Raw genomic sequence first — 288,358 nt, forward strand, 5'->3', positions numbered from 1 at the left:
GGTCAGCACGCTCGGCTACCGTTCTGGAAGTCCCGGGTTCGATTCCCAAGGGGGGTAAAATAAATAGAAGTGATTTTTTCACTGTCATATTTATTCAATATTATCCTGGACTGGTACCTGAAGCGGAGGGCTGATCACCTTTCCTTCATGTGTAAACGATCAAGATAACACTTCGTTTATATGACGCAGTGCCCTACGCACCATTGGGGTGCGGATAAGGGTTTTATTATTATTATTAATAATTATGCTTCATTGACACGTTCTTCCACATGGTTGATATGACAGTTTTTTTAGTTAGCTGGGGCTTTAATGAAATGTATACTATGTATGTTTAGTAATTGTAAGATTACAAGGTCGTAAACCCTGTAAATACCCAGACATACATATTATTCTTCATCTTTGTTGAGATATCAATGTAAAAATATAATTTTTATATAAATGCTAAAAGCAAATAGAGTCTACTAAGTTGTATTTTTTAGTGAAAAAACCCATAATAATAAAATTTGTGAAAATTGTTTCGCCTTGTTATGACATTTATTGCAACATTAGTTTGAAAATGCCATAATAAGATGAAACAATTGTTACATTTACATGATGTTATTTATATTTGTGTATTTTTATTATTTGTCCGCCTCCGTGGTGTAATGGTAAGCGTGTTAAGCTACCATGCTGGAGGTCCCGGGTTCGATTCCCAGGGGGGTGAAAATAAACATTAGTGATTTTATATTGTAATATTTATTTAATATTACCCTGGACTGGTACCTGAAGCGGAGGGCTGATCACCTTTCCTTCATGTGTTAACGATCAAGATTACACTGCGTTTATATGATGCAGTGCCCTATGCACCATTGGGGTGCGGATAAGGGTTTTTTTTTAAAAAAATTAACAATAAAATACAATTTGGTAGACTCACTCAATTTGGTAAATCAGTGTTTGATTGAAAATGGAGTTCTACAAATTAAACGCAAAATCTATAAATAAAAATATATTTTTGAGAACATACTCTAAATATTGTAGAAAATCTTGATCCATTTATCTGTAGAAATAATGAACATAAATTGAACAGTTTTATTATTTTTATTGCCGGCTTGTTTTATTTAGTTAAATATTTCTTGTATTTCTGATATCTGATACAACACAGATATTATTAGCAAAACAAGCGATTTCGTTGTTTTTTTTAGTTTTACACGGCTATTGCTTTTCCGGTTATGATGCAAGTACCGAAAAATGCAAATCACTATCCATCTTCTTTCTGGCCCACGCGATCTAACACCACTAAATAATGTCCATTAATAAAGAATGAAAACAAAGAAATCTCCGCGCCTAAATAGGAATGCACATGATAAATTTATTTTGTTTCAAACAAAAAGATAGCGCGTATTTTGTTTACAGGTACTTTACATTGTAATGTTATGCGTCGTGAAATCAATTTGGAATTCGTTGTTTTCTTTACATGGTATCTTCACATACTCGATCAATTCCGAGAGTTATGCAATTTATATTATGTCCAAATGCTCGTTGCGAGGAAAGTGAAGACGCTAAAACATAGTCAGCGTTACAATGGGATGCTTGCTTCCATTATTACCGAATAAAAATATTGTTATCGAATTTTTTTATTGATATAAAAGGTTTACGACCTGAGATATAACATACACCATTTCACAAGTAACACACAATTCTAACAATCATTGACAACCACACTTCTTAAATTTTCGGACCTTTGGTTGATTGGAGTAAGCTTTTTATTTAGCTAGAACCCTTTTATTTTTTAATGTATCCGCAAGATCCTTCTTACACTCCTCAAATTTACTCAAATTTCAGTTTTTTATGTACAGTATCTACTCAATGAATTAGGGCCACGCAGAATTTCGCGCAATTTCTCAATTCAAACAGGAATAACTCAGAGAAAACCTTGAATAAAACAACATTGAATTTTATTTACACATGAACACTTTATTACGCTTAAATTATGCATATATTTTCATATAAATATAGTGAGTATTTAGTATTTCCACCTTTGGCAGAAATAACTGCCTCAATTCTTTTTGGCATACTTAAAATGCACTGTTTTATCATGTTTTTATTTCTTCGTCTTCTGACCAAATTTTTTGAATATTTTTTTTTAGATAGTCTATTGTCGGATTTGGATATGAGTATACCTTATTTTTTAACATGCTCCATACGTTTTCTATAGGATTAAGGTCCAGAGAATTTCAAAGGCAGATTTTTGATAGACAAAAATTTTATTATTGATTTAGCCCGGTGGCAAGGTGCCCCATCCTGCATGAAGGTGTATGCACCTTCTGTTGGGTCGAGTGTATGGTAGAAGGGCAATAAAATTCGTTCGAGGACCTGCTTATAGGAATTTTGGTTCATTGTTCCTTCCACGAAAAACAACGGCCCAGGTAAATTGTTAATAATACATGACCATATCATTGTTGCAGGGGGGTGTTTGATAACTTTTACCACACAGGCCTCTTTGTAACGTTCCATTGGTGTTCTCCTGACGAATCGACGGCTCTCTGTCACGGCTTCTAACCGGCACTCATCACTAAAGATGACCTGAAAAATAATGAAAATTTAAGTTTAATTCAAATATATAAGTTTATTTACTAAAATGATATGTTGAAAATACAATTTAAATAAATACCTTTTTCCAATCATCTACCGAGTAATTTCGATGTAGCCTGGCCCATTTTAATCGATCCGCTTTCATTCGTGGTGTCAATTTTGGTACTTTTATAGGGCGCCTGCATTTCAGATTTACTTCGTAAAGACGTCGCCTTAGTGTTGATACCGATATATTTATACCCTCTTCTTCCAATTTTATTTTTAATGTTTTTGCTGATGCACTACGGTTTTCTAAGGCACTTTGAACGATTTTTCGATCAGTCCTCGGTGTTGTTTTTCTAATCCTACGACAGTTCTTTCGCCGATTGCTGGTCGCGGGTGACTGATTTTTTATTGATTTTGAAATTCTGTCCACTGTTTGACGAGAAACGTTTTCTTTTTTTGAAATTTCTCTATTAGATAGTATTCCTAATTTCAGTAGCACTATAACACTAGACTTTTTTTCCTCAGAAATGTCTTTACTTTTTCCCATTTTGTCCTTTTCAATAAAAACACTTGTGTTTACAAAAAAATTTTATACTTTATGAACTAAAATTAAAAATTTAGTTTTTTTCACAAGACACGATAACTATATAACCTCTCTGAACAAAACAACAACCAGAACTCAAGAAACTTCACTAATAAATGAGATAGGACTATTTTTTGAACTTTCAAATATCTGTCTACCTGTGCTAATTAGGGACCTTTCTCAGAAAAAGGGTTTGAAATTTTGTAAAGGCTTAAATAATCCAGGTATGTTTTACATATTATTGAAGGTAATATACATGATATTAGATGTCAATAGAAAACTTAAAGTATTTATGTAAAATAAATATAATAATCCAAAAGATTTCAGAGTATTCAAAAAAATAATGGGTGGCCCTAATTCATTGAGTAGATACTGTATATGCTTCGATTGAAAAAATATTCCATGTTCTGAATGATCACTTAAAGTTGCCCATAACAAGTCAGAAGCCTTGTAAATAAATTTAAAAAAATTATTTATTGATTTGGCGTTTAATTTATAGAACTTCATTTTAATTTATGTATTAATTGTCGAATCAAACATCAAATTTTTGAGTCTACTAAGTTGTATTTTATTGTTAAAAAACACCAAAATCAATATCGTGCAAGTTGTTTCGCGTAGTTATAACATTTAAAATAATTTTGTAGGTATGAAAGGTAATTTTTAAATCACAAAATGGCACACTGATTTCGTCGTGTCTAAGTACCTAAATATAGATATCCTCTCATCAGAGATTGTTGAATTGTTATGTTGACTAAAAGCGAAACAAGAATCAAATACTAAATATAATTTTAAAAATCCTACATTTTTAATTTTGTTTGTTAATGCGAAATCGGATGATCAGATGTCCTCGATAAATACTCGCAATTCAGAGAAAGTATGTAGGTACATTATTTGTAAACGCTGTGAATAATAATTATCTAGAAACGGTGTTTAATTTCCTTTTTTTTGATTTCGCTAAATTAACAGCGGCCAATTTCAATCAAGCACTAGAATGTGGTCCTCATTAAACATTGCATTATTTGCTAGAAAATTAAATAGCGATACCTTAAATATTAATTAGGTCGGTACATACGGATATAAAACATGTACACATCGCTCACTCCATTCAACAACGTCATATATCAAAAATCGTCAATTTTCAGTTGCGCATGTTTTCGGAATGCCCATAAAATGTACTATATCCCAGCAAAAGCGGCATATTTTTAACCTAATATTTACCCGCTACAGGGCAGAAAATGTTGTTTTTGCATTTTGAAGAAAATGTATTGTCTAGTTATTTTTTTTTTTAATGTACTTAATATTTTTCAAATGGAGAATAAACATTCAGGTTTTACCTAAAAAGATCTGTTGCACAGTAAAAAGTTCAATAAGTGGCTTGATATTTATTTTTAAAATATTGTATTATATTTTTAAACTTTAAAAACGATCTCCTGAAAAATCAAGTTTTTTGATATATGACGTTGTTGAAAGCAGTGAGCGATATAATTTCATTACTTATAAAATAATACGTTGTTATAATTCATGCACGTTGCCTATTGTCCGTTGCCGGGAATCTTTTCCTATTTCACGGATATATATTTTGGAGATTTTATAATAATTATAATAATTTAGGATAATTAATAAAGCGCTATTTTTGTAAAATATTACCACTCACCCGATTTTTCTTTTGTGGAAGTCGGTCCTCATTGCACTTTGCAATATTCGCGAGAAAATTAAATGAAGATACCTTAAAGCCTAACTCGCAATAATAGAATTCGTTACCATCCGGCTGCGTGGAGAGCCGGTTGCCACCTCACGCAGGTTTTTATTTGTTTTTAAGCATTTATATGAAAAAAAAAATTTTTTTTTGAAACTCCTTTTAATAAGTCTTATCTTTCCAAAACCATATATTTAATTCGAAAAAAACCTGATTTATAAAATACAAAAACGGTGCTTTAAATACGTCAAATGTTACCTAGGTTTAAAGAAAATTAAGTTGCGTTTTAACGTATGTTGGGCCTTAAATAATAATGAGGTCGGTATATACGGATATGCACACATACTTAAATTATCTTAAATAAAAAGAAAGAGGAAAAGTGATGAATGCACCTAGCCTATTGTCCGGTGCCAGGAATCTTCTCGCATTTCACGGCTATATATTTTTGTAAGTACCTATCCGATTTTTTATAATACATACTTGTGGTTTTATGCTGGCACCATTAGCGGGTAATCATAGCACTGGAAATGTTACGTCACGTTGCTGAGAATACACACAATAATAATGCTTTGTTCCGATTACCGTAACTCCTAATAGCGTGGCTTCTCATTAGAGAAACCACTTCTATACCCATAAGCATATTGGTCTTCAAATATACTAGTAATCTAGTTCAAACAAAAATGGATACAAGTGTAATTATCTACTGTTTGAACGGCGAGAGAGACCGCTTGACATCAAGTTATTTACAAAACATAATACTCCTTTTTGTCATACGATACATAACACAATAAAAGACATGAATGCACAAAGTTTTGCATATTGCAACACAAACTTGTCGTTCATTTGTAGTTTAGTGTCATTATGTCGAGTAATAGTTACGTGTACGATTAAAACATGTGATGTGTTATAATTATATAACGTGTAATGACCATTTTCAGAGTATAATGACAATTTCTTTGACTAATGGATTGATAGTTGCTACTCTTGAATTCTGGTGACAAGATAAAAAATGAATCATTGTATCGATCACCTAATTGGCTTGCCTACATTTTAAATTGGCAGAGAATGTCGAGGAAATGAATATCTAGTTACTTTCATCGAATTTCATTCCTCCGATGAATGCTATCAAAAATTGTGAATTCAACAATCTATTCCATTCATTCGCTACCTTTTAAACATATAAAAATACTATTATGTACGATACCTTCGACAGTAGGTACCTACACAAATAGAACATACTAAGACATGTAAGCATTACATGTAAGCGCAAAATTTGAACAGTTATACTTCGGTTATGATGTGGAACCTCATCTACTTACGTATTTACAACATTTTTAGTGTGTCCAAATATGTGTTCACAAATCTGGATTATCTCCAATTAGGAGTTATTTTTTACATTCTTTTTGACATCTCAACATAGATGATCTCAAAAATTGTGACATCTTCTTGATCTATGTTGAGATGTCAAAAATACTTAAGTATTATTTCTTTTATTTTTGTCGTGAAATGTCCTAGGTACCTTGCCTTTAAGGTATTCCTCCATAACATATTTACGCATTGATTTAAAAAAGAATATTAATAATAATCAGAATTTATCGCGTACATCGGAGGTATTATATATAGAAACATCGCGTGAAGAGTGTGCGGGAACCGCGACACTATATTCGCATCTCACTCTTGCATACTTACACTGAGCAAGCGTGAGGAGCTCAAATTCAATGTTCTCTGTAGCTAGCGAGCTGCCGGCAGTAGCTCTTGAGCTGTCGACAGGAGTGGACCTATGCTTGTTCCGTAAGGTTTTTTTAATGTTTTCAGCAAATAAATAATTTTTTACTTCTATTATAATTAATTAAGGGGATTAGCTATGAATGTCCGTATTTTTCCGATTTCAAATCGTTAATTTTTTATTGTGTAGTGTCTACCTAATACTGGGACGCGCGTTTTATTTTATCACCGGAAAGGAAAGGTTAATATGTAGATGCCACTTGGTTATCAATATATAATAAATATGGCCAAAAAAATCTCACTCCAGCTCTTAAATTGTTTTAAAGTGACCTAGTGCATGGATAAATAATATACGAGTTTATATGATTGCAATGATTTCAACTTTCACAGGTGATCTGTCGGGTTTTTCAAATATTTTTTCTGGACCGCAATATATGTTTATCATTGTCAAAAAGCAATTAGCCACTCCATCTAGAACAAGATTAACTTAAACATTTATCATTATTATAGTCACAGGATGAAAAGGTAAATTGATGAATATCACATTTTTTTAATGTTTAAAGCATTTACTTTGTGGTTAGTTATTTTTTTAATTTTTTTTTAAATGTTAGTATATAACCTCCACCTCCGTAGCGCAGTGGTCAGCACGTTTGGCTACCGTGCTGGAGGTCCCGGGTTCGATTCCCAGGAGGGTCAAAATAAATATGGCCGATTTTCACTCTCATATTTATTTAATATCACCCTGGACTGGTACAAGGAGTGCAGGGCTGATCACCTTACCTTCATGCAATTAACGATCAAGGTAACACTGCGTCGCTACGATGCAGTGCCCTATGCACCATTGGGTGTGGATAAGGGTTAGGAGAAGATATAACCACTCACCGAGATTTTCGTCTACCGATTTCGAGACATAACGTCACTTCGTCAGGACAATTACTTCACCAGCATGCAAACAAAACTATACATCATTATCATAGAACTATTCACATCGCAATTAATATTTTTTCGTATAATATACTTAGATAGAATTTTTTATATATTTTCACCTCCTTACTTTTCAATAACTCTTCTTTTCAAAACCATATAATTATTTCGAAGAAAAACTTATTTTTTCAATGCAAAAATGGTGTTTTAAGAAAAAAATCAATACTTAAAAAGTTACCAGGATTTAGAGAAAATTATGTTGCGAATTAACGAATAAGTATGTACTTTTTTTAAAGAGAAATATTTGCGTTTTTATTATTTACACAAATACTTAAATTTCATACTATTTCTGTGAGCCTAAGCGGCTCATTATTAGAAATAGGTATCAAATTGTGGTAGAGTGGGCACGAACCGAGAAACTCTGACTTAAGAGTTCGCGACACTAACCACGGGACCACAACCCGACACACTTGGCCTTAGCCCTTTTATATTAGCGGTCGGTAATGATTCTCACGGTACCGTATCGAAAAGAAATAGATCTGGACGAATAGGAAACTTATAAATATAGAGAGATAGTTAACAATTATGACGTCTTATATAAAATAATATGCTTCTTGATATCAAGTACTGAAAGGTAGAGTGGCAAGAGAAAGGCCGGTTTAAAATTGATGTCATAAAATTAGGTAAGTTTCTTGTAAATGAAATGTTACTTCAATCACGGTGTCCATTGTTATGTATCACTTTATTGGCTGTAAAACTGTAACCTATACTAATTCTCTAATTCGAAATTGATTTAGACTTCTTTGATTTGTTCATTTAAGGCCTTACTCGCAATCACAGAATTCAGTAAGCTTCCGGCAGCGTATCTGCACGTCTGTTCACGCCCATTTTTTATGTTAGAATTTATTTTGGATTTTTGTTTTGTTTTTTAAAATACATCATGGGTATACTGGCAAAAAACGTTAACTCTAAAATCCCTGTTTGAATTATCCCTTTTATTTAAAGCTTTTAGCCCGAATAAAATACCCGCTATTCAACTTATAGTTAAATTTACTTTTAAAACTACATAAAGGTATATGACATTTCAAACTACTTAATGTATTTTGCCAGTTTATAGAACGTTAAAAAAAACATTATAAAATCCATCATTAAGTCAAAATTGCATATTTTTGGGTACAGTACACCCACAATATAAAGATTTTTTTTTTTTTTTCAACTTTTAACCTTTCAAGAACTCTTTTCTTTTCAAAATCATGTATTTATTTCGAAAAAAAAAACAATACAAAAACGGTGTATTAAGAACAAAAATTCAATTGCGTCACATGTTACCTGGGTTTAAAGAAAATTAATTTGCGGGCTATTGATTACTAAGCCGTAACGTTAACAATATTTTGAGTGTGACTAAATCTCTGTTCACAAATCTGGGTTTCTCCACATAGTAGTTATTTTATATTGACATCTCAACATAGGTGAAAGCGAATATATGTGGAAGTCTGGATATTAAGATGGCTTTTTTTCACGGTATCACTTTATACATGTGTAACATTCTCCATTCTACCCATGATTGACAACAACAGTACTCAAATATCAAAACTCCGGAAAATCAGTGAACAACTTGCGGAGTTTTAAGATTTTGAACAAATGATAATTTACATTCTTATTTATATAGATATTTAGAGAAATTGGATATGTAGAAAAAAATATATATTATATATTTATAAAATATTTTTTAATCAAATAAGCAATATAACTGAATGGAATATTTACATTTTTATTTATGTAATATATGAAGATATTTGGACTTAAGGGAATTTTTTAATATCTAGAAAAAAAAATTCTTGTAACCTTATTAGATTAAAACCAAATTTTTAGCTTTTCCACTTTATTTAATAAAATAAAGTGGAAAAGCTAAAAATATTGGTTTTAATCTATTAATATATTAAAAATGTAATTCCATCAGGAAGTGTCAGTGGATAATATAAATTTCTTTTAACCCTTATCCGCACCAATGGTGCATAGAGCACAGCAATATATTCACGCAGTGTTTTCTTGATCGTTACTTACATGAAGGCAAGGTGATACCAGTCCAGGGTAATATGAAATAAATATTAGAGTAAAATCACCAATAATTATTTTTACCCCCCCCCACCTTGAGAATCGAACCCGGGACGTCCAGCACGGTAGCTTAACACTAACCTAACCTAACCTATCCTAACCGTTACACTGCGGAGGTGGCAAATCCATTATTGAAAAATCTTTTAAAAAATTGAATAAGTAATATTAGATGGTTAATTGTTACTCAAGACGAGGGCAATTATATTTGTGATTTATTTTCTTGCAAAAACCTTACTTTGCTCAATTTAAAAACGAAAATATAAGTATATATGTTACATGATATAAATGTATCTACAGTGTTGTAAGTTGTAATGATATTATTTTACTTGCAATTTTTGATTAAGCTGAACGGAGAGCTTCTTGCATTATTGCTTCATTTCTAATAAATAGACCAATTAATTATTTTTTATCATGTGGATGGGAAATGGCCGATAAAAATTGTTTATTAATCCAAACAGATGTTGAAAAGAACAATGGATTCTTTTGTCTTGTTATACAGTAAATGATTTTATTAACGAATTGAATGAACAGAAATTCGTTTGTTGCACAAGTATACCTACGCAGTAAAATCGAAGATTTTTAAAAGGGAACATTATCCACTTATATTTTCTACATTACAAATAATTTATTTACAACATTTTGAAAGTGTCGAAATATCTGGATTATCTCCAATTAAAGCAGTTATTTATTTATTTATTTTGACATCTCAACATAGATGAAGAAAAAGATGGATGTCTGGGCATTTACACGTGTGTTAAGTGATTTCTTATACCAGCCTATGACTGTCGTTAGCCACGCAAATGTCCAGACCATCATATTCTTCTTCATCTATGTTGAGATGTCAAAAATAATATTAAAAAAAGTCAATCACCTTTGAGACGATATTTCGAAAAATAGCGCTATTATATAAATATTTTTATTCTTATTCTTATCTCACATTCTAGCTTCTATATACATACATATATGACTAATAAATATAAAATAATGGATCGTAAATAAAAATAATAAATTAACCAATAAAAACGTAATTAATGCTGATTTATAAAATGAAGAAAAAAAAACATACAAATATATTCATAAAATATTTCACCTTGATTTTAAATTTAAAAAAATCGTTTTTAAGTACCATCTAACCTACCGCCTCTGTTATCATTTATTTGAGACTTTACATAAATATTTTAGTAATTCGGCGTTTTTAAACAGGTTACAAGAAAGATTTATTTAATGGTAAAAGATAAATTGTTGTGGTTTTAATATAAAAGCCAAACTATAAATTATCAAATTGTGAAATAATTATCAATAATAATTAATTAAGAGGTTTATTATTCAATTTTATTCAATTAACATTTTGGCTGATTAAATGGTTATCTCTTTTGAGTTGAGATAATTACAGTACATCCGTATATAGTATTATACAAAAATGCTATAGTGAAGGTTATGAAAGTTAATTTATTTTTAATGCTGAAATCTATACATGCTTATAAAAACTATCATTCTTTTTATGTAAACTTTTCCTTCAATTTTAAATACTTGGTACATTTTTCCACAAGCATTTCTTCACCCTAATATTTCCCTAGACTGGTATCTGGTAAGCGCAGGACTGATCACCTTGCCTTTATAAAATAAACGATCAGATTTACATTGCATCAATTTGATGCAGTGCCTTATGTACCATTGAGTGTGAATAAGGGTCAGTAGTAGTAGTAGTAGTAATAGTAGTAGTAGTAGTAGTAGTAGTAGTAGTAGTATCATCAGTATTAGTACAGTCTAGCTTGGATATAAGATAGCCCAAGAGAAGTGCAGACTTTTCTCTCATAAAGATTCCTCTCTTAAATCCATGCTTTATTTTGTGAAGGGACCTTAAGCCAGCTTTCTTTTAAGGCCCAGCATTCGTAAAGTCGCAATATAACTATCTCTATTCCAGGTAATACTTTTTTATGTATTTTTTCACGTATATTTTTTTGAAACACCCTTTTTGCATTGAATAAATAAGTTTTTCTTCAAAATCTATTTCTATTCTAAAAAAACAAACAAAAAACAATACACATTCTTTGAAAAAATCGGACGTGAACAGATATCGCTCACTCCTTTCAAGAACGTCATAAATCAAAAATCGACAATTTTCAGTTAAGCATGTTTTCGGAATGCCCAAAAAATGTACTATATCCCAGCAAAAGAGGCATATTTTTAACTTAATATTTACCCGCTACAGGGCAGAAAGTGTTGTTTTTGCATTTTGAAGAAAAGGTATTGTTTAATTATTTTTTTTAATATTCTAAATATTTTTCAAATGGAGAAAAAACCTTCAGGTTTTACCTAAAAAGATTTATTGCACAGTAAAAAGTACTATAAGTGGCTTGATATTTATTTTTAATACATTGTAATATATTTTTAAACTTTAAAACGTTCTCCTGAAAAATTAAGTTTTTTGATTTATGACGTTCTTGAAAGGAGTGAGCGACATGTGATCTTCGGTGGACTCCAGCGAATGAATTCTGTGTTTGCGAATATCTCTCTTTCAAAGTGGTTTTTCTTCTGTCCAGATCTCTAATATCCAGGTTCGACTGTACATTTAAAATTAAAAAATATAAATGATTTGAGCTGATGTTATGATTTAAAGGAAATCAAGCTGAATATATTAAATTAAATCACGTTTTTTTTACATGCATACGTGATGTAAATATTTATCTAGATTTTGATAAATATCATGGTTACTAATTAGATGTAATTAGGAATGATTATATAATTACTGTACAAACACGAAATTTGAGACGGATAATTTAATTCCCACGAACGCAATACTTTTCCTTGTTTGCAATTTAATACTTTTACTTTTATCTTGGTGGTTTAAATATTATATTTATTTACAAAAATAATTATTAACATATATTCAAACATTGCCAGTCTACATAGTAAGTCAACATACATATAAACAAGAGCATCAATATTACATCGCGTACAAAATATTGATTTAAAAAACTAGGAAGTAGGAATATTAATTGCTTAAATGTGTATTTTAAAAGGAGGGTCTTCAGAAAAATATTATTAGGTCGGAAAATAAAGGTCGTACATATCTCATAGTTGCTCTTAAGTATCTTCATATGCTACATACGTACTCAATACTCTTTGGTACGTACAAACAATTTACATATGTATAATACTTATACAGAATATAGGAATGGATATATTTGCAAAAAAGCTATGTAAAGTATTAAAAGAACAAAAAAAAATTGGTATTATCAAATTGTGCATTTAGAACTTATTACCATACAAGTTCACTTAATGTGTTTTTTCCTAAGCTCAGTATTCCGATTGAAAGTTAGATTTTTTAAGTGCTAATAAAAAAAATATTTATTAGATCCTATTCCTTTTATCCCAATCCATTTAAAGTCATATATTTTTCGGAAAATTATTGTCACTTTCCCCCTTTACTTAAAAACGATATAGGCACAACCCAATTCGTTATGTTTAACATGACCCATGACGTTATATTATTAGATTCAAACCAATATTTTTAGCTTTTCCACTTTATTTTTATTTGACCAGCGACCGGGTTTCGTCGTAACCGACATCATCAGACTGGACCAGTCTGATGATGTCGGTTACGATGAAACCCGGTCGCTGGTCAAATAAAAATAAAGTGGAAAAGCTTAAAATATTGGTTTTAATCTAATAATATATTAAAATGCAATTCCATCACGAAGTGTCAGTGGATAATATAAAACCATGACGTCAAATACAAATTTGGAAAAACTCTATAATTCCTCCACTTCTTCATTCAACTTCCGTTCGTTCACGAAATGTCAGTTTAATCGTTGGCTTATACGCGATACCTAGTACCAAAAATTACAAAATTGACAATGCAATGACATATCGATGATCCGTCACATAACCAAGTAGATTATTCTTATAATTTTTCTTCATATTTACAACCATTCGCTAAACTTCTTTCAATAATTTGTCTTTATTCCTTTATTAACGGCCGTACCCAATTTGTACATAATATATACATGTATACTTTATGATAAAATAATAAATTTCCTCTTTTTCAGTTTATTATTTGTTCGGAAATTACTTATCGAAACAAGGATGAATATATAAAAAAACAAGGAATTATGCATTAGCCTGAAATATTGTAATTATTATTGCTTTTTAGTTAGGATGTGACATATTCCAGATATCGATATGGTCCGCGACATCACTGCCGAAGTTTTGCATTCGGGATTGTATAGGAGTATTGAATTCATGTATTTTTTTAATAACCTAGCGTAAAATCTAACTACGACTTATGTAAAACTGCTCATCATGGCCCTACTCAGGTTTAAACTTTATACGTTTTATTGCCTATTCCTACATGTGAGTAGATTCACTATTTATGTCTAAAGTTCCTTTAATTTCACATAATTCACGAGTGAAAATTCTAGGCAAAAACACTCGCTCACTTCTATATCAGTGGAATATATAAATACACTTTTTAGATATGTAAAATATGGTATATTTTATAAACTATGTGGCTATATTTGCTCACGGGGGAATGTTTACATTGCTATAAATTAAAACTACACGCATCCACACTCAGATACTCACGATTATTATAAATTATTTCTATGACAATTATTTACCTCCATTCAAAGATAGCTCTCTCTTCAATTAAGTATTTTGATAATTATGTAGTCGTATGCCGAAAGTGAAAACATCTTAACGAAGGTACACACATTGATAACTAAAATATTATAATCTCTCTGTGTTTTAAAATGAACGATTAGTTGATATGCAGACGTTGATTAACCAGTTTGAATAATCTTGAATTATTCCAATATAATGAATGTTTGACAGATGAATTGCTTTGCATTCGTAATAAATTGATTCACTCCTATACAATTAGAATCGCATCTACCTATATTTTACATATTGAAGAATGATTGGCATATCATGTACGTAAGTATTTATCTAAAATCAAAACAAGTTTTTTTTCATCGAGAAGTGTTTATTGGATGTACGTAATATCTGATTAGTTTTTTTGTCGTCTCAACATAAGTAGATGAAGAAGATGGTAGAAGTCTGACTATTTACAGGCCTTACCACCCGTCACAGTCTGGTTAAAGTGGTTTTTGAGTTTCGTGTTGTGGTCCCGTGGTTAGTGTCGCGTACTCTTAAGTTAGAGTTTCTCGGTTCGAATCCACACTACCACAATTTGATACCTATTTCTAATAATGAGCCGCTTAGGCTCACAAAAAATAGTATGAAATTGAAATATTTGTGTAAATAAAAGAAACACTAATATTTCTCTTTAAAAAAAATATACAGGTGTCACATTCACCATTTTTCACCATTCATTTTAAGAATAAAAAACTTTATAAAATTGAACAACTTTGTTTTAACCATGAAGGATTTAGTTTTTGGTAAAGGAATGTAATTAATTATCAGTATTTTAATGTTTTAGAATTTAGTAAGCCCTGATGATGACAAGGTTCTTGTCGAACAGGTAGGTTGAAGTGTACTTATAATAAAAAAAAAGTAGTTAAAAAGTTGTTTAATTTTATAAAGTTCACAAAATGTGCCACAAAGTATCGTCGAAAAACATTCAAGAAACAAAATAACTGGTCAAATTAAGCTTCACAATAAAAATATTAAAAAATTTGAGTGGTGCGGTTGGTAATAATGGGTGGAATATTACAAGTAAGCGCAGGCGCACGTAGAGATTTAATTCAGTGTGTAGATTGTAAATTGGTGTTTAATTTGGTATTACATAATATTTACAATAATTTATTAAATATCTCGATAAATAAATTAGGGCTGTTCGTAACATTCTAGTACAATTTTTTAATGTAACTATTTCCATGCATTTAAAAAGTGTTAGAATGCAACAGGAAGGTAAGTACTGTTAAAGTTCACATTCTGTTCTCACTTCAAATATCGGAAACTTTCGAGTTGTTCCGCTTCTTTTCGGTAACCAAACGTTCAACATTGACTTTTAAGTAATAATGTTGTTATGCAATATTTATTAAGACCCGAAAATCAAAATGAACATTTGGTAGGAAGTGAATTTTTGGAGGGTTCCTTTTAACCCTCAGCACTCGGGTGCCGCCATAGAGGCGGCATGCATTATTTTATGCATTTCTCGGGTGCCGCCGCAGTGGCAGCAGGAACATATTTCCCAACATTTTTCATGTATTGTTTTTTTTTCTTCTTTTTAATATGATTTAACTAGAATCGTATAAGCATAATTAAAAAGTAATAAGTTACGGAATTTCATTGAGTTGGCAGTATGCACGTACCAAAAAACCAACGAGTGAAATATTTTGTAAAAATTTTGCTCAAATTCAAAGTTAATTCATGCCTCTGGTTCGATCTCCATGGAGAGGGGGGGATCAAAATTAACATTAGTGATATTTATTTAATATTACCCTGGACTGGTACCTGAAGCGAAGGAGGGATGACCTTGCTATCATGTATATAACGATCAAGATAATACCGCTTTAATAAGATTCATTGCCCTATTCACCATTGGGTGCAGAAAAAGGTTAGAAGAAGAAGTGTTAATATAAAACATGGTTGAATTTAAAAATGAAATATTTTTTTCAATCAGTCACCGTTTTCTGAAGCATATTTTTTTATAAAAAATTTCTAAACATTTATTTGATAAATTTATGACCTTAATACTGTATATTAATACATTTGTTTTTAAATACTAGCTTTTTTTATAAAATACAAAATAACGCCCAATTTCTTTTGTAAAATATCCAATTTGATGTTTTAAATGTCCAATTTTATTTATGAAGCGTCTAATTTGGTTTGAAAAACGTCCAATTTGAAAGAAACCCGAGCAAAGAAGCGTTATACCTCTATATTATAGTGTCAGGTTGTATTAGTCAAATTTAAATTTTTTCTATATTATGCATTACAAATGGTCACCCTACTAGTAATGGGTCGTTCGGTATGAGTCAGCATTGTTTTTTCGTAGTCCCGTGACTACGAAGAAGGTTAAAAGTCAAATATTGTGCGGACTTACTTTCATACCCATACACACATGCCTAGATTTACTTTATACAAGTCACGGAATATATATTATCGCCGTTTTTGCCAAAGAATACACAGCAGGTCAAGATGCAATATTTAATTGTTGCTACAGTTGTCACGTATCTGACGAAACGATGTTGGTAACGATTATAAGAGGACGGACTGGGGTTCGAGTATTTTTGTTAACGTGAATAAATTAAGATTTATATCCGATTGCTTTATCTCAAAACATTCACTCTAATATGTATTCAATATTACCCTAGACTGGTAGCTGAAGCGGAGGGCTGATTACTTTTCCCTCATGTGTTAACGATCAAGATAACACCGCGTTTATATGATGCAGTGCCCTATGCACCATCAGGTGCCGATAAGGGTTGATGGAGATGATGATTACCTCAAAGGCGACTAGTGACTGAAATTGTCGGTATCGCATTTCACTTAATTACTATTACAAAATAATAATATATACGAGTATATTTTTACATAAAATCTTCATTATTCAAAGCTTTATCCGCACCCCAATGGTGCATAGGGCACTGAATCATATAAACGCAGTGTTATTTCTTTCGTTAACACATGAAGGAAAGGTGATCAGCCAGGTAATATTGAGTAAATATTACAGAGTAAAATCACTTCTTTATTTGACCCCCCCCCCCTTGGAAACGAACCCGGGATCTCCAGTACGGTAGCCGAGCGTGCTGATCATTACACTACGGAGGCGGTATACAATAATATATGTTTATATTTACATAAAATAGGTTTGCTTGAAATTTTTACTAAAAAATTCTCACGTGAAAAACATGTAAATAGCATTCAATCAATCATTTTGGATTGTCTTAGAAACTCGTTCGCAAACAGTTGCTTTCTGAAGATGTTTCTTCATAAACTAATCAATTTCACCTACAAAATCTTTAAAATTCTGCTTCATCATTTATCCTATAACAGCTAAATCCCTCAATAAAAATCCATAAAAATTACCCTAAATAGTAGGGTTGTCACATTGGGATGTTTGGATGTTTGGATGTGCGCACTGTCCGTATTAGTAGCTTTCTTTTTACAAAAAATCCTGTATGTTAAAACTGATAAATTAAATTGTGTGAGGACAAGCAGTGCATTGAACATATGCACATACTGAAAAAACCGCGTATGGTTTACCCAGACAGCCGTTAGTAGTGCATTTTATTCCGCATCCTTCTTTTCAAGTGTGTTGGTATTTGAATTGTAACATAACGTTCAGAGATTTTTTTTATCTTAAATTTTTGTAAAGGTGAAATATGAATAAATTTATATTTTAGTAGGTCCCATAGTACAGTATGCTGTTTTTATTTTCGTTCACTAGTGAATTTGCGTGAGTGTTGGGTGAAATGCAATTCGGGTTACGAAAAGGTGAAAGAGATAAAGTAGGATTTATTGCCTACTTCTCTACGGAAATAACGAACCACGATGTTATTTATACATTTTTTTGTTATTTAAAAACGATTGGTAGTTTATATTTTCTCCGCATTTAAAATTGCTTGACCCCTTGACTTCAATCGAAAAGATATTAAATATATTATTATCTAATTCTGCTTGCTACCGATCAAAAGCAAATTAACGCAAGAATGCATGTTTTGGTAGTATTTCATAAAACATCAACATATGTAACTAACCCTTTCTTATCCGAATTAATTTCTATGGATTTAAAAAATATTTGACACTTGAAAGTGTGTACTGATAATATTTAAAAAAAATTGAAAAAAATTTTTTTTTCTCCATATGGTTTAGAAGTTATTCAACGTTGTTTTAAAACACTGCGGCTGTCCAAACTTAAAACACAGTAAGGGACATTTTTTTTCTAAGTAGATTCTACTTAGTCCAAAAATGCAAAAAAAAACGTTTGTCAAAAAAAATGTCCCTTACAGTGTTTTGAGTTTGGACAGCCGACTGGCTCTGAGAGGTAACAAAATTAGTAGTAAGGAGATGAATGAAATATTTTTGTTGCTTATAAAACATATTTTGTATTTATATATTATGTAAGTCTACTTCTTCTTCTTCTTGTTCTTTATATAGGACTATGTCCTGTGACTCTCTGGTTCACTCCTGGGAGGTGGAAGACCAGCTATCTCTCCATCATTGTGATCTACCTGGAGGTCTGCTACCTCTCACGCTGCTGTCCGCTGCTATCCTCACCACTCGATCCAAACTCGCTGGTGAGTAGATTCACTAGATCAGTTTAAAAAAAACCTATCTAAATAATGTTAGTACTTACTTTGCAAATATTTTTTTAAAGTTTGTGTTCTTCCTGTTGTTTTAAAACAACACCGGATGAAAAAGGGTTAAGACAAAATTGTATTTAAAAAAAATCAAACCAATTATTCTTCGGAAGAATAAGCCTAGACAGTCTGACGTAGACATAGGTGTATAATATAAATAATGACTTCTTTAAAATAAGTCGTTACGTAATTCGGTTATTGTATTCGATCACTTAGGGCTAATCACGCCAATGAATGTATTAATTTGGTTGTGTATTGCATATTTATAGCACCTAATATATTTAACTATTTATTTTTTTAAAATCAACAATTGCTTCAGCATTCACTTTGTGGTAATATCTCTCCATTTTTAATTTAAGTTTTACTTGGTAAATACTACTATTTCTTAAAATCTAATACAACACGTGTTTGGAAGCGTTCCGCATAATTTTCAAAGATCGTGTGTGAAACTATGTAAGTCTAAATCTAACACAACTCTAAAATTTAGACTTAGATTCACATACGGTGTTTTAAAATGATGCGGAATGCATCGAAACCCGTGTCTCATTAGATTTTAATGAATAGTGATATTTACCAAGTAAAACTTAGATTAAAAATAAAATAAAAACTTAACTGAAAGAAATATAAATCTAGGAAAAGGTGACGAATACCATCCCATTCAGTTATTGTTTATCATATCGCTCACTCCTTTCAACAACGTCATATATAAAAAATCGTCAATTTTCAGTTGTGCATGTTTTCGGAATGCCCAGAAAATATACCAAATCCCAGCAAAAGCGACATATTTCAACTTAATATTTACCCGCTACAGGGCAGAAAGTATTGTTTTTGCATTTTGAGGAAAGGGTATTGTTTAATAATTTTTTTAAATATACTTATTATTTTTCAAATAGAGAAGAAACATTCAGGTTTTTTTAGGTAAAAAGTTCAATAAGTGGCTTGATATTTACTTTTAATAAATTTTATTATATTTTTAATCTTTAAAAACGATCTCCTGAAAAATCAAGTTTTTTAAAATTATGACGTTGTTGAAAGGAGTGAGCGATTTGTCAGATCTCTAGTCTGACCGCATCAATTCGCACTCAGCTTTAATTTTTAAAAATGTATTTTAGCCTTTATTATTATTTACTAATAAATTAACCTAACGACTACTTTTCACAAAAAATCTCATATTTTCTTGGCCACCCTAGAAATCCAACTATACAAAAAAAATACTCTAAATTATTTGGTCTTTTAACATACAAAAATCTCATTTAGAAAATCTTAAATGCATGGCTCTTGATGAGTTAGTAATCTATAATATACATGTACATAGATTACTTATAAACAGTCGTGCATTTTAGATTTTCTAAATGACATTTTTCGATATTGAAAAAACTATTAATCGGTAATCAAACTTTTTATTGATTTAGTTGAATTTCTCTTCATGTCCTGTCTTGATTAGTTCATCGATTATATAAATAAAACCAGGCACTTCACATACTTTGGTTTCTCCCAACATGCATAATAAATATTTTGTTTTAAATGTTTTCTGTGCTATGTAAAGAATATGTACACAATAATATATTATTTCGTTTTTCGAGCGCATAACTTTGATAAATTAGTGGTTAAATTAATTATTTTACTTTTTAGAATGAAAGTTTTTGTCTAGAAATTATATAAATGTTGAATTTTAACGTAATTTCGTTAGAAATTAAATGCTTGTTAAAATTATAGTCATATAACAGAAATGAGTTGACATTTAACAACGTCAATTACTGAAGATCAACTGTTTCTTTGCATGCAATTTATTGCATGTAAAGCCAGGTGTTTACACCTGGCTTTACCTTGAGATTCTCAACCCAGTCATTATTCTTCTTCTTCTTCTTCTTCTTCTTCTTCTTCTTCTTTTAATGGATTTTTACCCTTCTAGAGTGTTCTAGCCAGCGCAAAGCGTCAAGTTATTAACCTAATTATTAAAATCATCCCTATTTGGAAAAAAGTTGCAAACTATGATCACAAGCCACAAAAGTGATCCTTCTCCCCATAGCACACAACTCAAATATTATTGCACAAAATGAGATATTATATATATTGTTTTTGAAGTGAAACTTCTTAGGCGACGATTCGATAATCGATATTTGGACGGGGATCGAGAGTGAAATTTCAAAGACGCGATACGTTTATAAGCCATATTTCGTTACATATAACGTAGAGAAAGGGAGAAAGAGAGCTATATATTCTGATGTCACGGGAGTGGAGTAAAAGAGAGCGACGTTAACACAATGATACAAAGCAAAATAATATGTAAGATAGTGCCACGCATGCGTGCATTGCAGAAGTACACTTCAGATGCTATAAATGAACAGTAAGGTACGACGCGTTTTGTAAGTAATATTTAATTATTGTGTTTTACCACACAAAACGAATCAATCACCAAATCCTTAACCACGATAGTTGCAATTTTTCTCGTTATCTCGAAAATATCGATTCACGGACATATATCACCCCCCCCCCCCCCCACATATCCACAAACCATTAATATCAGTATTACCAATTGAAACACCAATTAATGACAGTATAAATATTGAAAACATTATATTTTTTAAGGAAATTTTATGTGGTTGAATTTCATTTGAGATGCTTCCTCTCTCTGTTTCTTGCATAAAATCTCTCTTATTCATTATTTTTTAGGAAGTTCCACTTTTATCACGTGGACAGTGCTTTTTCACAGCATTATACGAAAATACGTTATCCATTGCAGCATGATAAATGATGTACATTATTCGAGGAATTCTCGAGCAGTATTTTAAAGATTAAAGATAGCAAATTGAATCCAGTAATACCATATATAATGCATAATATATTATCACGTTTCAAGGTTGAGAGCTGCTGATTTGTAAAAAAAAACAAGGAAAGCCAAATTTACGACATGACCCATCACGTGTGAATAAGCCTAATGGTTTCAGACGAATTATAATTAATTATTGGCAATATTAATTAATATGTTTTTGACATCTCACACGCTGAGCTGTTAGAAATATATCTCCAGATTAAATTAATGTATTTTCGAGTCATCTTTAAATGTACTCATGGCCAGCTGGGTCACGTTATTTTACAAATTAGTTCTAAGGTATTTCAGATATCCTTCGGGTTCCATTTTACTTTATCAATGCCAAAGTTTTGCGAAATGGAACAAATCCCACCACGATTATAGAAATGTGGGGCTTTTAATTTTAAATCAAGCTGTAAGTGAAAATGGGCATAAATGACCTCTGGTGCCTTATAAAGTTGAAAAAAGGTTATTATTTGTTAAATTTGCATAACTCACTAACTAATCATCACGAAGCTTGCCCACAGGTGTAAGCAGAAAGAATAGAACGCCACACCAATCGGTCTTTGCAACAATTTTCGCCTCTTCCACATTCGTACATCTTCTCATTCATACACGCCGATTATTCCTGACGGGACCAGTTTAACGTATTTGAAATACATGATCATGTCAAATTTCCCTCAGTTTTTTTAAATAAGTAAAAAAACTAAGTATCTAACCATTACGCGCCTCTCCACAGGAGTAGGCAGAGAGAATAGAACGCCATACAATCGGTCTTTGCAAACAGTTTTTGCCCCTTCTTCTTCATCTTCTCACGTGACAGCTTTTTAAATTAAGTTAAAAAAATATGACTGTGCAAAGGCGGCACATGATGCAATTTTGGGTACTTTGTACACAAAAAAAAAGCGGCGCATGCGCAAAAGTGCCTTGGCGACAAGTCACTTTAAACATGCGTAATATTAACGCCAGAGGACGCTCCCGCCGCGAATATCTTTGCAACTTATACGAGGATATGAGCTGTTCAACATATCGCTCACTCCTTTCAACAACGTCATATATCAAAAATCGTCGATATTCAGTTGTGCATGTTTTCGGAATGTCCAGAAAATGTACTTTATCCCAGCAAAAGCGGCATATTTTTATATTATTTTTTGACATCACATCAAAGATGAAGAAGAATATGGAAGTCTGAGCATTGACGTGGCTGACGACCGTCATAGGCTGGTTTAAGTGATCACTTTACACACGTGTAACATTCACCAATTCTACCCATTTTTGACAACCATACTACTCAAATTCTTGGAAGTTCTATATGTATGAACCAATTCAGAAACATTGTTATTTTTAACTTAATATTTAACCACTACAGGGCAGAAAGTGATGTTTTTTCATTTTGAATAAACGGTGTTGTTTAATTTTTTTTTTTAATAAACTTACCAAATATTTTTCAAATGGAGAAAAAACATTCTGGTTTTACCTAAAAAGATCTATTGCACAGTAAAAAGTTCAATAAGTGGCTTGAAATAAATTTTTAATGCATTTCATTATATTTTTAAACTTTAAAAATGATCTCCTGAAAAATCAAGTTTTTTTTATATATGACGTTGCTGAAAGAATTGAGCGATATGAGGAGCTGAAGAGGGTGGCGCATGATATACCGAAATGGGGAAGTAGGTGTCATCGGTTGCTGCAGACCAATCCACAAGATTGTGACCACAGACACAAAACTATTTTTAAATGACATGCACTGCCTACAGTTTGAGTCATTGGGCGCCTCTGAGACTAATTCAGAAACAGTGATTTTATGAGATGCAAATATAGCGGAAACCGTTTGTAATAATTTACGACCGTTTTGGTAAAAGTCTGAAATTCGCGAACGAAAAAATTCGCATGACTGATTTCAAAATCGGTATCAAATGTAGGTCTCGCTTATTGAAATCTCTTCCTATGGGGGAACAATACGAAAACGTATTTGATTCCGAGACCAAAATCACAGCAATCATTATTGGACAATAACTGTTTATAGTGCAACTTTCAACACCAGATTCTGAACACTCATCTTGAGTACATAACACAACACTCCACGTGAATCGGAAAAAATAGATCATTTTTTCAGTATTTCGTTATCAATTTAACCTTCGGTGTATGAACATGGATATACATAGTATAATTGCGCTGAATTTGAAATTTTAAAAAATATGCTGGGAACTACTGACTGGTGCACTAAAATCAGTTATAGCAAAAAAAAACCTATCGCGAAAGCTAAATATAGAACGGAGCTCTGGTTACAAGCCAAATGTGTGGAAGTGAAGCATAGAATTGACAAAATAAGGATGAAAGTAGACTGAACGCAGTCGAAATGCGATCCCTCAGACGAATGTACGTCAATAATGTGCGGATAGGTGTTCCAACGGTGAAATAAGGAAAGAATGCAAGGCTGCATAAGCATTATCGATTAAGAAATGTGTATTTAGATGATTTGTACATGTGGAACGAATGAGTAAGGATAGAACGATAAAACATAGTAATGAGGCGAATATAGTTGGAAAAAAGGGCAGAGGAACACTGAAGAAAATTTAGCATGATCAGGTATGTCAAATACTTGAAAACGGCCGGGTCAGTTGTCGAAATATTAAAGACGATGCCGGCCAGAATATTACATTCAATGGAGAGTGCTTGAGAACCATGATTACTGACTTTTTCGTACCTCGGTTGAATGTCATTGATGTGACAGAGCTGTGGTTTCAACAATATGGCGCAACATGCCGTGTGCCGGCGGGTGCCACCATCAATTTATTGCGGGATATTTAAATTTGTATAACTCTAAAAAAACACCCTATAATAACATACTAACGTGTTTTAAAGTATGTATACAATTTTTGAGGGCGTAAAATACATACATACTCAATCTACCTCCTCAAAATACCTGTAGAGTAGAGATTTTAATACACGTAACTAAATAAATAAAATAATTAATTTCAATCAAACTAAAAATACATAGCACACATTGTAAAAGAATCCATTAAAAAAACACTAAAAATGTTGCGTCATGCTTTAAAAAAACTGTGATGAAAATTCAATTTGACTTTTCTGTGCTGTTCTTTTATTATATGATTTTAAAAAGAATGTTATAATGGGCGCAATTTAGGCGTTGCTTGAGAAGAAATGGCCTGAAGTCAGAAGAAGGCCGATTATTATCTATACCGTCTGTTACATCATTGTTTATCTATTGCTATCCATTACCGAATCAAATGATCGTGGTTATACAAATACATGTAACTACGTAGATAAAGAGTATCGAAGATTATTTTAAAAGAAAGTAGTCTTTAAGTTTATACGTTAACATAACAAGCGTAAGAGATATCACCCTCAAAAACATCCATGTAGATCACGAAGAAGCATCATGAATGTCGATTGATTAAACCCTTTAATGCCCAATATACGATAAATCGCAATTTAATTTTGTAAATAAAATATAAATTTTGTTAGCTGGGTTTCGAAACCCAGGTAAAATTTAACGTAATTGATTTTTTGCTTAAAATTTGCGATTTTGTATTAAAAATAAAATGTTTTTCTTGGAAATAAGTATATGGTTTTGAAAAGAAAGGAGTTATTGACAGGTAAGATGTTTAAAAAACTTTTAAAAAAGTACCTTCATGTCACAGTTTACCAGCATTTTTTTTGTTATTAATTTTTGTTGTTTTTATTTATCCACAGCGTCAAATTGTTTTACGTATTGTACATAAAATGTTCTAGGTTTAACTCCCACTCTGCCGCAACTTGATTTCTATTTTCTTGATTGAAAAACTTATAATTGAAATATTTATGTACCTTTACCATAGGAATACGAATATTTATAAGATGGATGAAACTGACATAAATATAATTAAGTTTAGGAGCTAGGCTCTTGCTTTTACAGCTGTTTTCACCGTTGTTTGTCCAAAGCTAGTTTTTTAAAGATCTTTATATAACTTAAAGCTTGCCTTCTCTTTTAACTCACTTATAGCTCTTTCTTGGTCTTACTTTTTATTTCTTCTCTTCTATATTCCCCTTATTATCTTTATGATATGGGTATGCAATATCGACTGGCCCAGCTATTACTATTATTCTCATTTTTCCACTTTTATTCATTCCATTTCCACATAGCAATAATGTCCTTCTGTCTATGCTCGTTCACTTATATTACGTCATCTGTATCCCATCAAATACACATCCAAGAATCTGGATCGCAGGACTTGTCACCGTGCCTTTATATATACATATATTATATGTAATCAACGAACAAGTTAACACCTCACCGCGTCCATCTGGTGAGATACTTTATTAGGAGCGAAAAAATGTAATTTTTTTTTCCAAGATGGAAATATTAAAGCTTACCTACCAACGATGTATTAATTTATGTATTTTAATGCTTATCAGCAGGAAGGAAAGAAAGTAGAAGACGAAGCAATAAAAATAGTTCATAGAAATAAAGATTATATTCTTAATAAACTTATGAGATTATTAAAAGCAACAGATTTCTATTTAGAAAAAAAAATATCGTAAATCAATCAATTGTTATTTTTAAAAGCTATAAAATAAAAATCGCAAAGTTCGTGCTTTAATTTTATTGATTGGGAGTTTTTGATGTTTACATCGCAAGAAAATACGAGTATCGTGTTACACATTGTATTTAGGTAGACAAAAATTAGATTTTGAGTTTCGGGCTATGTCCAAAAGTCAAATCAAATGCTTCGAAACATTAAGTAAATTATCTTTCAAATAAATATATGTTTGGACAAATCATTACTTATTTATTCGGATATCAAAAGGTTAAAATTGTATCATTACCTTTTATTTTCTTCGCAATGTTATTACTCTGTATGCCGTGGTCGTGAATCCCAGACTTCCGCTCATCATTTGATACCTACGATAAAGCAAGACAAGACGTGTGCATGTCTCGTCCGTCAGCTCTCAAACCATATCTCTTCTCACTCGGCGTGATTTATTGTAGATTTGGCAAGATGAGACAACGTTTTGGTCAACTACGGAAAGAACATAACAAGCGAACAGACACAAAGGTCATTTTTCGATGAAAGTTTCCCATACAAAAAAGGCTTTAGAATGTATGGACGATCTGTGCTGATTCATGTATTTTTTACTAACTGTACCTGGCTATGCGTTTCTGTGGCACAGTCTAGTTGTAATGTAAAAGAAAGAACACGTTCTAATATATTTAATTTTACAATGTTTGAGAATAATAATAATAATAAATCTGGATTTTTTATATAGCGCCATTTTCGTAAAATACAACTTCAAGGATGCTTCACTGTGATGAATTGGGGAAAAGATAGTGGAAATGATTTGGCAAACAATTTTTTTTAAAGATCATTTCACTCTCACTATTTCTAATTACTGATAGAAGATTATATTTCACACCATCGGACTCGTAACAGCAAAGCCACGCTCGCCAAAATTAGTGCGCTAGTTGCGACCGGTAAGATCTTTGCCCTTAGCAGTTGTTGTAGCCGATCGAAGCGTGAGACGTCTGCCAACCAATTCGTCTGGAATACACTGCTCTTTTAGATACTCTGATGCCATATTATGTATTAATTTATACATAAATTGGTGTAGCAATGAAAATATAAAAATCTTTGAAAGAACAATGCAATCGAAAACATTGAAAACGCTAAGTGACAGAGGCTGTCAAGAAGCATGCTATCCACCATGAGCAATGTTTACTATTGCGTGCTTTGCTGTTACATTCTACAGTTGGCGATCGGGTTTGAAATTTCGTGTAATACCATGTTTATTTTAAAGTATGCATGTTTATTTTTTTTATATATTTATGGTACAGATTTAAAATTTAGGATATAATAAGCGTTAAAAAATAACAATGTACAAAAGAACTGCCATAGATAGTTAAAAACTCGTTAATCTTTCAAATTCGTTCGGAGATTGTCATTTCAACAGGTTCCTGTAAGGACTCTGAAAGCATTGTAAAAAGATGTGGCGCAAAGCAAGCCAAGTCACGATATTCATCGTCACATTTGTAATCTGTCTCTCGATATATCGGGAATAGCTGCCACAATTTAGTTCTGCTGCTGGGCGTAGTAAATCCTAATCGTGATTGATCTTGTGCAGGCGTAGTCAAATAACGGCCCGGGGTCGGCGAAAGGATCTCTCTTTATTTCATCCCTTATGTATCAAATGATACTAGCTTATTAAATAACTATCACGCCGCTTCACCCGCAGGGGTAGACAGAGATAATAAAACGCCATACCACCCTGTCTTTGCAAATATTTTTCGCCTCTTCCCCATTCATGCATCTCCTCTGGTTTTCCTGTTTTCAAGTTTTCCTCGGTCTTCCTCTGATTCTATTTCCGATTAGATTCGCCTTTTTTTATGTATTTTTATGTATCAAACATTAGCAAACATTCGTTTGATAATGCCCTAACAAGGCGAAACAATTGTCACAATATAATTTTTATGTGTTTTTGTTAATAAAATACAACTTAGTAGACTCAAAAATTCTGTGTTTGATTTAAAATTAATACATAAATTAAAATGGAGTTTTTAAACGCCAAATCAATAAATAAATAGATTCGCCTTATATATTTTTTATCGTTCTTTCCTCACTCATATGTTCCATGGGTCCAAACCATCTCAACACACCTTTTATTAATTTCATCGATAATGCCTTGCATTCTTTCCTTATGTCATCATTCGAATATCTATCAACTATTAAGGCCTTACTCGCAAACACAGAATTCAATCAGCGGCCGACCGTCGGAGAGGTCTCACATATTTTCACGCCCGATTTTTTTAAAGAATGTACATTGGATATATTTTGGTTTTTAGAATACATGTTTATATTTTTTTAACTCCTTACCTTTCAACAACTCTTTTCTTTTCAAAACCATATAATTATTTTGAAGAAAAACTTATTTTCTCAATGCGAAAATGGTGTTTTAATAAAAAAAATAATTACGTAATATGTTACCTGGATTTAGAGAAAATTAAGTTGTAACTTACCAATACTGGGCCTTAAACGCAAACTGAGAAATCGTCTTACTGATGAGAACCTGGAAACGTGCTAATAATATCGAAATACAAACCTGACTTGATCAAAGTTTCAAAGGAGATGTAAGGACATTATTCGCAATAAGTAGTGTTATTATGGGTATCGTGGTAGTAGACGGTATTATTATGGGGGTAGACGGAGGATATCGTGAGGTGGGGACGACAACGAAGACGATACTGGAATGATCATGTAAACAGAATGTCAGATGTCAGACTTCCACGTATCGCCCTTCAAGGAATCCCTGAATGACGCAGACCCCCAGGCAGACCTCCAAAAAGCTGGAAAAACAGCTGGGAGTCAACATCCCAAGAGCTACAAGCGGAGGCACAAACAGATCCTTAGGATCTAGAAAAAGAAGAAGAAGAAGAAGATAGTATAATTCTAACAGATTTGGTTCTCACAATTGATGTAATGTGCATATTTGGTTATTTGGCTTATACGTTTGCCGACCACTGGGTTACCTTCACTACCTTCAGTACTACTATATGTATTACATACAACTGATCCTTCAATTTATTGTAATACTTTTATAAATGATTTTTCTCTATTAATTCGGTATTCGCAATGAAACATTCAAGGCTCGGAACTTTTATATAGGGCAAAGTGTCTTAATATTTTATATTCCGATAAAAGTACAATTATTATTAATTCATACTGTAAACTAGCACGAAGATAGAATCGCGTTAAATGTTCTGCGATTTTTTTTCGCTCTTTTGCAACAACCTCAAGGGCGCTCCCAATACAGAATCCGCATCAAACTGATTTAACAGAAACCGATGTGATGAAAACTACGCCTTGAAAATACTTCTCATTGCAATGAGAATTTATTTAGATAATTACACATATTTTACCCCCTTGCTACTAGTGTCATTTCTCGGTTTTAAGGAACTGAATTTTCATCAATTGATTCGGCAGTCACGTTGTGGTAAAACCTATCTATTTTTAATTAAAATAATTAAAACCTACCCTCATCATTTGATGCGGAATGCATCGAAACACTGTCACTGTAGATTTTTAAAAATAGTGGTATTTACCAAGTAAAAATTTTGATTGAAAATGAACTGAATTCTATTTATTTTTTCTTCATGGTACCTATTCAATAGTACTTAAAAATTTGTTTATTTAAATCCGCAAATATTCTCTAAATTAAGAATAAAAAATCTAAAAGAATGCACAAATTAATGCTTTTAATCGTATGACATCCCATATATCCCATTTAAAACCGAGTGGATATGTCTACTGTTAAAAAAAATACGGTAGATATATCCGGTTTTTATGTATGTCGCATGGCACTTTATGTCCTAAAAAAACAAAATTAAAAAAAAATGGTAGCAGCATTAAAACGACACTTAATCTATATTCTCTCAGTTTCTTGGTGTCCAGTTCCTCCGCGTTGAACTCCCGGAGATTTCTTTTAACGAATTAGACAAATTTTTCGTAATCCGAAATATTTTTGGTAGGATCTTTGTTCGTATCCCGAATCGATCGTAAACCGAGATTCCACTCGATATTATTCCGCTATAATCTAATATTAGATTCTTTTTTGTATCTTACTCAGATCTTGAACGCATACATTAATGTGTTTTTTATTTAATTTTTCAAAAAAAATATAAATCATTTTCGAGAATACGGTTGCAATATTTCTCACAATGAAAGGGTTAATCCACGTTAATCGATTTTAAATTATTCAAACCTTTTTGGATTATATTTTGGTAGCCAAGTACTATGCAGTTATCATATCAATAACTGTTAATCATGCCGAATTATACGATTACGGTACGTGCACGCTATTCCTTGAATACTTCAAAATTATTACAATGTTATTCATTGCACAAATTGCAATATACATTAAATGTGTGTGAAATTTTCTGCATCTGATATATTGGTCTTTAATTTCATCCACAACCAGGGGTTTTTCCATGTAACACGGTGGAACGGTGTTCCAGCACCTTTTTTCACGGATATTTTTTTTATTTTTTATTTTCAAAATCCATTTGACGAAACAATGTTTGCGCTTAAGTAATTACAATCTGTGTTTATATAATTCGTCAAAATGATAAAATATGGTACATATTGTAATTAACTACTTTTCTTAGTAAAAAGCTTTACATAAAGTGAATTCCGGGACCTTTTTTGTTTTAAAAAAAATCCCTGGGTATAAAATAAGTAATAATAATAATAAATCCCTTACCGCACCGCAATGGTGCATAGGGAACTGCTTCATATAAACGCAGTGTTATCTCGATCGATTACACATGAAGGAAAGGTGATCAGCCCTCCACTTCAGGTACCAGTCCAGTGTAATATTGAATAAATATTAGAGTGAAAAAATCACTTATATTTATTAAACCCCTCTGGGAATCGAACCCGGGACCTCCAGAACGGTAGCCGAGCATGCTGACCATTACACTACGGAGGATAAAATAAGAAGTGCAGAAAAACCTAATTAGGCATAGGAAAAGCGGAGTTGTTTAAGATGTAATTAAGATGATGGGGTATATACCGAATAAATATAAATATATAAAAAAATTATAAACCTTCAGTACCAAAAATGTACCTGATGTAGTGTTTTCAGGTTGACTTACTTATATCGAATAACACCTTTTTTACGTGTAATTTATTTATCATAGGTACAAGTCGGGGTTTGCAATATTTGCCGCGGCTCGCGCGTGATCCGAATGTAGGCTAACATGTCTGTACAATACACAGAGTGCAATCACTGTCAAGAGAATAAACCGACTTTGCTACAATTTAAATAGCTTATACATAGGTTAACAAACATTGTTACTTCCACTTTCCGCTTAACAAAGGCTACCTACCTAAATACTGTATAGAATGTGTTGTAATAGGTTATGCGAGCTAAGGTAATAATATTAATGGGTAATAAAGCAAAAACAAATACATTCTGTCTATTATAACAACAACAAAAAATATCGTATGTTACTATGGATACATTTTATATTATATTAGAGTATCTATAGAAAATTGAAAGAGATCACGGTCCAACATAAGTGAAACACCTGTAGTTTATAAATCTTTCATTGCTTTCAATGGAAATAACATTGGTTTACTTCGTAGTGTAGATTTTAAGTATAATTCTAGAATTTTGGTTCTAATGATTAAAAAAAATTAAACCGGTCATTCATTGCACAAATTATATTATACATTATATCGCTCACTCCTTTCAAGAACGTCATAAATCAAAAATCGACAATTTTCAGTTGTGCATGTTTTCGGAATGCCCAGAAAATGTACTATATCCCAGCAAAAGCGGCATATTTTTAACTTAATATTTACCCGCTACAGGGTAGTAAGTGTTGTTTTTGCATTTTGAAGAAAACGTATTGTTTAATTATTTTTTTAAATATACTTAATATTTTTCAAATGGAGAAAAAACCTTCAGATTTCACCTAAAAAGATCTATTGCACAGTAAAAAGTTCTATAAGTGGCTTGATATTTATTTTTAATATATTGTATTATATTTTTAAACTTAAAAAATGTTCTCCTGAAAAATCAAGTTTTTTGATATATGACGTTTTTGAAAGGAGTGAGCGATATGTGTGTCAAATTTTCTGCATCTGATGAATTGGTCTGCATGCACAACATGAATAATTTTGGCTATCAATAACATTGTGAATTTCTTTGATACAGCACATCGTATATATAGAATCTCACCACATATTTTGTTATTTTTAAACCGGTCAAACCTTCCAACAAAAATTACAAAAATAATGCCAGTAAATTTATGGTATCGATTTTTTCCTGATGTATATAAATGTGTGTGCGTGAGTGTGTGTAAATAATTTCTCTGTGTTTTTTTTAAATTTGTCATTTTTAGTTGCCATTCTAATGTAGGTACAAAAACATTCTGATTTGGAATCCCAAATTGGTAATGAATTTTTCTTTTGTAAAATTTACTTACAGATACAGAGAATCTAAAACAATGCTTTTATTTGTAAAGAATGTGTTTCTTCTTGTAATATGAAAGTCGGAATTGAAAATCCGAAAACAGCGTTCCGAAAACGGAAGACGCCCGTTTGCGCATATACTAAACGACACTTTACTCGTGGTTATTTTATCTGTGACTAATTTCTGACGTTTCGATTCGGGAGTGTGCGCGACTCCGCGGTTTTTGTTTGTTTACTAAGCATAAGCGTGTTTTAAAAAAACTTATTTCCACAATGTTTTATAAATTGACTTGCCTTGTATTTTTATCTTCCCTCAATTATGGTTAGTTGTAACATTTTTTCCGTAAAAAAAAGTACACGAGTTCAAGTGTTTTGTTTTTGTATGTGGGTGTGGTTATTGTTATGTCGAGTATTTTATTGATGAAATCACCGTGTTTATTTTAATATTTGGCTAGGTTACAAAGAACAAGGGGTGCCTTGTAATTAAGGAAATTTATATGTTTAATTATGTTTTGGAATATTTCAGGATTATCCCTAATGTGCTATCAATGTTCACCCGGCCTTCCGGGTTGCAACCCCTTTAACTGGAGAGGAATGGGATATCTAGGTTCCGTTTGCCCGGAAGAAAATGATATTTGCGTGAAGTTGATTGAGAGGAAAGGAGGTTTGTAATTCAATAATTTCCTAATGAGACTTTTCTAGACCTTACTTATTCTAAGTGTCACTCAGATTTTTTTAACACTCTTGAATTTAGCATTTAGTATAAATTGTTTTAAAATTACTACTTTTGACAGTTTTTCACATCTGCAAAAAATCCATTGTTTTTGAACAATGACCATAAATTTTAAACTAATAGGAATTTCAAAACAAAAATTTCAGAGATATTCATTTTTAGTCTAAAATATTTAAATCTTTGATCCGTGTATTCAATTCAGGGCCACATATTATTTGGTTTAACTCTTACCACTGTAGGCCAGACATTCTGGCCCGTATGATTCTAACAGGCAGCTCAGTGGGCGACAATGTCTGGCCCGGCGCATGTATAACTTTAATCACTGATTTCTCTATCACCCAACTATATTCTACCAAAAAATATTTCAGATAAATACAGTTAATCTTAATTAACATGGTCCTACGAATTGCCAGACAGAGTGTCGCAAAATTAGGGAACCAAAATATTTATTTTAATGGTAGAAAAACGTCACATTTTTTTTAACAGAGTAGCTGATCAGTTATGATAAAAAATGGTCAGAGTGGAAAAGGTTAACCTTTTAGTGGCATCTGTGGGCAAAATCTTAAAGTAATTTTGATCTGACTAATCTTTTTTACATTCAAAGTGTGACATTTGCAGACTCGTATACGAGTCATCCATGGCGAATGCGATAATAAAGTAATAAAATTGGTTTCACTGGCACTTATATTTTTTTCACTTTAGCCAAATATCTATAATAGTATGAATTAACACAAGAGTTATTTGAGTATTTTTAACCGGATCCACGCGGCTCGCATAACCGTATGTGTTTTCACAAAACATGCCCCATACGCGGCTGACATAAGCGTATGTGTTTTTACTTTGCTCCAAGTTTGGAACCTCAATTCAACTTGGAGGGATTTTTTCATGGTGTGGAACTTTAGATAAAATAATACGTCAATCCTTGGCCTTATGACATCTGTTGAAATATCCGACTAATAATTTGTAACATCACAAGGATAAATAAAAGAACAGATCCCTGATTTTTTTTGAGGTCGATAATTAGTCCGTGCCATAATCATGCCCTATATCTGTCTCACTCTCGACGCTACGCATCGGCAGTGGGTAAGAGTGACACACAATGCGTGCTTTGATTTATTTATGTTACGATCTTATTCCTTTATATTAGGATATATTTCAAGAATAATGTGACACAAGTGCATTATAGAGTACCAAAAAGGCACAATGAATCCCATTGAACGTTTTTGTTTAGGAAAATAAATCGTTTCTTAACTATTAAAAGTAACATGATAATAGTAATCATTATATCTAACATGATAAAAGTAATCATTTAAAAACAGCGAAACCACCGCGCACTGGCGTCTCTTAGGAACAAAGTTAATGCGGTTAAAAGGTTAAAAGTATTTTGATGTATGATCAACTTATCTCCTCCTTTTTAGCTGACGAATTTGTCACCCGAGACTGTCTTAGCAACCTTCAAGCATTCCGCACCGACATTCCTGCTGATCAGTATGAAGGATGTCGACCGGCATCCTTTGACCCCCGACTTTCCAACTATGTGAACAACTCAATCAAAGAATATGATGTTAAAAGGTGAAATTTATTTTACTTATTTTATACTTATACCTTTTCAATCCAGTTCCATTTTGCAGATGCTCAATTTAAGTACTTACTTACACTTACAACCAATGCCATTCTTTATTATAAAAGTATTCTCTGGTTAGCTATAATAATAGTGTGTTCCGTGTGTTCACCATACTTCGGTAGTGTAAAGGCAAAGGGGTATATCTGTCTCAGACCAAATTTTACAGGAGAGCAAAAAAAAACTTGTGAAATTAAATAACTCATTTTTTTAATGTGTTTTTATGTGTACATATCTTGAGAAAACTAAATAAGTATTGCAACTACAGCTTTATTCTTTTGCCAGGTTATGGAATACATTATTTTATACATTTTGTGGATCAAACATAGGAAATGAAAAATTTGACAGACATACCCCTCTGCCTTTACACTACCAATTTACAGATTAATAAAATAATAAAACCCTTATCCGCACCCAATGGTGCATAGGGCACTGCGTCATATAAACGCAGTGTTATCTTGATCGTTTACACATGAAGGAAAGGTGATCGGCCCTCCGCTTCAGGTACCAGTCCAGGGTAATATTAAATGAATATTACAGTGAAAAAATCACTTATATTTATTTTACCCCCCTTGAGAATCGAACCCGGGACCTCCAGAACGGTAGTCGAGCTTGCTGACCATTACACCACGGAGGTGGACACAGATTACAAAAGTGAAACAAATTGGTTATTATGCAAAGTCCACTGTTATGAGCATTCAGAAGTAAAATGTTTGCGCAAGATATTCAAGAGTGAATTAATTTGTTTATAAATATTTGTTAACATTTTTATTTCTCATCTTTTCATGGTGCATATTTATATTATATTTGCATTAATTTATTAATTATTTAATTATTTACTAGGTGTAGATTTAAAACATTAACAATGAATCCCACATAAGGATAGCATGACTATATCATAGTCATACAGGAGAAAGTGCATATTTTCACAAAAAAGTGATTATTGAATATTTGATATCTTACTAGCTTAACATTGCCCTGAAAAAAATCCCGAAGCGATTTTAAACTTGGAAGTACAATATAATATATTGACTTATTAAAAATGACTAACTTTATTGTTTTTTTTCTTGCCAAGCAAAAGTGATTTAAATAGCCCTCCTGAACATTTTACGTTTTGTTGTTGTTGTTGTCGCGAGTGTTTTTGCCTAGAATTTTCACTCATGAATTACATGAAATTATAGTAACTTTAAATATAAAGAGTAAATCCACTCACAAGTAGGCATAGGCTATGAAACTTATAAAGTTGAAGCCTGAGTAGGGACATGATAAAGGGTGTTGCATAAGCCGTAGCTAGATTTCAGAGTCACTTGGAAGTTAGGTAATTCAAAAAAAAAAAAATCGTTTTGTTTGTTGGTCACTTTCTCCTGTATGACTACGATATACTCTATGGTATGAAGCTAGTTTTGATAATTTTAAACCAAAAAAGTAAAACAAGATGTAAAACAAGAAAACAAGATGAATGGTAAAAATATTGAGAAAAACCAAGTAAAATATGAAAAATAAGAAACAAGATTAAAATAAATGTTAATTCATAAAATTAAGTTTTTTTTAGTTATTTGCTATTTATATGAAACCCAGTTTTTTTTTCAGAATACGTTTTTGTACATAAACCCAAAAGATTAAACTTTGTACCATAATTTATGTAAAATGCTTGACTTCGGAATGTTTTTTGTACTGTATGCATCTATATTTTTCTTTTCTTTTCTAGGAATCACTATGATCAGACAACTTGGTGTTTCTGTTTCCTTGATCATCGGTGCAATGGAAGTACTACAATTACGTTATCCGCAGTATTATTATCGTTATCAATAATCTGGACTTTTGTTAGAAATTTATAATTCTCGCACAGAATTAAACTTTGAAAATATAGATACATATTGGAAGAAAAAGTAATATAAAAAACACACTTTTTTCATATTTAACAGTCCACTTCAATTATCTTTTGAAATCTCCTCTTCAAAAATAAATACATATTTTGCCTCAAGATTTTTATTTAAAAAAAAAAAGTATTTGTAATGTCGGTAATGGGAAATTTGTTTTTTTTTTTGAGTTTTGATTTTACGTAAAATGGAATATAAACATTTACAGCACATTTAAAAATCATGTCATTATACACCATTCATAGCCTAAATAAAAAATAAATGTCATTAATTTTTATGCATTTCTTTCTGCATTTATATAGACAAGAAGCATATTGATACGTAATGTGAAATAAATATCAATGTTTTTTTTTGCTGCGGCATATGATTTTACAAATGCATGTAAAACCGAATGTTTCTATTCAGAACTCATTTATATCAATGAAAATTTTTAGACGTGTCATAAAATACACTGATTTCCTGAGTACGTACTAATTAAAATATTTTTTATCCGTCCTTAAGTAGGAATCAATAATAAATCTATTGTATAATCTCCTTTTGCATTTGTTAGATTAAAAGTAATATGAAGCTATTTTTTATTACCCCCATTCATATTAAATGTATAAAAAAACAATTTCTAATACATATGGTCTTGTTTATTACTTTTTTTAAACAGTCTGTTAAATTATTGTTTATTTGTACTTTTGTATATTTGAATGTAGATGGAGTGGTAGTAGAATTTAACATATAGAATCTCATTGAATACTGTTTAAACTGTATATATAAGATTATTCATATTTTGTAACGACCACATGTTATTTTTCTGTCTTAAGTAGTTTGTTTTTGCACTTATATTTGTTATTTAATTACTATTAAGAATGCCTTAATGAAACTAAAAATTAAAATAATAATACATCTATTAAAAAAGTGCCTTATGCACCACATTAGGTGTGGAATAATTAAAATGGTAATATTTCCATGAATGAAAAACTTAACATAAGGTTAGTTTATCGAAGAAAAAAAATTATGTCAAAATATTTTTTATTAAAATAAGATCTGAAATGAATATATAATGAGTACATATTATGCATCAGTTTAGTGCAATATGAAACCGTCCTTTTTATGCACATTATCACCGTCCTTTTGTATACATTTAGAAAAATGTAATTTATAATATTTTTTATAAATAAATAAGTTTGAAAAAAATTGCTTTATTTATTTTTTGTAATCTTTTGAGCAAAATTGAGAAAAAGTTTGGTATATTTTTGTCTGCGTCAGGTGGATTTACAGTTGAGATATTTAGATCTAAAACAGCTGAGACATCGATTAGAGTTTTTCTATGACCAAACTAAATAACACCTCACCTAATTTGTCAGGTAAATTAAAATATCCTGTCCGACCTGAAAACCTTGTTGGTGTTGGATATTAATAAATACATATTTATATATATAGCGGCCAATAAACCGCTAAACAATAGCAAATTCTCAGAATCCAAAAACTGCAACTAAGTAGATAAAAGGGAGGCAGTGACCGAGAACAAAAGAAGTGCAACGTCTAGTGAAAGGCAACCTGGATTTGTTTTGACTAGCACTTTAAAGACAAAGGAACAATGGGTTCCCAAACGATATAAAAGAGGAACAGCCTCGGACGACATATCTCATTCCTCCACCGGAATCGCTACTACGAAGATCGACCTCTCACTCCTCCGCCGGGAATCCGCCAAGTAACACCGTCGCCGTCACGAGACCGCCGCATCAAGACCTCGCTACGATCTCCAGTCCCACCGTCACGAGACCGCCGCATCAAGACCTCGCTACGACCTCCAGTCCAGCACCCGCGTCAGCTTCACGAAGACACTCCGTCCGTTGATCAGACCGTCGTCCTCGTCACCACATCCCCAAAGTGGTGACCCCGATGACTACAGAACACACGCAACCTTCCGAGAAGCAATCGACGTGATCGCCCAGCGTCTCCACACACCCCCAAAGTGGTGTGCCGACTATAGAACACGCAACAACCTTCTGATCAAGAAACATCGACATCGGAACCATCATCGTCATCAGCATGAAATTCGACAAGATGGCTCGGAGAAATCAGCACACCAGCGGAGCAACAACCGAGAGAAACCGCTCGGACCCCGCCATGCTGTCCCGACAAAACTAAACCCCCTGGTGGAGGGATGAGATCACAACGCAACATCTGATATTTCAACGATTGAGCAGCAGCCTAACTATGACCTTCAACACCAGCCTAACCACAACCTTCAACATTGGACGAACAACGACTTTCAACATCGACCGATTGCCGCTAACTCCACACAAATCCCCGTGTGGACAGCGAAAACGCAACCGATACCTGGACGGTGAAATAATCACGAAGCTTGATTAATCACCTAATCCAGATGAATCCGTGCTCTTCAGTTACCGAACGTCTACGCCTCGACGCACCGGTTCACACGACTCTTCGGATAACTGCAGACACACACGGATCGCTTCAGGCTCCTCAGTTATCGAACGTCTACGCCTCGATCGAAACAGGCTCAAAGGACTCTTCGTAACTTCAGCCACATGGAGACGACAAGACACATCATAAACAACACGTTGTAACAAACGATACTCTTCGGTACGTCAAACTTCTGAATGAGGTTCGTACCTGAGTCAATCAGTCAGCCAATGCAAGATTTTAACTCGACCTAGGACAATGAAGGAAATTAATTTACAAGAAATATTTCGAAGCGAACTCAGAAACAAAAACAAACAAAGGCAGCTCAATTATTGCGAAATACAATTCCAAAAATACCGACGAAGCGACAGGAGCGATAAGAAAGGAAATTTACGAGTCAGCTGATTAAAGAACAATGGCAATAAATGCAACTTGAAACGACACGCGCCAGAGTGAAGGACATCCATTGCTATGGTCAGCGTTTCATACAGAAAAACAGCGTCAGCATACAACAACGAAGAGTGTTATATTTATTAATAACCGTATGACACATTTTGCCGACAAGGCAATCGACGAACGACATTCAAGTTTTAATACTTTGTGGACGAAAAGCACACAGCAAAGAAGAAGGGAAAATCACTCAAACAGTGACGGATAACGAATCGTGAAAACTTTTTCACTGGGCCCGGGGTATATAGCGGCCAATAAACCGCTAAACAATAGCAAATTCTCAGAATCCAAAAACTGCAACTAAGTAGATAAAAGGGAGGCAGTGACCGAGAACAAAAGAAGTGCAACGTCTAGTGAAAGGCAACCTGGATTTGTTTTGACTAGCACTTTAAAGACAAAGGAACAATGGGTTCCCAAACGATATAAAAGAGGAACAGCCTCGGACGACATATCTCATTCCTCCACCGGAATCGCTACTACGAAGATCGACCTCTCACTCCTCCGCCGGGAATCCGCCAAGTAACACCGTCGCCGTCACGAGACCGCCGCATCAAGACCTCGCTACGATCTCCAGTCCCACCGTCACGAGACCGCCGCATCAAGACCTCGCTACGACCTCCAGTCCATCACCCTCGTCAGCATCAAGGAGCTACTCCAGTCAGCCCGACCGTACATCTACGCCACCGCTACGCCGTGCCGTCTCGTGTAACATTTATGGTTAAATAAATATCTATTCAACACGACCGTCTTCCTCCTCGTCACCACCTCCCCAAATATATAATAAGTAAAACGTATTATGAGAGAGCATACGTAAATATTCAATACCATTTTGTGTTAATATTAACATTATACTCATGTATTACTTAAAATTCTTACAATGAATTCAGAAATTTGCAAAAATATATTTAAAAAGAGTTCATTCTAAGTTTTGGTTACGATATCAACATGCATTTTTTCAGATTCTGAAGGAGTGTCACCATATACAATGTCACAAGGAGTTAAAAGGTCAAAAGTTACTACTTGTAACCCAAATTATATATGCCTTTATAAATACTTTATAAGGAAATACAAAACAATACACAAATTTAATTTAAATTTAAATATTTTATTCATTTATTAACAACAGCTAAATCTATCAACAGAATGTATGATCATAAATGGATAGTAAAAATAAATACATCTAATAGCACCATGTAGGAAAGATATTAATACGCAAATCTCATGTCATCTTTGTAGCCTATTTTATCCAAGTTGGGTACACATGCGTAGTTTATCATCGGAGGAGGACCACACATTAACACGAGGACATCATCTCCTGGAGGGAACATGTGTTCACGTATCATTTCTTCACTGACATGCCCAGAACAGTATTTCCATTCTGAAAGCGCAACCGATTGTATGTATGTATTAAGTTAGAACACTTGGACCTATGTAATGTAATAGAAGTAAAAATGTAATAGAAGTGCTTTCTACAGAATAGAAAAGGGAAAAAATGGATGAAGTTATCTATGAATTTTAAATGCATATATGTAGTACCTTTTTAAAACCTGTAAAAAAATTAGAACCCTTTTGATTTTTTTAAATAGAACTATAACTTTACTTACAGCCAAAAGTTTAACAACATAAAGGTCTAAAGGAATATCACTTTCTGATGCCCTGATAACACAATTGAAGATAAATAATGAATAAATAATCTTCATTCAGGAAAAGTTATTAACCAACAAAAAGTATGATGACCTTTCTTTATCTATAACACCTGAACATGTTACATAATTTTTTAATTTTCAGAAAAAAAATATATGACTTCTATTTTATTAATTAGGGTGTAAACTAGACATGGGAGATTGAATTAAATAACTTGAATGAATCACAATTTCTTTAAAAGAATTTTCTACTGAATACGGTTTTCGATAAAACCATTTAAAACTTATCACACCAATCAGTGAGATTGCATATTTCTAGCTCCAAATATATTTAACATCAAATAAGCCGGAAGGAAATATAAATTGAAAAAAAGTAATGAATACCAACTCGATTGGGTAACTGAAAAAGTAACAATTTCCCATCAGTTACACCTATAAAATAGTATCTAATGTATGCCACGTAGAAAAATGTCTAGAACACTCTAAAGCGTAAAAATAAAAGAAAAATCCATCAAATAAAAAGACATCAAATAAAAAAGTCCATCAAATAAAGCCATCTCATACCTTCTGGTGGAGTGTCCAATGTGTACCACAGCTTAAACTGTTGCGGATGCTCCTTCTGTACATCCTCCAATTCCTTTCTCACAAGAATATCTTTCTGTGTCTGGTTGGCAAACAGCAATCTCATCTGAGTGTTATCAGCGTTGTCTTTGCAGATATGCCTTATCAACTGAAGCATTGGGGTTATTCCAGTTCCTCCTGAGACATAAATTTTTTTGTGTTTAATTATAACATGTACAATGGTACAAAAATACTTAGTATAATATTTGAGTGATCTCACTAATAGAATGTGTGTTTAGGCAGGGAATTCGCTTTACAAACTTTTATGCAGACATCATTTAAGACTTCATCAATTGATTCGGCAGTCAATTTAATATCTATCCGTTTTCATTAAAGTTTTACTTGGTACGGTGTTTGAAAATGATGCGGAATGAAACAAAATTTGGTTAAAATAGATTTTAAGAAACAGTGGTATTAACCAAGTATAACTTATATTTAAAATAAATTTAAGATCATAAATAACATGGTAAATAAATAAATAGACTTCAAATAATAAACACTAGTGAACATGGACATACATAGTATATATATGGATATATCAGATTACGGTTGGAATAAAAAAAGCAGAATGATAAATTGAATAAAAAATGGAGTAAGTAATTCGATAACAAATTAATGCAAAGTATTTCGCATCCCATTATTTATAGTTCAATTTATGGTACACTTTCACAAACTTATCTAAAGAATTCCCGGGAGGCGCCATTGTTGCATTATTTAAAGCAAACTAATTTTAACCATCCAAAAATTTACAAAACTGTATGACTTTCTTCTACGACAATCAATTTACAGTTAAGATTGTGGAAGTTCATGATTTTATTTTGAACGCTTGTTTGATCCCATGTAGTATAAACGGTCACCATAGCATTTATTCATAATTTTGTGACTCTTGCTTGAACAGGAATGATCGTAAAATTAAAAATAAATAAATTTAGCATAACCAAACATAGCATAACCAAATTTATGCTAACAATTTCAGAGGTGTTTATACATTAAAAAAAAAGTAGTAGTATATAAGCTGCCATCTAAGGTTTCAACTGCAGTAACAGCAATACTAAGTATCGGAGAGAAGAACACAAAAGAGCTGTACGAAAAGTTATAAAAACATATATTATGGTAAAGGGAAATCGATTATCCATGAATCTCTTTCACCATCCATCCTGAAAAATTCTAGTCTAAAGGTTTATTTACTAACTTCACTAAAGAGTCTAGTGTAGTTAGTAAATAATAAAACAGTAAAATCATAAAGGTAACATGATATGTAATATATTCATTGCCAACAACTAGTGAACATAGTGAGAATATGTGACAACACAATATTACATATCTCGCCATCGTAAAAATAGATATTTGTGTTATTTCACGCACGATTTCTGTAACTTATTTTAAGATTACCTGCTATCATATTCAGCTTTTTAGCTACGATTTTAGTCGGCGGATCTTTACGTAATTTCTTAATGGCAAACTTCCCATTTCCATTGTATACTAGTCGGCCAGATGGTCCCCGGACGTCTATTGTATCCCCAATTTTCATGTTATCAAGATATTGAGATAACTTTCCTCCGTCCGGGAATCTGGGATGCACATTTTTAAAATAAACCTGTAAATAGTCAAACACTTTAGTAATGGACCCAACATGTTCGAATTCCCCATAAAAGCTTTTTAAAATTGTATATTTCTTGTCTAACTGCCAAAACTAATATCAATTTAATTTCCTTTTGATAATTTTTGAGTTAGTCATATTCATATTGGCTCACTTCCAAAAACATACAAATAACTTTCACAGATAAACTGTTGTAGCAGTCTATTAACGCAGGGTAACTATTAAAGTATTTACAATGAAAATAATAAAAATGTGTATTTAATACATTATATATTTTATCATACCTTAACCACCAAATCCATATAGCCATGATCATCATCACTCGAAACTGGGGTATATGATCTAATAACCAAATCTTCACCAATTTTTGCCGATAAATGTATATGTTGTCCAATAGGTAAACCTACAAACATGTAAAAAATACTATTTTATTTTGTATACAAGACTTTTGTAAGATGATGAGGAATATATATTTAAAATGTCAAACATTCACATTACTTTAATAAAAGCTCTTTGATATAAACACTTTTATATATAAATAATGAAAAAAAAGTGTAATGATGTACTTATAGATATACTTGTGTGAAATTTTATATTATTTTTTATCAGCTACATAATACAAAATTATTTTATCAAAAATACATCTTCATCAGTGGCGGTCTATGACTTTTTGTAGAAGGGATGCTGGACATCAAATGTTTATACTCGCACTTACTACGTACTAGATATCAAATATGCACATCTAGACGCCATCTCCATCAATCCATAAATCAATAATTATAGATACAAAACATGATCCATTCATTTTTATTTATTTAAATTATGAAGTAAATCGCAGGTTAATAATATTTAATAACAATTTGACTTCAGTATTCAAGCTCAAAAGCAGCAAACTGTCAAAGCAACGCGCGCACTAAGAACACTCCAATAGAGTATGTGATTATGTTCATTATACATATTGGTATTAAAGACGTTTTTTGTATGTTGGATGCTGTCTTTAATATCGTGTACAGTTGATATGGATGTTGGCTTGCGGATCTCAGTGCGCATACGCGGAAAGAACGTAGGTTCTGGCACTGTGCATGTGGTTTACACATCGCTTTCAGACCAAGTATTGCTTGCGTACATGCGTTTTACGCATTTCACAGTATTTGAGAATGTACGTGTATTTAGACTCGCCGGCGATCTTTGTATCGTGTCGTTTGTTGCGCGTACGCTGGGACGGGACGATATATGCACAATGTTTTATAATAATATTTGTATAACCTGGAAAACGGCGTTTTTGTAAAAAAAAACATATTAAGGTCACTGTAGAAATATCAGAATAATTAAATTGCAATATTTCTGTTTATGGATAGTAGTCCAAATATTTTTACTTTTAAATGCAAGGGATGCGGCGCATCCACAGCATGTATGGACGGACCGCGCTTGGTCTTCATCCCTTTTGAGATATTCATAATATCTTCGTGAAAACATAGAGGGTTAAATCTATTTATTGTGTACACAAAGGTTTGGAAATAATGAAAATACACAAACCTAAGACGTGTTCTTCTGATGGCAGCCCAAATCTGTACCTTCTGGTGTCATGACTGATTTCCTCGCGTTCTACCAATGGAAGGGCATACTTGACTGAGGAATCTTGAAGCGCAACCTTCTTCTTCTTTTTACCAGATACCAGACAGGGCAGGAAGTACGAAGCCATAATTATGGTTGCTATAACACAACCAATTCCTACCGCCAATTGTACGTTCTGCAACAACAACAAAAATACACCTCTAAGAAAACACTGTTAAATGAAAATGAATAAAATAGAAATAAGAATTATCTGTAGTTTATCTCTTCTTATCAATTTAAAATTGTACGTTATGAGATAGTGTTATATAGATATGTTTATCACATAAATTAAAAAGTATGTGAAACATAAAAAATCAATCATTAGTAAATCTTTTTTTTTTAAAAATATAAATCTGAATATGTCCCCCCCCCAAGTTGACTGGTGAATAAAGTGGAAATGTACTAACTATTTTTTTTTTGTACAAATAAATATCTCCAAAAAAAGTTGTAAGTAGTATTCCTCTACACATTTCTCCTTACCAACCCTGGCAATTTTTTTAAGTATCGAGTGTTGCAATAATTACAAAAATTGTTAAGTATCGGCTACACACTGAGTAAGTATGGTAGTAAGTTTCATATTAAAAATTACCTTACTTCAAACAAATAAATTTTAAAAGATTTGATAATATTCATCCATCATGGTAATACAATACAGAATAAAAATGACCTAACTTCAAACAAATTAATTTTAAAACATTTAATAATATTCATCCATCATGGTAATACAATACAGAAGCCAGTGCTTTATTTTTTTAAATATATTTTTAAAACAAATGCCCTTTCAAGAATTTCTTATATATATTTTTTTTTATAACCCTTGTCCGCACCTAATGGTGCATAGGGCACTGCATCAAATTGACGCAGTGTTATCTTGATCATTACTTACATGAAGGCAAGGTGATCACTCTTGCGCTTCAGGAACCAGTCCAGGGTAATTTTAAATACATATTACAGTGTTAAATCACTAATATTTATTTTCACCTCCCCCCCTGGGAATCGAACCCGGGACCTCCAGCACGGTAGCTAAACACGCTGACCATTACACTACGGAGGCGGACTTATATTTACTTTGTTATTAATTTCTAATTTTTCCTAAACGTCGAAAAAAATCTTTATCCCAGATTTCCCTAACTGATCATGCATTTTATTATTTTATTCTAACACTCAATTTGAGTTGATGTCACATAAATATTATGATAACTGTGCCCATGATTTTGAAAACTAGGAGTGTATTTAAAATAAATTAGATGAAAGAAACAAGTAATAAATTAGGCGGTGAATGACGCTTTCGGAGTTGTCTCAAGGGTTGCCATTGATGTTTAGGAGAGGAAAAAAATCGCGATTTCGCTAGCGGAAATACTCGTAGCAATCGTTAGTTTTCCTTTAATGATAAATTATTATATTCCCTTAATTTTTCAAAATGACTTATACAATCAAATGTAAGGTAACAAATAAATCAATGCAAAAATTCACACATTCAAGGCTGCATACATTTTTTGCCTAAAAATAAACAAGATATGATGCTTCAAACGTTCAAAGTTTTTAATCGGCTGAAAAAAATCCGCGGCCTACAGATTAGTAGGTATTTTCCGCAAATTGTTCGGAATTTTACAGGAAATATGGTATTAAAACACCCTTATATTAAAATTCCAAATAATGACTTAATTACTTTGTGGAATTAAATAAATGATAATTTCGTAAATTTTTACAAAAAAGCCGCGAAAGAGTTACTGACCGTGACGTCTTTGATATCGAAATGTTGGCAACCCTAGCTACGGCGCGAAAAACTGCGGAAAATTAACGACTGTGAACTATACTAACACTGTATTACGTATGTTACAAATTTACGGGAATTCATCAATGACGCAAACGTAAGAATGAAATGTAATGTTGGATGTTTTAGTAACTTTTATATCACAAAAAATAACAACAAAACAAAATAACGCAAATGATTTAGAAGAGTAAAGAGAATCATATCGACGGTCCCTACGTAAAGTACTCTACCTGCAAATCTGTTACTTTACAGGAGAGAGCGTGTAAGATTTTTTCAACATATTCTTTTTTATTAACTAACGGTTTTATCTGAAATTCTAAACTAGTATTAAGCATTCAAAAACACTATAAAATAATGTATTAAATCGTTTTTAAACTTTATGCTATGTCAAAATTAAGTAGTTAGCGTTTTAGTAGGTTAGTTCATTTCGAAAATTTGATGTAGATAGCATCTTATACGCCTGAAATCTAGGCGTAATTTATTTAATAATTTTTTGTTTGTTTATATTTGTAGATAACGGTCAGTTGAAAACATATACCAAATATCTCAAAATTGACAAATATGTAGTTAGAGCACTTTATGTAGAGCACGTCGATATATCAAGAACGCATATTTAATCAATTAAAACTCATGTATATTAAACAAAATTAAAATCCATGTAAAATCACAACAGGTAACTGTCTTATTTAAATAAAGATTCTACGAGTCAAAGAAGGAAAATTTTAATTTTAATCAAAAGTTCAAGGTGTTGTCAATTTTAATATTGAGGTAAGAAAGCGTTTTTTTTCAACCTAAAAATAATACAAATATAAATTCGTTATATTCATTAGATATGGTGAAAATATCAATCCTTTTTTATTAGGATGAATTAACTCTTTAAATAACTAGTTTTGAATAACATAAGAACATAAATGTACACATTTTATGTGCAACATAAAATCAAATCGATGTTCTTACTTCATTAGAAAACTATTTTAATATATAAAAACAAGTCGTAAGAAATTATATTGTAAATAACTATAGTCGTATATGTATAATTTAAATTCGAATTCTTTTTTACTCGCACCACGTCCGACCGGGAGCAGCTTTGAATTTAAAATTCGAAATTTGGAACGAATAAAAGGATTGCAAGATAAATATGTAGCGCGGTATACGGAGAGCATAAAAAACAATCCCTTTACCCTGTGGGTACATTTCCGCAGCACCACTCTACGTTTGTGTATGTATGAGGAGATGCATCAATGTGGAAGAGGTGAAAATTGTTTGCAAAGACAGATTGGTGTTGTGTTCTATTCTCTCTGCCTCCCCCTGCGGAGAAGTGGCGCACTGGTTAGTTAGTTAGTTGGTTGATTAAATTTAATTAATATTTAAAAGATAACACAATAGGAATGTTATCATTCAAAAAACATTACATAAAAATGTGTATAATTTTGAATGATTTGCATTTTTACTCACTATAAAAATGTGTAAAATCGAATGTTTTTCTCAATAAAAATATACCTAATACGTAGAAATAATGGGCTTTCATAACTTTTCTCACTATAGTCAAAAGGCGGGAATAAAATAAAAAAAGATCTGTGATTATTATTTTAATGTTTTTCGTCTGCGCAAGATCTTCGACAAATTGACCTTCACCGCGACTCACGATTATTTGTATAATATAAACAAAATGATCAGATAGCCACAGAGAAAAATCACGCCTGGAGCCACTCCCAAGGATTTCCACTGTCGAATTACAAATAAACACTCCACTTACAAAACTGTCAGTTGAATCTGCCATTTTTAGGTTAAGTTAACCTGAAGAGGAGATAAATGTACACACAGGAATCGAGTCGAACTGATATGTATTCACTATCACGATGTCAAAATCGCTCTCCTAATCGAGACGAACGGCACGTAGGTACTAAGTATATACAAGTAGGTACTGGCGTCGTTATCAAAATCACAACACTACGAGGAAAACTGGCCGCCAGGTTAACTAAAAATGAAGGTCGATTATATTAAAACTCGTACAATATATGTATTATGTACTTCTGGCTTTGGACTTTGGAGAACATCGTAGATCGTATAATGCGCTTAGTGCTTACACGCTTCAATGAAATTTAGGAGATGTGAAACTCAATATGCCATTTAAGACGCTGTTAATTTCAAAACCCCCCAAAAAGGAAATTCAAAAAGTTTGCGTTAAGATAAATAGATATACTTTTTGCAGTAGAATTCAATATACAATTTCGTAGCCCTTATCCGCCAATACGATGCAATGCCTTATGCATCACGATATTTACGTGAAAGCGAGGTGATCAGTCCTGCGTTTTAGGTATATTAAATAAATAATCCAGTAAATACCACTAATATTTCCCCCACCTCGGAAATCAAATAGAAATGTGAAATCACATAGATATCATACATTTAGGTGACTATCAAAAACTACCTGATCGAAACGTGAGTTTCAAAAACTACAAAATGGAACACACGGAAAATATGTTCAGAATATTGAAATTTGCGTAAATTGGGGTACAGAATTACTGATGTAAATACCAAATTAAAATCTTCAAAGAACATCAATACTTAAACAATAAATGAAGGTTTGATGCTATGGCTGTCCAACTATTTCATAGTCGTTTAAAGTGACTATCCATCTTCATCATATCATCAATAATAATAATAATAATAATCAATGATAATCAAATTTAGGACCTGGTACTTGTGATGTTTTCTAGTTTTATGTTTTATTGAGTTTAAGGAGTTATGATATAGAATTTATGTATGACACAAATTGATCGTCTCTTTTTTTTTTAAACAAATTAAAGTGTAAAAACGAAATAAGACAAGGATAGATTTACGATGTTTTTAAATACAAATTTAAAAACGGTTTAAAAGTATAAATTTAGTTGTCATAGGATTAATAGATTTCCAATCAGCTTGAGTTGCTAATAGTAATATCATTAAACATGTATTTTTATAAGAATGCAGTTTTTTAATCTAGATATTTTATAATGATTAAAGAAAACACTTCGTTTTTTACCACTTGAGTAACGAAAAAACGAAGTGTTTTCTTTAATCATTGTAACATGTCTTACCACAAAGTTAATGCCGAAACAATAAATAAAATAGATATTTTATTTTTATTTTCACCGCCACTGAATGTTAAAATTAGAAGTTTCAGTGGCAGATCAATATCCTAAGTTAAATTAATATAGAGCAGACCGACGTTTGACTCATCTCTCGACGAGGTAACTTTTATGGATTTCATAATATTTTCTATTCAATTATGATGTGGCATTTTCATATAGCGTTAAGTTGTTTCTTTAAGAGTTGTGATTGTTTGATTTTTATTATTATGGTTTCTGGAGGGGGTGGGAAACGATTTTTTTTAACGTAAACTTTACTCAAATGGGCTATCAAAATTTTTATTGAGTTATGCCACGCCCGAGTTCCTCGGATCTCAAAATCAGCAATTAAGGAATATGCGAAGGAGAGATCAGACGTCGTTTCGCCATCGCCAAAAGTGCCATGTCTAATCTAGATAAAATCTAGAAAGACCGGGGTGCGAGTAACAACACCAAGATGAAGCTTGTCAGGAGCTTGGTCCACTCCATTTTTCTCTGTGCTGCTGAAACATGGACCATAAAAGCAGCAGAAAGGAGACAAAATGACGCTTTCGAAATGTGGTGTTGGAGGCGCATATTCCGAATTCCATGTACAGATAGACGAACCAACGAGTCCATTCGCTAAGAACTACAATTGGATAGCTTGACTCTGGCTAGTGTCTGTACACGACGGATTCTTCGGTTCATTGAACACGTTGCGCGTGGCAATGAGGATAGCCTGGAACGACTGGTTGTGATCGGTAGCCTGGAAGGGAAGAGAGGGAGATGAAAATCCCCACACGATGGACCAATCAAGTTAAGGAGCGCTACGTGCAGCGCAGTCAAGGGATAACTGGAGAAGAGTCATTGCTTCCACAAGAGTCACGACCCTCAGTAATGAGGAATAAGACGGACAAGAGAGAGCTACGCCCGAACCCATTTTCTAATATCTAAATGTCGGATTATTTCCCGCTCGATTGACGGTAGTGAGCAGAGATAGCGTGCAAATTGATATTATCATCATTTTGCTAACGAGCTCAGTAATGCTTTGTATTGTTTAAAATGATTTATTTGATGAATCACAATGTATTGCATATCCTGGCAACCTTCCACTAGAAGCAATGTTATTATTCATTGTATAATATAATAGGTAAGTAATAGTATTTGATACTTACCTACGCAAGAATAGATGCGAATCATCATCATTATTTCGAAAATAAAATATAGTCATTTTTTTACCATCGTAATCAGTGATCTTTTATACACGAATAATGTTGGTTATAAACTTACATTTGCATACATATTTGCATTCTACATATCTTTTTTTTATATTTTGAGTACGTTTAAATGTTTATACACAATGGGTAATGGTTTTTTTACCGAGGAATTGTTTTCAATATTTTTATAAAAATCTCAACCTATGTTGATTGCACACGCAGTTTCCCAGTATGTGCATATGTGCACTTGTCCTAACACACTTAATTCAAAAATTTTTGTATAAAGAAAGGTTTCCGCTAGAACTATCGCCAAACTATCTTCTTTACGTCCGCGCATGCGCAAATGGGTTACCGTGCATATTTTACTTTGCACATAGTTCTGTACTATCATAATAATTACGTTAAATGTTATCTAGGTTTATATAAAAACAAGTCGCGATTTATCGTATATTGGGCCTTAATACGATATTTACATTTCGTGTGAAAGATCTACGGATAAATCTCACAATTTGAAATTCTGAATAAAAAATTCAAATGATTTTACTAATAATTATTGTATCATTGTGTATTTACTTATTCAATATTTTATTTTTTATCATTATTATATGAAAGACTTTGTTTTACCGGTTTAACTTTTTTACTAAAGCGTTTTCACACAAGTTTAATACAATTCACACAAGTTTTAGTGTTTAATATCGAGATGAAATGGCATCGATAAGAATTGTGTTAAACCTCTAGCAGGTTTGAAGTTTAATACAATTTTAGGATTGTGCGTGACTATTTTTGGATATTTTATATGCATTGAGAAATGCAAAAAAATATTCGTCATATTGATGTGACGATCCCCTCGTGTATTTTTTTTGCTAGTGATGAGAAACGTTAAGTAAATAAGTGATTAGTGAAGAGCACACATTAAAAAAAATTCTGTGTCAAAACCAGTTTGAAATGAATTGATAAAGCCTACCTACACACGAAACAATAATGGTTATATATTATTTAGAAAATATTTCTATAATAAAATAATAATAATAAACCCTCTTATAATATCCGCACCCCAATGGTGCATAGGGCACTGCTTCATATAAACGCAGTGTTATATTGTACCAGTCCAGGGTAATATTGAATAAATATTACAGTGAAAAAATCACTTATATTTATTTGACCCGCCCTGGGAATCGAACCCGGGACCTCCAGAACGGTAGCCGAGCGTGCTGATCATTGCACTACGGAGGCGGACAAACATTTATATTAGAGACAAAAAGTCTAGCCAGGTATGTACTTAGTAATTACATCATATAATTTTTTAAATACAGTAGAAAAAAGTTGAGAAAAACCACAATTCTTGAGATATATATTTTTTAAATGTGTATGTTATTGCCGTGATTAATCGTGTATTTTACGAGCACAATTTATTCACGTATTTTGCTTCATTATTATGCAACAGTTTCACAAATTCAGGGCCTGCCTGAGGCGATTGATCTACTTACAAACCGGATTGGAAAAATTATACTTGTACGCACACTCACATTGCACTAAGTATATCATTTCATACAATTTTGTGGTACAATATTTTTTCGAAATACCTAAGTATGTTAAAAATAAAATCGATATTCACATTTATTCAAACCATAAAAAATACATCATTATCGGTACCGTACAGTAAAATGTAGACTGATAATATTTAAACAAATGTTATTCTATGTTGTGGGTGTATACAAATATTATTGTTACTTTTCATTCATAATGTTATCGAATAAGTTATCAATAATTTTTAACTTACAAGTGTCATTTTGAGCTCGCTCTTTCCCATCCAGAAATAAATCAATAGCACTTACAACCTATCAAACATACACAAAATAAAGAATATAATTCGACAGTTTTCACAGAAAGATTACGGTTTTCTCAAGCCGCGAAAAAAACACATGAACCCCCGGCGCGGCTCTACTTTTTTACTTTTCTGACACAACCCAGAGCGTATCCACTTTTACTTTTACTTCTACCACAGATTACATCCTAGTTTATTCATAAAACCATAAATATTACTATAACCACAGACTAAAATAGATTTGACAGCTATTCATAGGGATGGCCAGAACCTATGAAACACAATCAATGTAGATCGCCAGGTACTTACACATTGTACTTCGACTTGATAGGTATTGAGTTTCCGCTTATTGGTAACTTTTATGAGACCGATATTCATACAACGGTATATAATAAGTATCAAATACATATATGTATTTGATACTTCATTAAAAAAAAGTATTGCTGTGTTGTTATACCATTTTATAAAATAATTATTCAAAAAACGATTACCTTTAAAATAAAAATATATTTCATTTAGATAATAAAAAAAATGATTATGTTTTAACTAACTAATCGTTAAATGTATTTAAGTAAATAAATAAAATGATGACAAAATTAAATTAATAACTGCCAAGTAAAAAAATGTATTGAAAACTAAATAACAAAAAATATTATTACAGAGGTGCCGTCTAGTACGATATTTCCGTTTTTAATAACTCTTTCCATATTATCTCACACCGAAGGAACAGAGAGAGGGACATTTTCAACTTTGTTTAAGACGTTTTTGATATTAGGTATCTTATGGATATTGTAAAAAAAGAACACGATTTTGTTGATTTTTAAAAATATATATTGAAAATAACGCATTTAAACAACAGTCAAAGTATTTATTTTAAACATGCCTACCTTGTTCATTTATATATAGGCTTGTAGTTAACCAATTCCATGATGGTAATGATATCAATTTTTTTAGACCTCGCAATTAACCATCATTAGCATTACTTATTTCATAAATATACTTTGTAATGATTTATCTATTCACATAAATAGCTGGTTGTGCTGCTTATGGTAGAAGCAACTATTGTACCTGTGAAAAATTACAATACTTTATTTTTGAGAACACATAGAATAACCAAATTAACATAAATAAACTTTTGGAAAAGCTTTCAAGATCCAATATTGCAACATCTGTCACTGTATTTTAAAAATGAAAAAATGTTCCTTTATTTTTCCCAGCACCATGTAAAGCTTTTCTCTGTTAAATGTTTATATTCACCCCTTACCGCACTTTCCATGAACCATTTGAAGGCATATAATCTTTAATATATAATAATATAATCTTTCATATAATTTCTAATATATAATCTGTGATGGTACCCATAAGTAATGCTGTCCACATGTACTGTAGATACATATCGCTTTTTGTTATAACTAAAATATACTATTCATCTTTACTATTAATCTATGGTTTTAATTTAATGTTTGTCAAATTGTCAATGGTCGCAGGTTGTCGTGTGTCAAAAGATGGATGTTGTTAGCGTTTAATTGTATTTTTAAGTTCTTATTTTTCTTCAATAATTGTATATTTAGTTTCGCGAATTGATAGCTTTTCTCCTCATACCGTGTTTATGTGTTTCGACTCAATCTTTTTCGTTCTGGCGTACATTTGTTACGCCTTACAAATCACAATGTCTTTTTATTGTATTTGACCTTGGTGTATCAGCTGTCAATTCGCTACAGCGCCAATTTTAAATGATTTAATTAATGTTTTGTGCATGGAAAAGTTTTTTGTTTGAAATCATAAAATATGCGCACTGTCGAAGGAAATTTACTGGCCCAAGAAAAGCCTTTGGATAATGTATCCCACTACATTTCACCTCATCACAATGTTTCAGAGGTATGTCATTTTTCTTAGAGCGGTTTTGATAAATTCACATCTTAAGGGATATTTATATATGTATTAATAAGTGACTCGATTTACTATTGTTTTTATAAATCCATGTTTACAGGATATGACAGTCAACGGTGGACCCCTGCACCCAAATAGTTTTGAATCTCAAGTATTATGCAGGTAATCATTGCAATTTAATTTTCCAACAAAATATGCTAATGTAAATTCATTACCACATTTTCCATTTGATTAGCGACCTAAAACTGTTGTTTACCAATATTGAGTGGGACAAATGAAGAACTGACTTTTTTTGTATTTTTGTATTTTCATTTGTGGTATACCCGAGAAACCACAACTAAAACTAGGATGTTTTTGATAACTGAAATAGGTAAAAACAAATTTGTGGTGCCACAAATTTCTTTTTTATTTGATAGATAGATTGAGATTATTATTTATTACCTTTTAGTAAGTAAATATGCATCGTCCCTCAGAATAGTAGTGTTACATGTCACAAAAAACATTTTCACATGTAATTTTTCACAAAATTATTCTGGGTACAATATCACACGAATTCATCTAATGCTTGCTCCACGCATACAAATAAATTTGCTAATTTAATGGCGAACAATCCTAGTTATTTTTGGTGGGAGCGTAACCTGTTCGGTATGGATTTCTGTAAATACCGGATGTTCTGCATTTATATAGTAGCATCTTGAGATCATCTACAGTTACATTTGCAAGTGTGTAGCAGACGTGTGTGCTAATGTAAGATTCAGCAGTACAATCTTTGCAAGGTGACATATTTTTATGTCTCTACTTAACACATTTAGGACGGGTATTTTAGTTTTACGCCCGCGGACCGCTGGCGACGGGATTTGATCATTATCTACCTATAGTTAAGACCTTAACAAAGAGATAGGTACATAATATTAATGTAAAAACATTAACTATGTGATTCCTTCTTTTCTGACTTTGAAATGAGGCCGGCACAGGAGGTAGAAATACCCTTCCTGTCCTAAAGCATCAATCGACCGAACGGGTAGAATTATAATAATAATAATAAAATTGGATAACTTATATAGCGCCATTTTCGTAAAAAATACCTCAAGGGCGCTTCACGGTGAATGTACCTTTCCCGCCCTTAGTGTGTTAACATTGAGATTGTGTCAATTTTTCATAGAATCAAAATTGCAAATCCAATATTTGGGATATCCGTGCAATTTTTTTTAAATATAACCTATGAAATAGCATCATCCATTTAATTAATCACAGTTCTAATCATTAATTGATAATATTCTACAATGTTTTTAGCTGATTTTGGCCCATGTACTACGTATGCCTTGTTTGTAACTCTATAAAGCACATATCGTGGGTGTACTGAAAAAAAACGTTAACTCGAAAATATGCAATTTTTACTTAATGATGCATATTATAGTCTTTTTAACATTCTATTAACTTTCAAAATACAAAAAAAGTTAGAAATGTCATATATTTATGTGGTTTTAAAAGTAAATTCAATTTTAAGTTTAATAGCTGGTATTTTATTCAGGCTAAAAGCTTTAAATAACAGGGATTTTAGAGTTGACATTTTTTGCCAGTATACCCATGATATTTTAATGTTGATATGTGAATTAGAATCTATAATATTATGCCTAGTGTTAAGATACGGCTGATTCTTCTTTGTAAGTCTTACTCCATCTGGTATTTAAATCAATGTCATCAATTCATAAATATATGTATTTTGACAGATGTTTAAAAAAAAAATTATAATATCTAAATATGTTCATTATAGTAATGGATTAACTGCTCTTGTCTTAGAGGTGCTTATTTAATACAAAAATAAATACATATATATTTATATACCAGTCCATTAAATAGAGTGTGGCCAAAAATATGAAATAACTCAGGTAGGATTTATTCATTTGTGCTCAGCATGTAAATAAAATTCTTATTTGAACAATATTCCTTGTATATTGTTTCTTTAAAAAATTCATTCGGAATCCTAAAGGGATGAAATATACCATATCCACTCCCTATATAGAGCATATATATATATATACAGTCCATAAACAGTCTCTAGGCTTTTCTGTCTCTTTTGCATCCTCCCAAGTCAGGTCCGCATCCCGAAGTTCAGACAAGAGCTGCTGACGAATTGTCAGCAGTGATCATCCTGGGCGCTGCGAACCTGATGCCTCGGAAAAGAGGCAAGCTTGATTAAGGCTCTCGGGAGGCATGAGGAGTATATGGCCAAGCCAACTGAATCGCCTAATCTTGGCGACAGTTGTGACCGAGATTTGCTGATACCTATGCCTTATATCTCATTCCTCACAACAAGGGGAACCATTGCACATCTAATATCGCAGACACCTGTTCTCAAAGCTACGGCTGCTTGTAAGATGCCATGTTTCACAGCCATATAAGAGAATAGGAGCAATGCAGGCATTGTATAGGCGGCATTTGGTCTTTACCGAGTATAAATCCAATCTCCAGACAGCCTTCATACTGTTAAATGCGGACCCTGCGAGTCCTAAACGCATGTGTAATATTATATATAGAGATTTTATATTTTTAGGCAGATGAATGTGAATGAGGATGGCCAACTATGCGGTTGGGGGGCCGAGTTACTGGTGGGCGGGGAGGAAGAAGGGGGCGCTATCGACGCCTCGCAGTATGGCCAACTGAGAAATAATCTCCTCATGCATGATTTAGGAAATATAGCCACCGTAAGTATGAAAAGTTCACACTAATACCAAAATTACAAAAATCGTTTGAACATTTTTTTAATAACACAGCAGGACCTCTATAATCCGAACGCCTACTCATGCCTAGAATGGATATTCCTGTGCCAGAGAATATGCTTTTACGTAAATTACGGGACGAAGCTTTTTATTTGTCATCAAATAAATCTCAAGCAACTAAAAATTTTATTGCTTTAAAAACTTGAATAATACATTAAAAATTTCACAATTCATACATGTTGGTTTTATTTGATAAAAATACTTAAGAGATTCTCTGTACTGTAATCCGAATGCTCCACTAGTTCGAACAGAGGATACATTTTCGGCGTTCGGATTATAGAAGTCCTGCCATGTTTTAAGTTACAGATTGTAAAACCTCGCGAATGACTTTGTTTGGATGTAGTTATATATTATGGTTCGAGGTTCTTTTATTTTCTGTCAGTTTATACCTTTTATAGTTTTTTATTTTTTATTCATCCTTTTCAGTTTCATACACTCTGCCGGTTTTTATATATTTTTTTTCTTGTTTAAAAATATAATTTTATATCACATAAGATTTCCATATATAAATCATCTCTAGACATTACTTAGAGTGAATATGCTGTATTTTATTAAAATAACTAAGTGCTGCCTACCTCAAAACTGGTATTTAATATACCTATTGAGGATAGGCAGCATCTAATGTTTACTTATAATTTGATTTAATTTTGCTTCAACATAACAAATTGCATTATTTAATATAATAAATTTTGACACTGAACTGAACTGAGTTGTGTTAAATTTCCCTCTATCGTGTTAATTGCTAGCTATTGTGTACATACATAGGTATCTTTCATGAATAAGATAATACATTTTTTATGTATATGTAAAAATTAACCAATGCCCAGAGGCGTTTATTCTATATAGACAGAAAAGCAGTGCCTATCTTGGATTACTAGTGTTCCATATAGAAACTCGACCAGTGCCTACTATGCCTTATCATTATCCAACCCTACTGCCTACCATGATTAAAAACTCCACTGCCAATGCCGTTCAATAAATAAGTAAATATTAAACAGAAGCATAAATGATCTAATTTTAATGTTACTAATTTTTCAGATTGTATGCAATGGACGAACTATAGATTCAACATGTGTTATATTGGATAATCCAATTCGTCTTTCCCATCATCATAATTCGGTATGTAAACTGTACTTTTGCAACATTTTGAGTGTCTCCAGGTGATGATAGATGTCTCTAGTGAAATTCTAGTCAATTCAAGCGATATGTTTGAATTTGAACAATATATACATAAAAAAGTTTCAAGAATTTGAGTAATGTTGTTGTCAATCATGGGTAGAATTGGCGAATGTTACACGTGCGTAAAGTGATCACTTAAACTAGCCCATGACTTTCGTAAGCCCCGTAAATGCCCAAACTTCCATATTTTCTTCATCTATGTTGAGATGTCAAAAAATAACTGTATTTTTAATTATTTTTATTTCTTTTATGATACTAAATAACACGATGTAAGAATATATTTCTTTCATAGATTATGAAAAAAGCTATTCTCTATTTTTGACACCAACAAACAAATATCGAGTGTGACCCTTGTAATATTTATTAAAACGCATTTATTCCCAACGTTACATAATAATAATTTTTCTAAAACAAGGTTATAATTATTGCATGCAGGATGGCCAATCAAACATGAGAAGTTCTGATATTGTTGAAGTCTCCAATTTGCTTCCGCCCCTACCGCCACTGAAGAGAGCGCAGGATACAGAATGGTATCATGCCAAACCTGACCACCAATACCATACAAAAGACTTTAAGGTAATAATAATAATTTATAAGGTTTTTTTTATGAAAGCAGACTGAATACAGTCAAAATGTCATCCCTCATACGAATGTGCGGCAAAACGATGTATGATAGATGTTAGGATGGTGGAATAAAGAAAGAATACAAGGCTGAGATAATCATTATCGATAAAATTAAGAAAGGTGTGTTGAGACAGTTAAGAATGTGGAACATATGAGTGAGGAGAGATGGTGTTATTTTCACAAAACTAGACTTTTTTCCGCGGCACACCAACTAATTACCACGGTACACCAGTGTGCTGGGCACACACATTGTGGAATAATGGTCTAAACTATATGTACACATTTTTCCGCGGCACACCAACTAATCACCACGGTACACCAGTGTGCCGCGGCACACACTTTGTGGAATAATGGTCTAAACTATATGTACACAATTCAGATCAGACCCCGTCGCCAATGGCCCGCAGGCGTAAAAAACACCCGTTCGAAATTTGTTAAGAGTAATGAAAAAAATGCATGTTTAAAATATTAAACTACCTTCCGTTTAATGCTGCATTTTGCTGACAAAAATCTTCTGACCAATGATCTATTATTGATTTACAGGATATGGATGATAGTGATGCACAATTGAAATCGGAAGAATGCGATGTGGATTTGAATAATGCATCCCTGGCCAACAGCAAGCAGCAACCGAACAGAAAGAGTTTACCCCACAAGAAGAGAATCTCTAGGAAGCTGAAGAAGAGCAACTCGAGCCAAGTGTCCAGCAGTCAGGCCGTCAGTGAGGATGTGCAGCAGAATGTGGGGATCCTGCAGGATGCGGTCTCAGACGGAGTCATGACCGTTCCAGAACAGCACTCTCTGGGTGAAACCCGGGGAGATAACAACACTGTACATCCGGTAAGTCAATTATCTGCTTCATCCTTCGCAAAATGGGAATTTGAATGACCACAGGCATTTACTGGTTGCAGTTGTACTTATCCTAAACCAAAGTATAATAAAAGGGAATTATTCCTTTTGTAAATTGTAAATGAAAACACTATGGAGGTCCTCACCAAAAAGTGACTTTTCCAATATTGCACAAAAAATCCTTTAAATGCAAATCTGTTCGATCGAAATCTTAAATAAAGTTGCGTATGAAATCATTAAATCGCACCAAAACGTAAAAATTTTACAAGCTTTAATTTCTGATTACTTAAAATCATTTAAAATGGAAATGTAACGTTTTGGTGAGGACTTCCACACTTGTTTTTTAACACTTGAGTATTATATTTATTTTAATGACTAGTTCCGGAAGCTACAAATGATTCCATATAGGTTTGAATATAAACTGAAGCATTAATAAGGATCCTTATTAATGCTTTAGTTTATATTCAAACCCATAGATGGAAGCATCTGTAGCTTCCGAAATAAGTCATTAAAAAGAAATATAATACTCACATAGTAAAAAACTAATGTTTTCATTTACAATTTAATCATGTCTTACGACAAAAAGAATGCCGAAAAATAAATAAAATACTTTATGTATGTTTGACAACTCCTATGATGAAGGTTTTCAGCATCCTCAGTATTGAAAAGAATGTTTTTTTTAAATTATTTTTGAACGGTGATTTTTAAAGCTCATTAATTCAAACAACTATCATTAGAGTTTTGCCATAATTCGTTAAATATTTTTAAATTCTGGTTCCTCCAATATATATATTTTTTTAATTTTAAATTTGAGTATTTTGCCCAAAATAAAATAAAATTAAAATAGTCAGTTAGTTAAATATTTTAATTACATATTATTTATAGTGTTTTATAACTACATATATAAATTTAACAAACTTTTTAATTTACTCTATGACTATGAAAAGCTGATATTGCTACAAACCCAAATGATGTTATATTGGCTTCTAGTTTATTGGCTATTTTTATCATTTATGCTGTCTACTTTTTCATTTTGTATTGCATTAGTATTTTAACTATTTTTCTTTTTATTTTTACATCAGGAACGACCATTATTCATCTGCCAACTGTGCGGAGAGTACTACGGAGAGGACCAACTGCAGTTTTTCCATCATCTGAAGCAGCATTATGAACCCCAAAATACGGCAATTATTATAGGAAACTCCATCAGTCAAATGCAACATAATAATAATAACATGGCAATGGATAAGGTAATTCAATTTTTCAGCTAATGATTTAAACAAATAAATTAATTAATATTTCCTGTTCTAATTTTTTTTAATTTAATTTTTCTCGCTATATTTGAGCAATTATTAACCTAGCCGGATCTAACGGGGGGATTCAAATCCCCCATATATGAATTTTAATTTGATAACTTAACTGTTATAAGAGATACTTACTCAATATTTTTTGTAATCTTAAAAATGATATTAAGGAAAAATTTTATGATTTTTATGATTTAAAATCGTTGAATGTTTCAAAATATGTATTGTTTTTTATTAAAAGCACAATCAGTTGGTATCGCCAGATCTACGTACTTATATATCAGCACGTTATTTTTTTATGTCTGCCAGCGACATGTTATTTCTTTCACTTAACCCTTTCCGGTCCCCCAAAATTAAAAAAAAATGTAGGTAGACAGTTACATTCCAACTGGAAAAAAAATCTTTTGTCCTCTGCTCCACATACAACAGTAATAGTTGCGAGTGACAAAAATGTAAGCTTGGAATTTAAATAAATAATACTAATGATGAAAAAGATGTCGAATAACATCCGACATGGGACCAAAGAGCAAAAAATCGATATCTAATGAGATTCGACATTGGACCAGTAAGGGTTAAATAAATGTGCTACTACCATAATGAGAGAGCGAGACAACTAAAATATTCGGCTTTTGTTTGATCCGATTTCCGGTTTTTCGCTTATCAGATAGCCGTATTCAGTCGACTTCTGACGGCGCACTGGGACGGACCTGGCACTTATGACTCAGTTGGCGGTGAGTTAGTACTTGCTACAAGCTGCGTACTACAATTTCCCTACAAATATGATCTGGGATCTTTTGGTACCCCCTTGGGATCACATTTAATTTATAGATGATTAGTACAGGGAAGGTTAAACTAATAATCAACATCATTATCAGACGGCTAGTTTAATAGTTAGTGAATTATCACAAGTAAATTATACCAAGTAAAAATTAAATTTTAAAATGGATTACCACAAAGTGACTACCAATCAAATAATAATGAATTTTAACCTGTTAACCGGGTAGTTCACTTTTTAATTACGCAACATACAACGGGCGCGAACTCTTTCATTAAGATGTATCAGTACATCACGTTTGGTGGACGGTGATTTCATATATTTTATTTATATTTAAAATAAAGAAAAAGACTATGAAATGTGTATTTTTTCGTTTATTTATATATAAATCATAAAGGAAAATACAAAATTACAAACAAATAGAACAGAATTTATGTCTAGACATGTATGGATGACTAATTACATTTATTGTTGGAAAATATAGGTCCTGCCCATTCCAGGGTGCAACATATATTTCAAGGATATACATATTCATATGTCTTACCCGTACTCGATATTGTTTACGTTTGACGTATTTAATACTTCCCGTCCGGTTGACATGTTAATACAGTTTTTAGTTTGATTCTAATTTAAAACTGTAATGAATCTTCTTTCCAGATTGCTGAAAGCATGGTTGTTGGTAATTCCCAGTTGCCAGAAGCTCTTGTGGAACTCTCCCTAGGGGGAACGGAACCGGACAAATCTTCCGTGTATTTGCATAACAAAATGCCCAATTTTATAAATTCTGAGAAATCCCTGTTTAGTACAAACGACAAAGATGCCTTGTTTTCTACCGATAAAGCCTTAATGTACCAACAAGCTCCAAAACAGCAAATGTTCAATACTGTAGATAAGTCATATTCCTGCCATCATTGTCCGAAGACGTTCAGAAGACAGAAGCAGTATGAAGCGCATATTAGAGACAGCCACACTAAGGTGAGATAATATTCTTTTATAAAATAAACTTTTCACTTTTTTTGCGAGTTGAAAAATGTTTAAAAAAATAACTTCCTTCTTCTTTGAACTTAATCCGCACCCAATGGTGCGTAGGGCACTACGGGTGGGGTGATCAGTCTTGCACCAGTCCAGAGTGAAAAGTCACTGATATTTATTTTGACCACCATGAAAATCGAATCTGGGATCTGCTGCATGGTAGCCCAATGCACTGGAATTTTTAATAAAGAGTTTTTTTAAATCAACTGGTATTTTTTTTACTACATATTCACTAATACAGTATATATATATATATATATATATATATATATATATATATATATATATATATATATATATATATATATATATATATATTGTTGAATGTGCCATGGCATGTTAATTTACTAATCCGCCATACCGATACTTTTGGTTAAGGCTTAGATCGCAAGCGTTCAAATCATAATGCGTTCAGCCGCGCACAGGGCTGGTAGTGTGCTCACGCTCAATTAAAAAAATATGTATATATATTTATTTTAAATATTTTTTTGTTTTTAGAATATATATGGAAAATATATTTTTATGTTTATTTTTTTAACTCCTTACCTTTCATTACCTGTTTACTTATTTTTTCAATGAAAATACGATGTTTTAATAAAAAAATCATTTACATTAAATGTTACCTGGAGAAAATAAAGTTGCGACTAAACAAATACTTGGCCTTAAGATTTTGTTCAGGGTCAGCTTTAGTCGCTTTTCATGAATTTCTTTTCGATTGCTTTTACATAGATGGACGAAATGAGTGAGTTTAGCGAACCGGAAGACTTAATGGAGGGAATTCACGTGGTTGTGGAAGCCGATAATGAGGAGTACTTGAGGGAAGACCTCTCCAGCGACCACTCCAACACAGTCCTTATTCAGACATCGCTGGGCTCCAACGATCAGTACATATTACCGCATCTTACTATCGAGAATGGCCAAGTTCACCAGTCACACGTGAATTCTAAGAGTTGGTAAGTCTAAAGTTTGTTTCTAATTGTACTTTATAGTAAACCGACTTATTTCAGGCAGAATTGCAATCCTTAGCTCCAAGTAATGGTAGGTAAATTTGATCGATTGTTGTATATCGTGGGTGTACTGGCAAAAAACGTTAACTCGAAAATATGCAATTTTGACTTAATGATGCATACTATAAAGTTTTCAACATTCTATAAACTGGCAAAATAAACTAAATGGTTTTATGTGTCATATATCGCTCATTCCTTTCAAGAACGTCATAAATAAAAAAAACTTGATTTTTCAGGAGAACGTTTTTAAAGTTTAAAAATATAATACAATGTATCAAAAATAAATATCAAGCCACTTATTGAACTTTTTACTGTGCAACAGATCGTTTTAGGCAAAACCTGAAGGTTTTTTCACCATTTAAAAAATATTTAGTACATTTAAAAAAGTTTAAAGTTAAAAATATGCCGCTTTTGCTGGGATATAGTACATTTTCTGGGCATTCCGAAAACATGCACAACTGAAAATTGACGATTTTTGATTTATGACGTTCTTGAAAGGAGTGAGCGATATATGTGATTTTAAAAGTAAATTCTACTTTAGGTTTATAGCAGGTATATTATTCAGGCTAAAAGCTTTATAATATACCATAACAGTGATAATTATAATAAGGATTTTAGAGCTAGCATTTTTTACCAGTATACCTTAAGTAAGCTGATAATAATTTGTGAATTCCTTTTTATCAAAGAATTTCCTTAGCAGCCTATTTCTAATCCTGTAAAAGTAATTTTCCGAAACGTCAAAGGAATTATTCTAGTGTCGAAACCAACTGCTAGCTCGGTTCATACCTTTTTTTTTAAAACTACCTTACATCCAAGTGACTCTATCAACGGCTTATGCAACACCTCTTATCATGGGTCTACTTTGGCTCCAACTTTATAAGTTTTATAGCCTATTATTACTTGTGAGTGGGTTTCCTGTTTATGAGTAAAGTTATGATCTAATTTAATTCATGAGTGAAAATTCTGGGCAAAACACTCGCTTCTCATTATAGGCATGAGTTTAACCACTTAATATGTACTAGGTTTTTTTTTTTTAATAAAAAGAGTTTCAAAAAAAGTTTATCCACTTTTCAAATAAAATTATTTCTAATTATGTCTACAATATTTTGTACTAATTCGTCGTCGAAAAAGTAATTGAAAAATTCAAAATTAGAACCCATTCAGCGCGCGAGCGCGTCACTATTTCAAAAGTATGAAGCGGTTAATCAACATAGCCATATTTTTATTGTTGTTTTTTTATTTGGTGAATTTTGTATTATTTTATATTTTCCCCAGGTACCTGAAGAGCGAACTGGAGATTGAGAATGACAAGACTGTCGCCAGCGTCATGTCGGGGGGGATGAGCTGCGAGGAGGGTGGGGACCCGGGGAGCCCGGGGGAGGGGGAGGGGGACGGCGAGCAGGAGGAGGGGGAGGGGGGCGGGGAGAGGGAGCTCGTGGGCTGCCCCTTCTGCGAGGAGGTCTTCCCGACCAGGAAGAACTACTCGCAGCACGCCCAGCACTGCCGACTGCAACTCAAAGGTTAACTTTAGTTTTTTTTTTTTTTTTTAAATTGAAAAAGAGAAATATTTGTGTTTTTATTATTTACAGAAATACTTCAATTTCATATTATTTCTGTGAGCCCAAGCGGCTCATTATTAGAAATAGGTATCAAATTGTGGTAGAGTGGGTTCGAACAGAGAAACTCTGACTTGAGAGTCCGCGATACTAACCACGGGACACAGCCCGATACGATTTTTTAAATAATGTATTTGGCGTTTAATTTGGAGTCAACTTGTAATATTCCAAAGAAAATATTGGTTGAGGGTATTGTAGGAGAGAGATCTATAAAAGTACACCTTTAAATATCTTCTTGCTTTCTTCTTCAACCCCTTATCCGCACCCCAAGGGTGCATAGGGCACTGCATCATATAAACGCAGTGTTGTCTTGATCATTAACACATGAAGGAAAGGCGATCAGCCCTCCGCTTCAGATCCAGGTTCAGGGACCAGTCCAGGGTAATATTGAATAAATATTGGAATGAAAAAATCACTTATTTTTATTTGACCCCCCTGGGGAATCGAACCCGGGACCTCCAGGACGGTAGCCGAGCGTGCTGACCATTACACTACGGAGGCGGATAATATCAATATACCATTATTCAATGTTTATACATTAAAAAAAATGTTTAGAAATAATGTTTTCTTTGAAAAAAAAACCTTTTACAATCTTTTTTCTATTATCACTTTGTTCAAATGCCAATTTTTACATGCATGTATTTTAAAATATTTTTTTTTTAGAGGAAGTATTGCAAAGAATGATGGAAGGGAATGTGAATGTCAATGGCGGAGTTGTTGATGGGGAAATTATCAATGACAGTGATTTGGTAGTGGGTGAAAATGAAGAAACCAGTTCCATAAATGACACCACTGATGATATAGTAGTGAAAAAGAATTCTAAGGGAATGCTGCCATGTACCAAATGCTTCAAAGAATTTAGGCACCGCAATTCCTTAGTGTATCATATGCTGTCACATGAAGGGAAAAGGCCCCATCCTTGTCTCGTATGCAGTAAAAGATTCTTCTCCGTCAGTGCATTAAAAGTGAGTACATTAATTTTTTCTAAATTTTCAATACAAAAAAAAATTGGCTAAACTTCGATTTAGCTCTTTTCTAAGCATTAAAGAGGTAAAAATCAAACTGTTTTTTTATTCTTTTTAAATGTTTTCCCATGTTTCTTGCTGGGAAACATTTGTTAACTGGTATCAAAATTATATTTTACATAGTGTGAAATTAATTTAGTGAGTGCGGGATAAATACAATTTTGACACTTATTATGCAAAAAATCTATCTAGTATAACCTGGTAGGAATTACAGTGCCTACTGACTAGAATTTTTTGAGGATTTTATGTAAACAATATTTTTTTTTTACATAATTTTGTATTTTTTTTTAGAAAAATCATTTACCAAATTATTATTTAGTTTTTCATTTTAACTTTATTCGAATTCCAGATTTTATATTTCAATATGCCAATGTGGATGACATGACTCTTTGTTTCCAACACAAGGATAAGACTTTTTTTTTACTATTGCATGATGCCTATAAGTTTGCTTAAGAGCAATAAATAAGTTCATTATTTTATTTTGCAGTTTCAGTTTTCACTGTGTAATTATTAATTACATACCTGTAAAATGACATATTTTTGTACTTGGTTTAGGCAACCATGATTGGATTGAGATATTTCTTTATTGTGTAATATGTTATGTGGTTTTAGTATAATGTTTCATAAATGTTTTATTTTAGGTTCACTCGCGGTTGCACAGTGGAGTGAAACCATATGAATGTAAAGACTGCGGTAGAATGTTTAGACAGTGGGGAGATCTTAAGTACCACTCTATTTCCATACATTCTAATGAGGTTTGTAACATCTCACTATTTCAAATGAGTTATTTTTCTTCCTAGATTGAAGGTTCTATGTATAATTTATCTAGAGCTGAATTATCACCGAGGTAGATACACTCCTGGTGTGTGTTGTCGGGATTTTTGCTTTGCGCTTAGACAATGTGATTTGGGATATTATTCAAATTACTCTTCTGAATATAATTTATCTTACAGAAACAGCACCAGTGTGAATATTGTGGCAAGGATTTTGCGCGGAAATATTCACTCATTGTCCATCGAAGGATTCATACTGGGGAGAAGAATTATAAATGTGAATTCTGTGAAAAAAAATTCAGAGCCAGCTCGTATCTACAAAACCATAGAAGGATACACACGGGTAAGTAATTTCTTCTCTAGATGATCAATAATTCTCATTCATTTCACAAAAATTTAAACCAAATTTGAATATTACTTTTAACCATTAAAGTGCAATACACTTTTGACAGAACTATCTAGAAGCGACACTAAAACATTTAATGCAGCATTTAACCAGGGTCCAGTCTAGCCCGAGCGTGACCTAGGATAATCGTATTTCGACCTGTCGATAATGATTTGCCTGAGCCAAATATATTGATGTATTCATTTTTATTGACTAACTTGAGCGGTGTTTCAACAGTTTTGTTTCAATATGTTGGTGACAATTTCTAGTAGCGAAAAATTTTCTTGCCTAAATTCTTGTTAAGTATTTAAGAATAATAAACATGTAAGAACTATGACATCCAAGTCTTGTACTGAGGGTGCGGTATAGCAAATTCTTTATGGGAATTTATGCATTTCAAGGGATGAATGAATAATCTGATATTTAGATATATATGTATGCTATATATCTATTACTATATGTGTATTGTGAATTTGTAAATTGCAGGAGAGAAACCACACGCGTGTGTGATCTGCGGAAAAACTTTTAGAATGAAGGGAGACATGAAACGACATCTTAACACGCATGCCAAAGAGAAAGTAAAAACCAATGACAAGGAAAAGGACAAATCCTCAGAGACTGACGAACAGGTGTCCTCGAACCAAACACCGATAAAAAAATCCAAAACCAAAAATGGAAATGCCGAAGTCAAACTGGTTCAAGCGAAAGAGATGAAAATTGAAAAGCAAGAGTTGATCGACAAGGAGAGTAGTAACGATGAAGTGAAGGATCTGGCTATTTCTAATGACGGAATAATGTCTTCCCATTCTAACGACACCGTGTTGCAAGATGACACACGCCTGGGATCTAGCTTTCCCCTTGAAAATAATGGCCAAATGTACGGATGGTCCGTTTACATTGCCTAGCACTGACATAATCAAACCTAATAATAATCCCCTCAATTTGTGTTTTTGACCACCACACCTACTAGATTTTTTAAATACAATTTTCTGACTAAATATTGCAAAATTTTACGCGATAAAAATATTGCGAACTAAAAAACGGAATGATCTTAATTTATGAGGTTGTCAAAAGCATTTTATTTAATATTCCCACCTGCCTTATAGCATGTTTACTGCCAAATGAAATGAGAAGGTGAAAAAAATCATATTTACATGCTTATTGGTACTAAAAACTAACTACATATGTATATATTTTTTATTCATGGCCCAAATTATGCTAAGATATGTACTATGTTTAAGCTACATTTTTTAATTTTCACATATTTTTGGTTTACCATTTGGTTACATGAGTATCATGTATTTATATTTATTATTATTTTTAATGCTTAAAGTGGCTAATTGTAAATATTATACAGCATATGGATGGTTAACGGACAAATTAAGTAAACCAAAAATTCAAGCAAGTAATTTTGAGTATCACAATATTTTTATAATTGAAAGTGGGACGTGTTTTTTTATTAAATTACCATCGTACATTAAAGAATCTTCTCAACTCAAATTAAGCAAGTTTTTTGTGAACAAAGACTCTGTTTAAACTAATAAAGCGTAAAGTCAATTAATGGTCAATTTACAAAATATATTTCAAAAGTTGGTACTGCAAAAACTTGTTCATTTGAACTATGACAAAAACATAAGACTAAGTAATAATTTGAAAAAGTATTTTGAACAAAATTTAGAATGAAATTACAAAAAAACAACAATTAATCTTTTACAAAAAACCTGTTTTTTTTAATGAATTAAATAGCCAGTTTTACTAGCTGCTATTGTATCAACAAAATATGGATGTTTTTCGAAACTTCGGCATTGCTAATGTTATGTTAACATGTTTTCATAGCAGACAAAAGAAGAAATTATCAGAATGCAAGCCTTAAATCTCATGTAAATTGCACTATAATTTTTTTATTTTAACGTTTAATTAAATAATTTGTGTCAGGTTGTGGTCCCGTGGTTAGTGTCGCGGTCTCATAAGTCAGAGTTTCTCGGTTCGAATCCACTCTATCACAATTTGATACCTATTTCTAATAATGAGCCGCTAAGCTCACAGAAATAGTATGAAATTGAAATATTTGTGTAAATAATAAAAACACAAATGTTTCTCTCTTTTTAAAGAACAAATAAAATAAAATCAACATGCGTCTAAGTATTTTGACGTGTTCTCTTGATGTCTACAAGAAGACTACGCCAAAATGTCACATTTGCGCTGTTCCGTTTTGATGTCTCAATTATGAATGTTTTTGACGGCTTGCCAAATTTTATATTACTTAAATAATATTTTTAAACTTTTTCAAATATTTGTTTACAAAATTTTGATGTTAGCCATCTAAATAATTATGTTCCTAAATGTGTTAATGAGAGTTCTGTAGATCTTATTTTAGCACATAATGTTTATGATAACCAGATTGGTATTTTCTGTTTTTTTTTTGTGAATGGAATACAATACTAATGTGTAATTAACATATCGCTCACTCCTTTCAAGAACGTCATAAATCAAAAATTGTCAATTTTCAGTTGTGCATGTTTTCGGAATGCCCAGAAAATGTACTATATCCCAGCAAAAGAGGCATATTTTTAACATAATATTTACCCGCTACAGGGCAGAAAATTTTGTTTTTGCATTTTGAAGAAAAGGTATTGTTTAATTATTTTTTTAAATAAACTAAATATTTTTCAAATGGAGAAAAAACCTTCAGGTTTTACGTAAAAAGATCTGTTGCACAGTTAAAAGTTCAATAAGTGGCTTGATATTTATTTTTAATACATTGTGTTATATTTTTAAACTTTAAAAACGTTCTCCTGAAAAATCAAGTTTTTTTGATTTATGACGTTCTTGAAAGGAGTGAGCGATATATCATGGGTATACTGTCAAAAAACGTTAACTTGAAAATATGCAATCTTGACTTTTAAATTGGATGCCTTCAACCTTAATGCAAATCATAAAGTTTTCAATGTTCTATTATAAACTGCAAAATACACTAAGTAGTTTGAAATGTCAATATTTGTGGATTTTAAAGTAAATTCAACTTTAAGTTTAATAATTTTTTAATAGCGGGTATTTTATTCTGACTAACAGCTTTAAATAACAGGAATTATTCAAACAGGGATTTTAGAGTCAATGTTTTTTTGTCAGTAAACCCATGAAAGATATTGTATAAAATCAAGGTATTATTATTTTAATGACGGAATTGGTTCACTAAGTACATATCACAAATTTGCGAGAATGACGTCACAATTCCAAACTTTCCGGGAGACATGTTTGAAGCACATAACTTTATTATGTATTATTGTATATGTATGTTGTAATCATTTAACAAAATGAAGTTTTCGCAATGTTTTTGTACATAATGCATACCTGTGGATTTGTCTAGAATGCTTGAAAAACATTCCAAATTTGAATTGTGACATGTTTCTCAGAAATGAGTGATATGAATTTACATAGTTTCATGGCAACATTTTTTTCACTCCTAGAAAACAACTTTTTTTCATATTTTTTTTTTACTAAGCACACAATATATTGGTATGAAATGGTATGGTGTACGAAATTTCAGTTGTCTGTGCTTTAACTTACACAGTAGAATCTCTCATAACGAGTCATTTGCATAATAAGCATTTTTTTTTTAAAAAGTTGCTCCCTTATGGAGTGACATTTCGCATAATGAGTTACAGAGAAAGGTAAATTTTCCCATTTTCACAACATTAACTTGTGGACCGAGACTCACGCCAGTCAAAATAAAAAAAATCTTTAGCATAACGAGTAAGATTCCGGAACGAATTATGCTCATTATGAGAGGTTCCACTGTACTTATATCAATTTCAAATATTGGCAATGTTTGGTAAACGTATTTGAAATTTTAAAGTTTGTATATATATTTTGACAGTCACAAAATATACACTATGTGTTTGAAGAGAGCCGTTGTCCGCCTCCGTAGTGTAATGGTCAGCACGCTCGGCTACCGTTCTGGAGGTCCCGGGTTCGATTCCCAAGGGGGTAAAATAAATATAAGTGATTTTTTCACTGTCATATTTATTCAATATTACCCTGGACTGGTACCTGAAGCGGAAGGCTGATCACCTTTCCTTCATGTGTAAACGATCAAGATAACACTGCGTTTATATGACGCAGTGCCCTATGCACCACTGGGGTGCGGATAAGGGTTTATTATTATTATTATTTGAAGAGAGCTGTACTTCCTAGATATGTTAAATATTGTATTTTTATATTGGAACATGGAATTAATTAAGATATAGTCTGTGATACCGCAAATAGGATTTTACAGTAGCTGATCTAATGTAAATACACATTTAATTATATTGCAAAATAAAAATAACGTAAAGCTTTGTACAACATATATGTATATTATATCTGATTTTTATTTTCTTATAAGTTATATATTCTCGTGACTTTTAAACCTTATGACAAAGGAATTGAATATTTCTTCCCAAAATTTTACTATCAATTTTTTCATATTTTAAATTCATCTTTTCAGAAATATTGTGAATTATTATAACCAGGGTTTTTTTTTGACATTAAAATATACTATGGAATGGTGTTTTGACACCTTTTTTAGTATTTAAAAAAGTATTATAATCAAAATGGACACTTAATTTTTTTAAATGTCTTAAGGCATTACAGATGTCAACAAGATGATTGAAATTCATAAAACATAATAACTAAGGCTGAAGTTTCTACGAAGGGCTGGTCCCAGTAGAGAATTACTGATCACAAAATGGGGAGACGTGGCGTATCTCTGCCACATGCTACTTGGTAACTAGTACCGAGTGCTTCTAGTGATTCTCGAGAGCATTGACAGAAGGCAACTGTCCTGGCTTTAAATGTATTCCATTAAAAGGCAAATGGAAGAGTCCAGGAGGCGTTCTGGATTGTGTTTAAAAAGGATAAATATCTTAGTAAGATATGGATTCCAGTTTCTGAATTATTATTTTATATAGAAAAGAAGCCCTGATTATAGTATAACATGTAGATGTTTATATGGGAGAATCCATTGAAAAAATAGTACCTTGTAATCTACAGGATATGTACTGAATAGCGAATCATGATTTTTATTATTGATTTTGAAGTGAATACTTTTTTGGGAGTAAGTTTTCAAGGCCCTCATATACTCGTAGTGGGTCCACAAGGAATATTAAAGAGTATTAAGGGATAAGTGTTGATTGTCCAATTTCACGAAAACATGTGGCATTTAAAAAAAAACTAAAATTATCTAATGGCTATATTTTAACCATCATGACGCCAAAGAAGGTTTACTTCTGGCACACATACTGTGTTACACTTTTTCCCTAATAATCTTTAGGATAAAAATTGAACGCAAATAATAAAAAGTTATTTAAAATACTCCATAATAATATACATATCAAATGTATATTTTTTAAATATATTTTCATAATGTATTTAATGCCAGTATTTAAACCGTGTAAAAGAACATACTTTTTTTTAATGTAAAGCAGTTTTAAATTAATAAAGTGAAATTCACTCCTGACTTAATTTTATTGTTTCTGGAGTATTAATAAAACAGTTGTGCTAAAAAAATCAAATTAGTACCTGAAGTAATTTTATTCTGTTAAGATGGTGCTGGAGGATAGTGCTATGATGCCTAGATTTGCGTATTGTAAAATCAAATAACATATTGTGTATTATAGATGTAATGTATGAATATATTATGTACTCGATTATAATATTTATCATAAAAATGGCTTTCTTGCCATATTTTTTTCAAGATGGTATTTATTTTTCTGTAAATAATTTGATAATATTACCAACATAAAATCATTTGCCCCAAATCCCCTTAGTTACGCTCAGTGTCACTGGATTAGATTAGATTTTTTTGTTAATAAGACTTTTGGATGGAATTCCATTGAATGATGATTTTACTTATATAATAGTACAAATATATATCATTACTGCATTCGATTGTCGCTTGAATCAATGTAAAGTTACTTTATTTATTTCATAATATGCTAAAACCTTTCTTAATTAAGGCATTCTGTCTATGACTTATTATGTATTGAAATGCATTCTGCCGATCCACACACAATATATCTTTTACAGGAAAAACATAAAATTATACCATCAAACAGAATTAACCAATTTAAACAACATATTTTATTGTGTTTCACATGTATGGAAAAACATAAAATGTATTTTTAAAAGAGATTAATTCCATTTGATGGTTTAATTATGTTTTTACTCTCATGTAAAGAGAGCCCAGGTGGGATAGGCCAATTTACAGCATATATGTGTAGCACATAGGCTATGTTGTGTGTATAATAAGACGTATTTAACACATTGACCCTCATGTGAGTTATATTTAACTCACGGTGTGTTTGGTCAAGAGATTGCGTGAGTTAAACTCCAATCATGGATTGGATTTAACATTATGTGAATTGGATACGCTTCACGTTTGTCATGTAATATAAATGTATGCACTTTTTGTGTGGCCCCTGGACAAATTACCGAAGTTGGCCCAAATTCTTCTCTGAATACTATAATACTTGGCATTGCATTGAAATGAAGATTATATGCAGTCTGTTTACAGTTGTGGCCCCAAGGATCACATTTTCTAATTTGGCAGTCAATGTGTTAAAAATGGTTCCGACTAATTTTCTTTGAATTAAAAATGACACACCTGCAAAATTCATTACGAATATAATTAGAAGTGGGTATTATGTACATAGAAATGTACGCATCACATGACTTAGAGGAATGAAGTATTATAATTTTAAAGTAAACTATTATTTATTTTATTAGTGAACAAGAACTGTGTTTACAAATTACCCACATGCAGATGTATTTTGTTTATTTTTCATGCCATATTTTGGAAAAGAAAAAAGAAATATGTTTTAAAGAAATTTTAAAGTTTGATTTTAAGTGATTCCTTAAAATATTACTGTATATATAACATAATGTTTTTTAATGAACTTTGTTTTAATTTTGAAATAAAAATTCACTTTTCAATCAATACATCCAGTAAATAGTCGGATCTTCGGAAGCCTCTTGATAGTAAAGCAATTTTGCTTTGTTTTATTATTTAAAAAAAGAAAAAGTAAATTATATAACTACATATTTGGCACAATAACATATTTTGGTTATTTTTTTTATAGAATTTGCAAGTCGAAAAATATACATATCGTTCACTCCTTTCAAGAACGTCATAAATAAAAAATCGTCAATTTTCAGTTGTGCATGTTTTCGGAATGCCCAGAAAATGTAATATATCCCAGCAAAAGAGGCATATTTTTAACTTAATATTTACCCGCTATAGGGCAGAAAGTGTTGTTTTGCATTTCGAAAAGGTATTGTTTAATAATGTTTTTAAATATACTAAATATTTTTCAAATGGAGAAAAAACCTTCAGGTTTTACCTAAAAAGATCTGTTGCACAGTATAAAGTACATTAAGTGGTTTGATATTTTTTTTTAATACATTGTATTATATTTATAAACTTTAAAAACGTTCTCCTGAAAAATCAAGTATTTTGATTTATGACGTTCTTGAAAGGAGTGAGCGATATGTATATTTTTCGATTCACTAATTAAGCTTAATCATTTAGTATCAATAGATTAATTTCCCACTTTCTATTATCGGTTAAGAATGTTGAGATACAGTTTTCATTGCAAAAAATCACTAACCTTGCGGGGGAGAAAGGGGAGTTATTTTATTTCTTAAGTTCTCCAAATTATAATTTTATATATCTTAATGTATGGTAACCAAATTGTTAATAGTCTATAAATTCCATACATTACCCAGGTACTGAGACTGATTTTGAATAATGGTTATGTAAATAAAAGTATAAGAACTAAACTGTTTTTGTTTATTTAAAAAAAGCCTTTTTGAATTTGATTATTGTGATAAGTACACTAAGACCTCACTTTGCGTCGTAGATACGTTCCAAAATATGGCGACGCTAATTGAAACAACGTAAAGTGAATTGCTATTTTCCATTAGCAAATCATATAAACATCAAAGATAGCGAAAATGAGTCTTAATTCAGTAACGACGCAACTTCGAAAAAACGCAAAGTGAAATGACGCAAAGCAAGGTCTAAGTGTACTGGATAAAACACCAAAAAGTATTCAAAATGTGTTCATGTGAGCGTATGCTCATATATTGAATAAATTTCATTGATATCTGGAAGTGAAAAACTATGTTACTATGAAAAACTTCTGGTATTGTGTTATTGGATGAAAAAAATAGTGATTGTTAATGACTTTTTATTATACGGCGACGGTATCGTCGCCGTATAATAAAAAGTGTTGAGACACTTTAGGCTTGTGAATCAAATGAGTGAAGTAAGAACAGTAAAATAAATTTACGAGCTTAATGTAGTTGTAATTAGAAGCAGAGGAGACCGAGGAAAACTTGGCATAATCAAGTATTTCAAAGACCTAAAGCAGTCAGGTCAGGAGTCAGAATAATTAACGGGTATGTATGAGAAGATACATGAATGCGGAAGAGGTGAAGATTGTTTGAAAAAACAGTGCTGTGGCGTTCTATTCTCTCCGCCAACCCCTGCGTGAAGCGACGTGATGGTTAGTTAGTTTGTTTTATGAAATAAAGGCGGAAACTTAATTCTTTTTAATTATTGCAAATGTTATTTCTCAGTTTTTATTATTCTTCTTCTTATTATAGGCCTTGCGGCCTGTTTTTAAGAGGGATTAGCCTCCTGCGACGTCGATTCCCAGCTCTTTGGTGGTCTGCCCGGGAGTCGTCTAGGGTTGGTCGTACAGTGCGATGTGGGGGAGTCTGGATGGTTCCATTCTCCTCACATGCGCGCATACCATTGTCTCCTTCGTTGCCTTCCCCACCTAACGATATATTTCTCGCATATTTCCCTGATCCTGGCATTTCTGATTCTATCTCGAAGACTCTTGCCTGTTATGCTTCTCAGAGTCTTCATTTCTGACACTCTAAGCGCGTTTTTTGTGGCAGCGGTGTCTGCTCAGTTTTTATTAATTACTGTAATTGTTATTTCACATTACAAGTTTTATTTCAGAGGCCAAATAAATTAAAGAATGTTTATTTGTTCAACGCTTTTATTAGTAATTTTAATGTACACAGAATATACAATAAATTCATATTACTTTAGTACGTTTCAAGGACTTAAGATACAATATATTTTGTATGGCTTCATGTTTGTCAAGGATTTCATAAATGTCTTATTTTGTAAAACATGGTTATATATGTGGATTGTTTTTTTTTCATTCTAAACACTAGTCTACATTGAAAAAAATTCGAAGCATTTATAAAAAAAAAACAATTGAAGTAATTTAATTAAAAAGTATTTATTAACCTAATATGTACTTGCCATGTTCTGAAGAATACTTTGCAGTGGGTGCGATACCTTGCACTTATTCAATACTTTTTTGACATACAATTTTAAAAAAAATAAATGAAGCATGCAGTCAAATGCAAATTATGTTTATCTTTTAAACATATAAAACAATGTGTATGGGGTATAAAACAATAACCACATTGGTTAGAATTACATTAATAAAAGAAAACAAAATGTAAATCATCAACTTGCATATTTTAAGCATATTGTAAAAAGCTAACCAAAGAAAAAAATATATAAATGACTTGACATAACAATAATTATGAAAGGTTAAACACTTGTATTAGACCACTAATTGAATTTTATTTCTCACTAGTTTCGAAAACTACAGATGTTTTTATTGATAGATGATCACTGACTAGTCGTTTAATGCTCTAAATACAAGTGTTTAACTTTTAATAATCAACATGTCATTCCACAAAGTTAATGCCAAATCAATAAACAATATATATTATTATAGAATTTGGGAAACAAATTTACAAAACTTGCAGATTTTCAACAATTAAATGAAGTTTATTAAAAATTAAGTAGATTTCACTGGTTTCATTAATTGATTCGGCAATCACTTTGTGGTAAAATCTATCCATGTTTAAATTAAGTTTTACTTAGCAAATACCACTATTTCTTAACACTGTGACACGTGTTTCGATGCATTCCACACCATTTTAAAACACAGTAAATACCTTACGATGTTTGAAAATGATGTGGAATGCATCAAAACTTGTGTCACAGTAGATTTAAGAAATAGTGGTATTTACTAAGTAAAATTTCAATTAAAGATGGATAGATTTCACCGAGTCGGTTATTGCAGTAAACTCGTGATATATGTAAAACAAATACATAAATAGCAATGTCTCCCTATACACTGCAGACTGATTGCCTCGGAATGAAGGCACATGGTGCAAAAGGCAGTAATACTCAGGCTTCCATATGTAGGAAACTAATAGTAATGGAATGACAGTCTAGGGCTCAAATTACATATTTAGGAATTGTCCATCTTTGTCTAGCATAAGAATGTTGGGGTTTTCCTTCTCGAATTCTGTGGGTTCCCTGTTGCGCTCGCTGTGGGCCCACTCGCCCGCCGCCCCTCCCCACTCCCCCAGGGCCTCGCCCATCACATCAGGCTGCGCCTTGGCTGTCAACTGCTCCGTCTACAGAATTCATAATGCATTTTAGACAATTCAATTCACAAAATTATTCAAAATACATTACAGTCAGCTTTGTAGAAGATTATGTGCATTAATTTTTAAATATATGACTAGTTTTATCTTTATAAAGTTAAATCTTCCCCTCCCGGTGATATATATTTACTACAACTTGACTTTAAAAATGAGAATATCAACAAAGTATAATAGATACGGGCTCAGAATTGTATTCTTCCGTAACATTATTACGTATTACATAAAAGTATTATGAAATAAAGTTATTCGTTTGCAGCGATGGAAATAAATAATTTGTGAAGAAATTGGGGATAAAATCAGCAATACACAAACGTTTCTTAGTGTGTGTTCTCGTTTCTCATGCTTTACATATGTATGACATGTCATAGTGTGTTTAGTAGCGTCAGGTCGTTCTCCACAGTGGCCGTGTCACTACGCTAGCTATTGCGGCTACTGGTGATGTATTTTTTTCTCCTTTTCAGAGCTAACATAACAAAATTGTTATATTTTAACTTCAAATATGATCAATAAAAGCAACATTTAGGAATATTAAAATTTTTCACGTTTTTAAATCACATTTTCATATGGTGTACAAAATACATATCATCATTGAACGCTGAAGTTTCTTAGCACCGAAAGTTAACCTCACGTACAACCGCCTCAGGTTATGAATAAATACTGACAAAAAATCTTACTTTGCAAACAGAATTGTAGGCAACAAACAAAATTTTGAGTTATGAACTTGAAAACACCTGATTTGCGGATGAGATCCCAGAGAGCAGATGAGATCACCGCGCAAGAACTGAAACAGCTGCGAAATGAGAAAATTAAGACGAAGACTGCAAAACGGGACACTTTAGAGACACACAAAGGAAAGGAGAATGTTTCTATTTCTTTGATCAAAGAACGGTGTGCAGTTTCATGGAAAAATATGCTCCCGAAATTCTGTGACTTTCCCAATTGCACTTGAGTGTGTATGGGGAATTTTATATTTCAATGTATTAAAGCTTTTTTCATGCAATCCTCATTATTGAATTTTTGCAATAAATAAAAAAAAAATCTCTCCACTTAAAAATTTTGCAGAGGAACTTTTCTTGATAAAGTAATTTAACATACAATATAAAATCAAAAATATAATAATATTCTGACCTTTTACCTCTCTATCTCTCTGCGCAAATTTTTCAAACATATTGCAATATATCTTCTTCTCTCTCTGAACCTGTTTCTTAATTTCAGATTTGCAAAAAGCCACATGGTTTGCTGCTGCCTAGAAATCGAGATACGTATGTAATATTTAGAGTACAAAGTTAATGAAACATTTCACGGAATTAGTAACTGAAATGCATTATTCGTACCTTATTTTCTGGCTCAATCTCTTTTACTCTCATGAACAGTTCAATAGACTTCTCAAGATCGCCAATCTCCTGCAGAGCGAGACCTTTTCTAAAAAGTCCCTTTACATTGTTAGGTTCAATTTCCAGAGCTTTATTTGCATTCTCTTTTGATTCCAACGGCAGAATCGGCTTACATTTCAGATAGCAAAGTGAGAGGTTTAAATAAGCCGATAAAAGCAGTTCATTTCTTTCCTTCAGACCTTCACCTTCATAACCTTAAGTGAACAAAGAAAAACAATTTAGTAACCAAAAAAAAATGCCATTCGTAAATACAGAGTGAGGCAGAATAACGGATGATGTTGAAATGACTAAAAATTTAAATGATTTCAATTTATTATGTAAAAAAAAAACTAGTTTTCATTACCTATTTTTTTTTAAATACAGCTAAATGACCCACTTAAACACAAGCATTGGTCTTGAAATATTTTACTTATTATTTTGACGTATGTATAATAATTTTGTATATTGCCAGGCTTATTATATACAGCAATATCTTCCTACCAACTACAAGTTCATCATCACAACACAGCATTTTCGATTGGATTATTAGAATAGTAGAATTTACTAGGAGGAACCATTGAGAAAAATGTTTTTGTATACTAAAATCAGAGTCGTGCATTCTATACAGGCAGAAAAGCGTGTGTCTACCCTAAATTACTCTCGTTCCATATAGAAACTCGAGCAGTGACTACTATGCCTTATCAAGGATAACCCAACCCTACTGCCTTAGTTACTTGCCTACTACCCTGATTAAAATTATGTGCACGCCACTGACTGTATGATGAAAATTAATTTGAAAAACACTGAATACTTTTTTATTATTAATTTAAAAAACGATTGTTATTCTGCCTCTCCCTGAAACAAGAAGATCTTACCAAAATCGGAGACCAAAAAGTCAACGGTTTTTTTATACATCTTAATGGCAAGGGCATATTTTGCAGCTTTGAAATAGTTATTTCCTTTGTCTTTGTAAATTTTCGCTTGAACAGTTCTTTCTTCGCTGTCGAGCGACCAGCTATCTTTCGCCTTCTCGAAACTCTTCAGGGTCACCGTATATTCTACCACGGCGTTTGCGGGAACACCCAATTCTTTATTTCCCTCGGCTTTGAACGCATACTTCGGTTGAATTATCAGCTTGGAAGTTTCCCCCGCTTTGAATTTCTCCAATGCCTTCTCGATACCATCGCAGACTCCCACCTCGCTACCCTCACCGAGGTTGAATTGTAAACTCTTGGTTTCGAATGGGGTTTCGCTGTCGGGCAGTCGGCCGACATATTCCACTGAAAACAAAAACTACTATATTTGTACTGTTGTATCAACATCTTATTTAAACCGTCCTTATTTAAATGTTCAAAATTTTGTAAACAAATACTGGATTCGAACAAGTAATTGTTATAAGAGTTTATAAATGTCTCAACAAACAACATTTTTTTTTAAGAAGATAATATTGGAGTCTGGGCATTTAAGGGTTGAAGAATTGTCAACGACCGGTGTGAGTGATTACGATTGTGATCTATTAAACCAGTCAATGTAGATCGTTAGATCTGTAAATACCCAAACATCCGTATCGCCAACTAAATTTATTTGTCTCTTTTGAGACATTTTTTTAAAATTATTTTAACTTCTTCACTTCAAACCCTTTTCGGCACTTGATGGTGCATAAGGCACTGCATCATATAAACGCACTGTTATTTTGATCGTTAACACATGAAGGAAAGGTGATCAGCCCTCTGCATCAGGTACTACTAGTCCAGGGTAATATTGAATAAATATTAGAGTGAAAAATCACTTATATTAATTTGACTCTCCGCTGGGAATCAAACCCGGGACTTTCAGTATGACAGCTGAGCGTGCTGACCATTACACTACGGAGGCGGATTATTAAAAAAAAAAATTCAACTCAAAGTTACCATCGACAAATGCCCCTTCTGTTGGAGCATCTAGTCCTGTTCCCGGTGTTCCTACAAAACGAATAATTCCTTTGTTTTTCTTTGGACTAAGATCTTCTCCCTCCCAACTGATCACCTCAATCTATAAAAAACAATTAAAATATTATCACAATGTAAGATTTTTGTGTCTATGGTGTATTTGTTGTCAGTGCAGTGGAATATGAATTTTCTGTGATTTTGATAGTAAAAATGTCAGGTGACTGCTCTCCGGGGGTTTTTCTTTTACCCCATAAAAAAGTACAATGTTAAGTTGGTGTAAAAAAAGTTTTTGAATTGACACGGTATTGTTATCGAAAAAGTTTATGATGCAGTTTGTTAACAACATTTTGAGTGTGTCCAAATACTTGTTCACAAAATCTGGATTATCTCCAATTACAGGAGTTATTTTCATATTATTTTTTGATATCTCATCAAAGATGAAGAAGAATATAGAAGTCTGGGCATTTACGGGGCTGACGACCGTCATAGGCTGGTTTAAGTGATCACTTTACACACGTGTAACATTCACCAATTCTACCCATTATTGACAACCACACTACTCAAATTCTTGGAAGTTCTATATATATGAACCAATTTAGAAACCTTGTTCTTGAATCACTAGAGGCATCTATTGGTGAGATGTAAAAAGATGTGAGATGTAAATTCTGCTTAGTAAAAAGCTTCTTTACATTTCACCAATAGATGCCTCTAGTGAAGTTCTAGTGATTCAAGAACAAGGTTTCTAAATTGGTTCATATATATAGAACTTCCAAGAATTTGAGTAGTGAGGTTGTCAATAATGGGTAGAATTGGTGAATGTTACACATGTGTAAAGTGATCACTTAAACCAGCCTATGACGGTCGTCAGCCCCGTAAATGCCCAGACTTCTATATTCTTCTTCATCTTTATGAGATGTCAAAAAATAATGCAGTTTGTTGTAGCTTCATTAGCGTGAAATTAAACAACCAATTGGCGTAAATTGGGAGTTGAACATAGATTTTTTTAGTATGATGCATAGTTTGGAGTTGCTCAGGGTTGGTAAAATAAAAACTTAATTATAGACAACACTGTTGAAACAAAAGATTTTTGTTTCCATTTATTTTTTAATTTAACATTATCCAATATTTGGATGCATAGAAGCTTTATGATTGCACATAAATAAGCTTGAAATACATAATCACACTTATTTAAATGAATTAAATAGTTTTACTGGCCTCATTTTCATCAGTTATCTGAAATATGCGACGCTTAAGAACTACGCTGTATGTAGATATCTCACCCTAAATAGAAGAGACTGCCAAACCTACAGGAATTTGCTTTTCACAATATAATGTTAACATAACTTACCTCAAATACCAGAATGGAGTTCCCAGGGATAGAACCGGAACCATTTTTTCCATAAGCATACTCAGGGGCACAAGTTATGGTACAAACTTCTCCCTTTTTCATAGTAGCCACGGCGATGTCCCATGCTTTGATCACAGAACCTGAAATGAGAAATAGAAATTACTCACCGGGAATATTATATGTATATAAGACTGTATGTATGTAATATGTTGTGAAATAAATAAATAAAATAAAATTGTTCACCATAAATAATCACACGGCTCTCAATCTTCAAGTAACTATAAAGTAAACAACATAATAAATAAGTTATCGGTACCTTTTCCAAGATCAAATTCAAATGGCGAGTTTCTATCCTTACTAGAATCGAACTTTTTTCCATCTGTGAATGTGCCGGTGTAATGCACGGTGACTTTGCAGCCCGTGGTTGGTAAATCAGATCCTACTCCCTCTTTTATGATCGTTTTCAAGACTCCCTTATCTCCAGCGGGAGAGATATCTACACCTTCCCCCGACATTATTATTTATAATATAGTAAAGTTAAGAACAAAGTATTTTGAGGTTGGATTGGGACCCGCCGACTCACTGCAGTCACACCACGATAGATGACTGAAAATGATAAAATAACAAGAAAACAAACTTGAAGGACGATTGTTTCTGGATCAATCTAAGTTCGAACCGCACGAAAACCGCGAACCAAAATAAGAAAATATCGAAAGAGTAAACAGGAAGACAAACTCTAAAGAACCGCAAAAATATACAGAAAAGTTGCCTGTCAGCGAATACCGAGTATTATATATTGATAGATAATTCTAGATTTTATAAAACCAGAAAGTTCTAGATTTTGTCATATAAGTAGGATCTGTTGTTTAATGTCCAAAAAACGGGGCAGGTAGTTCAAAAATTGATTAGTTTTTTTAAAACAAAACTTGCGGGTTGATCGTGAGTTGTAATGCGAGACGAAAGATAATAAATTGTATTGAATTAGAAATAATTTTCTTGCTACTTTCGTATTTTTTCATTGTGTTTGATATAATGTGTATACCCTAGGAACCTTAGAGGCTTGCACACTTCACGTCAAGGTTTATAAAAAACGTAAATCTCTTTATGGTTTTGCACATACTTTGGGGCAACTTTAAAAAAATAAAACATTGTTTTAACCACTTTCATTTTTGTTCCTTTTTTCTCCAAACAATTTCAACATCTCATTTAAAAATATTGCATTCTAGTAAAAACGTAAATCCATTTTGGAATTGAATGCATTTAAACAAAAGTTAAAAATGATAACTAAACAATTGAATTTATGTAATGGCCCTATTTAAAATGTATTCCCTATTCCTAGAAATAATAGTACTAAAAATTCTACACCTCTATCCCCTCATACTTAATTACCCGCTCCTTTATCCCGCCTACTCACCTAAAAATGAATATTTCACAGTTCTAAGTTTAGTACAAATCCATCCCTAAAGATGACAAGGTGCTTGTCGAAACCGGGTGGAGAAAAAAGTGCCAAAAAATAAGTGGTTGAATATGAAGTTTTAGTTTTATTTAACAAAGTAAATCTCTTCCACTATATAATATTTTCATATTTCCAATAGAGTACAGCCTAGTTATGGAAAGAGGTTTAAAAGCAAATGATTTTATCCTCTCTCATGGTGATTACGACTCACCTAAAAGCGATATCCCTCCATTTGAAACATTTGTGCGCTGCATCCTAAGATTTTCCTATTGGTGACTCCATGAGCAAATTGTTCCATTCCATTGGTTGTTGTCCATGCGACCTCATCACATATCCAAACACCTTTCTCCAGATTATTAGGACTTCTTCTGGAGATGTGCTCAAAAACTCGAGAATCATCATTTTGCATAAAATTAAAGTTACGTCTGACTCACTGATAATCAAGGCGTTCATACTCCCGGTTGCCCATGGAATCCATCTGAACACCACATTTTAAGACTTTGTACATCTTTCATTTTAAAGAAAATTTGTAAATCCAATTTCTTAAATTGTACGGATCATTAAGATCTTGTTGTAATTACTTACATATTTTATACATTCTTTCAAGCACATCTAAAAAAAAACAAACCTCTCGGAGCCTATGCTATCATATGGATGTTTGGGAGCAGAAATAAATAAGTATAATTGTTTAAAACTTTATTATTATTTCACACATTGTAATCTAAAACTCAAATGTTTGTAAAAAAATGTTTTTCTATTTCACCTGAAATATGTACAAATTATCATAATTTCACATTTGATCAGAAAAGCTATGCAACTTTCTCGATACACATTTTGGAGTACAAAAATGTTATGTACTATGATATCAGTCAATAATAACTTAAATTAAGTGAATATATTACTTTTCTACCTGTAATTAATAAACAAAGAATGGTATGTAGATAAATTTAACATGTCCCTATGTGACAAAAATAATAATAATAATAAATTATTGTACTTTATCAATATCAATCAACTTCAGAATGATAGTCATAAAAAAATGCTTTTTAACTTGATGTACAGAAAATGCAAATAATGTAAAAGAAAAATAATATATTGAAATAATATTCAACAGAATCCATAATTTAACAATAAATACATTATGCGGCCTGAATTATAATATTTTTCCTTCATTAAAAATAAATAAAGAAAGTTATTTAAAATATACTTCCATTTGTGTTTTAGATACCTATTAATATAAGCAACAACAAAAAATTTCATGCTTACAAACTCACAAACCATTTTAACTGAAGATATAAAAATGTTCTAAAGCCAACAGGAAAAAAAGTTAACATGAATGGAAAGCATAAAAACAAAGCAGCCAATGTGCTCATAATCTACAGAGATTTTATCAATTAAAACAGACCGCAGCTGCTCGACTTCTAACCAATTCAAATACTGAGATAATAATTTTTCTGTGATACGGATTTCTTAAGATTGGTCAAATGAAAATCAACTTTAGCTATTGATGTAAATTTTTGGCAGAGCTTCCAGAATGTGATGGTTAAAACACTGTTATGTACATATGAAGAGTATTGTATTGTTACCGTACAATCCAAAACGTAACAATGTGTTGTAAGTTCTAAATACATATGTAAGTGCAAAGTGAAATATCAATAAAACGTGTTGGAATAATATGTGGTAATATCACTTGATGTATTTTTAGCTGTAACACTTTTGTTAAATATTATATGAATATATTTTGTGAATAAGATAATAAGGTTGTTTTAAATGCAGAATAGAAGAGCAAATTGATAAAGGAATCCATACTTGTATTGATATTAAATTGCTCAATGCCAAATCAGGCAAAATAACATGCTAAAGTACGATGAAAAACATAATACATAGGTATTCCGCATTTCTATTTGGTGAAGAATGGTAAATGATGAATGCGGAAAGACTAGCGATGAATGTTGTCACGAGAAACAAATTACTCCTTGCGAGGTTTTCTCTTGCGGATATTGTCTCCTGCTGCTTCTGTCTCAGTTGACTCAGCCTGAACAAAAAATAAATTTTACATATTTAGCAATTAAAATTAAATAAAGAACAACATAATACATAGAACTTTACTGCAAATGTTGACAATTGTTTTTAACATAAAGGAAAACAGTAAAATATGAAAACTTGTTATCTCATTTGCCCTCAATCTATCATTATCGTTTCATTTTATGCAATTTATAACATAGGTATCATGTATTTAACATTTTCGGGGAGTAAAGCAATTGGAAAATTTATTAAGCTAAATGATACTGCATTCACATAGATTTTAAGCACATAGGATATACAGTGATGGTAATTTAATAGATTAAAGACGAATTTTAACTGGATAAGGGTAGAATGTAGGAGGTGAGCATCGGCATAAACTTTATTTTTATATGGGCTTTTCATAACAAGGTAAAATATTAAATTTGACATTATATGCTAGTCCATTTTTGTCATTTTTGTAGTTTGACAATGCCAGAATTGAGCTCTAATAGGTACCTACTAGAGGTAACAAGAGTGTTTTTTTTTTAGTTGACTGCTTAGTGTTGCCAACTAGAATCAACTCAAATCTCTCAACTAAGCTCTCATCCACATAAATTTGTGTTCTTCATTAGTTTTTCTTTTATTTGAATTAGCATACTTTATTTGAAATTCAAACTCATTGATTAAATGTGATGTTCAATGTTTTGTAGATATTTTGATATAATATTGCAATCATGGCTATATCAAGTGGCTTATTTTTATACCCTTAAAAACGAATTTTACATACAGTTGGTAGAGAGCGAAAGATGGTTAAAAGTGTTCTATTTGCTTACTTTTGGTAAAGCGCGAGAGATGCCAAAAATATCGTAGAGATCGGAATTGGGTTTGCCGTTACTAGCGATTAGTATACTGAGAGTCAGATGGCAGACTGAGTATAATTAGGGTTGGGGTTGATGAAAAAACCGCCCAACAACAATGTGTTAAGTAGGTGCTTAAATAATTTTTATTTTGCGATTATCTATTAACACGTTGTCGTCGGGACACAGCATTTGCTGTTTTTCGCGGACTGTCGGTCAACTGCGGGACACGGCAAATGCCGTTTTTGTCGACTGTCGGTTATCGGCGGGAAACGGCAATATACGGGTTTGTTATCAGCTAAAAATAAAACGCGTTGAAGGGTAATTTGCTACCTGGGTGCTAGGCAACAGTTTGTCGACATTATTTGAGATGTCTTGTCCGTATTGGCTTGTGTGCCGCTTGTAAAGGCGTCGCCAGAAATCTTTGCGAAAAACATCCGCTATAGGCTAGAGTCTATTGTTCGAAGCGCCCGACTACAATGTGTTAATTTTATAATGTAGGGTGATAGATGCACGCGCAAGCAGCTTATCAGCTAGGAATGTGTGTTGGCAACATATATTTTACCTTAGTTTCAGGTAGAGGTTCCTCGAGGTCCTGTTTTGTACTTGGTTGAGAATCCTCCTCGTCCTGCGAGCCATCCTCATTGTCATTACTGGATTCGTCCTCTTCTTCGGCCTCTGCTTCCCCTCCCTCTGCAGGCACCTGGTCCTCGGTTACCTCATCAGTCTTCTTTTTCTCAGCAGCTTTCTCCATCTCTTCCTTTTCCTAATACATACATACATAGTATACATATTGACATTTATTTAGAATTTTTTTAATTTTTTTTTTTTATATATGTATGTTTAAAAGAAACTCAACAAAGACGATTATAATGGTAACATTAGATAAAAACATTATTTTATAGGAAAACAAAAAGAGTGTTTCGGAAGGAGACAGTGCATTATTTAATTAAATTTGTAAGTATTACAAATATGTATGTAAATAAGCAATCTTATATGACAATGTGAGACTTGTATGAGAACAAAATAAATATACGAGATTTTCACTCTAATATTTATTTAATATCACTCTGGACTGGTTCCTGGAGCGCACAACTAATCACTATGCTTTTGTGTAATTACTGCATCGATATAATGCAATACCCTATGCAACAATGAGTGTTGATAAGGGTTAAAAGAAATGAAAGAAAGGTTAAGAAAAATATGCCATTCAATTTTGAATGTAAATAAAAATTGAAGTAAGCTAGGTTAGGTGAAAGCATTCCTACTTTTAGCAAAATCTTTTAAAATGGTGTACAATAGCAAGATCTTTAAAGAAAACATTTTGTTAAAGTGGTCCTCTTTTTCAGAATTGAAGTGCGGTAACCCTACATTATGATAAGACAAAATGTTTTAAAATAATCATGAAGGATATTATTTACACCGTTAAAACTATTATAGCCGTTACTATTTATTACTTGTGTTATACAGGTATTAATTATCTAGATCATGGGTTCCCAACCTTTTCAGCAGCCGGGCCAGATTTCAGAAATGACATTTTACACGGGGCCGTAAAACAAAATTTCTTCTATTATTCAAAGCAAATATATATTTTTTATCATATAATCATATAATTTTTTTTGAAGATACAATAAAAATGAGATTCAAAGATATTTATTAAATTAGAGTTAGGCAATACAAAAATTATCAGAAATCTTCTCAGTTCTTCTGTTACTCTTCTTTTCTTTGGTCCAACGTCTTTACTACTTGACGCCATTATGTGGGTCTTGAAATTGTCACGACAGTGAAATACGTCCATATATGGGATATGATACGAACTACGCACGGTGAAATGTTCTTTTGGTGGTTTTATGTACACTTAAAGAAAAAATATGTGAAATACTCCGCGGGCCGCAAATAGACATCTGGCGGGCCGCGGGTTGGCCACCCTGATTTAGAATATACTAAGGAATTAGAAAAATGATAAAGTAAATTATATAAAGCATTCGTTACCTGTGATGGGAAACAGCACATGTATATGAAAAATCCAGTGAACAGGGCAATTATTAGCACATACACTCCCCAAAGCCAGGGTTTCTCTTCGGTTGTCTTAACCAACCAGCTCCAAGCACTATCCTATAGGGATAAATCACACACAATAGTAATCAAGCAAATATAGCACTGCGAACACATACTTCTAATAATACAGCGTGGATATCCAAGGGGGCTACATGTATCAATAGTACTTCTAGCACTTATAATGTGTATACATACATAATCTAAAGGTGGCTGCCAAATTTTGAAAATTAGTTAGACAAAAATTTAAGAAATTGTTTATGCATATTAGCTTTTTGACATATTTTTTTTCTCAATTTCTATATGCCTTTTAATATCAATGGAATTAATTAAATGAAAGTAACCAAGTATTTGATTAATCCATTCATTATTATATTATTTGATTAGTAATCAAAGTTACAAATAATTAATTATTGATCCTTAATTTTATCGCCACAGGCTTGATTTTCATTCGTCTACGAGATGTAAATGCAGGGGAGTGACCGGAGTCATTTCGTTGTAACATAACACATTACGATGCGAGCATTCGTATAGTCAGTACAGCGAGCCGAGCTGCTCGCCACTCGTTCCGAGTACTCCATCCGAAGTCGGATGCTCGCCGCAAATGTTACCTTACGACAAAATGCTCCGGTCAGTCCCCTACTTAACGGTAACTTTTTGTTTATGGAAGAGAGCCATTATTTTTAGTCTATTAATTTCAACAAAAGACGAGTCGATTAACCATTAAGTATATTTCGAAAAACAACCATTTCATAACTAAATAAGTGATATTTTTTTTTTAATATGTAATTATCGCCGAGTAGTTTATAAAAGAAAAAAAGTTTCTTGATTCAACAATTTCAAAAAATCTCTTGCTAGGATTCGAAATATGACAGCCGAGGGGTAAAACAAGAAACACCAGATTTTTGACAAGTTTAACCTCTTTAACTCGTTTACGAAGATACCAAATATAAATGGAGATTGGTATGGAGCAATATACGAAGTAAATTGCCCACCAACCAGGTTTGTAGTTCAGTGCCTTCATTAGTCGACCCCATTGAGAAATCTAATATTGAAAATTAAATAAATGAATTGAAAATTGTGGAATGACTCAAAGATTATTGCATTTTCCGTCGATATCGAGTAACTTACCGAGTCCCGGTCGAGCTTGCTGACTTTAAGGTTGAAGGTTTGCAGAGCCCACGTGCGGGCCGCATCAATGTCATCCGTGATCACAATATTGTCAAATAGAATGGATGGTGACATTGACCAAAGCTCAAAACCAACAGCAGCCTAAAATGAAGTAAAACAATTATAATATTTATTTTAGACGTAGATATATGTATATAACTAAGTAGGTTTTAAATGACATATGGATGATCAGAGCGGACACCGTAGTCACAAAAAATGCGCTAAGAGTGTCAGAAATTAAGACTCTAAGAAGCATATCTGGCAAGACTCTACGAAACAGAATAAAGAACAACAAGGTAAGGGAATTATGTGAGATCGAAGATGTCCTTCAGTGGGGAAGGCAACGAAGGAGATAATGGTATGCGCATGCGAGGAGAATGGAACCATCCAGACTCCCCCACATTGCACTGTACGGCCAAGGTAGACGACTCCCGAGCTGACCATCAAGAAATGGATCGACAGCTGGGAATCGACATCGAGGCTAATCCCTCTTAAAAACAAGTAGAACAAGGTTTTAAAAGAGCATTAGAAAATCAGTTTTGCTTCAGTTTCGGTGTTAAATTATAAAGATAAATTAATTTAAAAAATATATATTAAATAAAATGTTGTAAAACATATATGGCTGACTAAGTATTGCACCCACCACTTAGTCAAGCTGGAATAAAGAGTTAAAAAAAAAAAAAAAAAAAAATATGTATTAATAAATAATCTTACTATCGAGGTCATTTTGAATGGATTCTCATCGTGATAAAAATGCGGGTTGGGAATTTTCTTAGGAGCCCATTTCCCTTGGTATTGTGGATTGGGTATAAGGGGTGCCCTCCACACTCCCTGAAAATACAACACATCATATTACCAACAAATATTAAATAGATGCAGAAATGGAAAGATCATACGAATGAATAAGATTAAGTTGTACTTTGTATTCGGGATTGGAGATGAGGGGGGCGTTCCACTGGCCGCAGCCGGGGGCGCTGGTACACTTGGGGTTCTCTATTAGCGGTGCTTCCCATTCTCCGTCCATCTCCACATCCCAGTCTTCAGGTTTTTCACTGGTAGAATCTATCAAAAAAAATTATGAGGGTGATCGATTACACAGATTAATAAGAATACATATCACTCACTCCTTTCAAGAACGTCATAAATCAAAAAACTTGATTTTTCAGGAGAACGATTTTAAAGTTTAAAAATATAATACAATGTATTAAAAATAAATATCAAGCCACTTATTAAACTTTTTACTGTGCAACAGATCTTTTTAGGTAAAACCTGAAATATGCCGCTTTTGCTGGGATATAGTACATTTTCTGGGCATTCCGAAAACATGCACAACTGAAAATTGTTGACGTTCTTGAAAGGAGTGAGCGATATATCAGTTGATGAATAACATTTAAAAAAATGTGAATCACGAAAATTTAAGAGCTATTCATACTTGCAAAAAAGAAAAGAAGCATTTTTTTGTAATTTTTTTTACAGCTGTCATTGGCTCATTTTGGCACAAAATTTTAAATTTTTAAGAAAATAATAATATTAAAATGAGTTGAAATAGACAGAAATTATAATTCTATATATCGTAGTCGTACAGGAGAAAGTGACTAACAAAATGTAAAATGTTCAGGAGGGCCATTTAAGTCACTTTTGCTTGGCAACAAGATAAAACATCAATGCAGTTAGTCATTTTTAACAAGTTAATATATTATACTTCAATGTCCTTTGGGATTTTTCAGGGCAATATTAAGCTAGTAAGATATCAAATAGTCAATGATCACGTTTTTGTAATAAATGCACTTGGTCACCTGTATGACTACGATATGTAACATATTGCAATTCCACATCGAAACGGTTTAAGTACACATACCTGGAATCATTTCGGGTTCATCATCCAACCAGCCATCGGGTTTAACTGCTTGAGGATCGAATATCTGCGGCGGAGCCGATTCATCCCAGTCTTCGGGCTTCACTGCCTCTGGATCCGGGATCTTTTGAAGAAGAATAAAAAAAACTATAAATTACACGCGATCAAATTAACATCATTTAGTTAACGTAATGAATGATGTAATAATTACCCTTTCCCTATCATCCCAATCAGCGGGCTTCTTATCATAAGGATCATCAATTTTTTCCGGAGGATTGACTGCCGGGGTGAAGTCTTCAAGCAGTGAACCAGAGTTGATTTCCTTATTATCGAGCAACACGGAGAAAGTATTATCCGGCTTGATAATTAAGGTATACAAGTGTGGGCGCTTATCTTTGAACGGATCTTCTAACCGATCACTAGAAGAAAAACACGTACAAAATAAGATCTGATATAATGTATAGTTTAATGATGCAGTGGAGAAAAGAAAAATAGGGAACGGGATGTATTTGAAATGTGGCCTAGAGACGGATTGCAAGAATCACAAACATCTACACCCTCCAGGAATTATCAGTAATCGGAAGACTCAACGGAAGACGGATAAAGGATTATTTTCTACATTGGAATATTACAAGAAATAACAGTCTTGGGAAGGTGGTAGCAACAGTTAATAAAGGAAAAGTGAGTAAGAGTGTAGTGTTTCACATGACGGATCAATTAGCACGTGACTGTCATGGCAATTTTCAGAATTCGGGCCTAAAAAGCCAATTTCATTTAATCATAATCAATAAAAATATTATTTTATTTCTTGATTTTGAATAAATTTTTTATAATTATATTTTCTGTTCATTTATTAATAAATTTTCTATTCATGTAAGCCAGCATTGATTTTTTGTTCTCTTCCCAGAAGCCATCTATTCATATTAGCACTGATATACATACTAGGAATTTTATCATAGCTGCACGAATATGGCATACTTGCCACAGTACAGTACGAGCTAATCCATAGTCGGCGTCCTAGCAAAGACCGCAATCTATGAGTTATCTCGTAGTTGGCAGTCAACATGTTAAATAAAGGAATTTACGGGAACCTCATTAAACGCTTCCCTTAATTTGACTTACGAAAAAGGAGGAATTGGGGCATATTATACACCTAGCGCCTGACATTCTAGCACTGAGCAAGGCAGACAATAAATAAGAAAATCAATTGAAAATGTGATTTGTTTGACTCACTTCGGTTTCTTGCAGTGTTTCTCTTCGATGGAGCCATTTTTAGGATTTTTATGCCTAAAAATGAAGTGCAATTTGTGATCATTGCCGCATTTGTCCGGTCCAAACATTATTGTGTACGGGGTTTTATCATGGAACTGCTTCAAATCGGCAGATTCCTTGCCGGAAGAAATCAGCTTAATATATGATCCTCCACACTCCTGACCTTCCTGAAATAACATAAAACAACCAATATTGAAAAAAAAAAAAAATTTGAGATTATTTATATATTTTCTTGATTTTTGATTAAGAAGTGTACAAACCTGTAAAGTAACTTCGTATTGAACAACAAGTGGCTTATCACTAAATACAAAAGGCCTACTAAGACGGGCTGATATGGCAGCATGCTTCACTTTGCTCTTGAGTACTAATCCTAAATCACCTTTTAAAATTGGTCTCTCGGGTTGCTCCACCTGAAAAATTATCATTTTTAATTTCAGTTCATTTATGCATCATCTATGATTCACTAGATTAAGTTAACAGGTTAAACTGGTAGTAAATTTAACCATTTAGGAAGCAAATTCAAAACAATTAAATTTTGTTTATTTAATATTTTCATGGTAAATAGATGGTGATAGGAACTTGCGTGTAGTTTTTCCTTGGCTCATGGAACGGGTTATACACATGGTATTAACACATTTTTATGGGAAACACTTAAAAGCGTCTTTTATATGCTGTTGGTAGATAGCGAGAGATGCTTATAAGTGTTCTGTTTGCTTACTTTTGGTAGAGTGCGAGAGACGCCAAAAAACATTGTATAGATCGGAATTGGGTTCGCGGTTACTTCTGATTAGTATATGACCCTAATTAGTGTACTAATTAGGGTTGGGGTTGATGAAAACACAGCCCGACAACAATGTGTTAAGCCTTATTAATTTTCAAATATCCATATAACCTTCTCAGAAAACTATTTGTCCCTATTGAGAAAGTCATAATATGTTGATAACAAGTCTTCAAGGATTAAATCTGGTATTTGTAAAAAAGGATTTTTTCTTTCATAATATAGTATTTTTGCTAGGAGGTATGAATAAGAAAAGAGATAATAAATAAAAGTAATGTATATAAGGTGGTTTAGTTAATTTGCCAGAATTCAGGAACGTGAAGGGTTAATATTTTATATTATTTCGAGAAATAAAAATACTTTGTGTTCTGATCCACTCACATTTTTATTTAACCAACTAGTTTCGGCAACAACCTGTTGCCCTCTTTTGTTGTTGGTTGTTGCCGAAACTAGTTGGTTAAATAAAAATGTGAGTGGATCAGAACACAAAGTATTTTTATTTCTCGAAATAATATATCAATATGATCCACAAAGTTAATGCTTTCAATATTCAAAACACGGTTAATATTTTATTTATCATGTAAAGTGAACTCTTTTAAAACATGTATAACGTTTTGACTGGATGTAAGCACACATATTTAAAATATCCTTACCTGCCACTCTCCATCGTACTTCGCAATTTGTTCATCAGCCCCATCTTTCTTCGCTTGAGACATGATCCACCTTCCTTTGACTTTGTCAGCATCATCAAAGTGCTCGGCAAAATAGAATTTAGAAGGGCTCGCTACCGGGCTGGTATAGTCCAGTGGCTCATTATCTCCTACATCCACTTCCTGAGGACAGTAGACAAAAAAATATTCATTTAGTTTCCTTAAATGCTAAAAAGCTACAGAAACGGATAAAGTAAGTGGAAAGGAAAGTTATCTGTCTCTTTCATTGAATAAGGACAAATCAATTGGCGAACGTTCTAACCAACAAAGACAAAAAAAAACCGTTTACAATAATACATCTGGTTACAAAAAGTTTTTAAACGTGATCTATTTGACTCTTCATTTATATATGTATACTGCAATAGAAAAAAAGAGCTGTTTAATTTAGAAGGGGCAAGATTGGAGATGAATGCTGCCTTTAATGTTACATAAAATCTATTATTTTTAATTAAACTATATTCATATGCATATGTATATCACTGCAACGTTTTCGATTATGTTTTGGGAAACATCTAACAAAAAATGTCTCTAAAAGGAAATAACAGAATAAGCTCTGTGTCAATACTGTTTATTTCTTAAATCTTCTATATTCTAACTAATTTGATATGCAGAGTATGTGCATTAATTTTGCTACAGTAAAAAATAAATCTGTCTTTTTCCGTGTATAAAAATCAAAGATTCAACTTAAAAACATGCGTATGAATTATGCAAAAGGAAATTATGTATGTTATTCTAAGAGATATATGACCACGCTACTGGAATTATACAGAAGCATTGACCTGTGGAATTGAATATGTTTTAAATCTTTAACATGGCAAAGCTAATGTGGTCTAATACTTGTTGACAGATTATGTAAACTATTACATATTATAATTAGATTATTTGAACGCTTATTAAAATGGGTATTTCTACAATGTTAAGAACTATGCTAACAAAACACCTAACATATTTATAAATTGTTACTCATTTTACATAAAATTCATACTCATTTAAATATAAACTAATAATACCTTTTTCAAAATGTTAGTCATCTATATTGCCAATCTAAGTAAGACATAAATGTGTCTAAAAACGTTTTATTACTGTAAGTTTTAGAATTCTAGTGGCATCTGAAAATGATCCGAATGTACCAACCAACAAGTTTAGGAATCTAGTGGCATCTAAAAATTATCTGGATATACTGACAAGTTTTAGAATTCTAGTGGCATCTAAAAATTATCTGAATATACTGACAAGTTTTAGAATTCTAGTGGCATCTAAAAATGATCCCAATATACCGACCATTTCCTGGCAGAACATTATAAATGGCAATAAGATGAAGATCAATTTGGTTTCGTGAATATTTTTAAACCATATTTTTATTAATATTTAGATTTTTTTTGAGTAGGCAGAATTTATGTAGAAATGTTATAAAATTAGGTTGTTATAGGCGAGTGCTGCAGAAAACAAGACTTACTTCTGAGACTACACCATCATCGAAGTCATCGTCATCTTGTGCATTGACAAAAATTTCATCTAGGTAAGACACCAAGAAAAGGCTACATACACCCAACAATAAGTAGTTAGGCTTCATCTGAAAGGAATTGCAAATTTGTTAGTGCATTAAAAGTAAAGGAATTTCAAATATGTTAGTGCATCAAAGTATAAGGAATGTCAAAGATGAAGATAGTTTAGGTTTCAAATATATATTATTTAACGAAGCGTTTGCTGCTATACGATAAAAACATATAATTCACTGTTAAAAGAAATCCTACTGTTTTTTGCAATTTCTAGTTGAAAATAAAATACGTACCGTGTTCAAAACAAAGATTTTTGTTAGTGAAATGTGCTAATGATACGAGAGATTATAAAAAGTACAAGGATTGCTCTTACCAGTGAAAATGAGTAATTTTTCTTTCTTAAGTTACATTTCTTTGGAGGATTGGCAAAGTTATACTTTGCTAATAAATTTTTGCTAGTAGACGTGTAAAAAATGGTTATTGGAAAAATATATATAAATACAAAGCACTGTAAAAGTGACAAGCGAAATATCAAAAATACAAAACAAAAGAATGTTTCTATATAAATGTGAAAAAACTGAATTTAGTGGGTTGATATTTATTAAGTTACATTTGAATCATACCATTAATTCAGATATATTTCAGTAATAATGGAAGCTATCAATTTTAGTGAAACAAGGTTACGGTGATATTAAAGAGATCAACTTTACGTTATTACCGAATATGTGTGATGTAAAAGTGGAAAAAATTTCACTTAAATAAATCTGTAAATGTTTCACTAATCAATACGGCAAAAAATTAAATGGAATGCATCAGCACATTGATTAGGTTCAAAACTATTTAAAAAAATATACCATAAGTATTGTTCCTCACAGCCCTCAGATGTGCCCGACGCACAGTAAAAACATTGTTAGAAAGTAAAAACATTTTTAACGACAACAGAGTCGAATACTGAAAGCAAATCCATCCGAAAAATCATTTTGGGATGAATTTGCCAAGTAGAATTCGGAGATTTTCATTCAAATTAGAAAGTTGTAGATTTTAGCAGGATTCCTTAATTCTAATGAATACATAATGATAAAACTAAGATGAACTATTCTCATAGTTGGTTCGATAGTTTCACTAAAGTAGATGGTATTAACTATTTGCAAAAAAACTTGATAATTTGTCATAAAATTTGAGTGACAAGTAATGAAAATTAAAAGGGTATGAAATTAACACTTTGAAAGGTAACAAATTAAAGGGATGTCTTACTTTCAGCCAGTGAAGAGGAAATGTGGCTCAGTATAAAGGTATTAGTTATCTAGTTCCGAGTGATGAAACTAATAATTTAAAACCGTAATGTACATCCTGCTTTCGTGGGACTAATACCCTTTAATTGAATTAGGATACCGTGAAACCCGACCTTGCCGGTAAAACATGTGCAGTTGAAGACAAAGAAATTTAATTTTAAAAACAAGTCATCGACATATACATGCGCAATATTAATTTAGCATTACAGAGAACAAAATCAAGTGTGTATTTTTTTTAACGCGTTTCGAAACCAGAAAAAAAGAATAAAGAGAAAAATGATATTATGACTGTATATACGCTTATGACGATGGAAAAATGACCATATTTACAAATTGTGATATTTATTGTAGGTAATGAAAAGAAAATTCTAGTAAATAGTTGAAAATTTACAGAAATTGTCATACCTTCGCACCCTAACCAGCCCACGATTTTTCTAAGCGGTCAAAAATTTCACCCAATCATCAACAAACAGTTGTCATAGAAGATGTTGCCAGCCGTCGAAATTAAAATAGCGAAATGTTAAGTCACCTAACCTGAAATCAAAATAAATATATTTCAATTTGTTCCAAGTATACTTTTCACCAAACTTATAGTTGAAAATATACGACTCTTAACAAAATATTATATTTTACTTTCAGAAGATCATTTTAGAATATTATCGATGTAGAATCGAACTTTAGAGACATTAACTACTATCCCCGGTACGTAAATTCCCGAATGGATTTTATGTAAAAAAAATAAATGTACGTATTTGATCGTCATTGGTTGCTTGATACCAGAGACAAGGAAATGAAAATATCACCAATATTTAAAAACGGAAAATATTCACTTTATAAAATTTCATTATTTATTTTATATGCGTTTAGAATGACCAAAAATATATTTCAATGCATGCAAATAAGGTTTTCTATGCGCATGGTCATATTTTAACAATTATTGGCTAGTTTTTATCAGCACTAATTGATTTAATTTGAGTTTCCCTGCAAAATCGCTTGTAGCTCAAAAACGAGCGATTTGAAGTTTTTATGCACGTTAAATAAAAAACATTGAGGTTTTTATAACAACTAAAGTGAATTAAAAATAAAAATGGAATGGAAAGTATTCAATATAAAATAAAATAATATTTTTTAGGTCTTGGCATTTTGTTCGAGTGATTTTATGCTAACAGCGTATTTTTGGTACCTATTTTTTTTGTTAGTGATGTTGATCTTTCCACGATAGATATCTAATGTTTTATTAAAAAAATATTTTTACAAATTGGTAAAATATATTTTGTTTCTTGTATTACAAATAAATCACGATTATAATTACTACAGGGTCGATCCCAATGAAAGGATAAACGATAAACGATAAATAAATAGTTAAGATAAATTTAACATTACTTCTACGTTTTTACTTCTTATCAATAAGGCATTTAAATAAAATTGGTTATCGATATGTGTTGATAAGTGGACGTTAAAATTAACTTAATAAATAATTATGTTTCAATAAATATAAGTTAATTTCTAAGTTTGACATTAAATTCTTCTAACATTAAAGTTATCTACACTACGTATTTAACACTCTATCACCTTATTGTAATTCTACCCCAGGTGCGTATATTATTTACATACCTATTATATACAAACGAGTAAATCGGTAGAGGAGGGATTGAATATTCGTTAGATTGTGGTTATAGAGAAAAGCATATTTTGTTGACAAACTTTTTAACGCAAGGGAGATTTTTTTGTCGCTAATAGTTGTCCGCCTCCGTACTGTAATGGTCAGCATGCTCGGCTACCGTTCTGGAGGTCCCAGTTTCGATCCCCAGGGGGGTCATATAAATATAAGTGATTTTTTCACGCTAATATTTATTCAATATTACTCTGAACTGGTACCTGAAGCGGTAGGCTGATCACCTTTCCTTCGTGTGTTAACGATCAAGATAACACTGTGTTTATATAATGCAGTGCCCTATGCACCATTGGGTTGCGGATAAGGGTTTGAATTGAAAAGTGTTCAAGACGATGACCAAAAAAATATTCAATGTAAATAACATGTTTATATGTAATATTAAATTGGGGTGATTGTACTTACTAACTCGATTGGATTGGAAGAGTTAAATTTGAAATGCAAATTTAAATACCACCCATCCGCTGAATCCTTATATAAGAATATTCATCTTAGCAACATTTTGAAATGAAGTAATAAGCAAATCTCTTGGTTTACAACTTTTGCATATTCCCACAAAACTCGTCTAATTCAACACATTGCCAGTATATAAGGTTATGTAGATCGTCTGAATTTCCCAAAGGAGAAATATACGGACACTCGATACTTTTAGATAATCAGATTGATGCTGGCAACGAAATATGCTAGCATCAACTAGGTAGGTAGGTACGTAATAAATATAAAATTATGTATATGATTCAGGCTTTTATGGTGAGCTAGAAAAACTCTACATTGATTAAGATAGATAATGTTATGAAGGATGGGAGGTATTCATTAAAAAATATAATATAATCAATCAAAATTAACGAACATTCTAGTGGCATATCCTCTAAATTTAAATATATGGTAAGTGGGAAATTAATTATATTGAGGTATGTATTATATTATTACATAATACTTTTTCGATAGTAAATATGAGTATTATAAGTTTATTTCCAAATTGATTTTTATTTTATGCTAAAATTCTTTTTTTTGAGGTTTAAAGTGAAATTATTAAATTATTCACACTATAAAAATATAAAAAAGGAAAATAAATAAAAACGTATTTTCATTGTTGTATAAACTGTAAGTACATTATCCTATTTCAATGTACGACATATTAATTTTTTATTCCGTTTTGGTCCACAATGTCCATAATGCGATTGGATTCCATACAGATGTCAATGATTTAACTGTGTACGTATTGTATATAAATAACAATCATTGCTGGGCATTTTTTCTATGCCCATAGTTTTTAAACAAAAATTATTGTCCATCTGTAAAATTGGAAAAAGCAGTTAATTAAGATTTGTTTTTGACCTAAAACGTTGTAAGTAAAGTCAAAGTTAACTTTACTACGATGCGAAAACGTTAACTTCCGCAACGAATCACAGCGTTGTACTCGGTTCCCAACGAGATGCACAGAGAACCAGAAAAAAGTTCATTATTTCAATTTACTTACCAAATTACTCTGGCCAACAATGATTTTGTAACTGAAATTTTGATGACTGATTTGGACCAAGTTAATCGTTCTTATTCAAAGTCTGTATGGTGACAAGCTTGTATCACGTCAAGTTTTGATGTTACAGTCATATTTTTGTTTGTATGGACCCCATACGTTGAAACTGCAATAGTGGTTGGTATCTAGACATGTTTTAGTCTAAGGTCTAAGGGATTCAAAAAAAGTATTGATAATTATGGAGTAACAGTGGAAATATATTAACTTATGTATTAATATTAAATACGATAGCATTATATGTATATATATATATTTATAGATAAATAATGGGTCAATATCAGAATGAAAAATATCCATAACTAAAAAAATCTGATGTGCTAAATTTTTTTTGCTTTCGTTTCTGAATTCAGCTATGCAAAGTGCATAAAGATCAGGTATGTTCATCCCAGTTACAAAATAAAAGCTGTAAATTGTTGGCCAGTGTTATTTTCCTCATCATGAACTCACTGAACAGTACAGTTTTGTTTTGAGAGTTAATTAGTATAATACAAACATGCAGAGTAATCTGACTTCCCATTACTTGATATTAAATGACCATAGTGTAAATTTAGCAATATTTGCCTTATCTCAATCGGGAATTCAATTGACAACCTCACATATAGTAAACTAAAGTCCTTACCACTTCGCTACGGAGTCAGAAAAATAATATTTAGGTAATAGATAAAAATAAAATATGCAAGTTGTAATATATTATTTATTGATTTGGTATTAAATTTGTGGAATAACATGTTGATTATTAAATAAATAACACTATCTATTACCCTCTTAACATGCCTGAATTTTTTTCTCTCTCGTTAGTTTTACTTTTAACCTGTAAATGAAGACATCTACTTTTCGAAACTAGTCGTGTGGGATGAAATAAAACTCATTATGTGGTATTATACAAGTGTTAATTTATTTTTAAAATTATGCATGTAGTTACTAGAACACAAAAAGGGTTTTTTGAAGTGACAATATTGATTTTATGTCATTTATAATTTGTTAAAATTTTCTTGCATACGCTGTAACAGCACGACTTTTAACTTTCTCAAGTAAAATGTTCACATTTACTGGTTTTAAAAATATTTAAATTTAATAATTCTAGTTAATATACACAATTCGTGAAATAAAAGTAAACCTTACAATTTGAGGTAGGTATTTATACATGTGTATATAATTATATAACATACACTATGCAGAAACAATATTATTAACGTGTCAAGATAAGGTATTTTTATTAAAATGCACTAGGGTTTTGAAATACTTAAGTTAGTCCGTGTCAAATGTAGGTCAAAGACTTTATTAAAATTTGATTGACATTTCCTGATTTTTTAAGATAAGAAAGTGTTGCATAATAAGTAGATTATATAACGTTAAATAAAAGTAATACTTCTTAATAATCACATCAAATTGTCAAGTAAGTATTTAATATAAAAAAAACAGGTTTCAAACCGTGAATTCAATTATTACCAAATATTAATTTAAAATTTTGCTAAAATTATTTATAAAAAAAAAACAGATCTAAGTACCATCATCCTTTAAACGTAAAACTTTTAAAGTACATGTTTGATGACTTTTTCATTTTCATCTTTTTGATTTTTCTTTTCTGTTAAAATCCAATATTTGTCTCAATACTATTAATCTAATTTTATTTCTGATATCTATTGTATTCTTGCCAGTGCCCTTTTATTATAACCTAAAATAAAATGTTAACCCATTAAAGGTAAACATTTTATATTAATATTTTTTTATACTTATGGATTAATCCATTGTGAAATGTGAAAGAATTTAAAACAAAATAGAAAAATTAATAAATTAAGCTTCACAAAGATTAATTGAATACATCAAATTATTTGTGAGTGTTTTTAGTGGCCCTATTTATGAAGGAAAACTAGCCTATTTCTTACCTAGCTATCTACAGTCCTACTCTGATTAAAGTTGTTAGATTCCATTATTAGAGCGAAGCAGGAAATGTTGTGTGGCTGTTATGAACGCAATTACGTTTTAGAGGAATAGTCATCAAATCCGTTTTGTCATTGTTCCTCAATAGAGATGGCCTTAGTGATATTTCAAATGTTATACGTGTTATATCATTACAAACTAAATATTAAACTAAAATCATTCAATTGTGTCCCTGTTTTGTATTTGATGATTTAATCACACCTTTCCTTGGTATCCTGGTAATATTAAAAATATATGCAAATGAAAGGAAAATAAGAGAAATTGATTTAAGTTGATATACGAGTATATATACATATTACACACACATACATTGCAAATTTGCAAACATTCAAAGATTGCAAATTTTAGTCAATTTATTTGTAGGAGAATGGGTTCCAACCTAGAAACTCCAACTCATACTCCAAGATACTTCCCACGGGACCACCACCCGGGTAAAGAAAGTTCTGAATGAGATCTTATAAATATAAATAGTTTTCATGTTTAATTGTACTCGTATTTATGACAAAATATGCAGTTTTTAATCTGGTTTTTGCAGTCCAGTGTGATCATTCTAAAAATATTGGAATGCTTTTAATTTTAATAAAGCTGACCACTCAATGTTTTCTGCCAAATTTTTATGAAAAAAAATTAACTTTCTCATTTTCCGTTTCAGCGTAGCCAATCATACTAACACAGTCAGTTGTTGATTTGAATTCGTATGATTGATGACATTGAGTCGTCATGTAAAAAGCAGAGTTCATCAAATCAATTAATCAATTTGCATGGTAATAATGATTAAGCCTTGTTCAATTGTATTTTCCCGCCAGGTAGCGAAATCTAATTACGGCATTTATCAAAATTTAACAACATATTGTAAATATAAACTGACAATGATAGAAATTATATTTAAAGTTTTAAATTAATACCCATGAAATATGAATGTCAGAAATTGACATAAAAATGCAGAAGTAACCATTATTATAAAACAATTTAAATAACAACAAAAACCAAACAATGTGTGATCATTAACAATTTTATAAACTTCAGGTTTTTTTCTATTTTTATTGTGCTGCGAAGCAATTGGATAAAAGCCCAATTGTCTTTGTCTTTCTTCCCCATTATATCATTTCTACCACCAGACAAGCCTCAGTATAGAGGCTGTGAGCGTTATGTATATATATATATATATATATATATATATATATATATATATATATATATATATATATATATATATATATATATATATATATATATATATATATATATATATATATATATATATATATATATATATATATATATATATATAAATATATAAATATATATATATATATATACAAATCAAGGTTTTCACAATATGAAAATGTATGCATTAGTTAAAATTTGTACAAAATTGTAAATTTGCATATTTGTAAAAAAATACCTTTCATTATTCGTGAAAATTTGTAAATCTATGTATTTCAAAATCAAATACTGCGTATGTATGGTTCATATGTACATTAAAATTTTGAAATGATAATATTGGTTGGAAAACAATAAAAATATATATGTCGATAATAATTGTAACATATGGTCGATAAATTGTACTCGATGGTATCGAAACATGGAACCTTTAAGTAAATACCATGAACTTTAGAAATGTGGATACATATTAAAACAACTTGCATTAAACTTTTAAAGCACATCTACTATCCGTTTTAAAATAGCTGAAGAGCACAAATTTACTAAACGTATTGAATGCTCGTTAATTATTTCATTAACGAATTTATTACACTAATAAGTACCTACTCAGATAAGTGACATACATGGCAAAAAATATTAGCATCTTAAAATAACCAACACGCAATATTACCAAAAAGAAATAAAGAGTTCATGTAAAAAAAAAACTTATCAGAATTGTATAAATGTAACACAAATCATAAATATAAAGAAATACGTTTTTTGTATAATATATAAACATGTAGGTATACAGATTGGGGAATATGTGTTTCACATTTTTCCGAATGAATTATTGCAAGGGCGCTGTACCGTGGCTTTAAGTTCATTCGTATCGATTGATTGGGTTGACTTGGGCATAAATGTATTTCAGAAAAAAAAGGGATAGATTTTCAATTCTCTCTCGATAATCCATCTTTAATAAATACCAATGGTGCATAGGAAACTGCATTATAAAAACGCAGTGTTATCTTGATCGTTAACACATGAAGGAAAGGTGATCAGCCCTCCACTTCGGGTACCAGTTCAGGGTAATATTGAATAAATATTAGAGAAAAAAATAAATTAAAAATATACGCAAAAATAAATCATAACAACATTTAGAGTGTCCAAATACTTGTTCACAAAATCTGGATTGTCTCCAATTACAGGAATTATTTTCATATTATTTTTTGACATCTCATCAAAGATGAAGAAGAATATGGAAGTCTGGGCATTTACGGGGCTGACGACTTTGATGACGTATAGCGGTGTCCGTTTTTCGTTTTATTAAAATGTGTAAAGTTGAAACCATCATATGTCCCTTACATATCTACAGATTTCAATAAGAATGTTACCGATAGTTTTGTGATTTTTCATATTAATTTATAAGCCAATAATAATAAATCATGAGAATGATTTGTCATTATTGGATTGATTGAGTGTTGTGTTGTAACTCCTTAATATTTTTAACCTTTCCGGGAGTATGGACGTAAACGAACGTCGGCGTCGGTGCAAATTTTCCTCAAAGGTGTATCGATGTTAATGAACGTCGAAGTCTATCTGTCATTTGGTATAATGTGATTTGCAAAGTAATGACATCTGTGGATGTTTGTATTTAACTTTGTCTAAAAATAAAACCTAGAGATGGTGAGCTTTATTTTTTATTTAAATTACTTATACTTAATTTCTATCTTCACAATACAAAGATTTTATTTAAAAAATACATATTTAATAAAAAAAACCCACTCCCCAGAGAAAGTCGGTCATTAATTATTGCACTCCTGGAAAGGTGAATACCAAAAAACATTATTGTAGCATCGACGTCGCGAAGCGTCGAGTTGAGTCGGTCACTGAGGGTCGGTGGTTTGTAATTGTATCAAGGTCGATAGAGTACAAGCAATGGACGTCATACTACAAAAGGTGCATGCATTTAAAAATCTGCATGCAAATATGCGATGTAGATTGATTGATTGAATGAGTAGGTACCTACCATTAAAGGGTGGATTTAGAGTAACATGCAATTTAGGAATAAATCAAGTCTTACGATGAAATATTTTTCTGTTCTAAAATATTCATAATAATAAATAAAACATGAATTATACACGATTGACATCACAATTGGCATAGCGGATGGATAATAAGAAAATGAGTAAGAAAATATTTGTGGCGAATGTGAGCGGAAGAACAGAACGAGGACATCCGAAAAAGACATGGCACGATCAGATCAATCAGTACCTAAAATCTGTAGTGTCAAAAGTCTTCGTAGACTTGATGTATGGATGTCAAAGAAGCTAGGAGTATATGTCAGGACAGAAGAGTTTGGCGTTCCATTCTCTCTGCCTACCCCTGTGGAGGAACGGCGTGATGGTAGAATTAGTACTAGTAGCATAATTTATTTATACTAAATTTCTCTGAAACCAAAGTATTAAGAACAATGTAGCGTAGTGCCTCGTATAACGTTCTCAATTCGTTCCAGGAGTTAGTTCGTTATATGAAGCGCGTTTTCTCATCACGATACATGTCAAAAAAATATTCGTTCTGTAGCATAAAATATGGTACTGTAACATCAGCTTCAGGTAAGTTTGGTTAGTGAATGTTGGAAGCTCCTGAACATGTTCAAAAAAATAATCCGTTCCGTAGCATAAAATATGGTACTGTAACATCAGCTTCAGGTAAGTTTGGTTAGTAAATATTGGTAAACTCCTGAACCCGCATTTGACCAGGATGTTTTGATGGCAGCAGTTGAGATTGCTCCTTTTCGTTGTCAGATGAACCTTCCCTTTGAGCTATTAAATATTTCTGGACAAGAAGTGCTTGGAGGTCTTCGGTTATCAGCTCTTTACTACGATACAGTTCGCCGTGTGAAGCGAGGTTTGTCGTGTGAGTCGCGTAATGAAGGAGCAAAAAGTTCGTCATGCGCAGTGTTCGTTATGCAAGTCATCACTGTATTAAAACCCTATAAAGTTTTGAGAACCCTAGTTCTTGTTATTTATTATATTATACTATGTAAAACAAAGGAATCGTTGAAATGTTTTATGTGAGCAAATAAAAAATAAATACAAATACTAATCTTTACCTTGTTTTCAGGTGAGGCATTGTTGGTGTTACTGAAATATGACGAATGACTCTATAAGTACATTGTATGTTCACATTTATTATTGATTTTATTCAAATACATGAAATATTTCGAGAATTGTGAGCACAAAAAAAATATATCTGAATCATAGTAATTTGGAAAATAAAGTGACATAAATGTGAAATGATTAAAATCGTGTATATTGATTGACAAATCGCTCACTCCTTTCAAGAACGTCATAAATCAAAAATCGTTAATTTTCACTTGTGCATGTTTTCGGAATGCCCAAAAAATGTACTATATCCCAGCAAAAGAGACATAATTTAAACTTAATATTTACCCGCTACAGGGCATAAAGTGTTGTTTTTGCATTTTGAAGAAATGGTATTGTTTAATTATTTTTTTAAATGTACTTAATATTTTTCAAATGGAGAAAAAACCTTCAGGTTTTACCTAAAAAAATCTGTTGCACAGTAAAAAGTTCAGTAAGTGGCTTGATATTTATTTTTAAAACATTGTGTTATATTTTTAAACTTTAAAAACGTTCTCCTGAAATATCAAGTTTTTTTTATTTATAACGTTCTTGAAAGGAGTGAGCGAAATGAGTTCAGTTCCATAACAACGACAACGTAAATATATTTAAAACTATAGTAAGCATTTTTAGTTCTGACAAATCATCAAACAATATGTATAAGTATAAATATTATACATTATTATTACTTTTTATTGCCAAATAATTTGTTCTTATTATAATGCAATTAATAATTACTATTTAGGAGTTTCTTGTTATTTAAAATAAATTTGACTTGCATAAATAAAAATGTCTCTGCTAACTTTCAACTTTTAACCAAATATGTCGCCTATGAAGTTTGTATTAATTTTTTAAAAATCATTTGAAACATCTTTTAAAAATTTGAGTAATACTTTCATCATGTATTTATTTCAGAATGGTGAATATTATACAAGTCAGACCATGCCAGGTAGTAAGACCTCAGATTTTCAAAATCTATTTCAACAATAATAAATAATAATAAAACCCTTATCCGCACCCCAATGGTGCATAGGTCACTGCTTTCTATAAACGCAGTGTTATCTTGATCGTTTACACATGAAAGAAAGGTGATCAGCCCAGAAGAAATATTACAGTGAATAAATCACTTATATTTATTTGCCCTCCCCTGAGAATTGAACCCGGGACCTCCAGAACGGTAGCCGAGCGTGCTGACCATTACACCACGGAGGCGGACAAATAGGGTGGACAGATAAGTAAAAATAAATTTGGATAATTAGCATAGCGCCATTTTGATAAAATGCTAAGTCAAGGGCGCAATATAACTGATCCAGCCATTGTTGAGAGTTATCAAGTTTGCAGAAATCACGTGTTAAGGGGTCAAAATCACGTGATTTGGCCAAAAACCACTAACGACTAGTTGTCCAAAACGTCTCCGATTATTCAGGAGAAACAACACCTAAATCATGTCAACTTCCATGCCAATTATTTTGATATTAGCAATTGAAGGAATACTTGACACAAAGTGCCATAAATATTTAGTTCGTTATGTTTTCTTGATTGGTTAAATGGGTTTTGGCCGTTTCCCGGACAACTTTTTTAAAGTGAATTTTAGGAAGTACCTCCCAAAACGAGTGGCACGTGCTATGGTACAAATATCTACGTTAACGCTAAACTCACTCGAGACTTATCATTCCTAAATTGTAATTATTTGATTTCGTAATAAAAACAAATACGATGAAGTACAACAAAACTTTCTTCACTCGAATATTTATTCAATATTACCCTGGACTGGTACTTGAAGCGGAGGGCTGATCACCTTTCCTTCATGGGTTAACGATCAAGATAATACTGCGTTTATATGATGCAGTGCCCTATGCACCATTGGGGTGCGGATAAGGGTTTGAAGAAGAATAAGAACAAAAACATTCATAAAATATAACATTTTGAGTGTGTCCAAACACTTGTTCACAAAATCTGGATTATCTCTAATTACAGGAATCATTTTCATATTATTTGTTGACATCTCATCAAACATGAAGAAGAATATGAAAGTCTGGGCATTTACGGGGCTGACGACCGTCATAGGCTGGTTTAAGTGAATTGGTGAATGTTACACGTGTGTAAAGTGATCACTTAAACCAGCCTATGACGGTCGTCAGCCCCATAAATGCCCAGACTTCCATGAATTGGTGAATGTTACACGTGTGTAAAGTGATCTCTTAAACCAGCCTATGACGGTCGTCAGCCCCGTAAATGCCCAGACTTTCATATTCTTCTTCATCTTTTATGAGATGTCAAAAAATAATATTCATAAAATATGATCATGCAAGGGTTTTCCAATGTAACTAATGAACTAACTAACTAAGACGCCACTTTTCTGCAGGTTTAGGTAGAGAGAAATAGAACGCCGCATCGATATACCTTTTCAACAATCTTTGTTTCTTCTACATTCATGCTTTTCCTCATACATACCTGTCGATTATTCTAAATTATGATCTGACCACTTTCAAGTATTGGTAATACTTGATCATATCAATTTTCTTGGTTTTCTTCTTCTTCTATTTCCAATTACATGTGCCTTTTTTAATACTATTTTTTCTTCACTCGTTAGATTCACATGCCCAAACCATCTCAGCACACCTCTATTAATTTTATATTTTATTTTGTCGGGTAAATATCACTTTCTTAAAATGACGTTATTTCAATTAATTTGGGATGGTCAGCAAAATTATTTAAAATGGATGGGTATCACCGCAAAGTGACTACCGAATCGATTAATTCACACGTAATTATTTTTTTGGATTAAATTATATAAAGTTAAGTGCGTTGGTTTATATACAAAAATGCGTTTTGAAAATCAAAGAAATAATTGTAATATTAATAATAATAAAACCCTTATCCGCACCTCAATGGTGCATAGGGCACTGCGTCGCAGTGCCCTATGCACCATTGAGGTGCAATTGTAATATTACTTGGTTTTAATATCAGAGTTAAACCAATTTAATTAAATTATAATTTTATTAATAACCGTTAATTTAATTATTCAAAACATATTTTTAAAAGTCTTATAAATTTTTATCAAATGAAGATGCTCGTTTTTCTGTAGCACAGTAATATAACAGTTTAAATATTAAGTAAAAAAATATAAACAGTATTTCTTATGATTGATTTATTTTTATATTACGCATATAGAAGATTTAAAATTGCAATCACGTATCCTCACTGGGATTTATCATGCTGAGAGCGTATTTTAGAAATATTGTTTTGAAAAAACATCAAAAAGATTTGTTATAAGTCATGTAACCATCTATGGTTAATACACACACGATATTATACACACACACACATGAGTGTGTGTATATGTTATATGTTATACACACACACACACACACACACACACACACACACAATAATACACACACACACACATGAGATAAGAATATGCATTTATTGTAAGTTTAATAAAAAAGTTTTGTTATATTATGAATGGACAAATGAAATAGATTATTACTTCATTGCGCAACTCTTGAAATCCCTTTAAGCTAAAAAAAATAATGTAATGCTTTCATCGTGTATACTTAAATGAAATTGATTTCCGTATGCTTATACATATTATGTTATGTACAAGCATTATGTATTTCTGTGAAAATTAAATTTCCTCACATTCAAGTTCATATTGGTTTGTGTATTGTAAAATCGTATTTAAAATATTAGGGGTCACGTCCTGTTTCAAGTCTGTTTGCTGCATTGTTCAACTGCAGCAGTTTCCAAGTCTAGAAACATCCACGATCATGTACTTTTTCGAGTATTTAATATTAATAATAAGGCATCGCAACAAAATTTGAGTATTCAACAGAAGGAATCCAAGAGAACGTGTCCTGTTACTAAGTGACTCTATTTCATACGATGCAGTCTGAAGTCGAACATTATTTGAGGCCTCTTGGCGTAGTATTGCTGTAGTTCGCGACTCAGTCGGTGGGGCGTCGGCGTACAAACTGCCCGCTCCGACGTCACCGCACTTTTGCTCGGCGGGAAAACTCGCAAGAAATAATACAATTTAAATTACCCGCGGCTAGGATTATTAGGTTCATTCACTGTGAGCGGACTTGAACGCCGAAGCCTCTAAATGCGAGCACTTATTTTTCAAGTATTCGTAGAAGTTAGTTCTCCAAAGTATTAGGAACTTAGTGAGTTTTGTGAACAAATTTGTTTGATGTTTCTGTATTTATTTGTTCCCTAAAAACAAGATCTGGAGAGTGCATCAAGGGTGATAGTGAAGTGTCAGCCTTTTGATTTACGGTTGGTAAAATAAATAAATATTATATGCTTTTAAGAAACAAATAATTTTATTATAAATTTCTAGATACATAATTTATGATGTTAACTAAGAATACTGCTACAATGGCGTCATTGTTAAAATAATGCAATTATTTATTTATCCATATAAGATTGGACGTTGAGTTTCATTAAATATTTTGAAAATTGTTAGTACGCGCTTGTAAATATAAAAATATTATAGGCACATTCCATACGAATTTATTAATGAATAAAATATGTAAAATCAGGACAAAATTTAAATTATTTGTCTTAAAATCAAAAGGCGAAATTTCCGTTACGTTGAAAAATTCAACCATGCATTGTAAGCAAACTGACTACGTTAATCTTTGTATTTTGAAAAAAAAATGTATATTTAAAATTTTGCCGATTTAAAATCTTTTTTCCTCAACTTAACTTATCACTTTAATACGTACAAAGCATGATTTCGTATTTTGGCATGTCAGTTTAAACAGTTAGATAAATTTTAGAATAAACATCAGCTACGAATTTACACATATTGTATATACACACACCACAATATTACCAATAACTATAAATCTTTTCAGCAAAAAAATAAAGAAGTTTAGTCATTTACTTTCTTTTCAGACATATTTTATTTATGTTAGTAAATAAGTCTACTGGTGTCAAGACGTATTCATCTCTTCGTCAGTAAAATCATTACATGCCATAACTCTGTTCTGATGAAGAGACGGGTACATCTCAAGGGAAAATGGCAAACAAATCGACTAAATATTCCAAATTGTCAGGCAGTATAAGCATTATCATTAAATAATCATACTGCATATTTTACATACACCGGTCATATGTCAGTTACAAATAATAGAATATGTGTATTGCACTAAATCACACACTGAATGGAAAACCAATATACACCATCATTAAGTTTAAAAGTAAAAGTGTTTGAACATTGATAAAAAATGGAAATGTTTGCATTGCTGGCGGCAAATGGCGCCGGATCCTGCGATCTCATTAACTGATTACTATAAAAAAGGGTTTTAAAATAATGTGTACATTAGGTAAAAAAAACTTGTATTCACCATTAAAATTCTCGATTTTCAGCAGTTAATTGTTCATTGATAGAAAATAATCCGGATTCATGGGTTTTTATTTTCCTTTTTTTTATAACAGTGACAGGACTAAATATTCTTGTTTGTTATTTTATAAACACAAAAAAAGAAATCGTCACTGATATTCTTTTTAAATTTATAAAACCGTCAACAGATTTTTAAAAGCATTTTTGATTGGCCTTTTTTTGACGAATTTTCTGAACCCTGTATCTTTAAATCAATATTTGAATAATATCTATTTTGGTAATAGTTTTTCACATGTTTTTTGTACCTAGAAAAGGGATAACCCTATGAAAGTAAAATATATTATCAATGATTTTGATTAAAATCGGTCATATCTTTAACGCACCTACGCATTTTATGTCTAAAAATATTGATAGCTCAGAGTTAGAAGACCTATGTTTATGCAATGATATGATATTATTAAATTATACATTGAATTCGCTTCAATTGCTCCATTTTGTTAGCAATGTTTTTTTTGTACTGTACTTTTGAGAAATGTATTTTTTAGAGTTAAAGTTGGCAAGGAAAAGGTTACATATGTAAGTATGTAAGAACTTTTGAAAAGAACGTTAACCATTATTCGTAATTCCATATTATGGAGGTGTTTTTTTTACGACCAGGTATAAACACGAAACAAAAACTTTATTTCACTCCCTAAGAGATGTGAGAGTTACGAGTATCAGAATAAAAAATAAATACACATTGACTATAAATTCTAATTTTGGGTAATATTATAAAAACGTGAAGCTCACGTTTTTGTAATTTGAGAGAAAGTATTTTTTAATTATTGTTATATTGCGGTCTTAAAATAATTTTCAACGACTAATATGCGTACACATTTAAAAAAAAGTTAGTTTATTCGTAAATCAGAGTTATTGTGTACATATGTCTCCCTTACAGGAGGCTTGAAAATAAAATGAAATTTATGTTCAACTTTATCACAACATGATTATATTTACGTATATATACGTGTATATATATTTATATATAAATATATATATATATATATACAATATATATATATATATATATATATATATATATATGTATATATGTATATATATATATATATATATATATATATATATATATATATATATTGTATATATATATATATATATATATATATATATATATATATATATATATATATATATATGTATATATATATATATATATATATATATATATATATATATATATATATATATATATATATATATATATATATATATATATATATATATATATATATATATATATATATATATATATATATATATCAACATCAATTTTTTTGCTAAAAGTAATAAGTTTAGGAACTCAAATGAAAAGCTTTATACGCTTATTTTGATGAATTAATGTTTGCATTAGATAATAAAGATTCTATTACAATGTTTTAACATCTCAATAAACATAAAGAATTTGAAAGTCTGGACATTTACAGGACTTATGACCTGTATAGGCTGACCAAGTGATCACTTTAAACACCTGCGAAATTCACAATTCTTTCCAAAGTTGACACAAAAATAAAATAAAATAAAAATAAAATAAAAAATAAAGTAAAAAAACACAAAAATATTTTAAAAAACTCGTAAGTAGCGAAAACCCAGATTTGTGAACAAATATTTGGACACACTTTAAATGTTGAAAGATTCTATTAATGTTACGTTAAAAATAAATTAGAAGTTTGTATGTTAAACTTTTTTCAATCCCACTAAATGTATTCAATCTTTTTTTATTTAGAGTTTGGCATGTTTTCTTCTACATTCATATTCATGCACAAGTATACTGGTTTAGGCTAATGTAAAGCTTATAGGCTTAGAGCCTCACATTAAAAGCTTTTCTCACAGGGTTTTGAACCTGCATCCTGATAAGTTAATACCTAAATAAACAATGTAAGGAAAATAATTATTTGTTTTATAAAGGCTTAGCACGCGACCACCAAAATGTCGCAATGAGATCATTGCGTGATGAATTATGAACAAATGACATGGATTTTGTATTTCGTACTTGGCCGACATTAAAGCTCAAAGCTCACAAGTTTGAACTTTCATACAGTCTGAATCAAGCTAGAAAGGAACGTTGCCAAATTGTCATTTAAATATTCCGTAATGACACGCCATACTTTGGGGAAAAATATTTGACAAAATTTTTCCGAATTTCATGAATATGTTTTAATACTTGGAAAATGCAAATGACAACGAGTAAGGGTTCTTTTGAATTTAGCAGTTTTGTAAGAAAGTTCGTATAGTCTACTAAACTAAATTACGATTATTTTTATTGTCCTCTTATTCATTTTCAAATTAATTGTTAACATATGACTGAATTTACGTCATATCTCCAAAATGATGCATTTCATTTAGGTTTTTCTTTCATTGGATGGCTTTTTTCACTGAATTTGTTAAAGATATCTCTTCTACTTCTACTTTGTGCAGTTTCTACTCAAGTATTATGTTAACGATTAAGAGTGATCTTCTCGACTTACTAAATGTATATCGACGTTTTTTATTAAATATTTTGGGTAGTTTTAATCGACAACGAATATGTAGAAATATTTGAATAAAGATTTCTTCTTGTATATTCCTTTTTTATTTATTTTATTATTTTTTATTTATTTAATAAAGTTACATTTTTACGAACAATATAATACGATTTCTAATCATTTATACAAATGGCAAACTTATAGTTTTAGAATCGCTGTGCCTCTCCAAAAAAGAGACTGAGCTCTTTTGCTTGGAGAGGGACTTACACTCAAGGTTTAATGTTTTATATAATTAATAGTATAATAGTCTTTTTCATATTTTTTTCAAGATTTATATGTATTTATATTAATTTGGAATATTTATTTAAAAGTAACTGTTTTTTTAGTGAAATATAAATTGTAGTCTATGATTAAATGATATGTTAAAATAACTCACTTCCAAAATTTAAGCAGTATAAAATAATTATAGTATTAGTCAATAAAATTTAAGCAGTATAAAATAATTATAGTAATATTAATAATGAAGTAGTCAATAATGGGTAGATTGGTGAATGTTACACGTGTGGAAATGGATCACTGAACCAGCCTATTGCAAGTCATAAGCTCTGTAAATGCCCAGATTTCAATATTCTTTTTCATCTATGTTGAAACGTTAAAATACAATAATAAGTGGAAATAATAAGAGAAACCCAGATTTGTGAACAAGGATTTGGACACATCCAAAAAACTTGTGAATAAATTACAATATTTTCATTGACAGCGGCTACTTGTATGCACCGTTATAATTAATGTTTTACTTTTTTGTATTGAGTCATGCGGAATTAATTAACCAACCAATTTTCTCTCTTTAAATCCATTTTGACAGGTTTTTCACTTTAAAAGAGTTTTTTTTAGTATAAACGTGTCCTTGGATCGATTAATTAATTTCTTTTACAAGGGAAATGATTCACCATACTTCCTACTTCGGATGTGAGTTTACAATTCTTACGAAATAACCATTTTGCATTCATAACATTATGACTTATACGTGTGATTCAACATTTTCCTTTGTAATATGTCAAACAAAGGGTTGTTTTAACGAAATTTGAAAAACCACAAAACGAAAAGGGTATATCGCGTTTCAGTATTTAGATTAAGTAAATAGTAGGTCTACGTTTCAGAAAACGAAAAATTAATAAAAATAAATTAAATTTTTTTTATACACCTATCATTATTTTTGTTACAATAAAAAATCAACACACGTGAATATGATACTGCAGGATACGATCATAAATTAAATTAAGCAAAGGGGTAGGCGAATTAAAATATTGCGCATTTGCATTCGTGTTAGAAAATTATTCCCTGTTTCATTCAAATATTACAGTATTTATATTAAGTTAAGTTGCTCAGTACATACATGTTTATCATGTAAGGTACAATTTTTTTTGCCAATAATATATAATATATATATATGTATATATATATATATATATATATATATATATATATATATATATATATATATATATATATATATATATACATATATATATATATATATATATATATATATATATATATATATATATATATAAAATATAAATCTGATCATAATTTAATTACAATGTCGACCTGTTTCAAAGCATGCAGTTTGTTCCTTGAAGTTCAATTAATAATTAATAATTTAGCATCAATAAATCTCGAGGATGAATTTATAATATTTGCTATAAAATTGGAATGAAATGATTCGGAAATAAGGAGGAATTTATGTAATTATTAAGGAATCTAATTATATATAGATCAATTATGGGTCACTTAAGAAGATACATTTTTTTAGGTAAATTCTATCCATCTTTATGAATCAAAATTATTAAAAAATCTTTGATACAAAAAAGTGGACCAAATTTAGAAATTTTGAACAAACATTTAGACTCGATCAATATATTGTAAATAAATCTAATACGTTTATTAATCGTTTAAAGAAATCTTTTAACTGAAAAAACGCTATGAAAATGCCAAGACATCCTCATTCTTCTTCATCTGCTATGAGATATCAATAAAATATTATATAATATTAAAAAAAAAAACACATGAGTGGATCAAATTAAATATTCGTAAACAAAAATTTCTACATGTTCAAAATATTGTAAATAAATCGAATACATTAATTAATTGGAAAACTTCAAGAAAAACTCTTGAATTGTGGGAACTAATTACAATGGTATTTATTTTTTAATAAGGACTACATACCAGGGCTTGAATTTAAAGACATTTACAATTTATTGTAGTTGTCGAATTCTTTCAGGTCGCGTTCGAAAGGTCGCAATGTGGTTATCGATTATTTTTCAGATATTACTGGTAGGGTTACTAGCACACAGTGAAAGGGGATCCGTCGGGGTTGATGTCTTGGTGGAAAAATACACATTATATCAAAATTTAAAACCCACCGTCCCGTAGCGGTTATAGAGTCCTGGGGGACTCTTTGTCAGCTGCGCATAGAGGATTTTTTTTTATTCATTCTTAAGGAATAAAAACATGCAGATTAATAAGGGGGAGGAGGATGTATGGACAGAGGCCGACACTTCGATCCACCCCTCAGGATCCCTGTGCCTTTTAAAAAGAAGAATCCATACAAAAAAAACAGTATGCATAAAACTTATGATTAAAGATAATGACTTAATACTAAAGTAACATAAAAGCTTAAGGTAAAAGTATAAACGTAAACATATAAGTTACAAAAACCGAAACAAGCCAAAAAATTATTTTTTAAATACAGTACTTCAATATATTTTTCACAACCCCAATGCACCTATACAACGTGTTGAAAACTTTATTTACCTCTCAGATCATGGTCTATCACTTCGTTCTTCCCAAAAAAGAACACATTCCATTCCTCGCCATAACACATCATTCCTTAGTAATTCCTTCTCTGTCCAAGCGGCCAGACTATGTAATGAATTACCTCTCCTTGTAAAAAATACACATTCTCTAATAAGTTTAAAGAAACGTCTGAGACATTACTATCTATGATTAGATTCCTAACTGTCCATCAAACCTCCTCCCTTAGTTTTTCCCTCTACCTCCTTCCCAAAACTCCCTCTTTCCTTTGCCTTCCTCATTATCATCAATTTGCAATTTATGTTTTTTTAATGTTCAAGCACTATCTACCCTGATTGCAAACAGCTATATCGTAGTCGTACAAGAGAAAGTGACCAACTAACAAAACGTAAGCCAACTAACATCTTCAGGAGGGCCATTTAAGTCACTTTTGCTTAAACATCAACGCAGTTAGTCTTTTCTAATAAGTCAATATATTATACTTCCAAGTTAAATATCGCTTTGGGATTTTTCAGGGCAATATTAAGCTAGTAAGGCATCAAATAGCCAATAATCACGTTTTTGTAAAAAATGCACTTGGTCACTTTCTCCTGTATAACTACGATATACGAGTATGGTATCAAACGTTTCGACCAATATCACTAGTCTGCATTTGGTTGGTTGGAAGATATTGCTTTTTAGCAATAAGCCTGCCAATGTACTTATTTATTTTCTGTACATGATGTTTAAATAAATAAATAATTTACATTACGTGATTTGGATTCCAGGGCAAGGGGGCACTCCGCGGCGCGCGGCTGCGGACATGTGGCGTCCCCCGCGCGCCCGCTTCGCTCGCCAGGTAGCTCTGCTGCTCTTATGGTAAGCTTTAAGGCCTAACTCACAATAATATAATTCGTTAGGCGTCCGGCTGCGATGAGAGCTGGACGTCAGTACACGCCCGATTTGAAAAAAATGCATTTAAAAGCATTGTTAACTTTGTGGTATGGTAATATAACACTCCCTTATCATTAGTCGTTCACTTTGTGTAATACCGCTTTAAAACACTACTCCATGACTAACGGCTTCGGAATAACCATCCCATCACCAGGTCAAATGCAGACTAAAGCGAAATTGCTACGGTCTCTTATTTATATAAAATAAAATAATTAAAACTAAGAAACTAGTCTTCCTTTATTTTGTAACTTATGCTTTTAAATTTACTTTTTCTCATTGAAAATATTTTTATTTTATTTTATTTTTAAATTTTCAATATGAAATTTTATTTTGTATTTCAACATATTTAACTGTTTTATTTGTATTGGTTTTGTCGGTATTTGATACGGAGAGTGTTAAAAATACAGACATATTGGATTTTTTGTTTTGTTTTATAGAATGTGTATTAGCAAAATATTTTAATATATTTTTTCAACTCCTTACCTTTCAATAACTCTCTTCTTTTCAACACCATATATTTATATCGATGAAAAACTTATTTTTCCGATTAAAGAAAAATTCAATTACATCAAATATTACCAGGAATTAATGAAAGTTAAGGTGCGATTTATCGTATGTTGGGCTTTAAAAGCAAATAATTACAAAATAATACTCTTCTTATCATTCATCGTTGACTCTGTGTAATACGACTTTAATTATATTAAAGTGGTATTACACAAATAAAATGATGAATGATAAGGAGGGTATTATATTACCATACCACAAAGTTAACAATGCTTTTCATATACACAAAAAATAACAGAATACATAAAAAAAATCACCGACTGATGACGTATTTTTTGGGATGAAATGTAAAAACTTTAACATCAGCTTTTCGTGACCAAGTCATTATGTAATTTGGTTTTTGAATTCAATCTCCATGGACTGCATTCAACATTTATTTTATTAAAATTAAACACTTGTTGTTTTCAGACAGTTGTTTTCATCTTCTGGTACAAAATAAGTTTTAATTTGTACCAGAAGATGAAAACAAAAAGTCGTTTTCGAAACTAGTCGTAAATAAAAATAAAACTCGATAAAGTGGTATATTCAAGTGTTTAATTTTAATAAAATAATCATGTCATTCCATAAAGTTAATGCCGAATCAATAAATAATGCATTAAACATATTTTATCTTCATTTGATGCATGAATTGAGTTGTCCGAGTATAGCATCCAAGAAAAAAAATCAAAGTATATTTATTTGTTAGTTGGCATTAACAGTATTATGAAACGCAAACGAATTTCGATATTGTCGATTTTGAGCTTACGGTAGTACCTATGTTTACGTAAAAGGGGTAGATGTGTCATGCTGAATGAAATGATGTAATTTATTCAAAAAGTTATTTACTTGACTCAATAGAATTCCAAATCAATCTTTTTAGGCGGCGATTTTATAATCGATAATTGGACAAGAATTGAATGTGACATTTCAAGGACGCGTCACGTTTATTAGGCATATTTCTTTACATGAGAGAGAAGAAAGATACAATGCCGAGAAGAGAAAGAGAGCTTAACATTTCGACGTCACGGGAGTGGATCAAAAGAGACCGACGTATACACAACGATACAAAGCGATAGATTGAGATAGTGTCGCGCATGCAAGCATTGTTGATGTAAACGTCAGACGCTATATATGAACAGTTGAAATGCCAGGCATATTATATAAAAAAATAACCGAAATTTCAGTTCACTGCTGCAGAGCAGCGTTTATTTATTTGAATTTAAAAAATGCAGTATTTCATTACTCATGAAGTCTTGTACCATTGTTAGTCTCGGATATTTCTATCAATAAATTTTGGAATACATGCATCTTTGGATACACCCTGTATTTATATCAAAAGATAGATGCCGTGGCGTTGTTGGGTAAACGCTCGACTGCGAAACTCGCGTCGCGGGCTCGATTCCCGCCAATTGTAAATGAGTTCAAGAATGATTTATTTTCAATTGGTATGGGTATTTGTGATGTATTTTTAATATTTACCTTTCCTATCCTTACAATCGTAACTGCAGACAAGCCTGTTAAATTAAGGGCTTTTCGGGTTGATATTTAAAAAAATGATAAGGAGTAAAACGAATACACGAAGGAATGAAATAATTAAGAAACATTTTATGACTGCACAAATTCAACGTTACAACTAGGCAGGCTTCCAAGATAATTTTAAGACTGTAACTACATATAACACATAGGTTTAGTTATAATATAATCAGTTTTGGGAACAATTTTTCTTATTTATTATTTTATCGTTTTTGGGTTACGACAAATGCTAAATTTGGAACCGGTCGCAAAGCTCCAAGTTTACTAATCGTAAAAACGGCCATAAATATGCCTGAAGAATTCTCTGTCAAGGCTTTAAAAAAAGTAAGATGCCCAACAATTTTTTTAAACTCAAATATTATTTTCTTAGATTAAGAAATCGGAATATTTTGTTTTTACTTAATTTAAATGATAATAATAATTAAAAAGTGGGAGAGTTAAAAAAATAACAAGCATTGAATGTTTAACTCCGTAGTTTAGTCACTACACTGTAGTGGTCAGCGCGCTTGACTATCGTGCTGGAGATTCCGGGTTCGATTTCCAGGGGGTCAAAATAAATGTGTGTGATTTTTTATTCTATTGTTTATTTCACATTACCCTACACTGGTATCTGTAGCGCAGGATTGATCACCTTTCCTTCATGCATTTTTAAAGATCAAGATAACACTGCTTCTTTATATACTCTGCTCTATACACCATTGGGTGACGATATGGTTTTGAAAGAAAAATGCATTTTCATTCAATTTGTAAATAATCTCTTTATGAATAGTCCCACAAAATACACAACATTATTATTCAGGCTTAAGCTCGGTTTAGATGTGGAAAGGGCAGGTTGTCCAGGTTCACAGTATGCGCTTTTTCTTACGTTTTTTTCGTAAGTAATTCACTTCTCATCCCCAGTGATTTATGTATTAATTTTAAATCAAACACAGATTTTTTGAGTTTAACAAGTTGTATTTTATTAACAAAAAAACATAAAAAAATTATATTGTGACAGTTGTTTCGCCTAGTTATGACATTTTCAAGCGAATGTCATTCGTTAGAAAATGCCATAACTAGGCGAAACAATAGTTACAATTTTTTATGTGTTTTTGTTTATAAAATACAACTTAGTAGACTCAAAAAATCTATGTTTGATTTAAAATTAATACATAATTTAAAATGAAGTTTTTTTAAATTTTACGCCAAATCAATAAATACCCAGTGATCATACGGTCCAAGAAGGGTTCGATATTGTTCCGAGCAAGATGAGATGTGCATATAATAACTCAATCATTCAATTTTTTATCACTTAGCTCATGTGGCACCCATCTCAAATATTTCCATATTAATCCAATTCCCCGCATGTGGTCCGAAATGATTTTGCTGAGCTAAATTAGGCTTTTCTGCAATCTTCGATGTTGTCAAAAAACATGTATATACTTATATATATATATATATATATATATATATATATATATATATATATATATATATATATATATATATATATATATATACTTATATATATATATATATATATATATATATATATATATATATATATATATATATATATATATATATATATATATATAAATATACTTATATATATATATATATATATATATATATATATATATATATATATATATATATATATATATATATATATATATATCAAACACTGATTTATACTTAGGGTATTATCACACAACTGTAGTTTTAAAGTGCCTTTTTAATATTTAATAATTATGAAAACGTATTCTAATTATATCAAGCGAGAAATAAAAAAAAACATTATACTTTGTTTCGGGTTTTATCATCCGAACTTTATTTAGGGACATCGAATAAAAAAAAATTATCAAGCAATCGCATGGCATATAAAATAATTAAGTGAAAAAAAGCGTCAACTTTTTACTGGCAAACATTTCTAAATGATTAAACCGTCACGCCAAAGTCCAAAGGCTGTTGGCACTCGAGACTTATTGTGTAGGTGAACGGTTTGCCTTATAAATTATTACTTTCAAAATTGAATCGAAAAGCTCCAAATTGTTTTTGGCGAATTATATGCGTAACTATTTGCACGCACTGTAGCGATTTTAATACGGTACAACCTCATTAGCGTGGTGATTATAAAACGTACTCGTTTCCTTGATTTGTTTTTGTACCGAATGTACTACTATTATTAAAATGTTTTATTTTATTCAATGCGCAGCGCTGTTCAACTCTTTAAGGCTTAAGGCTAATTTTCCTGTAGGAAATAAATAAAAAAATGAAAATAAATTGCTTATTCAAAAGTTAATTAAATCATGCTAAAAAGGTTTTTAAAAAATAGCAAATACATAGAAATCTTTTTTTTACATCTCATCAAAGATGAAAAAGAATTTGGAAGATTTTTTTTCAATTTATTTGAATAAAACATAATAAAAAATAATACGAACATTTCGAACATTTGCTTGAGTTCTGTATGAATTTACTTTCTCCGCATATAGTAAGTTATATACATATAGCATTGCTTGTCAAAAACTATATGTACATATTTATTTAGGATTAACAGGGGTATTGTTGACATACGCCAGTTATTGACATTACTGATTTCATGTGTGAATATTTGATATTGGATATTGAAATATTGAGTTTTATTATTCTGTTTCATGAATATACCGCCTACATAAGTAATGATGATTTGGTCAAAGAATATCTGCTAGTTGAGTCAAAATGAGTACGATTTTCCTTGGACATTTTATGCATAATACATACACACACATATATAAATATGTGGATGTGTATATATATATATATATATATATATATATATATATATATATATGTAAATGTCCGCCTCCGTAGTACCCTATGCACCATTGGAGTGCGGTAAGGGATTTATTATTATTAAATATATATATATATATATATATATATATATATATATATATATATATATATATATATATATATATATATATATATATATATATATATATATATATATATATATATATATATATATATATAAACATTTTATTAAAAAAAATCTTCGTAAGAGAACGAAATATTATTTGTATATTAAAAGCATTGTTTACTTTGTGGTATGGCAATATAAACACTCTTCTTATCATTTATCTTTCACATCGTGTAATACTACTCACTATATATTTTTAACTGTTATTTATATTTACACAAAAAAAGATTAAATTGTAATGACAAATGGTAAATCAATATTGACCGAATCAATCTGTTAAAGATCTATACCCTATAAACGTATATATTTTAATATATGTTTAAAGAACTGCAAACATTTTCAAAGGTCACGACATTTTGATAAATATATTCATTAGTATGTGTTTTAATATAATATTGAAAACGTAAACCCCTCGAAAAATTTATTCATTATCTAAATATCATGATGTCATAGCGTGAAGAGATTATATAAAAATATTAACTTTTTGTATAAAGCTAGGCAGAATATGGATATTTCAGTGTACCTGAAATTATTTCTTGAAAATACTTTTAAACCCTCGAACAATATTCATATTCCTTTTTCAGTTCATCAATGTTTTAATTGCTTATCTATAACAATGTTGTTTAACTGAATCTATTAAAATAATTTATGTTATTGAACAAATAACAGCAATTAAATTATATTATTTATTGATTCGGCATTTATTTTAATAAAGTAACAATAAAATTAATTACAACATTTTGAGTGTGTCCAGATAACTGTTCACAAATCTGGATTATTTTCTTTTACACGTTTACCTACTGTAAAAAAATAACTCTTAATCGGAGGTGCTCCTTATATCTCAAAATGTTGTAAATATAATTACTGGTCAAATTGTAAGCTACATAAAAAATAAATAAATCATGTTTTCTGGCGGATCTCAAGTATGTGAATTTAATCCAAGATTCGGACCTTGCATACCAAATAAAAATAGTTTTTGGTTAATGAAAACTTTCTCTATTCCAACATAGATGGCTATTGTGAATTCACGTGTGCTGTGTCACGAGTTTGATCATAGGAGTTCCAAAATTTGAGTGTTGTGGTTGTCAATCATGATTAGAATTGGTGAATGTTACACGCAAGGCAAAATCCCTACTTAAAAAAAAATTAACTCAAAAAAGCTCACTCCATGTCAAGCTTTATATTTGAAAATTTTTTTAAATATTATTTATATATTCATTACGATAATATATGTAATAATTTTGACGAATTTTATGAATATAGATTGTAATTACGTAAGCGCAAACGTTGTTTCGTCTTATTGATTTTGAAAATTTAAAACAAATTAAATTATCCGTGAAAAACGGTGCCAGAACACCGTTTCACCGCGTTACATAAAAAAGCCTTGGTTACACGTGTGTAAACTGATCACTTAACCAACACTATGACGGTCGTAAGCCCTGTAAATGCCCGGACATTCATATTCTTCTTCATCTATCTTAAGATGTCAAAAATGTAAAATTAATTGTTATTTTCAAAATAATCATTTAAATGGTACTTACCAAGTTTAAGGTTTAAGTTTTGTACTGACATTTCTTGGTGGTACTGCATTTTAAATATTAAAGTAATAACAATATAATTTTTAGGTCGAAATAAAATTCATGTGGAAAAATTACATTGTTGTTATTTTATTATACAAGTTTAAGAGTTAAAAGATGTATGGTTGGTAAATCCAATAAGCATAAGCGATTGAAATTCCGTTCGGAAAATCAAAATAGCCGTAATTAACTAACTTAAATTGGCATTTCCCAAATGTAGGGACGACCAACAAGAAACCAATCATTATAACTTCAACATATTGATTGAATTCGTGGAGCGGTTATATTGTTATCCAAGTAAATCAATTTACCCCAACAAAAGCAAAAATATGAATCGTGACTTTCGTACGGTGTATAAGGAAGTCATTTATTCATTACATTACCGACTTTTGTTATTAGAAATTTCTAGTATTAACTCATATCCGTAGTTATAACGCCGTAATAGATTTACTAACGAGTGACCTATACAATATACTGGAAAATTTATGGGTATTACTGGTTCACGTGTTTCATAAAATGGTTTTACTTCATGAAATAAATCATGTATGTATGTAAAAGTTATGTTTAAATATTAATTTTGATGGTTCATCTGCAATAATTTTCGCATAAGGACAAAATTTTAGCTTCCATTGCATTTGAAATCTTTGTTGAGTGGATACATCCATATATCTCTCTTTTTTGGTTGATATTTAAGTCAATTCTTAATCAATAACGAAATTCTTTTAAACACATCCTTGTCCTTTTATTTGACACTATCTGATGAGTTATAATTTTTGCCAATATTCGAAATATTGGGAGACAAAATTTTATTTTAACATTTTTTTGACATCTCAATATAGATGTAGAAGAATTTGAGTAGTGTGGTTGTCAATAATGGGTAGAATTGGTGAATGTTACACATGTGTACAGTGATCACTTAAACCAGCCTATGACGGTCGTCAGCCCCGTAAATGCCCAGACTTCCATATTCATTTTCATCTTTGATGAGATGTCAAAAAATAATAGATGTAGAGGAATAAGAGTTATGGTTTTAGGCTGTAAGTGATCACTTTACACATCTGCAACCTTCACCATTCTACGCATGATGGACAACTATACTAATTGGAACTCCTAGATAAATTGATTAATCTAATGACACATCGCTCACTCCTTTCAAGAACGCCATAAATCAAAATACTTGATTTTTCAGGAGAACGTTTTTAAAGTTTAAAAATAAAATACAATGTATTAAAAATAAATATCAAGCCACTTATTGAACTTTTTACTGTGCAACTGATCTTTTTAGGTAAAAGCTGAAGGTTTTTTCTCCATTTAAAAAATATTAAGTATATTTAAAAAAAAATTAAACGATACCATTTCTTCAAAATGCAAAAACAACACTTTCGGACCTGTAGCGGATAAATATTAAGTTAAAAACATGCCTCTTTTGCTGGGATATAGTACATTTTCTGGGCATTCCGAAAATATGCACAACTGAAAATTGACGATTTTTGATTCATGACGTTCTTGAAAGGAGTGAGCGACATCACATATGAGTTTACAGTATCTATCTAAATTGGACATGAAGAATAACTCCTGAGTTGATAAAACCTAGATGTGTGGACAAGTATTTGGACACACTCAAAATGTGAAAAATTACATTTTTCGATTTATTTTGATAATTTATAATGCATATGGCTTTTACCTAGGTGAGATTTATTCAGAATAAGTTCATATGTATTTTTCAGAAGAGAGTCTGAAAGTAAAATTAAAATCTTAAGAAACATTTATTTCTTTCAGTTGATTATTTATATTTTCTTATTATTATTTAAGCCTGATGGCATCACCGTTAGCCAAAATTACAAATCTATCATAACTTCAACTAACATAAGTAAGAAATCCAGCAAGAATGCATATATACATACTTTAAAAAATACTTTAAGAATATTTAAAAGTACGAAAAATGGTGAACAAGTGATCACTTAATGCTAGGTCGTATGCTTTGGAATGCTCAGACTTCCATCTTTCATCGTATATAAACGATTATGCTTTGTCTCAGTTCAGACACCTACCATATAGGGCGCTTATCCACTACCCGGAATTGCACGGAATTTTACCGTCCGGCACGTCAGTTAGCGTTTTAAAACGATGATTGGCTTGGATTGGCTTGTGCTTTTGTCCGTATTTCTTCGGATCGGTGCTCTTGATCGGTTCGTGAATACGTTGCCCGTTATAAAATAGTCGTTTTCATTTTTAAAAACAGATTGCCGGACGGTGAAATCCCGTGTATTGGACAAACGCCCAAAATATGTATTGATATATCATCCGCAAGGTAAATAATCAAGTGTTTGATTTTTTGGTGATAAATTTTAGGATGTCTATCAAAAGAAGTTGCAATGGTAATTTAATGAAAATTTACATGTCAGCATAATTCAAAATGGATTACTTACGCATCATAAGTATCAAAGTACTTTATTTACATTAGAAATAGAAAATTCACATTTACATATGTTGAATTTTAAATACTGAGGGTGTGGTACTACATGCTTTTAGCGTACGAGTACGATGCTCTCAACACATAAATCAACAGATTATATTTTCCGCGACCGGATGAGCAAAAAATAGAGGGAAATTATTATGAATAAATTCAATATGCTCGGAGTGTACTTGATTACTTTTTTTTATCTACCTTATGAATTAACAAAAAGTAAAACTATTTGACAATCGTTTTTTTTTACGAAATGAGTTTGTAGAATATTAATAATTTTAAAATATTTAAAAATTTATAATGATCTTACAGTAAAAAATCGAAATTGAAATTTGCACCGAAAATGCGAAAACTCGTTGTTGAACACCTGTAATATATACAAGTTTCGAAATTGAAATATTATAATATAAAGCGGCTCATGGACGTCTCCTCCTATTCGCAGCTCAAGAGGATGGCGACTGACAGAGACAAGTGGCTGACACAACAAGGCGCTGCCTTTAGAAGATGATGATGAATATAAAGTTATGAATAAAAAGTTGAATAGTGAATGATACCCTATGTATTAAGTGATCACTTAAACCAGCCATCTTAAAACAAAGCCGACTTCTTTATTCCCATGTTAATAATAACTTTATTATAGTATATCAATAAAGTTAACAAAAGTGGATATTTATTTTATTATATCTGTCTAAAGCGATTTTTAAAAAACACAAATAATAATAATTTTAAGTTCGGTTAATATTTAAATGTTCGCAATTAAAGGTTTAGTTTATTGTGAACGAATGTATTGGGATCGTAAGGTTCGTTCAAATAATAAATAATAAGTAATTAAGAATAAATAATATAACAAATAATAAAAATAAATACTTAGTAATAAATAATTAATATTAAATATTAAATAATAAATAACAAAAAATACATAATAAATAATAAATAAAAAAATTAAAAGTAAAAAATAATACACAATAAATAATAAATAAAAAATAAAAAGAATAATTAATAAACAATAAATAAATAATAAATAATAAATAATTAATGTCAACAATAAATACTAATTTGTTACAGTATTGAATTTGGTACCTTTGTCAAATAGCGTTTCCATTGTTGTAATCATTGAACTTTTTTTTTTGAGCCCTTATCCGCACCCCAATGGTGCAAAGGGTACTGTGTCATATAAACGCAGTGTTATCTTGATCGTTTACACATGAAGGACAGGTGATCAGCCCTCCGCTTCAGGTACCAGTCCATGGTAATATTGAATAAATATTACAGTGAAAAAATCACATATATTTATTTTACCCCCCTTGGGAATCGAACCCGGGACCTCCAGAACGGTAGCCGAGCGTGCTGACCATTACACTACGGAGGCGGACGAAAACCATTGAAAATCATTGAACTACCAATTATAATTCTTTATGCACATATATGCACGTCTATGGATAATAATCGATGATGCGGGTAAGTTTCTAAACTAGTGTACGTTACATAAAATTTGCAAAATGTTATTTTGATTGACTGCAGAACACGAAAGTCGAAGAAGAACTTTTAATCAAAGCCCTAAAGGTTGGTAGGCAGGCTATTAAAATTTGACAAAATAACATGTTTCGTGTCCATTTCGTTCCAATACGGAGAGAAAAACGGCTTTATAGCGTTATTGCCTTAGCCTCGGCAGGTCTATAAAATCAAATTACTTCAATAGTTGTTCCCGTGGCTTGCCATTAAATAATTTTGGCACCCATTCGCAAAAACTTCATATACGTAGTATGTATATCAGAAATGAGTTAGGCCCGATTCACATTTTCATATGGTTTAGTGGCTCTCAACCTATAGGTCGTGACCTCTAAGGGCGCGAAGTGGGAATCGAAGTAATGTCCTAATTATAAATAAATAAAAATGGTGTACATTTTATAAATTCGTTCTAAAAAAACGGTAACGCGTACCGTTACATCATTAACATCGAAAAATATTCACAGTAAATATTTTTTTTTCAACCATGACTTCCAAAAATTACATTACTCTTTCTTGATTAGTTATATTTAAAAATACTTAGTTGATAATACGTTTTAATACTATGTTTTTATCAGTCAGTTACTCCAAACAATTGGACGTTCATGTATTTAAAGGATGAAAAACTATGCGATACAGAAGACAATGTGCTTTTAAAAAAATATGTAAAATGAGACTTTATTTGGCTTAATTCATATTTCAATGAATTTGGTCATTCATGTGACCAAATTCATTGAGCCTTGAAGGAGAAAGTAAAAATGTATTTATTTTAGAACCATTTTGAGAAATTTACCAATCCTACATTCGTCTTTATTATGTTTCTAATTACGTTTGCATTGTGAAATACGCTAATTCGCATTTTTGAGTTAGTAAATTGCTCTTGATTATTAAATTACTACAATTGACTTTCTTAAATAAAGTAAACTCGGATGGAATTGGTTAATGTTGATGATATGTCATATTTTAATACAATCATATTAAAAGAATTGGTAAGAGAAAATAATGCAAACATTTAGATGGAAAAGGAGCGGGTAAAGAAGGTTGAGAACCCTTCATATCAGAGGTTTTCAGGGACTGAAAGCGTAACGAACTAAGGTTTGCTTGCGGCGGGTCGTTGTGAAGTTGGCCTAGGTCTACTGCGGCATAGTTCTTCCGGTGAATTTACGACCATGGAACTAACTACAATTTCCTGACTCTTCATCACGATAAGGTTGAGCTTCACCACGGAAAAGGCCAAGGTATGGCGTATGACGTCACGGGTGTACGTTCTTAATCGGTGTACGTCTTTCAAGTGTTAACATTAGCTTCATCGGTAATTACTTTTCGGTTCAATAATTGGAAATCAATAAAGATAGGCTTTACGAGTACTATCATTACAATTTATCTAAGTGCCTCAGCTAGCCACTGAATATTATAAATAAAATATACAATGTATAATATTATTTCGAAAAACAACTTTATGGCAAAATCATTAGTACCTATAACACATTACTATTTGATACTAATATGGCAACACTTTAAAAAAATGAATAATAAGTAATCTTATTTCATTCATTCTTTGGTCGATTTTTTTATTAAATTATTGCATTATCAAATTCTGTTTAACTATTGAAAAATTATTAATATACCTAAATTCTAATAATAATTTATTAAATAATATATTGTTTCAAAATTCTTACCTTTGCTTTCCATTTTTCCTTTGTTTTCAAACTCCGCCCCTTGACTAACCCCTTCCCCTTACTTTCCCCTCTCCTTATTTATAGAACAATTTTATATTTTATTTTTTAGTTATTATACAGACCTGAATGATGGAAGTTTAACTTCTGAAACATGTAGTCTATAATAAAACTCAAAGTGGTAAAAAACATGTGTTTTCTTTAATCATTGTAACATGTCTTACCACAAAGTTAATGTCGAAACAATAAATAAAATATTAATATACCTAATTTGTTGGTCTAAAAATACACATTAAAATTCTCGACAAATATGATGAAACTTTTTTATGGAAAGAAAAAATTCATGATAGTAATACTAAAATGTAACAGCGTCACCAGAATTATGATACATATGTATGAGTTCCAAAAATTTTAGTACACGTGTGTAAAGTGTTCTCTTAACTAGCCCTTGACAGGTCATAAGCCCTGTTAATATCTAGACTTCCATATTCATCTTCATCTTTGTATGCTGAGATTTCAAAACTCCTAAGTGGAGAAAAGATTTGTGAACAACGATTTAGACACCCAAAAATGTTCCGAATTCATATTCAATTGTGTGAACATTGTTTTTATTTTACTGTAAACGTTATGCATTTGTAGGAACTTATATTAGTTTATCTTCAAATTGTTAGATTCTCCGTGACTTGACTCATACTTGATTCTTTTTACCTCGTGATAATAAATTCAGCGTAAATTTTTAATGTCACAAATTGAGCGGTCGATAGCTTAAGTAGATAAGAGCCAGTGTCCGCTTTTTGCGCAATTTCCAGTAATGCAATGAACATGTATAACGTACGAGTACCCATACATTCCAAGTTCTAGCATTTTCTGTAAGCTTCTATCACGATCTGAAAGAATTTGACACGTACGAATTTCACGATAAAAATATGTTTTCATTTATAACATTGTTGTGATTGATGTTATATTGAGAGAAGGAAAAATCTTCAATACTTGCATTGTTAAAAAATGTAATACACCATTTTACATGCTTAAGAGATTTTAATGTTAAAAATATGTAAGTCTAAATGATAGTAAGTAGTACTGACATAATTTAAGAAAAGTACTTAATATTTTTTCACAATATTTTGAGTGTTCCAAATACTTGTTCGCAAATCACATTTTTGACATCTGAAGATAGACAAAGAATAATATTTAATTGTAAGTATTTACAGGGTTTATTACCTATGTCATAGGGTGGTAACGTGTTATTACGTGAATATACATGTCGCTCACTCCTTTCAAGAACGTCATAAATCAAAATACTTTATTTTTCAGGAGAATGTTTTTTAAGTTTAAAAATATAATACAATGTATTAAAAATAAATATCAAGCCACTTATTGAACTTTCACTGCGCAACAGATCTTTTTAGGTAAAACCTGAAGGTTTTTTCTCCATTTGAAAAATATTTAGTATATTTAAAAAAATAATTAAACAATACCTTTTCTTCAAAATGCAAAAACAACACTTTCTGCCCTGTAGTGGGTAAATGTTGAGTTAAAAATATGCCACTTTTGCTGGGATATAGTACATTTTGTGGGCATTCCGAAAACATGCACAACTGAAAATCGACGATTTTTGATTTATGACGTTCTTGAAAGGAGTGAGCGATGTGTGATCTCTTAACGAGCCTATGACAAGTTGTATGCCCTGTAAGTACTCAGACTTCCATATTCTTCTTCATCTAAGTTAAGATGTTAAAAATGTTAATATTTTTTGTTGGATGGGATGTAAAAGGAAGCAACATTAATTCGAAAATGATTTTAAGTTTATTTAAAAAATCTGAATCAATAAACAAAAAGCAATTTATGAAACTTTTCCTGAGTATATAAAAAAAAATGTTAAAAAATTCATAAAAATACGAATAAATTTGAACAATGGTGAATATCTATTATGTGATCGTCAACGTTTTACGTGAGCTAAAAAAACTAAACTGTTAAAATACGTTTAAAAATTTGTATCCATTAAAATAATTAATTAAACTCATTTAAACGCTAACACGTACTCGTGTATGTTATCAAAATGAAAAATTACTCACTCAAGCCAAGAAATATTTTCATTGAAATGCTCTTCATTAATACTTTTCATGAATGACAAGTATTTATTGTGTCAGTTATTTTGACGCGAAACGCCATAAATCAAGAAGTATTTCCTCACTATTTTCTTTATTATATTGTGTTTCCTTTTAAGCTCATTCCTGGAAAGATTTAGTGTTATAAAGCCGTTTTAAAATGGCGTGTTTAGAGTCGTTTGATCCAAAGAATTCGCAAAACCGATAATTTCTTACAATCTTGAACAAATTTAAAACAATATTTCGCGAGCGTAGAGACACGAAAAGATACATAATTTGGATCTCTGTTAGCACTAAAGGTTAATGAGAAAGTTTGAAATGAAATTTTAGAAACGCGATATTCTTCGTTCTTGGAATCAGAGCCGGAACGAAGTGTTTCAACACATAAGATGGACATTTCAAAAATCAGTTCTCCTTTACAAATTACATGGGTAACTTTAAACATACGGGATTAGCAGGTCCATTCTATAAAATTCAACGAGTCCCGGGTTCGATTCCCAGGGGGGGGTGAAATAAATTTAAGTGATTCTTTTACTCTAATAATTACTTAATATTACCCTGGGCTGGTACCTAAAGCGGAGGGCTGATCACCTTTCCTTCATGTGTTAACGATCAAGATAACACCGAATTTATATGATGCAGTGCCCTATGCACCATTAGGGTGCGGATAAGGGTTTTGAAAGAACTTTAAGTTCAGGTGTGATTGACATTTTCAGGGAGTCAAATAATATTTTTTCATCTAATGTTGACCAGATAAGCAATTTTAAGTTTAATATTATTGTTATTTCGCCTATTACAACATAAATTACAGTTTGAGAAAGATAAGGGTAAGGGGGTGAGGATCTGCATGAATTATTTTGTTACATAGACTTTTTTTCTTATTTTTAAACCCATCATCCATTGACTATTCGTTACAAGGTCAAATATTAATGAGATTTCTGAATTAGGGTGGGTTTATTATTATTTTAATTTTGTATATTAAAAGCATTGATTACTTTGTGGTATGGTAATATAACACTCTATTTTATTTTAATGATCTGAAGATGGAATGATTTTCTGTTCATAAGAGTGGTATTACACAAAATAAACGATGAAAGATAAAGATAGTGTTGTATTCAATTTCACTTAGGCGTCCTTCATATTTGGCGGCAGGTGCAAAGCGCCTCGCGCCGGCCCTGCCCGAAGGTGAAAAGGCCCGATTAGAGGGTAGCGGATGTAATCGCACCGATACGAGTGTGCCCACGTTATGTGGTGCCATGGGTTTCCCGAGTTCCCGTTCATGGCCAATGGCAGGCCGCCCCTCGCGGCCGCTGCCGCCGCAACGGACGGATGCTTATCTGAATGGCTGATGAATGTTCGTCTTGACCTTCAGCGGACTTGCAAGTGGCGTGATTGCCAATTGAGATACCGCCACATGCGCTCAATGCAGCGCGACCTGCCCATGCAAATTCGAGGCCCCTTTCGTAATAGACAATTTGCTGCTGGAATAAGAAATACCTAGCCCTTTTCACGTCGGATGTAAAGAAATTCGTTAGGATTTTTATTCTTCTCATTTCTTCACTTATATAATATTGACTTTTAAGTCAGTGCTTTTAAACCTCTATATAAACAGTTTTATCAGTCATTTTAGTGTATATACATACGTATACCTGTATGTATGTATGTATATTTATATATATATATATATATATATATATATATATATATATATATATATATATATATATATATGTATATATATATATATATATATATATATATATATATATATACATATATATATATTTATATATATATATATATATATATATATATATATATATATATATATATATATATATATATATATATTCCGAAAATCTACCCCTTAGATCAGTTTTTTGAATGCCACTTCTTTAAATTTTCATATTTTAGGATTCTTATTTATGTTTCACAATAAAACAAGAAAGTAATTTAATTTAACATAAACACTTTTCACTTAATAATTAAAATGAAAACTATTATTTATAACGATTTTAAAATGGAAAATCACAAAGTTAGTGCTTCAAATATAAATTATACTTTTCACTTTACTAAAATAAAGCAATTCTTTGCATCGGAATTTCTAATGAATGACACAATTATAAAATCAGCTCATTTTGTATTAAAAAAGCAATATCTTTTTTTCTAAAGTCAAATATAGTAAACGTTAAATTGTTTATAAAATGATGTAAATTGAAAAATCTTTTAAAATAACTTGCCAGGTTAGCGTCATATATTTTTTTCAGGGGAAGAGTCTAAACCTAAACATTTATTTTAAAATCATTGACCGGGAATTAGTATATTTTTTTTCGCCAAGACAACCCAGTTTTGGTGATATTTTGGACTGTGATCAACAGAATAGTTATTTAGTATTATGAAACGAAAATTAGAATCCTAAAATATGACAAATTGAAAAAGTGACAATAAAAAAACTGTGCTAAGGTGTAGATGTTCTGGAAATTTATAAAAGTGGAAATATCTGGAAAATTAAGGAACTTTTACTGAGGTCATATTTTCATTTTTTGGTGAATCATAAGCTGGCCTAACACCCCTTAAAAGGAATACGTTGGATTATGGGACACCTGTATATTATGATATTATCTATTATTGAAAAATTGAAACACTTGTTTTTTATTATTATCATTTTTTCCATAATTTTACCACTGTATACAGCGAAGTTGCAAATTATGAAAAAAATTACTACAATTATTAAAATAAAATAGAGTTATATAAAATATTCGATATTCAACCACGTTATCTACGTTTATAATCTAGTCCGGAAGTTACGACACATTAGCGCTACGGTGGTGATTTTATGAACTACTAAGGTGTCTGAACATTGGTGTTATTATGATAAGGAATGGAATATCTAATAATAATATTTTTATCGTATCTACACAAATTTCTTAGAAAAAACATTAAAGATGGTAGTAGGTATATCATGAAATCAATCACTTTATTTGTAAAATTCTTAAAAAAGAGATTTCGAAGATGAAATTTGTTTTTTTTTTCAAAAACAACATAACATCAACATAAGAAAATGAAATATAGGGTAAAGGTTGCCAAAATACATTGTGGATTTCTTCATATTCATGAAAAACCTAATTTTATGTATGTGACCACGCCAAAAACATTTCTCAAATGTTATACAGGCTCGTAAAACTGAATTAGGATCACAGAAATCACAGACACAATATTTGCTTATTTTATAGCAGAGAAATTTATACAAAAATGTACAGACGGAGAGCTTTATAACGGGTTGAAAAAAGTATCGAATATTTAAAAATTTATTTTAACTACAATAGTTATTTATTATTTAAAATAAACAGATCCATATCTCCTGTAATTGGAGATAATCCAGATTTTGTGAACAAGTATTTGAACACACTCAAAATGTTGTAGATCCATTCAAACTATTCTATCAGTCCTGTTACATTAGTTTATAAATTATTTTAATTCTTGTGCAATAATTAAGTACACTGACGAGTTTATTGTTTTTTTATTTATTTGTTTATACGCCCTCGGTGACTCTTTACAAAATGTATGATCTATATTGGTAATAATAAAAACATAAAAAATAAGTAAATTGTTATAAACTACACATAAATTGTTAAAAATAAATTATAAGAAACAAACACAAAAGTTGTCCAAAATATTTATTGTTGACAGACGTTGTGGCGTAGTTGGGTAGATATTCGACTACAAAACTGGCGACACGGGTTTGATTGTCGATAAATATTTATTTTGAATTGGTCTGGGTATTTGTGTTGTATTATCCATATCTACCTTTAATATCCTTACTTTTCTATCTGTAGTCTAACCTTTCAATATAAAGACTGCGGGTTATTTCTTTAAAACAAAATTAATATTTTTCAATACGTAGCATAACGTATGTAATAAGTACGACTAGAACGTCGGATTATTTGAAGAGTAAAGTTTATCATCAACGCTCTTGAGGGAGTATTTTATGAAAAAAGAGCGCAATGAATTATCCAAAATCATTTTGATTTTTGTATATTTAAAGAATTATAATTAATAATTCAATAGTTATACAAACGAATAATTAGATCGTTCAGACGAATGTTTAGGAAAACGATGTATGATATTCGAACAGTGATATAAAGAAGGAATGCAAGTATTATAGATAAAATTAATTAAAAAAAGGTCCGCCGAGACGTTTGGGCATATGGAAAGAATTTTGCATTGTTTGACCAAACCAAACAATGTTTATTTTTTAATGGACGTCATCTTTCAGATGTAATGAATATCGGATCATTAAAAACAGAATAACAAATAATGTTTCGGAACTCAGTTAAAGTATTTTACTGTCATATCAAATGCACCTCCCTGAATATATTACTTATTAATCTACCTTAACAAAAATTACTTCGATAATGCTTATCAATTCAGATATTTCAAAACCGCATATTTAAAAAAAAAACATAAACACATTTTATTATTATCATATGCTTATAGAAAAAAGCTCTGCATATTAAAGCCATTAGGATATCACTAACTGTAGATGTACAGTATCTACTCAATGAATTAGGGCCACCCATTATTTTTTTGAATACTCTGAAATCTTTTGGATTATTACATTTATTTTACATAAATACTTTAAGTTTTTTATTGACATCTAATATCATGTATATTACCTTCAATAATATGTAAAATATACCTGGATTATTTAAGCGTTTACAAAATTTTAAACCCTTTTTCTGAGAAAGGTCCCTAATTAGCACAGGTAGACAGATAGTTGAAAGTTCAAAAAAAAGCCCTATCTCATTTATTAGTGAAGTTTCTTGAGTTCTGATTGTTGTTTTGTTCAGAGAGGTTATATAGTTATCGTGTCTTGTGAAAAAAACTTAATTTTTAATTTTAGTTCATAAAGTATAATTTTTTTTTGTAAACACAAGTGTTTTTTTTGAAAAGGACAAAATGGGAAAAAGTAAAGACATTTCTGAGGAAAAAAAGTCTAGTGTTATAGTGCTACTGAAATTAGGAATACTATCTAATAGAGAAATTTCAAAAAAAGAAAACGTTTCTCGTCAAACAGTGGACAAAATTTCAAAATCAATAAAAAATCAGTCACCCGCCACCAGCAATCAGCGAAAGAACTGTCGTAAGATTAGAAAAACAACACCGAGGACTGATCAAAAAATCGTTCAAAGTGCCTTAGAAAACCGAAGTGCATCAGCAAAAACATTAAAAATAAAATTGGAAGAAGAGGGTATAAATATATCGGTATCAACACTGAGGCGACGTCTTTACGAAGTAAATCTGAAATGCAGGCGCCCTGTAAAAGTACCAAAATTGACACCACGAATGAAAGCGGATCGATTAAAATGGGCCAGGCTACATCGAAATTACTCGGTAGATGATTGGAAAAAGGTATTTATTTAAATTGAATTTTCAACATATCATTTTAGTCAATAAACTTATATATTTGAATTAAACTTAAATTTTCATTATTTTTCAGGTCATCTTTAGTGATGAGTGCCGGTTAGAAGCCGTGACAGAGAGCCGTCGATTCGTCAGGAGAACACCAATGGAACGTTACAATGAGGCCTGTGTGGTTAAAGTTATCAAACACCCCCCTGCAACAATGATATGGTCATGTATTATTAACAATTTACCTGGGCCGTTGTTTTTCGTGGAAGGAACAATGAACCAAAATTCCTATAAGCAGGTCCTCGAACGAATTTTATTGCCCTTCTACCATACACTCGACCCAACAGAAGGTCCATACACCTTCATGCAGGATGGGGCACCTTGCCACCGGGCTAAATCAATAATAAAAATTTTGTCTAACAAAAATCTGCCTTTGCTCCCCTGGCCTGGAAATTCTCCGGACCTTAATCCTATAGAAAACGTATGGAGCATGTTAAAAAATAAGGTATACTCATTCCCAAATCCGACAGTAGACTGTCTAAAAAAAAAATTCAAAAAATTAGGTCAGAAGACGAAGAAATAAAAAACACGATAAAACAGTGCATTTTAAGTATGCCAAAAAGAATTGAGGCAGTTATTTCTGCCAAAGGTGGAAATAATAAATACTAACTATATTTATATGAAAATATATGCATAATTTAAGCGTAATAAAGTGTTCTTGTGTAAATAAAATTCAATGTTGTTTTATTCAAGGTTTTCTCTGAGTTATTCCTGTTTGAATTGAGAAATTGCGCGAAATTCTGCGTGGCCCTAATTCATTGAGTAGATACTGTAGATACATATGTGTATATTATGCAATATATAAAATTGAAATCATGTAGCATTTTTTAGTAGTAATAAGTGAAATTCGTAAACCTTATAATTTTATACGTCACATTATTTTTTTTGTACGCTGTACAACGTTTATTAATATGAAGAAAGTATTGACATGAACGAATAGACATGAGGTAATTTGTGAGTGCTTACTCGACACAAATAAATATTTATGTTAAGATATTGGTTTTTTCCCTTACAATCCTATACTGTCCTTCCACAAGCCTAAACCATCTCAACACACCTTTCTAAATTTCATTGATAATGCTCAGCCTTGAATTCTTTCTTAATATCACTAATATAACTAAATAACCGTCAGTAGTCGATCCGGTGGATAAAGCTAATATTGTGATCATATTGTGAACGAGGCAGTCGCCATGGATCTTCCTCGAAAAACATCTAAACGAAGACCAAATAATTTATGGATGTTACTTAAAGATTACTTAATTTGAAGGCTTGGCCTAGGTGACGTTGTCCATGATAAAAGGACCTACAACATGATAACGAGGAGAACCGACTCCAAAACAAATAGACAAAAGATTCATGGAAAAATAAACGCTAAGATTCACTATCCTGTCTCCTATTCTTCTCTCCGTGATCCAGAGACTTCACGCGCGATTCCAGAGGCAAGAAAAGTGAAGCAGAGGAAGCAAGCTCATCCAAGGGAAGGGTCTCGAATTGGCATGGCCACGTTGTCCATGATAGAAAGACCTAAACCTAAGGACGAGGAGAGCTGACCTTAACAGTCTACAAAGACGATAAGTTAGGATGGAGCCAGGAAGAAGAAATAACTATCAATAGGGTTTTTTTTCAATTTTCTAACCTACACATTTAAAAAACGAGTAACAATATGTATTTCTAAAATATCTTAAATTTTTCTCAGCACGCTACACACAGGTTACAGTATAGGTTGTAAAAGTATTCGACTATACGATGGCCATTTCAAATATAAATCCATAATCCACAGAACTATACTATAACGTGTAACTCGCAAGTTTTTATTTTTAGGTAATTGATATCATTAAAGTTTATTTTTATGAATCGACCGAGAATTTCGTGAGTTTCACTTGTAAATGTAAATTTTAAGCATAAAATCTCAAGTACTTGCACATTAGTACTCATATCATACTCGTCCATGCACACACACACACACACACACACACACACACACACACACACACACACACACACACACACACACACACACACACACACACACACACACACACACACACACACACACACACACACACACACACACAAACATATTTGTTCTATCAAATACTGGATTATTTACCCTACGGATGACACCAGTTTTATAGGTGTCTCAACTTGAGATAAAACATCATTTTTTTTTAATGAAAGATTTAAAAAAGGTGAGTGTTACAAGTGCGTAAAGATACTTGTCACTTATTTATCATTTAAGCTAGCCAAATGCCAGATGGTAAGCCCTGGCATGTCTTTAATCTGCCATAAAAAGTAAAGATAGATGTTTCATATCATACGAGTATTAATAGAATAAAATGATATATTTATATGTACTGACGAGGTAAATGTAATGCAGTTTTTCCATTAAAAGCATTGTTATGTGTTTAATTTGTGGTATGGTAATATAACACTCTCTTTTTCATTCCTTATCAAAACCACTTTATGAAAGTGGTATTACACAATCAAAATAAACGATGAATCATAAAGAAAATGTTAAAATCAGATTGTGCTAGTTACATTAAAATTAAAAAAATTGTAAGTACTGTGCATAATTAATGTGTTTATATAACTCCGAGTCTTAAAAATCACTGCTGATTCTCATTTTCTTTTGTGTATTAATAGTTCCTATTTTCCCTCCTTCATTACTTTCCCATTTAACTCTACTGTCCTTAAACCTGATCTCATTTATAACTTACGTCATTTATATATCATAAAATACATGGTATACTCCCTTCCCAAATGTGAAACACAGGATTTGAAAAAAAATATATTCATTATACTTGTATTAGTAAAATTTTCTTATATTTGCTGCAATATTTTTTCACGAGAGAATTGTCTAACACTTACGATTTCAGTGTTCTACGTCACTAATTGTAATTATTTGCACCATATACGAGAGAAACAATAGCAGTTGGTAAAAGGAAATCTAATGTGGCGTAAATTTGTGTGTCGCATACTACGAATCACAATCATACCATAATATATTTTTTTAATGAAATAAACAGCTTTGCTCAGGGACGTATTCTATTCGGGTATTCAATGAATTATGCAATAGATGTACCTGGAGCAGTGGTTCTTAGCCGGTGCTCCGCGGAACACTGGTGCTCCGCGAGCTTGTTGCAATTGCTCTGCGAAATGATTAAAACCAAAATTTAATGTTGACTCATTTACTGTGCGATTTGAGTTGTAAATATAATGCCTCTATCTAAACCGTTTCGGCCTTCGTCCTAATCCATGCTGCCCGTGTGATGGCATCACTGCTCAGTCTGTGGAACACGTACTGAGATCTTGCCCATGAAACAGATGGATTCTCCAACTGGAGTGTGTTGCTCACAACACGACTCCCTGAACCCGCAGGAGATGCTAAGAAGCGGAGTCGTCACCAAGTTGTACATGGATTACCTGGAAAGTATAGTTATGGAGATGAAAAACTACAATGAAGGAGAATAATTGTAGAACAACTACGACAAATATTTACGGAGCTAAATGTAGTGGAGTGAAGCGGCTGAATGCTGCTCTACCCCCTTTTTTTTCTCCCACATAATGCATACTGAAAAGCACTATAGTAAAAGTGTAAGAATCCCTTACCCGTAGCATGACCTTGAATTTATAAGCAGGGTGAAAAAAAGTGAAAGAGAAAAAATATATAATGGCTACATGGCAGCACCCTTGCAAAGTGAAGTTGTGTGCGCTCACCTCAAAGTGAAGTTGTGTACGCTCACCAACGGCCAAGATATTTTTGATTCTATATCATCGTATTGAAAATATCATAGGAGTTATGTCTAGCAATTTATACAGATAGTGCTCTATCAATGGTAGATTCATTGGAAGGACTTTTTACCCTTGGTTTGTGAACCTTGGCTTTGCAATTTCGATGAAGAAATGAGAGTAGCTAAATCAAATATTTAACGTAATATCGCTGAGATGTGTATTGATTTGAGCCGACAAACTGAATTGACACATTGAATAATTTTCACCGCAAAAAGTTTCATTCTCTAGTATTTATATTTTTATGTATTTAAAAAAAAATCATTAAGTTTTTAAAGGGTTTGTAATAAAATAATCAGTTTTATTATTTTTTCTTTGGATTAAGTTTCTTTGGATCTTTAGTTTTGATTAACCGCATTTTTTTCGACTGACCGACTTCAAAAAGGTTTAGAGCCACTGACTTGGAGGATAATTAATAACAGATTAAGAAAACAATAATTGACCCTTCTTAGGTACATTAGTAGGCAATACAGTAAGGACGGAATGTAATGAAGAACGGAGGTGGATTACAGATGGTTTAATTAAGTTACAAAACTAGAAAGGCAAAATACACTAAGCATTTCGAGTACGTTCGATTGTCATTAATGTCAAGTCTCAAGGGGACTAACTGGCTGAAAAAAAGCAATTAAAATTCAATAAAATAAAGATGGCATGAGCTTTATCGATTAACAATATTTCGACTGTGTTCAAATACTAGTTCACAGATCTCGATTATCTCAAATTTTGGAGTTATTTTTCATCTCATCAATAGATGTCTCTAGTGAAGTTCTAGTGATTTAAGAACAACGTTTCAAAATTGGTTTTAAATATATATATATATATATATATATATATATATATATATATATATATATATATATATATATATATATATATAAATTTATATATATATATATATATATATATATATATATATATATATATATATATATATATATAAAACCCTTATCCGCACCCCAATGGTGCATAGGGCACTGCTTTATATAAACGCAGTGTTATCTTGATCGTTTTACACATGAAGGAAAGGTGATCAGCCCCCCGCTTCAGGACCAGTCCAGGGTAGTATTGAATAAATATTACAGTGAAAAAATCACTTATATTTATTTGACCCCCCTGGGAATCGAACCCGGGACCTCCAGAACGGTAGCCGAGCGTGCTGACCATTACACTACGGAGGCGAACAATATATATATATATATATATATATATATATATATATATATATATATATATATATATATATATATATATATATATATATATATATATATATATATATATATATATATATATATATATATATATAAATATATAGAACTTCCAAGAATTTGAGTAGTTTGGTTGTCAATAATGGGTAGAATTGGTGAATGTTACACGTGCGTAAAGTGATCACTCAAACCAGCTCATGACGGTCGTCAGCCCCGTAAATGCCCAGACTGCCACATTTTTTATCATCTTTAGTTATTTTACAAACTACATTATGAGCACACTCAAAATGTAGTAATAAAATAACTAATCAAAGTATAAGCCGCGTTAAAAATTAAAAATCAGGTATTCAGGCATCTCTAAATATGTATAATAATCTGGGATTAGATCTTGCATCCAAATAAAAGGATCTCTTCTAAATAAAAGCTTTCTAAATCCAATCACAGATAGCTGTTGCGAACTCAATCATGGAACGTCATGTGATTGATCATATACATTTGTATGGCTTCAAAATTTTGAGGAGTGTGATTGTCAATCATGGGTAGAATGGTAAATGTTACATCTGTGTTGTCATCATCAACATCACTTAACCAGGTTATGGCAGGTCGTAAATCCTATAAATACGCAGATTTTCATATTCTTTTTTATCTATGTTGAGATGTCAAAAAAATGCATCATTTTATATAATGTATCATTTAAACGCTTTATGGTGACGTACATATAAATAAAATCAACAAAACAGTTCATTCGGACAAAAAAACTTTGGTTATTGTACTCGTACAATAAAGTTGTACGACCTGTTTCCATTATCTATAAAATCGTTAAAAATAGAAGCTAAAAATAAAAGAGCTTTTCATAAATGGATAATGGAAATGTGTAGATCTGAAACGGATTGTATCATCGGCCATGTCGTATTTGATTGAGTAAACAATTTTCTTTCATCATAATTTTATGAATAAATATTGTAAAATGTCCCCTCGGCATGAGAAAACTCAGTAGGGTTACATTATTGTCATTTATAAGTTTGGAAATGATAAAATAAATAAATAAATTTCATAACTTGTAAACATACATATTTAGATTATAAAATATCTCTTCTTTTCATATAATGGATTTTGGTCTATAACCGCTTTGTGATAGGATATTATATGGGGAGAGTTCTATATCTCTACTCATATAAGCTTGCGTAATTAGTATGCTATTATTAGTATCTTCCGGTCACTTTAAATGAGTATAAATTAAATTAAAACATACATTAAAAAAATGAGCATTTTCGTATCAAAGTCTACGCAAATGGAGGGCTGAACGAGGCTAAGAAGGGCTCACGAAGGAGGCTTAGAATGTACGTTAAGACCTACGTCTGCAGGCAGAGAGGATACAATGGAGTGATGGTAGCAGTAAAATGTGTATTTTTGGTAATTGATAATAGTACTTTGTTTAAAAAAATCATGAACTCATAATACCATGAATAATTATCTATTATAAGGGTCTCTAATATGTATTAGCAGGTAAGTTATCGAATCAGTCTTTTAAGTGTTTTCAAAATGTTGGTTTTGGTAATGGATAATAAAGGCCTTGGAAGCCTAGGACTCCCATCGCTCAAATTTTAACCATTTTGAATGGAGTACATACTTATTTTGTAGGGATTTTTATTATTCTCAGACTTCTAATCCCATACGCTGGTTTAAATCAAAGATAGTAAAGCTTATGGAAGCCTAGGACCCTTATTGCTCAAATTTTAAATATTTCGAAATGCAGAACTTATTTTGTAGGGACCGTCGTTATTTTCAGACTTCCAATCCCTCCTATTACGATGTTTTTGATAATGGATAATAAAGCTAATGGAAGCCCAGGACTCCCTTTGCTCAAATTTTAAGCATTTCGAATGGAGTTCTTATTTTATAGAGACATTCGTTATTCTCAGACTTCTAATCTCCCCTGTTACTCTTAACCTAATCAGGATGCAGGCTTGAATGGGAAATTTACAACATTTTGAGTGTGTCAATTATCTGGTCAAATTATAAGCTTAATAATAAAAATGAAAATGGTATTTTCTAGCGTTTCTCATGTGTGTGATTATAATACAGGATTCGGATCTCACATACTAATATAAGAGTTTCTGCTTAATAAAAAGCTTCTTTACATCTCACCAATAGATGTCTCTAGTGAAGTTCTAGTGATTCATGAACAAGGTTTCTAAATTGGTTCATATATATAGAACTTCCAAGAATTTGAGTAGTGTGGTTGTCAATAATGGGTAGAATTGGTGAATGTTACACGTGTGTAAAGTGATCACTTAAACCAGCCTATGACGGTCGTAAGCCCCGTAAATGCCCAGACTTCCATATTCTTCTTCATCTTTGATGAAATGTCAAAAAATAATATAACTAGCTGCCATTATGACCAAGGACTTCATATACAAAGAATTTCCCAATAATCACGACGTTTACATTTCAATATTTAAATCGAAGTTTTACATAACGGTATATAACCATACGTTCTGTATTGTACAACAGGGTTGGCAAAAACTCCAATTAGAAAAATAAGAAATATCATTATTTTGAGAGTATCGGCACATCTACAATTTATTTAATTCTATTTGTTTGGGAATTATACAGCTTGTACAAAAAAAACATAAAAAATAGTTATATTGACAATGATAAAAGCCAATACAATATAAGTAACGACAAGATAACACTGCGTCAATACAATACAACACTAATATAAGTCTACGATTAATAATATTGGCTACATAAGACTCAACATAATTACATACTATTCACATCTCACATTTTGTTCGCCTCCGTAGTATGTGTAATAGTTAGCGTGTTTAGCTACCGTGCTGGGGGTCCCGGATTCGATTCCCAGGTGGGAGAAATTGATATTTGTAATTATACACTCTAATCTTTATTTAACATTACCCTGGATTAGTCCCTGAAGCGCAGGAGTGATCACCTTGATTTCATATAAGTAACAATCAAAATATCACTGCGTCAACACGATGCAGTGCTCTATGCACCATTGGGTGCGGATAAGGGTTAGAAGAATTCACATCTAAATAATAATGAAAAGCATTATTTAAAAAAAAAATTAACACCACTTAATGAGTTTTACTTTTGTATTATACCACTTAATGAGTTTTATTTTACTTCACACTACTAGTTTCGAAAACTACAGATATTTTCATCTACTGGTGAAAAGTAAAACAAAGTTAATGCCGAATCAATTAAAAAATGTAAGATAAAGAGGCATATAAAAGTTTGGATATTTACAGAGCTTGCGACCTATCATAGGGTGGTTTAAGTGATCACATTACACACTACCTAAATTAAGTGCGTTTGTATTGTGCTATTTTTTTTAATAATATTATAGTAAATAAAATATAGTTCATTTTTACAATCACTGTTCGGTCGTGCTAGAATAAACAGTTAGTTTTACTTTTATTTACCCCAAAGAAAATTACAACTACAAAATATTTTAATGTATCTCAAATTAGATTTCATTGACTACGTAATGCAGAAAAGAAAGCGCCTTTATCACTTTTACGCACGAAGGTAAAAATAATTTTCTCATCCCTGATTCGTGTACCGTGCAATTTCACGACCTATATTCACAACGACCTATAAATAGTACTTTTATGAATTATTGAGGATGTGATCTATGTACATGGTAGATGTATGTATGTTGGAAGATATTTGTTTAACATTATATTTTATTAGATCTAAGTTTTGTACTGACATTTCTTGGTGGCACTGCATTTTATATAATAAAATAACATCTGTATAGTTTTGTCCACATAAATTTTATTTGACCAGCGACCGGGTTTCTTTAAAACCGACTGGTTAGAGTTTAGATAGAATTTTATGTACTATTTACTTAGTTTTCCATGTATTGTATTATTTATGTATTATAATTCTATGTATTAATTATATGTTGTATGCACAACAAGGGAGGGGTTGAAAACCATGATTATATATTTTACCTGACAAAATGAATTTGATAAGTTAAGCATTGTATTATAATAATAATTACATTTAAATTATGGTTAAGGTTTTAAGTATGATTTTATAAAATTTTATTTTACAAATGGTTTTTATGTAAATTCAAATAATAAATGGGTGAATCTTCACATGGTTGAAGATTGGTGTAAGGTCAGACAAAGTTTTATACACAACAAGGCAGGGGTTGAATACCGTGATTTAATAAAAAAAGATCTGACAGTATAAATGTATATTGAATGAGTTTAAGTATTGTATAACCTCACGCCGGTCTAATGATCTCGGTTGCGACGAAACCTGGTCACTGGTCAAATAAAATTTATGTTTAAAAAACTATTAAGATTTTATTTTATTCCATCACATTTTAGGCTGCATGATAAAATCAATATAATTTTAACAATAAATTTCTCGAAAATTATATATTAAGAATCAAATAAAATTATTTAATATTCGTGAAGAAAAAATCCATAAGTATCAATAAAACTAAACCCAGAAAACATTTTACTAGAAAAATGATTACATTCTAGTTCAGTCACATTCGTTCTGGCCGGCTCATATCTTGACATTGTTTGATGACAAATACAGTGCTTATAAATATCCGAAAATATTCATACCTAATAATAGTTTCAGTGGAAATAAGTTGCGTGTAAACAGGAAACAGCTAAAAGCTCATACGAGCAACACCGCTGGTAATATCAGAATATATGCGAGTCGAAGGGTGCTAGATTGATCAATATTTATCACGATAGGTATTGATGTATCTAACCTTGACTTGTTGGCATGTAAAAGGCAGTATGTCTACAATTATTTTGTACCTCTAAATGAATTGTTAGAAGAAATTTTTTTGCATTTGTAAATACCATGAATTAATGTTTCCTCTTCTCCGTCTTATTCCTCATTGCTGAGGGTTGTGACCCTTGCAGAAGCAATGACTCTTCTCCAGTTATCCCTTGACTGCGCTGCACGTAGCGCTCCAACCACTGAGGTGCCTGCTGCTGCCTTAATTTGATCGGTCCATCGTGTGGCGATCTTTCTCTCCCTCTCTTTCCCTCCAGGCTACCGATCACAACCAGCCATTCCAGGCTATCCTCGTTACCACGTGCAACATGTCAAAAGAACTGGAGAATTAATATTTATAGTATGCAAAATAGTATATTTTCCTTCACTAAATATTCCAAGAAGCGAAACTCTGAAATGTAAGGCAATTTTAATGTCCAAGTGTCTTCATTATGTTATAAATATTTTGTATGTTAAAAGCATTGTTAACTTTGTGGTATGGTAATAAAACAATCTCTTTATCATTCATCGTTCACTTTGTGTAATACCACTTAAAAACAATGTTTAATGGGAACATAGACAGTAATAGTGATGAATTTTGGAAAAATATATTATTAATTAATGTTTCATCATAATTTAATGCCAAATACTTGAAAGTGGTCAGGTTAGGAGTCGTAACAATCGGCGGGTATGTATGAAGAGATGCATGAACGTGGAAGAGGCGAAGAATGTTTGCAAAGACAGAGTGGTGTGGCGTTCTATTCTCTCTGCCTATCCCTGCGGCGAAGCGGCGTGATAGTTAGTTAGTTAGTTAGTTTAGTCATAATTTAAATTATTATGTACATATTTCTAAATTCTTCATGACTTGACCTTTGTATGTGACTGAGTGTAATAAGACGTAATGTTAATTTTGATATTTTTTCAGGTTTTGCAGCGAAGTATCATCGAAGCGGAACCATACCTTGAAGCCAAGAATCGTACTGCCAGAGCATTATGTTAAAGGTTCGTGCATAGTCAAATCTCACCAACCCTCGTCACAAGGGCAATACACCTCGGTAGTGTTTAGTCTTTTCTTTCCGCAACCTTTGGCATTTCGAGGTAATCGTTCCATCAAGCAGAAAGAAACTCTTACCGCAAATTTCTTGATGGATAAAATCTGCTTTCTTGAAGTTATTCAAACTACCTTGGCCTTGTGGACAAGAAAGGATAAAGTAAGTTTATATTCGTTAGTGAATGTGGTAAAATACGAAGATTAGCTCATTTTGTCCGACGGCAATCTCTTTTTGTCATTCCAATATTAAACTCCTCTTCATCAGAATTAGTGTCATTGGAATAATAAAATGTTATTACGGACCATCTAATTAAAGAAATTTCCATTCTAGATCCGCGATCCTGAGCAAATTAAGTTTAATAATTACTGTAAGTTAGTTAGTGAAACTATGAAAGTTGGTTTCTAACGTTACGATATTGGATATTTAAATTGTGATCGCGAAACATTTTGCAGATCATAAAATGTTACACGGTGATTCAGAGGTCTATCTCATTCAGTCGATTCAGTCGATTCAGTCGAACCTCGATATAAGAGACCCGGACATAAGAAAAACTAATGTAAAGAGAGCTGGCTTAAGGTCGCTATTCTAGTATCTGTAAAAAAAATATTTACGCACACAAATATATTAAACTGATTTCTATAACCTTTTTTTTCAAACTAAAATAAACATTTAATAATAATTAAATGAACATACTTTTTCACGTAACAAATATTAATGCAAATAACATACATAATACTCCAATTAGTAATTTTAATGAAAACAACGGTATACAAAGTAAGATCTGTGTTAACGTATGATAAAAAATGAGAAACGCTCTTGTAATGGGCAGATAATTTTCTTTAATTAATATAAAACTTTCTTCGGATTATTGGGTTTTCAGATAGGAAGCTTTCGGCAGTTGACTTTTCGAGCAGATGGATTTCGTCCTACTAACCCAACCCGTACAAATCCTAGGCAGGGTGGAGTGATCTTGAATGCAGGCTCAGCTGATTAACGACCCCAAATTATAAAGTATCAGGGATTAACGACCCCAAATTATAAAGTGTGAAAGCATCGAAAGCTCAGAATAAAAAATAGCCATACAATAAAATGTGACATAAATATTGTCTGTATGAAACTACATTATGTAATTATTATTCTAACGAAAAAAATATTATTCTCTTAGGTTTAAAAAACTTTTTGATGTTAATTTTATGAAAATAAAGATTTATGTATAATATAAACGAGTACATATCGCTCACTCCTTTCAAGAACGTCATAAATCAAAAATCGTCAATTTTCAGTTGTGAATGTTTTCGGAATGCCCAGAAAATGTACTATATCCCACCAAAAGAGGCATATTTTTAACTTAATATTTACCCACTTCAGGGCAAAAAGTGTTGTTTTTGCATTTTGAAGAAAAGGTATTGTTTCATTATTTTTTTTAAATATATTAAATAATTTTCAAATGGAGAAAAAACCTTCAGGTTTTACCTAAAATAATATGTTGCACAGTAAAAAGTTCAATAAGTGGCTTGATATTTATTTTTAATACATTCTATTATATTTTTAAACTTTAAAAATGTTCTCCTGAAAAATCAAGTATTTTGATTTATGACGTTCTTGAAAGGAGTGAGCGATATATTTTTATATCAATAATCATACAGTTTTTTAATTATCTTTTTCAAGTATCATAAATTATTAATAATTTATCCTTTAAAAGAGCGAGTACATACATGATCATTGGCCTCGGAGTTGTGATATCGTGCAAAGATATGTAAATATATTAAATTTAAGACTTCACACATTACATTTGTATAAAATATATCATTTCCCGTTCCTTACCCAAACTTATCTCCAATCTTCAAAACTAGTTTATGGTAGTTTAATAAAAGAAAAATGTTTTCTATCTGATCCGATTAACGTTTACTTCGATTCTGCAATTTGCAAGGAAGGTTGTAATGCATGGTGAAAAAATCGCCTTATAATCTCCAAGAGAATATTGCCTTGATTTCTTACGTAAAAAAATCGCTTCGCGTGTAATTTACGCGCAAGGTTTTGCGCGTAAATTTAAACTTTGATTAGAGCAGAAGATAAAAGGAAAGGAATCGTTTAGGTACACGCAAAATCCAGACAATTTACGAGACTTTGAATACTTCAAATACCTAATAAGGGTTGATTGCGAAATGGCTGACTTCTATATTTATAGCTTTATTTAATCGCATCATTTTTACGTAAACGTACAAATGCGATAAAATCTTTATCATTCATCAACTGGATTAATTATTATGAGTTTAACAGCGAAGAACATTTTTGCAACTCATACTAGTTAAGGGTTGCCATTTGCTTATCTACTTCTAGAAAAATGCAAAACGATTTTTGAAAAGCAATTTCCTTAATATTTTTAATATTTTTAATACTTTTACTGCAATTTTACTTGGTAAATCCACTTTTTCCAAAGATCTATTCTGACACGTGTTTTGATGCATTTCACATCATTTTCCAACACCGTGGTATTTAATAAGAAAAAGTGATATTTACCAAGTAAATTTTAAAGAAATTATCACAAAGTGACTGCCGAATCAAATAATAAAAATCTTACTTGAAATTTAAGCACTATTTTGTATGCAAATACCAGCATTGATATGGATACAAATCCCTAACCAAATCTTTTATGGCTAGAAATATCGCCAAATATGTTTATTTAGTATAATTCTCATCTTATACAAACAAAATTTTAAGTAATGAAAATATACAAAATGAATGGAACAACAATGGAATTGAAAACATTGAAAACGCTATGTGATAACACCTGTCAAGAAGCAAGCTGTCCATCATGAGCAATGTACAGTAATGGATTTATTACTATGACTTTTTATGTTGCTCGTTCAGCAGATGGCGCTGACATTATGGAGAAAGAATCACCGTTTAAAGGAAACATATGTTCCCTGTTATAAATAAAAATACCTTTTATATTATATAGAATGCCATGCAACTAAAATCTACATTTTTATTAAGTTACATATTATTATGTATTCATAAAAATATGTAACAAATTCAATAATAACTAAAAAAATTAATCTATCGAAAATTCTCCCAGTTTTCACGTGGGCGGTTATAAATGAATAGAAAATCGAATTGAGTATTTACTATGTAGAGCTAGCTTTCAAATGTTTATCGATTAATGTTAAACACGAAATCGGTCGATGGAACATTACTATTCTGATGCGAACATAGCGCCGAGCGTTCTAGTTGACAGTGGTCAGTTGGAGCTACATTCAAGGTCCGCCTGGCATGAATGCTGACCGTGCGGTCACTAAATGACCGAGTAGGAAGAGTGGATCCTCTTATGCAATCACAAACGAGCATCTCGCCACGTGAACTGGACGATTGCAGACTTTATTAACCTTTTGTTAATGTATTTGCTGAAAACGCGCTTCGCAAACCATACGGGGACGCTTCACATCTCAAAACGTTAATCTAATTTAAATTTAATCTACATCTTAATTTAATATAATGTAAAAAATAACAAATCTTTTTAGATGTTGCATACAAAAACGGAAAATTTTACAAATTGATTCGGCAGTCACTTTTTTGTAAAATCTATCCATTTTGAATTTAAGTTGTACTTGGTGAATACCACTATTTCTTAAAACCTACTGTGACACGTGTTTCAATGCATTCCGCATCATTTTCAAACACCATATTTCATATTATTTATAAAAAAAATGGTAGTGATCAATTTTTGTTAGTTCAATGAATTTGTTTTTTATACAAATTTATAGTAGGAATGTTTATATGTTAAAGTACAAAATACTATACAAAATTTATCCGCGTCAGTTTTTCGTTGAATGCAATTTTTGTGTATATATTACATTATTTTTTATTTCAAATAAGAGTATTTAAAAAAAATGTTAAGCAATACATGTACGTTTTTCAAATTAATTTTTAAAATAAAAATAATGCTTCAATGTTTTTTTCATGGCGATCGCCAAAAGTTTAGGTCTCTATCAATAATGCGTATATCCTTATTAAAAATAACAAACCTTTCAAGGAAAAGGAATTATCAAATTTAATTATTTCTTTGCAGTTTGATAATACAGTATAGGGATTGGGGTTGTAAGGTAATTAAAACAAATCTATCACGAGACCCAGACTAATTGTTTAATGCCTTTTCCCAAACTGTTTATATGTACCTACATATTTTGTTATCTGATTATACCTAGTCGAGTATGGGGGCTGTTTTACAAACTGAGCATTCTTTATATATGATAATTAAATTGAATAACGTATCTGATTCATAAAAAATATAAAGTTTGTGAAATTAAAATATATTGGAATTACTTCCTATAAATGTTAATGGCACACGAACGATATAATTCATTTAATATTTATTAAAATAAACCAATTTAAAAAAAAGTTTTTAATCACATTTATTTTGGTACTACTTTGTCAACCGGCCTCGACAATTACCTTGTCTTCTTTAGGGGGTAGAAAGACGATAATGTTAATACAAAGAAATTTACGTAGTTAGGTTAGTAAGAAAACAAGGTATTTCTCTAAACCGATTGGAAAAATAGCACCACAACAAAAGTGGTTAAAAACTATGTTCGAGTATTATTTAATTTTACAAAATTTATAAAAATGAGTCACATTATTTCATGAAATAACTAAATTTTGGGTGATTCAGATTAAAAAAAAACATCTTGGATGTTCAAAAACTAATCATTAAATTAAATTAAATTTTGAATTTGATTTCGAGGGTCAAGTGAACTAGACATGGGTGATAGAATTAAATAACCACTTCTTTAGTGTTTATATTTTTTAATATTCATATTTCATCACATACATAATTGCAATTCACAAATTACAATAATGTGCCCTTATTCAGTTTTCCCGTGCCGAGGGCACATTTTACAATATTTATTATAATTTTTTAAAGAAAATTGTACAAAATCGCAATGAAAATGATGGCCGAATGAAACGATCTACAGTGAATCTACAGTTATTTTACCTCTAGTTGTTATGTTAGCTTACTAAATATAAATCAGAGGTAAAATAAATATGAACATAAATAAAATAAATATGTATAAAAATGTATAATATAAATATGTACAAAGTAAAATAAATATGAACATAAATAAAATAAAATTAAATAAATATGAATAAAAATAAATCAGAGGTAAAATAAATATGAACGGACAGTATATCAGATCAACCCACGTCTATTACCCATTTATAGATAGCTTTTTCATATGTAGTTTCAGAATTATATTATTTATTTATAAAATTAAAATGAAAGAAAATAGTAGATGACATGTAATCAAATACGACATGGCCGAATGAAGTGATCTATATCAGATACGACCCTACGTCTATTATCCATTTAGAAATGGCTTATTTATATTAAGTTTCTACTTTTAATGACTTGAATTTCCTATTTTTAGAACTCTGAAGGGTTGAAGATCGTCAAAACGAGTTATCAAAGTAAATCATTCGCAGTCTGGTGCTTAAAATAATTATAACATTATATTCGGACGAAGAATCGGGATTAAGGAGGTTTAACTGCGAACGGAGCACTCTCAATGCGTTCTGTCTCTTTGCGTTAAGCGGCTCGTAAATCAATTTGTTAGTCATCCACGTGATGTTTGATATTGATTAATGGCTCCACTTCTGTCATCAGAGAAGAATGGAAATATATCCGCGTATCGCGTAAGTTAATAGATTAAGTGTAGGCGATTAGTGCGACTTTCGCTACACTACTTGAAAATGATTACTTCTCCAGAACATTAATCAAAACATTAGGAACCAACCATCTCCGCTCGCATTATAATAAATTGGGAGGATGTCTAAATTGTCTAGTGCGCACCGAAAGCTCATCTTCTAATGCCAAATAGCTAATATCTATACAATTATTTGGCACCGCTATATAAACGGTTTAAACGGATGTTAACACATTGCCGCCTCTATTTTTCTGTGTATTCGCAAACGTTATATTGAATTCCCTGGCTGCCTCATATTGAATTTTCTATTACTTTTTAACTACATTTGTGAAGGTCCTTACCAAAACGTTACATTTCCATTATAAATGATTTTAAGTAATCAGGAATTCTAGCTTGTAAAATTGTTACGTTTTGGTGCGATTTAATGATTTCATATTGGTTTAACTTTATGAGGCGAATGTAATTGGAAAAAAGGAGCAGAGGAATGTAATTGGAAAAACATGGCACGATCAGGTATGCCAAATACTTGAAAGTGGTCAGGTAAGAGTCGGAACAATCGGCGGGTATGTATGGAGAGGAGAAGAATGTTTGCAAAGACAGAGTGGTGTGGCGTTCTATTCTCTCTGCCTACCTCTGCGGGGAAGCGGCGTGATGGTTAGTTAGTTAGCTAGTTTGAAATAATCAGGAATCCTAGCTTATAAAATTGTTGTTTGGGTGCGATTTCATGATTTCATATTGGTTTAACACAGGATTGGTCACGTTTTGTCATAACTTTAATTAAGATTTCGATAAAATACAGTAAACAGAACAGATTTGCATTAAAAGGATTTTTCGTGCAATATTGCAAATGTAACTTTTTGGTGAGGACCTCCACAAATGTGTTTTGACAGTTGTCACAGCGCTGATTATTGATGAATCAAATAAGTCCATTCAATGTTTTTTAACCGCCATTTTCTCACACTCGTTAAAAATGGACCCTTGAGGGTCTATAACGACCCTTTTGGGAAACTATGGTCTAAATGCTGAAAATATTGACTAGACGAAGTAATTTTCACTAAAATATTAATATTTGGCAAGCGTTTTACATTTAATTTACTTAATGGAAAAAAATAATTGACCAGTGGATAAGTAACTACTAACATGCTAGTTTCCATTTCGTTTCGAAAATTGTCAGTAACAACAATCGATTGCGAGAAGTAATGTTAATACACATATCGCTCACTCCTTTCAAGAACGTCATAAATCAAAAAAACTTGATTTTTCAGGAGAACGTTTTTAAAGTTTAAAAATATAACACAATGTATTAAAAATAAATATCAAGCCACTTATTGGACTTTTTACTGTGAAACAGATCTTTTTAAGTAAGGCCTGAAGCTTTTTTGTACACTTGAAAAATATTTTGTATTTTTATAAAAAAAAATTAACAATACCTTTTATTCAAAATGCAAAAACAACATTTTCTGCCCTGTAGCAGGTAAATATTAAGTTAAAAATATGCCGCTTTTGCTGGGATATAGTACATTTTCTGGGCATTCCGAAAACATGCACAACTGAAAAATGACGATTTTTGATTTATGACGTTCTTGAAAGGAGTGAGCGATATGTTGAATGGGCGCGGTGATTCATATGTCCTTACTTTCCTTAAAACGTAGATAAAATCGATAAAAAATTATCACTTTATTGACCCATTTCTCTTCTTTGAATCCATTTGGAATTTTGCATAGTCAATTATTTCTGCTTCGAAATTCTTCAAAAAACCCAACATTCGAATGAGTGTTTTATTATTTTTTGACTCTAATGAATTTTATTTATTAAAAGAGAAATATTTGTGTTTTTATTATTTACCAACATACTTCAATCTCAAACTATTTCTGTGAGCCTGACAGGCTCATTGTTAAAAATAGGTTTCATTTTTTTTAGAATGGGTTCGAGCCCAGAAGTCTGACACAAGAGTCCGCGACTTTAACCACGGGAATTAAACTAAGAATATTAAAATATGAATATGGCATGTGTTATATGTACATAGTGCAGCGAGTGCTAATGTTACATTATTTTCCATGTGTGGAGTCGCATACGAGTGAATATATCTCTGCCATTTTATTTTTCTCACTTGTATGTAGAATAAAATAACAACTATGTAATTTTTTCCACATTAATTTCATTTGACCAGCAACCGGGTTTTGTCGAAACCCGGTTGCTGGTCAAATAAAATTCATGTGGAAAAAAATACGTAGTTGTTATTTTATTGTGTAAATATATTATTTAAATTCACATATAAAATCCATTTATAACACATAATTACATCAAATCATGTCTAAAACCTTAACCATTACATGTAATTATTATTATAATACAATACTTAAACTCATTCTATTTAAATTCATTTTGTCACAAAACTTATATAAAATCATGGTTTTTAACTCCTACCTTATATGTATTTAACAAAGAAATTTGTGTAGCCTCGCACCAGTCTGATGATGTCGATTACGACGAGACTTGGTTGCTAGTAAAATAAAATTCATGTGGAAAAAACTACAAAGTCGTTATTTTATTAAATAAAATGCAGTTCCACCAAGAAATGTCAGTACAAAACTTATATCACTTGTATGTACCTAATGGATTGGTGTCTTTTTAATAATTGCAGAAGTTCGTCCGCCATCAAGAAAAGGCCAACCCGTGACTGTGGAGTTCAGTATATACGTAGTTGACGTTAATTCCATAAACGTGGAGGACATGGATTTCCGGTAGCAACTTTATTATTATTATGAACACGATATAAGCTGTTATATCGAGTCCTTTCTGTTATAAGTACTTTATACTTTGTTGTAATAAATCCGTTATTTTTTAACGAGCTTGTAACAATTTAAAATAAAGTTGTTTTAAAAATGAAATTGCGACTATTAAGGGTGAGATCTCAAAAGTAAAAAATCAGAGAAGCCAGACGTGTTGTTGGTGCACAATTTTTTAAATATATATTGTATGTACATTGATTTTTTAAAGAAACATATAAAATTTAAAAGGAAAAGGTGAATAAACAGTATATAGTTATATACGAAAATGAGAATAAAACTAATGATTAAAGCAACCGGGGTGTCATACCTGTACTCGTATAAGCTTGTGTATGAGGGAAAAAATGTAGCAGTACTACCCGTTGAATTGTTTTTCAGGGAATTAAACAGAATTTAATGAACTTTGATGATTTTTTAAAAAAGGTTCAAAATTTTTGATATTTATGCATAACAAAATGTTTCAAACTTCAATTAGAGAATGTATATTTTTAATTAGTTAGTTTAAAATAGTTGATTTACTTAATTTAAAAAAGCTTTACTTAATTTTTATCATGTTATTAAAAAAATATATTTTCCAGAGTCGATATGTTCATTCGTCAGACGTGGGTGGAATCCAGACTCCAATTACCAAATGATATTTTTGAAGAAGGCGATGACTACGTAACACTTCCTTCAGAATTTTTCGATAACCTATGGCATCCCGATCCATATTTTCTCAATTCTAAAATAACAGGTATATATCTTAATTTTTCATTATTTATATTTACATTTTGCATTTAATTTGTAGAACTCCATTTGAATTTGTGTATGTATTAAATGTTAAAAACTAAGACTGATATTCAGACTACTAGTTGTATTTTATTGTTAAAACAAATAAAAATCATATTTGTGACAATTGTCTACTACAATGTATTTTGTTGTTAAAAACACATAAAATAAAATTTATTACAATTGTTTCGCCTTGTAATGGCATTTTCAAACTAAAAACATTTTCAAATATTAACATAAAGCTATATTTCACACCGATAAGAGCTACCTAATTAAAAATTCGCAATTCATTCCCACCATGTTATTAGCCTCACCAGTTTGCCGTTTACGTGCTTTTAATAAAAAATGCTAACGTACAAAATGCATTAGTTTTATTATCATAAAAGGTAGCGTGCGAATGATTATCGATGTCAGTGGTGTTTCTTACAACGTGAGGCATAATTGACGGAAAATGTTTTATTTTAGAGATTGCGACGCTCACCCATAAATTTTCTTCAGTCACTTTGTACAAAAATAAAACTGTGAAATACGCCGCCCGAATGCACGCTATTATTGCGTGCCAGATGGAGTTTCAACTATATCCTATGGATATACAATCCTGTCCGATCTACATAGAAAGCTGTAAGTATTCTGTACAAAAATCACCCTTAAATAACCACATCACAAATATACCGTCAATTTACTGTACATAAAGTTTAATACAAGGCGTTCGTAATAATATGACAAGACTCAATAAACCATGTTGATATAAATCTGTCCAACATAATAGAAATCGATGGTAAACCAATTTCTAAGCATAATGTCAGTGCGTGATACCAAAACGTATTTTCAATTTTTTTTCAGTTTCATATAATAATCAAAAAGTACGACTTCGTTGGAATGTGGCCGGAGTCACGATAAATCCCGAGTTAAAATTGCTTCAATACCACATGGGAGAACCATTGCGACTAGAAGAAACTGACGCTTTTATGGTGGAAAAAGATGGCAAGAACTTTTCCGATCTGAATTATTAATCAATTATAACTGAAATATTTTTTATTGGTTTGGCATTAACTTTATGGAATGACATGATTATTTTATTAAAATTAAACACTTGAAAATACCCCTTTAATGAGTTTTATTTATATATACGACTAGTTTCGAAAACTAACAAATGTTTTCATCTTCTGGTACAAATTAAAACTAACGAACAAAAAATATATTTAGGTGTATATACAGGTTAATAAATAAAAGGAAGGGAGGGGGGGTTAAGGAATAATATTTTTTGTAAAAGGAAACATTGATATTGATGGTGACGAATTTTGAAACAGTATATTATTAACTAACGTTTTATCTGAATTTCAATTTTATTAACCTTTATATACCCCTAAATATATTATTTGTTCGTTAGTTTTAATTTGTACCAGAAGATGAAAACATCTGTAAGTTTTCGAAACTAGTCGTAAATATAAATAAAACTCGTTAAAGTGGTATATTCAAGTGTTTAATTTTAATAAAATACCGAAATATTTCATCAAATTATTATTTGTGTCTTATTTTACAGGAAACTATTCTCGTCTTGTTGTGTATTTTCGGTTCGAGAGGCAGATTGGTCACCATTTGATACAAACTTTTGCTCCATCGTCTTTGGTTGTGATGCTCTCTTGGTTCAGTTTTTGGTTGGACTTGGATGCTATACCCGGTCGAGTTACATTGCTGGTAACTTGCATGTTGACTCTTGTGACCATGTTTACTGGACTCAGAGCTGATATTCCACCCGTGGCTTATGTTAAGGTATCATTATTGTAAAAATAATATTCTATTGATATTTTAATTTAATTTTATTTAATAATCAAACAAATTAATGCTATTTTCTTCATAGGCTTTGGATTTATGGATGGCAGGCTGCATGGTTTTCGTATTTGCTGCTCTTGGAGAGTTCGTAGTTGTGAAAGTGTTGGATGTTCAGTATCAAATCAACAAGAAAAAGTCCCAAGAAGGAATGCCCAGGATTATACCAGTGGTATGAATTTTTTTGAATATATACATACATATACCTGTACACGTAGTAATATTTTTTGCGTGAGTTCGCAATAGCCTTCTATGGTTGTATCAGAAAAGCTTTTATTAAGCCGAAAAGTTTTAAATTTTACATTTTTATATGTGCCAAGCCTATGACCAGTGGTACTCAACCATTTTTTCTTCGGGCCGCATACATATATTTTTAAAGTTACGCGGGCCGCATCACTATACTGGTATGACGAAATAAAATCATGAAATACCTCCCCCCCTTTAGAAAACAATTTGGAAATTCAAAAATTTTAAACTAAAACAAAATAACGATTGTACATATCGTTTTTTTGCCAAACAAAAGTGACTTAAGTGGCCCTCCTGAACATTTTTCATTTTGTTAGTTGGTCTTTTTCTCCTGTACGACTACGATTTACATTTTTTTTTGACAACTTAACTTACTTGAAGAATATAATATGAAAGAATAGGTATTTACAGAGCTTATGACCTGGCATAGGCTGTTTAAGTGATCATTTTACACACGTGCAACATTCACTATTCCACCCATGATTGATAACCAATATTTTATATACATGCTTGACAATACATATTTACATGTGTAATACTACTTAAAAACAATGACTATGGATGGTCGTGTAGCAGTGTTTTTAAGTGGTATTACACATGTAAATACGTATTGTCAAGCATGTATGTAAAAATATTGGTTGTCAATCATGGGTGGAATGGTGAATGTTGCACGTATGAAAAGTGATCACTTAAACCACTTAAAAACAATGACTATGGATAGTCGTGCAGCAGTGTTTTTAAGTGATATTACACAAAGTTAGAGATGAATGATAAGAAGAGTGTTATTACATTTTTATTACACCATACACCTTTATTCTAAACCTCGAGGTAAAGTGTGCAAGCCTCTTAAACTCGCATGGTATATAATAATCAATCAATCAATATAATTAATTCCACGACGCATCGGTAAAATGTTATTGTGGCTGTTTCAGAGAATCAATTCCACCGAGAAGGGAGGTTGCAACACCGTGGCAGCTTGGGACAACGCAGGGGTGCGATGCAGAAAGGTGGAGGTCGTGTCTCCCTCTGGCAGCAGCACGGGAAGAGGGGTGGAGAGAAGACAGAGCATCCTGCAGGTGGCTTGGCTGGACCAGGACACGGGCCAGGAGAAGGTGCTCTGGCGGGAGATAGACAAGCTCTCCAGGGTCGTGTTCCCGGCGGTGTTCCTGCTGTTCGTCATCCTCTACTGGCCGGTGCTCCTGCTCAAGACCAAGATGGTCGCGTAACATCACATCATGAGTAGTGCGAAATAGCTGCTCAATTCTGGATGGATAACAATACACGTTTCAACATTGAAATAATATTAAATTGTTAAAACAATTACAGGTTGATGCTTAAGTTCAAGGGGTTATTACAAAAAAAAATCAACATTACTTCTTGATTATTATATCCAACAATTAATGCATTTTGATATATTATTTCGAGAAATAAAAATACTTTGTATCAAAACACAAAGCATTTTTTTCTTGAAATAATATATCAATATGATCCACAAAGTTAATGCTTTCAATATTCAAAACAGAATGCATTTTGAAACTGGTCTTAGACCAGTATTTTTAGGTAGTTAATAAAACCAAAAAAAAAGAAAACGTACATACATATATACGGGTATGTATGAGGAGATGCATTCATGTGGAAGAGGCGAATAATTTTGCAAAGGCACAGTAGTATGGCGTTCTATTTTCTCTGCCTACCACTACAGTAAAGGGCGTGTTTTTCTCCATTTCAAAAAATGAGAATAAGGTTAATGTTATCCAAGCTACGTAGTTAACGCGTAATATTTTTGCAATAATTCCATTACTGCAATTAAAATCTTCAATATATTGCTGGAGCTCATTTACGTGATTGGAGTTTACAAATTAAAAGTAAAATCCCACAACTCTATTATTCTTATTATAAATTAAACATTTTGAAGATTTTTTAGTGATGGTGTTTTCCTTGCGAGGACATTTTCAAATTGCCTCGAAAAATATGGTATAATTAATAGCAGATAGACAGATTTGAAATTAAATTAAAGTCTAAAGAACTCTCCTTTGATTACTTTGTGTAATACCTCTTTTTTAAAAGTGATATTACACAAAGTAAACAATGGATGATAAGGAGAGTGTTTTATTACCATACAACAAAGTTATCAGTGCTTTTAATTTAGAAACTATATCAAATAAGTCTTTCTGTTTTTTTTCGACGTGGTTTGATAATGTCTTCTTAAAGCGAAAGTACTTAAGGTTATAAAATCAGTAGTCTCATGAATAGTATTTTTGATGAATAATAATACGAATATCGATAGAGTAACGAAACCGGTTTTTAGTCTACTTGAACTGATGTGTCATCCTGTTAATTAATTTAATATTGATTCAATATATACTATATTACAAAGAACTTCCACCTGAAAAATCATCAACCAATTTGAATAATATTAAGCTAGCGTTGCAGATCTGATGCCCTGTACGTCAACGATATGTTAAAAATGAGAAATAAGATCAAAAATAAAAAAATTAAATTGTATGTTTTTTTTGTGTTTATTTGAAAATAGAAAACCTTACTTAAAAAAATAAATTGTCTTAAAACATATAGTGACAGATTCCATCCTTAAGGGGATAAAACAAAAACACAGAATTCATTCACCGGCTGACCACCAGATACGTCACACGATTTTTTAAATAATGTTTATGTAAAAAAAAATTAAACTTCTTTCCTTTCAATAACTCTTTTCTTTTAAAACCATTTAATTATATCGAATAAAAACTTATTTTTTCAATGCAAAAACGGTGCTTTAAGAAAAAAATTAATTACGTTAAATACAACCTGGATTTAGAGCAAATTACTTTGCGACTTAACAAATACTGAGTCTTTTGAAAATTACTCAATTGCCTTGTTTCTTCCTCAATAACCACATTTATACCATATAAACTTTAAATTATTAAATTTCGCTTATATATGTAAAATATCGATACTATTTAAACCTTAATATTGCAAAGAAACTTAATATTTTTTAATGATTCTTGAAAAGTTAATGCATTTGACGAACGGGATTACAGATCTGGAACCGCGATTAATTTCATAACTCATTGGTGATTAATTTACTATCATCACCAAAATCTAATGTCATCAATCTGCTGATGGATAAATTTTCCATCAAACTTTTGCAATTGTGGGTATTGGTAATAAATACAGCTGTTCTATCGTAGAATTAATATTCTACAAAAATCTCCATAACATGGAAATTAGTTTACGGTGAGAAATCACCTGTAACACAAGAATACTTAAGTGAGATGAAGTGGTATTCTGGGCCAACATAGTCTGGCCACGGTTGGTTGATTGTCGCTAACGTAATTTAGTGGAAAATATTTTCAAAAAATATTACCTTTATATTACTTGCAGGGCTTTTTTCCATGTAACGCGGTAGAACGGCGTTCCCGCACTTTTTTAACGGATTTATATATTTTTTAATTAGATGAAACAATGTTTGCACTTACGTAATTACAATCTTTAATTTTTATAATTCGTCGAAATGATAAAATATGGTATTGTAACGAACTATTTTTTTGTATAAAGCATGACATGAAAAGAGTCCCGGGACATTTTTTTGTTTAAAAAAAGCCCTGATCGCTTCTTTATTGTATTTAGGGTTTATTTACATTAAAATTGTGATTTTGATTGCAGAATCCTGTGTTTCTTACCGATACCTTAAATTCTCTCGAAGTCTTCTCAAATCTCGTGTTGTTAACGATAATATAATATAAATCAGCGAAGTTTTTAGATAATTAATAAAATTATTCCATTGGATAATGTTACGCTTGGCTTGCTGCTATTTTATTAAAAAATGAAGATAGGTTGTGTTAGAAACGTAGAAAAAATACAATTAACTTTTTTGAGTTAAAATCAAAAAAATAAAATATAAAAGAGTTTATTTTATAAATCGCTTCTAATTTTAGTAGCAAGAGATTAGGTGGATATTTTACTAGTAGGTTCTTAAATTTAAAAAAAAAATAGACAGGTACATACGTTTTTACATACACAAAAGCATGTGCACTCGGTAAATAATAAAAAAGTGTGATTGTTGACAAAAAATTATAGTTTATCGAAACTGTTTTGAAAAAAAAAACAGTCCTTATTCTTCCAATGATAATTTTATCATTAATAAGTATGCAAATGTTTTGAATTTCGATCAAATATATTATATTTCATGTTAAAACTTTCATTTGTAAATATTTTCAATTTCACTTATTATAAATAATATTCAACTTTTTTAATCTTATGATGTTTTGATGAAAGTATTTTATTTATTGTTTCGGCATTTACTTTGTGGTAAGACATGATGACATTATTGATGAAAACACTTGTTTTTTTACCACTTGAGTTTATTTTATGACGGCTAGTTTCGGAAGCTAAGCTTCCATCTTCAGGTCTAAATATAAATGGTCTAAATGTTTACATTTGAAGATGGAAGCTTAGCTTCCGAAACTAGTCGTCATAAAATAAACTCAAGTGGTAAACAAACAAGTGTTTTCTTTAATTGATGTAAGTATTTGTTTATCTAATAATACCGTATCCTCAACTCATTTGAACCCAAAACGTTATATTCCTATATAATCAAACGCACCTATAAATCACCAGGGCCGTGCCTATAATTAATATATAAAAATATATTTCCATTGTATAATTATAAAATATATAATGTATGATAGTGAAAATTTCTATTGGCTGTGTAAGGCTGAAGTCACTGGGAACGCAGGTTTGCAATCAGCGCGTGTTTCAGACGGGTGATTCAAATAACACTAATTAATACCAGTATCATATTGTAATATACATATCGCTCACTCCTTTCAAATCAAAATTCGTATATTTTCAGTTGTGCATGTTTTCGGAATGCCCATAAAATGTACTATATCCCAGCAAAAGAGGCATATTTTTAACTTAATATTTACTCGCTACAGGGCATAAAGTGTTGTTTTTGCATTTTGAAGAAAAGGTATTGTTTAATTATTTTTAAAATATACTTAATATTTTTCAAATGGAGAAAAAACCTTCAGGTTTTACCAAAAAAGATCGGTTGCACAGTAAAAAGTTCAAAAAGTGGCTTAATATTTATTTTTGAAACATTGTATTATATTTTTAAACTTTAAAAACGTTCTCCTGAAAAATCAAGTTTTTTGATTTATGACGTTCTTGAAAGGAGTGAGCGATATAACAAAGTGGTGCGTTCGTCGATGACTCGGCCAATGTTTGCTTCAAATGCTAGTATAGATAATGTAATATTTTAGTGATATATTTACACACGTACATAGTTACGTATATCGTTTAAGCTTTTGTAACATTTTAAAGTAGAAAAATTAAAAATATCAAACACAGCAAAACTAATTTCATAACTAGCAAATCCCAAAGAAAATCTTTACATATTTATTTAATTTGTAAAACCGACCAAAAAGCTGGCTTGACTGCGTCACATACCATCCAAAATATACAAAAAATACAAATATACATCATAGAAAAACAAATTGTTTTTTATACGTTCACCATTTTTTCTATAAAATTTAATAAATAAATATTATGAAATGCTGTGCTTATACAAATATTGACGAAAAATATATTTTTACGAAAAATGAACTCTTAAATTTAAAATTAATATGCACACTTTATGTGAGTTGAGAAAATATAATAAATTACAATAATTATTAATATGTCTTTTTTATTATTATTTAACTTAAAATAATAATATTAAATATATTTACTAATAAAACGTAAGACGTAAGTAGTAAAAAAGGACAAGAAATACGTATTACGCATTTAAAAGTAATTTTATCAATGTTATCTTCAACTTTACCATATGTATATTTAAAAAAAAAAGTTTTACTCACTTTAGATTCAGTATTTATGAAGTTACACATATCTACACACACATACAACATTTTAAGTTAACAATGTCTACATATATATTTTTTTAAAATAGCAAACTTATACATACTTATTTCGTTACTTTAGATTAATTGTTAAGTTTTCTTTTCTTGTAAATAAAAGTCTAAAAGAAAATAATGGATAAGTTTTTTATTATTTGTAGTATAAGGTGATGTAATTCATAAAATATATGTTTAAACTGACAATATGATAATAAAAAGCTTAAGTGTGGCCTTAAAAATATTATTGTATTAATACAAAATTTCGTAAATGTAATTTTAATTGCTGTATTCTTACATATTATAAGATTAAATCATTCAATTTAGAAAAACTGTAACGCTTAATGCTTGTTGGAAACCATTTTAAACTATATATTTTAATTGATTTATTTCGATAATTAGATCATATGTGGTTCAATATTTAGAAATAATTACTATTTAATGCGCTTACTTTGTGATTTTTCATTTAATTACATAAAAATTAGTTCGTTATGAAATCGTTTGTTAAAATGTAAAAATGCAATTAAAAGCATTCATCCTCTAAAACGTTCCCTCCGATAACGCGGTACCCATCTTAACGTTATCGGGAGGTTAACTAATTTATTATAACATCGACCGGTCTCGAAGCCAACGGCTACTTCGCTAAGACTAAATTAATTCTTAGTTTTGAGAAGGAAACTATTAATTATTAAATAGTCTTAAGGAAGAACCTGTTGGCCTCAAAACCGCTCGATGTTATAATAATATAACAAGTACATCGATTTCATAATAAAGTCATCTTTGAGTTACAGTATTTTTTTGTTACTATATATATATATAATGTTAGAAAACTTACTAATGGTACGTTGCAAAAGAAAATGGCGTAGTTCGGTAAACGTTCGACTGGGAAACTGGCGTCGTTCGTTTCCCACCAATTGCAAAACAAATTCAAGAAATTTGTTGTATTTTTCATATCTATTATACTTTCTCTATCCTTACTATCCTACCTGCAGACAACCCTCTAATAGAGAGGTTATTTATCCATACAATTTATGTTAATGGTATACGTAGATGAAAATATTAATTTGGTTATTCAAACTTCATGTACAGAAAAGAAATATGTCCATCGGCGGTTATTGCTAAAAAGCAGTATCTTCACACCATCCAAAAACAGACTAGTGATATTGGTAAAAAAATTGATATCTTATATAGCTGTTTGCAATCAAAGGGTAGATAGTGCTTGAACATACAAAATCATAAATTGCAAATTGCTACTTCATATTATATTAAATATTTATGAAAATTATAAATTCATAATAAGGAAGGCAAAGGAAAAAGGGAATTTAGGGAAGGAGGTTGAGGGAAAACCTAAGGGAAGATATTTTATATACATATATGTAAAACGTAAATATCGTGATGACGATATTAATTTAGTTGATACATATTTGCTGAACTATTCCAAATTAGACCGATGGAAGCCTTATTAGTATAATTGCAATAAAATCTATTCGTAAAATAGGCAACAGTGTCATAAATAAATTTAATTTGTTATTCGTAATTTTGCTTTAGTCATTATTTGCTTAATTTATAGTTATTACATTATTAATTTTACTATAGTAAATGGTTGATAAGAATCATTCTCCCACATGAATTGATCTTAAAGGAAAATTTAAATTTACATGCGTTTCAGTGCTGCCATTCTTAGACCCTCACGGATACACAGATACAAAATCTAAGTATGCGTTTGTCATTCTTTATTTTATTGCACGTATTATAGGCCACCAAATGCCTATGAACGTATCACGTACGCGCGACTAAACAATGGGTAGGTACCATAAAAATACACCAATTTCTATACCTTACGCTTTGGGTAAAAAACAGCATTGAGGCGCACTATTTTAGAGTTATTTATCTCAATTGAAAATAACAAAAAACATTTTCTGAAATATATTTGGTGAATTAAAATAAAAAATCACAAAGATAAATAATGGCCATGTTTAGGCTCTTTTCATATTTAACACTATATTATTTTTGTTATTTTATATTTTTAATTAATATTTTAATTAAGAATCTTATGTAAGCTGTACAAAAGAATAAGCTAATGAAATATTATAATACGAGTATAGCACATAAAAGGTTTTATTTTACAAAAAATGGCGCTATATAAATTATCCCAAATCATGATTACTATTATTATCATGTAAAACAAATTAATAGAAAATTCCTAAATAATGTAGTTGTTTTTTTGTTAGTAATTTTATACATTATAAAAAAGTTATTTTAGAATTTAGTGTAAATTATGAACTAGCACAGTTATGAAAATATAATTTAAAAACATATAAATTGTTTTTATGTTTATTCAATTTATAGAGAAGCAATTACCTTATATTATGGAAATATAATTATAATGTAAATAAATGTATTTAAAATAATTTTTTAGAGTTTCATTGTGTTTTAAATACAAATACGAGTACAATGTTTAGTAACATGCAAATAAGTACATTGCAAAACGCGAAGTAAAACAATTTGTTTTATAGTAAATTTAGTTTGTATTATACATACATGTACATTTGAAGCTATTTAACAATCAATTATCATAAACATAAAAAATACAATTTTTTTGTTGGTTGGAATACCTAATTGTAATTTTTCTTAAAAAAGCCGTACATAAAATACAAAAATTCAGCAAAAAATAAAGTGGTGACATCAATGTAAACAGCGTTATTTCATTGTAAAAAATGCATCAAAAAGGTGATAAAACAAAATGCTAAGTTTTTTGGGTGGTCAGTATAGCTTTTATGTGTATTGATGTATTGACAGAATTGGAGAGACTCATTTGACGAAATCTTCTATTGAAAATAATATGAACGTTTTGTAGGTAGGTACTATACTAATAAATATATTCTTAAATGGTAGGTACCACAAACTTTATAGACTGGCAAGAATTTGCAACGCTGTCAATACTGTCTCAGTCGAACGCAAGTTACAAGTTATTTGTGTGTAGAGTGAGATGTCAAAATAAGAATATATTTAGTTGTTTTAAATATTAATTTGTCCGATAATAATTCCTACTGACTTGCAAATTTCAATGTCAAAATGTTTTTTTATTCCTTGTTTTATTTTTTGTTATGTTTATTTCTCTTTTATCCACCGGTGGAGTTCGTGACCGCTGGCTTAACCATTCCAGCTTTATTTTCAAAATTCCTGGGGTCTGAGGGCACGTCTTTTATAGATTACCACATCAAGAGAATCATCGTTACACAGATCGTTCACGCCTGTTTACCTCTGGGATACATGATTGGATTGTATTTTAACGATCCAAAGACCTTCCCATCATTTTATAAGACAACAAATGTTCTCGAAGACTATGTCTGTTTTGGTTGTCTCTTGTACCTGACCATTTCCGTAGTTTTAATAGTTTACACTGCATTGAAAATTCTTGACTGGAGTAGAGACTCGTGGGCAAGTCATCCAGTTCGTGTCAATCTAGAGAAATTTTGCAGTTCAAGATACCCAGATTGGAAATCGTTAGTTGCGGATGTAAATGTGGAATTCCGAAGGTGAGCATTTAATACATGATTGAGGCTGTTTGAACAAATGAGATGCAACTCTTAGATCATTTAAATTATGATGAATGTCTTAGTGATTTAAACCTGTTAAACGGGGAGTTCACTTTTAAAGTACGCAACATACAACAAGCGCAAACTTTTTCACTAGGACGTGTCAGTACGTCACGCCTGGTGGACGGTAGGTTCAAATATTTTATTTATCCTTAAAATAAATGAAAATACTGAAATATGTATTTTTTCATTTATTTATATATAAATCATAAAGGAAAATACAACATTACAAACAAATAGAAAATAATTCATGTCGAGACATGTATGGATGACTAATTACCGTTGTTGTTGGAAAATATAGGTTGCGCCCATTCTAGGGCGCATCATATATTTACAGGACCTATTCATATGTCCTACCCATACCCGATCTTTTTTACGTTCGACGTATTTATATGTCACACTCGGTTAACAGGTTAAGAAAAAATACTTTAAAATTCACATATCTTTTAAAAACAAGGATTTTTACTAAAAACATTTTATATTTTGTATATTAAAAGCATCGTTAACTTTGTGGTATGGTAATATAACACTCCCCTTATCATTCTTCGTCACTTTGTTCTAACACTCTCTTTATCATTCAACGTTTAATTTAAAGTGGTAGGTATTACACAAAGTGAATGATGAATGATAAGATACACATTATTCTTCAATCTTCATCTATAAAACAATAAAAAAAGTGTTTTCATTCGCTCCTAAACGTGTAAAAACTCCTTAAACAACATGAATAGGTGTTTTTTATTGTTATAATTTTCCTTGAATCAAAAAAAATAATATTATGAGATTAATACATATATAAATGGTCTGTATTAAGGTGGAGACTTTTCGGAGCATTTCGTCGTAACATAACGTCGTAACATTGCTCGAGGCGAGCATCCGAAACTATGGGTGGAGCGCTCGGCTCGCTATACTGACTGCCTGAATGCTCGCATCGTAACATGTTATGTATGACAAAATGCTCCGGTCAGTCTTTACCCTTGCATTATAGTTTATTTGCTTTCATCCCAAGTATTATCTTCTGTGCAGAAGTGTCTGTATGAACATATTATATTAAAGAAATTACATACTAGTAGTCCACTTGCAAACCACGTTATGTTAAAAAATTAAGTTTTTTAGAAAATGGCTCCAATTGGTAGAAAATTAAAAATATTAACCTCCATATTTAATATAATCTGCCAAAACTCTTTAAGTTAGGAATAAAATGGAATAGTAAAATCAATACTCTTGCAAAAAACGTTATGCCGATCGACAGTTCACTTTCTAAAACCTCTTAAAAAAGCTCATATCGGTAAAAGATTTAATATTCTACCGCCTGCCGGCTTTCCTAAAAACTAAATTTTTTAACATAACAGGGTTTGTGAGTGGACTACTCATATCGCTCGCTCCTTTCAACAACGTCATATATCAAAAATCGTCAATTTTCAGTTTTGCATGTTTTTGGAATGCCTAGAAAATGTTCTTTATCCCAGCAAAAGCGGCATATTTTTAACTTAATATTTATCCGCTGCAGGCCAGAAAGTGTTGTTTTTGCATTTTGAAGAAAAGGCATTGTTTAATAATTTTTTTAGAAATACTAAAGATTTTTCAAACCTTCAGGTGTTACCTAAAAAGATTTGTTGCACAGTAAAAAGTTGAATAAGTGGCTTCATATTTATTTTTAATACATTTCATTATGTTCTTGAGCTTTAAAAACGATCTCCTGAAAAATCAAGTTTTTTGTTGAAAGGAGTGAGCGATATGTGCTTCCATGTCAAAGTATTATTGGTCTGTATATGTCTTTTTAACTTCTTTCAGATTCGATAAAGTGTCAATACAAACTAACTCGGCATCAAAAGTTTATGTGACTGATAACTGGATTATTAAAATAGGAATGTATAATGTTTATTTCGCTCATCAAAATGATGCAATATTATTTGTAAATAATGTAAGTTGACTTTGTTTATTAATGTAAGGGGGGGGAATAATGTAAGTCTGTCTCCGTAGTGTAATGGTCAGCATGCTCGGTTACCGTTTTGGAGGTCCCGGGTTCGATTCCCAGGGGGGGGGTCAAATAAATATAAATGATTTTTTTTCACTTTTAAGGTGGGCACTGATCGGAGCATTTCGTCGTAACGTAACATGTGCTGCGAGCATGTGAACATCGGATGGACTACTCGGAACGAGAGACGAGCAGCTCGGCTCGCTGTACTGATAGACAAAAAGTAAATTTTGTATAGAACGAATCCTCGCTTCGTAACATGTTACGTTACGATGAAATGATTCCGGTCTGTTCCCACCATAATATTTATTTAATATTATCCTGGACTGGTACCTGAAGCGGAGAGCTGATCATCTTTTCTTCATGTGTGAACGATCGAGATAACACTGTGTTTATCCCTTACTGGTCCAATGTCGAATCTCATTGGACATCGATTTTTTGCTCTTAGGTCCCATGTCGGATGTTATTAGACATTAGTATTATTTATTTAAATTCCAAGCTTACATTTTTGTCACTCGTATCTATTATAACAGTATGTGGAGCAGAAGACAAAAGATTTTTCCCAATTGGAATGTAACTGTCTACCTAAATTTTTTTTTTTAATTTTGGGGGACCGGAAAGGGTTAAATGATGCAGTGCCGTATGCACCATTGGGGTGCAGATAAGGATTAATGTAAGGAGTCACAAATTAAATCCTCTTTTGAATATTGAAGTTAACCTTTGCTTTATTTTCAGAGTGATACTCACCAGTTGACCCCAACTGGCGTTGGGGAGGCACAGTTCATCAATATAGAAGTCAGATCTGTTGAAAGCAAATTTTCACCTTCTTTCAATTTTCGACTGATATCTGAAGATTTCAAGGAGTTACAAGACAAGGTCACAAGACCTATCATCATTTTACCTGACATTGTATTTCACAAAACACTTATTGACAAGTTCATTGATGTCTTCAAGGAACACGTTCAAATGAATGATACATATGTAGTTATCGAGGTGAGTCGACACACTACAAGTTGGGAAGATGCCCAATTGCGACACTGAGGCAGTGTTGCCATATGCCAAACCAAAAAATCTGAATTAAACAGTCTAGAAATCTGTATAAAATCTGTATAGAATCAATAACCCAAAATCTGTGTAGGTGCCTATTTGCCATTGCTTTGAAATTTTGATACAAATAGCACGATCTGTTAAACAGAACTCACAGTATGCATATTCTTCACTCTTTTCACTTGTTTCTAAACAAGTCTTTATCTTCCAGCCAGTACTGATTAAAACGTTGCGTATTTCGCGACGTGTATAAAAAATGAACACTTAATCGCATGGAAAAAATATACAAGTTTTGGGGAATCCTGCAGTACGCTGCGTAAATTGCGTAATGTTCCGTGACAATACATAATAGTACCCTACCCAATAATAAATAACGCACTCCAATATAAAACAAATTGTCACTTACTTTTCATCAAATGTTAATCGTGCTCGAATCTATACATATTTTCATTCTTCTGTTTTATCATATACTATGTCCAATTCCAAAAATCCGTTTAAAACTAAAACTACTACCTAAGAGTAAAATCTGTAACGGCAGCCTAAAATCTGTATCAATACAGATAAATCTGTACATATGGCAACACTGAACTGAGAATGCAGACTCATTAACACATTAACTACCAAAACCCGACTAGTTGGGTTTTTGCTGCCAACCGTAAACGACCAAGCACCGATTAGTCGGTTTTTATACCCTACGTACTGAAATAACTTTCACAAGTATGTAAATCACTTAATCTATTCTAAATTTGAACTAAATTTTTATTTTTAATTTTTAAAAAAGAACATTTACTACAAACTGAAAATTTAACAGTAAATATGCACTTTTATTTGTCAAAATTTTACATGTTGAAGACAATATTATTGCAATTGAAATTGACAGCAAAGAATATTGTACTGTGATTCATTCTAGAATCATTTAGATTTATTAAAAATATTGCCTTTAATATGTAAAATTTAAACAAATAATATTTTTTGTGCATACTTATTTTAAAAAAATCAGTTTGCAGTAAATATCCCTTTCAAAATTGAAATTGATATAGTGATTCACTAAAGTGTCAGAATTATTTCCAGTATATAGGGTAGAAAAAGTGACCAATTATTATTTGGTCGTTTACGGTTGTTAGAGAAAAGCCTACCAGTCTGCTTTTGGTACTAAATGTAATAAAAATCACATTAATCAAAAGATTAGAACATACATTATGGATTTTTTGTTGTTGTTAAATTTAGCATTTTTTGCTATTAGTACCAATTTGTTTTTTTTTTATGGTAAGTCTTGGAAAATTATTTGGTAAATAAAGTGTTAAGATCTTAGTCAAAGGGTTAAGAGACGTGCACCCGTCTCTTCCTAAGAACAATTACCACACCAGCATACAGTACAGTCCCGATCTTCCGAGGTCGGGTCAGCCGGGAAACGGATTATCCAAGACACTTGAGTCATTGAAAAAATATTTTATAAAAACAAATATATTTCACAATAGTACTTATTATTTCGAATTAAGGGTTGAGGGGTGAACACATTTCGGCAGTGTAAAGGCAAAGGGAACACATGTTCGGTAGTGTAAACCTGTCTCAGACCAAATTTTACAGGAGAGCAAAAACAAACTTGTGAAATTAAATAACTCATTTGTTTTATATATTTTTATATGTACATATCACAATAAAACTTAATAAGTATTGCAACTACAGCTATATACTTTTGCCAGATTATGGAATACACTATTTTAGACATTTTGTGGAACAAACTTGGAAAATTAAAAATTTGAAAGATATACAACCCTTTGCCATTACACTACCGATTTGTTGTCCCAGTGATAGAATTATAGTATCTCACTTCGATGTTATGTTAGTGGCTTAAAATATTTGTTAAATACCTTGATAACTTTTTTATTATTTCTATGTCGTCATAATATTTACGACAAAAATTCTACAACCTTATCTGTGCGATTTATCCTATGAATGATCCATTGTTTTGATATTAGAGTACGGATTCACTGATTCATCTTCTTAAATGATTTCATTCTTCTTAAATGATCTGATCTTACCCACCTCTGTTCCTAATTATACTTTGTGATATCATACTTAAAAAAAAACCTTTTCAGGTGCATAATACCCATTTTTAGGTTGGTTGTCTCTAGTCACGCTGTCAACCCATGTGTCTTACTAAGCAAGTAGATATACATCTCATATACATCTCAACACAGGCCATGCCTAAAGAGCCGTAATACATATAATAAATGTATATATGAAATGAATATGTATATTTGAATGTATCTATGTATTATGAAAAAAAAAAAAACATAAGCGCGTATAGTGCAGTTGTAAATTTATCATGTTTTCGGATTAACGAGGAAATCGATTACAAAGGAATTTTTTCACCATTCATCCTAGAAAATCTGGAGTATACTATACAAGCAACAGTTCACACCATTGCCAAAGCTCTATTCATACATTCATTCTGGGTGGTGGTTAGTGCCTGTCAAGGTTCCAGACAACACAAGACCTATTATTCACATACTCACATTTACATAAAATATTTATCTCGTGTGTATGCTAAACTGGCAGTGCACAACGGAGTCCTGGTTCCAACTCTAATGTATGGAAGTGAAACATGGAGTTGGCAAAAGAAGGATGAAAGTAGACTGAATGCAGTCGAAATGCGATCTCTCAGAAGAATGTGCGGCAAAACGATGTATGATAGATGTGCGAATAGTGAAATAAGGAAGGAATGCAAAGCTGAGATAAGCATTATCGATAAAATTAAGAAAGGTGTGTTGAGATGGTTTGGACACGTGGAACGAATGAGTGACGAAAGAACGGTAAAACAAATTTATGAGGCGAATGTTAGTGGGAAAAAAAGCAGAGGAAGACCGAGAAAAACATGGCACGATCAGGTATGCCAAATACTTGAAAGTGGTCAGGTTAGGAGTCGTAACAATCGGCGGGTATGTATGAGGAGATGCATGAACATGGAAGAGGCGAAGAATGTTTGCAAGGACAGAGTGGTGTGGCGCTCTATTCTCTCTGCCTACCCTTGCGGGGAAGCGGCATGATGGTTAGTTAGTTAGTATTTATCTCTAAGAATGCAGGTCTAGTATTCTTTAGAACAGATTTAGCTACATTGACTCTTAAATAATAATAATATGCAAGATGATGTTTATTTTATTTTTTATGTATTGAAGATTATAAATATGATAATTTTTTTAATGCATTTCTCACAAACATTTCGTATTTTACTATTTTATTTTATTGATCTGTAAATATAATAAATACCAAAATATTTGTATACCAATATAGGTTCACATTGTATTGGTAAAAGTATTCAATTATTCTTGTAAAGCAAATAAAGTAAATTCTAACTTAAATATTAAATTTAAATTTGTTTTTTAGGAGCCGGATATGTGTTTAGGATGTATGCAAGCGAGGTCTAACGTAAAAATATTGAAAATGTGTTTTGGAGCTGCTGAAATTCAACAAATACATCCAAGGCCTCCACAATGCACCGAGTGCAATTGCAGGTAATTAAAAAAAAAATCTTTTTGGGGAAAAACTGTTAACACATTTCGGACGGGCGTTTTTTATATCTGCGGACTGCTGGCACCGAGATTTGATAATTGTGTACAAACATAGGTGCCCGCAGGGAGGGGGAACAAAAGGGGGCACTTGCCCCCCCTGGATTGATTGAAAATAGTCAAATAATGTTACTTTTATTTATGTGTTAATAAAAAAAATTGTTACTATAGTATGGGCGTTTGTCCACTACACAGAATTTTACCGTCCGGCACGTCAGTTAGTGTTTTAAAACGATGATTGGCTTGGATGGGCTTGTGCTTTTGTCCATCTTTCTTTGGATCGGAGCTCTTGATCAGTGCGTGAACACGTTACGCGTATATTTGATCACGCTAAACTGTCATATTCGCTTTCATTTTTCAAAAATGGACTGCCGGATGGTAAAATTCCGGGTAGTGGACAAGCGCCCTATGCCCTTCATTACTGTCCGTCGTTTGTCATACAAATACGCTACAGTAAATTAAAACTCATCATATCAGCCCGTTGAGGTCCACTGCTGGACATAGGCCTCCCCCTTCCGCCTCCACTCCTCCGGATCCCGTGCCGTCCCCATCCACTGTCTTCTAGCAAACTTCCTGATGTCGTCCACCCATCTCATCGGTGGACGTCCTTGAGGCCTCTGGTTCCTCGGTCTCCACACCAGAACGCGTTTCGTCCATTTGTCGTCGGTCATTCTGGCTATGTGACCGGCCCATTTCCACTTCGGCCAAGCAATTCGCTCTACCACGTCACAGAGCTGTGTCTGGCGTCGGATCCGACGCCAGAAATTAAAACTACATTAAAACAATACTAAAAATATTTTGCCACCCCCTCTAGAAATTTTTATGCGGGTGCTCATGTGTAGGTACATATAGTTTAGATCTTAACAAAATGATTAGTACATAATATTCATATAAATACATTAACTTTCTTATTGAATGTAATATGTACCTTCTTTTCTGAGGCGGGCGCAGAAGGTAAAAATATCCTTCCTGTAAGGACAGGAAGCATCAATTGACCAAACGGGTAGAAATACCTTTCCCGTCCATAGTTTGTTAATTCTGGGTATTTATAGCGCTTATGACCTGTCATAGGCTGGTTAAGTGGTACCCATTATTGACAACCACACGACTCAAATATCATAAATCTTATTACGCTTTAAGTTTGAGTTCTCGGTTGGTTTGGGAAAGCTTTTATTTAGCAGAGACCCTTTTATTAGGATGTATGCAAGATCCTAACCGGATTATTTTACATACTGGGAGATGCCTGAAAATATGATATTTTTTTTATTATCTAGCTTTTAATTTGACCAGATTATTTTATACCCAGACATTCATATTCTTCTTCGACATTGAGATGTCAAAAATTTAAAACATAACCCCTAAGTGGAGAAACCCAGATTTCTGAAGAAGGATTTGGACACACCTAAAAATGTTAATTACATACTTGTTTCAGCCTTCTTCTTATATCCAGTATTGAACAAAGGTTCCATCTTGAACTTCCATAGTTCTCTATTGGACGAGTCCAACGTCCGATATTAATTATTAATGTACTTTAAATTATAAGCTTAAATAATAAAAATTTAAATGGTATTTTCTGGCGTTTCTCATGTGTGTGATTGTAATCCAGGATTCGGACCTCACATACTAATATAAGAGTTTCTGCTTCATAAAAAGCTTCTTTACATCTCACCAATAGATGTCTCTAGTGAAGATCTAGTGATTCAAGAACAAGGTTTCTAAATTGGTTGATATATATATAGAACTTCCAAGAATTTGGGTAGTGTGGTTGTCAATAATGGGTAGAATTGGTGAATGTTACACGTGTGTAAAGTGATCACTTAAACCAGCCTATGATGGTCGTTAGCCCCGTAAATGCCCAGACTTCCATATCCTTCTTCATCTTTGATGAGATGTCAAAAAATAATATAATTATTAATGTGTTATTTATTTTAGGCCCATGTGGTGTTTGGACTGTTTGGCGCGCTGGTTTGCCTCGAGGCAGGATCCAAACCAGATGGACCATTGGTTGAGCAATAAATGTACGTGCCCCGTTTGTAGGGCGACATTTTGTTTATTGGATGTGAGACTGGTCCAATTATGCTAGTCCTTAATGAAAACAATACTCGCAAAAAAAATTACATCATATGACTTATTTACAGAAATTGATATTTTTAATAAATAAATTACAAATTGAATAATTTTGTTTTTATTTCATAACCCGCACAAACATTTTTGAACTCATTAATTTATTTGGCAGTCACTTTGTGTTAAAATCTATCCATTTTTAATATAAGTTTTACTTAGTATAAACCACTATTTCTTAAAATCTATTGTCACACGTGTTTTGATGCATTGGTGTTTGAAAATGCAGAATGTATCAAAACACGTGTCACAACAGATAAAAAAAAGAAATAGTAGATTTTACTAAGTAAAACTAAATAATTTTTTTTTAACTCCTTATATTTTTACATCACTGACTCTTGAGGTTATTTATTTTTGTTTTCAAATTATTTCCTTGCATTATATATTTTTTTTACAACCTTAATTTGCTTTTTGTTGATTCCTACTGGTATATAGGGCACTATTTAACTAACTGATACGCCGCTTCTGTGCAGGGTAGAGAAATATGATGACACACTACTCTGCCTTTGTAACATTTTTACTTCTTCCACACTCATTAATGTATGTAGATCTAACTACAAGATCCAAAACACATTAAACAAAACCTAACGCATACTCCTTTTGGTCAAAAGAACTTTGATTATTATGCAATAAAGTTGTACAACCTGCTTCAATTATCCATAGTCATTAAAAAAGAAATTTGGTAAAGAAAAAACCTATTCATAAATGGATAACGGATGTGGGAAAATCGTAAATAGATGGCGTCATTTGGCTATGTCGTATTTGATTGCATGTCATAAACAATTTTCTTTAATTTATGCCATGTTGAACGGATTTTTGTTCACAAAAATTGAAGAGGAGGATATTGGCAACATTTGGTTTCAACAGGACGGCGCTACGTGCCACACAGCCGAAGCTACACTCGATGTTTTGCGCCCTGTTTTTGAAAAAAAAAAGTTATTTGGCGGACCCTTTACAAAAGAAATCATCTCCTTACACGTACCCACCAATTATTCCAATTCGTTACCTGCCCACTTCAAATATTTGAAATACTTGAGCTTCCCGTGTTTCCCTCGACCTTCCTCTGTCTCTATTTGTAACTGCATTCGCTAAACAGATTTGTTTTATCTTTCATTCTTCGCTTATTCATTTCACATATCCAAACTATCAAAACATATGTCATAAACACATGTCCTTTTATTTATTTTATCAATAAAGATCTTTGTAGGTATGTGATAATAATCACTGATCTACTAATTAATGTCATTAGTGAGGTTACATTAAAATGTGTAAAATATCTTTTTTTACCCTTACCATTCCTTTGTTGACAGTAATTCGACATTTTATTTAATACATCAACTGCAATGTCGACTTAACACATTGTTGTCAGGTTTTTTCATCAACCCCGACCCTAATTAGTATATTAATTAGGATCGTAACTAATCACAAGTAACTGCAAACCCAATGCCGATCTGTACAATGTTTTTTGGCATCTCTTGTGCTACTAAAAGTAAGCAAATAGAACACATATAATCGTCTCCCGCTCTCTATCAACAGTATGTAAAAGTCGCTTTAAGTGTTTCCCGCAAACAATGTGTTAAGCACGATTTTATATGGCCCAATTTCTAAAATAATATAAATGAAACATTCGAAAACAGGACTAATGTAAAACCCCTTTTCAATTTTATTTTGTAAGTAAATTAAGTACTTGATTTACAAACAATAATAATATGTAAGTCCTAAAAAATAATATTAAAGTGCTAAGGGTTAATTTAAGCTTTTTGTGCTCACACTAGGAGTTGCATAGATTTTCCTACCCTTGGCCGACGCAATGGTTCGAGTCTCCGCTAGACGTAGAAAATTTGGTCTGTTTTAATATACGTTTTCTTTCATAGGTGGCAGTAATAATAAGCTTTTTTTCAATAAGAAACACAAATTCACGATTAGAGAAATCAATTAAATGTACGATTTTTAGTACCTACATGGAAAAATATTTATTTAGTGTTGGTTCAAATATTAAGTCTAATAATTATTACTAAGATAGAAAATAGTCTTTGGAATATATTGTATTTTTAAAAGGAGTGATTCATAATATCGCTGTGCCTTTCAATACATAATTTGTGATAACACGATATGGGTACATAATTACCTATTTTTATATAATATTATATACGTACGTATCATTCAATGTGGATAACTCGTTTGGATTCTATGAAGCGGGTTCCGGGTCCGATTTACAGAGGGGTCAAAATAAACATCAGTGATTTTCCCCATAACATTTATATAATATCTCTTTTTCACCTGATGCGCAGGACTGATCGGGTTGCTTTCATGTTTTTAACTATCAAGATAACACTGCGTCAATAAGATTCGATGACCTATGTAACATTGGGTACGGATAAGGCTTGGAAGACAACTATTGATTAAATATCATTCTGTATGACAAAATGACCCTGCGTCGCTGCAACGCAGTGCCCTATGCACCATTCGATGCGAAGAAGTGTTAAAAGAAGAGACGGTATCTGAAAACCACAACATTTTTACACTTTGCATCGCGTCAGGGTAATATATGTATAACAAAGTGATTCCTACTACGCCATTTGTTAGGCGTATATAATATAATAAAACTACCATTAATTTTTTTTCTATGTTTATTTTATTTTACGATTATTTTAAGTGACTGGGTTTCAGAAAATAACTCAATACATAAAAAAACTTACATTCGTGGGTAGATACTCACAAATGTAAGAAAAATAGTTCTTTTTTGACATCTCATCAAAGATGAAGAAGAATATGGATGTCTGGGCATTTACGAGGCTGACGACCGTCATTGGCTGGTTTAAGTGATCACTTTACACACGTGTTACATTCACCAATTCTACCCATTATTGACAACCACACTACTCAAATTCTTGGAAGTTCTATATATATGAACCAATTTAGAAACCTTGTTCATGAATCACTAAAACTTCACTAGAGAAATCTATTGGTGAGATGTAAAGAAGCTTTTTATTAAGCAGAAACTCTTATATTAGTATGTGAGATCCGAATCCCGAATTATAATCACACACATGAGAAACGCCAGAAAATACCATTTTCATTTTTATTATTAAGCTTATAATTTGACCAGATAATTTATTTACAACATTTTGAGTGTGTCCAAATACTTGTTCACAAAATCTGGATTATCTCCAATTACAGGAGTTATTTTCATATTATTTTTTGACATCTCATCAAAGATGAAGAAGAATATGGAAGTCTGGGCATTTACGGGGCTTACGACCGTCATAGGCTGGTTTGAGTGATCTTGGAAGTTCTGAAGCCCCCGTAAATGCCCAGACTTCCATATTTTTCTTCATCTTTTATGAAATGTCAAGACATAATATGAAAAATAACTCCTATAATTGGAGATAATCCAGGTTTGTGAACAAGTATTGGACACACTCAAAATGTTGTAAAAAAGGTTAATTATGTATGTTTATTTATGTGACCGATGCTTTATGAGTATTATACTCGTATATAATGAACACTCACAGCAGAAAACCAAATTCTATATAGGTACTTACTTATGAAGTTTTTGTTCTTCGAAAGGTTTTTCACAAGACCCGAACCAACAAAACCAAATATTGAAGTGGAAAAAATACGAGATAAAAAAACTTGAGATGCCTTAGAATACCAGTTATCTGGCATTACCAATGATTAAGTGTCAATATTAAAAGTCCCCACGCTTTACCCGATTTTGTCTGTACCAACATTGACAAAAACCAAACTGTTTACCTAAAAACGAGACGGTATTTTGCATGAGTAATGAAAGTTACGCTTTGAACGTTCAGGAGATAATATGAAGCGCTTATTTCTGAAATCCAGTCATTTATAATTCAAGAAAACGCATGTATATATATATATATATATATATATATATATATATATATATATATATATATATATTTATTTATATATAAATATATGTATATATATATATATATATATATATATATATATATATATATATATATATATATATATATATATATATATATATATATATATATATACATATATAAAAATAAAGACATGTAGGTTTTCCAAAACAAATTGGACGTTATATTATATTTCATTAGTTTAATATATATATTTCGTTATTTTATTTCATTAGTTTCATTAATGTAAAACGTCCAATTTGAAATGTTGAAGTATAAAACTTGTAAAAGAAATTTTCCACTCTTGTATAAATGTAACATCACCCCGGATCCCTGATACCTTCAGGGCAGAATTTTACTTTAAATGGTTCCTGGGCAAAAAGCACAGGAACCTTTTTAGAAACTACAGTAAATCGGTGTGTATAAGTTATTAATAAAAAACAAGAATGTCTAAAAAAACGAATTTGTAATTCACCTATCATCAAAAGTTAGAGATGGAGTCAACGGATTTTGTAAATATACGCTTTACAAAATGAGTATTTTAGCTTAACTTGATTTCAGAAATCGGTGTTTTTGTTGTTACCTGATTTAATGTACAATGTAAAATTATCTAAACTTAACTAAAATTGAATAAATTTTTGCAGAATAAATGAAAACAAATTAAAATTTGGGTACTGAATTGTCAATAAATTTTTGCTATTTAGGCAGTTGAGATAAAAAATAATAAATTTAAATATTATATAAATAAAACATTTTATATTGTATAAATTTATGATAAATATGAAAAATTGAAAAAGTGGCACTCAAAAAACTGATCTATGTTCGCGAAATTCATAAAAGTGGAAATATCTGGAAAACTAAGGCACTTTTACTTAAGCTGGCCTAACACCCCTTAAAAGGAATACGTAGGATTATGGGACACCCTGTATGAATTATGTATGTAATATATTATAAACAAAAAAAGATATAATAGGTATATTTTTAAATACTTACGACGATAACATATTCATGCATGTAGGGGATGATAGAAAAAATTAACATTTGAAAAAAACAAAATACACGTTGACCGACATTCCAAATGAGGGGTGAAATTATTTTATTAACACTTTTTATTTATTATGGTATAACGTTATGCTCTGGTGTTACCGAAAGCGTTATTAAAAAAAATAATTAACGGAAAAAACAACATTTTGCTTATCTACCATCGATCTCAATTTGTCGCGAAGTTTGTTGAAAAAACATCGATCTTAATTTTCTTGTGTTTCAGTATTCAATTTTATTTTCCGTTCGTCCCCTAAAAGTTTCAGCGAACCAATAATTATTTATTATTGTTTTTTTGTGTACAGATTTATTACGCATATTTGCACCGTAGAACGACTTGGTTGATATTTATGGTTTTGTAAAGTAACGAATGTGATTTTATATGTACCTAATATTTTAGTTTCCATGATTATTATTGACTTCAAATAAATAAAATATGTTTGTTTTTTACGCAACGTTAATATATTTGGTGAATACATTGGTAGTATTGAGGCCTTTCCGTCAGGACATCGTAAGCCTCAATTTAATAATAAAAATTTTGAATGCTTGTAAAAAAAACGTAAGTAATGTATTTATTTGTAACAAAAATAAATAATTTCTTTAACTTATTATTGATTAATGATTTGTTACGCAGGCAATAATAAAGCTGGCTTCATAACTTTTAGAATTAGAATCAGACTGCGTGGTAAAAAGTCTAAAATATGTAGAAACATATTTTTTCGAATCCTCATCCGCACCCGATGGTACATAGGGCACTGCATAATATAAACGCAGTGTTATTTTGATCGTTAACACATGTAGGAAAGGTGGCCAGCCCTCTGCTTCAGGTACCAGTTCAGGGTAATACTGAATAAATATAAAGTGAAAAATTACTTATATTTATTTGAACCCTCCCTGGGAATCGAACCCGGGACCGCCAGTACGGTAGCCAAGCGTGCTGACCATTACACTACGGAGGTAGTCTGCTTCGCACATAAGTATGTACATATATATATATATATATATATATATATATATATATATATATATATATATATATATATATATATATATATATATATATATATATATATATATATATATATATATATATATATATATATATATATATATATATATATATATATATATATATATATATATATATATATATATATATATATATATTTACAAATATTTTTTTTACATAAATACATTGTCATCAATATAAAAGGTATAAATTTTGGCACTGAAAAGTGAAGATGAGACTGTAATAAAAATCCGTAGCTATTTTCGGACGGTTTTATGAAATTGATTGATGGCTTTTCTTTTGCACCAAATATACCTGAGCGGACGTGACAAATTTAAGTATGAATATTAATGATAAGCCTCCATTAGGTTCCATGCTACCATATCTACATAGTGGGATGCTTTTAACTTTTAAAGTCTATTGTTATGCGCCCAGAAACGGAAATCCTAGTATTGTGTTTAGATTTAAAGCCAACGGAAGGGAAGGAAAATATCTGCTATGAAAATCAAATTTGTAAAGGTGAGGTAGAAATAGTTTTACTTATAGCTACAAGCGTTCGCCTAACTTGTATTGAATATTTGGCCCTATATTAAATCCGAACAGAATATATTAAATGTTATTATTATGCACCTACATTTCACTAAACCTCCTTGTATCCATTTATTGAGGTTTGTAGATGTTACGAATATGTGAATAAAATGAATACATTATAATTATTTTGAAAGGCTAGTTGTTTTATTAATACGAGAATTTATAAATTATAAACAAAAAAAAATACTTCTGTTACCTTTGTTATTGGTAGAAGAAAATCAGATTTTCGGGGCTCTAATTTGTTAGCCGCTATCTTTTAAAATAAATTGCTTCAGAGATATACCAAATAATCATATCCCATTACCTTGTTCGTTTTTACTTATCATTTTTTAAATGCAGTTTCGACGGTACGCTTATATTTTCTCGTATTCTTGCTGTTTTTCAATAAAAATTAATTGTTATCTCTTCTTATATCCTTTGTCCATAATAGTGCATAGGGAACTGTATTGAATATAAATTATGTTATTTTGATCGTTGAATACATGAAGGAATGAAGATTAGCCTCTCGCTTTAAGTACCAGTCCAGAGACACATTAAATAAATATTAAAGTTAAAAATCATTTGTATTGATTTTATTCCTCTTGGAAATCGAACCCGAGACTTAATAAAAAAAATAATAATTGATTGGTATGGTATACTAGATACTTACAAAAAAATTACAATCAAAGGAAATGTGTACAATTTTTATAAGGGGTTTTGTATTCCAAAAATGGATCTGTTGGCGACACACCGAAAAGGATTTCAATCTTATGATGATTACATAACCTTTTTTTAAACAATATTTATCCATCAAAAACAATAACGGGGTTAGCGCTTGAAAAACGTTATAAGGTGAAAGCAATGTTTTCCACCTCTGAACCACGAGCTCTAGAACACGTATAAAATATAATCTAACACAGAGGAACATAATCAGAAAACTTCAAAAACAAATTGTCTCCCGTTCTATATCTTTGTTTCTGAAGGAAAATTTAGACACTTCAATAAAATGTATCAACTTTTAAGTAACTTAACAAGAGAAACTTGAGTTTGTACAGAGCGAAAAAATGAAAACCAAAAGCATCGGAGATATGAGAGGTTCGGTGACGAGAAGACTTGTAATAAATTAAATTAGGCGCTTGTCGCAAGTTCAGGGATACTTCCATAGTATGTGAGTTGAGGATTCTACGCGAACAGCGGTAAAAATTACACCCCAGGTTCCCATTTTCCCAGTAATAAGTTCTCTAAAGGTAGAGTTGTTAAAGAAATGAGCAATTTAAAATCACTTACAAATTTCGCGATGTCGTAATATTTTTATGTCGGGGTGGTATTTGTTTTTACGACTGAAATCGTTCTTAATTTTAGGAACAGTGTTTAATGAAATTCTTTGTTACACAAAAATACTGCCGAATCTTAGCTTGCCCTTAAAATATTAAATAAAATATTACGCGCCTATTTTTTGTGAATAAAAAACATCCCGAGTATCTCAATTATCTCGTAATAAACGCGTATAAAAATCCTGAATTCAGTTAAAAAATGAAATTAAATGAAACGAAATTGTCGGCATTTTTAAGTAGAAGAATTAGTAGTTTGTTACGCTATGTCGCGTGACTTTATAAGACTTTTAAGTATCCTTCACAAGCATGCGATGACATGTTATTACGTCATGAAAATTGTAATTAATACAGATAATTAGGAATTTCAACCAAATGAGGAAATGTATTGCGTTTATTGCAGTGATATGTACAATGAAACTAAATGTTGAGTTTAAGCTAGTTTTTTTTAAATTCTGTAAATGATATTGTTGGGTGAGGAGAAGGAATCCGCACATCACAACAGTAAGGGAGGAATAACGATGTACCGAGCCCAGTAGAAAGTATTGGGCTATTTTCCAGCATAACGGAGGAATCTAGTAGTAATAGGTGTGATAAGGTACTTATACTATTTCCTAGCAGCACTAACTGAGCCCAGAAACCTTTAGAGGGAACGTGTGGACGAGTATAAATTAACGTTATGGTCTCTATATTCCCAAACGATGGTTTTATGTCCTCAGCACCTAACTAGAAAAATGGTTCTCAGAGACAACCGTTTATGAGGCATGTGCGAAACTGCCTCACTTTTGTGTAGTATTTTTATGTTCACCCATAATGAATTCTTTACCGGTAAATAAAACAGTTCATTTAGCAATGTAACGAAAAATTCCTCCGCTTAATTTGTTTGGAATAAAAATGCTTTCTCGTCCTGGACCTTGCTCGCGCTACTAATATTTCGTTGGCACAGCCGACAAGTAAATTGAATCGCACTTGTTTTACTAGGAATAAAACGCGAGAATTATTTCAATTCCCTTTATTTTCGAATTGTTAAATGTTATACCCGAACAAATATAATTAAATAAAACTGTTAATGTAATCATAATAACACTTATTTGGAATAAGTACAACATTACGGGCAACAACGGAGTACGTGTTTAAAAAGTATAAAATGAATACGATAAAAAATTCCAAATGAATGTCAAATGTGATTCATAAAATTAAATACTGACCTGAAATGTAATTATTTCCATAATAATTATATTATTACCGGTAGTAATTTAATTATTACCGGTAATAATAAATTAAAGTAGCTGAATGTAGCGTTAATGTTTACAAAACAACGGTGGTACCGATATTAAAATAGCATTAACCCTCTTATTTATTATAAGCTAAAATGGTACTTAGATAATGTAATCACATTTTCTACATTTATTAAACGCTTTCGGATGGACATTACCGTATTGGAATTATACGATACGTCACATAAAACTGGCAGTAAATTCAGGAGTCACCTCCTATTGGTAGTTTGGTATAATGTCTTCCAGAAAATGCGATCGAAGCAGCCAATTTGGATCGCCTGGAAATGGGGACCGTTTTATCAAACCTCGGTATTTGTGTCAAATTAACTTTTCGTCAGATTTTTATTACTAATCATTTTACTTTAGAACCTCTGCGATTTAGTTTTATAATTGTTTTTTATCAATCAAATTTTTATAAATTTATATATTTTTTTAAATTTTAGTTTTATATTTTTTAATAGATAACACAAAACGACAAAAATGTATACAATTGAAGTTCGTATTTTTACTATTTTTTATTGAGCGAAATATTTGTACCAAATATGTAGGCAGCATTTTGAGTGTGTCAAAATCTTGATAACAAATTTGGGTTTTCTCCATTTAGGAGTTAGTTTTACACCTTTGACATCTCAACATAGATGAAGAATGTCTGGGCATTTACCAGTAGAATAGCGTTTTTGTATTGGAAAAATAAGTTTTTCTTCATAATAAATATATTGTATTGAAAATAATAGTTATTGAAAGGTAAGGAGCTGTATAAAAATATAAATTTGTATATTAAATGTTAAAATCAAAAAATAAGTTTGAAAATGGCATAACAAGGTGATACAATTGTCACAAATTTAATTTTTATGTGTTTTTAACAATGAAATACAATTTGGTAGACTCTAAAAATCAGTGTAAGATTTTAACATTAATATATAAATTAAAATTTATTTCTTCAAATTAAACGCCAGATCTATAAATTTTTTTAATTTTTAAAAATTTATATCCCAAAAAGGTCTAATTCCAATAAGTATCCTAAAAAATTGGTATGTAAACATGTTCGACCTCTAGTGCGGCCGTTCATATTCTGAACTTGAAGTTTACGAGTTCCCCCATAATCTCGAGTCAATTATTGCAAAAAATGATTGCATTAAAAAAATACAATTTGGTATGAACAGAGTTTTCAAAAAACATGTCTGATATTTTAGTTTTCATGGAGAGGTTGAAAATGTTAACGATGAATCATACAGTTATGTCGGCTCAGAGTCAAGTATCTACAGATCCCATCGAGCGAAGTTTTTTCTCCAGAGAAAGGTAGAGAGGTGGACCATTTGCAGGGGAGGCAAGGGACGAGATACGCCAGGGCGACAAACAAAAAGTAATTGCCGACATTATTCTTCTTACCCATCAACTCACGAATAGTCTCATCTGTCATAGGATTACCCCTTACATGGCTTCATCCTCGAGCGCTGTTTGGTCCAGGTCCACGCTTGAATTAATAATTTCATTTCGAATTACTCGAAGGTAGAACTAAATAAATTGTCCCGGGTTCGAATCCCAGGGGGAGTCCAATAAATATGTATAAGTGATTTTTTCACTCTAATATTTATTCAATATAACCCTGGACTACTACATGAAGCGGAGGCTGATAACCATTCTTTCATGTGTTAACGATCAAGGTAACACTGTGTTTATATGATGCAGTGCCCCATGCACCATAGAGTGCAGTTAAGGGGTTAAAAATAAAATAAAAAAGATCTGAAAATGACTAGGGCTGCCATTTACTTCTTTATTTTACATGGGTGAAGAAGAATATGGTAGTCTGGGTATTTACAGGACTCACGACTTGTCATGATGCATAAAGTGATCACATAAACCTGGCTGGTTTAAGTGATCACTTATTTTTTGGCAAAGCACCCGAAATTGAGTGATCACTTTATACACCTGTAACATTCATTATTGTACCCATGATTGACAACCACACTACTCAATTTTTTGGAACTCACACACATATCGCTAACTCCTTTCAACAACGTCATTTATCAAAAATCGACAATTTTAACATGTTTTCGGAATGTCCAGAAAATGTACTATATCCCAGCAAAAGTGATATATTTTAAACTTAATATTTACCCGCTACAGGGCAGAAAGTATTGTTTTTGCAATTCGGAGAAAAGGTATTGTTTAAGTATTTTTTTAAATATACTAAATATTTTTCAATGGGAGAAAAAACAGTAGGGTTTGACCTAAAAGGATCTGTTGCATAGTAAAAAGTTCAATAAGTGGCTTAGTATTTATTTTAAAAACATTGTATTATATTTTTAAACTTTAAAAACTTTCTCCTGAAAAATCAAGTTTTTTGATTTATAACGTTACTGAAAGGAGTGAGCGATATGTAGTATATTTGCAGGGATTTTTTTTCATGTTACGCGGTGGAACGTTGCTCCGGCAACTTTTTTCACGGATATTTAATTTTTTAATTTTCGAAATCAATTAGAAGAAACAATGTTTGCGCCTACGTGATTACAATCTACATTTATATTATTCATCAAAATGATGAAATATGGTATACGTATTGTAATGAATATTTGTATGATAATTCAATGTATTTTTTAAAGTAAAAATCTTGACATGAAGTGAGTTCCGGAACCTTTTTTGTTTAAAAAAAGCCCTGTATATATGTATACTACAACTAATTCCATCACGCCGTTTCTCCGTAGGGGTAGGCAGAGAGGATGGAACTACACATTCTTCTGTCCTGACATACACTCCTTCACATCTATACATCTAGTCACACATGCCTTTCGATTACGCATACTTTTAACACCGCCAGATTTTAGTTTCTGATTGATCTGATCATGTCACATATCCTTTATATCTTAGTCATTCTCTCATTATTCATTCGCCCACGTGTTCCTTAAGTGGAGAAACTCATATTTTTGAACCAAGATTCAGAATCACCCAAAATGTCGTGATTAATTTCTTCGCTTGTGACCTTTTATTAAATTGAGTATTTAAAAAAATAAGGCAATTAGGAGTAGCTAGCTGGAGGTAAAAAATATTTGAAAGAAATCCATGGATTTTATTCGATTTGTATTCGTAATTGGGTAATTCAATTGACTTGAAGTACTTTCAAGCATTTTGCAAGCGAGGATCTTTATTTTCTGATATTAAGCGTTTATAATTAAGGTTTTTTTTCGATAAATGAATACCGTATTTTAAGGACTATAAGACGCTTGAATGTAAGACGCACCTGAATTTTTAAGCAATTTAAAAATTTTAATATTATTTTACTATTTTTATTATTAGATTGTATTTATAACCGAGCTGACATTTAAAATTCCTGAAAATCGTCAAAAAATAATAACCATCACGCCGTTTACTGCTGGGGAAGGCAGAGAGAATAGAACACCGAACCAATATGTTTTTCCGAAACAATCTTCGCCTCTTCCACATTCATACACACACGCCGATTATTCCGACTCATGATTCCTGGCATTCCATACATGCCACCTAGGATACATTAGGAGATGCATGAATGTAGAAGAGGTGACCCCATTCATGGATTATTCCGATTCTTGACCTGACCACTTACTAGTAGGTATACATTTGAAATATTTTCCTGCCCATTCGATAGACATGACCAAAGCATCTCAACGCACCTTTCTTAATTTTATTGATAGTGCATCATATATCATTACCTTGCATTATTGCATTTTTCATGATTCTGATAATATTTTTTTTTAACTATGTAATTTTCATAAACCCAATTTTCGCTTTACTGAGTCTATAGTGCTTTACACTGTTTTATATCTTCAGAGAGGTTCGTTGAAAAAACAGGATTCTCCTTTTCAAAGTATTCTTAGACCCTTGGGGAAGTTTAAAAAAATCATTTTTTATTGGAACAGTACCTACACATTATATCCTTTTCCATATTTCCTCCCTATCTTCGTTCTACGTATGCTTTTCGATATCCAATAAAGATTAAGCACGTGCCAAGATATTATTACATACATGAAGTCTACTTCAAACACTTACACTTGAAAAAAGGTTTGAATCATCAGTTTCAAAGTTATAAAATATATTCCTTTTTTAATTTAAATTTCACTTGATTCACCGTAAACGGTATTTGAAAATAATCTGGAATGTATCGAAACACGCGTCGTAATAGATTTTAAGTGAAATTTAAATTAAAAATGAATAAATATTGCAAAGTGACTGCCGAATCAATTAATGAAAAAATATACCATTGGATTTAAAAAAAATAACCCTTAACACCAATTTTTGTTATACTTATAGTTCAATCAAATTTATTGATTTACTTTTAATCGATTCCTGGTCAATTTTTGATGATAATATACACATTTATTAACCTCTTTACATTGAACGTTGACCGTAATAACGCAATACTTAAAAATCGATAGATCATCAGTTTACTTCTCTTTTATCTTCTGATAGGAAGTGGATACCTTTATAAGGATTCGATTATATCAATAATTAATCGTAAAGCCGGATATTGGAATTGTTCTGAGAGTCTTGGTTAGTTTTTAAAATATTGCCACAAAAACTTTATGTAATATTTCTTAATATCAATGTTAAAATGTTCATATACAATTACTAGAAAATTGAATTTATTGGTTGACAGACGCTGTGGAGTAGTTAGGTAGATGCTCGACTACAAGACTGGCGTCGCGGTTCGATTCCCACTTATTGCAAAACAAATTGAAAAAAGATTTATTTTCAATTGGTCGGGATGTTTTTTTTACCTTCCCTATCCTTACTATCTTACCTGCAGACAAGCATCTAAAAACAGAAGCTTTGCGGGTTATTCCTTTAAAAAAAGTTGAAAAAGTAGCCCATCGTTTTATTTAAGTGTAAATTTCTAAGAATTTATTCCGTCAGGCATTTTCTAGAAAGAAAAAAATGATAAGGGTGTCTGAACACGTTGGACAGTAGTAATCATTACACGGTGGATTAGTTTGTTTGAGCTCTCAGATTATTAGAAACAAAAACGATCAATACACATTTTCGGGTAAATCTTTGAAGTTCTCTCGCCGGATTTACATCATTAAATTACGCAGTTTACCGGGTAAATAATCATTAAAATACACAGTTGGTTAGTGTTCCGTTTGTAAGGTTATTTCAACCCCCATTAACGTCTTACGGAGTTACGATTAATTAACTTTTGGAAAGGTATCTTATATTTGTAGTATCAAATAGGCTCGTGTTAATATTTGTCCAAGACATTTGCTGGTTCAAAGATCGAGTCAATATAGGAACAGCCTGATCTCGATTAAACATTTTGATTGCCTTTCTTCTTACCCTCAGGTATTTCAGCTTTATTTAACTGTACGGAGAGCATATTAAAATTAAATCCAAATTAACTAACTGAATAACTAATATATATATATATATATATATATATATATATATATATATATATATATATATATATATATATATATATATATATATATATATATATATATATATATATATATATATATATATATATATATATATATATATATATATATATATATATATATATATATATATATATATATATATATATATATATATATATATATATATATATATATATATATATATATATATATATATATATATATATATATATATATATATATATATATATATATATATATATATATATATATATATATATATATATATATATATATATATATATATATATATATATATATATATTAACAAACTAACCGTCACGCCGCTTCTCCACATGAGAGGGAAAAGAACAAAAAAGCAATTTGTCTTCTTCACAACAAAACAAATCAATAAATAATCTTACATATCCGCCAGGTCAGGTCAGGAGTACGAATAATCGGCGTGTATGTATGAATGTGGGAGAGGCGAAGATTTTGTGCAAAGACAGATTGGTGTGGCGTTCTATTTGTTCTGCCTTCGCTTGCAAGGAACCGGCGTGATGGTTAGTTAGTTTGAAAAATGTTAGTTTGTTCAAAATCTCAAATATTCTTATGTTAAACACTGATCACTTTGAATTTTTGACAAAACGTTACATTCAAATATTTTTATACAATATACTTGCGACAGGTAAAAATATGTTTTTATAATTATTTTTAATTAAATTTTAATTTTAATGGCAGCGCCATCTGTTGAACGTTACAGTAACATACGCAATACTTTTTTTTTTGAAGAACAGCGTGTTTCTTGACACCTATTTAACCATTTGTATACCCAAAAGCTTCATAAAATTAAACATTTATAATAGTTTTACCTCTTTTTTTTCATGTAGGCAGGTACTACGTGTAAGGCTAACATATCATAAAAAGAAACAGTTCATGTAAATAGCTACACGATACAATAAGGGTCAAAAAGGGATTTGATTTGGTATTCATGGCATAAATAAATAATATCAACATGTCATATATACAAAGGAATGTAAGGGAAGTGTAAACCCTTCAAAAGAAAATAGTTATTATGTTGTAGTGCATATTGTACGAAAGGGCTGGAACCAGGAAGTGTACGAAAGTCGGTAGCGCCAAGGGCCACTGAATGAGGTAACCTACATATTACGATTTAAACCTTAATTGTTTATAGGTCACGGCAATTTTGACCTTTGCAACCCTTACGCAGTAAACTCCCATATTTCCGGGATGGACAGTGAAAAAATCCTATATAATCGATTTCTTGCTTAACTGAAAACAACTAAAAACATAGGATCGTTCATAAAAAAACTGTCATGAATGGAAGTGTTATGATAAAAATAGTGAGGGACATTGGTACAATAAACCAAGGAAGGACTTAAAATGCCGAACCCCGTTCTTTTGGAACGGAATTCCTGGTGACGACAGTCAACAGTTCGGCTTCTCCTGTGGAGTTTTACGTGGTTTTCTCCCAGCAATGAGCAAATGCTGAGTTCATGCAGTCAACAGTCTGTTGAATATCGTGAACAGACCTTCCGTTCTACTGGTCCAGCTTCTCCTGTGGAGTTTTACGTGGTTTCTTCCCAGCAATGATCAAATACTAAGAAGTTCCTGACTGACCCACACTAGATTATCCCTTCTGTTCCCGATACGGTAAATTTATTTATTTATTTTTAGTTAGAAGTAACGAAAATCTGCTTAAAGATAAAATAACCTCGTATATAATAATTAAGATAAATGATAAATGCAATTCCCATCTAAAATAACATAAAAAATGATTTTTTTTTTAAATTTAAAACGGCTTTGTTTTCGCTTATTTATAATATATGTACTTGCTTAGTAAGATGCACGTGTTAAAAGCGTAACACGACAAGAGACAACTAACCTAAAATGTTTTTTATGTTTTGAACTTAATGTTTTTTTGAAAATATTGTTTGGATTAGAGGTGGGTAAGATCTGATCATTTAGAAAATCCGGATCAGTGAATCCGTACTCTAACAGCGAAAGAATGGATCTTTTGTCAGATAAATCGCACCGATAAGGCTGGAAAATTGTTATCAAAAATATAATGACGGCTTAGAAATATAAAAATTATATCGAGACATTTTTCACATATTTTAAGACATAAACATGACATATAAGGGAGATTCTGTTAGTCTTTCACTGCGGATAACAAATGTATTCGGTCCATATCATCTCTCTAATATATATTTTTTTTAATGAATTTTTGCCTGCACTTTGTTAAGCGCTATTTTTATTTATTATTTTATTGCTTATTTTATTAGTAAATGTTTTAAAACAAATATTTTATTTTTGTTAACAAAATGTGTCTAAGTATTACACCCATCGCTTGATAAAGCCGGAATAATCTTTTAGAGATAAAAATAAACTTACATTTCATAAAGGTTTTTGCTAGTAATAAACACACTAAATTCAACCATAGATGGTGTCGAAGAAGTACCATATGTAAGATGATTTCAATTGAAACATAAATATAACTTCTGATATTTGAGTAGTGTAGTTGTCACTCACGGTTGGAATAATAAATATTAGACAGTGCATAATGTGATCACTTTGATCAGTCTATGACAGGTCGTGAGCCTTTTAAATGCTCAGACATCCATATTATTATTTTTGAACAAAAATTTGGACAAACTCAAAATATTGTTACATTAATGAAAGTTATCCACGGTACGTAATTAAATCGTTAACTTTTCTAATAGTATGTATGTAGTTTTGTGGGGAGTATAATATACATGTTTCCGGAAATAAATATCCATTTGTATGTATATATATTTCCGGAATATATCACAAAGTTAAATAACTTTTTATTTGCAATATGTGGAACATGTCCATGTTTTAATTTAGGTACACAAGGCTTAAATTGGCTCAAACAACTGTCATTCCGTCAAGTTTCTAATGATAACCCACCATGAAACTAAATTGGATTATCTAATGAAAATTAAGGCAAGTTATCATACATAAAGCTTAAAGAGGTAGTCTGAAAGCTGTGGGTAACCTTTTGAATTTTAAAATATTAACTTAAAGAGGATTAACTAATAACGAAGGCAAAAGGAAACGTTACAAAGACAAAGGGGACTGTGAGAGAAAATCAAGACTCGATATAACCTCATAGTGCAGGGTGTCTGGTATATGGTAAGGCAATACATACTTAAAATTTCTAAACTCCCTTGAAAGGGTTTCATTTTAAGTTGGAGTAAGGTTTACTTAGATAAGAGAGAATACTAAAAATTGCAACAGCGACAAAATGGACCGAAAACAAGCTAGGACACAAAATGCCGAACCCTCTTCTATTTCAACGGAAGATCTGCGGATGACAGTGAACAGTCCGCCTTCTCCTGAGGAGTTTAACGTGGTTTCCTTCTAACAATGAGCAAATGCTGAGAGTTCCAGATTGGCCCACACTAGGTTATCCCTCCTGTTCCAAGCACAAATTAATTAATTATTTAATTAATTAATTCAGTTAGAAGAAACAAAAATCCATTTAATAATCTATAAAACCTGGTACATAATAAGCGAGGTAAATAATAAATGCAATTTCCATCTAACAAAAACTCGCAGCACAGTAAAAACATAAAAACATGCCCCGTAAATGCCCAGACTTCCATATTCTTCTTCATCTTTGATGAGATAGCAAAAAATTATAAGTAAAAACATGTTTATTCTAAATATAAAATACAGTATTCATTCTTCGTTCTTCGCGAAAAACGTTATACTGGGAAAATTGAGTATGCAGCCCTAAAAAGGGCTACAATGTATTATTTGGGTGTAAACAGGTCATAAACACGTGTGTGCAAATTACTAGGAATATCAAAGGTGTGAATTTTCACGAACCTATTGTACATATGTAGATAAGAATACCCAAGTTACAAAACAGGTATCGTAAAATTACAGCAGGTAACATACATATGTAGACCAAATTATTTCCATACGCAGATGTAATTATTAGTTGTTTTTATTGCATTTTAAATTAAAATTTTATTTTATTAATACCATTTTATAAAATCTTTTATGACACGTGTTTCGATGCATTCTGCATCCAACTCTGTAATACATAAATATGCGGAATGTATCGAAACACGTGCCACAGCAGATTCAAAGAAATAATGGTAGTTACTGGATAATATTTAAATGAAAAATGCATTATCACAAAGTAACTGCCAAATCGTACATAAACATTAAGTAAAAAATAATGCAGTGTGCGGAATGGTAAAAGTTACATACGTATATAAAGTGAACAGTTAAGTCAGTTAAATGCCAGGTCGTTAGCTCTTGAATGCTCAGACTCTCATTTTTTTCATATATTTAATACGTTAGATGCTTTGTTTTAAGTTGAGATACAAATAATATTATATTATTTTTTTTCGTACGTGGCATAATCCAACGTCTGATAAAATAAGTAATTACAAATTATTATCATCAATTAACTAAACAACAAAGGTTTTACAATATCGTTCATGAGTATGTATGTATATATATATATATATATATATATATATATATATATATATATATATATATATATATATATATATATATATATATATATATAAATATGTATATATATATATATATATATATATATATATATATATATATATATATATATATATATATATATACATATATATATATATATATATATATATACACTCGTATATATAACACAACCACGTTTTCATTAAATCACAACGCGAGAGCACTAATTTCGCAAGGAATGATATTATACAGCTAATTACGTAATTTGACCACCATCTCGGATAATTTCTTCAAGGATTTGTCTTTTATCTTTGAAATATCGTTCTTTCCTTTTTCAGTCGTTATACATAATCGTCGTGATTCATTTTCTCACTTGTAAAGGATATCGGTAGAGGGGTTTGTTACGGGGTGAGCAGAGACGAACTATGCATGACGTGAACTTGAGATTTATTTACCTCCCCGCGATTTTGATACAAATCTTACAAGGAGATATAAAATCTATTGTTTTCATTTTATTTCGAAATTATTGTTCAACGTCGACTTTCAATTGTGGGCAATCGACAGGCTTTGGGTAGACGCTCGAGTGCGAACCTGGCGTCGCAGGTTCGATTCCCGCCAAGTGCATAATAACTAAGTAACCATCACGCCGCTTCCCCGCAGGGGTAGGCAGAGAAAATAGAACGCCACACCACTCTGTCTTTGCAAACATTCTTCGCCTCTTCCACGTTCATGCATCTCCTCATACATACCTGCCGATTGTTACGACTCCTAACCTGACCACTTTCAAGTATTTGGCATACCTAATCGTGCCATGTTTTTCTCGGTCTTCCTCTGCTTTTTTTCCCAATTACATTCGCCTCATAAATTTGTTTTACCGTTCTTTCCTCACTCATTCGTTCTACATGTCCAAACCATCTCAACACACCTTTCTAAATTTTATCGATAATGCTTATCTCAGCTTTGCATTCCTTCCTTATTTCACTATTCAAACATCTATCATACATCGTTTTGTCGCACATTCTTCTGAGAGATCGCATTTCGACTGCATTCAGTCTGCTTTCATCCTTCTTTTGCCAACTCCATGTTTCACTTCCATACATTAGAGTTGGAACCAGGATTCCGTTGTGCACTGCCAGTTTAGCTTCCGCTGATAGGTTTTTATTTGTTATAACTGATTTCAGTGCACCATTTACTTTGTTCCCAGCATTCACTCTCCTTACTATGTCTTTAATATTATGACTATATTAAGTTAGTTTATTTCATTTTATTTACTTAGAAAAGTTACAAAAAATATATTGTAATTTTATTTATACGCAAGACATTTCAACATTTAACATCGTAATATTAGTTATCTTACTGTTCCCTCTAATAAAAAGGCTAAGCTCTTGTGCTAGGAGAGGGATTTCACACATTGTGTATTGTTTACACTTATCAGTGATGTAACAGTTTTTTTAAAATTTTTAATTGAGTTTGCGTCTTAGTTTTTTTATTAAATTGCTGTTAATAATTTAAAGGAATTATCATTATCCTATTTCGGTTATAACATGCATTTTTTTAAATGATCCTAAATTATGTATACTGCGAATATGACGTTGAATCGTGGTTCTATATATCCCATGAATATGACGTTGAATCGTGGTTTATAATCACAACCGGATAATAATGACATAATACCTGTATTGTTGTCATTCGCTATATAATTGTAATGAACGAACGGAAAATGGGAAAACGAGAAATATAATACGCGTGTTTTCCAGCTACAAATCTCGCTGCCGGATCGCGTATCCTAGTACAAATAATCTGCCCCCAGTGTTTGAGGGTAAACTCATTTGAGGGGGGGTCCGTTGAATGGCGGACGGAGCTTTTGTCGCCCTGAATGGCGGGAAAAATCAAATAATGAGATCCACACGAAGTAATTTGATTCCAGTCTCGCTGCGTGCGCGGGGCTTTGTCTTCGCTCAGAAGTCCTCTTTGTCTCGCCAGAGGAGCTTTGTCTCCTACCAGCACTTCTTCCGGACCCGCGGCGGCCCCTACCTGCTGCCTGCTGCCTGGTGACGTCACCATACCACATTACCATTCTCGCAAAAAGGATCCCATTACCGTCATACAGAATAAAATCTTCCCTAATTCAACATTGCATTATTTTTTGGCATCTCAGCATACATGAAGAAGAAATTGTAAAAAAAAACTTATTTTTTTAAACTATTTGAGTTTATTTTATTATGACGACTAGTTTCTTCTATATAAATATCTAAATATCTTCAAATCTAAATAAAAACTATTTTTAAATGTAGACCTGAAGATGGAAGTATAGCTTCCGAAACTAGCGGCCATAATAAAATTAACTAAAGTGGTAAAAAAACAAGTTTCCTTCTTTTGCAATTTCATCATGTCTGACCACAAAGTGAATACCGAAATAATAAATAAAAGATGAAAAAGAAAATGGAAAATCATGTTTTATTTTCATCTGTAATGTAATGTAATGTATTTTTAAGCCTCTTAGGTTTTTTTTATTTTTAATACAAACACCCGAATTGAATTGTTTGTACAGCATTGAAAGCATGATCTCAAACATTTTCTGTTGATGAAAAAGTATTGGGAAAAGATCAAATTAGTATGAAATAAATTTAAGTGATTTATTTTTCACACTAATATTTATTCAATATTACCTGAAGCAGAGGGATGATTACCTTTCAATCATGTGTTAATAATCAAGATAACATTGCGTTCATATGATGCAGTACCCTATGCACCATCGGGTGCGGATGAGGGTTTGAAGAAGAATAATAATTCATATTGCCTACGTTAATTTCTGACCTTCGTATCTTGCTGTTTTACAACGACAAAAACAACAACCCCTCTTTCACTGTAAGATTTTGCACAATTTAGACAATTTATTGACGAGGAAATTAAATGAAGCTAAATTCATTTATAAATACAATATAAAAGCAGTAGTCAAAGGAGGTAAAGTTTAATCAATCGATAATAGGCTACTTTACCTTCTGAGGGTATTTTAAAGTTAATGGAAAGCGATTAGGGAGAAAGCGAATGGCTCACAGGTGAGTACCTTTTATTTTAAGAGAGTGTTTAATTAAAAACTAATTAATAATTGTGGAGTCAAATTTGAATTTGAAGCATCCACTTAAGCTCTCGGTATTGAATATATATACTTATATCTATATAAATATATTTTTACAGATATTTTATTACACATTCTTCCAATATCTGTTATCAGTAGCAGATCATATTTCTGGCAAATTGTCATACTTAAATATGTATCTATCCACATCATCTTCTTTTTTAAAACCTTATCCGCACCCCAATGGTGCATAGAGAATGCATCATATAAACACAGTGTTATCTCGATCGTTAACACACGAACGAAGGTGATCAGCCCTCCGCTTCAAGTTCTAGTCCAGAGTAATATTGAATAAATTTAATATTAGAGTGAAAAAATCATTAATATTTATTTGACTCCCCCCTGGATATCAAACCCGTGACCTTCAGAACAGCAGCCGAGCGTGCCGACCACTACGTAGGTGGTCAATATTTATAATGCGTCGTAATAATATTTAATGATAAAAATCCATAACTTTCAAAAGGGACTAAAATTCACATCTTATCATTTTGACAGGACGTTGGGTTTAGAAATCTGCTTTCAATTTAAAACTAATATTTAACCATACTCATACACATACACATATAAATATATATAAAAAGCTGCACTCTAACTCTAAATAACGTCATCCTTTCCTTGGATCCTATCCCTCCCTTCCCTTCTTCTCCCTCTCAACACTTTACTCGATCTTACTCCCTACTGAATAATCAATAAACATCATTGCAATCACTTCTGTATTTATTTCTTCTCACTTGTGTATATAATCACTATTTGTCCCCTAATTTCGAACAGCTATGTACATAAGTCGGAAATTTTAATCACTGTAACTAGACCGTTTTTGATTGAGTGGGAGATATGGCATCAAAGCAATAATTAAGCTTCTGCACATTAACTCTGTGTAATTAGTTTATCAAATAAAATCATACTTTAATCGAGTTACATACTTTAAAAAATATATATTTAAACAACATCGGCAAGGCATCGGTTAAGATCATGGTTTCAAATATTTTCTCTCTCAAACCGGATATAAATTATTTGGGTTAGAGTAGCGCACTTTAGTTATAAAGCAGGATTTTGTGTAAATTTTATAATAAAAATTGCAAGTGAATTTAAATAATGTATGAACGTATCTGGGACCGGCTGATCGAAAATAACGTATTTTTTTAGTGTTTTAGGATTTGGAGTTCTTCGAATTAAGATAATATATTTATGAATAACCCTTCTAAATGGTTTAATTTCTAATTGAATATTTGTACTTTTTACAACAATTTATTTTTGTGTTAAAGGTGCGGTCAAGTAAAAATTGTCACCCAAGTTTATAATGATGTTACATTTACAAATGAAAATTTATTTTATTTATTATTTCGGCATTTACTTTGTGGTAAGATATGTTGAAATTATTAAGGAAAATACTTATTTTTTTACCACTTGAGTTTATTTATGACGACTAATTTCTATCTTCAGGTCTAAATGTTAAAAAATGTTTACATTTAGATCTGAAGATGGAAGCTTAGCTTCCGAAATAAACTAAAGTGGTAAAAAATAAGTGTTTTCTTAAAAATTTTAATAATGAAAAAATATTTTCTATAAAATTTTCTAATATTTTTTCATCAAAAAGTTGTTTTTTTTTTACCCACCAATGGGATTAAAAATTGGAGTTATTATTAAGTTGAAATTTATTATGGACCTTATAAACCTAACCTAACCTAACCTAACCTAACCTAACCTAACCTAAACACATACATCGTAAGTTGTACCTTAGTATGTGCATAAACCCAAAGACGTTACACGTCCAAAATGAAGAATAATGTGATTGCCAAGTCACCATACATATACTTAAATACTCTTTTAAAATCGATAATTCATTATATATATTATATGTGTATATAAACGTAAGTACAATCTATATCAAATGATCAAAACGCTTCAGCCCAATTGGTTAACTCACTGTGATGTTAAATAAAGATTGATGACTCGAGGTTTTTAGTAATGAAAATCGACGAATTTTATCGTGAAAAGTTGGAATATTTTTTTTCCCAATAATTATATTAACATTATGTCGGATCATCATTTTCATGTTGACATTATAAGCGATCAATTTGATATTGAAAAAGAACATATTTTTTTAAACGTGAAACGTGAAAGAAGCAATATTAAAATTGCGCATACGGCTTAAAAAACGTAAAAATAAAATATAAAAAGGAACGTAATCATTTGATGTTTTATTTATTCTTCTTTTGAAGAGATAATGAAAATGTTTTTCTGCACTGCTATGGGGATTTTCAAAAGATGAATATTGATAATCCCAGATATTTAATTTTCGTACATTCAGTATTAAATTATGAAATGAAGAATGGCTCAAATGATAGTACCAAATAAAAACGTGTTAAAAAAGAAAGTCTCATCAATTAATTTAAGATAGCTTATGAAGTGTGCCATAAGTGTAAAAAAAAATCATGGATGATATTTTGCTATTTTTTTTGACATCTACATTAACCCAACTGATAAACCGGACTCCCGATTCAATGTTTTTTGTTTTTTATTTATTAATTATTTAAAATAAATTAATATTTAAATAAGGATAAAAATATTTTTAAAAAAATCACAAGATTCGTCTTAAAAATGAAATAGTTGAAAACTACACAAATCAAATACGTTATAAGTATTTTGACGCTGATACGGTGATCGATCTTAAGTATCAGAATGACCTCATTTTTTTTAATTTTTGAAACTTCACTAAGATAGATATCGCATTCAGGATAAATATACTGATTCGTGTTAATTTAGCGTTTGAATCTGAAAAAGCTACAAACTGCAATCTCTGCAAGTATTACATATTATTTCTTTACATCTAACGAGATTATTCATTAATTAAAGAAAATGAGATTTTGTATTCGCTTTGCATTATCTTGAAAGGAATTCCATTTCATACGGTGAATTCCTGAATTTCCATCCGCTTTAAAAGAAAACTTACTTTCAAAGTTCGGATGTTAAAATATGTACATTAATAGAACACTACAGTAATGAAACTGGATTCACGAATAAAAATACTTAATTAAAAATTACATCCGTTAAAAATGATTTTCAAACATTTGATATATATTTTTTTACAAGTAGCACTAGCGCCCGTTTACCTACCGGGTTCGATTTGTAGAGGAATGAAAATAAATATTTGTGATTTTTCACTCTAATATTTATTTAATATTACCCTCAACGTGATAACGATGCATTCGTGTAAGCAAAAATTAAGCCAACATTGGGTAAATACGATGCAGCGCCTTATGCATAACTGAGTGATGGCGATTTATACTTAAAATCTTACTGTCAATCCAAGTTCAATAAATTTAGCATTTTATTTTCATTACTTCTGAAATGAATTGTACCAAAAAATGTGTAATTATTATTTTTTTTAAAGATGAATTTTTAAAATATGGCTAAACCTACATTGAAATGTTTTTTTTCTTTTTTGTCCTTGAAACACGTTGGTAACTGATGTTCACCTATGAAGAAAAAAATAGTAAATAGATTTATTTTGTAATATTATTGTAATATTCTCGTATTTATGCAGTAAATCAAACATATGAAAAATTTTCATTTTAAGTTATTTCAAAAAAAATAGTTACGTTGCAGATTAATCGATTTGTACAAAATACGAATATCCTTGTAATATTTTTTTTTGTTTATCGTGGGTCATTATTAATTTGGTTCAATTAATGTAATAATTATTTAGTTTCTATTTACAAAAAAAAACTTAGTGAAAGAAACAATTTTCAATAATTTTAAAATTAGTTCAAAATGAATATCGCGGACGAACAAATTAAATTAATTTTAACCTACTTCCTTTGAAGTAGTATCTTCGGTGGAAAGTTTCATGGTGGATTTAAATTAATTTTGCGCGTTTTTGCTCTTTTACCGTTTTGAAATTGAAATCTGCTGGAAGGAAATTGCTTTTCCACCTTGTGAACTGTTGAGATGGAAGAATCCATTATGCCAGTTAGAAACATCTGATTATACACACGTGTTTCAACCGCCACAGCAGACGAAAGGCGGGAAAATAATATCGGGAGACGAATGAAGGACTTATTCAATTAGTAAATATCCGAAACTTCAGTTGTTTGATGAACCATTGCAAACCAAATATTCGACCTTATCAGGGCGTATTTGCGGAACTTTTAATTTTCATAAAACAAAAGAAGACTTAGTTTAGAAGACGCGTCGTTTAAAATATATATTTAATTACAATAATTTCCATGTTTCAAAATAAAATAAACTGTTTTCTATTATTATTTTTAATTTAAATTTTACTTAGAAAATAACCCTTTTTCTTGAATTTTATTGTATCTAACGTGTTTGTTCGATGTATTCCGCATAATTTTCAAATGAAATGGATATTAAGAAATAATGATATTTATCATGTAAAACTAAACCTAAATATGGAGAATAACCAGAGTGACTGTTGAATTTATGAATTTTTAATTTATTTGAAAACACATATTTTCAACATTATAATTTTTAAAAAATTAATGATTTTTCACAAAATGTTATGGTGATTGTCGGGCTAAATTTGCTGAAAGTTAGCGATATGTACATCACCGTTAATAACTGTGGCGTAGGATCGTCATGAAAATGAAGTATTCTAATGTTTTAAGGTCGTGTAAATTTTTGGAAATCTAAAAAGTACTGAGCATGAGCTGTCCCTTTTCCTGGATAATGACAATTTCTAAAATCCCGAAAGCGTTAAAATTTCTGAATTTGAATTAAATTTGATCGAAAATGTACTGTATCCGCCAATAACTTTTTTGGTCCTGAAAATCCTTAAAAACCGCTAAAAATATCGAAAACAATGTAAAATATTTTTTGTTATTTAAATTTTTTTATACGTACTCGTATTTACTTATACATGTATATACCATTTACTTATCATACTTTTCCAGATATGTTTTTTTTTCAGAGATTTATTTGTAATTATCACATTCAGATGAGAGATCGCATTTTGTCTGCATTCAATCTACTTTTTCTCTATTTTGCCAGCTCTATGCTATACTTTCATACAAAATGGTTTAGAATAGGACTCCGTAGTGTACTGCCAGTTTAGCTTTTCTCTCTTTTACAAAATTATTATTCAATGTGCTATTTATCTCTTAATTTCGTAATATAAGTAATATGAATAGTGTAAGTATCCATCTACATAACTGTGTGCCAAGGAAACTTGGCGGTGTCTGAGGAAGGATGAAGGCAGATTAAATGCCGTGGAAACGCGGTCATTAAGGAGATTATGCTGAAAGTCGTTATATTTAAGGACATACAAGCTGGAGAGATTGGTTATAAATCAAATAAGTGACCATTATCGCATGAAGCATTATCGAACTGAGAGGGAAGTGTGTCACACTTATTTTATATTTCACACATGGTATCGTAAGTTGCAAAGTGAAACATAATAATCGATCGGTAAATTGCGAATACGATATGTTTTACTTATTTTATGTTTTACTTATTTTATGTGAAGAAAAACTTTGAATCTCACAATTCGAATTGTACTTCGTACATAAATCTGTTGATGACTTGGGTTCGGAGTTATTTTTTTTAAATCGAGATTTTTATTCAACATCTCAAAAAAGCTGAGAAAAATATGTAAGTTACCTGCTATCAAATTTACTTGTATTTTGAATTTTTTATAACTTACACAAACACTGAAAAAATATTCATGTATATTGCGGTATAATTGAAAATCTCGATATTTAAGAAACATTTTTTTATCATTTTAATCTTAGTGAAATTATCCAAAATTTGTGAAAAAAATGTCGTCGTAAATATTGTAAAAAAAAATATTTTTAAAAACTGGTCTAAAACACAGATATAAAAATCTCCGGGAGACGCCTGAAAATGTGACTGAAAAAAACTTAATTTTAAAATAACTTGATTTTATTTTTTTATTTACAATATTTTCCAATACATTTTTTCACAAATATTTGATTGATAATTAATATACAGAAATATTTTTATGTCGATATCTTAACGTAGACGAATGTTTTAAAATAACTTTGTGTTTGTGTTAATCATAAAAAAGTTAAATACGAAAATGGCGGTATATAAACTATCCAAATTGATTTTTTTGATTATCATTATTAACGTTATTTAAACAGATAATAACTTACATATTTTCCATAATGATTTTGTATTTACTGCTTGCGCTAGGTTGGTAGGATGAAATGAAGACAGCAGTCGTATTATCTGTAATATTTAATGGAACAGATCCTGATGCACATCTATGCCATTCCCTTATTGCCCGCTTGTGTCTCGATGGTCCCTTATTGCCTCGCGAGGCGCAAAAGTCCCCTCGAATTGCCAAACTTCCCTGGGGTTCAATATAGCCTGCTTCGAAAATCATTGTAATTGGCACAAAACGTTTTCAGTAAAAGGGACATTTTTCCATTCGTTTTATATCGGCGTCACTATTTTTCTCTAACGTGTGTTTCCTATTACTCATTGACGTCATTAGGTGACTCAGTGACGTCATTAGGTTTAATAAAATACTTAAACTATATATTTTCGGGGAAGTATTCAAAGTATTGTTATTTGAGAGTTGCTTGAATATCATTATTTGATAGTTGCTTCAAAGTATAACTTTGTAAATTACTTCTGAATTCTATAGCTTTTGTAATTATTTGAATTTATTAAACAATTTACCCAATTAAACTCAAAGTCAACATTAATATAACTTAGTGAAATATTAATCGAAAAGGATATATTCAGGCATCTTTTGAATGTAAAAAAATCTTACACACATTTCATAAGGTTTCCGTAAGTAAAAACATATTAATTTCAACCATAGATGTCACTGACAAAGTAAAATGAAGTTTTTTTTTACAATTTAACCATAATATAACTTCTTTGATACATAAATATAATTTCTGCTTAAGGAATCTACACAATATGTAAAATCGATTCTGAAAATGAATATACGACATACAAAAATAAACGATCTGTACAACATTTTGAGTGTGTCCAAATACTTGTTCACAAATCTGGAAAATATTTGTTTTTGTCTTTAATAGGAAATGGACAGCAAAACTGCATTAACTTTATATGTATATTTTATTGTACCATTGTTATGTAATAATAATATGAACGCATGACTTATTTTTCAAAATTTATTAAAAAAATATAAATAACTAATAAAAACTAATAATAAATACCTAAAAGTTTTGTTATTTTCTCTTCTTCTTTTTTCTGGGATTAGGATTTTAATCTCACCGGGCAATGGATTATAATATTAAGACTAAGTCATAATGCGTCGTTGTTAGAAACTTGATATGTGTAAAAAACAAGGGAATTATGAGTTTCCGTAGTTGAAAGTAATGTTTAATGTAGGTTGGTACATTAAAATAAAATATTATACAATACACACAATATTATACAGGGTGGTGCAAAGTTAATCACCCTATAGGAAGATATTGTGGAATTGTGCAATTGGCTTTTTTTATTAGTAAAACTTTTTTTATTGTATAATTTTACTTAATGTAAAGCTGTTTAATTCCCGAATAAATAAAAAAAATATTTATATATATATATATATATATATATATATATATATATATATATATATATATATATATATATATATATATATATATATATATATATATATATATATATATATATATATATATATATATATATATATATATATATATTATATATATATATATATATATATATATATATATATATATATATATATATATATATATATATATATATATATATATATATATATATATATATATATATATATATATATATATATATATATGCTTATATATATATATATATATATATACATATATATATATATATATATATATATATATAAATATATTTTGCAAATTGGCGTACGTTCATCATATTTGAAATTTGTGAACTAGACAGCTGCAGTATACAAACGAATTAATAAAACGGGCACAAATATGTATCAACTCTGGCGGCAGCCACTTGACGTATATCATCTTTTTTACTTTACAAAAAATGTTAAGGTCCACATAATAATTTTTATTTTTATTACAATTTTTTTTATTTTTATTTAACAAAATAGTTATTCATAAACAATATTGGATGATAAATTTTGCGCCACTCTGAATTTGTTTGTATACTGCTGCAGTTGTTCAGTTCACAAATGTCAAATATAATTGACGTACGGCGCCATTTGCAAAAAATATAGCATCTCCCGATAGGGTGATTAAGTTTGCGCCACCCTGTACATTAACATAAGTAATACGTTTCATGTTGCGTGCCTAACGTAAGCTGGTACCAACATATTTCTCATATCTTCAATAATGTTATTCGCTTCCAAAAGGTGTGTAAATAATAACGTTTATGTCGTGAAAATTTGAAAATATGATATTGAGTTTACAACAAACTTTTCTTATGGCGGAGAACTTTATGTCCGTAGAGATCTTAACGTGACACATCACGTGTTTCGTATTTGAACGTATTTTTTTTAAACTCAAATATAACGAATCAACCCGAATTTGCCAAAAAAGTTTTATTTAATGTAGAATTGCGTAATATATATTGAATTTCTAAAACTAATAATTTTGGTTGCCTAAAACGATGTATGGCGTGTACAATAAATAGAAATAAAGTAATAACAACTACTTAATGATGTAAATTACAATTTAAACATCGATCTGAATTAAATTTATTTGTTATTCATGGAGTAATATTGACTGTCGTATTCGTTATTGAGGTGTCAGATATTAGCCAAAACTAATAAATAGGTTATATTTTTTGCTGTCTTAAATCATAAAATATAATTTAATGGTAACTAAAAAATCTGTTAATTTACTCAAAAGTCACTTTGTAATTTCACCCATATCGTCGAAATTGTAAAAAAATCAGTTGATTTTCTCGACAGTCACCTTGTGATTTCACCTATATCGTCGAAATTGTAAAAAAATCAGTTGATTTTCTCGACAGTCACCTTGTAATTTCACTTATATCGTCGAAATTGTAAAATATATTTTCCCTCAAAATTTAGACGTTCCCTTTGTTCACAAATGAATAGGTTGCATTCTCTGGAAGCTCCTGATGCGCTTAGGTAAGCCGGGATTCCTTTCTCCCCGGTAGAGAAGCACGTCGGCCACTTTAGTTTTAAGTTATCGCAGTATGGTGTTACAAATCCTATTATTACGGTATGTGGGTACAGGAAAGTGACACTTAAGAAGTCTTATAAGACAGTGGTTGCAGTTATAACATAAGGCTTCTCCCGTGTGACCAACTTATCAACAATATTATCTAAACAATGTTTCAAGAAAACACGTTTATTTGAATTTTGCAGGAGAGAAAAAACTTAAAATTTAGTTAAGTAATAATCAAGGGGTTATTTTGCTTGGTATACATTAGTTTTATTCATATATTGAATTACTATATTTTATACATTTTGACTTCGTAGTGTAGTGCTGATCTCTATATTGGAGATCCCGTGTTTTATTTCCATGGGGGTCAAAATAAATACAAATGTTTTTTCACTCTTCTATGTATTTAATATTGCCCTGGTCTGGAATTTGGAGCGTAAAATTGATCATCTCACCTTCAAGTAATTAACGATTTACTTAACATTGCATAAATATTTTATTGAGTGCCCTATGAACCATTGGGTACGGATCAGAGTAAAAGAGCAAAAAAGGCATTATTAGAAGATCATTCACAACATTTTGAGTGTGTCCAAATACTTGTTCACAAAATCTGGATTATCTCCAATTACAGGAGTTATCTTCATATTATTCTTTGACATCTCATCAAAGATGAAGAAGAATATGGAAGTCTGGGCATTTACGGGGCTTACGACCGTCATAGGCTGGTTTGAGTGATCACTTCACACACGTGTAACATTCACCAATTCCACCCAATTTGGACAACCACACTACTCAAATTCTTGGAAGTTCTATATATATGAATCAATTTAGAAACCTTGTTCATGAATCACTAGAACCTCACTAGAGACATCCATTGGTGAGATGTAAAGAAGCTTTTTACTAAGCAGAAACTCTTATATTAGTATGTGAGATCCGAATCCTGGACTACAATCACACACATGAGAAACACCAGAAAATACCATTTTCATTTAAATTAAATTATAAGCTTAATAATAAAAATGAAAATGGTATTTTCTGGCGTTTCTCATGTGTGTGATTGTAGTCCAGGATTCGGATCTCACATACTAATATAAGAGTTTCTGCTTGGTAAAAAGCTTCTTTACATCTCACCAATGGATGTCTCTAGTGAGGTTCTAGTGATTCATGAACAAGGTTTCTAAATTGATTCATATATATAGAGCTTCCAAGAATTTGAGTAGTGTGGTTGTCCAAATTGGGTGGAATTGGTGAATGTTACACGTGTGTGAAGTGATCACTCAAACCAGCCTATGACGGTCGTAAGCCCCGTAAATGCCCAGACTTCCATATTCTTCTTCATCTTTGATGAGATGTCAAAGAATAATAAGAAGATCATTCGTTTAAAAACTTAATTTCTATGTAGAATCAACATAAACATTTTAGAGACAGATTAGTTTTTTGAAAACAAATCCGAAAATATAGCAATGATGGAAATGCTTGTATTTGACACAAGAAGATTTTTTCAAAAATAAATCAAATCAAAGGAAAAGACTTGTTTGATGTACTTTGTGTTTTCAACTAAGCCTAATATACCCTTTTTTCATCCTCAAATATCCTATAACCCAATATGACCGGTTTTGAATCCTTAATTTTTATCCTGAACTTTTGGTTTCCAAATTATATTTTTGGCGTGTATTTCATCACACGTATCGGTTCTAACTATTTTTTTCTTGGGATATTCGGGCAACTTAGCACAAACGTACCGAGCAAAATATCTCAAATTTTTCCTGTAAAATTGCATTTTGTGGCTTATGTTGGGTCGACGCGCAGTTTACAGGTGGCCGTAGTATGGCAAGAGAAAAACAATTTAATATTTTCTATCGGTAAATCGGAATAAAATGGAAAAGTATTGAAATATGAATAAAAATAGCTCTTAGCAAATCGTAAAATCTGTGCTTTCTTGAAAATCATTATTTTCGCAATAATTTAGAGTTGTTATTGCTAAAAGAGGTCGAATCAATATTTTACTCAGTTCTAGAAAAGCGGGAGCATAAAAACCTGGTTACTGATGCGATAACATTAAATTAACTCTGCTTAACCTTATAAAACCAAACAAATGTCAAGCGCAGAAAACATTTCTTACGGTCGATAGAATTCGATTATTTGTATAGAATGTATTGATCAATCCATGTCATTAGTTTTTCACAAATTCATAGCCAGAGAAATGAATATGAAAACATTTAGAGACGCTATGTGGCGGGATATAAAGGAGAAACATCGCTCGCGAGAATTTATGTGACTGTAGCGGTTTTCTAAGTACGTTATAAATGCGAGAGGGATGAAAATGCGTATCTGGTAGACTACAAACAAATCAAATAAGGGCTTAAATACGATCATATACCGCTGAGTTAATGCTCCATGAATACAAAATATGACAAGCCAACCCCGGGCGGCATTAAACCGGGAATAATTTAGCAATATGGTGGCACCATGGCTCATATGGCACAGGTCTTGTAGTTGGACCATTGGACCACCAAGTGACCTCAAAATATCACCGGCGCTAAGGGTAGTTAAGTCGAAAAGTGCATGGTTATAAAGCCATTTTAGCGAGTCCATTAAAACCATAACGTTAAATAAAAATGCCGCTCATTTACCGAGTGCTTTTTGCTTTCTATTCACGAGTATTGGAATTGAAATTTGCGTTGTAAGCCGCAGAAAATATTGGAACCCATTTTACAAAACGCACGAGTTAATTGACCAATTAACGATCTTTTCAATACATTTTACCGATGACTGCATTTTGGATAAAATAGACACTGATTGCTGTATACCTACTATATAATACTTATAAAGGCAACTGATAATGTTTGTACCTCTTTATTATACTGTGTATATTTCAAATTTATATTGATACGCATACCCTTACGCAACCAAATACTTTTAAGTGAAATGTGTAAATAAAAATTTAATAAAAAAAATTACTCCACAAAAAATTGCGAGATTTGGCTGGTCATATTTACATATAAATTGTATTAAATGTGCATATCATGTTGATAAACTTTGTTATACAGCAACGAAACATAACCTGAAAATTTTCAGTTGTATATTGGAATATCATAAAAAAATGGTAAAAAATAATGAATCAGGTATAATAAAATCAATAATATTTAAACAATTTTTGACATCTCAACATAGATTAAGAAAAATATGGTGTGGGCATTTACAGGGATTACGTCTGTCAAAGGCTGGTTTAAGTGATCACTTTACACACTTGTAACATTCACCAATTCTATCCATGATTGAAAACTTCAAATAGACATACCTTTATTTGGACACACTCAAAATGTTTTAATTATATTTATATTTAATACTGCATACAAAACAGCTATACAAGTAAACTACTGACTACATAAGTATTTTTATTTTTATAGGATGGGGCATAATTGTAATGAACCAATTTTTTTATTAGTCTGCATCTGCAGCATCTGATTAGTTATATAATTTTCTCATTTTTGTATTAATTTTTAAGTCAATTATATAATGTTGGTAAATAATTAATTTTTAATTTACTTGTGAGTAAATCCATTGAGCTTTTCTCTATTACACGAAAGTATATTAACAGTGCGGAAAAGCTCCCATGTGAGCGCACAGATGTACAGCTCAACAATTCACCAGTGACCGATAAACATTGAATAGGGGTGATCAATTAAATCCACCGAGGGATGATTTGGTACTCTATCCTGAGTAAATAGTAAACAAACGAGCAATTTGGCGATAATTCGGTGCATTCAATGTGTAATTATTTGTCGCTATTTGCATTGTGTACATATGTGTGTAAGAACGATTATACATTACACACATCGCTCACTCCTTCCAACAACATCATATATCAAAAAACTTGATTTTTCAGGAGATCGTTTTTAAAGTTTAAAAATAAAATAATATGTATTAACAATAAATATCAAGCCAATTGAACTTTTTACTGTGCAACAGATCTTTTTAGGGAAAACCTGAACGTTTTTTCTCCATTTGAAAAATATTTAGTATATTTAAAAAAAAACTATTAAACAAAACCTTTTCTTCAAAATGTAAAAACATCACTTTCTGCCCTGTAGCGGGTAAATATCATGTTAAAAATATGCCGCTTTTGCTGGGATACAGTACATTTTCTGGGCATCCCGAAAATATGCACAACTGAAAATTGACGATTTTTTATATATATGGCGTTGTTGAATGAAGTGAGCGAAATGTGTTTAACTTCCATTGGTTTTAGAGGTACTTCAGTGTTCGTTTTATAAAGGGTGTTGAAGAGTGAAGAATTATTACTTATCATTTTCAAGTATACAGTATTGGATCAACACAACATGTTATAAAAGATTTTAAGAAATGGTAGAATTTACAAATTATTGGTTAAATTAAACATGCAATTATTTTTAATACGAATTACCAATTCAATAAATGAAATGAAGTACCTACAATATTTGGAGTGTGTCCAAATACTTTTTCAAAAATCTGGATCATCTCCAATTATAGGAGTTATCTTTCATATTTTTCTTTGACATCTCAACATAGATGAAGAAGAATATGGAAGTCTGGGCATTTACGGGGCTTACGACCGTCATAGGCTAGTTTGAGTGATCACTTTATATACGTATAACATTCGCCAATTCTATCCATGATTGACAACCACACTACTATAATTCTTGGAAGTTTTATATATGTATATGATTTTGAATTTCAAAACATTGTACTTGAATCACTAGAATTTTCAATAGTGACATCTATTGGTGAGATGAAGAAACTTCTTCATGTTTACATATCAAAAAATTAAATCAAATGATGTTATGCATACAACTCGAAAACTCTGATTAATTTTTTTTTTGTATTGAAACGTAACACATTAAATGTATGTTGTTAAAAACGTATAAAATAAATATTCAAGTGTTATTAATAAAATAATTTTCGAATTTATTTTCCCATGTCGCATTTCAGTTCCCCGATATAAAGAGTATACACATTCATCATCATATTAACATTATTAAGACAACATGCCATCTGCACACTTTGTATTATCCAACTCATATTTCTTAAAGTTTACTTACATAAACGAAAATGATAAAGTACCTGACTTAAAATTGGGTGGTATTACTTTTAGCAGATAAATATGTGTATACTTATGTAGGTCTATATGTACGAGCATATGAAGTAAAAAAATGGTCTGTATCTACAAAAAATGGTCTTTTAAATTATTCAATACATACTCAGTAATTAAAACAAAAATGAACTTCATAAAATTAAACATCTTTGTTTTAACCACTTTTTTTATTATTAGTATACTTTAACCTACCGGTTTCAACAAGAACCTTAATCATCAGGGTTTATTAAATTCTAAAATATTAAAATACTAATAATTAATTACATTCCCTTGCTAAAAACTAAATCCTAAATGATGAATTAAATGTTGTTTATTTTTATAAAGTTCATAAAATGTGCCACAAAGTATCTGCAAAAAACATTCAAGAAAACAAAACAGTTTTATAACGTACTTACGGAGCGAAATAAATTACAGAAAAATAAGCCGATTGCAGCTGAAATATTGCAATTATAAAAAAAATAACACTTGTACGAGTATAATACCATTTATTGAGTTTTATTTTATTATACACGACTAGTTTCGAAAACTATAGTTCTTTTCATCATAGTTTTTATAATCACCTGTCGATGCGCTGGTCGGGGTTGTGGAGGCGTCTGTGTATCGGCCAATGTTATGTTGGAACCGGATCTAGCTGACTATCTGAACTAACTAAATACCTATTGATCTATTTATTTATTGATTTGGCGTTTAATTTGTAGAACTCCATTTTAGTTTATGTATTAATTTTAAATCAAACACAGATTTCGTTCGTTTGATAATGCCCTAACAAGGCGAAATAGTTGTCACAATATATTTTTTTATGTGTTTTTGTTAATAAAATACAACTTAGTAGACTCAAAAAATCTGTGTTTGATTTAAAATTAATACATAAACCTATTGTCCCTTTTACTGCCTACACTAGAATACTTCTAGAAATTTTGGTGTTGGTTTTATAAACCTATATTTATTGAGATTGGCTGTGACAGGGACATTGAAAGCTAATAGTTGTAAATTCACAATACAATCGGAATAAAATTTTGTTTCTTAAAACTTAGTTCTTAAAATAAATTCGATTTTTAAAAAAAGAGTCTGCCAGGAAGCTTTCTGTATCTATGTGAATATTTCTGTATCAGATCCGGTAATGAGGTTGGGAGAGCTTTTAATATGATACAGAAACTACGCACTGATACAATGCGCGCGATCGGAGTTGTTGAGCCATGTTTTTTTTATTTTTTATTCCTGAGTATATTTCCAAGTTTTTCATAGGGTGCCTTTTTTAATGTTGGTCTGTGTTTCATCCCCAGTTTAAAGATTATCATATACATTTATAATAATAATAAAATATGTCATTAATTGATTGATAACTTTGTAGTAAAATCTATCCATTTTTTATTAAAATTTTACTTAGTAAATACCACAATTTCTAAAAATCTACTGTGACACGTGTTTTGACGCATTCTGCACCATACGGTGTTTGAAAATGATGCGGAATGCATCGAAACACGTGTCACAGTAGATTTTAAGAAATAGTGGTATTTACCAAGTGAAACTTTGATTAATAATAAAATATGTATTCATATGATGATAAGATGGTCCGCCTCCGTAGTGTAATGGTCAGCACGCTCGGCTACCGTTCTGGAGGTCCCGGGTTCGATTCCCAAGGGGGGTAAAATAAATATAAGTGATTTTTTCACTGTAATATTTATTCAATATTACCATGGACTGGTGCCTGAAGCGGAGGGCTGATCACCTTTCCTTCATGTGTAATCGATCAAGATAACACTGCGTTTATATGACACAGTGTCCTAAGCACCATTGGGGTACGGATAAGGGTTTTATTTTATATTTATTATAATGATAAGTGTACAAAATGTGATAAAGTATCTGAAAAGCGGTGAGATATTGCTCTCTTTCATATAAAATTAAGCAACAATTAAGGGTGCGTTGAATATATTTTTACTCATCATAGACACTGATGTGTATAAAATGTCAACTTATATTACGTAACACTTTAAATGATACCTACCTGAAAGAGTACGGGTAGTTAAAATTTATACACATGTTACGAAACTGTTGGAAAAATTACTCATGTTGTTAAATACAGTGCATTGCCGTGTATTCATTAATATTTCCATGTTAAAGTGCGACTCGTTACATTAATGTTATAGAGCTTGTTAGTACACATACAAAATCGGCAGTCGAGTATCAAAATGTAGCTAACTAGTAGTCAATAATAAAATAACCAATCTTTATTCATTTAATTAATCAACAACAATTTTGTCCGCCTCAGCACGCTCGGCTACAGTTCTGGAGGATCCGGGTTCGATTCCCCGGGGGGGTAAAATAAATATGAGTGATTTTTTCACTGTAATATTTATTCAATACTACCCTGGACTGGTACCTGAAGCGGAGGGCTGATCACCTTTCCTTCACGTGTAAACGATCAAGATAACACTGCGTTTATATGACGCAGTGCCCTATGCACCATTGGGGTGCGGATAAGGGTTTTATTATTAATTATTTATTAATCAATAAAATAATTTTAATATCTACCATTTTAATCATATTTTAATTTGCATTTTAAGTGTGTCTAAATATTTGTCCATAACTTTAAATCCGATCATAGATGGCTCTTGTTAACTCAATCATGGAACGTCATGAGATGGATAGTATATCTATGGCGCTGCGGAAGTCAATCATTGGTAGAATGGTGAATGTCACACATGTATGAAGTGCATACTTAACCAGCTTATGACATGTCGCAGGCCTGTAAATGCCCAGACTTCCATAGTCTTCTTCGTCTATGCTGAGATGTCAAAAAATATCTTTACTTTGATTCTTTTGAGTATTAATTGATGATGCGATTCACCAATTTTTTTGTTTTTGATTAATTATTGCTATATAGTGTCGAAACATACACAAATTCAAATTTATTTAATGTTAACATTTTCAGTCTTATTTTGTATTTTACTTGTTTTATTTAAATTTATTTAATTTCATAAATAACCTTTGATACATCAGATAACACTTTGTTTATCTGAGTGCTAATCAAACGAAGGTAAAGTAAACGAAAGTAAACAGAGTCTTGAGCAACAGATTCCAGTTCAGTGAGACAAATCAACGATATTAATTTGGACCTACCTGAATATTGAACCCAGAACCTTCAGTATGGTAGTCAAATGCACTAAAAACAACATTACGAAGGGAGACAAAAGTCATGAAAGTTAAATAAGATATATTGCAATTCGTAAATTTTTCCTATTGCCAAGAAATTAATATTTTTTCGTAAATTGTAGATTCGCTTTGATATTCAACCGTAACATCAAGTATGAATGTGTGTATACCCGTACGTGACGCGCTAGTGAACAGATTATATGAAATGAAATAAAAACTGGCGACTGTGTTAGCAGTGCCCACAAAGCACATTCAAACGGAAAGCCTTAACAAAAGATCGAACGAAGCGCGGTACAGTTTTTATCCACTGATTACTGATTGAATTTTGGGTTAAACAATTAGTGGTCGCGGAAGCGAACGCCCAAACAGAGGAAATTTATTTTCGGTTCGAAGAGTATCGAGAATGACCGCCGAAAACCTTCAGGGATTCGGAATACCAAGCAATTTCGCCATCAATATCCATTAGGGTTGTTTTACTTTTGTAAAATGGCCGAGGAATTCATTGGGGTAGCTTTTTGGCGGTGCCACGCGTTACGTGTGGAAAAAAATCAATCATTGTTTTGATTGAATATTTAAAAGTGAGCAGCTTCATTTACGAGCTTATCAGTAGAACTGAATGTTAAATATTGTTTTGAATGAAAACAAACATCAAACTCTTTTTAACTTATTTATGTTATTAGTTAGTAAAGTAATAAATATAAAAAAACAGTATTTTTTTCAAATGAAAATTTGAATTTGTTGAGTATAAAATAAATTAATTTCTCTATTAGAACATTTATTAATTTTATAAACTTATTACTAATAATCATAACTCACTAATTATCTAACCAACAGATCGCTTCCTCGTAGGAGTTGGCAAAGACAATAGAACGCCATACCAATCTGTTCACATTCATGGATCTCCGATTACTCCTGACCCGGCCGGTTTCAAGTATTTGATATTACTGATCACGCCAAATTTTCCTCGGTCTTCCTCTATTCCATTTTCTACATACTACAACTACATTTGCATCACTCATTCGTTCCACATGTCCAAACCATCTCAACACACCTTTCTTAATTTTATCGATAGTGCTTATCTCAGTCTTGCATTTTTCCTTATTTCCTTTCCTTATTAAAAGTTGGTTGTACTTTAGAAAATGGTTTTGAAGTCAAATATGTAATAATGTTTTTTAGAGCAATAAAAGTCATGGCTTGTCCATTGTTGAATTGTTTTTTTTGGAAAGCACAAAAACTAGTTTTGACCACCACATTTAATTGCATTTTTTCCTCTTTGAACGTTTGTCATAACTTTTGAAATTCGATTTGATGCGTTTTTTTTGTTGATCAAGTGAACCGTTTTTAAAACATCAAACAAATACCCTTTCAACTCCGTTTTTACTATGAGTAAACACTAATAAAAAATGAGCTTCAGAGAATACCTATCTTTTTTATTCCACGGTTTTGAAATAAATTTAACCCATAAGGTGATATTTACTGAACAAGAATTGAAATAATTCAACAAATTCTAATCAAAAAATCTTTTGATTTCAATTAAATATATTTTCACCCCAAAAAAAGACAAAAAATAAAAAGATAATTCAAAGTTCAAAAATCTTAAACCACGATCAATTTACAAATTTAAGTATGTAAAACAAAGAAAGGTCACATAAATTTATGGTAGATACGTAATTAAGTAAGTCCATCCACGATTACACTTATCTGAGAATTTCTGACGAATTTAAAATAAAACAACCATTATTTCAATTTAAGGTCCTTTTTTTATAAATATGATTTTTTCTCTTTTTTTTTAGATGCGATTTTAAGCAATAAAGTGAATGACGGACCCTTCAAAACTCGAGGCAAACTAAAAATGTCTTAAAATTCTGTAATACAAATTCAATGCCCAACTTGACTTTATAACTTCTTTGAAAATGTATTATGTTGTTTCACTTTACGTTATTCCGTAGTACCTACGCATTACGAGAATGCTAAGCACTAAAGCCCAACTTTTTTACTACTGTTTTTTCATTCCTTTTTAAACCTTGAGTTGTAGAACAAGGCTGGAGACATAAAACTGAATGAAAAGTTTGTTTTAACTATCATTATTTCTCAAAGAAATATAGAATTACAAGTTTGTTTTAAATATCATTTTAAGGAAATATTGAATAACTATTTCGTTTTACTTATCGTTATTTCAAAAAAGGAATACTGAATTACAATTTTATTTCAACTACAATTATTTAAAAAAAATAGTATTTAATTTTCGTTTAATTTTTTTATTTGTATATATTTATTTAAATCACAATTTTTACACATTTAGGATTTTTTTGTCAGAGACCCACCAAGCTACCTTTTGTGTGGAGTTCTTTTTCAATACATTTTTTATTGTTTTTAACGATTCTAGCCTTTTAGCCTTTCAATTAATCATTGTTTTTCAAAACCGTATATTTATTTTCAAGAAAACTTATTTTTTCATTACAAAAACGGTGTTTTAATCGAAAAATTCAATAACGTCAAATATTACGTGAGTTTAAATAAAATTATGTGGCGATCTATCGTATATTGGACCTTAATGAAATTTATTCCTTACTTGTTTTAGTAAGGAAATTAGTTTAGACGAAACTTCTCAAAACTCGTTCCAAGATTAGAGTCTAAAGTAAATACCATGAGCGAGGGATAGCGTATTTATAGGCGAGCCAAGTTAGGGGATTGTTATTAAAAGTTGTGCAAAAGTGGGCCGTATTAACTGTGAAGCCTCGGGGCGTCAGTTGGCGCGATAGGGCCAATTAAGTGGCCATAAATTGGTCAGGAACACGGAATCCTTGTCAGCCTTCCGTGGACATTCCGAGCCTGCCAACTAAACTGTAAACCCCTTCGACAGAGAACACTTCACAAACCGTCCTTCAACTGGAACTTAAATACACGTCTTAATATATTACCATAATTAATTTATTACAAATCGACATATTAATAATAATAAAAACCCTTATCCGCACCCCAATGGTGCATAAGGCACTGCGTCATATAACGCAGTGTTATCTTGATCGTTTACACATGAAGGAAAGGTGATTAGCCCTCCGCTTCAGTTACTAGCCCAGGGTAATATTGAATAAATATTACAGTGAAAAAATCACTTATATTTATTTGACCCCCCCTGGGAATCGAACCCGAGACCTCCAGAACGGCAGCCGAGCGTGCCGACCATTACACTACGGAGGCAGACATAAATATTATAATAGATTTTTTCTAAAGGGAAAACCCGCAAAACCTCTCTTAGAGTCTTGTCTGTAGGTAGGATAGCAAGTATATGAATGATAGATATGAAAAATACACAACAAACATACAGACCAATCGAAAATAAATCTTTCTTGAATTTATTTCGCAACTGGCGGGATTCGAACCAGCAACGCGATCTACCCTAATTTAATGGTCAGCACGCTCGGCTACCATTCTAGAGGTCCCGGGTTCGATTCTCAGGAGGGGTTGAATAAAAATTAGTGATTTTTTTACTCTAGTATTTATTCAATATTACCCTGGACTGGTACCTGAAGCGGAAGATTGATCACTTTTCATTCATGTGTTAAAGATCAAGATAACACTACGTTTGCATTATGCAGTGTCCTATGCACCATTGGCTTGCGGATAAGGGTTTGAAGATGATCTCTCTAGCCATGCGTTATTGTGGCTGCATCTGGTTAAATGGAAATGAAATAAACAAATACCGCATATTATTATGCGTTTTATTTGGCAATGCGTGAAGCAATGAAAACACTTAAAATTAATAAAATATCAATGCAAATGAAAACATTAAAAAATGTGACGGCAGCTGTCAAGAAGGACGATAGCTCCAATGAGCAAATGATTGAACATTTGATTAAAAAATTTTGAAGTGAATTTTCATTAAATTATCTGTTTTCTTATTTTTGATTTATGAAATTTTTAACTATATAAGTATGTAATTGTCGTATAAAATTTTCTTCATACATAATATAATTTACGTAATATGGTTTCATACGTTTCGTAAACACAAAAGAAAAACGGTATATGTTTATGCATCAAATTGGTATATGTACAAATATATGTACAAAAGGAATGAAATTAATGTAAACAATAGATTTAAAAAACCTGGTTACATTGTAAATCAATAATAACAAATATTAATATAATTTTATAATACATTTATATTTTTTAAAATTTTGTAATATTTTTCCTATGGTTAAAATAGTGGCATTTTTCTTTGTTTTCTGGTAAATCTATAAAAATTACTACTTTTTAAATAGAAAAATTAATATAAAACATACATATTGACGATTCCATTTGTAGCTCACAAGTTGTCATCCGGAGTGGACGTATTCGCTGGGCAATGCTCAATAAAAACAACATTTATGAGTTTTTTCCCATTTTTTAAATCACATTTTCATATGTTGTACGGAGTGCGTGGAAATTTTTGGTATCGTAAAGAAAGGGTAATTAACTATAACCTAACTATGAGTATTTCAATGTTTTAAAACTAGTACATAAACCCTAATGATGACAAGTTTCTTGTCGAAACCGGTTGGAAAAAGTGTACCAATAAAAAGTGGTTAAAACAAACTTGTTTTATTTTATAAATTTTATAAAATGGGCCACAAAGTATCTGCGAAAAACAATCAAGAAATAAAAATTAATTATCGACCTCGTTTTTAGTTTTCTAAAAAATGTAAGGAAATTGTATTTGATTTTCTCTTAATCCAGCTGTGCTCTTCAAAGATAAAGCTTATCTCAATGTTGATGCAACTCTCATTATTAGGGTCTGTGGTCTCGTATATGCACCGCCGAATCCCAGAAGGGTTTGTAATACAGCGCACACTTAATGGCCGCTCCGTAGTATGATGTATCGACTAAACTTAGTATGATAAACCCGCAGATAACTATGATAAACTCGCATCACCTGACTCCTAACTAATCTTCCCTTATATATTAAGTTTCACATCGTACTACATTTCTACCATGTGAGCGGTAGGTATGTTTCACCTTGCCATTACATCTTGGTAAAGTTGTAAATTAGGAAATTACTGGTGAGTCCCACTGACATCCACTAGAAATTACATTTATTTTTATGTATATTGGAAAATATAAAGTTGTGTCAATATAATCGTGTATATATTTCATGCCTATGTAGGTACTGAATACAGAATTATTTTATTTTGAACCCTATCTGGGTATCGAACCCGGGAAATCCAGTACACCAAAAAAACTATGAAGGGGGATTAAAACATGGATACTTGCAGAGTATGTATATCACATCTCTACATGTATTTAAATTAAGACTACTAAATCATAAAGCGATTATTATGAAGTTGAATTCTCTTTATTAAATTTATGTTTTCTAAACATTACTGTCTAAGGGAGGGATGCGATAACATAAAGACTATTTTTTTACTCTTTTTTTTAATAATCAGTATAATTTTATGTACATAAAGTAGGAGTAAGGTATATCTTTCAACCTCTTATTTCAAGATTTTGTCTTCGCTAAAAATATCAACCTCTTGTGCTTGGAAAGGGACACTATTTATTTATTGTTTATTGGTGACATAATTTATTTTTATATATCTGATTATTGTTTTGTATTGTGTTTTACACAAAATGTTTTACTTTTATATTTAAAGATAAATTTTTACCTAATATATTTAAAAAAGTGTGCTTTATAAATAAAAATGGATAAATGTGGAATTAAGGGACCCATGCAGAGATTTATAAAAGCACGGAAGTTTTGCACAACAATTGTTTATTTTCCGATTTTTAGTCGGACCATTTTCATCCCCATTTAGTTCGCAAAGCGGAGGTTGTATCGTGATTAAAAACATAACACGAAATTTAAATTTTCAAGTAGCTTAGATCCAATCAAACTGTCGAATCAAATTTCCATCGCTTCAAATTTCTATTTCGGTATCCGCATTCTCTTATCCATATTTCGGGCAAGCAATTTGGATGCGCAGGATGCGATATAGCCCGGACATTGATTACCAATTTGCATAAAGTTCAGAACATGACGCAGATGACCCGGTGGCTGATAAATCAGCCCATCGTGTCGCGCTGTTCCGGGCTGTTCCGTGCCGTGCTGTGTCGTGTGCGATGTATGTAATTCCACCTGACAGAAGCTATTCCAGATGCTAATTTCGCAGACCGTTGCAACCCATTGTCTTAAACTTCGGCCGGGCTTGGATATTACAATATTCCGGCCATTTGACAAGCGATGCATTATGGACACTTTCATGAAAAATGATAATACTTTTTATATTTTTGATATATCGCTCACTCCTTTCAACAACGTCATACATCAAAAAACTTGATTTTTCATGAGATCGTTTATAAAGTTTAAATATGTAATACAATGTATTAAAAATAAATATCCAGCAACTTTTTGAAATTTTCGCTGTGCAACAGATCTTTTTAGGTAAAACCTGAATGTTATTTCTCCATTTGAAAATATTAAGTATATTTAAAAAATAATTAAACGATACATTTTCTTCAAAATGCAAAAACAATACTTTCTGCCCTGTAGCGGATAAATATTAAGTTAAAAATATGCCGCTTTTGCTGTAATATAGTTTATATTCTGGGCATTTCAAAAACATGCACAACTGAAAATTGACGATTTTTGATATATGACGTTGTTAAAACGAGTGAGCGGTGTATTATAGTATGGTATGATTGGTTTTAATTGATGATTTTGAAATTAAAAAAAAAAAACCTCGATCAATTAACCATCACGCCGTTCGCACACAGGGATAGACAACAAAATAAGACAGAGAATAAAACGACCTACCCCTCTATTTTCGCAAACACTTTTTCTTTTCCACATTCACGCATATCTTTGTACTATGATTATTATGACTCCTGGGGATCTGATATTTTCAAGTATTTGATTTACTTGATCATGCCAAGTCTACCTTTGCATTTATTTATTATTTATTGCAAACTAAATTTGTTTCATATATTTGTTTTACCATTATTTTCCCACTTATGTGTTCCATATGTCCAAACCATCTCAATACACTATTCTTAATTTTCATTGTTTCTTGCTTTTTTTTCATATGATAAATACATTTAATTATTACTCGACACAAAACCATCAAAACATTAAATTCATTTAGAGGATGAGTTGTGAAGGGGAGGGGAGGCTTTGAAAGGGTATTGGGAATGTACTTGTATGTATATATACCGATTTATTTAATCCTATTAATGATCTATGAGTCAAACAGTTAATACCAAAAGAAATTATAAAATAAAGATATAAATAAGTTAGTAAAATAGGGCTAAAAAAATAGAGGTTTTTGAAAACATTCGTTGTCACGTCTTCAAACCATTGTGAAAAATCAAATTAACAAATAAATATTCGGAGCTTGTTAATAAACCACACATCTTCGTTATTTAACATGACAATCCTTTAAAAATATAAAACGAAAATCAGGTAAAAAGTCCCATGAAACATTAATTCCAAATAAACGTATATGAACGAAACAAATCACTATCGTTTATAATTTATAAGTGTTAAAGTAGCTGTCGAAACTATAAGCTTTAAATTGTATACAAATAGTCATTAGGCTAAACACGATATCATTGAAAAACTGAATCAATTAGGCCCAACAATTTGATACTAACAAAGTTTGGTACCACCAAGCAACTAATCAAAAGCGAACGAAACAGATCAACAGACTAACCTTAACTTAACTAGTAATTACCAAGCTACCTTTTACACATAATAAGGGTACTATGATATATAGATCACACAATTGCCTATACACTAGCTTATTGGTTTATCTGTATCATGTAGGGGAGATCGGGGCTAGTTGATTAAAATATACATTAAAAAATACTTTAATAAAAATTACAAAAAAAAACTTCCCCAGTTATCAGCAATTTATATTTTTCCAAGCAAATATATATAATATTAAAATTGAAGTAATTTTTTCTTCACACTCTTGTGGACAAACATTTAAAAAATCCAATCTTGAGGTGAAGAGTACAGGCCACTATATGGTTTATACGATTATATTGTATAATTCATAGAGTAAAATTAAATATATCCTGGAAACTAGATTATCGACGCTAAAGCTGACTACATCGAACAAAAACATATAGTTCTTATTATTTTAAATATTTTTACGATTTAATGAAGTTTATAAATAAAAAAATACAAAATTCAAAAAAATTACAGTAGTTTTCATTGGCAACACTTTAAGTGCCAACCACTGTATAATATAAAAATATAACAGAAATTGATCCTTGCGCCTGGATGAGGCCCTATTGCTTCATAACAAACTCTCACAAAAGGTGCTATCTATGATTTTCAAAAATGTGGAGGACATAGGTACTATAAACAAAGCTAGGATGCAAAATATCGAACCCTGTTCAAGAACTTTTAGAATATTGCACTGATTTGGTGCTTTTAAAAATGAAATTACTTTGATTGTGTTATAAAATATGTAGTACTGCATTTGATGTATAAATACACATGAACGTATACACATTCACGATCATAGTTCTAGTGATACTAAAGTTTCGTGCTGGATATTGAGAATATAAAGTTTTCGATATCCTTAAAATTGGATGTATCGACTAGCGTTGATCTCCCCAGTGTGCGACGCTTCCCACACGTGTCAACAAAGAGATAATTGCACAAATTCTAATGAAAGCAGCGTTAATCCCACTGCTACTGTCGTACACCTGGTTCAGATTACGTGGATTTAGCAAATCAAGGGGACATGAAGCAGAATAGAATTAATTCGATGTGTTTTAATAAGTAAAAATGCAAATTATACAATGAACAAATGTTTGAACAATCCAAGTGCAAAGCAGAAAACTTTTCAAATTGTACTTGACATAAAACATCGTAATTTTCAACATTCTCTCCATTTTTGAACATCACTGTTACTTAAACTCTTAAAAGTTGTGCATATGAAGTAATTTAACAACCGTTTTTGTATCTCAGTTAACTGCCATGTGTTGAGATTTGTATAGTACATAAATAGCTTTCACTTTCTGACTACAGTTGAGAAAAATTCTCGATTTATTTGCTGTTTAAATTTTTAAGTGTCTTAACAATTAATATTATATTAAGTGTCTTAACTTAAGATGAAAAATCTATTGTCTTCAACTTCAAAATTAGGATTCTCCAACCTAAATTACAAAGTTAAAGACATATAAAATAGGCATAAAAAAATAAACTTTATTATTGGTTTTCTCAATATTTTTCATATTTAAAGCATTTACTTTATGGTTAGTCATTTTAATTTTTTTTTTAAACAAAAATGTTAGTAATATCAGTACATAACCACTCACCGAAGCATTAGTAAATAACCACGGTAATTGGTGTTTTAACTTGAGATGAAATATCTATCGTTTTTATATGAAAGAATACGGAAGTTTGAGCATCCCAGGGCTTACGACCTGGCATTTTACTGGAAGTTATCATTTTTACACATGTGTAACGTTCGTCATTTTGCCTTCATTATTTTTCAAATTCTAAGATATGTAACTGTGACATTACGTTACTGTGAAAATTTCTGATTTCTTTTGAAGACAGTAATTAGTTCGCATTTTCTTGAAAAAGATAATTGAGTCCGTTACAATGTTATATCGCACCCATAAATTCATAGAGGAGCAAATTGTACTACAAGACGTGATCGTGAAACCTACAAACATTCGTTATACGAAAATTTATTACATTTCTAATTTTCTCATACTAAGTCCCTGCAAAGTTTGGCTGTCTTTACCACATTTCTCTTTTAACAAGATATACACGTACGGTGCTACTTCGGAGCAAACTTTCCTCTTAATACTGTTAATGTTCGGGCTGTAATGTCTTCTGTAGAATCTACGTTTTGTTCGTACATACTCGCCTTGTTTATGCAGAACCTTTACAAATACGCCCGCGTTTTCTGTTACACGTTACACCACCGGGTTTCCCTCTCTTATCAAATACGCTTTTAAGTAGCGGGTAATGTATCGTGGAGATAAAGCATTCTTGCTAAGGGGACATGAAAGTCTTTCAGCGTACGACCTGTCATCGGCTGGATTAAATAATCACCTCATAATAAAATTTCATTTAATTAATTCAAACCTTTATCCGCACCCCAATGGTGCATAGGGCACTGATCATATAAACGCAGTATTATCTTGATCGTTAACACACGTAGGAAAGGTGATCAGCCCTCCGCTTCCGATACCAGTCCAAGGTAATATTGAATAAATATAAGAGTGAAAAAATCACATATATTTATTTGACCCCCCTGGGAATCGAACCCGGGACCTCCAGTACGGTAGCCGAGCGTGCTGACCATTACACTACAGAGGCGGACATATATATGTATATATATATATATAAAAGGAACATGAGAAACATGGATAATAATGATGACGTATTTTGAAACAGCATATTATTAATTGACGTTTTATAAGAATTAAAATTTTTATGTATTTTTTAATTTTCTTAATTGTTCATTACTTGACCTTTATTGGTAACTGAGTGTTAATCACATAAAAAATTCAACATGTCATTCCACAAAGATGATGCCGAATCAATAAATAATATTAATTATCATTTTATTACAAAAATATATATATCGTATCTGTTTTTACAGTTAAGACACATATAAGATAAACTTGATCTTGCTATATCATAAAAAATGCAATGTAAATTTTTCAGGAAATAATGTTTTTATTTAATTATTTATGTTTTTTTTTTCAAAATTTATATTTGTATTCTAAAAACGGTTGTGAATCTGAAAACGAGTATTATTTCTGAATTAATTGAATAAAATTTACTTTTCACATAAATATTTCGAATGGTGAATGAATCAATTCGATAACGAAGGGTTTGACAGAAAACTCTATGAAACTTTCACCTAACCTCCTTCGAGTGGTTAAATGAAAGTTTTGAGTTGAAAACACTTCCACAAACAAAAGTTTTTAATGACATTTAAACTTTTTAATGATTCTTTAAAAGTTTATTCACAACGAGATATTTCATACTAGAAATAATACAATTTTAAATAACAGTCACCGTGGCGTAGTTGGGTAACGCTAGACTGCGAAACTGTCAGCACGGGCTCGATTCCCGTCGATTGAAAAATAAATTCAAAACGTGTTTATTTTTAATTGGTCTGGGTATTTGTGATTTATTTTTCGCATTTACCTCCTGTATCCTTACTATCCTGATTGTAGCTAAGCTTCTTAAAATAGAGGCTTTAAATAAATAATATTTTGTAAATTAAAAGCATCGTTAACTTTCAGGTATGGTAAAATTACACTATTATCATTCATCTTTCACTTTATGTAATACCACTCAATAACTTTCTTCTTCGACTGCTGATTTCGGAATAACTATTCTATCATTGCATCAACTGTAGACACAGTTATCTACAGTTGCAGTTACAGTAACTGTCTACAGTTGGCCTCGGTAGTCGTGATGTGGTATTACACAAAGAGAACGATGAATGGTTAGGGGAGTGTGATATACATATACAATGTTAAGATGTCGATTTAAATCATTTCTGTAGATAAACCCAGATTTGTGAACAAAAATTAGGACACCATTAAAATATTGTAAACAAAATTATTTTTATGAGTACCTACTATTATGTGAATAATACAAATTTATTATATTATTTATATTTTAAGCACTAACATTCTGATTTTCCATTTTATAATTAAAATGTAACTTTGTTTTAAAATCACTATAAATTTTTAGTGATTTTAAAACGCAGTTACATTTTATTTACAAATTTATTATTTTGAGTACCGTAAAACGGGGCCACTTGAACTTTGATGTGTTACTTGAGCTCAGTACAAAAAAAAAATAGTACGTGGTATCGATCGAAGTATCGTGACAATAAGTGTCACCTGTCAGGGAAACCATGAATCATATCGATACGTTCATTATTGTAGAGCAAATACATATTTAAATCTTTTTTGTACTGGGCATCAAAAAACACATCAAAGTACTCCCGTTCTACGGTACTTTAAAAATAAAGGTATATCTGGATAATACACAATTATTATTATGAATACTATTATATACACAAATAAAAATTAAGGCATATCTGTATAATACACAATTATTATTATGAATACTATTATATACACTAATAAAAATTTAGGCATATCTGGATAATACACAATTATTATTATGAATACTATTATATACACTAATAAAAATTAAGGCATATCTGAATAAAACGAAATTATTCTTTTGAGTAGTATTGTGTTCACTAATAAAAATTAAGGCATATCTGAATAATACAAAATGATTCTTTTGAGTACAATTTCATTCACTTAACTTATCTTTTCAGCACAGCATTCTCAGTGAACTTTTATCCCATTTTACTATCTCGCGTAACTCGCTGGGAGAATTATTTTGATACGAGATGTTTTAGTCGAGATGAAATTTATGTTGAAATTGCAGGTGAAGGATGAATGGACCGGCCGCGGGAGGCGCCCTCAAACTTGAACAGAAGGCAAACTAACTGATGTAAGAATATTCGCGGGAAGACAATACAGCGCTAAGCCGCTCTTCTTGCTCCATCCCTCAGTTTTATTTCTCAAGTGCCCGAAGAGATAATATTTTCCGTGTTCTTTATTCATGAGACTTAGTTCCAACGGCTCGTTGGGAAATTATTACCGGACGCGGACGGTTCCACAACGGCTCGAGTTTACTAGTCGGTCGGGATATCGGAAGTTCTCGATCTGGAAATCCCGAGTCTCTTCATTTCAGCGTTATACCTATGCGAAATAGGAATATTTTAATCATGACATTACAATCACACTTTTGAATTGAATCCCTCGCATCGAAAATGAGCTTTTTGCCAATAATGCTGCCCCAAGCTGATCCAAAGATATCTTTAAAAATATATTCAATGAAAAAAAAAAGATATTTGATTTGTCCGTCTCTGAAGAACCTTTCTTACCCATTCATAAGATCTCGAAATTTATAAATATACATATTTATATATATTTGGTTCGTTTTTGTTTAATATTATTACAAAAAAATAATTACAATATCATTTAAAAACTAGACGTTTCTACATACTTATAAAATATTTCATGCTAATTACGCTGTGCCTCTCTTAAAAAGAGATTAAGCTCTCGTGCTTGCAAAGGGACTTACACTCAATAATTATTGATTGTAAAGAGCCTTTTTCTCTGTCTCGTTTTTTTTTTCAATTTGTCATGTATGATGCGCATTAAGTTATTAGATATCTTCTATTTTTTCGATATCCGTTATTATTATTGAAATATTTCATTCGTAAATATTTGTAAATTTTATAATTAAAATATAACTTACTATTATTAAATATTTATGATCATGACATTAACCACAGTAAATATTTAATTATAACTAAATTAAAATGTCTACCGGTTTCAAAGCTAAAAGCTTCTTTTTCAGTTGGAATTGGATGGTGTTGCATTTTGTTATTCTAAAATCATTATAATGCACTTTTTTAAAAATTTGAACTAAGTAAAATTTTAATACTTGAAGAATTACTATTTTTTATAAAAAGGTAAATATATATATATATATATATATATATATATATATATATATATATATATATATATATATTTATATATATATACATATATATATATATATATATATATATATATATATATATATATATATATATATATATATATATATATATACATTGATTTTGTGAAAAGTGTTTTTTGTAAGCTTGGTAAAATATCTAGACTTTTGTGAACCCGGCTGAAACACTGTTCTAATAGTTCTCGCATACGAAAATGACAGTTAAGAGAGAGTGGGGTAGGTGGAGGTAACTGGAGCAAGCAAGTACTGCAGATAACACCTTGGAACAGCCACTCGCAATATACACGGAGCAAACAAACACACTAAAAAGTACGCAGTACTGCATATTTTGTTATACAAAATACTATGTTTATACGTACGAAGTGTACATACATATGTAGATATGTGCATATTTATGCAAAATATTAATGGGTCCCGTAGTGTAAGCTTTTGGCCACCGTAAGGATTTATACATGATATCATTTTTTGACATCTCATCAAAGATGAAGAAGAATATGGAAGTCTGGGCATTTACGGGGCTGACGACCGCCATAGGCTAGTTTAAGTGATCACTTTACACACGTGTAACATTCACCAATTCTACCCATTATTGACAACCACACTACTCAAATTCTTGAAAGCTCTATACATATGAACAAATTTTGAGACATTGTCCTTGAATCACTAGAACTTCACTAGAGACATCTATTGGTGAGATGAAAAGAAGCTTTTTATTGAGCAGAAAATCTTGAGAAAAAATGATATGAAAATAACTTGAAATAATCCAGATTTGGTGAACAAGTATTTGGACACACTCAAAATGTTGTGAATTTATACATGAAATACGTAGTTCCATATTCTTCTTCATCTATGTTGAGATGTAAAAAAATTATATGATAAATAATTCTTATAAATTAGAGATAATCCTTATTTGTGAACAAGAAATGGGACACACTCAAAATATTGTTACATAAATAGTTTATTAATAATATAATATTTGTATTTAATAAATTATGCAAGTATTTTGGAAGCAAATATATAAATAATTACTTATGCTTTTAAAGTCCATATCACTGTCAGCGGAGAATGTGAGATTTTATTAAATAGGGTGTACAATCAACCATTATGTTCTAATGCCCAGGGTAAAAGCTGTAGGAAAGTTAACCCCCTCGCGCCCCGGACCACCCTTACCTTAACCCAAAGACCTGAGGAGGTATACCAGGCAGATACTCTAACGACCCTAACTCCAATTTTTTGATATTTCTACTATGCTAAAAGCATTTACGCTTCGCGAATAAGCGATATACTAAAACACAAATGAATTCAAGCAAAACCAGTTACTATTCAATTTTGTTTTTGATATTTGCAGACATTTTTAATTTGTTGATAAATTTAGATACTTCCAGAACGACAGGTACTTAGAGTTTAAGAAGGATAGTGATAAACATACCTTAGTATAAAATAATACTTAAGCTCTAAAGTTAACTTCCCTTATGTTCCGAAGTTTTCTACTAATACCTCGTTTATAAGACAAGGCGATTAAATATAATATTTTCATGTTAATTCATGCAAATATACAAGAGTACATTTGGAAAAAAATACATAATTTAAATTCCAACATTAAAATTCATCTACCTGAGAATATTACATTTACAGAATACTTTATAGTGATCATCCCTTTGAAAGAAATTACGGGAAAGCGTACATTTTTCCCCAAAACTCGATCTGAAATATTCAAGATATTTGAATTATTGCTGACATCCCTAGGGTTTGAATGGAAAGGGGAAAATGATTGGATTAAATAATGTACATTTAAATTTTGAAACGGAAAATCGTATTAAATATATATATTTAAAAAAAATAGTTTGATATATGTGGATACCTAGTGAATACATTTTATTTTTTTAAAAAAAATATTGTAAGTATTTTTTTGCGTAAAAAATACTTACAAGTCGTTATAAAACCAAAGTGAACGACGCGTAAGTCGTAGAATTTTACGCATTCCATACATCTACATGGTCAGCAACGCAAATAAACTCCATAGAACCAGAGCAAGGCGACAGTTGCTGACTGAAATCAAGGTCCGGAAGGTATGTTATCAGAGGATATGCCAAGAGGAGAGCAGTACGAGCTGGCTCTTGGCTCCGGATTATACGTGATCAGGACCGTCGAGGCGCTATTTAGATCTGCCCAAGACAAGAACAATTACTTTCAAGTGATAGTCGACGTCAGGGGGATCTGATATGATACGCACAGAAGAAGAAGCACGAGGAGACATCACCTTTTTCTTGAAACAATTTAATGAATAAATTAGAAAACTAACAATTAATATTGAATGTGAATTTAATTTTTTGGTTGATTGGCAGCTGAAAATGTCGGCTCGGTGATTTTGGTGCTACTATGGATTCCATAGAATTTGGAAGCATATGTATCGGAAATGCTCGGTTCCAAACTACTCAATAGTCTATAATCATTCCGCAAAACAATACTTACAATATAATCATACCCAAGCGATACACACTAGAAATTTGCAATACCTGCCGGAGATATTGCAACTCAACTAATGTTAAGGACGACAATTTAGAAGTACCAATTAATGACAATATGGAGGAGAAATATGATATTGCATTTAAATTACCTAGTCCTTAATCAGATGATATCCAAATCAAAATTTCAAGGAGAACGGTACACAAGTCTGATATTATTTATTATTATTTTAAAACAATATCTTTGGAAATAAAAATGTCATAAATTACACATTCAAAAGTTGTAACCGAATGAAAATTGATACATGTTTATATCGCAAAATTGTGTGATGTAAAAGGGTTTGAGAATGTACGAAGAATGAAAAGAGTTTGAAAGAAATTAAGTAATGTTTTGTAAAATTAAGAAGATGGTAATATATGTATGTACATATGTATGATATAAATCAAGTGTAAAAATAGTTTCCTTTAAATGTAAAATAAGCTAACTGAAGAAATAAAATAAAAAATATTTAAAATATTTTTTAAACTCTTGTATCCGATTTTGTAAAAAACATTTTAATATTTCTAAAAGTTTGTGGTGAAATAAATAAATGTGTCTGAAGTACTGCGTTGCGATGTTCCCTAATACGATGAAAGGATGAAAATCTTACTGTGCTGGTAGACAAATAAGCTCATATCGCTACAGTGAGTTTATATGGGTGGAATAAAATCGGATAAGGGTTGGTAAGGAATATCAAGGGTATGTTATTGGCAGGAAAAGTGTTAATATTGTTAGGCTCGGAATAAAGTATGCACGTGAGTAAACCGTTTTTCATTTTCTTTTATGAGTAAACAAAGTGGGTTTATTTATTTATGTATAGAGACGTATTTAAATAATATAATAAATTTTAAAATTGTGTATTTGATGGAGCTTCTCAAATAATATCGTTTTGACGAAAGGGCATAGGTGGGTAGAGGCTCGATTGCGAAACTGGCGTCGCGGGCTCGATTCCCGCCAAGTGCAAAATAAATTCAAGACGTATTTATTTTCAATTCGTATGGCTGTTTGTGACGCATTTTCACATTTATATTCCGTATCCTTACTTCCTTACCTGCAGATAAACCTCTAAAATATAGCCTTTTGCGGGATATTCTTCTAAAAAAATATTTTATTTATCATAATATCACTAAATGTGGTCTTTAACCCACGTGTAGAAGATGGTTGCACGGATTTTTAATATCCTTTAAAGTTTCTTAAATCATATGACATAAGAGTTGAAAAACAAAGGAATAATGGCTAATGTTCCACAAGTGTATACAGTGATCACTTGGACCAGTCAGTGCCAGGTTGTAAGCCCGGGAATGTTGAGAATTCCAAATTCGCATAAAAAATAAAAGCTACGTTTTGATTAAACACCTTTTACATTAAATATACTTTGAAATATCAGCCGTAGGGTGAAACATGTTAAATTGAAGTATTTAAAAAATTCAATTACATTTTCACAACGTTTTTGGGTGTGTCTAAATCCTTGATCACAATTCTGGGTTTCTCTACTGAGGAGTTATTTTTTCATTCTGACATCTCCACATATATAAAGAACAATTTGGTATTCTGGGTATTTACATGATTTACGATCTGAATATGACTTATGACCTCATAGGCTGGTTAGGTAAGTGATCACTTTACACACGTGTGACGTTCACATAAAGTTATCAGTTAACCATACTATGATAACCCCTGTAAATGCCCAGAATTCCATATTCTTCTTCACCTTTGTTGAGATGTCAAAATGTAGAGATGTATTTTGTAATTTTAAACGTAGTCTGTATTTAACAGAAATATTTTTTATTTAAAAAAAAACCTTTGAAAAAATACAATGATTCAAGTAATATTCATAAAAAAAAAAAAAAAAACATGCGTTAAAATAATTATTGAAATCAGAATAGGCTTCACACCAGGGCTATTTTCAACCCTATGTCTACCTAGACTGTTGTATTTTCATCCCATAAATTTTGTTTTGTCTCAGTAAGACGTCTTTATTATAAGCATCTTGTTTTAATATGACTACTGTTATTATATTGACTTAAAAGCCAGGGATTCAATATGAATACGGAATGAATCAATTGTGCCGTATTAAATATTGTTTAATATATTTCCGATACGAATTTTCACAGTATTGATGTAATTAGATTATATACACATAACGTGACAAAATTGCTTATGGATTCACAAACCAAATAACAATTAAATTTAACACGAATAGTTTGTAAACGAAAATATGAGCTCTTCTGCAATGCGGCATGTCGCGTTCTCGCATAATAATTTAAAAAAATATTTTACGAATATAATAATTTATTTTACCCTTGTTATGGTGTAACTTTTAATTCATTTTCATCGAAAATGCCTACCAAAATACAATCAACTACACGACTTATTAATAAAATAAATATTTTACTTTATTGCGGATTTTGTTTTTATGAGATCGAAACTCCGAGCAGGTTTTTTAAGAGCTTAGAATTTTACACATATTTGATTTATAATTTAAAGATCCTTTCTTCCGTCCACATTCACAATATATACTTCCAGATGAAGGAACCCTACATTCCAACCTTTACTTATGTATACTTAAGTACCTAGAATTCTAAGGCAAGGGATATACTCGTAAAAAAATATTACAAAAGTATATAATATATATATATATATATATATATATATATATATATATATATATACATATCTGTATATGTATTTATATATTTATATATATATATATATATATATATATATATATATATATATATATATATATATATATATATATATATATATATATATATATATATGTATATATGTATATACATAAAGATCATTAGTCTATTTAATCTTAACATTAGTTTTAAAATGCCATAAAAAGGCAAAACAACTGTCATATTTATTTTGATTTATTTTTGTATGTTTTTTTCAACAATAAAATACAATAAAGTAGACTTAAAAGAACAGTGTCAAACACTTAATTTATAAATAAAAATGGAGTTCTACAAATTCGACGTTGAAAATCCCTCGGCAAGATATTCCTCAAAGAAGAATCTTTATGTGATGCAGAATATTCTGACGTCTGAATTATTTTAGCATTTCATGTCGACTTTAATGAAGCAATATGATACACTTTTGAGAGGAAAGAAATGTCTGTAAAGAAATATCTTTACAGACATTTCTCGAGCATTCGTGATATTTTCTACACGTTTTATTTATTAATCTAACATACCAAGTATAAATAGAATATATTAGTAAAAAAAAATCAAAAACAACAGGAGGTATAAAAAACCCGCTATTCTCAATACAAGACACAAATTTTATATGTAGGTATTTTACAATATGACAAACTCACAAGACATTTTATTTTAATTTAAAACCTCTTTTAAGTTTATTATTTATTTAGAACTACGGATGTTCTCGAAACAAGTCGTGTTTACATAAAAAATAGTCCTTTACGGATAAATTTTTCTTACTCTTATTCGCCCCAATGGTGCATAGGGCACTGCATCGTATTGACGCAGTGTTATCTTGATCGTTACTTACATGAACGTTAAGTGATCACTCTTGCGCTTCAGGGACCAGTCCAGGGTAATATTGGTGATTTCACACTCTAATATAAATATTTGAGTGTGAAATCACCAATATTTATTTTCACCCCCTCCCCTGAGAATCTAACTCAGGACCTCTGCACGGTAGCTACATACTCGTTTCAGGAACCAGTTCAGGGTAATATTAAATAATTATTAGAATGTAAAATCACCAATATTTATTTTCACTCCCCCCTCTGGAAATCGAGCCCGGGACCACCAGCACAGTAGCTAAACACGTTAACCAATACTCCACGGAGGCAGATTATATATCCAGTAAACCCCCCTACAACATTGACATTGGTACCCCTTTTTCTTTGGGAATTTAAAGGGGTTAATATTTTATATTGTATTTAAACTTTTAACTAGCCAAAATGACGGAAACGAGTCATTGAAATTGAAATAAAATTTAAAAATATTGACTTCCTTATAACATCCCCTCCGATAACGCAGTACCTATTTCAGCATTCAAAGAAAAAATAATATTTTTATTCTTTGTTAAACGCCCTTGGCCTTATTTTTTACGGACTACCTTGCTGATACAAAAGTTGGATATTATGAATAATTAGGTTCAAAGCCACCTCTAATCTTGTGTGTTGTTAGTTGTTTGAGACTGTTTGCTCTGTCATACTATAAGTAGGGTATACAGTTACTAAAGTAATCAGTTTTGTTTGCTTTTCACCTGATCTCGATAATGGAGAAATTCCTAAACAAGCATCGTAAAGCCAAGCTTAATTACTTGGTACAATTTTTACCATTCATTAACCGCAAGTCTTATCTAGACGCACTGCCTAAGTTTAAATTAATAACTAAGCTTCCTAACGTTTTTAATTGTATCTTATCTTTTAATAACACCGCTACCCTTAGTTGAGAAAGACTAAGATCAGCAAAATGGGGGTATTTTTTGTTTATTGCTGAAATGTGTTTAAACTGTAAAATAACTCTTGATTTGAAAAAAAAAGTTTTAATCGTTTTGTTGAAAAAATCCTTCAAATACGACGAGAAAATTTATTAGATTACCAATCTAGCATTATTTTTATGCTACTTAATTTATACGATTGTTAAAACTCACATAAAAATTTATTGTTATTTTTTTATGATGAAAAAAAAATATTTATTGATAAAGCATTAACTTTGTGGAATAACATGATAATTTAAATATAAAAAATAACACTTTTTGAGTTTCTCAGTGTTTTTTTGTGAACAAACACACTGTATTGGAAACAAAATTTATTAAACATGGAGTTGGTAAAAAAATATGAAAGTAGATCGAATGCATTCAAAATAGGATCTCTCAGATGAATGTGTAGCAAAACTTTGTACGATAGATATTCGATTGGTGATATACGGAAAGAATACAAGGCTGAGATGAGAATTATCGACGAAATTCAGAGAGGTATATTTTAATGGTTTGGGCATATGGAACGAATGAGTGAAAAAAAAAATAACGAGGAGAATTTAGTTAAAAATTGGAGCAGATGAAGCGAAATTAAATCTGTCTTTTTTTTAAGTTTCACTTTTATCATGTGTACGGTACAACACACGCGTTTTCTTCTTATGTTTCACCAAAAACTCAAATTTTAACGAAGTAACTGATCATAGTACAATATTTTGAGTGTGTCCAAATAATTGTCCACAAATCTGGATTATCTCCCATTACGAGTTATATTTTATTATTTTTTGACATCTCAACACAGATGAAGAAGAATATGTCTAATAAGTCTGGGCATTTACAGGGCTTAGGACCGTCAGTGGCTGGTTAACATTTACCAGTTCTACCCATGTTTGACACACTACTCAAATTCTTGAAATTTCTAGATATTTAGATCAAACTTGAAACGCAGTGCTTGACTTCACTAGAGACATCTATGGTGGGATGAGTGAAGTTTTTCACTACGCAGAAACTCTTTAATTTGTATGTCCTGTAAATTCCCAGACTTCCATATTCTTCTTCATCTATGTCGAGATGTCAAAAAACATTGTTAATTGAAATAAATCCCCTTTTTTTTATTACAATAAAAATACAAACACGCTACGTTGTTATTTACAGGTAAAATATTAAACCTTTCATTATTTATAATTGGTGGTTGTTTTGAGATTTCATTAACTGTATTCACGCTTTGATCAGCTAAAAATACTTGAAAGCGGTATATTAATTTTCGTTCTAAATTAACCCCTTATGATTATGTAGGTAGGTACTCGGATGCGAAAGGTGTGTTTACGGCAAAGGGTATAATCAAATATATAATTATCCTGGAACTGTTTGACTTGAACATTTAATTATTAATTTTACACTAAAGTTAAGAGATATATTAATTGAATGTTTCCAGAATGCGATATATCATTGATGACTACCTACATACATAAGTACATATACGAATATATACGTGTAAAAAAATTGTTAATTAAAAGCACTTTTAACTTTGCAGTATGGTAATATAACACTCTCTTTATCATTCATCTTAAAAAATGGTGTTAAGAATTAAACACAGAATTCATTCCACCGGAGACTACCGGAGAGGTCACATATCTGTTCACGCTCAATTTTTAAAAAGAATGCATATTGGATATATTTTTAGAATAAATAAAGAAAAAAAAAGTATTTTTTAACTCATTACCTTTCAATGATTCTTTTTTTTTTTAAGAAAAATTTTAAAGAATATTTATTATTTTATTAAATATTTTAAAGAAAAAATTATTATTTTCCATGCAAAAACGGTGTTTTAAGAAAAAATCAATTACGAAAAATATAAACTGGATTTAGAGAAAATAAAGTTACATTTTAACGAATACTGGCCCTTACACAGCGAACTTTGAATGATAAGGAGAGTTTTATGTATATTTTTATAGATTTAGAGTTGAATTTGTAGAACTCCATTTTTATTTATAAATTAAGTGTTTGACACTGTTCTTTTAAGTCTACTTTATTGTATTTTATTGTTGAAAAAAACATACAAAAATAAATCAAAATAAATATGACAGTTGTTTTGCCTTTTTATGGCATTTTAAAACTAATGTTAAGATTAAATAGACTAATGATCTTTATGTATATACATATATACATATATATATATATATATATATATATATATATATATATATATATATATATATATATATATATATATATATATATATATATATATATATATATATATATATATATATATATATATATGTATATATGTATATACATAAAGATCATTAGTCTATTTAATCTTAACATTAGTTTTAAAATGCCATAAAAAGGCAAAACAACTGTCATATTTATTTTGATTTATTTTTGTATGTTTTTTTCAACAATAAAATACAATAAAGTAGACTTAAAAGAACAGTGTCAAACACTTAATTTATAAATAAAAATGGAGTTCTACAAATTCAACTCTAAATCTATAAAAATATACATAAAACTCTCCTTATCATTCAAAGTTCGCTGTGTAAGGGCCAGTATTCGTTAAAATGTAACTTTATTTTCTCTAAATCCAGTTTATATTTTTCGTAATTGATTTTTTCTTAAAACACCGTTTTTGCATGGAAAATAATAATTTTTTCTTTAAAATATTTAATAAAATAATAAATATTCTTTAAAATTTTTCTTAAAAAAAAAAAGAATCATTGAAAGGTAATGAGTTAAAAAATACTTTTTTTTTCTTTATTTATTCTAAAAATATATCCAATATGCATTCTTTTTAAAAATTGAGCGTGAACAGATATGTGACCTCTCCGGTAGTCTCCGGTGGAATGAATTCTGTGTTTAATTCTTAACACCATTTTTTAAGATGAATGATAAAGAGAGTGTTATATTACCATACTGCAAAGTTAAAAGTGCTTTTAATTAACAATTTTTTTACACGTATATATTCGTATATGTACTTATGTATGTAGGTAGTCATCAATGATATATCGCATTCTGGAAACATTCAATTAATATATCTCTTAACTTTAGTGTAAAATTAATAATTAAATGTTCAAGTCAAACAGTTCCAGGATAATTATATATTTGATTATACCCTTTGCCGTAAACACACCTTTCGCATCCGAGTACCTACCTACATAATCATAAGGGGTTAATTTAGAACGAAAATTAATATACCGCTTTCAAGTATTTTTAGCTGATCAAAGCGTGAATACAGTTAATGAAATCTCAAAACAACCACCAATTATAAATAATGAAAGGTTTAATATTTTACCTGTAAATAACAACGTAGCGTGTTTGTATTTTTATTGTAATAAAAAAAAGGGGATTTATTTCAATTAACAATGTTTTTTGACATCTCGACATAGATGAAGAAGAATATGGAAGTCTGGGAATTTACAGGACATACAAATTAAAGAGTTTCTGCGTAGTGAAAAACTTCACTCATCCCACCATAGATGTCTCTAGTGAAGTCAAGCACTGCGTTTCAAGTTTGATCTAAATATCTAGAAATTTCAAGAATTTGAGTAGTGTGTCAAACATGGGTAGAACTGGTAAATGTTAACCAGCCACTGACGGTCCTAAGCCCTGTAAATGCCCAGACTTATTAGACATATTCTTCTTCATCTGTGTTGAGATGTCAAAAAATAATAAAATATAACTCGTAATGGGAGATAATCCAGATTTGTGGACAATTATTTGGACACACTCAAAATATTGTACTATGATCAGTTACTTCGTTAAAATTTGAGTTTTTGGTGAAACATAAGAAGAAAACGCGTGTGTTGTACCGTACACATGATAAAAGTGAAACTTAAAAAAAAGACAGATTTAATTTCGCTTCATCTGCTCCAATTTTTAACTAAATTCTCCTCGTTATTTTTTTTTTCACTCATTCGTTCCATATGCCCAAACCATTAAAATATACCTCTCTGAATTTCGTCGATAATTCTCATCTCAGCCTTGTATTCTTTCCGTATATCACCAATCGAATATCTATCGTACAAAGTTTTGCTACACATTCATCTGAGAGATCCTATTTTGAATGCATTCGATCTACTTTCATATTTTTTTACCAACTCCATGTTTAATAAATTTTGTTTCCAATACAGTGTGTTTGTTCACAAAAAAACACTGAGAAACTCAAAAAGTGTTATTTTTTATATTTAAATTATCATGTTATTCCACAAAGTTAATGCTTTATCAATAAATATTTTTTTTTCATCATAAAAAAATAACAATAAATTTTTATGTGAGTTTTAACAATCGTATAAATTAAGTAGCATAAAAATAATGCTAGATTGGTAATCTAATAAATTTTCTCGTCGTATTTGAAGGATTTTTTCAACAAAACGATTAAAACTTTTTTTTTCAAATCAAGAGTTATTTTACAGTTTAAACACATTTCAGCAATAAACAAAAAATACCCCCATTTTGCTGATCTTAGTCTTTCTCAACTAAGGGTAGCGGTGTTATTAAAAGATAAGATACAATTAAAAACGTTAGGAAGCTTAGTTATTAATTTAAACTTAGGCAGTGCGTCTAGATAAGACTTGCGGTTAATGAATGGTAAAAATTGTACCAAGTAATTAAGCTTGGCTTTACGATGCTTGTTTAGGAATTTCTCCATTATCGAGATCAGGTGAAAAGCAAACAAAACTGATTACTTTAGTAACTGTATACCCTACTTATAGTATGACAGAGCAAACAGTCTCAAACAACTAACAACACACAAGATTAGAGGTGGCTTTGAACCTAATTATTCATAATATCCAACTTTTGTATCAGCAAGGTAGTCCGTAAAAAATAAGGCCAAGGGCGTTTAACAAAGAATAAAAATATTATTTTTTCTTTGAATGCTGAAATAGGTACTGCGTTATCGGAGGGGATGTTATAAGGAAGTCAATATTTTTAAATTTTATTTCAATTTCAATGACTCGTTTCCGTCATTTTGGCTAGTTAAAAGTTTAAATACAATATAAAATATTAACCCCTTTAAATTCCCAAAGAAAAAGGGGTACCAATGTCAATGTTGTAGGGGGGTTTACTGGATATATAATCTGCCTCCGTGGAGTATTGGTTAACGTGTTTAGCTACTGTGCTGGTGGTCCCGGGCTCGATTTCCAGAGGGGGGAGTGAAAATAAATATTGGTGATTTTACATTCTAATAATTATTTAATATTACCCTGAACTGGTTCCTGAAACGAGTATGTAGCTACCGTGCAGAGGTCCTGAGTTAGATTCTCAGGGGAGGGGGTGAAAATAAATATTGGTGATTTCACACTCAAATATTTATATTAGAGTGTGAAATCACCAATATTACCCTGGACTGGTCCCTGAAGCGCAAGAGTGATCACTTAACGTTCATGTAAGTAACGATCAAGATAACACTGCGTCAATACGATGCAGTGCCCTATGCACCATTGGGGCGAATAAGAGTAAGAAAAATTTATCCGTAAAGGACTATTTTTTATGTAAACACGACTTGTTTCGAGAACATCCGTAGTTCTAAATAAATAATAAACTTAAAAGAGGTTTTAAATTAAAATAAAATGTCTTGTGAGTTTGTCATATTGTAAAATACCTACATATAAAATTTGTGTCTTGTATTGAGAATAGCGGGTTTTTTATACCTCCTGTTGTTTTTGATTTTTTTTTACTAATATATTCTATTTATACTTGGTATGTTAGATTAATAAATAAAACGTGTAGAAAATATCACGAATGCTCGAGAAATGTCTGTAAAGATATTTCTTTACAGACATTTCTTTCCTCTCAAAAGTGTATCATATTGCTTCATTAAAGTCGACATGAAATGCTAAAATAATTCAGACGTCAGAATATTCTGCATCACATAAAGATTCTTCTTTGAGGAATATCTTGCCGAGGGATTTTCAACGTCGTCGACTCTTCAATAAATAGGGGATGAAATTCGGTTACAATGGATTCCGTCACATATGTGTACATAATCCAACGAACATGTGGATCCTTCAGCTAAGGATGTATTGTACTAAGAATGTACAATGTGTGGATGCTTTTTTTTAAATTACACATGTACTCGTACGTGTAGAATGGTAATGCTTTCGGTAGCTGAAGTATTTGGACTGTAAATTTGTCACGTCGGCTGTCTAACGACCGTAAAATAAGACTTTTGATGAGTTAATGTAGAGTACTTAAATGCTCAATGGCTTTAAACGTTGAATATTGAATTATCACCATAAAGTTAGATTAAATTTTGGTGTTTAAATGTTTTTAATATAATATTCAAGCTTGTGAAAATATAAATACTGAGTTCTATGGTTGATAGAATACTAATATTTAAAAATTATAATCAATGCACTTTAAAATAATGTACATAGAATTACAATACAAGATAAAAACACAGAAAATCACAAAAAAAAACTTATACACTTCTCTCTGTAAAAAACTTTGATTATTATGCAATAATGTTTACAATTTGCTTTCATCATCCATAAAGTCATCAAAAATAGAAACTTAGTATAAAAAACCTATTTCTAAATTCATGGAAGGGGTAAATTTGAAATAGACCGTATAGTTTGTAATTCATTACATAAACATTTTTCATGGAATTTTTCTTCTTCTTCTTTTTTTGTACTTGGTGTAGGCGTTGTGGCCTGTTTTCAAGAGGGATTAACCTCCTGTGATATTGATTCCCAGCTTGTTATATTAATTGTTATTTATTTATAAATTTGTAATTTGTAATTATGTCTAAGATTAAATAAATAAATAAATACAATTATTAACCCGTTTGACATATCGTATTCTTGCCAAAGATAGGGTCCGCATTGCAGGCTTACGAATACGAACAAGGAAAATGCTATCAGAAAATAAAGAGCTATACGATATTTCATTTAAAAATTATGAGATTGCTCGTATCTCAAACTACGATTGATATATTGTAAAATGCGGTATTTTTAAAAATAGCTTCATTAAAAATCAATTTTTTATTAAGAATAAGTCAAAACAATCGATTAAGCTACAAAATTAAACATATTATTTTTTGTTGATATTACAAACATATCTACACATGTATTTATAACTAATACACGCATCACCCCGCTTCTAAGCAGGACTAGGCACAAATGATATAACGTCAATCTTAATACTTTCACAAATTTGAAGTAGGTACTTTATCAAGCAAGATTTTATCGGTCTTTTTCTGTTTCTATTTGCTATTAGATTATTAAAAAAAAGCATTTATACAGTTTTTTCATATATATTTTAACTGGGCAGTAACCAGGTTTTGTCATTACAAACATCATATGACTGGTGAAAGACAAACCTGACGATGTCGGTAGTCACAAAACACAATCAGTGGTCAAATAAAATATATGTGGAAAAAAACTATATACTTACATAGTTGTTATTTTAGTTTATAAAATGTCAAAATAAAACTTAAATCTAATACTACATGATTCATATACAGTATATTTATTTTTATTCCACATTTCTAAAATATCTCGACAAACCTTTCATTCTTCTATTGTTAATGCTTATCTCAAGAGTTTTCAGTTCCGAGTGTTGAGTTTAATTCTTATCTTTTGAACATCTATCATGCACACTAGGGTCGGTACCAAGACTCCACTGCGCACTGCTACATATATATATATATATATATATATATATATATATATATATATATATATATATATATGTTTATATATATATATATATATACACATATATATATATATATATATATATATATATATACACATATATATATATATATATATATATATATATATATATATATATATATATATATATATATATATATATATATATATATATATATATATATATATATATATATATATATATATATATATATATATATATATATATATATCTAATCTTATTTATTTATTGAAATATGTTTATGATATTTTAATGATACAAGAAGATATACAAATTAATTTGTTCATTCTAATAAATTAAAAATAAATGAAGATAATTGAATGAACAATAAAAGGCCATGAAAGCTAAATTACTTTATTATGTTTCAAATGCATATTGATTTCCTGTGTTTGATATCATTGGATTATATTCAATAGAGCAGTAAATGTAATTAGTTTAATGCCCAAATAGAATAACAATTGTTCAATATAATTATCACCACTTCGGAAACATTGATGGGGAGTATAATTTTTACATATTTAAAAATTATAGAAATCTCATCACAAATTAATATACTAATAAATTTTATATTTGCGTAGTTACGACTCATTACGTAAATTTATATTAAAACATATAAGGGTATTTGTTGAATTTTATTTTGTATATAAGAGTCTGTATTTTGTCCGCCTCAGTAGTGTAATGGTCAGCGCGCTCGGCTACCGTTCTGGAGGTCCCGGGTTCGATTCCCAGAGGGGGGATCTAATAAATATAAGTGATTTTATCACTCTAATATTTATTCAATATTACCCTGGACTGGTACCTGAAGTAGAGGGCTGATCACCTTTCCTCCGTGTGTTAACGATCAAGATAACACTGCGTTTATATGATGCAGTGGCCTATGCACCATTGGGGTGCGGATAGGGGTTAAAAAAATACAAGTGTATTTTATTTATTGACAACTCAACATAGGTAAAGGAGAATACGGAAGGCTGGGGATTTACATGGCTTGCGACCTATCATATCGGAAGGCTGTTAAGTGATTACATATCATAGTGTAACTCACCAATTCTACCAATCATTGATAACCACATTGCTTAAATTTTTGAAACTCCTAGATATATTGATCAATCCAGTAACACAGTAAGTATGAATGCACAATAGCCATCTATGTTGGGATGAGAAAAGCTTTTACTCATCATTTTTTTAAATTTGTATGCGAGGTCCAAATCCTGGATTAAATTCACTTGAGAACCTCCAAAAACATGATTTTCATTTATTTATGTAGCTTATAATTTGACCAGTTATTTTATTTACAACATTTTGAGTGTGTCCAAATACTTGTTTACAAATCTAGATTATCTCAACTTAGAAGCCATTTTTTTTACATTTTTTGACATCTTAACATAGACAAAGAACGAGTTTTATTTAATAATTATTACTCTTCGATGAAAAATTTAGATTTTCTTCGATTTTGAAATTTTAAAACCACAATGATTTTTCGCATTATTCATGCCATTAATATTTATGGTTATATACATTCAATAGAATAATACTAATATATTGTCAATACTTACATGTTTTAAATACATTTTCATTCAAACCCTTATCCGCACCCCAATGGTGCATAGGGCACTGCGTGCACACAACGCAGTGTCATCTTGATCGTTAACACATGAAGGAAAGGTGATCAGCCCTCCACTTCAGGTACCAGTCCAGGGTAATATGGAATAAATATAAGAGTAAAAAAAAAATCACTTATATTTATTTGACCCCCCTGGGAATCGAACCCGGGACCTCCAGAACGGTAGCCGAGCGTACTGATCATTACACTAAGGAGGCGGTCAAATGAATACAAAATAAACATATTTTTACAAGAAATACAAAATCATGTTTGTAATTTAGAAGTATTTTTTTTTAATAAAGCTGTTCAGAGACAGTGATTTAATTAAACTGGAATATCATGAATAGTTGCAAAACTTAATATTTCGCAAGGAGGTGTAAAACTTGCAAAGTTAAAAAGACTAGAAGTAAAGAAAATGACAATTTTATAATATTTATGAAGTAGAACGCCAGCAGAGTAACACGAACATTCATTTTCTAAACGACTTTACGAAGAGTTACCCCTTCCATGTTCATGGTTCACGTTCGAGGTTTGGCATGGCAACACTTGCTATTTTGCTACTTGACGTAAATTGAGTACCTATCTACCCTTATCATTTTTGAAATGTTGAAGGAGAAATAAATAAGACATACTTCCTGTAAATTTAATATTTAAAAAAATCAATTGAAACATTTAACACATTTATGTATGCTTGAATATATTTTTTTTACAAAAATGTTAGTAATATTAGTATATAACTTCTCACCAAAATTTTTGGTATTGTGTTATGGTGGTGACATGTAGAATGATTTACATGTTAATGTAGTGATTGTCCTGAGGAAGAAACGGATACGTCTCGAAACCGGTAAATAAAAAAATCTCTGTGAGTGGTTATATACTAAGTAATATTAATAAAAAAAGTATGAGCAAAAAAAAAAATGGAAAAATTACTTGCCACGAAGTGAATGCTTTCAATATTGATAATATTAGAATACATTTATGTATTTTTGAGTGTGTCCCATACTTGTTCACAAATCTGGATTGTCTCTAAATGTTGTGAATAAAAATAGCTCGTCAAATAACAAGCTGCACAAAAAATAAAAATTATGTTTTCAGGCATTTCCCAGTATGCAAAAAAAATATAATCCGTGGTTTGGATCTTGCACACAAATTAAAGGTTTTCTGCTAATTAAAGCTTTCTCAATTCAACATAAATGGCGTTTGTAAACTCATATATACTGTGTCATGAGATTGATCAGTATATCTAGGAGTTCTGAAATTTTGAGTAGTAGTTATCGTGTGTAAAGTGATCACTTAATCAGGCTATGACAGGTCCATAACCCCTGTAAATACCCAGACTTACATATTTATCTTAATATATGTTGAGATATCATTATGTAAAAACATATAAAAATGTTTGTTTTTAGACACGTTTTATAAACTTTATAAAAAATATTTAAAAATACATCTTTTATTTTTAACCGTTTCATTTTTGTTACTTTTCTTGTATTCAAATTTTTCAATATATATAATTTTTAAATACCTAATTACAAAAAGATTTGATAAAGGACTAAATGTAGACGTTAAACTTTGTTCGACCCTTTGTAAATCTCGCGGAGTTTTCGTTAAAAAAATAATTTATATCGAATGTATTTTATACATAAGTCTCTTTTGACAAGGCCTCATTATGGTCAGCAAATTTATTAATTTTAACAAATTTATTAATTTTTGGAACCTTTTAATTACTTTAGCTCTTGAGAAAAAATCTGATTAATTAGTTTCATAAATTTCATTGATTGCGTGTTACACGGAAATTTATTTCTATAAAACCCTTATATTTATCTTAATACGTAATAAAATTAACAAGGTAATATTTCAAGAAAATGATCCTTATCAATGGCGTATTTTTTTTAATTATAATTTTTGCTATACTATTTTTCTACTTCTATTGCAAACCACATTCGACTCAATTGTGTTTTTAATATTTTTTCTTTGCTTATTCGATTCACATGTCCAAACCATCTCAACACACCTTTCTTAATTTTATCGATAGTATTTATCTCACCCTTGCATTATTTTCTTGTAAAACCATTCGAGTATAGAGACATAAGAAGACCGAGAAAACTTGGCGAGATCAAGTGTTTTAAATACTTGCAAGTCAGGAGTCGGAATAATCGGCGGGTATGTATGAGGAGATGCATCAATGTGGAAGAGTCAAGGATTGTTGCCATAGACAAATTGTTGTGATGTTTTATTCTCTCTGCCTACTCCTGCGGAGACGCGGAATAATGGTCGGTGATTTATTTTTCTGAAGGATCTCTGAAATATAATCAAGTAGACGTATTTCAAAAAATCCTTTTTTTAATATGAATATTTTGTATACTATTCAGTAAAGTACCAAAAAAACATTTTTTACTATACTTAAATTTTACATTCGTATGTATAAAAAGCATGTTAGGATGTACAGATTTTAAAAATATATTTCTTTTAAAAATGCACAGAGAAATCAACAAAGTTAAGTAAAAAATTAAACCAACTTACCGACTATATATTATGTACAGCTATTACGTACATACGTATATTTTTTTCTGCCTTAATTTCAGTTACGCCATTTTAGTTTATCGCGGTTTTTCAGTCACGTACACATTTACTGGACAGAACACGACTTTACACAGCCAGTGGAATGCCTCCGCTCATAATGCTGCTTTTCAGCTGTTTATCTTCCTTTTACATTTCCACGTGCCCTACACGGTGTCTAGAGACTTGTTGCATAATATTTTTTTTTCAAATATCTAAAAGCTTTTACACGTAGCTTTGCATACTGGAAGTTAAGAAAAATACAGAAGTAAGTTTTAAAATGAAATTGAAAATTATCTTGAAATCATCAAATGAGCTCATTTCTTACATGACTTAAATATTACAAATTAAAAATACTTATAAATATTTTAACAATATTTAAATTAAATGAATTGATTCGGTAGAAGCTTCGCGGTAATATCCTTCTACATATTTTTAATTTAAGTTTAACTTGGTAAATACAACTATTTTTTAACATACTATCGTAAAACGGTGTTTAAAAATGGAAATTTGCAACATAATAAGTTTAATAACTACATATAAAGCATAAAATACATAAAATACTATAACTATTGTAACTGTAACTGTAATTGTAACTAAATATAAAACCTTTTAGAATTAAGAAAACTGCAAAAGGCAGAAAGGCAGAAAGGTGAACGTTACACGTGTGCAAAAATAATCACTTAATCCATCCAAGCCCTGAGGTGCCCACACTTCTAACTTCTTTAATATAAAAATGATATTTGTTTCATATTTAGTTAAGATATCAATAATATAGATGGTTTATTTTATATGCCAATTTAGTTTATCTTCAACGTTATAATTTTGGTACGAGTATCTAAAATATACTTGTAAATAAAAATTAAAAAAATATAATTTTTTTAGCTTTTAAAAATCCTTCGTGTATATTTCAACAAGAATTTACGCGGAAGAAATTTTTAATAATAATCAAATTATAATTTATTGACAATTATAGTACACCGTGTACAACAAGAGTCGGACCTAGTAACGCGTACGGTGGTGAATCTCCCTTCACGAATGCTATTTTTGTGCTTGTTATATTTGTACGTTTTTCCCTTATGTAACACTGATGTTTTATGGAAATCAAGGTTTGAAGGTAGCTTGTTTAAGAAATTGTGGTTTATTTATGACGTAAATTTATTTTATTCAAAATATATCCTCAATACGCACAATATTAATAAATAATAAAAAATAATAAAACCCTTATCCGCACCCCAATGGTGCATAGGGCACTGCGTCATATAAACGCAGTCTTATCTTGATCGTTTACACATGAAGGAAAGGTGATCAGCCCTCCGCTTCAGGTACCAGTCCAGGGTAATATTGAATAAATGTGACAGTGAAAAAATCACTAATATTTATTTTACCCCCCTTGGGAATCAAACCCGGGACCTCCAGAACGGTAGCCGAGCGTGCTGACCATTACACTACGGAGGCGGACAATATTACAAAAGAAAAACTTTTTTTATTTTAAAATAATATTCGAAGAAAAGTGTTCTATGGATGGAAAATAATTTTTCAAGTACTCATATTTCAAATATGTGTAAATATTTTTTGATTCCTCTTAAGTATTCATTATTGATAATTTTAAATTGCTTATTTTTCTCATTAAATGTTTAATTTAGAAAAAGAGGGGGGAAAAAATGTTATTTACGAAGTGAGATTTAAATAACAAAATTCAATATATGTTTAAACGGTTTTATTGCTATGAACACATATATTTTTTTATAAATTTGAAATTTGATTTTTGTCCGTTTTTAAATTCTACCTTCAGAATTTTACAGTACTGTAGAACGGGGCTACTTGAACTTTGATGTGTTACTTGAGCCCAGTACAAAAAAAAATATCTGTATTTGATCTACAATAATGAACGTATCGACATGATTTATTGTTTCTCTAACAGGTGACACTTATTGTCACGATACTTCGATCGATACCACGATCTAAATTTATTTTTTTATACTAGTAACACATCAAAGTTCAAGTAGCCCCGTTCTTACGGTACACATCGTGAGCAGAAACTGTTATTTTTAACAGTAAATAATACTGTTATTTCTAACATTTTGTTACAAAAGTACCTACCTAATTGTAATGTTTAGTTTTTAAAGCAAATTGTGTAATTAGCTGTAAAGATTTGTTTACTCGAAGTTAGACTAAGTTATTCAAAGTAGAAAATTTATGTGAAGTTTACCCTCAACGCAAGGAGAAAAATACCACAAAGTACACTTTGCTCTCTAACCAATAAGTGAGTAAAGTCTTAACGGCTTATTACAATAAATGAACTGTAGAGTTAAGTATCTCTCGGGCATCTTGGGTATTTAGGAACATTCCCTAATGAATCCTCCCGGTTAAATAGCAAAACCGTGCCATTTTAGGGTACACTGTGGCATCTCTCGAGGAATTTTATTGTGTAACTATGTGGGACAAGGAATGCAACGTTGGGTTAGGTTTAAGGACCAAAGAAACGGAGTGAAATTAGTCTTCACTTAATTTTACAACATATTATGTGTATTAATTATTAAAAATTATATTCAAAGAATATTAAAGACTGAGAGGGAATATGGTGTATTACTTGATGCAGCACATGAAACGTCATTGAATGATATGGGAAATGGAATGTTAAATTATAATCATTCATCGTTCACATAGTTTAATACTACAAAATTTCATGACTGCTAAAGTCCTTTCTGGACTTTAATAAAAATGAAACTGTTTTAGTGTATGTTTTGTCTTTTGATGAGTACAAAAACTAAGTTTATACAAATAAAATACTTTTTTTATTTAAAAAAATCGTTTGTTTATGTTTCTTTCGATTTATTTTGGAGGGCTATTGTCCACTACCCCCGTGAAAGGTGGTTCTAAGCGGTACGAAATATAAATTTACTTTTTCTTAGTGTTTTTCTTTTTGTTTTATTAAAATGAAACACTTGAATATACCACTTTAATGAGTTTTATTTTTATTTATGACTAGTGTCGAAATCAGTTTAGTTTAGTTTCACATTATTTTATATTAATTAATAATATGCTGTCAAAATACGTCACTATTATTATCAATGTTTGCTTTTATAAAAAATCTTGTTCCTTAACCCCCCTCCCTATATTTTTTAACCTATATATACACCTAAATATATATTTTTGTTCGTTAGTTTTAATTTGTACCAGAAGATGAAAACATCTGTCGTTTTCGAAACTAGTCGTAAGTAAAAATAAAACTCATTAAAGTGGTATATTCAAGTATTTAATTTTAATAAAATAATCATGTCATTCCACAAAGTTAATGCCGAATCAATAAATAATATTTTTCTTTTTGCATGAATAATGTATTGAAAATTCAAATGATAGCATTGCAGATTATGCCAACTGAACAAACTGAAAATCTTATTCATTAAATAAATTATTTTCATTACTTTGTGTCACTTTGTGGTAAAATCTATGCATTTTGAATTTGAGTTTTACTTCGTAAATACCACTTTTTCTTAAAATCTATTGTAACACGTGTTTCAATGCATTCAACATCATTTTCAAACAATACAGTGATATCGTGGTATTTACCAAGTAAATTTTAAAAAGAAAAAATCTTAACCTGTATAACTGCATGCAATTACAAAGTGTGAATTTATAAAATGCAAATGATGAATATTTTTTTTGTAAAAAAACTGGCTTTGTAATTTCATTTGTTAACCGAAAGCTTTCTTCACCAAATAGGGGTGCGCAAAATTTCTATGTATATATGTTTTTTGTATCGCATTCAAAACAGAAGGCGAATCCGAAGATTGATGAATCTCTTAATCGTTATATAATTAATACGTCAGTATTGATTGACACCCTCGCAGTTTTGTTTAACATTCCTTTGAGTTCAAAGAAGCTAGTCGATTAAGCAATATTTCGATATGTATATACACATAGTTGGCAACGTTTGCTATAAACTGTATTAACGTGTTCCAAAGCCTTGCGAAATGGGTTAAGCAGGCGCGTTGATCAAACAAAATATCGTTTTTGACAAACCACGAAAACAGAAATTAAGTACAAAAGTATACAATTGAATTGCTTGTCAAAAGATCACAGTCATTCATCCATTGTAAGGATTTTCTTGAAGGGGGAATGTAATACAAGATGATCCCTGATTTGGGAGTTTAAGAAAAACGACCATCATTTAACCCGAATCAAAGAACAATGCAAAAAGTGGTCGTATAAAAGTATAATACGACTAAAACTTTCGTTAAATATCATGTAGTTAATGGACCAAATAAGATTGTATTTCTTCATCCTTACGTTTAGTCATTGTTTGGCTCTTTTATTTTTTATTTTTTAAAACAAAATTGAACAGCTTTTGTAAAAAAAAATATATTTAAAGCAAAAATGAAAATTTCCACAAGAGGTCCTACAACATGGCAGTGTATAGCTTACACAAGCTTGTACGAGAACTGGTATACAAATTCGAGTGGTCTGGCCAATTCCTCTATTTTCTTTCTCCTACGTACTTCTCCTGTTCTATTTCTTTTCTCAAATAGTAGAAATAGCTTTCACCCTAAGCTTCTCCACTTACTTAGTCTGTTAAATTTGATTTATTCCACTCACAGTTATTGCAATATTAAATGCTTTACCCTCGTTATGTCAAAGGTTGTTTTGTAATATATACTAATATGGGTAAAAGTGAATCACATTTGTGTATATTAGAGCTAGTTGAGGATTTTTGGAATAAAGGTTACTTCACAGATATATTTTATTTATGTATTTTATTTATTTAAGACGATTATTATTTTAGAGATTATATTTAAATAAATTAATGTCTTTAAGCTCTTAGTTTTCAAAACTAAATGTCCCTAGAGAAAATGTAATTTAATTATCCTTCAGACCAGAGATATCCTGTTTCTTTTTCTTTACTTTACGCTGTTCGGGTTGTTTAACTTATTTAATTTGTATAATTTAATAATTGTTTAACTTAATAATTTGTGATATTTACGGAGTCATTTTGATTATATGATAAAGGTACATAATAAATTGTTTTGACAATAAAGAAAGCATTTTTCCATTTTGTTTCACGAACATATGGTAGAACATACGATAGTTTGCAAAAAAATCTAATAAATTATGTTGAATAATTTATAACTCATTTTAATATCAAATGCTGAAAACATGTAAACTGTTAATCAAATACAAGTTTTTATATTATTTTTTGACATCTCAACATAGATGAAGGAGGCTTGGGCATTTACGGAGCTTACAACCATCATTGGCTGGTTCAAGTAATCAATTTACACACGTCTAACATTCACTTAAAGCAGTCTATGACGGTCGTAAATAATTGCGCGGACTTACATATTTTTCTTCATCTATGCTGAGATGTCAAAAATAATATAAAAATGACTCTTGATTGGAGATAATATAGTTTTGTGAACAAGTATTTGGACACACTCAAAATGTTGCAAGTACAGTATAATTATATTTTTGATGCGTAGAAGTCAAAACTCATGTTGTGTTTTAACCATATTATTTTTCAATGATTAAAGAAAACACTTGTTTTTATACCACTTGAGTTTTATTGAAGGTTTTCAGAAGCTAAACTTCCATCATTCAGGTCTGAATAAAAACATAAAAACTAGTGTTTTCTTTAATCATTGTAACATGTCTTACCACAAAGTTAATGCCGAAACAGTTAATAAAACACATTATTTTTCGTATAATTTTCATACAAAGTTTAATATATTATTGTGAATTCACAGTTGAGGGTTTGAACAGTTAGTAATACTTAAGTTGTCTTACAATTCTGTAGGAAAGATATCCCAGGGTGATGTTTTGTCACAGTATTATAAGTACCACACCACGAAAAGGGTAAGGAAAATGATTGGGTTGATAATGTCTGAAAAAAATGTAGCCTAAATAGGTGTTACTGATGCGATGGTTTCTGTAAAGTCATAAGGTGGTGCAATCGGAGAAAGCAACGACCCTATAAAGGAAGCTGCCACAAAGAAAATTGTTATTGTAATCTGGGAGAAAATTTTGGTTTAAAAAAATATTAATGAGTCAGTAACACAATATTTTTTTAAAATTATGCACTGCTAGTACCATATTTAAATGTTAAATATGATTTTTTCTTTACGCCTCTTCACCGCAGAGGTTGGTAGAGAGAATAGAAAACCACACTTATCTGTTTTTGTAAACATTATTCGCCTCCTCTACATTCACACATCTCCTTATACATTCATACCTCTGATAATTATGAACTAACCATAACGCTACACAAATTTATTTAAGCGTTGTTTCTTCACTCATTAGTTCCACATGCCCAAACCATCTCAATGCGTCTTTCTTAATTCGATTAATGCTTCTTTCATTCTTTTTTTAAAGGAATAACCCGCAAAGCGTCTGTTTAAGATGCTTGTTTGCAGGTAGGATGGGAAGGTAAATTTGAAAAATACATCACAACCATCCAGACCAACTGAAAATGAAACTTTCTTAAATTAATTTTGCAATTGGCAGGAATCAAACCCGCGACGCCAGTTTCGCAGTCGAGCCATGACACAACTACCTCACTACGCAACGACGCTTATATATATATATATATATATATATATATATATATATGTATATATATACATATATATATATATATATATATATATATATATATATATATATATATATTTATATATTTATGCATATATATACATATATATATATATATATATATATATATATATATATATATATATATATATATATATATATATATATATATATTTATATATATATATATATATATATATATATATATATATATATATATATATATATATATATATATATAAATACATAATATATATATATATATATATATATATATATGTATATATATATATATATATATATTTATATATATATATATATATATATATATATATATATATATATATATATATATATATATTTATATATATATATATATATATATATATATATATATAAATATATATATATATATATATATATATATATATATATATATGTATATATATATATATATATATATATTTATATATATATATATATATATATATATATATATATATATATATATATATATATATTTATATATATATATATATATATATATATATATATATATAAATATATATATATATATATATATATATATATATATATATATATATATATATATATATATATATATATATATATATATATATAAAATATATATATATATATATATATATATATATATATATATATATATATATATATATATATATATATATATATATATATATATATATATATATATATATATATATATATATATATATATATATATATATATATATATATATATATATATATATATATATATATATATATATATATATATATAACTATATAAATATATATATATATATATATATATATATATATATAACTATATATATATATATATATATATATATATATATATATATATATATATATATTATATATATATATATATATATATATATATATATATATATATATATATATATATATATATATATATATATATATATATATATATATATATATATATATATATATATATATATATATATATATAAATATATATAAAATACATATTTATATTTTATTTCAGTGTTGTATTTAACAATTAGCGCTCTTTAAAATTAGGACCAATTATTTAATTGATTAATGAAAAAGATTAAGAGGGGATGTCACAAAAGTTTTATTTAAGAACATTGTGAAGTATTAAATAATATTAAATTAAGCTATATGTATAATATCGAGCCTCGACATTGGAGTTAGGTTAATAAATGCAATGCCAAGCCCTTAATCGAAAAAGGAATGGTAAGAGTGAGTTACAAAACATCCTTTGTCAAACTTATAGTTCAAAAAGTTGACAACGCAGGTGTTTAAATTTAACTAAGTTTATTTTAAAGACGGCATCAACAGTTTCGGAAGACGCTCTCGTGGGAAGTATTTATTTTGATTATTTACGAAATGTAATGTGTGTAATAAACATTTAGATGCTAGAGTAACTGGCTGAAATCTTCGTTAATACCCTAAGTTGACACAGAAGTACACAAGTAATACGGTGTCTCCACACAAACTTGTGTAAGCAGATAGAAATGAAACACAAACATAAGCGGGGATCCTGAATTCTAAACACCTGTCCTAGGTTAGCATTTACGCGTTCTCAATTTGGAGACTTTGACCGGCTTATGGTTTACTGTTTGAGGAATTAACTAGTTGGTGTCCAAGAAGGTCAGGGTTTAGGTTCATGAGAGAACTAGGGTAAACTTTGATGAAATTTCAAGTTAAGGTGTCTTAAATATTATAATTATTGTATTATATTAACTCCAATAAATACAATATTCGGAAAATACGTTCATATATGTACTTTCAAAAGAGAACATTAAATATTTGGAATCTAAATACTTCAATAACCTTACAAGGATGTAAAAAAAATTAAGACATTAAAATGCTAAAAAATATATTACTTCAATACATGTTAATCGAAGAATAAAACACACAAAATTTAAACAAACAAAAAAAATTACATTGTCTACGAACACAAACAATAAATAATAAGTGTAAGTCTCTCTCCAATCACAAAAGCTTAGTCTCTTTATTGGGGAGAACAGCGGATAATGATAGTCAAACAGCTTACTTTGACTGAGATATTGAACAAATAATGATTTTCATTTTCAGTACAGTATGTACATAATTAATGTACAGAACTTGTAACTAATCTTAATATGTAAAAGTATTGGCTTTTTATTTAATTAATAGAAAGCTATTTTCCTTTAAGAATAGTATTTTTTCCCATTGTCAACACACATATCGTAATTCATTAAAATAGATCCATTTTTCGGAAAAAAATACAACTATATAAATTTTAAACTATTCGAATGGGGTGTGGTCCCTGTGTGGTGATTTATTCGGATGATTGAAGTTCTACTAAATAAAAGCTTTCCCAATCCAACAAAGATGGCTGTTGTGAATTAATATGTACAATAGGAGATTAATAATATACCTAGGAGTACCAAGATTTGAGTAGTGTGGCTGTCAGTCATGGGTAGAATGAAGTATATTGCACATGTGTAAAGTGATCACTTAACCAGTCTATGATAGGTAATAACCCCTGTAAATATACAGACTTTCATATTCTTCTTCTTCATGTGTCGGGTTGTGGTCTCGTGGTTAGTGTCGCGGACTCTTGAGTCAGAGTTTCTCGGTTCCAACCCACTCTATCACAATTTGATACCTATTTCTAATAATGAGCCGCTCAGGCTCACAGAAATAGAATAAAATTGAAGTATTTTTGTAAATAATAAAAACACAAATATTAACACAAAAAATAATCATTATGAGATGTCAAAAAATGCAAAAATTACCCTTGTGTTGAGACAACCCAAATTTGTGAACAAGTATTTGGAACACACTCCAAATGTTGTGAATTATCATGATAATTACAATGAGCACCAAAATAACACAAATATTAAGTCAGATGGAAATTGAACCAATGATATTTTTTTCCGGAGTATATATACCACATTTTCCATAACCTCCATCAAACTTCTTTTTACCCAAAAGAATTTACTATCGCACAAAAACGTTTTTGTCCCGTAATATAAAATCGTGATCATGCGTCAAGTTATCGACTACTTTTCTTTCTTACAATCATGTTTATATTTTTCTTTGTACTTGGTCAATGTTTACATTTTCTTTCAGGGATTTACTCCTTTCAAAAAATTCACGGTTATAAGAAAAACATAAATAAATATGTGTTCTCATGAAGGAATCGTAACGGTCGATGAAAGTATGGAGAGTTCTAGGGATTTAAAGGAAAAAAAGAAAAATCTCAAACAGTTTGGTTCAAGGAATATTCCTTTTCATACTAGAAGTATCCCAAGCGAAAATCTTTTGAAAATTTTAACTAAGTCGTATCTTGAAATACCAGCTTAAATGCATACTCGAGATATCTTTCTTCATTTTGAATGTTAAATCGGCAAAGTTTGAAATAATTAAATTTTAAACTTTTACTTTAATTTTACAAAAAAAAAACATAAAATTAACATCTTACTTTGGACGGCTGACTGATTAAAATATTTAGCCTGTATATGTAAAGGCTTAAAATTATTAAAGGATTAAAATAATAATCAGATTTGATATGACCAAATGTTTTGAATTCCGAATTCAAATAAAAACAAATTTTATATGTAATGAACAAACAAATGAACAGCGATGTTATTGTTACGAAGATAATTTGCATTTTTTTTAAACCAAAATAATAGTTTAAAAAATTCCTTATCTAAGGTATTAATATTAAGAGAAATTTTAAAATTGAGAATCTTCGTTAAAAATTAAATGGGGTTGAAAAATCTACTCAAAGTATTAAAAAAATAAGGGCATTTATTCTTAAGTAAAATTATTAAAAACGAGATAAAAAAACGATAGCGTTAATCTTGCAAAGGCTCATAGCTTCTCTTCTCACGAAGTTCATCGTCTCTGTTGAAATGAGTCATATGAAACAGTCGTATTTATTAAAAAAATATATTTTTACACATTTTCATGCCGAAGAAGATAAAGTATTTGTTGAAATCAGTGGGAAAAATAATACCAAAAATAAAATGGTAACCAAAATAAAAAAAATACAATACTGTTTATAAAATGTACGCAATGTTTTGGGAAAAACGTTACAAAACAATATTGGATAACCTTTCCCAATCAGCGTGCCATTTGTTGATTACAATTCCAATAACCTAATTTGTAACTAATGACGCGGCAAGCTGAATACGAGAGTATCTCTAAAAAGTAACATCATAATAATTCCATTTGTTCTTGTAATAATTGAATAACACGTTGTATCGATAAACATGTATTATTTATATATATGAAGGTTATTGGGGTAGATCAAAACGAAATTATTTTCAAAAAGGTAACTAAAATTAATTTTCACCAACTAACTAACGGGTTGGTAGGTAAAAAAATCTGCATTCACACACTTTTTCGTATAAACCTGCCAGTTTCTCCTACTCCTGACCTGGCCACTTTCAAGTATTTGAAATAATTGATCATGCGTTTTCCCTGGTGTGTTTAAACTAACTATTCTCTCCTCACTCATTCATTCAACATGCCATCGCAACAGACCTTTTATAATATTATCGATAATGTTTACTTCGCATTCATTATTAATTTCACCATTCGATTATATCATACATCCTCTTCACCTTAAATCTTCAATTCCATACGTTAAGGTCGGTACCAGGACTCCGGTTAGTACTGTCAGTTAACTTTTCGCTGATACGATTTTGTTTACTTTAACTGATTTTAATATACCATTCAATCTATTCCCAACATTCACGTTCCTTTCTTTATCTTTATCAATCAAATTAACAATATTATTTTTGAAGTATGGTAGTCTTGTGATTGCCTTAATTTTTTAAAATATTGACATTTCTTACGTTAGTGAATCATGTTAAAAGAAGAAAATACCGCTCTGAAGATGTCGGTATACAAAGGTTTTAATGATCATTTGCACTGTTTTTGGATTCCTTTCGTATGTTATTTTTAATTGAAGGATATTAATTAATTTAGGGCTGATATTTTAACGAGAGTTTGAAATTTAATACAAAATAACACCGAATATTTGATAGGAACAGTAACCTGTTTAAAAACAAGATATTATATCGTATAAATGGGATAAATTATTTTTGAATATCAGAAGATAATAAAGGTATTTGTCTATTGAAACATCTTGAAACTGATATCGATTTGGATTCATCTAATATAATTATTTTGTTGTTTCTTCTTTTTGTTATAAAATAACTGTACATCAATCTATTAATTCAACAACAGGGTAGCTTACATGTTTTCACATTTAGTCAACATTTTCCTTAGTAATTTGAAAGACTGACAGAAAGTATTAAGATGAAGTTTCGTAGAGGTAGGTCTCAAAATTAGGATTAAATTTGAATGGCTGTAACAGGATATGTAATAATGAATATGATCATGTATGTACATTGTACGAATGTACATAATGTCGGAACATCGGGATCTAATGAGCCGGGGGGTGTTTCTCTTCGACTTTAACTTCCGCGTTACATCCAGTTACCTGAACCAAAGCTTTGTGAATATGTATCAATGTTTAGTACTTTGCATCTTCAAATATGGAATTAAATTATACAAACATTGGTAAACAAACATGTGTTTGTTATTATTGACTAAAGCGTTTACAGTATTTGCAAACATGCTTACGTACTATCGTCCAAGTGTAGCGAAATGCTACATATATGACCAAAAACATGTTTGTGAGACATTTCCCTTTCGAAACCAGACAAATATGCGGGAAAACGATGTACAATAGATGTTCAAATGGTAAAATAATATAGTTGAAAAATTAAGCAATATTTATAAAAATAAAACCGAGGAAAACTTGAAATTAGCAGATTTGTTAAATACTTAAAAGCAGTCGGGTCAGGAATTGAAATAATCGGCGGATGTATATGGCATATGTGGAAAAGCGACGAATGTTTAAAAAGACAGAGTGGTATGGCGTTCTATTGTCTTTGCCTACCCCCGTGAAGAAAAGAGGTAATGGTTAGTTAGTTAGTTACTTAAATTGAAGACGTATGGAAAATCACTTTAGAAGTGCGCTGTGAACTTCATACTACTCTGTCTTTTTCACTTTTTTTGTCTCTACCACATTCATGCAGAACCTCATACGAACAGACCACTCTTTACCTGTCCATTATTTTTTTACATTTCATCATCTCATCTTGAAAGGTGAAAAAGAATTTGGTCTGGTTTTTCACAGAACTTACGTCATACATTCACCATTCTACCCATGATTGACAACCACACTACCGATTTTTTTTGGAACTTGTACATATTTCGAATAATTTTGTCATTTCTTTATGTATGAGTTCACGGCACTATGTATGGTTAGTTTGAGTTAGCTTTAGTTTATCAGAAACTTTTAATTTAATATGTATGCAATGATTTTTACGTTTTTAAGTTTTTAATTTTATTTTAAAAAAATAATTGCTTTCTGATAGTCAAGTATTTTTGTATTTTATATTAACACTTTTATTCTAGTTCTACTTATAATACCTATACTCTTATACCCTTTACTATGACCTAAATAATATTATATGCCCACACACAGGCCATGCATTTGTGGGATCTTTTTTTGTATTTATATTTTATTCATATTTTTTTATATTTTAATTTACGTCATGTTTGTATAATGCAAAAGATTTTAAAATTAAGAAAAAAAAATATTGGTCAACGCCTGAAAACAAGTTTTTTTTTTTTTTACATTCAAATTATCATAAATTTATAGCAGAAAACAATATTCCAAAATAATATAAAATATATTTCAATTATTAAAATGAATAAATGTCGATAAAATAATGTTACGTCCTTGATGCGGAACTCCGAAGGGAAGTTACGTTCAAGCTACATCGCTACCCGTTGACGTATAAATTGAACGTGAAATATTTAAGCCATCGCACGTGTCTCGGCGCAATTCAGCGAGTATGATGCCTCCATTTGTCAGCTCAATTAGGGAACGAAATCTCTCGCCCCGCGAATATCCTACGGGACAGGTCCATTATACACGGCCGGTGTAATTAGCTTACTCCGGGAATCCGCCATCTCCCCGCCGTTCTGCGCTCCGGATTCAGCATTCAGTATTGCCATTCCTGATTCGCTGCCATTTTCGTAATGTTTATTTTTAATACGATGATTCGCTAACGCTAAAAAAATAATTTGTTCATCAAAAATATATTTGAACGTACCGTAAAAGAGAGTATCAAAAAATTTTGTGGGTAGAATATTTCAGTTGTATATTTATCATCAATTACCTTACACGAGTATCCTAAGCCAATTAAAAAAGGAAAGGGTGGAAAATGTTTATAATATTCTCAATATTCTTTATATTTAAAGCATTTACATACCTTGTAGTTAGTCGTTTTAATTTTTTAAATTTTACAAAATTTACAAAATGGAAGTACGATAATATTAATAAATAACCACTCACCGAGATTATAGTCTGCCGGTTCTGAGACGCACCCGTCTCTTCGTCGGGATAATCACTACAATAGCACTTAATTTGATGATTTTTCGGAAAAATTATACTCACTTTTTTAAAAATACTTGGGTTAATCAAACATGACAGAAAATTAAAAAAAAATGTTTATTGAAGCAAATAAAAAATACAAAGTAAATATAATTTACATATTTTTAGTTTATGTTTTTCTTGATAGAAAACATTGATAGGTGTTTTACAAAGTGACTGCCGAATCAATTTACAAACAAATTTTTCTAGTTTTATGATTTTTTCATAAAATTAGACCATGTTGTAAATAAATACTGCTTTAGCTAGTACAAAATGATATTTTAAAAATGAATAGCTTGTGCGTGTGCATAAACATACACGTAGAATAATAAATTAAATGATATGTTTGCTTAAAATATGTTTTCAAAAACACCTACGACAACGTGACGACCATTAAAACGGACCCTTTTAAAAACCACTTTTGGTCGTACATAGTAGGTTTTTTAGTGCGAAGTAGTAGTTTTACCTCGACGAAAGTTTTGACTAGTCCTTAATATCTTTTGACACACAACATGAATGCCATCCTTCAGAATAAATCTTCTTTTTGGGCGAACAAACTCCCAATCTCCCAGTTTTCTAGTTTTCTAGTACATAATAGGCCTAAGTCGGGTCCGAAGGGGATAATATGATGGTGTTCATTAGGGGGCTTTACCTTCTCTAGGCAAGATGAATTGGTCGGCCGTTAGCAGCCTCTAGAATCTGGAAGATTTAGATTTATTATGGAAGATGTCGCGGTTTATTCTATCTGTTTCTATTATTTTCTCCTAAAATCGAATAAAAGGAACCGCTTAGAAAACAATTGAAATTAATCGATGGCTATAACCCTTATTCTAACCCTTATTATACTCCTACACCCAATCATGTGTTATCCATCGTGTGAGGGATCTACACCCAATAAAGCATGAGGCACTACGTTGCCTTATGCATTATTGTATCATATTGAAGCAGTGTTGCTTGATCGTTACTTACAAGAAGACAAGATGATCAATCCTGCGATTCAGGTACAGAGTAATATTATATTAAAATAAACATAAGCGTAAAAAGTCACAAATATTTATCTTGACCCCCTACGGGAATCGAATTCCAAGTATCCAGCACGGTAGCTACAATGTGCTAATCGTTACACTACGTAGGCGCATCTGAGGCTATTTAAATCGATGCGTTTTTACAATTTAAATAAGCCAAATTGTCATATATTTCTGAGGTCACTATATTCGAGATTTGATGCGCTGATAATGTCTCATTTATAAAACACATTTTTTTAAGAGTGTGTGATTTATAATCTGTAAAAATCGTACACTAGTGCAATCTCTGAAAAAAAATCTAAAAACTAGTATTGTGTTTTTATTATCAACGACGTTCAACCAAGTCTGAGTTTATTTATTCACAAAGCAGTAACCAATAGTAAAGGTTTTTAGTGACAAATTTCTATGAAATTTAAATTTCTTTTATAACATAATAGCTATAAATTGTATATTTTAAAGAAAAATATGAATAAAGATACATAATCAGGTAATTAAATGAATGACTTACTACCGAAAATTAACTTTGAATATCAATTATTATATTATTTTTTTGACATCTCATCAAAGATGAAGAAGAATATGGAAGTCTGGGCATTTACGGGGCTGAAGACCGTCATAGGCTGGTTTAATTGTTCACTTTACACACGAGTAACATTCACCAATTCTACCCATTATTGACAACCACACTACTCAAATTCTTGGAAGTTCTATATATATGAACCAATTTAGAAACCTTGTTCTTGAATCACTAGAACTTCACTAGAGACATCTATTGGTGAGACGTAAAGAAGCTTTTCACTAAGCAGAAACTCTTATATTAGTATGTGAGGTCCGAATCCTGGATTATAATAATTGTTATAATTAAAAATATTAATTATTTTAAATCATTTCCTGAAATCAGCTATTTTTTAACTTACTAATATCAAATAATTAATTTTTTCATTTGAGAGGATATATATGTTTATAAAAAGCAAATGTTTATTTGTAACGTTATAATAGTTTTGTAAATATTTGTATGCATAATGTATGTGAACATAATTTAAGCTGAATTTTAAAATATTTTAAATTCATGTTTATGTTTTCCTGGTTTTGTTTACTTTATGTAAAATACAATATGAGCAAATTTTGGGTAAAAAATATTTTAACAATTACACTGTAGCAGGATATTAAAATGAAATAATAAAAAAGGTTAATTGCTTTGTAAATAGAATATTCCATGTAATAAAAGTACAATTGTTAGTATATAAAAATAAAACAATGACAAAATAGAACTTTCCATTAAGAAGAATATTTTTATATGTCAACAAAGTATTGAAACTGAATATTGGAAGTTTGGGCATTTACAGAGTGTACGACTTGTCATAAGCTGGTTTAATTGATCATTTTACACACGTGTAATATTCACCTTTCCTTCAAACTATGTCTGAGAAGTAGCATCTAAGAGTAGTTTAAATTGCAGTATAAATATAACTTCCGAAATTTGACTAGTGTGGTTGTCAATCATTTATATAGTAGTAATATTCACCATTCTATCCATGATTGACAACTGCGCTAGTCAAATTTAATTTATGCACAAATGGCATTCACATTATTATACTTATTAATATACATTATTTAACTAATTTAGTAACAATCACGTCGTTTCCTCGCAGGGGTAGGCAGAGAGAATAGAATGCCATACCACCCTGTCTTTGCAAACATTTTCGCCTCTTCCACATTCATGCATCAAACATACTCGTAGATTATTTCAACTCCCGACCCGGCTGCACATAAGTATTTGATAAATTTGATTGTGCTAAGTTTTCCTCGGTCTTTCTCTGCTTCACATTTGTAAACAAGTAACAATCACCAATCTACCATGGTTCACAACCACAAAAGTCAAATTTCGGAAGTTATATTTGTGCTTCAATTGAAACTTCTCTTAGATTCTAGTTATCAGACAGTGTTTGAGAGAATGATGAATATTACGTAATACATATAATAAATGTATATATGAAATGAATATGTATATTTGAATGTATCTATTTATTGTGAAAAATAAATAAATAAATAAAAATAAAATAATCACTTAAACCAGCTAATGACTAGTTGTTAGCCCCGTGAATACTCAGACTTCCATTATTTTCTAAATCTAGGTTGAGATATCAATTTATAGCTGATGTTGAATTATAGTTTTAAAAAACTTTCCTAATATATTTTGCGCCAGGACGGAGTGAGTGTTCATATCCTATGCACAGGATTTATTCGTTATTGTAAAATCTAGGCAGGAAACGAGAATAAACGGCTTTGACTTTACGGGTTCTATAATCCGAAGTGTTGCACAAAAGGAAATCACTTGCAGGTGTTCTTCAATGAGTGCAATCTTGTGCTCCTACGTGCATTTCATGCAACTGTCATATCCTGGGCTATTTCGACAATCTGTTGTAAGATTTTACATATAAAAGGCATTTTTTTATTCATTTTGCTGTGCAATCATGTTGCAAAATCAAGCAAAGTAATACGACTGTCAAATGAAATCAACTGAATCGGTATGTTCATAAAAAATTATTGATAACAGTTAGATACTTATATTTTTAATTAAAATTTTACTTGGTTATAATCCTGGTATTCGTTAAATAGTAAACTAAATTAGCGTAATTGATTTTTTTTTAATGGAAAAAATATATTTTTCTTCTAAATAAATATGTGGTTTTGAAAATAAGTTAAAAGGATTATTGAAAGGTAAACAGTAAAAAAATAGATAAAAAAATACATATACTATAAAATAAATAAATCCAATATTTATAATAAAAAAAGGGCTATGTATTGCTGGAAGCTGAATTTCAATATTGCGAGTATGGCCTTAATACCTATTTTTCTTAAAATCTTTAATGGCTTGTGTTTCAATGCCTTCCAATCGTTTTTAATATTTCATATGCGTAAATACATCACAACAATAATAAATGGGTTGAATTAAACAAATGTATAAAATGATGATTTACACATTTACAATTAAGGAACAATGCGATATTTTAGTGTGGTTTTAATATCTCATGGCCTTGGTAAAGTTGTTTTTAAATCATGACTGGATATTAAAAAAATATATATTAAAGAAAAAATTAACATATTAAGGAGTGACCTATTTTGAACGAAACGGGGGCTCAGAATAAGACAAATCGAGTGGAACAGGGTGGTAGGAAGGTTAATGGGGATTTAATATCGTCCACTATTATTTAAGCTCACAGTATCAATATGACAAAGCGCATAGTTATTCGAATACAGTATAGCTAACGATATCCGAAATTTATGCCCCTATACTTACTACAATATCGATTTAACATGCTCGGGGATAATTTTACAGGGTCGTTTTTAATTTTTGATTCAGCTGTGCAGATTTATTTAAATTAAAGCGACCATTCAATAGTTCTCATTAGTTTTTCTTCCATTTCAGCTTTAAGTGTATCATAACACTGATGTCAAAAGTGATTCTCAGTTAAATTTACAAATTGTTGAAAAAAAAATACTATTATAAGTATAAAAATAAAGGCAATACTAGAAGATTTCAGATTTTATTCCTAACTTTTATACAATATGAATATTATTTTAAAAATAAAGCAACACTTGATTTCAGATTTTATTTTTCATTTTCGTACATTTATAACTACATTACATTATTATACGTATAAAAGTAAAGGCAATATAGGTGGATTTAAGATATTATTTTTCATTTTTATACATTAATAACAACAAAACACTATTATAAGTATAAAAATAAAGGCAATACTAGTAGTACATTAAGAAGTTCTGATCTTGACCAAAGAAATGCTTTAGAAGAAAATAATATTTGCATACATATTACACAAAAATTTATTCATTTATTGCTACATCATATTATAACAAGTATAAAAATAAAAGTAATACAAGTAGATCTCAGATTTTGTTCTTCATTTATGAACATTAATAATTATATTACACTATTGTTAGTAAAAAAAATAAAGGGAATACTAGAAGTACACTAGGAAGTTTTGTTCTTGACTCTAGTAAAACCATTGTTTAAAATTGAAAATATGTTTATTTTATAGAAAAATATTCATGTTTTTATTAATTATACAAATATTTCAACTTCGCACTCTCTTCGTGAGTCTAAGCGGTTACATATTAAAATGGGGTTCAAATTGTGATAAAGTGGGTTCAAACCCAGAAACTTTGACTCAAAGTCTGCGACATTACCCAAGGGACCAAAAGCCGACATTATCACTAAAAGAAAGGTAAATTTTATATAAAAATCTGTTAAAATGAAAAATTTTGACTCTCAAATGAAATGTTGGGTTGATGTTGAAATAATTTAGAATACAAGAAAAGCATCTTTGAAATAGTTAAGTTTTACCTACATAATAAAGTTCGCGGATGGCGAGAGAATTTTCTAAAAGTACATTATATAGGTAGTTTAAAAGGAAAGGAAGCTTGTTAAGAAAATTTTACTTCCTCGAGAAAATGATACGTTTACGTCAAAGGTTCCTTCATCAATGGGCAAGTATGCGGTTGAAGCTGGAATTTCGTACCAGGACAGATAGTGTGGTATTGCAAAACGTGAAATCTGCTTAACTTCTTAGTAAAATCACTCACTCCCTTCAACAACGTCATACATCAAAAATCGACAATTTTCAGTTGTGCATGTTTTTGGAATGCCCAGAAAATGTACTATATCCCAGCAAAAGCGGCATATTTTAAACTTAATATTTACCTGCTACAGGGCACAAAGTGTTTTTTTTCATTTTGAAGAAAAGGTATTGTTTAATATTTTTTTCAATATGCTAAATATTTTTCAAATGGAGAAAAAACCTTCAGGTTATACCTTAAAAGATCTGTTGCACAGTAAAAAGTTCAATAAGGGGCTTGATTTAAAAATAAATACATTTTATTATATTCTAAAACTTTAAAAACGATCTCCGGAAAAATTTAGTTTTTTGATTTATAACGTTGTTGAAAGGAGTGAGCGAAATGTTAAAGAAGTATGAGGTGGCATATTTATCTAATCGCACTTAAGATGTCGGGTTACCTATGAACTAAGACCGAATAAATCAGAGTACAAAATTTACTTTACATACATCACGTAATAGCTTATACTGATTTGAAAGATGATAGCAACTATTAAATAATCCTTATTATTTAATAATTGCTATTATAGCAGTGATTTGAGTTCATGAAAGGACGGGAAAGGAAGGAAAGACAGTGTTGGTAACCTGGAAATAAAATCAACATTATCAGTTTGTCCATAACACAGTAAATAATATTATATTAATCCACACTCATAAAATTATATGTAAATAAAGATTTCTTTTGGTTTAAATACATATGTTACTGTCTTTAATTATATGAATTAATACGTTTTATTTAATTTAATAATCGATTAAATGTTTTTAGAAATAGGTTATAAAATAAAAGAAAAATAAACAATCATATCCTTTAAAATTAGTCATTTCTTAATTCGTTTTTTAAATCGATTAGAAATATCTAATCAGTGCATAAATTTGGTTGCATTGTGTATTTTTTATTCCTAAAAAAGTAACAATAACCCAATAATTACAAGTTATTGGATGATAAACCATTGATTTTGCAAAAACTAAAAATTGTCACAAAATAATAAAAAAAGTTTATTTTTTGCATGAAATATTCCAATACACTAACTTGACGTAAATGAATTATTCAAACGTTTACTGATTTTTATCAGCCTTTTAACTCTCCTATAATAATAAACATATTTTGTAACTTTTAATTAAATTGTCGAAAGCTCTAAACGTTGACAAGCATTTATTACCCGGAAATAAAAGTTCGCGTATTTTAAAAAGTGGCGTAAAAGACTAATACCTTCTCACGGTTTGATTTACAATCTCACATTTATGCGCACGAATGTGATTTGACTGTATATTTGCTCACATTAAAAGTTGTTCATTAAATGATAAACATAACGTAATTTAAGAAGTCCGAAAACACACGCGAGCTCTCTAACCATTGTCGTCCATAGTGCCAGTAATGTAAATGAGAAAATATCGTGACAACGTCGAATGAATCAATTTATTATCGTTTGGCCACATTTGTACGAAAATATATTAAATGTCAACATTACGAATCTTTAATGAAAACTGAGTACGTCTTAGGAGCGTAATATTGCATTAATTTTTGCTCCTTCCGTTTACGATTCCATTTCGCCGCTGTAAAAGTCTGAGGATTGGCGGTGTAAAGGTGGGTAAATGATTTACGACTGGAATTTTACGTTCAATATGCTCCCGAGAAAGTCATAACCCGACACGAGAAATTGTATATTCCCATCAAACTGACAAGGATTCGTCGGTTTGGAGATTCTGTCGACTGCGTGACGGCTTGTAATGGTGGACGCTAAACGAAGACAAAGGCTACGAATCGCCGACTCATCGAACTTTCACCATCGAAGTTTGTCCAAGAGATTAATTACTAAATAAATTGATGCAATTCAGCAACGATCGTTCCTAGCCGTGAAGGAATCGCTGATGCTGTTGAATTCTAGACGATAAAGCTAGCTAATATTTCCGTTATTTCATTTTGTTGACACTTACCGCGATAATTCTGCTCCATGAGTATGTTTAAGTGGTTGAAACGTTTATAATGAGTTTCTTTGCTCCGTATTTCGTGAAGTCCAATATATGGTATTTTTTATTGTATGTAATATTTGGTGGGTGATACACCAAATATGGTTATCACCCACCAAATATTACAATATTATATCAAAAGTGGATGTACCACAATCACATGGGAGAATAATGTTGATTCAGTATATATATATATATATATATATATATATATATATATATATATATATATATATATACACACATGCATATACTTATATAAAAATAATTTTTTGTATAACTTACTTATACTGTTAAAAAACTTTGAACGTTGACAACCATTGTAACACGGAAACAAATTTTCGTGTATGTATATATGTTTAAACATGGCTCAAAACCGTTATTTATTTTCATATCTTGATTTACAGTCTTACAAACACATATATAAATTCATTTTATTTCTTTTAAAATAGGAGAAATATTTATGCTTTTATCAGTTAAAATATTTCAATTTCATACTATTTATAAGCGGCTTATAATTAGAAATAGGTATCAAATTGTGGTAGAGTGGGTTCGAACCGAGAAACTCTGACTTAAGAGTCCGCGACACTAACCACGGGACCACAAGCCGACACAAATGAATTAAAAAACATTAAGTAATAATAAGGAGTAACGATACAACCAGTTTTAACTTGTTGAAAGATTGTTAAAGTAACTGTAGTTTTCTAAACAGTCTGGACAGCACACGTGTTAAGCAGTTTGTTCAGCACTAGGAATAGTGTTATTGATAAAACATATTTCCTAGATACAGGGTGTATAGAAAAGCGAGCACTCTTTAGTAATGGTATTGTGTGTTTGCTCAGTGCCCGTATTGTGCCTTTTTCGTGCCGCTCGTCATTCGCCGTGCGCTATGCCCCTCGCGCGGCATTAATCTGCCACTTTTTGTGCGCGCGGGGAGTACATCCGCCGAATAAAGGGACTGCTCGTTACGTAGGCATTAATAATGCGAGAGTCCCTTTGACGGAATGCTATAACGACTTTTATGAATTGCCACATCAAAGCGTTGCAGAACACCTAGAGCAGTTTCTGGATAACCCGCATGGCTGCGGCGGAATGACACTTTTCCTCCCGAATCCCGAATCGCGTGACGCAACACAGTGTTCCGCAAACTTTTTCTGTTCAAGGTACACCTGCCACATCGAAAATTTTAAAGGTACACCAAAGAAACAGCCAAAGTTTATTTAACATTGATTTCTTATTAAAATTAATATTTTGCGAAATCTTAACATAGATTGGACATGTGGCATGAAACCGAATCTGTTGAAAAACTACTGTAGTATTGGTATCAACTTTTTCTTAGTTCCGCTTCCAATCTCTGTTCTAGCAAGTCTCTGTCTTTTTGCCAGTTCATCATCCGGCATCCGGTACCTTTATAAGAGAATCAACCTTAAATCATCATTAACGGATGTTTAACTGTTTGACTAATATGAGCTGTAGGAATCTTTTCGTTCTCGAAATCGAAATCACTGTCCTTGCAAAAAAAATGTCTCTCATCTGAGAACAACACTTTTTTCTGATCTTCGAAAGTCCAGCTCACACATTTTTATGCCTAATCATATTGTTTTTTCATCATTTCAGCAGTCAATATATGTTTTTTTAGGTCATATTATTTTTCTTTCTACTTCAATAAGTCGTTTTTGTACGGTGGAGTCAAGGTCTTGGCTCGTCTTCCTAGGGTTAATTTACTTTTCCTAATTGAAAAACGCTTTGTCCATTATTTTGTCTTTCTTTTCTTTCCAAATTTCCATTTTCTGTTCCCTTCAATCATCCCAATGTCCCTTGTTTGCTGCAAAATCTTATTAATTGCTCCTTAAACTTACACCACACTCCTTGGCAATATTTCCTTGAGTCAATGTAGTGTGGTCAAAATTTTACTGCGCTTTTTAGGAGTAAAATCCATCTTCACAAATAAAAACCGAATAAACTTAAAACTCACTAAAATCATTATTATTCTAAAAAAACAAAAATTCAAACGCATCTGTAGCTTGCTTTTTATTATTACTCAATAACTGATTGAACAAAAAAACTAAATAGCCGCTCCTTTGATATAAGAGTGTTGCCAACTACAATAAAAAAGTAAAATTGTGAAAATGTTGTTTTGTTCACATTAATTCAAATATATACTATCCAATTTCGAAAATTGCACAAGAGTCACTAGAATTTTCACTACTGAAACTCTTATATTTGTATGTGAGGTCCGAATTCTGGATTATTTAATTCCCGTATAACACAGACTTCCATGTACTTTTTCATCTTTGTTCAGATGTCAACTAATGATATGATAAATAACTTCTATAATTGGAGACAATCCAGATTTGTAAACAAGTATTTGTACACACTCAAAATGTTGATAATGCGAAAACATATATAACATATTATGTTTAATGCGAAATGTGAGCCTGCTTAACTTCGAGCACAGGCGATCAAAATTTGGAGCGATTGTTGATAAGGCTGTTATTTTCACAAAACTGGACTTTTTTCGTGGCACACCGACTTATCATTACGGTACACCAGTGTGCCGCGGCACACACTTTGCGGAACACTGATGAACAGACCCACTTTTACATGCGCGGCATAATATCCCCTTATTCTTATCAACATTCTGGGGTGACTTCCATTCGGCTTTTCAGTAAACTCGCTTCTATTAACCGTCTGGCGTCGTTAAGTTTGGCAATTTTGTATAATCTTTGATATTCATTACGCCATTTCATATTTATCTGCTTCGTAATACAGTGTAGGCACGTTTGGGTAGTAAGTATGGGGTCTGAGGTCATTGCGCGGTGCATTTAAAGACTTTTTATTATTTTTTACTAGGAAACATATTTATATCTGTATAGAAAAAACAATATCTTCATTTTTTTTTAAAATTTTTTGGTGGATTGGTAGTTTTGTGATAATTGTTATATGCAAAAATCCTGGGTTTAAGGATATTTTCAGATATATTATATGTATGTTATAATACGCATAAGAAAACATTTAATGAGATGGCAATGATAAATGAATGTATTATATACAGGTACATTATTTAAAAATCATACTTATACTAAAAAATATAAAAATATCTGTAAAGATAAACCTGTATAAATCTAATTTGGTATTTTTATATTTTTGGAGAATTGGCAGTTTCGAGACAAGTGTTATATTAAAAAATACTGGGTTTAACGATATTTTTATAGATGTTTGAAATGTTTTACATAATACGCATAAAAAACTTTTAATGATATAGGAATGGAAAATGTATGGAAAGGTATGTGATTTAAAAATCATTCTGATTCATACCAACAAAATATGTTAATTTAATATGAGAATGAGAGAAGAAGATTTTTTTTCTTAAGAGTTTAATTACCTTATATCTTATGTTCTCTAACTACCAAAATATTTTTTTAAATCAAATTTCATATTATATTATGAAATAAATTTTAAAATAAACGAAAAATGGTTATTTGATTATGACGTTCAAAAATGTTAAATATCGCTCACTCCTTTCAAGAACGTCATAAATAAAAAAAATGATTTTTCAATTTTTTTGATGTATTAAAAATTATATGTTTTAAAATAAATATCAAGCCACTGATTGAACTTTTTACTATGCAACAGATCTTTTTAGGTAAAACCTGAATGTTTTATCACCATTTGTAAAATATTTAATATATTTAAAAAAATAATTAAACAATACATTTTCTTCAAAATGCAAAAACAACATTTTCTGCCCTGTAGCGGGTAAATATTAAGTTAAAAATATGCCGCATTTGCTGGGATTTAGTACATTTTCCGGGAATTGACCATTTTTGATTTATGACGTTCTTGAAAGCAGTGAGCGATATGTGAGTTATAACTACTACTAACAGAGATTTCGGTTGACCGTTTTTGAGACCTATCTGTCTCTTCATCAGTACAATCACTACATTTGCATGCAAGTAACACTATTATCTACCACTATCATAGCACTGTTTACATATATCTATCTTAAAAATATATTTATCGCAAGTATTGTTAGTTATACCGAAGACCAACATGCATTTTGGGTGAAATGAACATATTATAAAAATGTCTAAAAAAAGTTAATGCTGTTAATAATGTTTTAAATATATTGAAAAATTTTTTTTTAAATATCTCAACATAGATAAGGAATAATATGAAAGTCTGCATATTTATAAAGCTTATGACTGATTAAGGCTGATTAAAAAATTACTTGATTTGCCAACCACACGACTAAAATTTTTGGAACTCCTACATATATCATTAATCTCATGACGCTGTACATATGAGTTCACGAAAGCCATCTGTTCAGCCCTTTTAAGTGTATAAAATACTTCTAAGTGGAGAAAACCCAGATTTGTGAACAAGTATTTGGACACACTCAATATTTTGTAAAATATTATAAATTTAATTTTTTCATTTAAGAAACTCTGTGCCTTATCATAAGATTCGGACAAAAAGTTTTCGCCAGTTGAAGAAATTTGATTAAAGTAAACAGAGCCATTATGACGGGGCCATTTTGATCTTGGATATTTCGGCGGGAAAATTTCTGGCGGGGAAATGTGCTAAGATTATTATATTTTTTCAAAACTCAAAGCACCGTGATTGAATATTTTTTCACAAAGGCAGTCAGCAGCCGAATTCCAGACGAAATGGAGCTCCCAAACTAACGAAATACGTTTTACGAGGTATATTTGAATGGAAGGTGGTTTTCTTCTGTAAAAAATATTTTCCTAGAACGTACAAAGGACCAATATATTTTTTCTCAGAGCCAGATTTGAAGCATTAACTGCAAAATAAGCGCTTTATCACGCGTGCTATTTATTACGATCATCAAATGATATATTGCTTAAACGAATTTTAGTGTGTTAGTTCATAGCCAAACGATGAACATTAAGTTCTCCATTTTTTAGTTGAACGAACATTTCTTTGTAATTTTAGATTTTTTCATTCCAACCATTCCAGCAATTTACAATTTGCTCGATTTAAGGAGGCGCTTAATATCTCAGCCATGCGAATTTATTAATCTTTTTAACTTTTCATTATACATTTGATAGAGATTTTATATACAATTTATATAAAGCGTCTTTAAAGAAGGTAATTTTGTAAGTTATTTAATGAAAAATAAAAAAAAGGGCTTTGTATACTGATTTTTTAAAAACCAATCAACAAGGAGTTAATTATATTTCGAGTTTAGTGTTATTCAATAAAGTGAAGTTGATATTTTTATTTAACAATTAATTAATTATTTTGAGTGTGTCCAAATACTTGTTCCCAAATCTATGTTTTCTCCATAAAGGAGCTATTTTTACTTTAAAAAAAAGTAAATAAAGATGTAGAAGAATAAGGAAGTCTGAATGCTCACTTTTCATTCGTTATTCATTCATTATTCGACCTATGATTGACAACCACACCACTAAAATTTTTGGAAATTTAACTTATATCATTAATCTCATGACGCTGTACATATGAGTTCACAAGAGCCATCTATATTGGATTAAGAAAGCTTTTCACATAGCAAAGATTATTTTTGGATGCATGCAAGATCCGGACCCCTATTATTTTTACGTACCGGAAAACGCCTGAAAACATGATTTTCAATTTTTAACTAATTAATGACATATGTAGGGAGGAGTCCCATAAAGTAAGTAGTATGGTGTCAATCATCGGTAGAATGGCCAATGTGCATGTGCGAAAAGTGATCACTTAACCAGCTTACGATAGGTCATAAGAACTGTAAATACCCAGACTTTTACCCAGAATATTCTTTTTCATCTATGTTAAGATATCAAAATGTAATTTATATTAAAAAGTGTTTAAGTTAATAAAGGAGATACAGAGGATTAAATTAAACATAATTTAAATGACAGAAATAACAGACAATTTGTGACGTCATAAGGTGTGACGTCAGAACGTGTTAAAAAATAAAACTTTCCGAATTTAATTGAATTAATAATTTCATATTATTTTTTACATCTCATCAAAGATGAAGAAGAAATTGGAAGTCTGATCATTTACGGAGCTGACGACCGTCATAGGTTGGCTTAAGTGATCACTTTATACACGTGTAACATTCACCAATTCTACCCATTATTGACAACCACACTACTCGAATTCTTGGATGTTCTATATATATATATATATGAACCAATTTAGAAACCTTGTTCTTGAATCTCTAGAACTCCACCAGAGACATCTATTAGTGAGATGATAATCCAGGTATGTGAACAAGTATTTGGACACACACAAAATGTCATGAATTAATAATTATTTGGTAAACATCGATTAGAAGTTCGATAGGGCTTATAAAATTAATTGAATTTTTTGTCCAATTTTCAGGATTTATTGATCGCCGGGGAACGTTCGTAAAAGTGCCTCTGGTTCTATTCATCTGATGATAAATTGACGGGGAATGAATGAAGTTTTACATCGGAGAGAGATGCGGAAATCTGGTTCGTCAAAATAATAAAGGTCCCGAAACGGCTTTTTATGAATTGATGCGAGGAAATGCGCGCACGTATTACCCGTAGGCATAATAAAAACAAAGAGACCGGAATATCCCAGCACAAAAAAACTAGCTCAAAATAAAAAGGCGCATTTGATTATATTTGCGCCTATCATTTTTATTAGTAAAAAAATGAGAAAAAACATCGATAAAATATGAATTGATGAACCATTTTTGGATTAAAACCTCCTATAAAAAGGCGTATTTGATTTTATTTTATTTTATTGCATCTATTTTCTTTATTTTTGAAATTGATGAACCATTTTTTCAGTTATTATCACCTACATATAAAAATGCGTATCTGATTATGTTTGTACCTATCATATTACCTGAATCTTTGTTTTTTAAATCGATTTTTTTTATCTTAAAGAAAAAAATATTTTCAAAATTAATTGAGGAACCATTTTTTGAGTTAATTACCTCCTATAAAAAGGCGTATTTGATTGTATTTGCACCGATCGTATTTATTTTTAGAAATACATATTTAAAAAAAGACAAATATTAGTTTGTAAATCCTTTAAAAAGACTTATTGGATTTAAATTGCGTCTATCATCTTTATTTATTGATTCGGCATTAACTTTGTGGAATGACATGATTATTTAAATTAAATTAAACACTTGAATAATCCACTGAATTGAGTTTTATTTTTATTTACGACTAGTTTCGAAAACGACAATTGTTTTCATCTTCTGGTACAAATTAAAACTAACGAATAAAAATATATTTAGGTATATATATAGGTTATAAAATATTATTTTAAATGTTATTTAAAAAAAATAACATTAAAAAAAAAAAGAATTGTTGAAGCATTTTTTGAGTTAATACCTCATATAAAAAAGAAAATTTGATTAAACTTTCACCTTTATCTTTGTAGGATTAGAAATAAAATGAAAAAAATTATTATGAACCATTTTTCGGAGTACTGTCCCATCAAGAAGGGGTTAAAAAAATAATTTAAGTTGATAAAGAAATACAAATTGTAGTTTATTTTGATCATTGAAAGCAGTTCTTATTTCAGTTATTATATTTAACGATCTCAGAGATCACAAGGCGCCCACTTCAATAAAGTTAAAGCACCTGCAGTGATTGAGTCAACAACATTCATAATTATTTCCGTATTTCGTTACTTGGAAATCACTTAACTCTTTGGATACAAAAAGGAGGTAGGTTAGTACATTTTTATTAAAAAAATTGAAGGATTGAATATTAAAATAAATAAAAAACTCAATATCTGGAAAATGAAATACAAAAAACTATCAAAATATAGCAATTAACTATCAAATTAACAATCACGCCATTTCCCCGTAGAATTATTATTAATATTCGCCTCTTCCACATTCATGTATCTCCTTATACATACCTGTGTATGAGGAATTACATGAACTTGTTTAATGATGTATACTTACATGTTTATACACGCATTATCGATAAAATTTAAAAAAAAGGTGCGTGGAGATGGTTTGGGCATGTGAATCGAAAGAGTGAAAAAAGAATTGTAAAACAAATATATGAGTCAATTATGGTCGGTAATAAAAGCAGGGGAAGATCGAGAAAAACTAGACATGATTAAGTATTTCAAATACTTGAAAATGGTCAGGTCAGGAGTCGAAATAATTGACTGGTATGTATGAGAAGATGTGTGAATGTGGAAGAGTCGATGATTGTTAGCAAATAACAGATTGGTGTGGCGTTTTTTTCTCTTTGCCTACCTATGTTGAAAAGCGGCATACTGGTTAGATAGTTAAAATGTTAGTTTTTGATTTGATTCTTAATTCGATCATAAGATGGAAATTACTCTCCAGACATCTTTGATAAAAAATGTTTTTACAGTCTATAGGGCACTGTATCATTTAAACGCAATTTTGATCTTTTCACTAATTGATTCGGCAGTCACTTTGTGGTAAAATCTATCCAATTTAAAAAAAATGTTTTACTTAGAAAATACAACTATTTCTTACAATTTACTGTGACACGTGTTTCGATGCATTCCGCATATACGGTGTTTGAAAATGATAGATTTTAAGAAATAATGGTATTTACTAAGTAAAACATTAATTAAAAAAGCAATATTGATCGTTAACACATGCAATAAAGGTGATTAGCCATTCGCTTCAGGTACCAGTCAAGGGTAATATTGAATAAACCTTACAGTGAAAAATACACTGATATTTATTTGACCAACCCTGGGAATCGAACACGGGACCTCACGGTGCTCACCATTTCACTGCGGAGGTGGACTAAAAATATAAAGGCCTGGGTTGATAACAACCTAAAGCTTATTTGTAATCTTTACATTGCATCCACTGCAGTACTTTGAGAGTTTTTTTTGTAGGGAAACAAAGAAGCGCTTTTTGTTAAACGTGCCTTAAGAACGTAAAAAGTTCTTCCTACCAGGTTGTTTTTAATTAACGAAGATGCTTGCTTCTTTATTTGAATGTCTTTGAAAAGTTTTCCCTAGATTTACATTTAAGAAATTAAACTAAACTACTTTATTTATGAAAGCTAAAAGAAAGTTTCATTTTCTGTTGATACACCAAACCTTTTCAAACTGAAGTTTATTATTTAAGAGAAGATTATGTATTTATTTTGAAAATTGCTGCTTAAAGATTCTTCCAAATTAGGTTTTCCTCATTTAAAAGATTAAGTGTTTTAAAACAGCCTGGATTCTATCAAGTTTACCTTGGTTATTCATTACTTTGAGACTTGAAAACGTTTTACATTAAATTCATTATGATTGACTTTATTTTTTCAATGAAATCATTCAAAATATTAAACACACTTTATATCACAACCGCACACAATGATGCATAGGGCACTGCATCATATGAAAGGAGTAATACCTAGATCATTATAAGTATGAACGAAATAAAAATGATCTGCCCTGCACTTCAGTCGTAGGTTTTATTAAATACATATTGGTTTACTAAATATATTTTTTAAATCGAACCTGAGACCTCCAGAACAGCCAAACGCACTAACCGCTTCACTGCGGTGGCAGAAAAAGTGTCCTTTAATACAGTTAGCTCATATTATTGCGATCACGTTCTTGGGGTAGGTTTTTACTGTGATATTCAAACTAGATGTAATCATCACAATAAGAAATAACGCCAGAATGGTGCTGCTTCCTACATAGAGCAAGAAGCTCTATCAACTTGGTTGATCAGGAAACTGTCACCTTCATCAATTCAGACACGTGTCCCTTTATATCTCTGATATAAATCCGATAGGCTTTGCTGTGTGGGGTGGTGTCTTTCAACAAAAAAGACTACCTTCGTCATAAATTCACAACCATTACTCTAAACTTCAACTAAAGTTAGTAATTATTGAAAAGCAAAGGAAAATGTCACAGCGTCTGATAGAAAATATATTCATAGACCCCTAGCCACAAGCAAATGGTACATAGGGCACCGTATCAGTTATAAGTTGCAAAACTCTTGGATATATGAGTAAAATACATTAGTAAACAAGTATCTCAATTTCAGATGATATTTCTACATTTAGTTATTTGATTGAATATTGATTATTTTTATTTATATTAACGAAGATGTAAGTCCCGCTTGAACTATTGTTACCGTGAGTGGGTGAGTTACCGTGCATATTTAAGTTTGCACGTTATTTTGTACTGAAAACATGAGAATCTCTTCATTCCTGGGGACGGCGACATGAGTGAGATAGATTACGCTCATAGGAGCAAATCATGCGTTAGAACAGTGAAGATAATATATCTCCGTACATTGACTGTAGATGTGTCTTGGTGAAAAGTGAGTTTAAACATGCATAACATAATCTGTGAATTTTTATACAATCCGAAATGATTAAATTCGCGCTGTTTGACATATATGTCTCGAGAACATATTTATGTAAAATTTAAGAAAATATTTATTTTATTTACAAATATAGGAGTAAAATGCACTACTGACAAATTCAGTCACTGCCTGCCTCTCAAAGTACGTATCGACTACTTTTTTTTTTTTACAAAAATAAAGACATTTCCCCAACTCTTTAATTTGTAAATGAGAACAATAAAAAATCGATAAAACTCTTGTGAAGTGCTCCTAAAAGGAAAAATGATATCCAATATTTTTATAAAAGAAAAGCAGATCGTTATTTCACAATTTTTATTAAAATTTTAAACTTTTAAACTATGGGTTTGAAGTAAAACCACTATTGAAAAAGAGATACTGATTATATTTCTTCGATATTGTTTTGTAACTTTTTCTAAATAAGTCGAACTCGTTAAAAGTTTCGAAACTCCGCAGAAAATTCAGCTAGTGTTATTGAATTAAAAAGAAATGAAAAAAGTTTCGAGATATTATTTATCCGGATATTTTTTATTGTGAAGATCTCTTTGAAAGAGGTGCTCCATTTGTCAAATAGGAAACATATTCGGAGCTTTCATTTCCAGCGCAGAATACGAGGGGAGTCTCGCATTGGATAAAAAAATCCGGTCTTGCCATTCTTTCTTGCCAAACGATATAAATATTGTCTCAGTGAAATATTTCATGCTACAAATAATACGATTTTTCCTGAACACAAGCTTTGATATATTGTCATCATAAATTATTTCTATATTTCGATGTTTTATGACAAATTATAAGGACATTACTGTACACTTAGAGATGGAGACAATAACAGTTATTTGGGTATTTTACTTTTTTCAAACACATGTCATTTTTTGAGATCGCAATTGATGTGTCTCTGTTTTTCGTATCAGAAAAAAACTTTTGATAGATTTCTAGCTTGGCCAAGTAAAATAAAGCTACATGTAGTTATATTTAGAGCAGCGATTGGCAAACTGTGAACTGTTGCCAGACCGTGAGCTGCCGTTAGCTCGTACGAGAAATATTTTCTTTTATGGAAATTTTGTTTCCAATATTGAACTTCCGAAATCATATCTGGTTGGGTCATTGCTTTTCACTGTGAAATTAGTTTCAAACAACTACAAGTATGCAAAGAAACAATTTTAAATATTTTTTACTTTAAAAATGACAATTTTCATTTATTTATTTATTAAACTTCTAGTACAAACTATCTGTATGTACATTAACGAGATCATTGCTAAGAGCAATATCTTCTTATCGAAATAATGTACATCATATTTAATAATAACTTAAATTGTTACCTTAAACACGTACTCGTATTGAGTTTATTTTATAATATACAACATTTCAGATTTTTTCCGTTTTTTAATTTACTGTACCAAAAACTCTGTAAATATTTTAATCGTTAAAGGTTTGATTATAAAATGTATAAAAAAAATTAAGTTTAAAAAAAGTGAATAAAAATATATTTATTTTTTAAGAGTAGCATTTATTTTGGAAATCACTGATTAAGTGTTGCGTTAGTCTTAATAATGTACAAGCACATAAATACATTAATAACCTGTCGCAGAGAAAAAATCTACGCAATCTATTGTTTTTTTTGCACTAACTTAATCGTTCAACTCAGAAGCGGAACATTTCCGAAATCGTTTGTTTGTGGTTTGGGTAGATATACTGAGTCATACCATATTATTATATCTACATTTATCTGTAGTGTAATATCTCTTCAAGTTTATTTACAAGAATAAAATATAAAACTAGAAAATTGTTGTCTTTTTAAAAAGCATCATGCATAAAGTGTTAGTTTATGTTTTTGTGTTCCTTATTCATATCTTTTATAGCAAAGGGTAAAAAAACGGATTGACGCTGTATTAACAAAATCATCACTGTATGAAGGTTAGTCTTGCGCTCCAGATTCAAAAAGGGCACAGTAGGTACTATTAAATGAGTAAATTTATAAGCGAAGAATTTTTAGAGCAATTGGAGTTGCTTATTTGTACTCTTATAAGCTCAAGTATCTAATTTAGATACATCAAATGAGTATGATTGTATTTGGAAAAGAAAAATTGATACATGCATATTTGTTTCCGTTAAAAGTTAATGGACGCGCTTCTCACTAAAAAAATCATTATCAAGTATTTAAAATATGAAAATATCACAGAAAAACTTTTTTAATGACATTCGAAATATGCATAATATTTATAAAAAAAATTGTCTTATTACATCGTTAAGAAAGAATAGCAGTCTATCTCGTTTGACTAGTTTCTTGTGCTTAATTCTTGACTTTGAATGCTCACTTGGTTCCTCGCAGATTACATTGCAAGAAATTTTTGGTACAAAAAAACGTAAGGAGACATGTGACGGACGTGGTTAGGCGGAAATGTTTCTGGAGCATCTGTGACAATGCGGTTGGAAATACATACAAAAACTTACGTACAAATTGTCTTTCTGTATGTTTATATATATATATATATATATATATATATATATATATATATATATATATATATATATATATATATATATATATATATATATATATATATATATATATATATATATTTATATTTATATATATATATATATATATATATATATATATATATATATATATATATATATATATATACATATATATATATATATATATATATATATATATATATATATATATATATATATATATATATATATATATAAATATATATATATATATATATATATATATATATATATATATATATATATATATATATATATATATATATATATATATATATATATATATATATATATATATATATATATATATATATAGAGTGTTTAAGTAATGTAAGTAACATGAGTAGTAAATAGTAAAAAGTAAAAAAAGAGAGCTTTACACATTACTGCTTTTTTGTTTTTCCTACCTTAGTTTCCCGCACCATTTTTTATCCAATATCGATCCTAAATATAACTAACATACACTTTAACAGGACTTTGTTCCGACGTGGTGTCATATGCAGCATTTAGATAAAGATGTAGTTAGGTCAAAGAAAATATTAATAGAAAAATGATTTATTTTCAATTTAAATTGTGCATTAAATATTCTTCAATTTAAAAATACAGTTTTAAGTAAATATTAAGGGTCATGTTTTTGGTGTTTAATTAGACAATATACTTCGTTATAAGGAAAGAAGGTGTTAATTTTATCCCTAGTATTTAAATATGAATGAAAAAGTTTAAAAATAAAACAACGTACTACGTTATTTATATTACTTAGCTGAATTCAACGTAAAGTAACTGACAACCAATGAGACTCGTTAATTCATATATGCACAATTTTCCCTGTACATACTTAAAGTACTAAGCGAAGAACTTTTCAAAGAACTTCTTAAAGCCATTAAGTTAATTCCCATCCTGCGCGAAAATCTTTGAAAATAGTATCCAAAAGAAGGTCTTGTTAAAAATCTTGAAGTTCTCAAGCTTCAAAAGCTATTTTAAAATTTAAAATATAATTAAAACAAGAAAATTTTTGGGAGAATATAAAACAAATTTTTATGTTTATACTGGACTTTAACTACATTTGTTATATTCTTAACGTTTCTTTTTCTTACATTACATTTAAAGAATTGTTTTATTCCTATGGATATAATATTTTTTTCCTAATTTTAACTTTATTTTTTTGTTATATCCTACTACATAACATAATACATAATTATCATCTAAGATCGACATTTCTCAAGACTTGGAAAAGTGGGTGAAACTCAATTTTGATTGGTCAGATTATTAACATAAAAAAAATAAATTTCATTCCCTCTTTTTTTTTGTAAAAAATATCGATATAAAACTTTTAATAAATGAATTTCAAAAAGTTTGTTTATTTTCATTGTTCAGCTAAATATGAAATGGACTTTCATGAATGATAAAAGTCAACAATTTGGTTCGCTTGTTTTGAAATTGGAGTATATATTATACTCTAAAGCATATCAAATTATGATCAGAGATAAACTTTTGTTCTCGTGTGCCGTGTAATTATGGCCATGTAACAGAGTGTGAATATATTTAATGCTTTAAAGAACAGGCTGTATAAGTATGCCCATGTACCTAAATGGATGAGTAAAAAGTGCTGACAATTTTTTTTATTATGTTTAAATTCTTAACCATTACTTAAGGTGTTCCAAAGGTTTATCCGGCACTTCTACGTAATCCATCGTACTATGTACATATGGAGCATGTAATGCAATTAATCTGGTATTAAAAGCTTTCGAAGGATTTTCCAATCCGGCGATAGGAATTAAGAAAAACTATGAAATAATTGATCCAAAAAATACAAATATCGAAAAATATAAAACCTTTGTTTTATACAAATACTCGTATGAATTGCATTTAAATAAGTTGATGCGTTACTTAAGTATTCAAATGATGATTATGATATTTCAAGAAAAAAAAATCAAATTAGGATATTTACTTGAAAATATGAAAAGAAATTCGCAACGTTGTGAATCATTGTAAAAATAGCTAAACTCCAT

At 30.8% G+C, this 288,358-nt stretch overlaps 7 protein-coding genes across 10 annotated transcripts; 4 read left to right on the forward strand and 3 right to left on the reverse strand.

The window, feature by feature from the left end:
* The first annotated feature begins 32,835 nt into the window (after positions 1–32,835).
* On the forward strand, positions 32,836–37,768 carry LOC148301154 (UPAR/Ly6 domain-containing protein crim-like). The gene is made up of 4 exons (XM_088273727.1): positions 32,836–32,978; positions 33,183–33,320; positions 34,808–34,961; positions 36,719–37,768. The coding sequence occupies exons 1-4, from the start codon at positions 32,930–32,932 to the stop codon at positions 36,846–36,848; spliced, it is 471 nt and encodes a 156-aa protein (XP_088129853.1). The 5' UTR covers positions 32,836–32,929; the 3' UTR covers positions 36,849–37,768.
* Positions 37,769–40,875: 3,107 nt separating this feature from the next.
* LOC148301155 (NADH-cytochrome b5 reductase 2-like) lies at positions 40,876–53,298 on the reverse strand. 2 transcript variants are annotated; one of them, XM_088273729.1, is made up of 6 exons: positions 53,100–53,298; positions 45,162–45,375; positions 43,910–44,028; positions 43,418–43,622; positions 41,969–42,163; positions 40,876–41,139 (listed from the first exon to the last, which is right to left on the reverse strand). In XM_088273729.1, the coding sequence occupies exons 1-6, from the start codon at positions 53,127–53,129 to the stop codon at positions 40,967–40,969; spliced, it is 936 nt and encodes a 311-aa protein (XP_088129855.1). In that variant the 5' UTR covers positions 53,130–53,298; the 3' UTR covers positions 40,876–40,966. The 2 variants fall into 2 exon arrangements, with proteins under 2 accessions (XP_088129855.1, XP_088129854.1); XM_088273728.1 differs by lacking the exons at positions 40,876–41,139; positions 53,100–53,298 and adding an exon at positions 48,770–48,962 and having other exon boundaries at positions 41,916–42,163.
* A 1,304-nt stretch (positions 53,299–54,602) lies between these two features.
* Positions 54,603–70,056, forward strand: LOC148301156 (uncharacterized). Its single transcript, XM_088273741.1, has 14 exons — positions 54,603–55,022; positions 55,135–55,196; positions 57,589–57,739; positions 58,853–58,933; positions 59,429–59,569; positions 60,161–60,457; positions 61,549–61,716; positions 63,203–63,520; positions 64,307–64,530; positions 65,860–66,104; positions 66,864–67,165; positions 67,867–67,980; positions 68,179–68,341; positions 68,870–70,056. Exons 1-14 carry the CDS (start codon positions 54,933–54,935, stop codon positions 69,286–69,288), a joined length of 2,775 nt encoding a protein of 924 aa, XP_088129867.1. The 5' UTR covers positions 54,603–54,932; the 3' UTR covers positions 69,289–70,056.
* Positions 70,057–77,415: 7,359 nt separating this feature from the next.
* Positions 77,416–84,375, reverse strand: LOC148301157 (peptidyl-prolyl cis-trans isomerase FKBP4-like). 2 transcript variants are annotated; one of them, XM_088273731.1, is made up of 7 exons: positions 83,879–84,375; positions 83,563–83,702; positions 82,197–82,317; positions 81,162–81,566; positions 80,248–80,501; positions 80,049–80,159; positions 77,416–78,883 (listed from the first exon to the last, which is right to left on the reverse strand). In XM_088273731.1, the coding sequence occupies exons 1-7, from the start codon at positions 84,075–84,077 to the stop codon at positions 78,707–78,709; spliced, it is 1,407 nt and encodes a 468-aa protein (XP_088129857.1). In that variant the 5' UTR covers positions 84,078–84,375; the 3' UTR covers positions 77,416–78,706. The 2 variants fall into 2 exon arrangements, with proteins under 2 accessions (XP_088129857.1, XP_088129858.1); XM_088273732.1 differs by having other exon boundaries at positions 80,042–80,159; positions 83,879–84,360.
* A 1,326-nt stretch (positions 84,376–85,701) lies between these two features.
* LOC148301158 (calnexin-like) lies at positions 85,702–98,954 on the reverse strand. 2 transcript variants are annotated; one of them, XM_088273723.1, is made up of 13 exons: positions 98,916–98,954; positions 97,176–97,292; positions 95,663–95,842; positions 94,492–94,641; positions 94,193–94,398; positions 93,171–93,378; positions 92,963–93,083; positions 92,024–92,166; positions 91,819–91,935; positions 91,066–91,206; positions 89,872–89,994; positions 88,445–88,645; positions 85,702–87,053 (listed from the first exon to the last, which is right to left on the reverse strand). In XM_088273723.1, the coding sequence occupies exons 2-13, from the start codon at positions 97,290–97,292 to the stop codon at positions 86,988–86,990; spliced, it is 1,773 nt and encodes a 590-aa protein (XP_088129849.1). In that variant the 5' UTR covers positions 98,916–98,954; the 3' UTR covers positions 85,702–86,987. The 2 variants fall into 2 exon arrangements, with proteins under 2 accessions (XP_088129849.1, XP_088129851.1); XM_088273725.1 differs by lacking the exon at positions 98,916–98,954 and adding an exon at positions 98,473–98,653.
* Positions 98,955–111,893: 12,939 nt separating this feature from the next.
* On the forward strand, positions 111,894–163,143 carry LOC148301159 (glycine receptor subunit alpha-4-like). Its single transcript, XM_088273737.1, has 10 exons — positions 111,894–112,227; positions 119,406–119,496; positions 150,093–150,169; positions 158,566–158,665; positions 159,289–159,443; positions 159,944–160,099; positions 160,322–160,462; positions 161,022–161,251; positions 161,340–161,480; positions 162,487–163,143. The coding sequence occupies exons 2-10, from the start codon at positions 119,441–119,443 to the stop codon at positions 162,778–162,780; spliced, it is 1,350 nt and encodes a 449-aa protein (XP_088129863.1). The 5' UTR covers positions 111,894–112,227; positions 119,406–119,440; the 3' UTR covers positions 162,781–163,143.
* Positions 163,144–170,380: 7,237 nt separating this feature from the next.
* Positions 170,381–179,812, forward strand: LOC148301160 (E3 ubiquitin-protein ligase TM129-like). The gene is made up of 5 exons (XM_088273726.1): positions 170,381–170,987; positions 172,839–172,968; positions 173,758–174,015; positions 177,457–177,584; positions 179,571–179,812. Exons 1-5 carry the CDS (start codon positions 170,524–170,526, stop codon positions 179,719–179,721), a joined length of 1,131 nt encoding a protein of 376 aa, XP_088129852.1. The 5' UTR covers positions 170,381–170,523; the 3' UTR covers positions 179,722–179,812.
* The last annotated feature ends 108,546 nt before the right edge of the window (positions 179,813–288,358 follow it).

The sequence above is a fragment of the Brachycentrus maculatus genome, unplaced genomic scaffold (assembly GCF_059751285.1).
Source record: "Brachycentrus maculatus isolate JH-2025_06_01 unplaced genomic scaffold, ASM5975128v1 h1tg000601l, whole genome shotgun sequence".
In the NCBI taxonomy this organism is placed as follows: Eukaryota; Metazoa; Arthropoda; class Insecta; order Trichoptera; family Brachycentridae; genus Brachycentrus; species Brachycentrus maculatus.

What these genes read in the sequence shown, in the direction of transcription:
- LOC148301154 (XM_088273727.1), top strand. Translation starts at nt 32,930, where the DNA reads ATGTTTTATAAATTGACTTGCCTTGTATTTTTATCTTCCCTCAATTAT. An exon ending in GTTGATTGAGAGGAAAGGAG is followed by an intron (nt 33,321 to 34,807) that starts GTTTGTAATTCA and finishes CCTCCTTTTTAG; the next exon opens with CTGACGAATTTGTCACCCGA. An exon ending in AAAGAATATGATGTTAAAAG is followed by an intron (nt 34,962 to 36,718) that starts GTGAAATTTATT and finishes TTTCTTTTCTAG; the next exon opens with GAATCACTATGATCAGACAA.
- LOC148301155 (XM_088273729.1), bottom strand. Translation starts at nt 53,129, where the DNA reads ATGGGAAAGAGCGAGCTCAAAATGACACTT. An exon ending in GCGAGCTCAAAATGACACTT is followed by an intron (nt 45,376 to 53,099) that starts GTAAGTTAAAAA and finishes TTGTTGTTGCAG; the next exon opens with AACGTACAATTGGCGGTAGG. An exon ending in AAAGCTGAATATGATAGCAG is followed by an intron (nt 42,164 to 43,417) that starts GTAATCTTAAAA and finishes TTTATGTCTCAG; the next exon opens with GAGGAACTGGAATAACCCCA.
- LOC148301156 (XM_088273741.1), top strand. Translation starts at nt 54,933, where the DNA reads ATGCGCACTGTCGAAGGAAATTTACTGGCCCAAGAAAAGCCTTTGGAT. An exon ending in TTAGAGACAGCCACACTAAG is followed by an intron (nt 63,521 to 64,306) that starts GTGAGATAATAT and finishes GCTTTTACATAG; the next exon opens with ATGGACGAAATGAGTGAGTT. An exon ending in CTGCCGACTGCAACTCAAAG is followed by an intron (nt 66,105 to 66,863) that starts GTTAACTTTAGT and finishes TTTTTTTTTTAG; the next exon opens with AGGAAGTATTGCAAAGAATG.
- LOC148301157 (XM_088273731.1), bottom strand. Translation starts at nt 84,077, where the DNA reads ATGTCGGGGGAAGGTGTAGATATCTCTCCCGCTGGAGATAAGGGAGTC. An exon ending in AGAAGGGGCATTTGTCGATG is followed by an intron (nt 81,567 to 82,196) that starts GTAACTTTGAGT and finishes TTTTGTTTTCAG; the next exon opens with TGGAATATGTCGGCCGACTG. An exon ending in CTTTTTGGTCTCCGATTTTG is followed by an intron (nt 80,502 to 81,161) that starts GTAAGATCTTCT and finishes TGTTCACTTAAG; the next exon opens with GTTATGAAGGTGAAGGTCTG.
- LOC148301158 (XM_088273723.1), bottom strand. Translation starts at nt 97,292, where the DNA reads ATGAAGCCTAACTACTTATTGTTGGGTGTATGTAGCCTTTTCTTGGTG. An exon ending in ATGATGGTGTAGTCTCAGAA is followed by an intron (nt 95,843 to 97,175) that starts GTAAGTCTTGTT and finishes TACTGTCCTCAG; the next exon opens with GAAGTGGATGTAGGAGATAA. An exon ending in ATTGGGATGATAGGGAAAGG is followed by an intron (nt 93,084 to 93,170) that starts GTAATTATTACA and finishes CTTCTTCAAAAG; the next exon opens with ATCCCGGATCCAGAGGCAGT.
- LOC148301159 (XM_088273737.1), top strand. Translation starts at nt 119,441, where the DNA reads ATGTGGCGTCCCCCGCGCGCCCGCTTCGCTCGCCAGGTAGCTCTGCTG. An exon ending in GTGGAGGACATGGATTTCCG is followed by an intron (nt 158,666 to 159,288) that starts GTAGCAACTTTA and finishes TATATTTTCCAG; the next exon opens with AGTCGATATGTTCATTCGTC. An exon ending in CACCCGTGGCTTATGTTAAG is followed by an intron (nt 161,252 to 161,339) that starts GTATCATTATTG and finishes TTTTCTTCATAG; the next exon opens with GCTTTGGATTTATGGATGGC.
- LOC148301160 (XM_088273726.1), top strand. Translation starts at nt 170,524, where the DNA reads ATGTTTTTTTATTCCTTGTTTTATTTTTTGTTATGTTTATTTCTCTTT. An exon ending in ATACATATGTAGTTATCGAG is followed by an intron (nt 174,016 to 177,456) that starts GTGAGTCGACAC and finishes TTTGTTTTTTAG; the next exon opens with GAGCCGGATATGTGTTTAGG. An exon ending in TGCACCGAGTGCAATTGCAG is followed by an intron (nt 177,585 to 179,570) that starts GTAATTAAAAAA and finishes TATTTATTTTAG; the next exon opens with GCCCATGTGGTGTTTGGACT.